This window comes from Pezoporus wallicus, unplaced genomic scaffold (assembly GCF_028554395.1).
Source record: "Pezoporus wallicus isolate ANWC-B61680 ecotype Strahan unplaced genomic scaffold, APGP_CSIRO_Pwel_v1 contig_11175, whole genome shotgun sequence".
NCBI classification, from domain to species: domain Eukaryota; kingdom Metazoa; phylum Chordata; class Aves; order Psittaciformes; family Psittacidae; genus Pezoporus; species Pezoporus wallicus.
In genome coordinates, this window is record NW_026641536.1 from 1 (window position 1) to 207,600 (window position 207,600).

Consider the following 207,600-nt stretch of genomic DNA (forward strand, 5'->3'; position numbering starts at 1 on the left):
GGTCATTGTTAGGGTTAAGGGTTAGGTTTACGGTTAGGGGTTACAGTTAGGTTGAAGACATTAGGGTTAGGGGTAAGGGTTAGGGTCAGGGGTAAGGTTAGGCCTGCTTTAGCCTAGCCTGCCTTAGATTAGTTTAGCATAACCTAGCTGTGCCTGGGTTAGATTACATTACATAGCCCTAACCGTAACCTCCCCTGTCTTGGGTTAGATTAGCCTAGCTCTGCCTGCTTTAGATTACAATAGACTAGCCTAGCATTTATTAGCCTAGCTTCTGTTAGATTACCATAGCCTAGCACTGCTAGGTGAGATTAGCCTAGCCTAGCCTAGTCTGGATTAGCCTAGCCTGGGTTAGATTAGCCAAGCCTAGCCTAGCTCTGCCTGGGTTAGGTTAGGTTAGTCTATCCTAGCCTAGCCTGCGTTAGCCTAGCTCAGCCGATTCTTTGTTGGGTTAGATTAGATTAGTCTAGTTTAGGCTCTGAGAGGCCAAACATTAGTGCTGTACTCACTCTGTTGCTGGACAGCCAAGACTTACCACCAAAGAGGTTGGATTCAAATGGACTTTTAGGTGGGAAAGTGAGGAGTGACACCAATGTGGGTCGCACCGTAGCAAAGCTCACTGTGTGGGTATCATTCCCAGTACTAGCTTTCTAGCCAGGTTCTTTGCCTATGGGAGAAGAGGTAATTGTTATGGGTTGGGACTGATTAAGTTTAGGGTTAGAGTTAAGGGTTAGGGTTTAGAGTAAGAGTTAGTGGTAGGGTAAGGGTTAGGATGTGCTAGGCTTAGGTTTAGGGTTAGGTGTTAGGGTAAGTATTAGGGGTTAGGTTTAGGTGTATGGTTAGGATGGCTTATGGATAGTGTTGGAGTCAGGGATTAGGGTTAAGGTTTCAGCCATTGGAGTTAAGGGTTAGGGTTAAGAGTTAGGGTAAGGGTTAACGTTATGGGTAATGGTTAGGTTTAGGGTAAGTGTTAGGTTTACGATGGGTTAGTTTTATGGGTTAGAGTAAGGGTTAGGGTTACTATGTGTTACTCTTACGAATAGGGTTTGGTTAGGGTTAAGCGTTACAGTTACGTTGCAGACATTAGGGTTAGGGGTTATGGCTAGTGTTAGGGTCACGGGTTAGGGTTAAGGTGGCAGCCATTAGAGTTAGCAGTTACGGTTAGGCGTTAGGTAAGGTTTAAGGTTATGGGTTATGGTTAGATTTAGGGTTCATGTTTGTTTTCGGATGGGATAGTGTTAGGTTTTAACTTAAGGCCCACGTGTATTCTGTGTTAGGGTCATGGTTGGGGTTAAGTGTTACGTTTAGGGTTAGGGTTTACAGTTAGGTTGAGGAAATTAGTGTTAGTGGTAAGGGTTAGGGTCAGGGATAATATTAGGGTTTGGGTTAGGTTTAGGGTTAGGGTTAGAGCTAATGTTAGGTTTATGCGTTAGGGGTTAGGGTTAGGGGGTTAGGGTTAGGGTTAGGGTTATGGTTAGGGTTAAGTGTTAGGGTTAGCGTTAGGGTTAGGGTTAGGTATTAGGGTAGGGTTAAGTGTTAAGGTTAGAGTGACGGGTTAGGGTTAGCAGTTATGATTAGGGTTAGGGTTATGGTCAGGGTTAAGGGTTAGGGTTAGGAGTTTGGATTCGGGTTAAGCGTTAAGTTAGGGTGACGGGTTAGGGTTAGTGTTGAGAATCTCTGTGGGTCATTAGAATGCTCTTGAACATGCTTTATTTTGCTCACTTTGTTACGTTTACTGTGTTTTCCTATATATCTGTATATATAGTATTACACTCACTTTGTTACAGGGGAGAAATGGGTTAGGGTTAGGGTTAGGGTTGGGGTTAAGGGTTAGGTTTAGGGTCAGGTTTGAGAACCTCTCTGGGTCATTAGAATGCTCTTGAACATGCTTTATTTTGCTCACTTTGTTACGTTTACTGTGTTTTCCTATATATCTATATATATAGTATTACACTCACTTTGTTACAGTTACAGGGGAGAAATGGGTTAGGGTTAGTTACAGGGGAGAAATGGGAAAGGTTAGGGTTAGGGTTAGGGTTAAGGGTTAGGTTTAGGGGGTAGGGTTATTGTTGAGAACCTCTCTGGGTATAGAATCTGAACATGCTATATTGGGTTAGGCTTGAGAAGCTCTGTGGGTCATTAGAATGCTCTTTAACATGCTTTATTTTGCTCACTTTTTTACGTTTACTGTGTTTTCCTATATATCTATATATATAGTATTACACTCACTTGGTTACAGTTGCAGGGGAGAAATGGCTTAGGGTTAGGGTTAGGTTTAGGGTTAGGCGTGAAAACCTCTGTGGGTCATTAGAATGCTCTTGAACATGCTTTATTTTGCTCACTTTGTTACGTTTCCTGTGTTGTCCTATATATCTATATATATAGTATTACACCCACTTTGTTACAGTTACAGGGGAGAAATGGGTTAGGGTTAGGGGTAGGGTTATTGTTGGGTTAGGTTTGAGAACCTCTGTGGGTCATTAGAATGCCCTTGAACATACTTTATTTTGCTCACTTTGTTACGTTTACTGTGTTTTCCTATATATCTATATATATAGTATTCCACTCACTTTGTTACAGTTCCAGGGGCGAAATGGGTTAGCGTTATGGTTAAGGTTATTGTTAGGGTTAGGGTTAGGGTTGGCGTTGAGAACCTCTCTGAGTCATTAGAATGCTCTTGAACATGCTTTATTTTGCTCACTTTGTTACTTTTACTGTGTTTTCCTATATATCTATATATATAGTATTACACTCACTTTGTTACAGTTACAGGGGAGAAATGGGTTAGGGTTAGGATTAGGGTTAGGTTTGAGAACCTCTGTGGGTCATTAGAATGCTCTTGAACATGCTTTATTTTGCTCACTTTGTTACGTTTACTGTGTTTTCCTATATATCTATATATATAGTATTACACTCACTTTGTTACAGTTATAGGGGAGAAATGGGTTAGGGTTAGGTTTAGGGTTACTGTTAGGCTAAGGGTTAGGGTTCAGGTTAGGGTTGAGAACCTCTGTGGGTCATTAGAATGCTCTGAACATGCTTTATTTTGCTCACTTTGTTACGTTTACTGTGTTTTCCTATATATCTATATATATAGTATTACACTCACTTTGTTACAGTTACAGGGGAGAAATGGGTTAGGGTTAGGGGTAGGGTTATTGCTGGGTTAGGGTTGAGAACCTCTGTGCGTCATTAGAATGCTCTTGAGCATGCTTTATTTTGCTCACTTTGTTACGTTTACTGTGTTTTCCTATATATCTATATATATAGTATTAAACTCACTTTGTTACAGTTCCAGGGGAGAAATGGGTTAGGGTTCGGGTTACTGTTGAGAACCTCTGTGGGTCATTAGAATGCTCTTGAACATGCTTTATTTTGCTCACTTTGTTACGTTTACTGTGTTTTCCTGTATATCTATATATATAGTATTACACTCACTTTGTTAGAGTTACAGGGGAGAAATAGTTTAGGGTTAGGGTTGCGAACCTCTGTGCGTCATTAGAATGCTCTTGAACATGCTTTATTTTGCTCACTTTGTTACGTTTACTGTGTTTTCCTATATATCTTTATATATAGTATTACACTCACTTTGTTACAGTTACAGGGGAGAAATGGGTTAGGGTTAGGTTTAGGGTTATTGTTAGGGTTAGGGTCAGGATTCAGGTTAGGGTTGAGAACCTCTGCGGGTCATTAGAATGCTCTTGAACATGCTTTATTTTGCTCACTTTTTTACGTTTACTGTGTTTTCCTATATATCTATATATATAGTACTACACTCACTTTGTTACAGTTACAGGGGAGAAATGGGTTCGGGTTATTGTTACGGTTATTGTTAGGGTTAGGGTTAGGGTTAGGATTATGTTTGAGAGCCTCTGTGGGTCATTTGAATGCTCTTGAACATGCTTTATTTTGCTCACTTTGTTACGTTTACTGTGTTTTCCTATATATCTATATATATAGTATTACACTCACTTTGTTACAGTTCCAGGGGAGAAATGCGTTAGGGTTAGGGTTAGGCTTGAGAACCTCTGTGGGTCATTAGAATGCTCTTGAACATGCTTCATTTTGCTCACTTTGTTACGTTTCCTGTTTTTTCCTTTATATCTATATATATAGTATTACACTCACTTTGTTACAGTTCCAGGGGAGAAATGGGTTAGGGTTAGGGTTAGGGTTGAGAACCTCTGTGGGTCATTAGAATTCTCTTGAACATGCTTTATTTTGCTCACTTTGTTACGTTTACTGTGTTTTCCTATATATCTCTATATATTGTATTCCACTCGCTTTGTTACAGTTACAGGGGAGAAAAGGGTTAGGGTTAGAATTTGGGTTAGGGTTGAGAACCTCTGTGGGTCATTAGAATGCTCTTGAACATGCTTTATTTTGCTCACTTTGTTACATTTACTGTGTTTTCCTATATATCTATATATATAGTATTACACTCACTTTGTTGCAGTTACAGGGGAGGAATGGGTTAGGGTTAGGGTTAGGGTTAGGGTTGAGAACCTCTGTGGGTCATTAGAATGCTCTTGAACATGCTTTATTTTGCTCACTTTGTTACGTTTACTGTGTTTTCCTATATATCTATATATATAGTATTACACTCACTTTGTTACTGTTACAGGGGAGAAATGGGTTAGGGTTAGGGTTACGGTTAGGTTTGAGAACCTCTATGGGTCATTAGAATGCTCTTGAACATGCTTTATTTTGCTCAGAGCAAAAGGCCAAACAGGGAGCTTAGGCCAAACATTCATGCTCTGCTCAGTGTGTTGCTGGGCAGCAGAGTGCAGTCTCTGGAGAGGTTGCATTCAAATGTCCTTTCATGTATAATAGTGAGCAGTGAAAGCAATGATGGAGGCACCGATGCAAAGGTGATTGTGTGATGAAGAGGTCCAGCACCAGCTTTCAATCCTGGCTCTTCTGCTGTGGGAGCAGAGGCCAAATGTTCGTGCTGTACTCACTGTGCTGCTGGGCAGCTGAGAGCGACCACCCGAGAATTTGTATTCAAATGGACTTTTAGGTATGAAACAGAGGAGAGACTGCAATGATGGAGGCGCCGTTGCAAAGCTGACTGTGTGCTGAGGAGGCCCAGCACCAGATTTGCCTCCTGGCTCTTCTGCTGTGGGAGCAGAGGCCAAACGTTCATTCTGTGCTGACTGTGTTGCTGCACAGCAGAGAGCAGGCTCCGGAGAAATTGCATTCAAATGATTTTCATGTATGAAAGTGAGCAATGAAAGCAATGATGGAGGCACCGATGCAAAGCTGCCTGTGTGCTGAAGATTCCCAGCACCAGCTTTCCCTGATGGCTCTACTGCTGTGGGAGTAAAGAACAAACATTCATGCTCTATTCACTGTGCTGCTGGGGAGGTGAGAGCAAGCTCCGCAGTTGTTGCATTCAAATGCACTCTTAGATATGAAAGTGATCAGTGAGAGCAATGATGGAAGCACCGTTGCAAAGCTGACTGTGTGCTGAAGATCACTCGCCCCAGCTTTCCCTCCTGGTTCTTCTGATGTGGGAGCAGAAGCCAAACGTTCGTGCTCTCCTCGCTGTGCTGCTGGGCCCCCTAGAGCAAGCCCCGGAGAGGTACAATTCAATTGGACTTTCACGTATGAAAGTGAGCAGTGTCAGGAATGATGGTGACACCGTTGTAAAGCTGACTGTGTGCTGAAGAATCCCAGCACCAGCTTTCCCTCCTGGCTCTTGTGCTGTGGCAGTAAAGACCGACCGCTCATGATCCACTCACTGTGCTGCTGCCCAGCAGTGAGCAGGCTCCGGAGAGGTTGTATTCAAATGCTCTTTCAGGTATAAAAGTGAATGGTGACAGCAATGATGGTGACACACTTGAAAGCTGACTGTGAGCTGAAGAATCCCAGCACCAGCTTTCCCTCGTGGCTCTTGTGCTGTGGGAGCAGAGGCCAAACATTCATGCTCTACTCAGTGTGTTGCTGCGCAGCAGAGTGCAGGCTCCGGAGAGGTTGCATTCAAATGCACTTTCATGTACGACAGTGAGCAGTGAAAGCAATGATGGAGGCACCGTTGCAAAGCTGCCTGTGTGCTGAAGAGGCCCAGCACTAGCTTTCCCTCCTGGCTCATCTGCTGTGGGAGCAGAGGCCAAATGTTCGTGCTCTACTCACACTGCTGCTTGGCAGCTGAGAGCGACCACCTGATAATTTGTATTCAAATAGACTTTTAGGTATGAAACCGAGGAGAGACTGCAATGATGGTGACACCGTTTCAAAGCTGACTGTGTGCTGAAGAATCCCAGCACCAGCTTTCCCTTCTGGCCCTTCTGCTCTGGGAGCAGATGCCAAACGTTCTTTCTGTGCTGACTGTGTTGCTGCGCAGCAGAGAGCAGGCTCTGGACTGATTCCATTCAAATGCTTTTCCTGTATGAAAGTGAGCAGTGAAAGCAATGATGGAGGCTCCGATGCAAAGGTGATTGTGTGCTTAAGAGGCCCAGCACCAGCTTTCCCTCCTGGCTCTTCTGCTGTGGGAGCAGAGGCCAAACGTTCGTGCTCTACTCACTGTGCTGCCTGGCAGCTGAGGGCGACCACCCGAGAATTTGTATTCAAATGGACTTTTAGGTATGAAACCGAGGAGAGACTGCAATGATGGTGACACTGTTGCAAAGCTGACTGTGTGCTGAAGAGGCCCAGCACCAGATTTGCCTCCTGGCTCTTCTGCTGTGGGAGCAGAGGCCATACGTTCATTCTGTGCTGACTGTGTTGCTGCGAAGCAGAGAGCAGGCTCTGGAGAGATTGCATTCAAATGATTTTCATGCATGAAAGTGAGCAGTGGAAGCAATGATGGAGGCACCGATGCAAAGCTGCCTGTGTGCTGAAGATTCCCAGCACCAGCTTTCCCTGATGGCTCTTCTGCTGTGGGAGCAGAGGCCAAACGTTCGTGCTCTGCTCAGTGTGTTGGTGGGCAGCAGATTGCAGGCTCCAGAGAGATTGCATTCAAATCCTTTTCATGTATGAAAGTGAGAACTGAAAGCAATGACTGGGGCACCTTTGCAAACTGACTGTGTGCTGAGGATCACTAGCACAAGCTTTCACTCCTGGATCTTCGGCTGTGTGAGGAGAGGCCAAACGATCCTGCCCCATCTGTGCTGTCTCTCCTAGCTTTCAAACCTAAAAGTGCATTTGAATGCAAAGTCACCAGAGCTTGCTCTCGACTTCCCAGCAGCACAGTGAGTTGAGCATGAACCTTTCAGTTCTGCTCCCACAGCAGAAGAGCCAGGAGGGAAAGGTGGGGCTTGGTCTCTTCAGCACGCAGTCAGCTTTACAACGGTGTCACCATCAGTGCTGTCTCTCCTAGCTTTCAAACCTAAAAGTGCATTTGAATGCAAAATCTCTAGAGCTTGCTCTCGGCTTCCCAGCAGCACAGTGAGTTGAGCACTGTGGGTTGAACGTTTGGCCTCTGTTCACACAGCTGAAGAGCCTGGAGGGAAAGCTTGTGCTAGTGATCTTCAGCACACAATCAGCTTTGCAAAAGTACCTCCATCATTGGTGTCAGTGCTCACTTTCATACATGAGAGTGCATTGGAATGCAACCTCTCCAGAGCCTGCTCTCTGCTGCGCAGCACCACAGTGAGTAGAGTACAAGGGTTTGGCCTCTGTTCTCAGAGCCAAAGAGCCAGGAGGGAAAGCTGGGACTGGGCCTCTTCAGCACACAGTCAGTTTTACAACGGTGTCACCATCAGTGCTGTCTCTCCTAGCTTTCAAACCTAAAAGTGCATTTGAATGCAAAATCTCTAGAGCTTCCTCTCGGCTTCCCAGCAGCACAGTGAGTTGAGCATGACCCTTTTGGTTCTGCTCCCACAGTAGAAGAGCCAGGAGGGAAAGCTGGGGCTGGGGCTATTCAGCTAACTGTCAGCTTAGAACGCTGTCACCAGCATTCTCTCACTGCTCACTTTCATACGTTAAAGTCCAAATGAATTGTACCACTCCAGAGCTTGCTCTAGGGGGCCCAGCAGCACAGCTTGCAGGGCACGAACGTTTGCCCTCTGATTCCCCAGCCGAACAGCCAGGAGGGAAAGCTGCTGCGAGTGATCTTCAGCACACAGTCAGCTTTGCAACGGTGCCTCCATCATTGCTGTCACTGCTCACTTTCATACATGAAAGCTCATTTGAATACAACCTCTCCGGATCCTGCACTCTGCTGCCCAGCACCACATTGAGCAGAGCATGAACGTTTGGCCTCTGCTCCCACAGCAGAAGAGCCAGGATTGAAAGCTGGTGCTGGACCTCTTCAGCACACAATCACCTTTACATTGGTGCCTCCATCGTTGCTTTCACTGCTCACATTCATACAGGAAAAGCATTTGAATGGAACCAGTCCAGAGGCTGCTCTCTGCTGCGCAGCAGCACAGTCAGCACAGAATGAACAGTGGCATCTGCTCACACGGCAGAAGGACCAGCAGGGAAAGCTAGTGCTGGGCTTCTTCAGCACACAAGCAGCTTTGCAACGGGGTCACCATCATTGCAGTCTCTCCTCGGTTTCATACCTAAAAGTCCATTTGAATACAAATTCTCAGGTGGTGTCTCTCAGCTGCCCAGCAGCACAGTGAGTACAGCACGAACGTTTGGCCTCTGCTCCCACAGCAGAAGAGCCAGGATTGAAAGCTGGTGCTGGACCTGTTCAGCACACAATCACCTTTACATTGGTGCCTCCATCGCTGATTTCACTGCTCACATTCATACAGGAAAAGCATTTGAATGGAATCAGTCCAGAGCCTGCTCTCTGCTGGCAGCAACACAGTCAGCACAGAATGAACAGTGGCATCTGCTCCCATGGCAGAAGGACCAGCAGGGAAAGCTAGTGCTGGGCCTCTTCAGCACACAAGCAGCTTTGCAACGATGTCACCATCATTGCAGTCTCTCCTCGGTTTCATACCTAAAAGTCCATTTGAATCCAAATTCTCAGGTGGTGTCTCTCAGCTGCCCAGCAGCACAGTGAGTACAGCACGAACGTTTGGCCTCTGCTCCTGATGCAAAGGGTTGACCAATGTACAGGGGGGTATTGATGCAAAGGGTGGACCAATGTACAGGGGGGTAGTGCAGGGGGGGTAGTACAGGGGTTGTGGTACAGGGGGGTTGAACGGGGAATTGTGCAAGGGGGTTAGAGGAATTTGTTTGCTAGAGGAATCTGTTTAAACAAATAGACTACCTGTTGTAAATGCCTGCTAAGCAAAACAGAGGCCTCCGGTCCTGTTAATGAGCAGATGCCTGAAACCTCCGGTCCTGTTAATGAGCAGATGCCTGAATCTACTGATAAAGGGAAAAGCAGAAGGTTTACGGCTGGAACACTGATCAAACTCTACTGATAAGGGGAAGGAGCAGAGAATTTATGGCTGGGAAACTGACCAAACTCTACTGATAAAGGGGAGAAGCAGAGAATTTACGGCTGGGATAATGACCAAACTCGAAGGCCACATGTAATGACTAGAAAAGGTGAAAAGTGCAAGAAGAGGAAGACTCATTTACTTCATCTTGAAGACCCCTGCCCAGAGGAGGAAGACTCATTTACTTCATCTTGAGAACCCTGCCCACGACCGGAGGGGGGCACTGAGCAGGCGCAGAGGACTTTCTGACTCATTATAATACGAAGCGGGGATAGGACATGAATATGTATAGGCGTGTTGTGCAACCTTATGAATATATATAACTTTAGCGAATAAATGTAGAGGGAAACAACACTGAGGCACGCATGACTTTGAGGAATTATCCCCATGCGTCCCAGCGCTGAATAAAAGCCATACCTACTTTACAACTTTAACGAGTTGTGGAGTCAGTCCATGCATCCATTTGGCGAGCCAGCCAGGAAGTCTCTGTTAGGCTGCAGGATCGGCTGAGGGGTGACATCCTAGGTGCCCCAGGCCGCTTGCCTTCAGGAGCTCTGCTCCTCGTCTGCTCACTGTGAGGACAGACAACAACCTGGGCTGTCTGCGGAGAAACTGTATGCTTGAAACTTAGGGTGCCTCTAAGGCATCCGCGTAGCCAGGGGCTGCTGGTAAGGCGCACAGAGACATCTGGCGCACAGCGTAGTTCCCCTTGGCAGGTGGGGCTTGCAAGCAGGGGACTCGCCGACCGGTAGAGCGTCCGCTAGCGATCCTGAGGGTGGATCAGTTGAGTTCGGGTTTTCACTGCATCCCAAGTTTTGAGAGCCAGGAAGGATCTGATAATGATCATAGTGGAAGCAGGTCAAGGGGTAGGCGAACCCACCAGGTCTCTGCTGCATCTCAAATTCTGGGAATCAGGACGGACCTGCTACCATAAGAAGCAGGAGAAGGGTAAGGCGGAACCACAGTGTGAGTGTGTGGGATCTCATGTGTGTTTGTGTTTCTGTGTGACTGAGACGTAGCATAGCTACGAAGCGAGTGTGGAGTCCTGATTCGCAGTTCCGTGTTCTCCGCGAGGAGAGCGGCCGGAGACAGACCAAGTGTCTTTGTTTTGTGTTGTGCCTAAGTGCTTTGTGTGTGTATATGTCTGTTGTTAGTGTTAAAGATTAGTGTTTAAGCAGTGGGGGAGGAGTAGACAAAAGTAAACTGTGGCTAATGGGGGTTTAAGAAGAGTTCCCTCTCTGCGCCCCAGTGGCTGTATAAGAGAAGTATAACCTCTAATATCTGTAGTCCTATTCTTGAGATCTGGACTTTACACTCAGTACCAGAGGCTTGTAGTCTCACCTATGGGTGCATAGTAACTTTTGATCAGTGGAACCTCCCGTGGATACTAGGACAGTGTAAATTTTGCTGGAACCAAAACTATGATCTAACAACAGGGGAACTGATCTGCAGAACCCAGAGATATTATTTTACTGAACCCCTGAGAATATCATAAAACTTGTGTGTAGGTGCTCTCATATTTTTAAGTGCATTTGCAGAGCACTGGGAAAGAGAAGCCATAGATTTGTGTTAACGGCGAGAAGCAAGACACGCCAACCCAATATGGGTGATAAGCAAGCTTCTACTTTATTCGTGGCACACATCACTTATATCCGCATGGTGTTAGCCACGCCTACTAGTCACAACAGTATTGGTTAGTTCTACACGGCTTCCTTCACATTCTCCTCCCACGTCCGGTTTCCGGTTACCTGTGAGGCCTACACTTTGCTTTGCTCACACAAAGCCTCTAAGGATCCATGGCCTTGCTCTTGGAGCCATTCTGCAACAGATTTGTAAAAGATTGTTTTAAATGGGAGCCGGTCAAAATAAGGGAATTCTGAAGAAAAGCCCATTGGGTTACATTTTGGCACATTGGAAAGAACTGGGAGGGTCTTCTGGGGGTTCGGTAAACAAGAAAACGTTGATAAAATATTGTAACCAATGTCTGTTTTTAGTTACTGTTGCCAACTTAAAAGTTAAAATTCTCCACTCCTGTAATTTTGCATGATGTACACCCCTGTTATTTTTAATTTTTAAATTTGATAGGAAACTTCTGGATAAAGTTGAGTACTTGATGCATACGTATGGAATATCAGGTCTTGTGTGCAGGTGTATCTTTTTATAAAGACTGTGATGTTCCTATCTGTAAAAATATTGTGAGTGCAAAAAGCTTACTTTTGAAAAATTAATTGCCAAGCTTGTGATTGTTTATGAGATTGGGGAAAGTATTAATTGGGATTTTGGTGTGAATTCTCTGAAGCTGAGTACCAGAGGACAGGTGTTAGCCCCCTATTTATTATATGCTTATCTGTAAAAAACGCATAAGACATTCAGGAATGATATGGAAAGAGAACAGTGTGTCAATGAAATGACTTTCCCATGGTCATCATCCATATGTGTTTGATTTGCCTTTCCAGACTTGGATTGTTCTGGAGACTGCTAAGCATTTTTCCAATTTGATATGGAATTTTCCCTGGCTTGGATTCCTCCTTCTGTCTGTCGTGTGTTAGGGTTTGATAGCAGTTCTTTAAGGATGTTTGATGCCTAAGGCAGAGGATCCTTTATGGCAGTGCGTACATGTATAATTTATTTTAAATTTGTCAGACCAGAAAATGGGGCTACAGCTCCCATTGTCTGGTAACTTTTAGTGAATTTAATCATATAAAGCAATGAAAATGGTTGAATTGTAGGAGAGATATTAAAAAAAAAAAACAGACAAAAAAAAAAAAAACCCCACCACATTTTAATCTCCTAATGACATGTCTCAAGCTGGGCATGGGGAGGCTTAATCTGGGTATTAGGAAAAATTTCTTCACCAGAAGGTGGTCAAGCATTGGAACAGGTGGCCCAGGGAAGTGGTGGAATCAGTGTCCCTGGAAGTTCTCAAAAAACATTGAGATGAGGCCTTTAATGACATAGCTTAGTGGTGGTTTTGGCAGTAATGGGGTAATGGTTGGACTTGATGATCTTAAAGGTCTTTTCCAACCTGGTTAATTCTATAATTCTGATCAGGAGAAATGACCTAAAAATGGAACTTTGAATTATAATACATTGTTACAATGAATGTTGGTTTTGAGGTGGCCAGGAAAATGGGATGAAGTACTATATACAGATAGGTTTTTCACTTTAAGAAACCACCCGGAGTGGCAGACAGAATGTGAAATTAATATAGCTCTGCCAGATCCCTAATTTTGGCTTTGAAAAAGGACAGGAAAATAAATAGAAAAATTATATATCACAGATACCTCTGAGAGGAGCATCCTCTATATCTGTCCTATCAGATATTGATAAGGAGGAGGAGATTCTGTCACTGGCAACAAGCAGCACATTCACATTAAACCAGAAGTGCTGTTGCAGAGGCAGGCATCTGCAACCCCTGCAGAGCAGGGTGAGCAGCCATGAGAAGGGGGAAAAAAAAAAAAAAAAGGAGGAAACTAAGGGGGAAAGGAGGGGAGCTCGCACAGCTCCTGTGTTTGAGCACGGGATGGGTGCTGGGGCAGGCAAACAAGTGGGAACAGACATGTTGATAGACGGGACTGAGGGGTTGTTGAATGTTTTGAAACTGGTGAAGGAGGAATGTCAGACAAAGGTGGGGGAAGTGAGTTCTTCTCCTGTGGGACTGGATCGGTGTGTGTGTGCTGTGGAGAGTTTTGGAAGTTGGAAGTGAGACTGCCCTGGGGGGAGAGTGCCATGGAGTGACTCTGGTGGCTGAATTGAAACTAGACTGACAAGGGACCTGGGGAATCTACCCTAGTAGATCCACTGGTTAAATTAAAACTAGAGACCAGAGGAAATAAACTGGAATTTTAGTGGATACAGGAGCAACTTATTCGGCCTTAATTCAGAAGGAAAAGAATTTGTTACAGATGGGGGAGCTACTGGCCACCAAGGAAAAGAAAAAAAAACAAAACAAAACAAAAAAACGGCAAAAAGAAGCACAAATTGGGAAAACAAATACAAATGCATAAAATTTTTATGCATACTAAATTCTTGGAAATCCTTATTAGGACAAGAAGCAACATTTAAAGAAGGCAAAATGGAATTAAAGAGTTAAAAATCAATTAACTGCAGTTTTGAGTTTATCTTTAATTCAACAGAAAAAGTGAACAGGACGACCTCCCTGAAATAGAAGAAATCCTTAATCCAGGTATATCTGGGAATATGGACATCTGAAGTTCCAGGTAAAGCGAAAAATGCTTTACCTGTTAAAGTAGAAATAAAAAGGGGGGCCTGCCCAATTAGAATAAAACAGTAGCCCCTAAAATTGCAGGAAAGGGAATTAAAAAAAAATCATTAATTAATTTTAAAATATAAATTCTTAATTGAATGTGAATTGGAATATAATACTCCTATCTTGCCAGTAAAGAAAAGTTGCAGATTGGTTCAAGATCTCAGGAATCAACACATTTGTAGAGGCTATTCAGTAATAGCTAATCCTTATTGACTAAATCGAATCAAAAATGATTTGCCGTCTTGGATTTAAAGGACTCTTTCTTTTGCTTACCATTGGCCAAAGAAAACCAGAAGACCATATCAGTCCCAGTTTATTGTCCCTGCTGAACCCAGGACAACCTGAAATTAATGCAGAATGTTACTAAAGTTGTTAATTTTAGTGACTGTTGGGTGTGTGCACAGTTGCCTGAATCAGAAGAAGATCAGGGCCTTCCTGAAACAGATAAAAAATGAAATTTAAATACGTATTACACCAGGAACCAGAATAGGAGACTATGTTTATTTAAATACCACATGTGTAAGTCACTATTCAAATTGTATAGATGGTATCATGGTTCAGTGATAGCTTGATTCCTGAAGGTAAAGGATGGTATTGGTCAAGCGAGGGTTTAACCCTATTGCTGAACAGAATACTGCATTTTGTGAGATGTTTTGTGAGGCAATCATAAATAGCTCAGCAACCATAGAGGAAATATGGAAAAAGTTAACTTCATGGTTACCTGATCTCTCCTGGTTAAGGCAACTGGTTGCAGGAATATTACTATTAATTGTTTTAATATTGATTACTTGTGGTATGACAAAATTTACATCCTGGATTTGTAAATGATCTATGATAAACAATGAAAATTGAAAAAGAAATGAAATTTAAATATCAAATAGAAACAAGAAACTATTTCAAAAAGACTCTGGATGAAAATATGTTGCAAAAGAATTTGCAAAAGGGCAGAAAAAGGGGGTATAGACATTTCTTAATACTAACAGACACCTTTTCAGGTTGACCAGAAGACTTTCCAAACAAGCCCAGGAGGTAACAAAGATTGTTATAGGATGGTCGTGGGGATTTCAAAAGTATGTGCTGCATGAACTTATCTGGCCATTCTGAATCAATTCATGCTAAGCTGCGAAAATTGCAGGAAAATATGCAAGAGCTTAGAATTGTTGGAGGCGGATTGGATGAATGGTTAAATAACCTAGGAGTTACTGGATGGTTCAGGAACATACTGAAACAAGGCCTTTTAATCTTGGCTATAGGACTACTCATTTTAATGACTGTACCTTGTATAATACAGTGTATATCAAAATAACTTCATAAATCGATAGAAGGAACATGGAAAGTTCTGTCATGAATAATATAGTAAAAGAATTTCCTAACTTTATAGAAAAAGGCGAGATTGATGCAGAGAGTTGACCAATGTACAGGGGGGGTTGTACAAGGGGGTTTCATAGCAAAAAGTTCATTTGAGTCATACCTCTTCGGAGCTTGCTCTAAGCTGCCCAGCAGCACAGTGACAAGAGCATGAACATTTGGCCTCTGCTCACACAGCCGTAGAGCTAGAAGGGAAAGCTTGTGCTAGTGATCTTCAGCACACAATCAGCTTTGCAAGGGTGCCTCCATCATTGGTGTCAGTGCTCACTTTCATACGTGAGAGTGCATTGGAATGCAACCTCTCCAGAGCCTGCTCTCTGCTGCGCAGCACCACAGTGAGTAGAGTACGAGAGTTTGGCCTCTGTTCTCACAGCCGAAGAGCCAGGAGGGAAAGCTGGTGCTGGGCCTCTTCAGCACACAGTCATCTTTGCAACAGTGTCACCATCATTGCAGTCTCTCCTCGGTTTCATACCTAAAAGTTCATTTGAATACAAATTCTCTGGTGGTCGCTCTCAGCTGCCCAGCAGCGCAGTGAGGAGAGTATGAATGTTTGGCCTCTGCTCCCAGAGCCGAAGAGCCAGGAGGTGAAGCTGGTGCTAGTGATCTTCAGCACACAGGCAGCTTTGCAACGGTACCTCCATCATTGCTGTCAGTTGTCACTTTTGATGCAGAGAGTTGACCAATGTACACGGGGATTGTACAGGGGAGTTGTACAAGGGGGTTTGAGGAATTTGCTTGCTTAAACTAAGGTATTTTCTGTTGTAAATTCCTGCTAAGCAGAACAAAGACACCTGGTCCTATTGATAAGGAAAAGCAGACACTTGGTTCTATTGATAAGCAGCTATTGATGAGGAAATGCAGATGCGTGAATCTACTGATAAAGGGGAGAAGCAGATGGTTTATGGCTGGGATACCGACCAAACCCTAAGGCCATACGTGAAGACTAAAACGTGAAAAGTGCAAGAACAGGAAGACTCATTTACTTCATCTTGAAGACCCCTACCCACAGGAGGAAGAGTCATTCACTTCTTGAGACCCCTGCCCATGACCAGAGGGGGCACTGCACAGGTGCAGAGGACCTTCTGGCTCATTATAATACGAAGCGGGGATAGGACATGAATATGTATAGGCGTGTTGTGCAACCTTATGAATATATATAACTTTAGCGAATAAATGTAGAGGGAAACAACACTGAGGCACGCATGACTTTGAGGAATTATCCCTGTGCGTCCCAGCGCTGAATAAAAACCATACCTACTTTACAACTTTAACGAGCTGTGGACTCAATCTGCGCATCACTTCATACGTGAGAGTGCATTCGAATGCAGCCTCTCTGGAGCTTGCTATCTGCTGCCCAGCAGCACAGTAAGTACAGCACGAACGTTTGGCCTCTGTTCTCACAGCAGAAGAGCCAGGAGGGAAAGCTGGTGCTAGTGATCTTCAGCACACAGTCAGCTTTGCAACGGTACCAGCAGCATTGCAGTCAGTGCTCACTTTCATACGTGAGAGTGTATTAGAATGCAACCTCTCCGGAGCCTGCTCTCTGCTGCACAGAAGCACAGTGAGCAGAGCATGAACATTTGGCCTCTGCTCCAACAGCAGAAGAGCCAGGAGGGAAATCTGGTGCTGGGCCTCTTCAGCACACAGTCAGCTTTGCAACAGTGTCACCATCATTGCAGTCTCTCCTCGCTTTCATGCCTAAAAGTCCATTTGAATACAAATTCTCGGGTGGTCTCTCTCAGCTGCCCAGCAGCACAGTGACTAAAGCACGAATGTTTGGCCTCTGCTCCCACAGCAGAAGAGCCTGGAGGGGAAAGCTGGTCCTAGTGATCTTTAGCACACAGTCAGCTTTGCAACGGTACCAGCACAATTGCTGTCAGTACTTTCTTTCATACTTGAGAGTGCATTTGAATACAACCTCTCCGGAGCTTCCTCTCTGCTGCCCAGCAGCACAGGGAATAGAGCACGAACGTTTGGCAACTCTTCCCACAGCCGAAGAGCCAGGAGGGGAAGCTTCTGCTAGTGATCTTCAGCACAGAGTCAGCTTTGCAAAGGTACCTCCATCATTGCTGTCAGGGCTCACTTTCATACATGAGATTGCAAGTGAATGCAACCTCTCCAGAGCCTGCTCTCTGCTGCGCAGCACCACAGTGAGTAGAGCACGAAGATTTGGCCTCTCTTCTCACAGCCAAAGAGCCAGGAGGGAAAGCTGGTGCTGGGAATCTTCATCACACAGTCAGCTTTGACACGGTGTCACCATCATTGCACTCTCTCCTCGCTTTCATACCTAAAAGTCCATTTTAATGCAAATTCTCTGGCGGTCACTCTCAGCTGCCCAGCAGCACAGTGACTAAAGCAGGACTGTTTGGCCTCTGCTCCCACAGCCAAAGAGCCAGCAAAGAAAGCTGGTGCTGGGCCTCTTAAGCACAGAGTCAGCTTTGCAACGGTGCCTCCATCAGTGCCTTCACTGCTCACTTTCATACATGAAAGTGCATTTGAATGCAAGCTCTCCGGATCCTGAACTCTGCTGCCCAGCAACACAGTAAGCAGAGCATGAACGTTTGGCCTCTGCTCCCACAGCCGAAGAGCCAGGAGGGAAACCTTGTGCTGGGCCTCTTCAGCACACAGTCAACTTTGCAACGGTGCCTCCATCATTGCTTTCACTGCTCACTTTCATACATGAAAGTGCGTTTGAATGCAACCTCTCCGGAGCCTGCCCTCTGCTGCCCAGCAACACAGTGTACAGAGAATGAACGTTTGGCCTCTGCTCCCACAGCAGAAGTGCCAGGAGGGAAAGCAGGTGCTAGTGATCATCAGCACAGAGTCAGCTTTGCAAAGGTTCTTCCATTATTGGTGTCACTGGTCACTTTCATACCTGAAAAGCTTTGAATGCAGCCTCTCCAGTGCCTGCTCTCTGCTGCGCAGCACCACAGTGAGTAGAGTACGAACGTTTGGCCTCTTTAATACAGCCAAAGAGCCATTACGGAAAGCTGGTGCTGGGCCTCTTCAGCATACAGTCAGCTTTGCAAGGGTGTCACTGTCATTGCAGTCTCTCCTCGGTTTCATACCTGAAAGTCCATTTGAATACAACTTTTCTGGTGGTCGCTCTCAGCTGCTCAGCAGCACAGTAACTAGAGCAGGACCGTTTGGCCTCTGCTCCCACAGCTGAAGTGCCAGCAAAGAAAGCTGGTGCTAGGCCTCTTCAGCACAGAGTCAGCTTTGCAACGGTGCCTCCATCATTGCTTTCACTGCTCACTTTCATCCATGAAAGTACATTTGAATTCAAGCTCTCCGGATCCTGCACTCTGCTGCCCAGCAACACTGCGAGCAGAGCATGAATGTTTGGCCTCTGCTCCCACAGCGGAAGAGCCAGGAGGAAAAGCTGGTGCTGGGAATCTTCAGCACACTGTCAGCTCTGCAACTGTTTCAACATCAATCTTGTTGCTCCTCGGTTTCATTATTAAAAGTTTGAATGGAACCTTTCCGGAGCTTGTTCTCTGCTGCCCGGAAGTAAAAGTGAGCGCAGCATGATCCTTTGGCTTCTGCAACCACAGCCAACGAGCCAGGAGGAAAAGCTGGTTCTGGGAATCTTCAGCACATACTTTTGCAAAGCTGTGTGCTGAATATCACTAGCACAAGCTTTCCCTCCTGGCTCTTCGGCTGTGTGAACAGAGGCCAAACTTCCGTGCTCGAGTCACTGTGCTGCTGGGCAGCAGAGAGCAAGCTCCCGAGAGGTACGACTCAAATGAACTTTTTGCTATGAAACCGAGGAGCCAAAGCACTGATGGTGACAAAGTTGCAAAGCTGAGTATGTGCTGAAGATTCCCAGAACCAGCTTTTCCTCCTGGCTCTTCGGCTGTGGGAGCAGAGGGTAAACGTTCATGTTCTGCTCACTGTGTTGCTGGGCAGCAGAGTGCAGGATCCGGAGAGTTTGCATTCCACCATGGAATTTGCATTCAAATGGACTTTCAGGTTTGAAACCGAGGAGGGAATACAATGGTGGTGACACCATTGCAAAGCTGACTGTGTGCTGAAGAGGCCCAGTCCCAGCTTTCCCTCCTGGTTCTTGTCTGTGGGAGCACAGGCCAAACGCTCATGCTCTGCTCATTGAGCTGCTGGGCAAAAGAGATCAGGCTCCGGAGAGATTGCATTCAAATGCTTTTCATGTATGAAAGCAGTGAAAGCAATGATGGAGGCACTGTTGCAAAGCTGACTGTGTGCTGAGGAGCACTCTCAGCAGCTTTCCCTCCTGGTGCTTCTGCTGTGGGAGCAGAGGGCAAACGTTGATGCTCTGCTCGCTATGTTGCTGCGCAGCAGAGTGCAGGCTCTGGACAGATTGCAGTCAAATGCTTTTCAGGTATGAAAGTGAGCAGTGAAAGCAATGATGGAGGCACCATTGCAAACCTGACGTGCTGTGTGCTGAAGAGACCCATAACCAGCTTTCCCTCCTGGATCTTCTGCAGTTGGAGTAGCGAAGAAATATTCATGCTCTACTCACTCAGCTGCCTGGCTGCAGAGTACAGTCTCCAGAGAGGTTGCTTTCATACTATCTTTTAGGTATGAAAGTGAACAGTGACAGCAATGAGGGTGACATAGTTGAAAGCTAACTGTGAGCTGAAGAATCCCAGTACCAGCTTTCCCCTCCTGGCTCTTCGGCTGTGGGAGCAGATGCCAAACATTCATGCTCTGCTCACTGTGCTGCTGGGCAGCTGAGAGCAACCACCAGGGAATTTGTATTCAAATGGACTTTTAGGTATGAAACCGAGGAGGGACTGCAATGATGGTGACACCGTTGCAAAGCTGACTGTGTGCTGAAAAGGCCCAGCGCCAGCTTTCCTGCTGGCTCTTCCCTGTGGGCGCAGAGGCCAAGCAATCATGCTCTGCTCACTGTTGCTGGGCAGCAGAGTGCAGGCTCCGGAGAGGTTGCTTTCAGATGCACTTTCATGTACGAAAGTGAGCAGTGAAAACCATGATATAGGCACTGTTGCAAAGCTGACTGTGTGCTGAAGATCACTAGCACCAGCTTTCCTTCCTGGCTCTTCTGTTGTGGGAGCAGAGGCCAAACGTTCGTGCTCTACTGACTGTTGTGCTGGGCAGCTGATTGCGACCACCAGAGAATTTGTATTCAAATGGACTTTTAAGTATGAAACCGAGGAGAGACTGCAATGATGGTGACACCGTTGCAAAGATGACTGTGTGCTGAAGAGGCCCAGCCGCATCTTTCCCTCCTGGCTCTTCTGCTGTGGAAGCCGAGGCCAAGTGTTCATGCTCTGCTCCTGTGGTGCTGGGCAGCAGAGTGCAGGCTCCGGAGAGATTGCATTCAAATGCTTTTCATGTATGAAAGCAGTGAAAGCAATGATGGAGGCACCGTTGCAAAACTGACTGTGTGCTGAAGATCACTTGCAGCAGTTTTACCTCCTGGCTGTTCGGTTGTGGAAGCAGAGGGCAAATGTTCGTGCCCTACTCGCAGTGCTGCTGGGCCCCCTAGAGGAAGCTCTGGAGAGGTACAATTCCAGTGGACTTTTACGTATGAAAGTGAGCAGTGACAGGAATGACGGTCACACCGCTGTAAAGCTGACTGTGTGCTGAAAATCGCTCGCAGCAGCTTTTCCTCCTGGCTCTTCTGCTGTGGGAGCAGAAGTCAAACGTTCATGCTCTGCTCACTGTGTTGAGGGGCAGCATAGCGCAGGCTCCGGAGAGGTTGCATTCAAATGCACTTTCCTGTATGAAGGCGAGCAGTGAAAGCAATGATGGAGGCACCGTTGCAATGCTGACTGTGTGCTGAACAGTCCCAGCACCATGTTTCCCTCCTGGCTCTTCTACTGTGGGAGCAGAACCCAAACATTCATGCTCTGCTCACTGGGCTGCTGGGCAGCAGAGTGAAGGCTCCAGAGAGATTGCATTCAAACACTCTTTCAGGTATGAAAGTGAACAGTGCAACTCGTGCAAACTGTAATTGTGATACTGATTGTATTTTTAATGCTATATCTGATGTATCTTTGTATCTGGAAAGAAATAGCCCGAAGCAGTGCATGGACCCGTCGAATTATAGGAGCAGTAACTATGGTATATCCAAAGCACCCAACACACCTCCATCTACCTATCAGGAGACAATCACCTAAGGAAATTAAAATACTTGCTTAAATTAAATGAAGTATTTCAAAGGGGGGAAATGTTAGTAATAGGTGAAATTGTGCATCGAAAAAATAATACAGAGAGAAAAGATGATTATATTTGAAAATCTGTTAATCAGTAGAGGGTTTCTTTTGTATTAAGAACAAGTTGAAATTCTGCTATTGTGTCTCTTAGTTACTTTATAACTAAATATTACAATGGTAGCTATAATGATATGCAATTAACATAGCCATATATGGGGAAGGGTATATAGGTGGATCCAGGGGAGTATTGTGAAACTCTACCGAAGCAGAACTCACAAAGGTACCAGGAGTAATCAAGTGAAAATAAGAGAATGCTGGAGTCCACATAATGACTGGGACATGTCCAAGGAAAAGAAAAGTGAGCAGGATGACCTGAGGAAGACTTCTTACTTCATCCGAGGAAGACTCCTTACTTCATCAGGACGACCACCAGAGGGGGCTGCGCAAGCGCAGAAGAGGCTGATGTCGCAATAGACTGATGTGGCAATCCTTGATGCATATGTATTAGTCAATGATGTAATCTGTGTTGAATATGCATCAGTGACGACATTTTTAGTGTATAAATGGCGAGCGCGATGTAACGGGGTTGAAGCCAGATTTGGGTGCGTGCCCCCGGTTTCCCAGTGCTGCAAGAAAGCACCTCATATAACCATTCTGGTGATTATGTGTCAGTTCTTACGCTAACAGAGGCACCGTTGCAAAGCTGACTGTGTGCTGAAGATCACTCGCACCAGCTTTCCCTCCTGGCTCTTCAGCTGTGTAGGCACAGGGCAAACGTTCTTGCCCTCCTCGCTGCGCTGCTGGGCCCCCTAGGGCAAGCTCCAGAGAGGTACAATTCAAATGGACTTTTACGTATGAAAGTGAGCAGTGACAGAAATGATGGTGACACCTTTGTAAAATTGTGTGCTGACGAATCCCAGCACCAGCTTTCCCTACTGGCTCTTCTGCTGTGGCAGTAAAGAACAAATGCTCATGCTCTACTCACTGTGCTGCTGGGCAGCAGAGTGCAGGCTTCAGAGAGGTTGTATTCAAATGCTCTTTCACGTATGAAAGTGAACAGTGACAGCAATGATGGTGACACACTTGAAAGCTAACTTTGAGCTGAAGAATCCCAGCACCATCTTTCCCTCCTGGCTCTTCTGCTGTGGGAGCAGATGGCAAACGTTCGTGCTCTACTCACTGTGTTGCTGGGTAGTAGAGTGCAGGCTCCGGAGAGGTTGCGTTCCAATGCTCTTTCATGTATGACAGTGAGCAGTGAAAGCAATGATGGAGGCGCCGTTGCAAAGCTGTGTGCTGAAGAGGCCCCGCACCAGCTTTCCCTCCTGACTCTTCTGCTGTGGGAGCAGAGGCCAAATGTTCATGCTCTACTCACTGTGTTGCTGGGCAGCTGAGAGCGACCCCCGAGAATTTGTATCCAAATGCACTTTTAGGTATTAACCCGAGGAGAGACTGCAATGATGGTGACACCGTTGCAAAACTGACTGTGTGCTGAAGATTCCCAGCACCAGCTTTCCCTGCTGGCTCTTCTGCTGTGGGAGCAGAGGCTAAATGTTCATGGCTCACTGTGTTGCTGCGCAGCTGAGAGCAGGCTCTGGAGAGATTGTATTCAAATGCTTTTCATGTATGAAAGTGGGCAGTGAAAGCAATAATGGAGGCACCTTTGCAAAGCTGACTGTGTGCTGAGGATCACTAGCACAAGCTTTCACTCCTGGCCCTTCGGCTGTGTGAGCAGAGGCCAAACGTTTGTGCTCTACTCACTGTGCTGCTGGGTAGGCGAGAGGGAGCTGCGGAGATGTTGCGGTCAAATGCACTCTCAGATATGAAAGTGAGCAGTGACAGCAATGATGGAGGCACCATGGCAAAGCTGACTGTGTGCTAAAGATCGCTTGCAGCAGTTTTCCCTCCTGCTTCTTCGACTGTGGAAGCAGAGGCCAAACGTTCGTGCTCTCCCCGCTGTGGCGCTGGGCCCCCTAGAACAAGCTCCGGAGATACACTATTCAAATGCACTTTTACGTATAAAACTGAGCAGTGACAGGAATGATGGTGACACCATTGTAAAGCTGACTGTGTGCTGAAGAGCCCCAGCACAAGCTTTCCCTCCTGGCTCTTCTACTTTGGGAGCAGATGCCAAACGTTCATGCTCTACTCACTGTGCTGCTGGGCAGCAGACAACAAGCTCCGGAGAGATTGCATTCAAATGCAAACTCACGTTTGAAAGTGAGCCCTGACAGCAATGATGGGGTACCGTTTCAAAGCTGACTGTGTTCTGAATATCACTAGCACCAGCTTTCCCTCCTGGCTCTTCGGCTGTGGGAGCTGAGGGCAAAAGTTCATGCTCTACTCACTGTGTTGCTGGGCAGCAGAGTGCAGGCGCCGGAGAGATTGCATTCAAAGGCACTTTCATCTATGAAAGTGAGCAGTGAGAGCAATGATGGAGCCAACGTTGTAAATCTGACTGTGTGCTGAACATCACTAGAACCATCTTTCCCACCTGGCTCTTCTGCTGTGGGAGTAGAGAACAAACGTCCATGCTCTACTCCCTGTGTTGCTGGGCAGCAGAGTGCAGGCTCCGGAGCGGTTGCATTCAAATTCATTTTCATGTATGAAAGTGAGCAGTGAAAGCAATGATGGAGGCACCGGTGCAAAGCTGACTGCGTGCTGAATATCACTCTCAGCAGCTTTCCCTCCTGGCTCTTCTGCTGTGGGAGTAGGGAACAAACGTTCATGCTCTACTCACTGTGCTTCTGGGCAGCTTAGAGTAAGCTCCAGAGGGGTTGCATTCAAATACTTTTTCAGGTATGAAAGTGAACAGTGACAGCAATGATGAAGGCACCTTTGCAAAGCTGACTGTGAGCTGAAGAATCCCAGCACCAGCTTTCCCTCCTGGCTCTTGTGCTGTGGGAGCAGAGGCCAAACGTTCGTGCTCTACTCAGGGAGTTGCTGGGCTGGAGAGTGCAGGCTCCGGAGAGGTTGCATTCAAATGCACTTTCATGTATGACAGTGAGCAGTGAAAGCAATGATGGAGGCACTGTTGCAAAGCTGACTGTGTGCTGAAGAGGCCCCGCACCAGCTTTCAATCCTGGCTCTTCTGCTGTGGGAGCAGAGGCCAAACGTTTGTGCTGTACTCACTGTGTTGCTGGGCAGCTGAGAGCGACCACCAGAGAAGCTGTATTCAAATGGACTTTTAGGTATTAAACCGAGGAGAGACTGCAATGATGGTGACACCGTTGCAAAGCTGACTGTGTGCTGAAGAGGCCCAGCACCAGCTTTCCCTCCTGGCTCTTCGGCTGTGGGAGCAGAGGCCAAATGTTCATGGCTCACTGTGTTGCTGCACAGCTGAGAGAAGGCTCTGGAGAGATTGCATTCAAATGCTTTTCATCTATGAAAGTGGGCAGTGACACCAATTGTGACAGTGACACAATTGTGACCAGTGACAACGAGGTCAATCGTTTGTGCTCTGCTCACTCTGCTGCTGAGCAGCCGAGATCAAACACCAAAGGAGATTGGATCCAAATATACTTTTATGTGGGAAAACGAGGAGAGATAGCAATGCAGGTGGAACCGTTGCAAAGGTCACTGTGTGCTGAATATGCCCAGCACTACCTTTCTATACTGGGTCTTTGGCTGTCGCAGCAGAAGCCAATCGTTTGTTCTCTACTCACTCTGCTGCTGGACAGCCGATAGCGACCAACTCATTTGGAATCCAAATGGACTATTAGGTGGGAAAGCTTCGAGCGACAGAAATGCGCGTGGCACTGTTACAAAGCTCACTGTGTGTTGAAGATGTCAGGCACCAGCTTTCCCTCCTGACTCTTCGGCTGTGAGAGCAGAGGCCAAACGTTCGTGCTCTACTCACTGTGCTGCTGGGCTCCCTCGAGCAAGCTCCAGAGAGGTACGATTCAAATGGACTTTTAGGTATGAAACCGAGGAGTGACAACAATGATGGTGACACCGTTGCAAAGCTGACTGTTTGCTGAAGATGTCCAGCACTTGCTTCCCTTCCTGGGTCTTTGGCTGTGGGAGCAGAGGCCAAACGTTCGGGCACTATTCACCCTCCTGCTGAGCAGCTGAGAGTGAACACGGAAGGAGTTTGGATTCAAATGGACTTTCAGATGGGAAAGCAAGGAGCAGCAGCAATGAGGATGGAACCGTTGCAAAGCTCAGTGTGAGCTGAAGATACCAGGCAACAATATTTCATCCTGGTTCTTTGGATGTGGGAGCAGAGGCCAAACGTTCGTGCTCTACTTGCTCTGCTGCTGGGCAGCCGAGAGCAAACACCAAAGGAGTTTGGATTCAAATGGACATTTAGGTGGGAAAACGAGGAGCCACAGCAATGTGGTTGGCACTGTTGCAAAGCTCACTGTGTGCTGAAAATGTCAAGCATCAGTTTTCCCTCCTGGGTCTTGTGGGAGGAGAGGCCAAACGTTCGTGCTCTACTCACTCCGCTGCTTGGTGGCCGAGAGTGACCATCAGAGAGGTTGGATTCAAATGGACTTTTAGGTGGGAAAGCGAGGAGCGACAGCAATTGTGGCACCATTGCAAAGCTCACTGTGTGCTGAAGATGCCCAGCACCAGAGTTCTTTCCAGGTTCTCCAGCTGTGGGAGCAGAAGCCAAACGTTTGTCCTGTATCTCACTCTGCTTCTGGGCGGCCAAGAGCAAACACCAAAGGAGTTTGTATTCAAATGGACTTTTATGTGGAAAAGCGAGGAGTGACAGCAAGGGGGTGGCACTATTGCAAAGCTAGTTCTTTTGCTGAGGGAGCAGACACCAAACGTTTCTGCTCTACTCACTCTGATGCTGAGCAGCCAAGAGCGAGCACCAAGGAGAATGGATTCAAATAGACATTTACATGGGAAAGAGAGGAGCGACAGCAATGCAGGTGGCACCATTGCAAGGCTTACTGTATGTTGTAGATGCCCAGCCCCTGTTTTCCCTACTTGCTCTTCGACTGTGGAAGCAAAGGTTGAACTTTCATGCTCTATTTACTCTGCTGCTGAGCAGCCGAGATCGAAATTGGAAGGAGTTTGGATTCAAAGGGAATTTTAGGTGGGAAAATGAGGAGCCACAGCAATGTTTGTTCCACCGTTGCAAAGCTCACTGTGTGTTGTAAATGCCCAGGATAAGTTTTCCATCCTGGTTCTTTGGCTGTGGAGCATAGCCCAAACGTTCTTGCTCTACTCACTCTGCTGCTGGGCAGCCGAGAGTGACCACCAGAGAGGTTGGATTCAAATGGACTTTTAGGTGGGAAATCGAGAAGCAACAGCAATGCAGGTGGTACCATTGCAAAGCTCACAGTGTGTTGCATATGCCAGGCACCAGTTTTCCATCCTGGCTGTTCATCTGTGGGAGCAGAGGCCGAACGTTTGTGCTCTATTTGCTCTGCTGCTGGGCAGCAGAGATCAAACATGGAAGGAGTTTGGATTCAAATGGACTTTTAGATAGGAAACCGAGGAGCAACAGCAATGTTGATGGCACCGTTGCAAAGCGCGCTGTGTATTGTAAATGCCCAGCACAAGTTTTCCATCCTGGTTCTTTAGCTGTGGAGCAGAGTCCAAACGTTCGTGCTCTACTCAGTGTGCTGCTGGACAGCTGAGAGCAACCAACACAGAGGTTGGATTCAAATGGACTTTTAGTTGGGAAAGCGAGGAGCGACAGCAATGCGGGTGGCATCATTGCAAAGTTCACTGTGAGATGAAGATGCCCAGCACCAGCTTTCCCTCTTGGTTCTTCGGCTGTTGGAGCAGAGGGCAATAATTCGTGCTCAATTTACTCTGCTGCTGAGCAGCTGAGAGCGAACACCAAAGGAGTTTGGATTCAAATGGAACTTTATGTGGGAAAACGAGGAGCCACAGAAATCTGGATGGCACCGTTGCAAAGCTCAATGTGAACTGAAGATACGGAGCACAGGCTTTCAAACCTAGTTCTTTGGTTGTAGCAACAGAAGCTGATCGTTCGTGCTCTACTGTCCACCTGGACAGCCGAGAGTGACCACTGGAGAGGTTGGATTCAAATGGACTTTTAGGTGGGAAATCGAGAAGCGACAGCAATGCAGGTGGCACAATTGCAAAGCTCACTCTATGTTGTAGATGCCCAGCACCAGTTTTCCCTCCTGGCTCTTTGGGTGTGGGAGCATAGGCCGAATGTTCATGCTCTATTTACTCAGCCAAGATCGAACACGGAAGGAGTTTGGATTCAAATGGAATTTTGGGTGGGAAAACAAGGAGGAACGGCAATGTTTGTGGCACTGTTGCAAAGCTCACTCTGAGTTGAAGATACCAGGTACCAATATTCCCTCCTTACTCTCCAGCTGTGGGAGCAGAGGTCAATCGTTTGTGCTCTACTCACTCTGCTGCTGGACAGCTGAGCGCAAACACCAAAGGTGTTTGGATTCAAATGGACTTTTAGGGGGGAAAATTAGGAGCCACAGCAATGTGTATGGCACTGTTGCAAAGCTCAGTCTGAGCTGAAATTACCAAGCACCAGCTTTTAACCCTGGTTCTTTGGCTGTGGTAGCAGAAGCCAAACATTCGTGCTCTACTCTGCTGCTGGGCAGCCGAGAGCGACCACCGGAGAGGTTGGATTCAAATGGACTTTTAGGTGGGAAAGCGAGGAGCAACAGCAATGCAGGTGGCACTGTTGCAAACCTCACTGTGTGTTGAAGATACCAGGTACCAATACTCCATCCAGGTTCTTTGGGTGTGGGATCAGAGGCCAAACATTCTTGCTCTACTTACTCTGCTGCTGGGCAGCCGAGAGAGAGCACCAAAGGAGTTTGGATTCAAATGGATATTTACGTGGGAAAAGGCGGAGAAACAGAAATGCGGGTGGCAGTGTTGCAAAGCTCACTGTGTGCTGAAAATGTCAAGCACCAATTTTCCCTCCTTGGTCTTTGACTGTGGGAGGAGTGGCCAAATGTTCATGCTCTATTCACTCTGCTGCTTGACAGCCACGAGCCAACGCCGAAGGAGTTTGTATTCAAATGAATGTTCCTGTGGGAAAGCCAGGAGCGACAGGAACGAGGGTGCCACAGCTGCAAAGCTCACTGTGTGTTGAAGATCCCCAGCAACAGCTTTCTTACCAGGTACTTTGGCTGAGGAGGCAGAGACCAGACGTTTGTGCTGTACTCACTCTGCTGCCTGGCAGCCTGGAGTGACCACAGGGAGCTTGGATTCAAATGGATATTTATGTGGGAAAGCGAGGAGTGACAGCAAGGTAGGTGACACTATTGCCAAGCTCACTGTGTGTTGAAGATACCAGTCACCAGTTTTCCATACTGGTTCTTTTGCTGAGGGAGCATGCGCCAAACGTTTGTGCTCGATTCTCGCTGCTGCTGAACAGCCAAGAGCGAGCACTGAAGAGGTTGGATTCAAATGGTCTTTTAGGTAGCAAAGAGAGAAGTGAGAGCAATGCAGGTGGCACCATTGCAAAGCTTACTGTATGTTGTAGATGCCCAGCACCAGTTTTCCCTCCTGACTCTTTGACTGTGGGAGCAGAGGCCAATCATTCGTGCTCTATTTACTCTGCTGTTGAGCAGCCAAGAGACAACACCAAGGTAGTTTGGATTCAAATGGACTTTTATGTGGGAAAACGAGGAGCCACAGCACCGTTGCAAAGCTCAGCGTGAGCTGAAGATACCAAGCACCAGCTTTTAACCCTGGTTCTTTGGCTGTGGGAGAAGAAACCAAACATCCGTGCTCTAATCTGCTGCTGGGCAGCCGAGAGTGACCACCGGAGAGGCTGGCTTCAAATGGACTTTTAGGTGGGAAAACGAGGAGCGACAGCAATGTGGGTGGCACTGTTGCAAGCCTCACTGTGTGTTGCAGATACCAGGAAGCAATATTCCATCCAGGTTCTTTGGCTGTGGGAGCAAAGGGCAAACATTCATGCTCTATTTACTGTGCTGCTGCGAAGCCAAGAGCGAACACCAAAGGAGGTTGTATTCAAATGGACATTTAGGTGGGAAAACGAGGAGAAAAAGCAATGCAGGTCTCACTGTGTGCTGAAGATACCCAGCACCAGTTTTCCCTCCTCTGACTTCGGCTGTGGGAGCAAAAGGCAAACGTTTGTGCTCTACTGTCTCTGCTGCTAGGCTGCTGAGAACGACACTGAAGGATGTTGGATTCAAATGGACTTTTAGGTGGGAAGGCAAGGAGTGACAACAATGTTGCTGACAAAGTTGGAAAGCTGACTGTGTGCTAAAGATTCCCAGCTCATGTTTTCCCTCCTGACTCTTCGGCTGTGGGAGTAGAGGCCAAACATTTGTGCTCACCTCACTGTACTGCTGTGCAGCCAAGAGCAAGCTCTAGAGAGGTAGGATTGAAATGTACTTTTAGGCATGAAACCGAGGAGCGACAGAAATGATGGTTACCCTGTTACAAAGCTGACTGTGTGCTGAAAATGCCCAGCACAAACTTTCACTCCTGGCTCTTCAGCTGTGACAGCAGAGGCCAAATGTTCATGCTCTACTCACTGTGTTGCTGGGCAGCCTATTGTGACCACCAGAGAAGTTGGATTCAAATGGACTTTTAGGTACAAAAGTGAGGAGCGACAGCCAGGATGGTTACCATGTTACAAAGCTGACTGTGTGCTGAAGTTTCCCAGCACCAGCTTTCCCTGCTGGCTCTTCGGCTGTGGAAGCAGAGGCCAAATGTTCGTGCTCTACCCACTGTGCTGCTGGGCACCTGAGAGCGAGCCCCAGAGAGGTTCCATTCAAATGGGCTTTTCGGTATGAAACCGAGGAGATACAGCAATGATGGTGACAAAGTTGCAAACCTGTGTGCTGAAGAGGCCCAGCCCATGCTCTCCCTCCTGGCTCTTCGGCTGTTGGAGCAGAGTCCGAAGGTTCGTGCTCTATTTACTCCACTGCTGAGCAGCGGAGATGGTGCAAGGAATGAGTTTTATTCAAATGGAATTTTGGATGGGAAGAAAAAGGAACTACATCAATGTGGGTGGCACCGTTGCAAAATTCAGTTTTTGTTGAAGGTGCTATGCACCAGCATTATATCCTTGTTCTTTGGCTGTGGAAGCAGAGGCCAAAGGTTCATGCTCTACTCACTCTGCTACTGGTCAGTGGAGAGTGTGCACCAGAGAGGTTGGATTCAAATGGACTTCTATGTGGGAAAGCGAGGAGCGAAAGCAATGCTGGTGGCACTGTTGTAAACCTCACTGTGTGTTGAAGATGCCAGGCACCAGTTTTCCATCCTGATTCTTTGGCTGTGGAGCAGAGCCCAAACTTTCTTGCTCTACTCACTCTGCACCTGGGAAGGCAAGAGTGACCACCGGAGAGGTTGGATTCAAATGGACTTTTAGGTATGAAACCAAGGAGGAACAGCAATGCCGGTGGCACCATTGCAAAGTTCACTGTGTGTTGTTGTCCTAGGTTCAGCAGTAGCAGTCATGTTTCTCCTTCTTGGTAGCTGGTGCAGTGCAGTGTTTTGACTTTCGGCCTGGGAACAGAGCTGATAACAAGGATGTTTTGGTTTGGCCAAGGACTTTGTGAGCCTCATGCTCTGCCAGGGAGGAGGGGAAGCCAGGAGGAAGCAGAGACAGGACACCTGACCCAAACTGATCAAAGAGGTATTCCATACCACAGCACGTCATGCCCAGGATGTAACTGGGAGTTAGCCAGAAGGGCTGGGAGACTCCAGGGTTGGAGGAGGTATCGGTCGGTGCTTGGTCGCGCCGGGGGGGGGGGGGGGGGCAAGTTATCGGTTGGCTGGTGGTAAGGTGATGTATTCTCTTCCCTTGCTATTTCCTTTATCATTGTTATTATTGGTGGTAGCAGCAGTGATTTGTGTTATACCTTAGTTACTAAACTGTTCTTATCTCAACCCGTGGGAGTTGCATTCTTTTTGATTCTCCTCTCCATCCCTCTGGGAGTAGGGGGACTGAAAGAAGGGGGGGAAGTGAGTGAACGAATTGCCTGACTGGGTTTAAACCACTACAGTTCTTTTTGGCGCCCAACGTGGGGCTGACCGGATTAATAGTCACTCGTCACAATGCTGATTTATTGGCTCTCAGAGTTGTTCCTCTTGATCTCACAGCTTCAGAATGTTGTAACTTACTTAGAGCCGGTATTTGCTGTGTTAGTGTTTATCAAGTGTGGGGCTTGGGCTAAGGTTCTTGTCTCACTGTGCTTTATGGCAATGACTTGTAATACGGGCGGGCTCCAGCAGCAGGGCGGGACGGACGTGGCCGTGGACTTGTACCTGGCCGTCCCACTGCTCTTCACAGTCCTGGCCCTCATCCTCTCCTCCGTCTTCGTGAGGCCGCAGGGAGCCGAGGGGGAGCGGCCCCAGGAGTCGGCGGCTGCTGAAGCGGCCCGGGAGAGTGGCCCCGGGGAGCAACCGGCGGCAGGAGCGGGGCCGGAGGCCGCGAGGGGACGGCTGCGGGTGGAGGAGGTCGGGGCGGTCGAGGAGCGGAAGGAGGCGGCTGTCGAGCAGCGGGAGAAGGCGGCGGAGGAGCCGAGCCCTGCGGCCGAGCCCAGCCCCGCGGCCAACCCCAGCCCCGTGACTGCCGAGAGCATTCCCCGCAGCCACCCGCAGAGCCCCAGGAGGATGCAGGAGACCACGCAGCATTTCCCAGCAAGGCAGAGGAGGAAGAGCGAGACTCAGAAAAAGAGAAGCTGGTGGTGGCAGAGCCGGCAAGCACAGCAGCTACACCAGCCCCAGTGACAAGTACAGCAGCATCGTTTGAGAGTTCTGAAGGTTTTGAATGGCCTTTGGGTATCCTTGGGACCTGCCTGCTGATTGTGATGGGGATCAGCATGTTGGCACACATACAGAGTGTGTTTTACCCACAACCATTTTGTCTGATCTCAGAAGTTAAGCAGAGTCAGGTTTGGGTCTTGTCTGGGGTTAGATGACAATATAGGGGGACCAGGAGATTTTCCCAAGGCTGGACAGTCATGAGTGGCAGGGTGTGTAGGACAGTATGGGCAAGTATCTAGTCCACTGGGCCCCTCCAGTGCTTTGGAAGGTAGCTGTATGGAGTCCCCAGCAACAAGCTGCAGAAACTGCTTAAGGGGGCAGTGAATTATTTTAAGCCTGGTGGGCTCATGGCACTTCAGGCCATCAGAGCAGAGATGCAACATAGAGATGGACTCATGATCAAGGGGTAGACTTAGCAATGGACACTATTGCCCAGGTTATTCACGAGTGTGAACACTGCACACAGTCTCTCTTGCTCTGGAAGACTGTTACAAGAGATGGAGCCTGACATCATGGACTAGATGGACGCAGCAGCTTTATAGGGACTGGTCCGTGCACTAAGATAAGAGTGCGCTGATAAGAGTGATGGTATATTGAAAATGTGGGCTCTGAGCATGATGTGAATGGTATGAAATAAGGGGCGGAAAATGTCCTGGGTTCAGCAGTAGCAGTCATGTTTCTCCTTCTTGGTAGCTGGTGCAGTGCAGTGTTTTGACTTTCGGCCTGGGAACAGAGCTGATAGCGATGTTTTGGTTTGGCCAAGGGCTTTGTGAGCCTCATGCTCTGCCAGGGAGGAGGGGAAGCCAGGAGGAAGCAGAGACAGGACACCTGACCCAAACTGACCAAAGAGGTATTCCATACCACAGCACGTCATGCCCAGGATGTAACTGGGAGTTAGCCGGAAGGGCTGGGAGACTGCAGGGTTGGAGGAGGCATTGGTCAGAGCTTGGTCGGGCTGGGGGGGGGCAAGTTATCGGTCGGCTGGTGGTGAGGTGTTGTATTCTCTTCCCTTGTTATTTCCTTTATCATTATTATTACTGGTGGTAGCAGTAGTGATTTGTGTTATACCTTAGTTACTAAACTGTTCTTATTTCAACCCATGGGATTTGCATTCTTCTCAATTCTCCTCCCCATCCCTCTGGGAGCAGGGGGAGGGCAAGAAGCGGGGGGAAGTGAGTGAACTAATTGCCTGACTGGGTTTAAACCACTACAGTTGTATATGCCAGACACCAGCTTTCCCTCCTGGCTCTTTGGCTGTGGGAGCAGAGACAGAACTTTCATGCTCAATTTACTCTGCTGCTGAGCAGCAGAGATCAAACATGGAAGGAGTTTGGATCCACATGAACTTTTAGGTGGCAAAACAAGGAGCAACAGCAATGTTTGTGGCACCGTTGCAAAGCTCACTGTGTGCTGAAGATGCCCAGCACAAGTTTTCCATCCTGGTCCTTTGGGTGTGGGAGCAGAGAAAAAACGCTCGTGCTGTACTCGCTCTGATGCTGGACAGCCGAGAGCGAACACCAAAGGTGTTTGGATTCAAATGGACTTTTAGGTGGGAAAGCATGGAGTGACAGCAATGCTGGTGGCATTGCTACAAAGCTCACCGTGTGTTGAAGATGCCAGGACGCAGCTTTCCCTCTTGGTTCTTCGGCTGTGGGAGCAGAAGCCAAACGTTTGTGCTCTACTCACTCTGCTGCTGAGCAGCCGAGAGCGAACACCAAAGCTGTTTGGATTCAAATGGACTTTTATGTGGGAAAACAAGGAGCAATAGCAATGTGAATGGCACCATTGCAAAGCTCAGTCTGAGCTGAAGTTACCAAGCATCACCTTTTAATCCTGGTTCTTTGGCTGTGGAGCAGAAGCCAAAAGTTCGTGCTCTACTCTGCTGCTGGGCAGTCGACAGTGACCACAGGAGAGGCTGGATTCAAATGAATTCTCAGATGGGAAAACAAGGAGCGACAGCAATGTTTGTGGCACCGTTGCAAAGCGCACTGTGTGTTGTAAATGCCCAGCACAAGTTTTCCACCCTGGTTCTTTGGCTGAGGGAGCAGATGCCAAATGTTCGTGCTCTACTCACTCTGCTGCTGGGCAGCCGAGAGCGAGCACCGAAGAGGATGGATTAAAATGGACTTTTAGGTGGGAAATCGGGGAGCAACAGCAATGCTGGTGGCATCATTACAAAGTTCACTGTGTGCTGAAGATGCGCAGAACAAGCTTTCCCTCTTGGTTCTTCGGCTGTTGAAGCAGAGGGCAATCGTTCGTGCTCTACTCACTCTGCTGCTGAGCAGCCGAGAGCGAACACCAAAGGAGTTTGGATTCAAATGGACTTTTATGTGGGAAAATGAGGAGCCACAGCAATGTGGATGGCACTGTTACAAAGCTCAGTGTTAGCTGAAGATACCAAGCACAAGCTTTCAATCCTGGCTCTTTGGCTGTGGGAGCAGAAGCCAAACATTCATGCTCTAGTCTGCTGCTGGGCAGCTGAAAGCGATCACTGGAGAGGTTGGATTCAAATGGACATTTAGGTGGGAAAGTGAGGAGCGACAGCAATGATGGTGACACCGTTGCAAAGCTGACTGTGTGCTGAAGATGCCCAGCACCAGCTTTCATTACTGGCTCTTCGGCTGTGGAAGCAGAGGCCAAACGTTCATGCTCTACTCGCACTGCTGCTGGGCGGCTGAGAACAAACACCGAAGGATCTTGGATTCAAATGGACTTTTAGGTGGGAAAGCAAGGAGTCACAGCAATGCGGGTGGCACCGTTGCGAAGATCTCTGTGTAGGGAAGACACCAAGCATCATCTTTCTATCCTGGTTTTTGGCTTTGGGAGCAGAGGCCAGGCATTCGTGCTCTACTCACTCTGATGCTGGGCAGCCAAGAGCGAGCACCAGAGATGTTGGATTCAAATGGACTTTTAGGTGGGAAAGCAAGGAGTGACAGCAATGCAGGTGGCACTGTTGCAAAGCTCACTGTGTGCTGAAGATACCAAGCACCACCAGTCTATCCTGGTTTTTGGCTGTGGGAGCAGAGGCCAGACGTTCATGCTGTACTCACTCTGCTGCTGCAGCTGAGAGCGAGCACCAGAAAGGTATGATTCAAATGGACTTTTAGGTGGGAAAGCAAGGAGCGACAGCAATGCAGGTGTCACTGTTGCAAAGCTCACTGTGCGTTGAAGATGCCAGACGCCAGTTTTCCATCCTGGTTCTTTGGCTCCGGAGAGGTTGCATTCAAATGTACCTGCCCTGTTCTTACTTTGCCTTGTCTTGCGTTGTCTTCCATTGTTTTGCCTTGCCTTGCCTTGCCTTGCCTTGCCATGCCTTGCCTTGCCTTGCCTGGCCTTGCCTGGCCTAGGTTTGCCTTGCGTTGCCTGGCCTGGCCTGGCCTGGCCTTGCCTTGCCTTGCCTTGCATTGCCTTGCCTGGCCTTGAATCAGATTCCCTTGCCTCGCATTGCCTTTCCTAGCCTTGCCTTGCCTGGCCTGGTCTGGCCTGGCCTGGCCTGGCCTGGCCTTGCCTGGCCTTGCATTGCCTTGCCTGGACTTGCCTTGCCTGGATTGGCCTTGCCTTGCCTTGCCTTGCCTTGCCTTGCCTATCCTGCTCCTGCCTGTACTTGACTATCCTGCCCTTGCCTGGCCTGGCCTGGCCTTGCCTGGCCTAGCCTATCCTGGCCTTGCCTGGCCTGTCCTGAGCTGGCCTGGCCTTCCCTTGCCTTGCTTTGCTTTGCCTTGCCTGACTTTGCTTTGCCTAGCCTTGCCTTACCTGGGAGAACAGCTCAGTCTGTGCAGGTGATTCCCAGCACCAGCTTTCTGGCCTGCCACCTCCACTGTGGGAGCAGGGGATGGAGCCTTCCTTCATTTGAATGGCCAGCAGCAGCTTTCTGATCTGGCTCCTCCACTGGAGAAGCAGATGCTGTCTGTCCGCACTTTGAGAGCCTTGCTTCTACTGTTTTTGAAAGGAAGCTGAGGAGCATTTGAATTCGGGTGACACTGCAGAGCTCGCTGCTTGCTTCTGACTTTGAACAGCAGCCTTTTGCTCTGGCTCCTCAGATCTGTTTGCATTAGCTGGACGTTCTGAATCTGTGAGCACTGTGCCTGGATCTGAAGAGGGAACATCAAAGAGGAGCTTTAAGAAGATGGATTTTCTATTGTAAATGTCGTGCACATTGGCATGTTGCTGTAACTGGAGCACAGCTCACTCTGTGCAGGTGATTCCCAGCACCAGCTTTCTGGCCTGCCACCTCCGCTGTGGCAGCTGGGGATGGAGCCTTCCTTCATTTGAATGTCCAGCAGCAGCTTTCTGCTCTGGCTCTGCCACTGGAGAATCAGAAGCTACATGTTCGAGGTTCCAAAGTCTTGCTTCTACCATTTTAGGCAGAAAGCTGACGTGCCTTGACATGCCAGTGACACTGCTGCAGAGCTGCCTGCTTGCTACTGACGCCCAGGAGCAGCTTTCAGCTCTGGCTCCTCCACAGGAGACGCAGAAGCTGTATGTTGGCACTTGGAGAGCCTTGCTTCTACCGTTTTAGACAGGAAGCTGAGGTGCATTGAAATTTTGGTGACACTGCTGCAGAGGTGACTGTTTGCTTCTAACGCCGAGGAGCAGCTTTCCGCTCTGCCTCCTCCCCTGGAGAAGCAGAGCTGTATGTTCGCACTTTTGAGAGCCTGCCCTCTACCGTTTAGAGCAGGAAACCTGGGGTGCCTTCACATGCTGGTGACACTGCTGCAGAGATCCCTGTTTGCTTCTGACTATGAGCAGCATCTTTGTGCTCTGGCTCCTCGGATCTGTATGAATTAGCTTGACGTTTGGAGTTTGTAAGTGCTGCTCATGGATCTTGCACGGGAACATCAAAGAATCTCTGTAGGAAGATGGACTTTACATTAGAAAGGCTGTGCACATTGCCATATTGCTGACACTGAAGAAAAGCTCACTCTGTGCAGGTGATTCCCAGCACCAACTTTCTGCCCTGGAACTTCCAATGTGGGAGCAACGGATGGAGTCTTCTGTTGAATGCCCCAGTGAGCTTTGCAGCAGGGCTACCCACATTTCTGTTGCTCCTCGCTTTCCCACCTCAAAGTCCATTTGAATCCAAGCTCTGAGACGCCCAGTTCTCAGCTGTCCACCAGCAGACTGAGTAGAGCATTAACGTTTGGTCTCTGCTCCCAGAGCTGAAGAACCAGGACAGAAACCTGGCGCTATGCCTCTTCTGCAGAAAGTGAGCTTTGCAACGGTGCCACCCGCATTGCTGTCACTCCTCGCTTTCCCTCCTAAAAGTCCATTTGAATCCAACCTCTGCGACGTCCGGTCTCAGCCATCTGGAAGCAGAGTTAGTAGAGCACAAACATGTGGCCTCTGTTCCCACAGCTGAAGAGCCAGGTTTGAGAGCTGGAGCTGGGCCTCTTCTACAGACAGTAGAAGAGCTTTGCAACAGTGCCACCAGCATTGCTGTCACTTCTCACTTTCTAACCTAAAAGTCCATTTGAGTGTAAAATCTGCCGTGCACGCTCTCATCTGTCCTACAGAACAGTGAGTAGAGCACGAATGTTTGGCCTCTGCTCCCACAGCTGAACTGCCAGGAGGGAAAGCTGGTGCTGGGCCTCTTCTGTAGACAGTGAGCTTTGCAACAGTGCCACATGCATTGCTGTCACTCCTCGCTTTTCCACCTCAAAATCCATTTGAATCCAAGCTCTGCAGCACCCACTCTCGACTGTCCTGCAGCAGAGTTATTAGAGCACAAATGTTTGGCCTCTGCTCCCACAGCCGAAGAGCCAGGAAAGAAAGCTGGTGCTGGGCCTCTTCCGCAGACAGTAAGCTTTGCAACGGTGCCATGTGAATTGCTGTCACTCCTCGATTTCCCACCTAAAAGTCCATTTGAATCCAACCTCTGCTGCTCCCTCTCTCAGCTGTCCAGCAGCCGAGTGAGTATCATATGAATGTTTGGCCTCCTCTCCCACAGCCGAAGAGCCAGGACAGAAATCTGCAGCTGGGCCTCTTCTGCAGACTGTGAGCTTTGCAACAGTGCCACCCGCATTGCTGTCGTTCCTCGCTTTCCCACCTGTAAGTCCATTTGAGTCCAACTTCTCCAGCCTTTGGTCACAGCCTTCCTGCAGCCCCGCGAGCAAAGCATGAATGTTTGGCTGCTGCTCCCACAGCTGAAGAGCCAGGATAGACAGGCACTGCTGGGATTCTTCTGCATACAGTCAGCTCTGCAGCAGTGCCATCACCAATGCTGTTGCTGTTTGGTTTCCCACCTAAAAGTCCACTTGAATCCAACCTCTCCAGCGCTGGCTCCTAGCCATTCTGCAGCACAGTGAGTAGAAAATGAATGTTTGGCCTCTGCACCCACATCCGAAGAGCCAGGACAGAAAACTGCTGCTCAGCCTCTTCTGCAGACAGCTCTGCAGCGGTACTACCCTCATTACAGTCTCTCCTTGCTTTCATGCCTAAATGTTTGTTTCCAACCTCTCCTGACTGTCCTGCAGCTGCGTGAGTAGAGCACAAACGTTTGGCCTCTGCTCCCACAGCCAAACAGCCAGGACAGACAGCTGGTGGTGGGCTCCTCCTGCAGACAGATTCACAGCGGTGGCAACACCATTGCTGTTGCTCCTCCCTTTCCCACCTAAAAGTCCATTTTAGTCCATCTTCTCCAGCATCAGCTCCCAGCCGTTCTGCAGCAGAGTCAGCAGAGCACGAATGTTTGGCTTCTGCTCCCACAGCTGAAGAGCCACGATATAAAGCTTGTGCTGGGCCTCTTCTGCAGACAGTGAGCTTTGCAGCGGTGGCAACACCATTGCTGTCACTCCTCGGTTTCTGTCCTGGGTTCAGCAGAAGCAGTCACTTTTCTCCTTCTTAATAGCTGGTGCAGTGCTGTGTTTCTGACTTTCAGCCTGTGAACAGCACTGGTAACACCGATCTTTTTAGTCTTCATTAAGTCATGCTTAGTTTGACCAAGGACTTTCTGAGTCTCATGCTTTGCCAGGGAGGAGGGGAAGCTGGGAGGAAGCAGAGACAGGACACCTTATCCAAACTAGCCAAAGAGGTATTCCGTACCATAGCATGTCATGCCCAGGATGTAGAACTGGGGGCAGTTACCCAGAAGGGCTAGATTGGTCGGCGGGTGGTGAGCGGTTGTATTTTCTTCCCTTGTTATTTCCCTTATCATTATTATTATTGTGGTAGCAGTAGTGGTTTTGTGTTATGCCTTAGTTACTGGACTGTTCTTATCTCAACCCGTGGGAGTTACATTCTTTGGATTCTCTTCCCCATCCCCCCGGAAGCGGCGGGAGGAAGGGGAGGGGAGTGAGACAGAGGCTGTGTGGTTGGGCTTAAACCACAACAGTTTCCCACCTAAAGGTCCATTTGAGTCCAACTTCTCCGGCAACCACTCGCGGCTGTTCTGCAGCATAGTGAGCAGAGCACAAATGTTAGACTTCTGCTCCCACAGCCCATGAATCAGGACAGAAAGCTGCTGCTGGGCCTCTTCTGCGATCTCTGAGCTTGGCAGCAGTGCAAACGTCATTGCTGTTGCTCCTCACTTTCCCACCTTGAAGTCTATTTGAGTCCAACTTCTCCAGCCTCTGCTCCCAGCCATCCTCCATCACAGTGAGCAAAGCACAAACGTTTGGCCTCTGCTCCCACAGCCAAAGAGCCAGGGCAGAAAGCTGCTCCTGGGCCTCTTCTCCAGAGATTGATCTGCACAGCTGTGCCAGCACCATTGCTGTCATTTCTCAATTTCCCACCTAAAAACCCAGTTGCATGCAACATCTCTAGCATCCTGCCCACCTAGGCGTTTAAACGGGCTACTCCCAGCCAGGCAGCCCCAGCCTGTGCCATTGCAGGGGAGTCCCCTGCAGGGATCCCTGTGTCCCCTGCTCTCCTCCCCAGGACACCCTGAGAGGTCTGCAGTGCGCCCGTGCCATCCCATCTCCCCACACCAGCACAACAGCCCCAGACTTTGGGCTTCCCAAGTGCTCTTCTTGCTCCAGGTGCGGAGTAGCCATCCCAGATCTGGAGTAGCCAGATAGCTGATTTCATTCCCTTTCACTCCTGCCATGTGAGGAGATATCAGAGAGAAGAAGTTGCTGCAGGATGGTTTATTGTGCTCAAATAAAATTAGAGACCCCCATTGACACAACGTCTGTGGGTCAGACAAGGTGTGTGGATATATAAGTAGCAGGGGATGAAAACTGCCATGTCTTTGAAGACAGCAACATCACAAGCAGAAAAAAAGATCAGCTGTGCCCCAGGCCACGCCAGTGCTGCTGAAAATCTCTGGCCATGAGCTCATGGTGCAGCACTTAGCTCAGATGAACATCTTCACAGCCACCTCCATGGGGACACCCCTGGGCAGTAACATCATCCTGGGCAGAGACATCCACCCCAGCTCCTCTGCTGTCCCCACAGCCAATGCCTTCAAGTTACTGAGGAGCTGCTCACCCCCAACTGCACTATCCCAGAGACCTCCAGTGCCAACCTGAGCCTGAAAGGATTCAACACCATCAGGATGGAGCCCCATGGGCAATGGGTGGTTGTGGAGATGGACTTGGAACCATCCCAGCCTGCCAGAGTACAGAAGAGGGGGATGAAGCAGGGTGGGAGCACCTTGCCAAAGTCACCCACCAAGCACCGGGCTCTTGTAGCCAGCTCGGGGATGCCAGGAGGGTGGTAGACCAGAGCACGAGTGAGGGGTGATGGTGAGAGCAGGCAGAGGGGAGGCACTGAGAGTTGAGGGGTGTTATAGTAGAGTTAATGAGTGCTTTTCCTTGTTTCCATTAAAATGTTTCCATTAAAAAAAAGAGTTCTCCAGAACTGCTCTGTGCCTGTGTGGGATGGGGAGAGCAGGGGCCACCAGGAAATGACACCCAAGAGGTGCAAAAGCCAAGGCACAACCAAGGTGACAACCAAGGGACCTGGGTACCTGCAGTGCACCATGGGAGGCACCTGATGAACCCGGGTTTGACTCCAGTGGGATTTGTTTGGTTCCAGTGACAGCTGGTGCCCTGCCACGTGCCACAGCCAGCGGGTACTGCGCTGCAGGAACCAGGATTGGAGCTGCTGGAGCATGGGGATGGGAAAGAACCCTGGGAAGGGGACAATGAGCAGCCCTGGAAGCAAAGCTTCAGGATGTTTTCTGCCTTACATGCAGTAACCAGGAGGGGTTTAACAAGGGCCTGTAGTAACAGGCCAAGGAGGAATGGCTTTAAACTGACAGAGGGGAGATGGAGATGAAATATTGGGAAGAAATTCTTCCCTATGGGGATGGTGAGGCACTGGCACAGGATGCCCAGAGAACCTGTGGCTGCCCCATCACAGGAAGGGTGGTCTGGAACATGGGGAGCCATGTGAGTACATGACCATTTGCAGGTTATGAGAACCATGTATAAAACCACATTTGGGGTTCCCCAGTGTGACTGGGACACCCTTGTAACTCTCTACTTTGCATCCCAGCCTCTGGGCACAGTGGGCACTGGCCACTTATGGATTGTGGTCGCAGTTTGTCAAACCAGATGGGACACAGACGACTCGCCTGAGCCAGTGTCTCCCCAGAACCTGGGCCCCAATGTTCCGCACTGTGGGCTGGGGGGTGAGTTCACCTTCAGATACTCCGCTATGAGGGCAGTAGGATTTCCATAGCTATGCTATGCTGTACTATTCTGTGCTGTTCTGTGCTATGCTGTATTGTTCTGTGCCATGGTGTACTGTTCTGTGCCATGCTGTACTGTTCTGTGCCATGCTGTTCTATGCTGTGCTGTGCTAAGCAGTGCTGTTCTGTGTTGTTCTGTGATACGCTATACTGTGCTATGCTGTGTTATGCTGTGCTGTGCTATGCTATTCCATTTCAATCCCTGCACTGACCATTAGTCAAATAATGAGCCTGTTATTTGCCTGAAATGTCAGATGTTTTTTCAGCTCCAGAATAATTTTTAAGGACACACAATGGTTCCAAGTGGAAACAGGATTTAATTTCATTTCATATTAGGAAAATATTCCTCAAATTGAGGGTAGTGAGACAGTGGTAGACTCTTGCCCAGAGAAGCTGTGGCTGCCCCACCCTTGGCAGTGTTCAAAGGCAGGCTGGACACAGGTGTCCCTGCCCATGGCAGGGGTTGGAACTGGATGAGCTTTAAGGTCCCTTCCACCCCGACCCAGTCTGGGATTCCATGATTCTCTGCTCTGCAAATATCGGTCACTCTCCACTCCTCGTAGCTGGCCATAATGCCCTGTTCCATTGACCAGGTTGAGCTGTGACCCCTCAATGCTCCGGCTCTGGATCAAAAGCACTGAGGAAGAGCAGCCAGTGAGGGACCCCCCTGAGCTGGCTGGGCAGAAGCTAGTCCCCCATGGCGACTCCTGGAGCACCCCTGGGTGCCCAGTGGACACGGGCACGATGCTGCCACCATCACAAAGCTGTGGCAGTTGCTCAGGAGACGCGCATTGTGATGGGGCCCCCACCACGAGCATGGGCTATTTAAGGAGCCAGAGCCCTGCAGTAACCGGTGCAGAGGAGACCCCTCCCTCGGGAGGCTGCATCTCCCCTGGCTGCCCTGCTCATCCAGGTACAAGTTCTTTGACTTTGCAATCCTGTTTTAGTGTTGGCTTGAAACACATTGTGGGTGCGTGCTCTAAAGCGAGGAGAAGATGTCAGGAGATGTGCTGGTGCCATCCCAGCTGTAGGAGCAGGGGATGGGTGAGGAGGAGGCACTGGGCTTGTTCATGTGCTTGGAGCTCACCTCTGCCTGCAGAGGTGCTGGAGGCAAAGCAGGAGCCTTTTGTGTGCAGGAGCTGCTGGTGCCAGAGGTGCTGAGAAGGTGGCAGGGCAGGAGAACTTTTATCTTCCTGTGAGAGCCTGGGGGAGTGCAAGGGTCACCCCAGCTCCCAGGAACACCCCCTTAATTTCATCCATGAGAGAAGGTACCCTGGGAGTCAGGGTACCCTGGGAAAAATGCAATCCCTAGTTTTGGGACATTGGGTGTTCTCAAAATCCCAGCACCACCATGGGGAGCTTTGGGGATCTCCCCCAATGCCCAAATCCCCTCTGAACCTCCAAACTCTTCCCTCAACACATCTCCACCCTGAGGGAACATTGCTCACCCAAGAGCAACTCAGGGTGCTCTGGGACCCAGGTACCCCGTTTTTGGCACATGGGAGATCCCCCAATATAATGTGCCTCCTACAGTGAGTTTTGGGGAATATCCCCCAAACCTCCAAATGTTCCTTGAACCTCCAAATCCCTCAGAACCCCCATACTCCTCCAATTTATGTCAACAGGGCTACCTGGGGCATCCAATGAGATTTGGCTGCCCTGGGATTGATGGACCTCTCATTTTCAGGAGATGGGGAGTCTCCCAAATAAGTGAGCCACACCAAGACATTTTGTGGACCAGCCTGAAACCTCAAAATCCTCACAGGATCCCCCAAAATTTCCCCAAACCCAAGGCCGACAGCTTCAAAGCCACCCTGGCTCAGTGCAGTAGCACAGACCCACTAAAAAAGGGGTGTTCCAAAGAGTGGAGTCCCCACAGCACCTGCCCTGGGGGTCCCCCAAGATGCTCTGGGACCCAAATCCACTGGAGAGACCCCAACATTGCTTTGGGTTTGGTAGTGAATTCAGGGGGCCAGAGGGGGTGGATCCCCCAAAAGGGGCACCCCAAAAAAGGGGCACTCTAATAAAGGGGCACCCCAAAAATATGCTGCACCCCCAAAGGGCCCTGGAGGCACCCATTGCAATTGTGGTGACCCCCAAAATCCTAGCATACCCCAAATCTCCCTGAAGCACCACAAGAGCAGGCAGGATCCCTAAAATGAGGGCATGAGGTAGCCCAAAAGTGAACCATACCCCACCATCACCCCTGGCCCCCCAAAATGAACCCAGGGACACAAAATCCTGAAGAGGCCCCACCAAACACCCCCACCCTAAATGGGGATGCCCCCAAAAAAGCTGCTCCCCCCAAAGCCACCAGGCCCAAAGTGCTCCTTGCTGCCTCCAAACCATACCCCATGGGGCATTTCAACACACACACCCCACCCCACCCCCAGTATCAGGGAGATGGGGGGGCAGCCGCAGAGTGGGGGTTGTCTAATTTGGGGTGTAACCCCCAAAAGACCAAGGAAGTAATGTGGGGGATGAGGAGGAGCACCTGGGGCAGGGACTGGGACCACTGGGAGGGACTGGGAAGGACTGAGAGGGACTGGGAGCACCTGTAGTGGGAGCACTGGGAGGGATGGGGAGTTGAGCATGGTTGCAAGCAGGAAGACCTGCGGCAAGGACTGGAAGCACTGGGGTATTGAAACCCCAGCAGTATCTAGGGTCATAGTGGCCTATATTGGTCTGTACTGGTGCAAACTGGTTCATACTGCTCCATACTGAGATGTGTAAATTTGCAGATGACAGCAAGTCGGGTGGGAGTGTTGATCTGCTGGAGGGTAGGAAGCTCTGCAGAGGGACCTGGACAGGCTGGATCCATGGGCTGTGGCCAATGCGATGAGGTTCAACAGGGTGCAGTGCAGGGACCTGCACTTTGGCCAGAACAACCCCCTGCAATGCTCCAGGCTTGGAGAAGAGTGGTTGAAAACTGCTCATGGGAAAGGAGCTGGGGTGCTGATTGATGGAGCTGAGCATGAGCAGCTTGTGCCCAGGCAGCCAGGAAGCCACCAGCATCCTGGCCTGGATCAGCACCAGTGCGGCAGCAGGGCCAGGGCAGGGATTGTGCCCCTGCACTGAGCACTGGTGAGGCCGCACCTCAAATCCTGTGTTCAGCTCTGGGCCCCTCACTACAAGAGAGACTTTGAGTTGGTGGAGTGGGGCCAGAGAAGGGCAATGGAGCTGGTGCAGGGCCTGGAGCACAGGGGTGATGGGGAAGGGCTGAGGGACCTGGGGGGTTCAGTCTGGAGAAGAGAAGGCTCAGGGGGGACCTGATGGCTCCCTACAACTGCCTGACAGGAGGATGGAGCCAGGAGGGGCTGGGCTCTGCCCCCAGGGAGCAAGGGAACAAGGGAACAACGGCCTCAAGCTGCACCAGGGCAGGTTTAGATGGAGCTGAGGAACAATTCCTTCCCCAAAGGGTGCTCAGGCATTGGAACAGGCTGCCCAGGGCAGGGCTGGAGTCACCGTCCATGTAGATGAGGCCCTCAGTGCCATGGATTAGTGGTGGCCTTGGCAGTGCTGGGGTAAGAGTTGGACTGAATGAGCTTAAAGGTCTTTTCCAACCTGGTTGATTCTATGATTCTGTGATCCTTTTTGCTGGGGCACTGGTGAACCAGGTGTTTTCTGTTGTTCCCCCAGTGAAGGGAGGTGCTTCTAAACCTGGTGAGAGTTTGAAAGTTTGCTGTAAAGCTGATGGCTCTGCATTTACAGGCATCTGGAGTAGTCTGGAAACTTCAGCCTGTCCTTCAGGTAATTTCAGTTCCTCTGCAACCCCCGGTAGGTAGGCATGCCATTTTCTGCCAGTGGGTTTGTGCAACTCCAGCCTGAGCAGTAGTTTCCTTTGGGATACTTTCAAGTCAACTGAATGGATTGAATGGATGGTTTGTACTGGTTGTTCTTGATCAATGTTCTCAGTTTGTTTTACTGCTGGAACTAAAGACAGGAGTCCCTTTTCCCACTCAGAGTATCTCAGTTCAGTGTCTTTAAAAGAGGCAAGTTGAACATTAACGCTCTTTTTGGTCCGTCAGGGCCAGTTTGAATAGGTCACAGTAAGAGCCATGCTCAGCAAAATGCCATTCTAGTGGTGGGGGAGTACAGGTCCCAGTGACTGGTCTGGTTTTAATTCCTGTATTAAGATATTTCCTTCTTCCTCATGCTCTGGATTCCATTCCCATGGCTTTCCCTTTTGTAACAGTGAGTACAGTGAGCGAGCAATGATACAGAATCCACATCCATGTTTCCTCCAGGATACTGGAGGACCCATAAGCTGTTGTAATTTCTTCCTAGACTGGAGCATCTGCCCTTGTTCTGTTTTTCTGAAGACGTCTGCAGGAATTACTGCACTGCTGCTATCCACCAAGTACCCCCTGATTTGACTGGTTTCTACTTGGTTTCTTAGGTGGAACTTCAACTTCTGCACCATGGAGTGCTTGCCACACTGCTGTTGCTGCAGTTCTTTGGGGCAATCTCCTCTGATGAAGACATCATCTATATAATGGTACATTTTCACTTTCTGACAAAGTGAGACTTCCTGTGGGTTTGTGGTGTTCATGAGAGGGAGCCGAGTCCCCTTCCAGCCCCAGGGCTACAATCCCAGGAGGAGATGCCCCAACTGACCAGGCTGAATCCCTTCCTTCAGCAGGGGTAAAGGAGATCCCAGCCTGGCCTGGCCTGGCTGTCCTGTCTGCTGATGGGATCTACTTCTGATAACTGCCCCCAGTTTATATACTGGCCATGACTTGCTGTGGTATAGAATACCTCTTTGGTTAGTTTGGGCCAGGTGCCCTGTCTCTGCTTCCTCCCAACTTCCCCTCTTTCCTGGCAGAGTGTGAGACTCAGAAAGTCCTTGGTCAGCATAAACATTACTTAGCATCAAGTAAAAACATCGGTGTCATCAGCGCTGTTCCAAGGCTGAAAGTCAGAAACACAGCACTGCATCAGCTACTAAGAAGGAGAAAAATGACTGCTACTGCTGAACCCAGGACAAAAGTGCAGGGCAGCTGAGAGCCAGATGGAGTGGTTCTCTGATGGATCTGATGGACTCTGCAGCAACCTTGAGTAGGCACTAACCCCCAGACAGTTTAGCCCTTTTGTCTGTCCCATGCTGAGACTCTTCACAGTTGCCTTCAAAAAATTAGGAATTTTATACCTCAAAAAGTCACTTTTCAGATGTCACACTGGAAAAAAAAACAAACCAACCAGCCTTAGAGACAATCATGACCAAGCCATGATGAGCCTCTCCTCTGCAGCCCAAAAGTGTTCAGTCATAAGTGCGTAAATTGAACTTCTATATCTGACATCCCTCCTGTCCTAACCTGTCACTGTCTTTTTCTCCCATGATAGTGCCCCATGCCCAGAGGCAGCAGATGTCCTACAGCAGCTCCATCACCCAGTTCCTCCTCCTGCCATTCGCAGACATGCAGGAGCTGCAGCTCTGGCATTTCTGGCTCTTCCTGGGTATCTCCCTGGCTGCACTCCTGAGCAGCAGCCTCGTTATCACCAGCCCAGCCTGTGACCAGCACCTCCACACCCCCATGTACTTCTTCCTCCTCAGCCTCTCCCTGCTGGACCTGGTCTGCATTTCCACCACTGTCCCCAAATCCATGGCAAATTCCCTCTGGGACACCAGGATCATCTACACAGGTTGTGCTGCACAGGTCTTCTTTTTATTATCCTTGTTTGGAGCAGATTGCCCTTCTCACCATCATGTCCTATGACTACTAAGTGGCTATCTGCAAGCCCCTGCATTACGGGACCCTCCTGGGCAGCAAAGCTTGTGTCCACATGGCAGCAGCTGCCTGGGGCACTGGGTTTCTCACTGCTCTGCTGCACACAGCCAATACATTTTCACTGGCCTCTGCCAAGGCAATACTGTGGAGCAGTTCTTCCGTGAAATCCCCAAGATCCTCAAGCTCTCCTGCTCACACTCCTACCTCAGGAAAGCTGGGCTTCTTGTGGTTAGTATCCTGATTGCTATTGGGTGTTTTGTTTTCATTGTGAGGTCCTACGCGCAGATCTTCAGGGCTGTGCTGAGGATCCCCTCTGAGCAGGGACACCACAATGCCTTTTCCACATGCCTCCCTCACCTGTCTGTGCTCTCCCTGTTTATCAGCACTGATATCTTTGCCTACCTGAAGCCCCCCTCCATTTCCTCCCCATCCCTGGATTGGGTGATGGCAGTGCTGTACTTGGTGGTGCCTCCAGCAGTGAACCATCTACAGCCTGAGGAACAAGGAGCTCAAGGATGCTCTGAGGAAGCTGGTGACTGGATGTGTTTCAGCAGCCATACACTGCCTGCTTTCCTGTGCAAAGGGCTCCAAATGTAGGGCATGACAGGCCAAGTCTACCTTTTCTGCTTTACAGTTGTTTTCCTTTTTCCACTTGTGATGTTGCTGTTTTCAAAGATGTGAAAAACGAACTCACTCCTCTAATACAAGATAACAAGGTTTTATTGAGGGACAAAGTCAATAAAGCATAAGCAACAGTGCTGGGCGCATGACCGTAGCCAGACGCGCGAGTAATTAGCATTTGTTACAGATTTATATACTTTCACTATTACATTAGTTACATACATATTCATAATTCCCGCATATTGGCGGGGGATATTACAACTATCTTCAAGAATTTATTATCATAAGTCTCCTCCTCTTGGCGTCTGCACACTGCTCTGCAGTGATTGTGGGCAGGGGTCTTGAGAATGAAGTAAGCAGTCTTCCTCTTGTGAGCAGGGGTCTTCAAGATGAAGTAAGCAGTCTTCCTCACAGTATACTTTTCACCTTTGACACAGTTGGACCCCCCAGTAATCACACAACCAGCTATATCTGTAATTATTCTGATAACTAGCAAAGATTTAAAACAGTGTGCCCTTCCTGCAAAATTTATTGCAGGATGGGCAGACAAGGAGTATCCCAAGCTAGCAGATGTGATACGTGGATTGACTCCACAACTCGTTAGAGTTGTAAAGCAGGTATGCTTTATTCAGCGCTGAGGCACATGGGGGTTTCTCCTCCAAAAGCATGCACCCCCTTTTGCCACTCAGTTTGTTTATATTACATATAATGATTACCTAAACATGAGATTGCTTCACACCTAATACATATGCAAAACCTATTCCCGTCTAGTATTACAATTAGTTTTCTGGCATTTGTCCCATTGGTGTGCTTGCGCAGTGCCTGCTGGTGGTGGTCGTTAGGGGGTTGTGAGGACAAAGGCCTGTAGTTCCTCTTCATCACCGCGAGTAACCTCTTGCTTTCACGCAGACCCAATAGGGTTTTGGCTCCTGTCCAAACCTCAGGTTCGGTACAAGCCGGTTTTATGTATCTTAAAGTAGAAACTTGTCAAGTGTGTAAATTTTGTTACTCTGGCTATCTTTTGTTCCTCTTCTTTCTAAAGATACTATTTGAACAAGAATGTCTTCAATATTAAGCTATGAATCTTACCTACTACAATTCTGCCTATCAGCTGTAACTCCTACAATTCTGCTTCACCATTCTAGCAACTTTGACTCCTACAGTTCTGCTTCACCAAGCACAGCTACTGCTTAAGAAAGCAGGCACAATGTTAACCCTTTATTTCCTGGTATCAGATGCTTGGGAGTCTCTGTCTCTAAACTAACTGATAAGTAGAAGGATGGTGTGAAATAACTCATTCATGTTCAGTAGGGCCACTAAATCCTGTTATCTCACCATAGACTTACAACACAAACATTGCTCTTCTTTAGCAGACTAGTATGAAACAATTAACTCATGTTTAGGGGGGGTCACTACATTCCACAGACTTACAACATAAACATTGTTCTCTTTCTACAACCTAAGTTAAGCTAAAGAGTACTTTATGTTTTCCAGGCACTAGCTTTCCTTATATCAAGCTTCACCCCTCCCCCTTTCTTTTACCTTTACAAACTCTTTTGCTATGTGACTCCATTTTGACCAAGAGATCTGAACCTTTTTAACTTGTCTAGTCTTGTGTCTTTAGCGTATTTTGTTTCTGTTATTGTAAACTCGTACAGTAATATCCACATAACCACACCTATGATTTGCTAAAGCCAATACATTTATGTGTTTATCACAAAAGACATGTCAGTTTTCATCCCCTGCTACTTATATATCCACGCACCTTGTCTGACTCACAGACTTTGTGTCAATGGGGGTCTCTCATTTTATTTGAGCACAATAAACCATCCTGCATTAACTTCTCCTCTGTGATATTTTCTCACATGGCAGGAGTGAAGGGGAATGAAATCAGCATTCTGGCTGCTCCAGCTCTGGGATGGCTGCTCCGCACCTAGGGCAGGAAGACCTCTTGAGGAGCCCAGGGGCTGTTTTACTGGAGTGGGGAGATGGGATGGCATGAAGGGGGCTGCAGACCTCTCAGGGTGTCCTGGGCAGGAGAGCAGGGGACACAGGGGTCCCTGCAGGGGACTCCCCTGCAATGGCACAGGCTGGGGCTGCCTCACTGGGAGCAGCCCACACAAAAGTCTGGGTGGGCAGGAGCTGGACAGGAGGCAGCGTGTGCCCTGGCAGCAAGGGAGGACAGCAGCATCGTGGGCTGTATGAGCAGGAGCACAGCAGGAGAACAAGGGAAGGGATGCTCTGGGATACTCCATCCAGGTTTCAGATCCCAAATTCAGGAACGCTATTGGCAAGCAGAAGTGGGTAGAGCAACGGGCCCTTAGGACAGGCAGGGACTGGAGGAGCTGGGGGAGCTGGGCTTGTCCAGCCCAGAGAAGGAAAGGGTGATGGGGATCTGAGATCGTGGAAAGGGAAAGCTGTCGGGGACTGGCTGCCTGTACCGGCAAGGAGGACACGGAGAATACAGAGCCAGGCTCCTCACCATGGTGCCTGGCGGGAAGACAAAAGGCAACGGGGGATAGTGACAGAGGAGAGGTTTAGCCAGGACATAAGGAAACATTGTTTCTACAGGCTCAGGCAAGTGCTGCATCAGGTCACCCAGAGAGGCTGTGCAGTCTCTGGCCTTAAGGATTGCCAACTCAGACTGAATCAAGCCTTGAACCACTCGCTCTGACTCTGCTCCTGACAGGTTTGACTTGAGACCTCCTGGGGTCCCTTCCAACCTCTGTTCACTTCTGATCCTACAATGATGGGCTTATAAAGGATCACAAAGACTCTCTAAGGGGTAGAACACGTCTCCGATGAAGACAGGCTGAGAGAGCTGAGGGTGGTCAACCTGGAGAAGAGAAGGCTCCAGGGAGACCTTACTAAGCCCATACCTAAACAGGGCCTACAAGGGGAAAGGCTTTTTGCAAGGGCGTGCAGTGAGAGGACAAGGGAAAATGGCTTTAAGCTGGAAGAGCGGAGGATTTAGATCAGACATTAGGAAGGAATTCTTCCCTGTGAGGGTGGTGGGACACTGGCACAAGTTGCCCAGAGAAGCTGTGGCTGCCCCATCCCTGGCAGTGTTCAAGACCAAGCTGGACACAGGAGCTTGGAGCAACCTGCTCTAACGGACTACGCTAAAAAAAACCCATAACACCCAGAAACACAAATGAAACATCTCAAAAACAAACAAACAAACAAACAAACAAACACACAAACTGTGGGGTTTGGAATGTAACAAAACTGTCAGAGACCATGGGAAGGCAATTAAGAGTGACCCGTCCCTGACTGGTACTTGGAAGATGTTGGAAGTGACAAGGAACAAGGACATCAGAACTAGAAAGAGGACGTCGATAAGAAAATCAGATAGACCTTTCACCTGATGTAACTGCAAGGCAAACAGAGATGTGCTTGGCTAATTGCCTGGAAGCATATAAATATTGCGTAACCTTTGCAATAAACGATCCAGCTTGTACTCTACCTCTGGGTCTGTGCCTTCCATCCTTGCACCAAACCAACCCCACAACACCCGATGGACACCCTAAAACGTCAGCAGAGCCCCCCAGAACATCACTGGGATCCCCCAAATTCCTCATGTCCTTGTCCCCTTCCTGCCATGATCCTGTGACCTAAATCACACGGAACGTGTGTCCATCTCCGTGAGGACACCGGTGCAGGCCCTGCACCCCCGGGGCTGCTCGGGCGAGGATCCTGGAGCAGGCAGCATCTGCCTGATGAGCTGCGTCTGTACCCTTTTGCAGGAACACCTGTGTACTAGCCGCCGGAGCGGTTTCTCTACCGCTGAGCGCGGGGTCCCCGCCGGTCCCCACTGGCCGCTCCAGGCCAAACGGAACCGGGTCGTTACCGCCGTTACCCGGCCGCGGCTCGGGGGTCGCGGGGCCATGCGGCCAGGGCTGGGCGGGGCAGCCAGGGGCCGGGACGGCCGCAGCTGCCGGGCGTCTGCAGTGGAGAGAGGGAGCGGCCGCGGCCCGGAAGCTCCTCGCGATACCGCCCCCTGTCTGTGGCGGGCGGAGCGGGGCCTAGGGCGCACCGGAGAGCGCCAGGGGGCGGTGCTGCCACGCCACACCTCGCGGCGGGGCCTCGCCCAGCGCCGCCAGAGCCGAGAGCGGGGCAGCCGGGTGGCGCTGCGAGCCCCGGCGGGGCGGCTGCGAGGAGGCTCCGGGGTCTTAGGGGAGGCGGGGGCAGCATCGCGGGGAGCAGCGGAGGGAGGGCTCCGAACAGCCCCGAGCTGCCGCCACCGCCGCGCCCGGTGGTGCGGCTGTCGCCGCTGCCTCGCTCTCAACACCTGTGACTCGCGGGAACCGGGAGCCCACTGCCACCAGACGGAGCGGTGGAGACAAACCGCCGGGCCCCACAGCAGCAGCTCTGTGCTCCCCCACACCCTGCACTCTCACAGCATCCTTCATCCCGCAATCCCGCAATAAGGGGATGGCTCCACCCCATCAAGTGCTTCTTTTATTTCAATATGCATGGACAACAAACGATTCCTCCATTTCCCTACACTATGAACACAAATCCCGACAATTCAAGACTCAGTCCCCTGGCCAGAAGCGACAGCGCAGACAGCCGGGGCCAGTCCCTCCCCCTCCCCAGTCCAAGCGAAGACACCCCTGGAGAAAAGCAACCCTCAGCTGCAGGCTGAGAATCTGCCCGCGGAAGGGAAATGGTAGCGACCAGAACTTTGGGCACAGGGAGCTGGGGAGCAGAAGCCACTCCGCCACACTTCTGGCAGGAGCACTACAGACCCGGGGACGGGCAGGGAAGACACACGGAGGGAAGGACCCACATGGAGAACCTGGGGATCGGCAGCTGTAGGAGCAAGGTGCGGGCTGGAAACCCGTGAAAATTATAATTAAAGAAATATATCACCCACCAGACAGAGCTCTTTAAAAACACAAGAACAAAGTCATAAAAAGAAGTTAAAAGCCAAACCTGGAGCTACAAGAGAAAAGGTAAAATCTTCTATCACTAAAATCACTATTGAGAGCTGTACAAAAAACTTTGCTCCTCTAGAACTGCTGAGGGTTAAAGAGGAAAGAGCATAAAACTAGACTGTGGAAAAGAAAACACTAACCAGCGATGAGCGAGAGAAATGCTGGTGGCACCATCGAGGAACTTACTGAGCGTAGAAGACGCCCAGCACCAGCTACCTGTCCTGGCTCTTCAGCTATGGGAGCAGGACCCCAACATTCGCACTCTGTGAGCCATGCTCCAGGATGCCCAAGAGTGGGCACCAGAGAGGCAGTAAGGTGATGGAGTTTGAGGCGGGAAAGTGAGGAGCAAGAGCAATGCTGGTGGCACCGTTGCAGAGCTCACCACGTGTAGAAGATGCCCAGCATCAGCATTCTGTCCTGGTTCTTTGGCTGTGGAAGTAGGGTCTGGATGTTCTCCCTCTGCGAGCCATGCTCCAGGACACCCGAGAGAGGGTACAAGATAGTAGAGTTAGTATGCAGATGGAGTTTGAGGTGGGAAAGTGAGGAGCAAGAGCAATGCTGGTGGCACCGTTGCAGAGCTCACTGACTGTAGAAGGTGCCCAGCACTAGCTTTCTGTCCTGGCTCCTCATCTGCTGCAGCAGGGGCCGGACATTCGTGCTCTGTGAGCCATGCTCCAGGATGCTCAAGTGCAGGGGCCAGAGATGAGAGGCAGTAGGCAGATGAAGTTTGAGGTGGGAAAGTGAGGAGTGAGAGCATTCCAGTGGCACCAATGCAGAGCTCACCATGTGTAGAAGATGCCTAGCACCAGCTACCTGTCCTGGCTCTTTATCTATTGGGAGCAGGGGCTGGACGTTTACGCTCTGTGAGCCGTGCTCCAGGACTCCCAAGAGTGGGCACCAGAGAAGAGAGGCAGTACACAGATGGAGTTTCAGGTGGGAAAGTGAGGAGCGAGAGCAATGCTGGTAGCACCATTGCGGAGCTCAACACGTGTAGAAGATGCCCAGCACCAGCACTCTGTCCTGGCTCTTTGGCTGTGGGAGAAGAGGCCATACGTTCGTGCTCTGTGAGCTATGCTCCAGGACACCCGAGAGTGTGTACCAGAGAGGAGAGGCAATACGCAGATGGAGTTTGAGGTGGGAAAGTGAGGAGCAAGAGCAATGCTGGTGGTACCGTTGCAGAGCACACCAGGTGGAGAAGATGCCCAGCAACAGCTCTTTGTCCTGGCTCTTTTACTGTGGGAGTAGGGCCTGGACATTTGCGCTCTATGAGCTGTGCTCAAGGACACCTGAGAGCAGGCACCAGAGAGGAGAAGGAGTACACAGGTGGAGTTTGAGGTAGGAAAGCGAGGAGCGACAGCAATGCTGGTGGCACCGCGCATAGAAGATGCCCAGCACCAGCTTTCTGTCCCGGCTCTTCAGCAGTGGGAGAAGGGGCCCGACGTTTTGCTCTACGTTGTGTGCCGCTGATCGGCCGCGAGAGGGCGCCGTAGAGGCTGCACGCAACTGGTCTTTTAGGTGGGAAAGCGGGGAGCAGGAGCAATGCCGGCGGCATCGTTGTGGACCTCTGTGTGTGCCGAAGAGGCCCAGCAGCATCTTCCTGTCCTGGCTCTTCAGCTGTCGAAGCAGGGGCTGGATGTTCACCCTTGAGCCTCCTTTTTTTAACAAGGTATTGGAGAAAGTGTGTAATACAAATGACATTAAAATAATTACATTAAAATAATAACATTAAAATAATGACATTAAAATAATAACAAAGCACATTGTCAAGTGCTTTTTCTGTGGAGAATGATGACATGTAAATCTAGTGCTCTTCCAGAAGCTGTAGTGAGAATTACTGAAAGTAGAGATTTGATGTGATCTTTCTTCTAAGGTCACATCTCTCTCTCAGACAGCTTGTGGGCACAGTAATTCTGTGATACGGTTTTGGTTTCTTTCATGGAAGCCAAGTCTTTCCTGAGAGCACCGAGTTCTCTTGTCAGCTCTTCTCATTTTTCAGTTCTGACTCAAAATTCACTTTAGTTTTGAAGCTGCTGTGCACCAGAAAAAGAAATTTTGTACAGATGCTTTTTGTGTTACATTAGTTATTTCATCACTCTAAGGTAATAGGATTAGTTGAGACAACAGAAACAGAGTTATAAGATCATTATCCACATCAACTTTATATAAATAACATCTATAGAAGAAATCTCATTGAAAATTCAGCTTTTTTATTATTAACATCATTAGTCTGACACATTTTTAGCTGCTTAAATTTTTGTTTCAGTCGAAGTCCTGAATGACTTAAACTGATCAAAAAGGGGGTAAAATGACAGATATATCATCATATCTTGGTTGCATATGAACACCAAACCCAAATCTCTGTTAGCGAAAATGCATGGTTATACTTCCAGAAAATCTGACTGCTTAACAATACTAAAAGTGACTTTGCTGCTTCTGGAAGGCTAGAGTGTAGCATTGCCATATATTTTAATATTTAAACTGAGGACATGTTCTGTTTGAAGTAATTCGAATGAAAACTGAGGCACATGAATGCAGTCAGTGGGCTTTGTGTGTGGAGATTTATAGATCTTGGCTGAAGCAAGACCTCTTGCAGTAAGACTGATATCAGCTGAGAAGCTTCTTTTCTCCTAGTACATCCAGATTCTCTGCTATCTGGAGTACTCTTCCAAAGCTACGTTGTGTCTCAGATTCAGAAAAAAAACAATTAGACTTAACAACATTTCTGAGCTTCCCATAGTCAGGAGTTGGTTGTTTCACGTAAGTACCTTATATTCTGTTACTAAAAAAGGAAAAAAGTCACCTTGTGCAAGAGCACAGCTGATTGAGACAAAAGTCATGATTGAAAACAACTAAGGACTAGTCTGATCTTTTCTTTAAGATTACTGATTTGTGTATGCATCAAACTGTATGTGAAGCAGGGAAGCTGATTTGTTTTTCTGTTATTTTTACTAAATAACAGAATCACCCTGTGAGAATGTCCATCTGCTGAAACTACAATTCGTGAAATTATTTGGGATTACCCCTGTGTACTGGGATTTGGTTATGACCCCAGCTCATTATAACCAGTTCTTTCTCCTGCTAGTAACTCTTGTCTTAAGCCATTGCTAAGTTTCAACAAGCATGCAACTAGAGCTTCATATAGTCTCCCTTATTGACGACAGTGGATAAATATACCAAGGTAAATTGCTAAATCAATATAGCTCTGCAAATCATGTTATCAACAGTATCTGCAATATATTTAGCATATTGCAGAGTGGTTTGACTGATGGGAAATAATTAAATGGATTGACAAATATCTAACACTAAGAATAATAGAAGTGTGCCAGAAAATGTGTCAGTACCAGAGTGACATAGAGGGACCCAATTTTGCCTATCTGTGGCATACTTGGCGTAAATGAGATGCTGTTCCTTCGTACATATTCAGTTAAAATACTATGTCACCTACAGTGTCTTGGCTTCACTTACAGTGCCTAAAATCATTGGGATGCTGAATGCTCTCCCTATGTGTTGTTACAAGAGCGTTGTTTTCCAAGATCCCCAGGAAGAGAGTTCTCTGACAGCTGAAATGCTATTGAGAGAGGTGTCAAGAAAGTAGTTTGTGGTGACTACTTGCTTTCCTTCCTTTAACATTTGAGATTCTTGGCTTTGTATTACAATAAATTCCTTATGCTTTCTTTAGTTTTTTCAGTTTGTTAAGAATCACCTTTCATTTGTACCCCTTATAGCATGTAACACGTAACCCAGCAAGTGCTGCCTTTGGTACTACTGAGAACTCCTAGTGGAGTTCTGGTGGTGTCTGGTGGTGTTTCATCCAGCTAAGTAGCAAGCACTCAGTGATTTTTCATCATCATACTGCAATGCTCTGAATAGCAACACTGGCAGACACTGAAATACAGATTTTAGACAAGGTTAGTTTAAGATGTATACTTTTAAATTTCTGTCATGTTTTAAGCTCAATGGGTGGAAGAAGATGGGGAGTGAGCGAGCTGCTGCATGTTTCTGAGTTACTGGCTGAGCTTAAACCATGACAATTTCATGGTCTCCTTTATGTGTTTGACAGATGTTTAGAGATGACACATCTCTGTTTCTTCACTGATACAGCTGGATATATATTAACTGAACATACTTCCTTAAAAACAGAAAGAACCATGCTTAAAAGTATAATTTGAGACTAAAATCAGCCACTTCAAAACCAGAAAATGTAGTGAGTACTTTTGCTTGAGCATGTGTGTCATAATGCTATTTCTACAATATTCCATTACTACTTTCTTTACTAGGCTGTCACTGTTTGCAGCTCAATAGACAATGGGCATGTGCTAAAGAAACTTTCCTTCATGGCTTAGCTGGGTCTTTGCATTCATTTGCTCCTAGTATCAAGCAACATTTTACTAACTGCTGATTTACAGGACCTTCTCTGATCCCCTCCGCCTCAGCTTCACACTACACACACATGACCAGCACAGATCAGATACCGGGTGTAAAACTTACCTAAGCACTAACTAAGCTTGGCATTAACAAAATTAGCTAAAATAGAAAATGCCACGCAACCTTGGGTATTGCTACCTTTAGCACCTCAAACAAAAGAGATTTGAATGTTAGAGATGGATGCATGTAATCAAATAAATATCATAAATAACAATAACATGCCTTAGAGTGGTGGCGTGGTTTAACCCCAGCCAGACAGCTTGTTCATTCACTCCCCCCCTTCTTGCCCTCCCCCTACTCTCAGAGGGACGGAGAGGAGAATCGAAAAGAATGCAACTCCCATGGGCTGAGATAAGAACAGTTTAGTAACTAAGGTATAACACAAATCACTACTGCTACCACCAATGATAATAATGATAAGAGAAATAACAAGGGAAGAGAATACAACTGCTCACCACCCACCAACCGATAACTCGCCCCCCCAGCCCGACCAAGCACCGACTGGTACCTAGTCCAACCCCGCAGTGCCCTAGTCCTTCTGGGTAACTCTCAGTTACATCCTGGGCATGAAGTGCTGTGGTATGGAATACCTCTTTGGTCAGTTTGGGTCAGGTGTCCTGTCTCTGCTTCCTCCCAGTTTCCCCCCCCTCCCCTCCCTGGCAGAGCATGAGGCTCAGAAAGTCCTTGGCCAGACCAAATATTTGAGCAGTAACTAAAAACATCGGTGCTATCAGCACCATTCCCAGGTCGAAAGTCAAAAACACAGCGCTGCACCAGCTGCCAAGAAGGAGAAAAAATGACTGATACTGCTGAACCCAGGACAAGGGGTTTTCCTGTTTTTGTTCTGATAGACATTGTCCTCTGATGGATGAGCAGAGAAATTGGTGGGGGTTGTTTGCTTCTATTTGTTCTGCTTCTTTTTGCTTTAAAGTTATCTGAACAAAGAGGATTATCTTCTAGAAAATACAGGCAACGTTTAGAGAACAATAGTGTGCGTTTGTTATAAAATGGAGGTGCTTCTTCTAGTTACTAAAGTTACTGATAGGGCTTCTTTTGGAAAGCCCCTTTCATTGTATTTGAAATCAAAACACACAAAGTCTGAAATTAATGCATTCATTTAAAAATGCATGCAGGTTGCAATGTTCCTATGAAACCCAACCTCTTCACCCTTATCATTGCTGTTGCTTTTATTAGTGACTTGTAATAGTATTGTGTGATGTAATAGCCTTTCCAAAAAGCCAGCAACAATAAGCACTTTCCACTTCCATTTTAAATATCTAGGTCAAGTGAGAATGAATTTAAGACTAAAAATTTCTAAGAAGGATGGCAGTGGGAAGCCTGGTTTCACTTTGGGCATGTGAGGCCGATTATTTCTTCTGAGGAGCACTGGTCTCCCACTCCTGCCTTTCCCTCTGTGAGGCTATTAGTAGAACCTTTTCTCTGTATCTAAGTCATCTAATTCCATGAAGCTTTGTAAAACTTAATGACAGTGCATCCTCAGCCAGATTTAACCAATGGGTTAAGAAATCATTGGTTTCATTGATTTAAAAGGAACTGACATACATATAATTACAAAATGCTCAGTATACTCATTTTAGTCTTAGCTTTTTTTTCTGGAAAACAGGTCTGAAAACTTTCCCTGTTGACAGTCCTGGGAAAGTCTGTCACACATGAATTTTTGTAGCTGGATACTTAGATTTTATATCAGATGTGTTGACCTCAGCAGTATAGTTTATGGAGACTTGTATAGCTTTCCAGGCTGTGTCTTAGGTGGTTCCTGTCCTTTTGCTAGAAAAGCTTAAATGGGAGCTGATCAGACAACATAAGAAAAAAGGAAAAAGGAGAAAAAACAAACGAGGGGAGAAAAAATACAAACAGAGGTCACTATTTACCCTGACAACTACATAATTTGAAACTGCACTCACAGATTGGGAGAATTCCCTATTATTACACAAGATGTTTTCTAGCCCATTCTTTAATTAGGAAATCCAAGTATGTTATATTTGGACATTCAAATACTTATTTGTCTCTAGATCTTAATGGCATCCCTACCACAGTAGCTTTTATAGCTAAGAATGGTTAGAAACTCAGAAGTAACCTGACAGAGTGAAGGCAGGGGGTTAAATTTATGTGTCACATACACAATATGCAATGATCTGAAGTGCCTGGGTTATATAAAATGGTATTCTGGGGAAAGAAATAGAGGCAGATAGTTAAAAAGAAAAGATTTATAGCTGTGAGTTTAAGAAAACATTTGCATCATCCCCTGTGGAATGCTCTCATTGGTACTCTGCTGTGATGGCAGTGAGGTAGCTGTGGGTCTTCAATAAAATAATCAGTTATCCATCTTTCAATCTTTTCCTCTTTCTTTTGTTTTTCTTTTTGCTGATAAGAGTGAGAAGAAAAGAATAAAAAGAAAACCAAACCATGGGTGTGAGAATTCAAATTCTCATTTTCCTGAGCACCTCAGCAAGTTTTCAAGACAGTCTGTCTCTTTTTGAAGTGGCTAACTTTTACTTTCAGTAAAACTTTTAGGGCAGATAAGAAACCTTCATGTCACCTTAACTCAGCTAAACTCTTCCTGAGCACCAGAGCCAAAAAACGTTATCCAGAGGAACAAACAGACATGAGTGAAAAGACAAGTAGCAGTCCAAGGGAAATGATGGTCAGCAACAGGAATTGATTTCAAGTGGGACTGGAGGGAAGAGAAGGATTCTCAAGATGATGGTCGATGGTTTGTTGGTGTTTAAATTACAGTATGTAAAGCCTAAACCTTCATGAAGTCACCATGGATGGTTGTAAGTTTTCACATACTCCTTCAAGCAGGAGGCGAAGGACTGTATTGAGAAAAACTGAGCTTTTCTTACTGGGAACTCTCTTGAGGCGTTTGCAGCTCTTGAGAGAGTGGCAGATGGGCAGGGCAGGTCTTGGACTCATGCCTGGTCAAGGCTTTGGGTGCTGAAGTGCTCTCTGAGGGCAGCTTAGATGACTCAGGAGCCTGTGTTTCTGCACAGCCAGCAGTGTGCCTTGGTGACAGCCTTAATGCATGCAACTGACCCACAGAAACACGATGGCTCCGGGACTAGTGATTGATGTGATTTAGTTTGTTATTGTTTTACTTTTCTTTTGTGGGGAGTCCATCATCCCTCCCCCCCTCCCCCCTTCCCACTCCCCTCCCCCTCCCCTTCCTTCTAAATTGTTTTCTCAGCTTGCTTGAGTCTCAAAGCCTGTCTCCTGCTTGTCTTGATCATCTGAAATAGCTCTCTCTGCACTGAATGAACAGACACGAAGCAAGACTGGGCTGGACTCTGGGAGTATCTTGACTCTGGGAGGAGCAGCCTGGCTGTCTAACCTGTGATGCTGGGGGGTAAGGAGATTTAACACCACTGCAGATGGCTTACTGCAGCCTGGCACTAGGACTGTGGCTCCTGCTACTTCTCCAGGATATCCACACAGCCCCACAGGTAAGGCAGAGTGGCACCAGGATCCTGCATCCCCTCAGGATGCAGGAGCCTGGAGAGGTCTGGGGTCACCATGGGCTACAGGGGTATCCTGCCCATAGGCTGAGTGCTGGGTAGTGGGCATCCACAGAAATGGACTTTATGCAATGCAGGGTGACAAAGCTATAAAGTGAGCAATGAGGAGAGTTTGCCCTCTCTGGGAACTTTGCAGGCAGGAGCAAGGGATATGAGCTATGATCTTTTTCTTTTGGTGGCATTGGTAGTGTTACTGCACCTCCAGGCACATGGGAATGAGGAAAGATTTTATAGGGATGGGGGCCTGGTTTTGTTTATTTGGGTGAGTGGCTTTTATTTTCACCTGGGTGGCCAGGTGCTCTGTGAGAGGCACGCTCCTTGCAAAGCTGGGTTCAGAGGGCTTCTGCTCATGCTGCTGATGTGAGTCAGGACTGGTAAAATGAAAGGTTTAAAGGCAAACAACAGTAAAATTCCTTCCTTTTTACAACTGCACATCCCTCTGACAGTGAATTCCTCATGAGTGGGCTATTACTTCCTCATCAAATTGACTTAAAATAAGCATAGCCATTAGTTGCACTCAGCTGATGCTGTAGATGCAAGCTAGCTCCCTGCTGAGATCGTATCACCTCCTGTGGGTTTCCTCCCCCCCTGCCACCATGTACCCTCTCCTGCCTAGTCAATCCTGTGATGATTAACCCTCAGCTCCTGGCACAAATCCGGTAATTTCCCTGGCTGACACTTATGCACACACATGAAAACCAAAACAGGTCAGTTGCAGAGGCCCTTTGCACAGGTAAAATCAAGTAGGTGAGTGATAGCGCACCGTGTGGGACCATGGACTTGGCCGTTTTCCCTTGTAGTGAAAGTATGAGCATATATTAGTCCAAGGCACCTGTCTGTACGTCATAACTGAATGATATAGCCCATCACTTGGACTGTCAGGAGATTCTTTTCCAAGAAACTGACTCTGATTAGATCTCTGAAAATAACCAAGTCCTGCATCCTCCTCACAGAGATTTGAAAAATATCCTCCTGGCTGTTTTGGTAAGAGTAGGAGTTTGCCCTTGTGTGTTTAGTTGTAAATTCCCCTCCCACATTGCAAGTTTCCTCTACTTTGCCCTGGTTATCTGTCCTGCCACTGTCTTCTTCCTGAAAAAAGAGAAGGATCTCTGACTGTAAGATTGGAATCTCTGATTCTTACACACCTGAGGAATTCTTAGGAGGGCATTCAAATAAGCTTGTCCAGTCTGCTGAATGCAAACTGCTTTAGGAGAAAGGCATAGAATCACAGAATAATTAGGGTTGGAAAGGACCTTAAGATCATCCAGTTCCAACCCCCCTGCCATGGGCAGGGACACCTCACACTAAACCATGTCACCCAAAACTCCATCCAACCTGGCCTTGAACACTTCCAGGGATGGAGCATTCACAACTTCCTTGGGCAACCCATTCCAGTGCCTCACCACCGTCACCATAAATAACTTCTTCCTTATATCTAACCTGAACTTCCACTATTTGAGTTTGAACCCAACACCCCTTGTCCTACCACTATGGTCCCTAATGAAGAGTTCCTCCCCAGCATCCTTATAGGCCCCCTTCAGGCACTGGAAGACTGCTACGAGGTCTCCACACAGCCTTCTCCAGGCTGAACAGCCCCAACTTTCTCAGCCTGTCTTCATATGGCAATAGAAAAAAAATGGTATTTTTGCTATTTTATAACGCTTTTGGTGTTATGTTAACAAAATGGAAGGGGCAGAGAAAAAACTCGGTTTTCTGATATTCTCTGTCAACATTCAGACTCACTGCAAAATCACCAGTTACCTGGAATAAATATGTAGATCTTGATGGGATATGCAACTGGCTTTTCACTGTTTTCTGCCTCTATAACAGCAACACTTGCTTTTACTGTTACTGAGGACAAGTGATAGTATTTAATGTGAGCAAATCACAGCTTATTGATCATATTTTAAATCATATTCCACCTCATTTGAGCCCAAAGTTTGGGTTTGTCAACTTTCATTTGCTAATAATGTCTTTACCATCAAGCAGATGAAGCTTGACTGCTTGAGTTTTAGGTTATCAGCTTTTTTGTACTGTCAGAATTTGGACAGAAGCTTGAAAGGTAGTCAACTGTTTTGCTACAGTATTAGTCAGTTCTAGAATAGCTAATGCTGGTAGAAGTTTTGGGGTATTTTACTGTAATATTCTTTCTTCCTGACTGACAGCTCATTTATAGCAAACTGTTTTCTTACTCTGCCTCACCATCACTTTTTCTCTATGAGCTCAAAAGACCATAAATAAATGAGTCAAACCTTGTCCTGACTGAATTGCAGGGTAGCATACTAAATTCAGTCCCATCTTTACAATTGCCTGTTTTTAAACTGAAATAGCAAATGTGTAGATACAAGGAAAGTGAGAAGAGTTACAAAATCCTATTTCGCAAAACAAATTCTAAAAAGTGAGCACTGCAAAACCCATTGCAAATCTGTTTGCTTTAGTTACTTGGGCCTTGAGCTGCAATGCTTTAAAGAAAGACAAAACAGTTGTCCTGACAGGTCAGGAAAAGCATTAAGCCAAGGGATCCCTGGTCAGCCTGCTACACAGCAGTCCAAGCAGGATAAAAATTGTGGCCTTTTCTTTCACAGGATGTATTCCAGCTTCCACTGAATCAAACCCCCTTATTTGAAATGCATGCAGGAAAAGATTGGTGAAATTCAGTCTCTGTCTTCCTCCAGTTGAACAGTTCACTGAATGCAATTTAAGAACTTCTTGCATTAGTCTGATATAGACTCATGGCTTGCTCAAATTGGTTCAAAAACTGCGGACATGCTATCTGTGCAGTGATAGCCTTTTTGCTACACTGGTGATGGCTTGCCACACCAGCTTACCTTCTTGGTAGTTTAAATATTTATCTGCTCCTGTACAGCTGGCATAAAGCAGCATTAACTCTGGATTGTGTCCTCATGCCCAATCCAGATCAAATCAATTCTGATACAGAAGACAAATGCAGAAATAACATCTGTGAGGTTTCCCATTACAGCTGTGCCTGTCAGCAGAGACCCGTCACTCAAAGAGGAGGCTCTGCTCCTGGCTACACAGTGCTACCAACTTCCTTGCATTGAATTTAGTGCAAGTGACTGTGTAGCCACAGGTTGAGTTGTTTCAGTAGAGTAACCCCCTGAAAAACAACTTCACAAATTCAGAAAGTACAGTGTTCAGTCAAATGAACTCTTAGAACTCTGAATCATCCCCTGGAAACACAATTGCTCTGTCTTAAACAATAAAGGAGTTAGAGTGGAAGGGAAATGTGTGTACAGGTAAGAGAATGAAAGTGGGATTGCACCCTTGGATGGCAAAGAGCCACAGGATTAACGTAGCTGTAACAGACATATATTTCTACTTTGCTAATCGGTTCTTAGTACAGACCCATCCAGAGTTCCTTCAGAATTAGTGGGAAGGACAAAGACCTACCGTCCACCACAGCTGGATTCCATACACCATTCAGCAATACTTCTGTGATCTTTGAATTTAAAAGCTTTTTAATAATACGTATTAAAAACCAGAACTATCAGTACTAATGGACAGTTGGGATAAAATGGGTATTTCTTTATTGAGAATGAATTACCTTTTAGAGAAGGAAATGGTGCCTTAGAAAGTGAAATGGTGCTAGAATTCTACATTTCCTTGGTAGAATCTAACTTCTGTTTCTGTGTGTCTTGAGATTCAGACAAAAATGGATAAGGAGGAGGGACAGTCAAAAGATGAAAGAGAAGATGACTTTGAATGTTAGTTAAGACAGGATTTTGAGGTTAGTGCCTTTTATTCTGTTCCTTGCAGAGGTGAGGAGAGTTTGTTCTGTAAAGTTTATTGGAGATATCCTGGATGAAGCCAAGCTATGTAATAGTTGTTGCTGAGTACAGATGACTAGTGTTTCCAGGAAGAAGAAGAGGGAGTAGGAAGGGGTAAAGGTGATGGTGTGAATCTTCTCTCACTGGCTGACTCACAATTTCTGTAAGCCAGGAGAAATGACCAACACTAAGTGGGGAATTTCTTAGAACTTTCTTTTTTGTGGGCGTCTACACACACACACCATGGAATCAAGAAGGTGAACCCCAACATTCACAGACGCTGTTTTTTTGTAAGAAGGTGATAGTGTTGGGGTTTTGTAATGCAAGGCTGAAACCTTTTTTGATTTATCCCTTCATTTCATTTCAAAAGCTATTTATGAGCAGCTAGGACCAGCTAAGTCAAACCTTAACCTTCAGCTTCTGCCTAGCAAAGAGTCTTAAGCTAAATAAATTGGTTCTGCACTGGAAAAAATTAGTTTTATCAGTGATAGTCACACAATCCTGAAGCAAAATAATCATGGTTTGGTTTCTTCCTTGTCTTTTTTTATGTGACAGGGTTAAATTTCCATTGTTACCCTTGAATGTATTAAGAATGGAATCTTTCATTCAAGTTCATACTAACAAACGGGTTAATGGTCCAAGGCAGAAGACTTGCACTATATTATAGTTAAACCTTCTGTGTCTCATTCAGCATTTCATAATGCTTTTTATTTTCAAAGCACTCACAACCAGAAATATATTAGAAAGGCTGAGATTTTTGTTGGCAATGAGGGCAGTAAGAGCACATATGCTTGTCCTTCCTGCTGTGTTCTTCTTGAGCACTCATATGATAAAGTACCACTTTTTACGTTAAATTTCCCCTTTTCTCCTTACTGCCCTTGTGATTCCCTCCCTTCTTTTAGGTGCTGCTTGTTCTGATTAAGGCTTGACAAGGGGGACATGATCTTTAAATGCGTCCACTGTTGGCAACCATCATGTCAGTCACAATACCCGAAACCCAGTACGTAGCCAGCTCCTACAGCTGCAGCCACTGGCAACACATCCCAAAACAGGTCTGTGCAGCTCAAAACAGTGTCTCTGTGCTGGGGACATCAGTGCTGATACTGCTGGTGGGAATTTTGCTCAGAATTTCCCCTCATTTGAACAGGATCATTCTGTGCCATCACCAGATTCCTTTTGTAGCCACATGCTTTTCCCTTGCCTGTTTTAATTATGAACGCCATGGGATGTCCTCCTGAGCAAACTGCTACCCTGAGTGGTAAGATGCTTTTATGTTTCACTGGAAAAGCCAGAGACAATGTCTCTTACCGTGTAAGTTCTGCTGTAAGAGACTGACCTATCCTGGTAGCAGTTGTCCTCCCCTTAGCAATTCAGCTGCAAATGTTGGCAGGATAAGCGTTTACAGCACCATAGGCAACAGTTTGGACAAGATTTGGTAAAACAAGCAAATCTGAAATTGAGGACCCAGTGGGACTGAAGAGGCAGCATGCCCTGTATGCCCCTATAGAGCCTATCTGGTTTCTGTGGTGGTACCGCCACAAAAGAACCCAGTAGATTGCCATTAGACCCCATTCAGAGCTAGCAATGGAACCACTAACCTTGAATATTAAGCTTGAACATTAAGCTACAGGGACCTTTTCCTGCTCTCACCCTTCTGGTGGCCTCACTGTCATGTTGCTGTCAGTTTAGATTTGAGCCTGGAAGTCCAAGCTCAGTACTGGACTACTCAAACTACAGGAGTTCACCCAACTCATTTTGATATTACCAGGTGAGGAACTGTTGATGCGGGAGTCACGGACAACGCAGAGACGATCAATGTGATCAAGCGATTGCCAAATTTATTACAAAGCCTTAACTCCTTATATACTATTTCTTACATGTACTTACAGTGATTTGGCATATTATGATTGGATACATGTCTTGAAGACCCTTAGTGACTAACATATAATTGGTTAAGCACAGGTGTGAGAACTTGACCTCGAAAGCTTGCCAACAGTCCACAGTTCTCATTAACTCAGTGAATTCCAGATTCTTCTTATCTTGCTTGCTTAAGCTTCTTCGGGCCTCTCATGGCCTTGCTGTATCTTTCAGGATTATTCAGAGTTTATGTACTAATTATGCATTCTCCCGTGAGAACACTGTCTCCACAAGTAACAGAGATCCAGACTGTGTTCCAGCTGCAGTTTGTAGTAGCCTTACCACTACATAGGAATGAGAAGCTGCTATTGAAAGTAGACATGTTGGTTCAATAACCCCAGTTTCTGAGAAGTTATGTACATATGTTGCTTCCATAAATATGTGCAAATATAATGATTTTTCTTTTTTTTTTGGCCAAGCCACTGAAATATTTTTCACTTTTTAACAGTATTGGTTAATCAGCATTAAAGTATTTTGTAACTCCAGCAATAAGTTGTCATTCTGTCCAAGAAGAGCAAGACAAATATGCATGAAGTTTTTTGCAGTCCCTCCAAATTTGGATGGATTTGCTGGTTGATGTCTAGATTTCTACTGTTAGAAAGGCAACAGCTGTGAAACAAAAAAGTCTTAAAAACATGAAATCCAGAATTCCCTGTGTTTCTTGCTGAATTGTTTCCAGTGATCTCTTCCTGAGCACCCTAGTTGTAGGTGAAATATCAGAGGAGGTATTTGACATGTGGGAAGAGTAGTTACCGGTGGTAAACTGAGAGAATCATAGAATCATTGAATACTTTGGGTTGGAAGGGACCTTAAAAATCATTCACCTCCAACCCCAATCCTTATCTCTCCAGCCTGTCTTTCCCGAAGAGCCTGTATCCTTCCATTCACATATTCAGTCATTGAGTGGTTGAATTACCTCAGTTCAGACCTTTTGCTACCCACTAATAATGCACATTTTTGTTCCTTTTTCACTTCAAGTCTTTGGCTGGTTATCTTTTTTTTGCATTATTACCCTGATATTCATTACACAGAGACAGAAAAATTAAAACTACATTACCCTTGTGTGTATTTTCATTCATCCTTTTCCTAAAAGAAAATGAGTTGGCACCACCATCTCATGGAAGACTTAAAACATTGTGAGACTATGGCCTTTCACCTCTGCTGTTTCTCCAGGTCATGTTCTTTGTCTTAAGGCACCGATTTGTTTCATGCCCCAAAAAACTCATGGAAGTTTTGCTGGGTTCCTAGTGCAAGCTCTTTTTATTCCAGATGCATAAAAAATTGAAATTTAGTTTACAAAATGCCTTGCATACATTAAGAAGCAAAGCCCATTTAATTTTTTAGTGACACTGGCCTTCCCACGCATAAGCAAAGCTTCCCCAGTATTGCTTATGTAGTTTATATTGACCCTTTAAGCCTGAAGTCCTAGAGGTGTGGGAGCTTGGTTTATACTCAGGGCCTCATCTTCAAGTGTGCTTTCTACAAAGAGCCTACTCTCTGCTTAGTTTAAGAGCAGAACTTTGCATCACTGCATTGCTATTGCAGGTCACATTAGGAATCCAACAACATAGGATTTAAAGGGGGCGGAATGACAAGAACAGGGAGATGATAACTGACACTGAGCATTGATATGTACATTATTTGTAGCTGAAAGGCTCTATAGGAAGTTTCATACTCATGAAACACCTCTACTGAACAGATGGCAGCTGGTAAAGACATTTTGCAGGTAGCTACGCGTTAGAAGTAGCAGGGTCTTCAGAAAGTGGCTCCTCAGTCATAGAAATTATGTCATGGTTTGTTAAAATTACTTCTTTTTACAGCAGAGCACCTTGGGCTCGACTCATCAAAACAGTAAAAGTGGCTACAAGGTTGTGCTTGAACTGGATACTTGAAGGGAACATTTGTTGTGAAGCTGTGGATGTCATGTATTATGTAGCTGGCTGTAGTATATAGCATCCCTCTTGTGGAAAGGGAAAAAAAAAAAAGGTTGAGTACCCTTTTGGATGTGTATTTTCATAATTTGTGTAGTATGTGTGCACAGTTCACACATTAATTTATCACAGCACTAACATTAGGTCAAATTCATAATCGGAATCTGCATTGCTGTAACTAAGAGAAGAATCTAATCCTAAATTCCTGATTTCAGTGGTTTAGACAAGGTTGACTTTCTAAAAAGCAGCCCTTCCCTCCCACTTTTTACACTATTCTTTTCAATCTCAAAAGATACAAGTATAAGCTGTAAGTTTCTGTGCTGCATAAATCATTTAAGAATATTGTTCCCCCCCTCCCCAATTTAAAATTCAACAGAATTCACAGCCAGCTGGTTGCCCAGGAGAACCAAGAAGGGAAGATCAAGGTTTTGTGGTGATTCCCCATAGCTCTTACAGAGAAGCTAATCCAGATTGACTTAGCTACAGCCAGGATGCTGTTGATTCTTGAGTTTTTTTAATAAAACTGCTTGCTTCACTTCACATCACTGAATTCACTCCTGAATGACCGTTTGTCTAGTGACTGATCTCACTGTGTTGTTTCCTGTTACTCAGTTTAGTCTCAGAGTGGCTGGCTAAACAGAGTGCTCCTCCACACAGATGAAAAGAGATTCCACTTCCTTTTCCTACAGCCCAGGGCTTTCTCTTCAGAAAAAAAACAAAAAAAAAAAAACAAAAAAAAAAAACAACAAACCAAACCAAAAAAAAAAAACAACACCACAGGGTGCACATTTATAAACTTGAGTCAGGCTGAGCAAGCAAAGATCTGCTATTTCCTCTATAGAGTAAGCTAGAAAAAGCGCTTTGTGGAGAGGCTCTGTTACCCGGTGGTTACTGCAGAGATGTCAGGCAGGATTTCTCAGTTCTATTCTAGGATCACAGTCTGGTTTGGGTTATAAGGAACCTTAAAGCTCATCCAGTTCCAATCCCCTGCCACAATGCTGGTCCCAATACAAACCTGGAGCTTGATAAAATTTAATGGGGTTTGTACATTTCTATTTCTTGTCCTTATGTTAATTTTGTCCTTGACTAAAAGTTCCTGATTTCTGATGTAACCTGGAGCAAACTGAATAACTTTTGTGTTTTATGGCCCTGTCATGGAAAGGACAGTGTATTAAACAGGAAAACACAGCTGTGAACTTAGTGAGGCAGTTGCACTGCATGCAAAAGCAGCACGAGACAATAGGTATTATTTCAAAGGCCAATGAGAAATTCATCTACAGAAACTGAGATGCAAGTTTTTCTGAAATATTAACTGCTTTACCAGTATCGTGGGAAAATCTCTGCAGAATGTGCTTATTGAGTCTTTATAAAAAAGTACCGTATAAACCTTCTAGCAAATACAGAAAATTCTGATAACATTTCTAGGGGATTATTAAGGGACATGTCAAATTAAAAAATCAAATTTTCTTATCAGTAAATTTGTAGTGCTGTAATTTCCCAGAGCATGCCGTGGCCCTGTGTTGTGGTTTAAACCCTAGCCAGACAGCTTGTTCACTCACTCCCAGTGAGTGGTGCTGGGCTGAAAGCAATCGAGGGCCGCCCCCCCCCCCCCCGGGGCTCTCCCCTTCCCCGCTCCCAGAGGGATGGGGAGGAGGATCAAAAGAGTGCAACTCCCACGTGTTGAGACAAGAACAGTCCAGCAACCAATGTACAACACAAATCACCACCGCTACCATCACCGACAACAATGATAAGAGAAAATAACAAGGGAAGAGAATACGATACCACCCACCAAGAAACGAGTCCAACCAAGAAGCCCATGTTGTTCCGAGTCACTCCCAGTTACCCCTCCCACCCCAGGCATGACGTGCTGTGGTATGGAATACCTCTTTGGCTAGCCTGGGTCAGGCGCCCCGTCTCTGCTTCTTCCCGGCTTCCCCTCCTCCCTGGCAGAGCATGAGCCTCACAAAGTCCTTGGTCAGGGTAAACATCACTTAGCAACAACGGAAAACATTGGTGTTATCAGCACTGTTCCCAGGCTGGAAGAGAAAAATTGACTGCTACTGCTAAACCCAGGACACCCTGCCAGAAGAAAATGAGGGTGCTGAAGTGTTTGCACAGGGTGCCCAGAGAAACTGTGACTGCCCCATCCCTGGCAGTGCTCAAGGCCAGGCTGGATGGGCTTGTAGCAACCTGCTCTAGTGGAGGGTGTCCCTGCCAGTGGCAGGGGTTGGAACTGAATGAGCTTTAAGGTCCCTTCCAACACAAACCAGTCTGGGATTCTACGATTCTACAATTCCTTTCCTACATTTAAATGACTTTCAGACAAAAGAGTCTGCTGAGTGAAGCTACATATTGAATTATTGTTAAATACACAGAATATTGCAATCTTTGCTTAAGCATATGGGCAACAGTAATTTAGTTTCTTTCAGGATACTTGAACTTTCAGAAAGCTGTAGGCATTTCCTTACTGCCTGCAACTACCATAACTTGACACAGATACTGGGATCTGCTCTAATACAGAACTAATGGTTTTCTAATTGTGTCTTTTGTCTCTCTCAATTTCTAGACATCATTAACTCCATCTCATTCCTGTGATGCACTTATGAATTGGTTCTATGATGAAACTTCAAGAAGCTGCTGTTACCAGTGTCCCTCAGGTCAGTATGTTTATAATTCAGTCAAATTAACATGGAGCCTTTCTCATAGAGATAGTAGGAACCATGTGTATCTGCTCAGTTACATTTTGTCCTTCAAGATAAGTGCAGTTCTAGGAACCAATACCTAGTGTGGGTTCAGATGTGAACTTGCTTTTATCTGCCTTGCTCCTTTTCAGACTGCAAATTGCAAGCAAAATAATTTGCTAAATTTTTTTGTGTGTTTATCCATTGACTTGACACTCTGAAGTAGGGAGAAGTAGGCAGATCTAAGAATTCATTTTAGCTTGCCTCAGGGTATGAAATAGCACAGTGAATTTAGGCTAAATATGTTTCTGATCAGAGAAAAAAAAAAAAAGAACAACAACAAACCAACATCAAGGTGTGGAAAATCTGTCATTATCTTCATAGTCAAAACAGTTTAGAAAGTGTCTCACATGAGAAAGGGAACAGCCCCTTGCGAGGAGACACAGTGAGCTTTGCCGGAAGCTGGTTGTGACTCATACACACAGGGTAAAAAGCAGGAAACACCTCCGTGAGACAAGAGTTATGGAACTGTCTGAAACAACCCGCATCAGCCTAAAACCCCCTCAGTGGGTGGGGCATTTCAAGGTACTTTACCATCATCAATCTCTTATAGAAATCTTTTTCTTTTTCCAGAGGAAAGTTTTGACATTCATTTGCACACTAATGATAAAGAGGGCTTTAGCTCTCAGTTGCTATCATTTGCATGCAATTACACTGAGGTTCCCACTGGAATATCTTGTGCTGCTGGCCACACCACTAGATTCATTCAGAATCTGTAAAAGTAGGTAAGACAAGGGATGGAGAAACTGGTGCTGTAAAAGAAAAAAGAGGTGGGAATCTGTCTCTGAGTCACTCCCATGAAAAGCTCTTTTCTCCTTTAAAACCATACTTTGCACAAGCTCCCATAATGACAGACGTCATAGTGAGGTCTTGTGAAAAGCAGGTATCTGGTTTATATCTGTCTGTAGCAAGCCACCAGTCTCAATCACTTCACCTCTGCTTATTCTTGCAACTCATTTTGTTACCACATCCTCATACCAGTCTTGGACATCTCTTCCCATCCTCCAGGACTTCATTCACAACAGAAACCCATAAGAATCCTATTTCATTTTAATCTAGTATGACTCCTTCAAGCAATAACCTGTTCATATCTGCTACTACTGCTCACTGCAAAGAAATAGAAGCTTTTCTAAAATTCTATTTAATCAAAGTGCAGCATCTTGAACTCTAGATGCGCCCTGCCTTTACTTTCCTTGGTCTTCCAGCTCACAGATGTACAGCCTTCAGTCTGAACACACTGGCCCACATGCAAGCCATCCTCTGTTGCAAAGTTAATTTCAAGATAAACTTCAAACCAAACCTCAAAAGATCATTCTAATCAATTTCCACAGCTGCCACATCTTTTCTCATGTACTTAATTCTTGTGCAGGTAAAATGACACTTCATACCCGGGATACCAGAAGAATAGTTTCTTTCTGTCACTGCAGAACAAAGTATTTCCCTCCTGTCAAGGGGAGCAACAGAGACTTTCATGGGAAATAACGGTATATGCTGGAACAGCTCATGTTATGCAGAAGTTGTTATTCCACTTCACATCTGTTTGTGACTTTTTAACCTTTTTTGTTCAGTTGGTTTTTCTGGTGGCTTTGTTTTGTTTTTTGTTGTTTTTTGTTGTTTTTTTTTTGTTTAGGCTCTAAATCAGATATTCATCTCCATGAGACAGTGCTGCAATCAACACTCAAGATAGTTTCCTACCCACAGTAAACAGCAAATCCTCAGGAGTGAATGAATGCATGTACTCATAAAAGAAAAACTTCAAATACTTATTTCATCTACTTACTTTCAGGACATTTTTCTGTACAGGTGATTGCAGCTGGTGACTTTTATCTGGTTGTTGAGCTGTGAACACAGCCAGTGGAGATCAGAACCATGAGACACTGTTATGCAACCTTCAAAGCTACTGCACCTGGGGCATACATCCCCCAAAAGAGGGACCCATGTGTACAGGAAATCTCAAATAACTGAAGTTAAAGGGTTTGGGTTACTGGGGAAGGAAGGGGGAAATGACACACGTGCAGGTACATATGTGCAGCTTGAGTGCTGAGATTTGGCAATCAGCTGTCACCTTGAAAAGAACAGTCTCAGACAAGTAGTTTGGAGGAGGCAGGAGTGATGTGGTTCAGGCTTGTCTGGTGGTATTTAGTGGGCCAAATATAGCACGGCTGTTTTTACCTGCACTACTACATCATGCTTGCCAAACTGCATACCAAGTGAGTTATTGCCTTGCTAGGTTCTCCCTCCCTGTGGTTAACTCTATGACTGGGTGATGCAGGCTGGATGCTGAAACTGTAGTTCATTTCTCTCCTGTTTCCCACCTGTGAAACATTCATCTCTTCCTATCTTTAAGTTGTTACTTTAGCTTTTCTTTTGCTTTGCAACCGCTGCTCTTTCTTACCCTCTGTTGTTTCTACTTCCTGGCAAGGCCACAAGGTCACAGCTTACCACTATGCCTTCTAATTTCTTTGGTACTATGTCCAGTGGTAGAATACCTCATCTGTTGCTTCAGGAGCTGAAATGTTGGGAATGCTTCTGTCCCAGCCTTTCCCATACTCCTAGCTGCTATTGTACGTAGCTTCCCAGATGGATGCTTTTAAAAGCTCTTCATTAGAAAATGATTACCCGATACAAGCACAGAGTCACAGAGACATAGAATAGCTTAAGTTTGGCAAAGACCTCCAGAGGTCATCTAATTCAGCCAGCTGCCCAATCTCCTGTGTGCTGCATGTACACAGAAGGTCTGTGAGATCCTGAGCACTGTGCTTTCAGTGAGCAATGGGTCCAGAGGAGTTGGATATGTTCAGCAGAGATACACTAGCATCAGAAAGACATACATGTAATTTGATTTGTTTAAGGAAAACAGTTGGAAAATTAAACCATCTCACAACTGTCAAGGCAATTGTAAAACTAGAAGGGCTGCTTAGAAAGCAACTACTGCAAACCTGCTAGGAAGATACAGAACATGGCTCAGGGAGCACCATCTTGTAACCTTCCATTCTGAACATGGGAGGTGGGGTTATCCCTGCTTGAATCCACATGCACCTAGGTGATTCTGGCAACTTTTGAAGGGAAAGTGATGGTTAGGTAGCAATTATCAGGACTGGGTTGCTCTAGTCAAGAGGAAAACATGGAAACAATTACATGTGAACTTAGTAATGGCAGGTCAATATTGCCATCACCACAGCCTTGCCATGTGTTCTTCCTACAGCAATCCACACTGATTGTGATAACTACATGCACAGTGTTGCTGAAACAGGACAGCTGTGATCCCTTCACACTTGAATGAGAAAGGCAAAACCCTCCTAGAGAAACCAAGACACATACAAAGAGAAGACTGTGTCTAACAAGTGAATGAGTATACAAGAAAACTGCAGGATGATTGTCTCCTGGTATTCTGAATTGGTGTCCCATATATTTTGATTTTCTTTTCTTTCTCCAGGCTATGTTAAGAAGAAAGCATGTCCTAGGGACCCAGGTGAAGACTGCATGAGGTGTGGACCTGAACAGTATGTGAATGAAGCATTTCAAAAGCCAAGATGTGATGCTTGTGTATCATGCACAAAAGGTTTGCTTTCCCTCACACATACCTCACAGTTATATTTTCTATATATATTTTATTCACACTTTATTTATACTTTATTCATTCTGAATTTCCAGCAGCAAAATTATCCATCCTTGGTTACTGGTTTAGACAGCAGAATTCTACCTGGCACATAATCAGGGTTGCTTCCTGTGTGACCTGGGTCTACCTAAAAATTCTCTCATCCAATGCTGTCCAAGCCTGATTTCTGCTTTCTGCCTTATATTACAAGCCATTATCTACAGCCTTTTCCAGTTCATGACTTAAGTTGTCATTGTGAAGAGTGCCAGCAGCCTGTTCTGCTTCCTGAGCCTTTGAACTGATGTTGGGTTTGGCTTTGGCTTTGGCCCCTGCTTTACATTTTCTTTGCAGCTTGATCCTTTGTTATCACATCTGATTCTTCCCCACAGAGCCTGACCTTGTGGAGAAAGAGCCCTGCTCCTTCAATTCTAGCCGTGTGTGTGAGTGCCGACCAGGCCTGTTCTGCCAGACCCCTGTTCTGAACACCTGCATAAGATGCCAGCAGCACACTTTCTGCAAGCCTGGTTTTGGAGTCAAAGTTAGAGGTAGGAATTCCTGTGGTCCAGCTTACCTTTCCTGAGCTTGGCCATAGGCCTGGACCTGATGCATTTTGGTGGGTCAGTCTTCAGTCGTTACTTTTATTCAGGCACTTCAACAAATGATGTTACTTGTGAAGAGTGCCCTTCTGGGACCTTCTCTGATGAAAATTCCAGCACTGACATCTGCAAGCCCCACACAAAGTAAGTCCATAGCTCTTTAGCATGACTAGCTAAGTTCATAAATGACAAAAAGGGACACTCATTGCTTCTGCTGCAAACCGACCCATTTATCTTAGAGGCAATGGTATAACTTTTGGCCTATGTGCAGCACTTGGAAGGCCTCTTCATACCTGTTGCACATGTTTGTCGCATGGAAGATACTCTTACCTTGTACTAGGTCAGTTTCCTCTAGTGCTGATACACTGTTCTCTTTCATTCCCTAGCTGTGCCAAGTTAAACAAAGTCGTGTTAAGCAAAGGAAATGCAACACACGACCAGGTTTGCCTGGACCAATCGCCCACCTATCTTACCCCAAACACATTGTCCATGAGGTTCAACAATGAAACAAATAACTCTGACCTAAAAAGGTTTGAAGAGAGCCTAGTGACCATCACTGGTATCCTTTTAAGTGCCACAACAACTGAAAACCCCAATACAACTGCTGAAGAGAAAGCTTCAGCTGGCACCTTTCCCACCTCAGTCAAGGGGGAGACAACAATGGAAGGTAACAAAGATAAAGCATTTACTCTGTCTAGCATATTTTATTTGGATATATCTTTGGTAAAGGCAATTTTTATGTGGGAGCTTCCTTCAAATTCCCTACAACTTGTGAAATGATATCCATGGGTCTATGTTCAAACACATAGATCTGCTGATAGTTCCCAGTCTGCCTTCTCTTAGCCTTTCCTGTAATCCCTTTCCCTTTCTGTGCTACAGGTCTAGTTCTCTGGGGAGTGGTTCTCTCTGTGATGGTGCTACTTTTGGGTATGCTGTCATTTTGGAAATGGAAAATTTGCAAGCAGCAGATCTTCATCCTCAAAGGAAAACGTGAGTTTTTAAAGCTGTTTCCTGTTTGATCTCCAAGTATACGCCAACTGGGAATTCAAATATCCCAAAATGTTGGGTAAGGGAATGTTCACTACCGCCTAGTGTGCGTGGGCAAGATAAGGTTCCTAGGCAAACAGTTGATGTTGGAGAACATGAGAGAAAGATGGAAGCAGCTGTGAATTTATGGAGGAAGATACTACAAGCCAGGTGGGGAAAGGGTAACCAATGTTTTTTTTTTCCCAGCACAGACTCTAATATTAAATGATACCTGAAGTGTTTTGTGAGTATTTGTTGGTTCTGCAGATGAGGTTGAACTTTGGGCATGAGAGGAAGAGTGATTTTTACTGATACTGTTTTCCTGTAGCTTTGCCTAAACTTATGTATGGGTTGTGCTTGCAGAACCACATTCCCTCTTTTATAGAGAGGAGGATGTGCATGATGTAGGTTGGCTGTAGACCTATAAAGCTGTTAGAGCCTGTACAGTCCATGATGAGTTTTACTAATGAATAGTTTCTTTTAACCAGCACATCTGCATTCCATCCCTTCCTGCAAATCCAGGCTCAAACCTCAAGGTGTCTGATGGACCAGGAATTTTAATCTTTATGTCTAAAGAATAAGTGGATAGTTTTAATATGGATCTTTATTTTATGGATTTTTTTTTTTTTATTTAATAAGGGAAACTTTTCAATGTCAAGTGTACGTCGCCGCTGACATGCAAAAGGCCAGTCCTGTTGCGTGCCCAGCGCAGGCAGGTGATGCCTTGACACGTCACTAGGTGGCACTTTTTTCCCACTGAACGGTTGAGCCGCGCGTCAGTGCACGGAGGCTTACTGGAAAAACGCCCCGTTAATGCCTGAGCACTCATATGCGTTCCAAAAAGAGTGGGTGTTGGCAGCAGCAACCTCTACTGCTCCCCTGTAGCGCACACATTTTGCCCAATTAACTAATTCCTATCTCAGCATTTCCATTTTCACTGACTGATCTATTCTCTTCTGTTGTGGTAGATTCTCCTAATTACCATACAGCAGAGCTTTATACACTCATTTATGCAGGAATAAAATTTAAAACCTTTTGTGTGCAGCTTAATTTTCTCAAAATGGAATTTTTGCTTCTTCACTTTGCTTTTATAATAGGAACTGTTGCTGTGCGGCATTATAGATGCCTTGAAAATAAAGGTGTCTGCAGGTCAGGGTGAAATTAAATAGTAAGCCTGAGTCCATCTAATTGCATGGTGCTACAGAAGGATGCTGTACACTCCTTTCTTCTCATTTCCAGTGTTACCTTCCTCAGTCCTTGCATAAAATCCCATTATCCCCTTAATCCTTAGCATTCATCTTGACCACATGATGAACTGATCTAACTTGCTCATTCAGTAAAAGTTATTAACATTTTTAATTAAAAAAAAAAAAAAGTCTGTCTTCTGCTTACCTAGAAAGTTTAATCAGTTCATCACTTCATTAGATGAACACCAGTTGTGGTGTGGGGAGAATGATAGGGGTGGCCACAGAGGGTTTTGGGGAGAGCAGGACCTCAGAGTCCTGGCAGCAACATGTTGCTGGTTCACCTCAGCAGTGCCATGTAAGTGTGCCCTGAGTGGTAATGAGAGCCTAATGCAGGAGGGTTGGGCAGCAGAGTGGTTTAGGACATGGCTTGGTGACCTTTCAGGGCAACTATTCACATTCCTGTGAGAGCTGTGAATTTTCTCCTGATAATTTTTCCTCTTTCCATTGCAGGTCACGATCTAGTGAACAAACGTACAGTAAGTGTGAACAATATTCCAAACTAGATCCCTTTCCTTTCCAATGTAAATGATATTTTTAAATGTCCAGTTAAAAAGGGATGGCCTTTCCTCAACAACGCATGATAGATGCAGCGATGGGATGTGCTGGGGTTTGCTACTTTCATGTCTTGGCCTATGTTTGATGTGTTGTTAAATAATGTGATGCCTCAAGTCTTGCTTGTGAGGGGAGTATTTGGTTTGGTCTTAACACCATTCATGTTGGGTTCTATGGGGCAAATCCAAAATCATAGGATCATTCTACCTCCTTGGATAACTTTGTCTCTCAGCCCCGTTTTATCTTACTCCAGTCATACAAGTGGGATTTGATCTTCTTTTGTCTCCCCTCATGTCACCTTCCCTCTTTGTAGGATTTGGCATGACTATAATGAGGGCACACAGTGGGTATTGTTTGTCTGGAAGACTTTCCATCAGGACCAGCTTCTGGCTTAACAGTATGGTTTGCAGATGAACAAGACAAACCTCAGTTAATATGGTAACAATGGAATGCAGTTCCCCAGTTGCTGAAATCATCACAGCTCTGATTCCTCCACTTTCAGTGAAATTACAGCAACTTTCATCCTCTGAGTCTTCTCAGTTTTTAGGCTTGCTGTCTCTGAATGTCCCTATCTGCTAAAACACTTTTCAGACTGTTCATTTTTTTTGTTTTTACATCAGTTTGCTTTTAAATGTTGTGCACCTGCAAACATAAAAAACCTTACTTATTCTAATAGATCTGGTTTCAATCAGATATCATTAATTTCACTGTGTCATTGCTAATTCCTGAATTGTGGGGAGCTTCCACTCTTGCTTTCATAGTGAGTCAGACATGAGCAAGAGTTTTAAATTGCACATTTAAAAATCTTCCTTGTGGAAACAGAAACAGAGCTAGGAGCCACCAGAAGTCTGTCATGTGGGACCTTCAGCCTCTCTCAGACTCTGGCTCCTCTTTTAAAGGACTGTTTGTAATTAATTCTTCACCTAATAGCTAGTCTGTGCTTGTTGCTCCCACCTGAGATCCTGCTAAGGCAATTCCATTTTGAAGTTCAACCAGTTCAGCCTCTGGCTTGTTTTGTTCTCCTGTAGGAATGTGGTAGGTCTTTGCAAAATTTAAGTGGAAGTTATGTATTTTCATGTATATTCCATATATTTTTAGTTTTGGCTCTCTCACTATATGATTACACATCTGTACAGGTTTGTCCTCTGATGCTTATCTCACAACTAAATATCAAAATCCCTTAAAATTCTTACCTCCAGCATCTAACATCTATACTCTTTGCTAAAAAGTGCTGCTGAGCTTCAGCCCCCCAGAATGAAGCTGCTACTACATTAGAGGATAGCAGACTGCAGCAAAGCATACAGTGGGAGACATGTGGCAAAAAGTCAAATTAGCAAATAGGTGTATTTGCAAAGGTTCATGGGCGTCTAAATTGCAGACAAGGTAGTGGAATTTACCAAAGCATCCAAGCAGGGCCAGAAAACTGGATTTCAGTGGAAGTGAGGTACGTTCTTGCAAATGTCATTGATTTAGTTTAGAAACGCGTTTTTAAAATATGGCTTTAAGTGATGCAGGAACTGAAGCTCCTTAATCAATTTTTACTCCCTGTGACAGTGGTGCTACGAAGTGCATCAGGTTATTCTAACTGCCACAGAAGGATTCCATAGACCTACTGCAATCTTCCCAGTGTTGTTTTTACATTCACCTCACTTCTACTCTCTTCTTTGTATCAGCAGATCATACTGACTACTGACGGTGGTCCAGAAGAGAATAAATTAATTGACAGAACTCTCCCTTTGGAAACCAACAATAACTTGTTCTCCAGGACAGAAAATGCACATAGTCTTCCTCTGAGTCTGACTGATGTGGCACCAAGTAATGGAAATGCCCCAGATTGTCCCACTGATTCTCGAGTGAGAGACCACACAAATAATCGAATTGGTAGGTTTTGCTTTTATTTTTTTCCTCTTGCCTTTTCAATTTTTCAGCCATGGGTTCATCATGTCATTCTGAAATTATCAGTAAACTGCAAAGTTTCCCAAGCTTCTAATAGAGATTGGGGCTGAATCTCCAGAACCTTTGACATACAAATTCCGGTACATATATTCATTTTGAATATTTTCTTATTTTTGCATTTTACTGTGCCTCAGAACCCACCAGAAAAATGCTCTTCTTCCTCTTTTTCATTCCAGAAGATGTAAATTTGCAGAAGAAATTTGAAATCCAAAATATGTCAGCTGGAAAATCATGCTGTAATACTTAGTGAGAGTTGTACTCCACATGTCTCAAGATACCATTTTCTTCTCTTGGTTTCACAGTAACAACTTGAGATGTGTCTCACATATGTTCCTGTAAAGTCTTTGACCATGACACACAGTAGTAGATAAAGTCAGGCAAGGAGGCGTAGTCACAGGGGAAGAATTATTACCTGAGACACAGTCTACATAAGACATTCCGGCAATGTTTCCAAAACAAATTTAGAGGTTATTTAAAGGTTTTTTTTGGATATTGCTAGAGCTGACTTTTCCTTACTAAATGCACTTTCTGATTTTTCTGAGAGTAGTCAACCTGGGATGAATGTGATGATTTCACTTACTATACCCAGAAATATTAACCACATATATATTAACACAATATATAACCACAGTGTCTGATCTGCAGCATCCTTCTGAGTAAAATGTAGTGGTCCAAGCCACAGCAAAGGCCTTATTTACTTTTTGTAAAGGGTCAACAAGTTGTACACAAGGTTCAAGTCTATCCCAGAAAATTTTGTAGCTGATTCTCCACTGGAAAGGAACTCATTCTTTGCTGGTCCTGGGACCCCCAATAATTACCCAGAACTTCTGAACAGTCCTGATCCTTGCCCAAAAGCTGCTTTTAATGCAAGTATTTTTGCTTCTCAAAACAGCAGGAGTATAAATCTTGGGTTCTCCAAATCTATCTTCCCCAGATCCCAATTAATTGCTTCTTCTCTTGTGAATATCTTTCTGCTTTTTCTAATCTGCTTTTCTCCTGTAGTCCTTGCCATAGCACAGTGGCTTCATCACATAGGAGCTAGGCCTACTGGATCTAAAATGCCCAGAGTCCCATTGCCAGTGCTCCAAAAACAGACAGTGTAGGATAAAATGTGCAGGCCTTCACTTAGTATGTCCAGTGCTTCGTTTTCAAACTTAAAAGCACCTTCTAAATTAACAACAAAGTAGACAACTTATAATGTGCAAATCCCAAAAACATCAGTGGGTTAGTGAATTACGTGTTTTCACAGTGATGGGCTTGCTCTGCAGGCTTCTGATTAAAAAAAGAAGGCGGGGGGGGGGAAGAAAATCTGTGAACCAAATATAAGTTTGCATGAAATGGAACCATCTCTAGGGTCAGCAGTGATTGTTAACTACGCTCAGCACTATTTTTTTCCTTCCTCAGAAAAAATATACATCATGAAAGCTGACACTGTTATTGTGGGGTCCATTTCAGAAGTGCCTAGTGGCAAGAACTGTACGGCTAGAGAATGTGAAAGTAATGTTTATGGCCAGGAAAACATGGAAGAGGAACTAGCAATGCACTATCCAGAGCAGGAAACAGAGTCTTTTCCATGGAATGATGTCATGGTTCCTGTGGAAGAGGAGGGAAAGGAATTTCATCACCCCACCACTGCCACTGAGAAGTGATAGATAACCCACTGAGAAGATGTGTGAAGTTACAGTGCGACACTAAGCCTGAATCTAGAAGGGAGGTAAACACATAGCGCCTTAGATTATCTGAAAACCCATATAATGCACTGCAATATATTCAAATGAGGAGTGCTAGAACCTACTTCATCAAACAAACTAAGGGATCATCCAAGCTGTTGGTCTTCATATCTGACATCAAGTATTTCTCTTTCCCTCTCTCCCAGTATCACACTGGAAACAAATATGGATCAAAGCTACAAAATTCGGAAGACATCTGGATGCCAACTCAAGTTTCACAGCTTGTTTTCTCTGCATGAAGGAATGGATTGAAATCTATATCTGATTAGTTCTATTAGCTATGGAAATTCTAGCCAGAATTCTGAGTTAAGCTTGAGACTCGGACATGTTTCATGTGTTGTTTCTATTCCAGTATGGTCAGTACTTTTAATTTTGGCTTGTATTTTGCAACATCTGGTATTTTTCTTAAAGTCTCAAATCTTAACTGAAAGTAATGACAATTTCAGTTTTCCCTAACAGTTTTCCCACAAACAGAACTCTTAAGTTTGTGGACTTTATGTTTCTTGAGGAAATAGGATCAAAAGATGCCACGCAGACCTAGAAAACAGAAGGCAAATAAGCCTTTAGGCCACTCTTTCTTGGCCTTGTGTTCTGATTCATGTCTTTTAATTACTTCACATCATCAATTAAGTGTACAAAATGGCCTCCTTGGATGGAAGCCAAACTGGCTGAACACTTGGATGTTGGATGAATTGTGGATTTAGGCCAGTGTGGAGGCTATAAAAAGGGAAATGAAGAAAATAAAACTATTTTTCTACAAAAAAAAGGACTGAAAAAACAGGCACAGCAGTAGTTTCCTATGACATTGTTAATATCTCGTTTTAGAATTGCTCATAATCATCAGGGTAAAACTGATTTGCATATCTAATCTTTAAAAATAGATCTGTTTCATGGTCAACTGGCTTGTGTTATGCTATTTCTCAATCTTTCACACTGCTTGTTTGTTAACTGCAAATGTAATAGTGCTGTGTTTTCGCATAGGACAATGGAAAAATGAATGAGATGACAAAGTGTGCCTTAATAGTCAAAAAAAAAAAGAATCACAAAAACAACTATTTGCTTTGTAGTTTCACCCTGGCCAGCGTACTGTGGTTAACAGCTGTGCAACTGCACAACTTCTGTCCTAGAACACACGAAAAGAAACCTTAAGAGCATAAAAACCACCTTGGGGCAGTCTGATAGCAGAAGCCAAGCGTTTTATCCCTAACAGTCATGGTAAGGAGATGCTAATTAGGAAGAGCACACAAGCCTGGTTAATATCTGTTGTTCACATTTCTGAGTTCCAACAACATCCATTGTAATTGGATTAAGAATGCTGAAGAGTTTGTCCCAGTCTAGCATTCATTCATATTGCGTATTAGTTTTTCTTCTCTCTTTTGAATTTCCTGGTTCAATCTGCCTCCAGGAGCACTTGTGGCAACAGACTAAAGACTGCTTCTTTACCATGCACTGCATAAAGAAGTACTTCTACCACTTTAAAACCGATGTCTTGCTAAGTTCAGTGAGTGCCACTATTTTTTGTATTGCAGAATTTTGTGCAATACTTTGGTGCTTTTATAAATGTTGACTGTATCCTCCTGAGCCTCCAAGCTGAGTTCCCACCTTTTTATATTTCTCACGTAAGCTGGATGTTCCACTGCCTTGGTCATTTTAGTTGACCTCTTCCACATCTTCCCTAATGTCACTATATTCTTCTGGACACCTGGAGGCCAGAAGCGCACACTGTACTGAAGAGGGGTAGGCCAAGGTTTTACATGGTGCCAAACTGTTTTGTTATTGGTGCCTCTCTGGATGACGCCCACCATTTTGTTTGTGTTCTTTTGTCTACCCCTGCACACTAAGCAGATGATCTCAGAGAACTGTCAAGCATGCCTCCAGGATGGCTCCTCTGGTAGCTGCTAGATGTGAATGTACCATGTATGCCTGGGTTAAATGACTTTTCCCTAGATGTATTGCCCTGTGTTTATCTATGAGAAGCTGATTTGCCACCTTTTTATGAGCTCTTTCTGTCTTTGTTTCCCTTGTCATGTAACTCCCTGGAGAAGTTTAGTATTGCTTTTTCTGTGTAGGTGCTCTTTTCTCCAGATCATTGATGAAGATATTGAATGGAACTGGCCCCACCAATCCCCCCCGCAAACTGTTTTCTACCCTGAAAAATGAACATTATGCTGTGCTCTTTCTTTCCTACCTTTTCAACAGCCATAACTTCTGTATCCTGTTACCTTTTAGTAAATCCACAAACTGACCTTTCCTCCAATCCTGTGACAGCTTTGGTCTTCTATAACCTTAGGTGTGGAACCTCATCAAAGGCTTTTTGAAAACCCATGTAGTAGGTCCACTGGATCTTGTGTAGCCAGTAAGCCTCACACTATAAGGCAAGGTATGTTATTAAGATTTTGTGACTGAAGAATTAAATCCAGAGAAATTCCTACTTTTCTGGAACCACAGCCCCAGAGATGCGGTAGGAGAATCTCAGCATTATGGGACCAAGCCACTGACTTCCATCAGTGGACAATCTACCTATAGTACATTTGAGCATGGTGTAATTTCAAGTGTTGTTAATTCCAGTCTTCTTGAATTCCACTCTTCTGTGCAAGTCTAGAATATAAAATAATTTCTAAAAATAACTACTGCCACTGTATATTTTAGTTTATGTCCCAAATCTTGTGCAAGAGGCAATAACTGAATTCTTTCTGTGCACTTCTGTGTTTATACCTGCTTTCAGAAAACAAGCTGCTCCTAATGCTCAGATTGAAATGTCTTTTGGCTATCAGTATTGCCTGTCAGCGACAGTTACATGGGGTGAAGAAAGAAATAGAATTCACATTTTTTGGTTTAAGTGCTTGTTGTGCAACAGAAAGCCAAGTCACCGAGCTGTGTCATAAAACAGCAATGCAAGGAAGAGGAAAGAACTGAGTGGGACAAATACTGAACCTCTTCCTTCACTTTCAGTCAAGGTTGTTCATTGTTTTCCAGTCACACACTTTATTCTAGAAAAACACAGGCATTTCTGTTTCATTTTAGACAACACCAATTTGTGTACTGTGAATGACTCTGTTCACCTGGCCATGATGGTTAGAGGGTGTTCTGTAACAACAACTGCTGGACCAGGTTGCCCTGAGAAACTGTGGCTGCCCCATCCCTGGCAGTGTTCAAGGCCAGGTTGGACAGGGCTCGGAGCAACCTGCTCTAGTGAAAGGTTTCCCTCCTGTTGGAACTGGATGAGCTTTACGGTCCCAAACCAACTTATGATCTGATATTTTAACTGTATATAAAGAAATCTTTTTTACTGGAACAGCTTTCTAGGTGAATTATATGCACTGCAACCTGCTAGATGTATTATAGTTGGTTGGGTTAGTAATGCTGGCAATCTGTGAATTAAAAATTAGGTGGATTTTAAGACACAGCCACACTTTTTGTCTGATATATCAATGTTTTGATGTTGATAATTTCAGCATATGTATCAGTTGCAGAAAAAAAACACTTGTTCTGCAAGAAAGCCATTGAGGCTATTAGTCAACTGGAATGCTTCTCAAGAGCAGAGAGGGCTGAATTGACACTGAAGTCTCTCTGTACCATCCCTGCAGCAGGCATGAGGAGACGTGCTGCAGTGAGTACCAGTGAACGCTGGGACACTGTAACGAGTGAGTTCGGATTCGGGGGCTAATGGAGCACCCCCGCGGCTGAAGAGATCCCCCCACGGTCGGTCTCTTGACAGACGCCTGGAGTTCCTTTTCTGTTCGGCCAGCTCGCAGCTCCGCTGCGTAACCTGAGCGTGGCGCTGCTCTCTCCTGCCGCGGGGCGGTGCCGGGACCGAGACAGCCGGGACCAAGGTCCCTGTAGCCGACCGCTGCCCTGCACTCGGCGGAGGAATGGGGCCGGCCTGGGCGCTCCTCACCCTGCTCTTCCACGCCGCGAGCGGCCGGACAGAAGTGAGTGCGGGGCAAGCCGGGGGCAGCCGCCGCTTCCTGGACCTTCGTACCGGTTGCAAAGCCGGGACGAGTCCGGCGTCGTGGGCACCGCGGGCGCTTCTGTAACCGTGTTTTGGCAGTCCCTGGAGGTAGCTGTACCCCTCTGCTTGTGCCTAGCTGTGATCCTACAGGAGCCTCAGCCCCCGTTCTTAGGCTTCGTTAAAGTTCATTCTGCTCCCTTTGGCTATGTCGTTATTTCCTGGCTTCCCATAGCAATGACTAATCTTTTTTTCCTAGATTTTCATTGGAAATGGGTTGAATTTTGAGGCACTCTTGAATGTTTGCAAAAACTATGAGTGTCCTGGCAAGTGCAGAGTATAAATCTGTATGTGCTTTACAGAGTTGTTGAAACAGGAAGAGTTCGTTGTGCTGTGTTGGATCCCTAAAACTAGTCCCTATTTACATAGAAAAGCCCTTTAATTTACATCTAAGACGTGACGTGATGCAGCTGGGACGTTCTCTTCTATATCCACTGTTTGCAAATGAATGCTTTTAAGTATTTAAAATAAAGTGCTTGATGGGATCTGTTGGACTTTGATTGTGTGTATGCTGCGCTGGTGAATTGATAGCATTTTTCTATCTGATTTTAAATTGTTCTGCCTTGTGAAGATAAACATGGAAGTGGTGCTGAGATGTCCAGGCTGTTGCTGTTTCATGGATGTGTACGTTAGATACGTGTTTATTTGTATTAATTCAGCCTTGATAAAACAAAGGTTCAGGGAAACCAGGTGAAATGTGTACTGAATGCAGAATTACTCAATGGTCTTTCATGGACTTGTTTCAGAGGCAGGAGGGCTGTGGGTGAACAGCAGCTTTGCTGTTGTACATATTCACACTTGTGATTGTTGTATCAAAGTTCATGATTGAAAGTCTTAATAGAGCATTGCAAAAGCCATCTGTGATAGAAGCACCACTATCTCAAGAATATAGTGTTTCAAAGCAATAGAAAACTGCCAATTCTGGCAGTTGGCCTTGATAGAAGACAGTTATCCCTTCTGGCAGTGTTTCCGGCTGGTACACCTTTAAGACTCATCAGCTTTGACAGTGCCTGTTACTGTGTCAGGTTTAGTGGATAACATAATTTATTAGGGCAACCTTTGGGAAGACTGACCAACTTTTGGATACATAAACCTGAAGTTTTGATACAGAAGAGCTGGTATTCCTGAAAATGTGTAAGTTTTCCTGAGGGCATATATAATAAAACATACTATGTCTTCCTACAAACTTCAGCTTGCTTCTATTATGTTATATGTTGTGAACAGCTTCCATATTCTGTGCAGCCTCTTCCCATCTCTTTCTGGGAATGTGCTTTTGTCTTACGGTGGTGAGTAGCATGAAGTAGAATCCCTAACAGTAAGCAAAGCAACAGTGTTCTCAGGAAGGGGGAATCTGGACTTGCAAATCTGTTTGTATGTGGCTATTCAAGAATTCCTGCTCTACAGAAGTACAATATAGGATGGGAGAACAGTTCATATGATGGACCCATAATCTTAGATATTTGCAGGAAAGCAGCTTCAGAAGAAGCTTTATGGTTTGAATATAGTTGGTACAGCCAGATAGAACTCCAGCTGGCTTTGGTGAGACTTGGTGGTATCCGGTGACTAATCTTTAACAGAATTATTTCTGTAAATGAACAGTTTAAGTATTTTGAACAGAATTCTGTTTTTTCCTGTCTTCAGCAGTCTTGGTAGCTCAGCAAAAGGTATCTCTCTACCTCAAGTCCTTTCCATAGCAACAGACTTTAACACCACAATCCTTGGTGACTTCATTGTGGTTTCATATGCGTAAACAACATTACACACCAGATGCAGTTCCTGTTCAGACTCCTTTGTTTGACAGCTTAAGATTGAAGAAAATAACTGTATGAAAAAGAAATCAATAAAAATATGAGTTAGGATTAAAATACTTAAATATCTTTCTTTGAATGGCCTTCTTAGGTGAAAATTAATGTTATGTGAATTCACTAATATCTATATATTTATTATATTGATATATTAATAAATTTGTTAATAAATTAAATACATTAATAACATATGGTATGTTTTATTTCTATTATAGAAGATACTTACATTTAGTTACACATAAAGTCCAAGAATAGAGGGACAAGCTGTTAAGGCTGGAAATAAAAGAAATTGTACATTATAATTAATATTCAGCACATAGTGAATGCAATACTTCATGACATGCTGTGAGTGGTTGAGACCTGGGCTTCCTCACCAATAGCCAGAGCCAGGTTGGTGCATTGGATCAAACCCTTCTAATTTGGAAGAACTCTGAATCCAAGTCTAGTTTAGTAGTTCATGGCTTGGGCTCAGCTCTGGTGCAGACATGAGGGTCTCAGTTGTGCTTGCCCTTGGTATATCTGTGTGCAGGGGACAGCTTTCAGACCCTTTCCCTTCACCAGTGCTGCTCCACACAGCACAGATACAGCTGCAGGCCTGAAAATCATAAGATACAGGAATGTTCTCTGCTAGTTTTAGCTTCCGATGGGTAGGAGGTAGTATATAAGGAATCCTGGAAACAACTGTTTGTGCGTACGTATTTAGAAGAGTCTGTACTAAACCTTCTGTATGGAAACTGCTGCTAGTCCACTCCAGTGAAAAATTAGGTCACAGATCTACTGGATGTCTGTAGTGTAGATGGGAAAATTATTCAGACGATGAAGGGACTCTGGACAGAGTCCTTGAGTCATTGACTTTTTTGCATGTCACTTCTTAATTATTGGTTAATACACACGCACTGCACAAATCTTCTTTATGAGTTGTGTAAGCAAAGCCAAGCAGTTTACCTATTTCTGTGCCAAAAGACATTGCTTAATTTGGTTGACTAAATTTCATATTTAATAATGTGTGCCTCTGCAGCTTGACAGATGAGGCATTTTACTCCTACTTGTCAAATTAAATGAAGTCTTCCAAAGTCTTCATTTTGTCTGTATAAATATCTTAAAGGTCTGATGCCATTAGACATCACTACCTAATCTGAGAAGTTCTAAGGCTATAATGCAAAAGATGCAGCATCAGGTTAGTTTTCCTTCACACAATTTGTTCATAAAACACTGAATCACAGTAAAAGCAGAAAACAAAATAAGAACTTATGAGAGATACAAACAGTAACAAAATGCAAAGATTGTGGAATAGATTCATCATTTTTTCAGCCCAAAGTAGCCAATGGATCTGGATGCCAGATACAAATATCACACTTCCCAACTCAGACCTTAAAATCAGAGAGATGGCTAGAAAAAGTGGGGGGGTCTCATCACCAAGAAATCAAGGAGAGTTTTATACCTAGTAAGAGACCTACATTTCCTCCAACAGAGTAGATGTGACTGCTGACCTTGACAGCTTTTAGTAAACTAGTTCACATTGGTCATAACTACCAAAACTAATGGCATCCATCTAGCGTAAACAAAGCTGAGCTTGTCTGTGTGTGTGTGTGTGTGTTTACAGATTGTACCTAAGTGAGTTACAAGTACCTTTCTGTTTCCCGTAATGTTCTCTGAGGACAGTTGGCAAGAAATTGTCAACTGCATGTCATTGGGAGCACAGCTCATCAGATAAAATATCAGGGAGATTGCATCAGACAGTAGAGAGATACTTTCATGCACAACTTAAGAGAGGTGGATGTGAACCCATCAGCTTGTTTTCCTGTGTCTTTAAATCACAGGGCAGTATTTACGACAGATAATGCAGAGGATGAGATAAGAAATTTTTTTGCCAGGAAGCTTCACTAGCAGGATAATTTGTGATGTGGTTTAGTGTATTTCTCCTCCCCCCCCCCCCGTGTCTGCTTTTGCAGTGAAGTTTTACGTCTCAAAGCGACTCTCAAGTGCTTGTTTTAATAAAGTTGATCATAGTGACTACAAAAAATGTGATATTTATTTTTTTTAATAAACAAGAAAGTAACTTAAATGACAGATACTTCAGATGAGGGCAGAGCTTTCCTCCTTAAACAGATTTTAGTGTTAGCTCACATTTACAAATACCAAGCCCAGCATTTACAGTTATTACTGAACCTAGAAGGTATTGAAAAGCCTTGGTTTTCTTTTTGAATTGCTATGGGCGTTATTCTCATGAATAATGATAAGACCCATAATGTTGAAGCCACCCTCTTGGTTTTGCTTCAAAGTCCTCAGTCTTTGTGCCAGCCCTTTTAAATAAGGCTACTTAACTGGAAAGCAAAAATGGGAGGCCAAAGTGGAGTCTGGAGATACCTCGGGCTGCAGCATGGTTCCTGCAAAACTGGCTTTCTTCTCAGCAAAAGACACAGAGAGGAACTTGTAAAATGCAGCTTGTGCTCAGCAGCTGTTTCTTACTTCACCCACTCCAGTGTTTTAAGAACTAGAAAGATTATTGTTCTTTCTGGTAATCCTTCCCCACCTCATCACAGCTTCTAGCCTGTTAAAAGCTTCTTTACAAATTTGTTCTTCAGTTTGCAATTTGGCTGTTTCTCATTCATGGTGAGCAAATGGGGCTGGTAATGGTGAAACCCATCCCAGCCTCCTTGGGTTTGAGTCTTGAAGTGGTGAGAACAGACCAGAATTGTCCTGATGTCTGGTCAGTGCCACCAGCTTTCACAGTGTTGTAAATAGGAGCTGTGAAACTTCTAATGAAATAGTTTTCCTTTTTTCTTTTCTGGAATGAATATTGAAAATGAAGAAGGCCTTTGTTTGCCTTCATGTTCTCAGGAAAGGTTCTTTTTGACACTGATCATTGAGTAGATAAGTGAAACCCTCCTTCCTCTATATATATAGATAAGAGGTGAAATATTTCAACAAGCTGCATAAGAAAATATTGGGTCCCCTTTAAAAAACTGCTGAGTGGGAAGTTTTAGTCTACTAATGTGAAGACACAATAGATAATCAACATGTATTTTTCAGTTAGAAGGAAGGATATTTTCATTACTGGCTTCCCAAGAGCTTGTTCCTGTTTCCATTTCTCATTTAAATAATGCTTTTAAAGTACGTCTCTAAATGTGTGTCATTTATACATGGAGCAATCTCTTCAGACTGCAGAAAACTCAGCTGTGACACATACTTTTTAAGCAGCATCTTTCTGATCTTTCAGGAAGCCCCTACACTTGTATGGCATAGCATTAGCCTTTTTCTTCTGAGTGTGTCTATTTTTCCCTTTGAAAAAAGATGGTAGGTCCTGAAATATTTATCACTTGTTCATTCAAGTCATTGAGGTGTGCTGATTGGTATGTGCTGAAAAATTAGATATACTGTATTTCATGACTGTTTTTTATGTATTTGACCTACCATATGAGGTAGGATTTTTAATTTCATTTAAGTCTTGTAGCCAGTTGCTCCTTTTCAGAAGCCTCAGTGCAAGTTTTGGAGACATCTTTTTCAAGCATCAAAGCCTTTCTCATTCATAAAGGAATCACAAGTGTCTGGACTAATAAAAGCCTTTTTTATCTTTTCTTTGGTGAAACAGTTCTAATAGAACAAGTTCTTTGACTGAAGGGATGGGTTACCTTGCCTGGATATTGCATGGGTATAAGTGATAATGAACATAAGCACAATAAAGAATTGAATTTAGTGTCCAGGGTCCTTTGAACCCGCTGACGAAACCAAAAAGGTTCCTTCAAGTACTGCAGTAGTGCCAGGTCCACAGCTCACTCTTCCACCACCACAAGAAGCCTGAGGGAATTAGCAATTAGCAAAGCCAACCTCCTAGTTTTCAGATAGGGTACTAAATGCGTATAGGGAGTCAACCTACTAAGTAAGAAGGTATCATTTTTAACATAGCCACTTTGCAGAAAATGCTTCTCCCTACAAACCCACAGGTAAGAACTCAGGTTTCACTGGCGTTTTGGTGAAGGCTGTTTGAATCATGGCAATGGTGAAAAGGTGCTGAGCCCTTTGGTTCAGGGGATGCGGTAGTGGTCAAGTGAGATGATAATCCCATAGTTCCATTGCATTTGAACATAAAACTTGGAGAGATCACTTTGTGACAAGAGGAACCTCTAAACTGTCTCAAGTAGCTAATAAACTGTGTTCTGCAGCTTTTTGGTATCTGATACTTTCTGTTCCATCAAGCCCATATCAGCGCCTTGGAAAGGAAGGGTCTTATAATTGCAGTGATCTTTTAGTGTTTGGGGTTTTTTTGATCTCTATCTGAGGGTCAGAATGCACTTGCGACTCATGATTTTCCATTAATTTCTCCTAGGACTATTCACTGCCTTATACACTACAGTCTGCACAATGCAAAGATCCCCACACTGAATTCTATGAAGAGCTGCTTAATAAATGTTGTAGCCAGTGCCCTCCAGGTAGGTTACAATTCAAGTTATTACTCTGCACAGCCAAATTCAGTCAGTTTTCAGATGAGCTTAGGACATTTTGATTATTAATATATCTGAAGAGCACTGGATTTTTGCTGTTGCAATGCACTCTATCTGGAAGACAGTAGAATGGTGTGACTCTTAAGGTATCTGTAGAAGAGCCACATTGATCATCAGAACTGGAATTCTCTTATCAGGTTAACCTAGCTGGGGCTTATTGAGAGGTAGGCTGCTTAGCTCCTGTGAGCACCACTTTGCATGATGTTTTGAGTAGAGTATTTTTAAGTCAACACTGCAGGGGCGCAACAGCTCATTATGGGAATTACAGAAATTAGATAACAAGTGTCAGATCCAAGCCCACTACTAACAAATACGTTGTAAAACAGGGCATAAGGTAGAACTTAGTTACTGTATTTTGATCATATCATTTACGTAAGGGACTTTCTATGGGACAGGTTGATGCATAATTACTCATTAAAGGAGTTTTGTTGTCTTACTGTAAATCAGACATTGCAGACCACTATCAGAGACTGGGTACAAGACTACAGAAACTGTCTGTCTTCAGATGTCATGTCTTAAACTCCAGAGATAATTATTAGCGATCTTTTATTAGCAGAAGTTGACTGCAGAAAGGCAGCTGTGTGGGTATGGGAGGAGAAATGCTGTTTGGTTCTCTTAATAATAGAGGTTTTGCAACAGGTTGTCATTATACTATTACATTAATATTATTACATTAAACACAGCAAAAAATTGCTTTTCCCTTCCCCCCATTACTTGCTGAGCAAACAAAATCTGTCTCAGTAAGTGCTGAGTTCCTGTTAGCGAGATTCAGGAATTTAAGCAGGAAATCATGTACTGAAGCAGCCACAGTTACTTGAATTAATCAAAAATATCTAGATAGATCTGCCCAACTTCCTTTGTTAAAAACACAACAGATGAAAGATCTATGAAAGAGTCAATGGTTAAATCCTTTTCTGTTGTGGTATGCACTGGTCAGTCTAATTGTCCATAATTTTAGTATTTTAGAATAACAAAGTTTGGACAAGAAGTAGTAGGAAGTCTAAAAATCTTTATTTTTGTTATTATGAATTACATTTTTTTATTTTTTTTTTTTACTATATCAAAAATTGAAGCCTAAGTCAGTAGCAGGATGTGGGAGGCGGAATTTTAAGCTTCATGCAAAAAACAAAGTCTTTGGAAATAATTCCTATGGTTCACCTCCACAGCCTGCTCTTCTTCTTGAAGAACAGAGATTCTTCAAGCAGCTCTAAAGATTTTCAGTGTCCTGCTTGCTGTGTATATTTTCCAGGATATTTCTATACAGGACATGAGACATTGACTTTTTATCTTCTCCCTCCCTTCAAGCAAGGGGGAAATGGCAAATGAAGTGTTTTCCTTTGTCCAAAATGGATATGTTGGAACTCCTATTTGCTTATTCCCACCACTGCACTGAACTCTGTTGCTAGTGAGAAGCATTGGAGAAACTGACAGCTTTAGATTTTGTCTGGAATGCCAGTAGCTTCAGAAACTTGTTGCTTCTATCTATTAGGGCTGACCAAAGAGGTGAAGAAAAAAAAGAGTGAGCTCATACTGCTTTGGTAATGACAAGTGCTGAAGTTCTAATTCAGGTCTGTTTGTGATAATACTTTATTATGCCTTCTTCACTTGCTGCCTGCAATCTGTTAGTAAGGGCCTCATCCAGACACATTATTCTAACACATGCCTGACTTTCATCATGAAACACCATCCTTTGTTTCCCCACCAAACACAGCTTATCTGCAGGTAACAAGTTTGGTTTATGTACTCTGGTAGCTGCAGCTGAGTATATGCTGAGGGGTTTTCTGCAGGATTGAGGCTGCCTTGTTTTGATCATGGCTGGAATTCACTGAACTGAATGTAGGAAAAGGGGAAAACATGAATAACACAAAAACCATCAGAGTTTCCCTGTACATACATGCAGTCCTCCTTGAAATCAATACTCGCTTGGTATCTTATCAGTCTGATAGCAGCAGTGATGGGAAGGGGTTTCCACAGCTAAGAATGAAACTTGCCTTAAAGAATTCCTAGTGATCTTTTCCAGTGAGATGTTTTCTCTGTTTTGTTTTTAATAGGTCAATATAAGACAGAGAGCTGCAGTCACACTGTGGACATGAAGTGCAGTCCCTGTAGACCTAACACGTATACAGCAATCTGGAATCTGTCTCCTCAGTGCTTTGCCTGCTCACCACCCTGCAGGAAAGGTAGGACTGAATTAGCAAAGAACCTGCTCAAAAACTGGGCTTGGTTTAACCTAGTCTTTTCTCCTAAGAAAACTAGCAGGTTTTGTCTATCACTTCTCATGCTTTTGGTACTTTGAAGATCTGGCTAAAAGAATCAGGGAAAAGTCTTGCAGAGAGCCCTGCATATTTTTCTTTCTGAGTGCTAAAAATGTGACACCAATCTTGTATTCTTGGAAACTAAACCACTGTATCACTAAAATAGATCCAGACGTCATCAGTAGAATAACTTCCTGTTTATGCTCATCGGCCAAGGGAGCTTAAGACCAAACTTGCACTGGGATAAATGGCTAATTCCATTTCCAGCATCCAGTCATGACCTGCATAGACTACAAATCTTAGTGTGGTCTCCAGATACTGCAGTGATGAACACAGGTAACACATATGTGCATATTTATGGTTATAATACAATATAATGCAACTGCAGGTACAGAGGTGCAAGTGTGCATTCTACAAATGCACATTTCTCCTTTTTCAAGAGAGGAAACTTCTGAAAATGTAGCTGTTGGAGCATATAATGCATATGTTTTATGACGGTATACTATCCAGAAGCTATTCTCTTTAAAGCTATAATTTTAAATGTTGCTAATGACATCTTGCTTTATTTGTGTTTCAAACCCAGGACTTGTGCAGAATCAAGCATGCACTACATCACAGGACAGAGTCTATAGCTGCCCACCCAATGAGTATAGCATTTTGAAAATATAAGAGTACTGCAGAATATGTAAAGCACATAAAAAATGTGGAAAAGGTTACTGAGTTTCCAGGAGAGGTAATCTAATTCTTGAATTGTTTTACTATATGAAGAGGGTTATTTTTTTTGTGTTAATCATCTATCACTATTTCTGGATCTGCCTCCAACTCAGTAAATTACAAGAATATAGTCTTTTAATTCCCTACAGTTAGTCATTCTTTTTAGTGCAAGCATTATCTTAGCAAGTAGGCAATAACTTAGAGCAACAGTATTCTCAAGAGGCATATCTAAAGGGACATTTTGCAATCTATTACTACCATGTATCATACAGTTCTCTAACCCAACTTAATCTTCGTTATGCTCTACTGTGTTACTTATTATGTAAGTAACTCAGATTCAAGATCACTTCATTCCTCCTTAAATCCTTGAAACAGGTTTTGGTTACAAATGTGCATATTCATAGTTATAATACAATATAATGTAACTGCAGGTAAAGTATTGGTGACACTTTGCTACCCTGCAGAATTAATCTGTTTTTATTAGACGATGAAATTCACCACTGATAATATCAGCTGTCTCAAGATGATAAATGATATTCAGAGGTGGAACACTGAGTATTTTTAAGAGCTTAAGAATCACTTGAAAAGATACAGAAACTCCAACATAGGTGGTCAGTCTGTCAGGGACTAATGAAAAAGTTCAACTTTGTCTGCAGTACCACTTTTTAATCTTTTGGTGGGTTTATTACAGTTCTTTTCAAAGACTGGCTATCCAGGGGACCGCACTAACAGCTGATTAATCTCTGAGCTGTGCTTGGGTTGAGTATTTCAAATTGATCTCTTTTGTGATGGTTACAGAATGTATTTTGTGTACTGTCTCTATATCACTTCCAGGATCTGTACCACAGACCTTGATTATTCATTTCTGATTCTCACTAGGTGACTAACTGGAGTTTTCCTGTTTTTTTAAAGGGACAAACAGCACAGATACAGAATGTAAACCTTGTCCTCCTGGCACTTTTTCACATGAGGAATCTTATGATACCAGCTGTGCACCACACACAGTGTAAGTCAGTGCTTCCTTCTAATAGCAACCCAAACTGTGCACAGGGTTGCTTTCTTTCCTAACTCTCTTTTTTTGCTGCTTGCAGTTGCAGATCAGTGGCTGTTCCTGGTAACAGCATAAATGACACTACATGCAGGGACTCGGGAACAGCAGTTGTCACAGTTCTACCCAACACTGTTTTGAACCTGCTTCTGACCCAGAGCTCAGCTTCTAACAGACCTGAAATAACAACTCGACCTGTCACTTTAAACTCTGCATCTGACAACTCTCACATCATTGGTGAGCTATTTACATGTCTAAAGTCACTCTGGTCTGCCTAGGAAGCAAGTTTATATTTAGTTCTCTATTTCTTTTCAAGATCAATTACCTGTACCCAACAGATTCTCCGAATACCTGAATTAATTCAGTATGACACTGCCTGTAATGAGTTGCATAATATTTACCTGTGCATCTGTGCAAGGCCAGTGCATTCTACATGCCTTGTAATTCTGGGGATATTCCTAAAAAGCCCCAAACTAGATTAGACAAGGCTTTTCCTGAGAACTGCTACTATGAAGGAGTTGCTAGAAAAGGTCATATCTCTAGACTCTGGACTGAGGCAAACTTGACTTCATAAAGGTGCTGGTGAGAGGTCTTTGGAGACTTCTGGCAGCCTTTCCTGAGACAGGAATTCCTTATAGCATCCACAACTGTGGATGTGTTCTCTCCTGTTTACAACCTCTCCAGAAGGCATTCAGGAGCATTCTGGGCTGCCTGGTCTTGTATTTAACAAACTGTTGCTACCCTAGAGAGACTGATTTAGTGATTGAGGTTGTCCTTACTTTTCAGGACAGGAAAATTCCATGTTATAAAGTGACAAAGACTGAAATGAGACCTTGGTATCTGACAACAGAGGCATCAAATCTGAATGTCAGACACGCTGATGCTTGCAAATTTATCTTTTGTAGCCCTAGACAGAAAATTACAAAACTGCTTCTTTCTCATTGGATCCTTTGTCAGATCAACCTGCTAATTTATCATTTATTTTCAGGATCAGTAGCAGGGCCATTGTTATTGGTCCTAATAATCAGTATTCTGGGGTATTGCTTAGTCTCCAAAAAAAAAGGTAAGATTCATGAAGTGAAAACAGCAGTTCTGTAAATATTGGAAGGAGTGTCACTTCATTTCCTACTAATTTAAGGCCTCTGGTTGACTGACATTAGTGTCTTTTAGAAGATGGTGTCATTGTTTGAAGCTTTTCTTGTGGCTGGATATGGATGAAGTATCGTTAATGTGGAGATTATTTGATGTTGAACAATGTATGAGTTAATTTTTTTCCTAAGGGGATAAGGTGATGAGGTACAGGTTTCTGCTTCATTAGCTGGCAGCCCATAGCTTCATGAAACCCTGAGGAGCTTTGACACAATTCTTCTGTTCCATTGGTGTGAAATTGGCAAAAAACTTCAACAGAAGAGAGACCGAAAGAAAATGCATGCATATCAGCTTAAGCACATGAGCTTTGTGGCTACAGAAAAACAAAATAGAAAAAAAAAAAAACACTCCAGGAATTCACATTTTAATTTTTCATAATTTAAAGTATCTTTATTAAGTTACATGGGGTGAAATTCATCTCAATACAGGGATACAGTGAGGCAAATGTCCCATTCAGATTTCTCTCATTCCTCAGATTTTAGATAATTGTCTAAACATAAAACATCTGAGTGGAGCTGGGCAACTGCACAACAATTGTACTCGTACTGCAGCTTGGTTAAATATGTTGCACTTCCTCACTTAAATATTAGACGTTATCATTACCATTAATCAGTCATGACTGTAGTTTATTGTCATCAATACCCTTTCCCTCTGACTTCACACTAGAAAAAATATTAATTCATGCAGGGGTCCTCTTTGCTTGCTGGTTAACTTTAAACCACGTTACAAAATTAATAAAATACAGCTTTCAACATTTTCAAGCAGTGTGTAATAAATGTACATTTGGAGTTTATTTTGGAGCAGAGGGCATCCCTCAGACTAGTTAAGAAAGTAGCTCTTGCTACTGAAACAAATGTGGGTGCTAATAAACTGTCCTACCTTACTTGCAGTCCCTGTATACTCTCCCCCAGCCACAGAAGCAGATTTGGTGAGTGTCACTCCTTCTTTACATCTTTTCCAGTCCTTTAAAAGTTACACAGAAATTATGTAGTCTTATCTAATTACAAGTAGAAGAAAACTGCACAGCAGAAAGACAACTGGAATGAGAAGAGGGTCCTTTGGTCCCCAAGTTGGAGTGCAAGATGTACCTCAAATAAATGGCATAATGTACTATTCTCACTTATGTAGCAACAAACCGTAAGTGTGCTTCAGAAGGCGATGACAGGGCCTTTTCTGCCAGTGTAATCCTGTAGGTGCCTTCAGGAAACAGGTTAATTTTCTTGAACGATTAATGAGCTGGTGTGAATTTTGCTCAGTCATCACAAAGCAAATAACAACTATCAGGGGTTCCTTCAGTTGCCCAAGTACTGGCCAGTTTTTGTTTTCTTAAAAGATTAATGTTTTGCATTTCTCTTCAAATGTTCCAGCCTTTTTGCCCCACAGAAAAGCAGTGTGACAAAAAAGTGAGAAATACTGGATCGCAAAACTCCAGCAGTTCCAAACATGAGGAACAGCATCTCCTGCAAACTTCTGGGTCCAGCAGCAGCTCCCTGAATAATCCAACTGAATCTGCAAGAGTCCATGTAATAAGTAACAAGAACAATGAAAAGAAAACAACCGAAGGATTTCAGCAGCAACATTCAGCTGCAGAAGGATGTTAAATGTCACAGCATAGACAGACACAACTCTGTGAGGTCAGGTAAGAATGATCTAGAACCACTTGAAATTTGATTATCAGTTATGAGTCTTTCAGCAGAAGTTTAAATAGGATAAAACATCAAACTCATGTTCAGCAGAGAGAGTATTTAGTAACTGAGAAGAAAAAGTGAGTGTTTTGTCAGCCTAAGGTAGTGAAGAGTATCTCAGTGGAGCAAAAGCTGGTTGGAGACTAGGGGATCAGTGTGATCACAGGCATGTACCTGTGTATGGAAGTTAAGAGCCAAAGGGAACAGTAAAAAAGCATATTGCCCAAGGCAGCTGCAGTAGCCCCAGATGGGTAGGGAGCTGGCTCTGATCCAGGGCTCTGCATTAATTTTTATAGCTTTTTGGTTTTTTTATTTCTGGGATGATTTTATGGTATCAAAAAATCCCTAAAATGTTACAGAATCAACTTCACCAGCCTGCCTAAATGAAGTGAAGCAAGAAGATATTTAGTGTCTGTTTAACGTTAAGTCAAAGAACTGGATAAAAGAATATGACTGTCCTGTTCTGGGTTTCATTCTTCCCTGTTGAATGTGTTTTCTGTTCATTTGACAGGGCATTCTGGTAATGGAAGAATGCAGGTGAATGTGACTTGTATTGTTAAAGTATGCAGTCCAGACTGCAGTTCCCAGTTCCCAGAACAGACTACTTCAACTAGCATGGATTATGAAAACGCTCCCTATTATTCCCCAACAGGGGAAGAAATTCCCCTTTCAAGAGAAGAACACCTCTTGAAAAAAGGAACTGAAATTCAGACCTCAGTGGAAAATAAGGATAATTTACTTCAAGGCTCACTGTCAGAAGAAGTTTCCTGTGGGTGTTGAAGATGTGGGGATGAAAACCAGTTAAAGGAAATTACAGATCATATACTGACTGACTGATAACATTCACCAAATAGCCCCTTATCTTCCAAAATAATCATTATGTTAAATGTAGCATTCCTACAGAGACCTGACATTTCAGATGAATATAGACACTGAAGTTTGGAGGGGTTTTGTCTCTTTTGTCAGCTTTGCGAGTCAAAGGATGTTTTTTGCAGTTTAAAGAACTTGAATGCCTTTTTTTAAAATTGAATGGCCAACTCCTCCCATTCTTCTGTGACACCCTAGGCAGACCTTTACCAGATTTGAAAATGGGTAATTTTTCCTAGCTTTATGCTGTTTATTTTTCTCCTGAGACTCCTTGTGATGATAACCTGGGTTCAGGTATGCCACCTGGCAAGAACATGGCTGTGACCAGCATTTCCAAGAAACTGGAGTTAAACTTTCATGCAATGCTAATGAATTATCCATTGATTTTAATTTTAAAAGCACTGCACTCAGTTTCCTATCCCATATCTTTGTGGACATCCTTGCCCTCATCATCCTGGATATTTCTTTCATTATTACAGTTTGCTTTTGCTCATTATTGGACCAAACTTCAAAACAACCTTAAGTATAAAACAACCTTTTTTTACTAGATTACAACTATTATGTCTGAACAACGCCATTTCATTAGCTGTACAGTTCATTTTATTTTAGAAAAGAAAATCTAGATTAAATAGTTGTATCTTGGAGTAGAAAGTAAGTTCCTTTTCCTGACAGCTCTTTATAATCTTTGTGTCCTGGCTGATTTAATGTGGTTCCTTGATTGATTCTGACCTCATTTTTGAGGTTAACCATTGTCCTGGGTTTAACCCATGACACCATAAACCCAAAATATTTTTTCCCTGTGTTCCAGTGAATATTAGAGAAGATCTATGTGAATACGTATGCCAGATAGCTCATGCCCATTGACCTCAGGAAAAGAACTCATGATGATGGCATAGCATCATCTGTAAGAAGTGAGATTGACTCAAACCTCGGAACCAGAAAATCTTGTTCTTCTCTTCTTGCATGATGCTGAAGATCTAACTGCCTCTTACACAAAATTATTAAGGTTCTCCTTGAATCAAGTGGGAGTCTTTTGGTTTTGGAAGTCAATTTTCAGGATCCCAATTCCCGTAATTATATATTACAGCTGTGACCTACCCAACAATTGTGGCGTCTGTATTCAACCAGAATTTGCAACTTGGCTTGCAATGTCTGAATTACTTTGGAGTGAAGTCATAGAGTGGGCATAACTTTTTTATGCCATAAACCCTACTGTTGGACTAGATGATCACTGTACTTCCCTTCCAACTAAACTAGTCTACCTCGAGAGGAACTAAATGCAGTAGTTATTGCTGAGGCCTTAGACTGAAAAGGGGCATTTCAGAATAGCATTTATTCTACAGCTACAGAAGAGATGCAGGTTTTCAAAATACAAATGTTAAACTTCCACAACAGCTACAAGGTTTATTAGTATTACTGCTGGAACTGAGAACTGGCAAACAGGTCTTTAATTCTACTGTGAAGAAACCTTTTACAACTGTATACTGAACTTGAAGGGAATATTTAGAAAAGACTTTGCAAATGTACACACTGAAACTATTACAAAACTGAAGGATTTAGGCAAGAACCAAGTTTTATACAGCACTTTTGAGCCTCTTGCACTGTGCTGAGTATTCTCATGTCATCTTCCAATATTAGGACCACAATGAAGGAGCAGTGGAAAGTATTTTAAAAACGTTTAAAAGGAGGATTCTGTTACAGCACTTAATTTACTGGGTTTTCCAAATTTTAGAGCTGTGTTACAGAAGGAAAATCCAAGTTTTATGTCAAAATAGGAAAAATGTGCATCTGCTTATAAAAAGGCTGCATTTTTGTAATTACATTTGCCTTTAACTTTTCTGATGTCTTCATTAAAGAGGTTGTAGTGAGGTGGGAGTTGGTTTCTTCTCCCAGGTAACAAGGACAAGAAGAAACAGCCTCAAGCCGTGCCAGAGGAGGTTTAGATGGAGCTGAGGAACAATTCCTTCCCGAGGGTGCTCAGGCATTGGAACAGGGTGCCCAGGGCAGGGCTGCAGTCACCGTCCCTGCAAGTGTTCACACACGGCGTAGACAAGGCCTCAGTGCCATGGGTTAGCGGTGACATTGGCAGTGCTGGGCAAAGGTTGCAATCGATGGTCTTAAAGGTCCAACCCTTCTGATTCTATGATTGTATTCTAGAACGGGCTCTTCTGCACAGGTTAAGCTGCTCCTTGCCCAACGACTGTGTCTGATCATGCGACACCCTCATCGCAAGAAGGCTGACCCGCTGAAGCCTGCGCACGGACACCACCGGCTGCCGCAATCACCAGCAACCAGCACGGCTCCTCCACCTCGGCGCCAGTGGGCACCGCCGTGGCAGTGCTTCACCCCATCTGCTCGGGGCTGGGGCTGCGGTCGCGGTCGGCGTCGGTCCCGTTCTCCGCTGCGTGCTGCCCCCGTGCCGGGCCGGAGCCTCTCAGTCGCCCCTGAGGCTCCCCCACTCCTGTCGCAGCCAGTTTGCCGCCGGCCACTCCGCGGTTCTCTCAGGGCTCATTCCCACCTCCCCGGGCAAGGTGACCTTTCGCTTCGCCTGCGACCCGGGGTGCGTGCCAACAAGTCTTTTCCGACACGCGGGGGGTTTGCTTGTGTTGAGAGAGAAAGGGCCGGGTCCTGAAGGCTCCTTCCCACCCTGTTTTGTGAGGGGCCCTGAGGAAAATCCCCCCTCGCTTTGCCCTGACAGGCAGCCCCTGCCCATCGTGATCGTTCTTTGCCGAGCAGCTCCGGCCCCGCTCCTTCAGGGCCTCCTCTTCCTCACTGTTGGAAAAATTGCATCTTCTTTTTCAGAGAAGATGAGCCAGCTGTGAGCGAGGTCCTGGGTTGGACTTTGAGTCTCATCCTGATAAGTGGTCACTGTGCCTTTTGTGCTATGTATGCCAAGGAAATAAAAAGCTCTGCTGTAGAAAGTGTTTTGTTTTCCACTTGTATAGCAGTGGACTAGAAAGTTACACGTGTAAAAGCCTTAAGACAGTTGAAAGATTCCCGAGTAGTTACGTATGTTCCGCAAGTTTAGGTTAAGGGGATGATCTAGATCTACTTTATTTACGGTTCTTATGATGACTTGAGGCATGGACTTGTTCATGCAGCAGAGGTTTTCAGTCACAGGGATGTTAACCTACCCTTCTGTTTCTTCAAGATGTTGCCTCTGATTTGCCTCCTAACACTTGTAGAGGACTTGCTTTTTTAACTTATTTTGTTAAGGGTGACAATGACAAGGATAGCTGTAGTTGCTTTTGTTTGAACTTCAGCTTTCTTGTCAGTTTCATTAGAGTAAAATCCCATGGTGTAGAGTGGTGGCTCACATGTACAAATGCTCGGTCTTTATCATGTGGAATAATACTATTCTTTTTGAAAACTTGCAAAAAAAATTTTGAAATTTTGCAAGAACAAAAATGTTACACTTGCTTAACATGAAGATACATCTTTTTCAAATGTAACTTCTCTGTGGTTTTGATGTTTGTCTTTCTCTCTGCATGACTTCACTTGGAGTATTGTGTACAGTTCTGGTGTCCTCAACATAAAAAGGACATGGAACTGTTGGAACAAGTCCAGAGGAGGCCTTGAGGGTGATCAGGGGGCTGGAGCACTTCCTGTATGAAGATAGGCTGAGAAAGTTGGGGCAGTTCATCTTGCAGAAGAGAAGGCTGCATGGAGACCTCATAGCAGCTTCCAGTATCTGAAGGGGGCTGCAAGGATGCTGCAGAGGGACTCTTCATTAGGGACTGTAGTGACAGGACAAGGGGTAACGGGTTAAAACTTAAACAGGGGAAGTTTAGATTGGATATAAGGAGGAAGTTCTTTACTGTGAGGGTTGGTGAGGCACTGGAATGGGTTGCCCAAGGAAATTGTAAATGCTCCATCCCTGGCAGTATTCAGAGCCAGGTTGGACAGAGCCTTGGGAGGCATGGTTTAGTGTGAGGTGTCCTTGCCCATGGCAGGGGGGTTGGAACTAGATGATCTTAAGGTCCTTTCCAACCCTAACTATTCTATGATTCTGTGACAGAATAGTTTCACTTTTGAGTCTTTAGATAAAGCCTTTAATTATTTGCTTAATTCTGGTAATTTTATTTAACTATATTAATTAATTATTTCCACTCACTTTTTTTTTAAAGAAACAAAGGCTTAAAAGGGGCTGCCAAAAATCAAGCAACCATTGTTACGTAAAACCCTTGAATCTTAATATAAAATGTAAAATGTAACTCTAGAAGTTGTTGTTTTCTTCTGCCATGAGATGTAAGTGCCATACATAACTTACTTTTTTGTTCTGTAGAACTCAATGTTACGTACGCTGGTTTAGGGACTTAAGTGTAATTGGACTTTTCTAAATATGGGACTGATACACTTACTGCATCCTGACTACAAGATATGGCCCGTGTGCTTTTTTCTTTACTGTAATAACATGCTTGATCCTGCCCTTGTGGAAGCTAATAGTAGAAGAGCATGAAGGGAAATGTTTACATGTATGACCAGTATTGCTTCTCTCATGTGCTTTCTTGTCCTTCCTTGATGCAGTAATCTGTGCTGTCACTTTGAAAACCTGTTAAGAGTAATTGTTGATGAGCTATTTATGGGATTTCGATCTGATTACTTCCTACACTGACAGCCTTCCTGAAAAAAAAAAAAAAAGAAAAAGTTTAGGGAGGGTGAGTTGTTTCACAGATATCATGTAAGAATTCTACAAAAATCCAGTCAAAGGCTGGGCTGTTACTTTAGACCAGGCTTCCAAAACCACAATGCTGGCAACTTGAAGAAAATGCTGGCAACAGAAGTCAAGGAGGCCAGTGCAAAATTACTTCAGATGAATGTGGAATTTTAGTCTTACCTTTTCTTGAAGAGGACTGTAGATTGGCCTTGTTGGTTATTGCAACAAAATGTGTTCTGATTAGAAAAAGGATGAAAAGATTTGAAGGATGAAAACTTAATTTGCAAATGAAGTGGTCTGTAGTTGTCAAAGATCTATATGAAACTCTGATTTGAGACTTAAAGGGCATAGCATAAAGTATTTTTTTTTTATGGTGGAAATCAAGCTTAGTGTTTTTATTGCTTTTTAGATCAATTACAGTAAAAATTACAGTGATAGTAGTATGTGAACTCTGCTGAGAGTGTGTGTTTCAGGCAGTCATTTTCTTCATGTTTTTTCTTTCAGAGTGAGACTATGGAACAGAAATACAGAAAATGACAGAAAAACATTAGTTGCCCTCCTCTAGGACAGTCATGTTGGAAGGATTGGTAGCCTGGGTCCTCAACACCTATTTGGGCAAATATGTCAACAACCTGAACACAGACCAGCTTTCAGTTGCTCTTCTGAAGGGTGAGGCTTTGGAGTATTTTCTGTAGTACTTGCATATTGTGTTTGGTCTAATTTTTTTTTTTTTAAATTGTGTTTTTGTAATAACTGGAAGGTGGAATAGAAACAATCATCTAATACTGTGTTTAACATTTATATAAATCCTTTTCGCATAGAGTTTTGTGCTAGCACTTTACATGATCAGTCAGATCTCTTGTGTGCCTCTCTGTTGCTTTTTATCAACATTATTAAGCAAATTTATAAAAAACATTCAAAAGTATGCTTAGCATATTTTATCAGCATGTGTAATTTATATAATATTTGAATGTCATTTTTCTTAATACTGTTCAGTAATTTTCCTTTTGAGGGAATGTGGCACTATTCCATAGTCTTACCTCTTCCATTTTGGCGCTAGTAGTTAAGTTAGTAATGAAGACTTCTGGTTTGGCACGTTATGTTCACAAGTCTTGTACTTTTACGAAGTCCTCAAATCAGCGCTTTTTAATTTACATTTTGCTGCTGTTATCTGCTATTTCTGGAGAGAATGTAACACTTCAAAATGTTCTTTTCTGGGCATGCTTTTTGGAGTATTGAGAAAATTCTTTTAAGTATCTCTCCTGAACAGACAGTGAGGAGGTTTTTCCTTGGTTACAATAAAGTGCAGATCTAAAACCTTGCAGAAGATGGCTTCTAGATGGCCTCATCGAATAGTTTCAGCACATGACATTGGAAAATTAACAAGTGGTATTATTGAATAATCATTGGAATTGTAGCATAACTTGAAGTGGCAGGTTGGTTGTTCCCATCCTATTGGGTGATTATTTTTTTTCTTTAAAACAATCATTTTAGGCTTAGAATGTTCAAGTTGACCATCTCTAATATAAATATATTTTTCTGCTTTGTGTAGGTGCTGTTGAATTGGAAAACTTGCCACTAAAGAAAGATGCCTTGAAGGAACTGGAATTACCATTTGAAGTAAAGGCAGGTTGGTATTTTGCTTATGTGTGCAGGACAAACATTTATAAACAGGCAGTATTGCATAATTTAGAAGAACATTTACCTGTGAATCAGAAGCTTGAACAAATGAGGTAGCCTGATTTTTAGGTTATCCAATTCTATTTTAGTTTGCTTGTTTCTTGCACCACTTTTTTTTTTCAGGTTTTGCAAGGGTGATGAAGTACATTTACACAGGAATCTGATAGCATCTCTGTTCTGTATATCTAGGTTTCATTGGGAAAATAACACTGCAGATACCTTTTTATCGTCCACATGTGGATCCATGGGTAATATCTATCTCAAAACTACACTTAATTGGTGCACCAGAAAAAAAAGAAGATTTTGATGAGGAAAAGGAGAAGTTGCAAGAGAGAGAACGCAAAAAAGCCCTTCTCCTAGCACTTGAGGAAAAATGGAAAGTGAGTCACACGTCTTTCATGATGAAGAACTGCTGTGGTAGATGGATTGCATTTAAGTCTCCTAACAAGTTCCTAGGAGTTCCTAAGAAATTCATAACAAGTTTCTAGGAGAACAAATGCATAGGAAGCTAAGTTAGAATTTGATTCATACATGCTAACATGATGCAGTTTCTGCCCCACCTCTGTCATGCCACGTGTCCCACCTATGTTGGAAATACTCACACTGCGGGGTTTTTATTTTCTCCCTGTTCCCAGTAATTTTGGTGTAACAATGTGTATTGTTTCCTGACAGTTGTTACAGTGTTGGTTAATGCTTTATCCCTATTTTCTGTTTCAGAAAGAACAACAGAAAGGGGAATCATACTGGTACTCAGTTACTGCATCTGTAGTCACAAGAATTGTAGAAAACATTGAAGTAAGCTTTTGCATTGTAGACCTTTTCCCACTTGTTAAGAATTATCTGTGCCCACTGTGCTTTACATTGTGTAGTCCTTAGAGGAGAAAGGCAGGTATTTGGCAGAGGACAGTCCCTTTTCAGATTGAACCTTCATAACTTCAGTCTTAAGCTGGTCCTGATTGGGACTTCTGGAAAGGAAATGCCCTCCATTCCTGCTTTTACCAAGGGGACAAACATAAACTTTTTCTTTTTTTTTTTGTTTTGTAACAGTAGGTAGATATCGATTTTGCATGAAATTTGATGGCTTTTGCTCACATTTTAATTCTTTGGTTTATAAACGCACTGAAATAGTTGAATTGTTTATGAAGCAGAGGAGCATGAAGTGTTTTGATAAAAAGATAATTTGTAAGGAAACAAATCTCTTAGCTGGTCCATGATTTGGATTATTTCGCTGCGAGTTGTCTCTCCAGTTCTTTAATTATTATTTTTCTACTACTAATAAAAATCTGCCATGTATCTTCTAAGTTTCAAAATGACTTGAAAGTATGGCTGTTATGCTCTATTGCTTTTTCTAGTGGAAGTCCTTATGTAGGTAATGACATTTTTAGCAACATTTACATCATTAATCATTTGTGTTTAAGAACTGGAAGCTGTCTAAATATTAGTTGTTAAAGGTTGTCTGCCACCATGAAAGGATTGTCCTTTCTGTCTTCTTACATGCAGATAGACTCACTATATTATTTGGTTGCATTTCAACTCACTAGAGGCATTGGTTTTACTAATGTAAAATCAGTTTGGGTTACCTGGTATTGTTAATAGTTTGTAATTCTGGCCAGTGTTGATGATTCTAGTACATGATTTTAGTCTTCAGTTGTTAATTACACATTGAATTACAGATGTAATTCAAATTTGCCTCTAAGATGGGAGAATAATAGCATAGCAAAATAAAGTACAGTGCCTTGTGAAAGTGGCTAGGTGTTTTTTTGAGAGAAGGGTAGGGACTACTGGTAGCTGAGGAGAAGGTAGAACGAGAAAGTACCAAACAGAAGTGAGAAATAGGATTTCTGTGAGGTCTAAACACCAGAAATTTGTTGTAGAATTGCAGAAATTGAATTGCTGTGGTATTAATGAATGGTACTGCTGTCTGCTCTAATGATGTAGGTAGTTGTCTCTAATGGGGTCTTTTTCTGTTTAGTTAAAAATTCAGGATGTCCACTTGAGGTTTGAAGATGGTGTCACAAACCCTTTGCAGCCATTTGCATTTGGCATATGCATCAAAAAAGTATCCATGCAAAATGCAGTATTTGAACCAGTGAGTATAAGTTTATGTATGAACTCATGGCAGCTAAGATGTGGTGCTGTATTTTATGGGTGCTGGTAAATATTTAGTAAAACATAGGGAATTTTAATAATCTTCTGGTTATTGTAAGAAATTGATTCTGGGCATTTCATATTGTTCATTGAATATGTAAAAATAAAAACTACATGGCACATGGTGTGTGATCTTGACTTTATTCTGCTTTTCTTCTTCAGGTAGAGAAGCTGATGCGTAAAAAACAGTTGGATGTTGCTGACTTCAGTATTTATGGGGATACCAACTGCACTTTACTTGGAGACCTGCCTCCTGGCCAGCTACAGGTACAAGAGGGAGATTTTGCGTATGAAAAAGGGATTGTAATTTTTGTTAGTCTCCTTCCTATTTTTCAGACCTAATTGACTTAGAATTTGTTGGATCTGGTGCTTTTAAGAGCAAAAGGAGTTTATAGTTCCATGCTATGATGATAGAATGCATGTGCAACTCACAAAGGCTGTGCTTGAAATACCTTGTTTTACCTTTGAAGAGAAAACATATTTAGGAAGTTTTTTAATGCACTGGCATCCTAATAAAGTGTATTCTAGTTCATGAAACCAATACATTTTAGTAGGTATTCTACACTCATTTCTTAGAGAATAAATTTGCTTGTAACCCACAGGAAGCAATGGATAAAAGCATGGAAAGTCATGATCATAATTACATCATGGAACCTGTATGCACTTCTGCTCTTCTTAAGAGAAATTGTTCTAAGGATCCTTTAAGATCACGCCAGACTCCACGGCTTGAGTGTGACATTCAGCTTGAGACTATACCCTTGAAGCTTTCACAGGTAAATACCAACTGTTCGTTTAATTTTCAGTATTTGAAAGAGACTGTTGAGAAGCAGGGTAAATGAGGCCATTGTGAACTCTGTCCTATTAACTGTGTTAGGCTGCTTTGAGTGTCCAGATTAGTTGGTCTCAAGATTTCTTGGGTGTCTGTATGCTGTGTTGCACACTGCTCTATGTCAGTTTCTAGCAAAATGACCGATTAAAGAAGGTAGTCCTTCATGTTTTGGTTACCGCAATGTCTACAAATTCAAATTGGTTTGACACAAAGTGTATTTTTTACCTTCCTACATGCTCCAGCTGTTGTCTGTATGTCCGTGCTTCTGAAGATTCTGCTGGAAAAATGCCATCATGTATTAGTTATCTCTTAGAAAACAAGTACTGATTCTGACAGTGAAATACCTGTAGGGATTATAAAACTGAGGTAGTGTTTGGAACAGCTTAAATACCAATTACTGTAATTTAAGATTAGTATTTTCTTAAAGATTTAGTTTTAGAGGCAACTGAAAGGGACATGAACAAATAACAAAGAAGTTGTTTGTATTAAGCCCAAGCATTCAGAATTATCTCACGGCAACCGATTATTGCAAAAAGCCTTACATTCTTGTTTGTTCATTATAGTAATAGGAGGGAAGTATTTGGGGGTTTTTAGTCTATAGAATATACAATAGTGGCTGATGTTAGGTTGATAATCTGACATGGAAGGAGATTTCATTCTCTGTGTATGTAAATAAAGAAACTTGTAAATTGAATGTCACACATTAGCTACTAGCTACTGGGAGAAGATATGTGATACTAGAGAACCAAATTATGAATTGTAATTAACATCAACCTTAATTCTGAAGCCACCTACAGGTCATTGATGCAGATAAACCAAACCTATGCTTGAGGTTTTGTCTTTTCTTTTCCTTTGCTTTGGAAAACACTCCAGTATTGCCTAATTGATCTGTGTGCTGTTTTACTAAAAGATGCAGTACCAGCAGATCATGGGATTTCTAAAGGAACTGGCTAGAAAGGAGCGACAGCTTAAATTCAGGAAGTGGAGACCAAAGGTTCCAGTAACACAGAAGTAAGTATATCTAAATGTGGTAGTGTTAATATGATATTATAAACTATGCTAGGGAGCCTCAATAAAGACAAGTATAAAAAGGCAGATAATAATCATATACTAGAGTTCCAATTTTCATGTTTTGTTTCCACACCTCATGAATCAGTTTTAAATATTCAGATGTAATTCAAACTTAAAATATAATTATTCTTACCCGAGCTTTAAATCCTGTCACAGCTTCTAAGAACTGAAATGAAGTTGGAGTACCCCAATGAAGTACCCCAAAGCACACATTATGATGTTCTGAAGTTTTTCTTTGTGCAGAGCTTCTCTTAAGATTCTTTTATCGATAAATAAGCATGATAGTATCAGTTCAGGCTAGAGGTCTATGTAATTCAACCTTTTGTTGTCTATGTCTGATCCATGACAGCTATACTAAATCCCACTGGATTGGTGGCGACTATGTAGAGGACTTTCTCCACAACTGGCAGAATTGGCCCACATATGCTGTCTCTAATGCTGCTGCTTTTCCTGGCCACTTGCTCTCTGTTTTTATCACTGAACCTCTCCTGGACCTATCACCAGTTTGATATGCATGTGTTTTTTTGGAAATATTTCAGCTGCCAAGAATGGTGGATCTTTGCTTTGAATGCTAATCTGTCGGAGATCAGGGAGCAGAGGCAGCGTTCCACCTGGGAGTTTGTATTACATCGGGCCCAAGATGCAGTGTCTTACACAGACCTGTATTACACCAAGTTGAAGGGGGAACCACTGTCTGCTGCAGAGCAGGTATTTGGATTTGAGTGAGTTTTCTACAGTGTTGATTAATCATCTTTGATTTGATTTGTTTCATCTTCTCAAATTTTAGGTCTGTTCTAGTTTAGACACATCTTTAGTTTTACTGCAGGCCATTTTCACTGAAGAGACTGTGCTTTAACTACAACTGAGTTTTTATTGCGTGAAACCTGGGCTTGTGGGAGGTGTTGATTTTTGTGGTTTTGTTTTGCTATGCAAAAAGCTGTCTTTTTTTTTTTTTGAGCTGTCACTGGTTTTCACCAAAAATAACATTAACTGTCACAGAATGCTCATGCCAGTCTGTGACATGCTTTCTTAACTCGTGTTCTCTATAGACTCAAAAAGTATTTACACATCTGAAGTGTGTCAGGTCACCCATATGGCTGGGTAGATAATATGGAAGAAATTGTGGCTAGTTGGCAGTGTATTTAGGGGTGCTTTGTTGGGGTTTTTTTGTTTTCCACAGTTGATTTTAGGATGGAGGATGTAGAGGTAAAGTGCCCCTAGTACTGAACCTGTGCCCTACTTCAGAACAAGAAAAGCCCATGACCTATAATTAGCTGCTTTTTATCCTTAGGTGTATTAGTACTTTTTAGTTAAAACAGCTCAGGGCAACATGTACCCGTACTGTCTCAAGTACGGGTGCGATTCTGTTGGTACTTTTATGTAATCTTTACTTGTGCTGTTTAGACACGAACTGTAGGAGTTGGTCAGTGTACTGGAAATTTTCTACTACTTGCCAAAGCAGGAGACTTCCTATAGCTTGTGTTGTCTGCAACGGAGCTGTGAAATGTAACAGGGGCAATGCCACTGGACTGGAAAAATGTCTTTTGCTTTCTTGTTCCATAATACGTTTTTTTTAGACATGGGTGAATCATAAGCTTCTACAAAGAACTTCTTAATCAGTACAAAGAGGACAACACATCTGAGTACCTGAGTATGAATACTACATTGTCCTGATTTATGCATTTTCTCTGCCTTCTTTACTCAAGACAGAAGCTTTTTTTGCACCTGGCTATGCTAGGCATTCTGTTAAGTCAGGTTATTTTCCATGGCTTAAATTTTGTGCTGCCAACTTTGCTTCTGATGTATGAGAGAAGGATATAGTTGGGCAAGGAATTTATACAAATACTTTATTTTAACACTTTTATTTTACAAGGCAAATAAACTATTTGTAACACAGGGAATATCAGTGTTATGGTTGCCCTTGTGACTTCTGTTTGTTTCTTCATGTGCTGAGGCCCTTAGATAATACCATACATGACATGTTAAGGTTTTTCAGTGAATCTAACACAGTGCAGAGATGTTTTACATGTTTGTGTGTAAGGTGCTGTATTCTTTTAGTTCACTTACTTTACCATTTTTGTCTTTTTCAGGCAGAAATGAATCGTATTGAAGATGAGCAAACTTACGAAGAGTTGAAGATACTATATGAGATAGTTCATGATAAAATTCATGACTTAGCTGAGGTGAGGAACATTCTGCATACAGGGTAATATTTGGAATCTTTATGAGAATTATTCTGAGATTTTGTGTTCTTTTCTGCTAGAGAGTATTAGTATGTGTTTGCTTTCATTTAGAAGTATGTCATTACTCATAGAATCATAGAATAGTTTGGGTTGGAAGGGACATTGAGAGCTCATCTAGTCCAGCCCCCCAGCAGTGAGCAGGTACATCTTCAACTAGATCAGGTTGTCAAATGACTTACTTGATTTAGTGTTTCTAGACTAAGATTTAAATCATGCCATATGGCTTCGAATATGAACATGCAGCAGTTAACTGATAATAGGTTTGCCATTTCTTTGCTGCTGCTCTCCTAATAGGCTAAGTATTGATTGAAAATATCACTGCTTATACACTGCAGAATGCTGAGTAAATAGTAGATGGAACTGCATTTTTATTGTGATGTTTTTGTATGCTTGTGGTATTCTTTTACTTACCAGCAGTAACGTGTTTGTCTTCAATGTTCAAACATAGAGCATTAAAGAGCCCTTGCCTTATTCCCCTGGAGGGTCCCCTACAGCAGAATCTGCACATGGCAGTAGCACTGGAATGCTGCAGTATCTTCAGTCATGGTTTCCTGGATGGGGAGGTTGGTATGGATATGCTCAGCAAACATACGAAGGGGAACCATTTGAAGGGCTGCTGACAGACCCAAAGGAACAGTGGAATCCAGAGGACATACTGGGTATGGAAATAAAGGGCTGTTTCCTTTTAAGGCTATGAACTGTACCATAGTTAGATACCTATTAAGGTGAGCAGAATCACCTCTTTGTTTCTGTCAACTACCTGTTTAAAGCTTAATAACTTGTTAGAAAATCTTAGTACCTGGTGTTCCTGCTTATTTATAGCAATATATTGTATACATTTGCTTCCAATATTATAGGTATTTATGGCAAAGAGCTTTGGGACTTTCTCTGTTCCGGTGACTGGGTATAACATTAACAGTACAGAATTATTGGGGCCTTCATAAATTTAGGTTCACATTACCTTAATTGAAATAGAAGAATTCTCCAGAATATTCAGTTTTGTTAAAGAAGAAATTATACCAGCTTTATCTTTTGTTTCTGTTTTTCTTCCCTAGAGCTGGGAAAACCTTTATTTTCAAATTCAGAGGAACTTTTTTATTCTTCTGTAGCCTTCCAGAAACTTGGCTTACTTAATGCGTTGTTTTGTATTTTATTTAACTAGGTACAGATGAGATTTTTGACCCTGCTGCAGATGCTTCTAGCATGAATACCTTTACGAAGAGAGATCATATTTTTGCTAAATTTAATCTACAGTTGCAGGGTGGCTCTTTCACTCTGTTGCATAAAAAGAAGAAGGTGATGCATGCTGAGGAGACTGCTTTTATGCAGCTGGAGTTTTCAGGTATTAAGTGAATTCCTGTTCTTTCTCCAAAAAGGCCAGAGCTTTGTCTGCCTTCAGTCCTTCCTTTGACTTTTTGTTTCAGTTCTTTAAATGACTATACTGAAACAAAGTTCAGGCTGAAAACATGAAAACAGATTGTGGAAATCAATGTGTCAAGTGAAAATAAGTTTTTCCAGATGTATGATTTCAGCACAGAAATCTAACTTTAGACACTGTTATGTATGAAAAAATGGCAACTATAGCAATATATGCTTGACAGTCATGTATTCCAAATGTCCATGTTTAGTTATTTTAGTAGAAATAAATATATTTTTAATATATTTATTTAATAAATATATATAAAACACTTCCAAAAGACTTATTTGTTGGATGATTTATCTGTCAAATTTAAGTAAAAGCTATGATGTGTACTAAAAGAAATAAAACTATTTTATGTATTTATATTCCAGGTGTAAAGATCTTAGCAGAATCCCTTCCTCGCAGAAATTCTTCCCTTCTCAGAGTTCAGCTTGGTGGTCTTTTTCTGAGGGATTTGGCAACAGAAGGGACCATATTTCCTGTTCTCGTTTTCCCAAATCCTGTAGGTGAACAAAACTGCTTTAAGTTACTATGTGAGACACATATGTATGAAAATAGTTCTGTTCCAAAGCTCAACACTTCTTTGTGTCTTGTCCCAGAAAGAGAACCTAAAAGCCTTGGAAGAATTTCACCTAACTTTTCCCCTCCCTTTCCAGACATCATTCATAGAACTCCTCATGTTTGCCCTGTATGCTTGTAATGTTAATGTTACAGTTAATACGTGTTGGGAAGAAGATAGTTTGTTGATTGAGATTTGATATTTGGAACTATCAGCATTGCTACTTAATCAGTGGTTGTTCTTTTTCATAAAACTTTTTGGTCCAAGTAAGGTTTTACTTCACCTGTATACTGTTAAACTAAAAGCAGAAATACAGAACTCTTCTTTTTCCTTCTGAATGACTTGCTGAACAGGTTTCAAATATCTCTCCTGAGCAACCAAAATTTGAATCTAATTCCATGAGAATTTCCCATGTATTCTGTACTTTGTAATTTGTAGTGATATCTCAAATCTGCCCTTCAGACTTAAGGCCCTCTCTGCTACACAAGTAGATAGTGTTAGCTGCTTAGCCATGCTTCCTTCTCTTGTTTGACTGCATCAGGGGAAAAAATGCATATAATAATAAACTAATAATAATAAAATAATATAATAATATGATAAATGAATAGTTCACTTATAAAGTGACCCTAAGACTAATATAGAAAAGACTTCTGTGCTTATATCAGTAGCTTGGTTGATTTTATCTAAACAATCATTTTCTTTTAAATTCTTCTCAGCAGAAAGAGGTTGGCTGCATGTCTTCCTTTGGACTCCAGAGTTTGTCCTCAGAAATGACTAATCAGAACACTGGTAAGTATTTCATTATGTGTTTGATGGTAACAAGCATATCAGATCATTCCTATAAATCACAATTTCAAAACTGAATGCTTAGAGTTTGAATTCATGCAAATGCTCTTGCAAATAGTAAAGATAAAATCATAGAAGCAGGTAAGGGTAAGAAGAATTTTCAGACATGTACTTCTTTCCTGGTAGTTCCAGTTAAAAATTAGTTACTAAATTCTGTAGGGTTTGGGTTTTGCTTTTGTCCATTTGTTTGTTACAGGTTTGGTTTTTTTACAACTACTTTTTGTAACTCATTTTTTATTTGGTTGCAGATCCTGATGCCCCAGTCTTTGAGATGCTTTATGAAAGAAATCCAATCCACAGCACTTTTGAGAGGCGCCTGGAAGTCAGTACCAGACCTCTCAATATTATTTACAATCCACAAGCCATTAAGAAAGTAGCTGACTTCTTCTACAAGGGAAGAGTTCATACCTCAGGTTAACCTTTAGTGTGTTTGTTTTTTGGTGGGGTTGGGTTTTCTTATTTTTGGTGGTATAACATCTTTTACTGTCTTTGATTTTTATTTGTTTTTAATCTCAGAAAAGCATTAATCTAAGAATCTTCATTTCAAATTAGTGCGCTGAGTCTTTGCTGGATGTTTTCTCCTCCTGTTATGGCTGTTTCTTTGTTTAATTGAATCAGAGATTTCACTTGAGCAGACTCCTGAAACTTCACCTTTAAAATTACAAGTTGCTGCTCTATGCATGGTGGATGTTCATGCTGCCTAAATTAAAATGAGTAAATAAGGAGGCTGTTTCTGTAGTCTCTCTTAGAAGTTGTTGGAGAACAATAGAGTTTTGAGAGGACAGTTAAAAGCAGAATATTTTTTATAGTAATGATGCAGAGGAAATTGTGTTCTAACTCCTGTTGTATCCCTTCTGATAGTTAAATTTTCATCTTTGAGGAACATTATTTTTAGATGTTAAACATACTTGTTCCCTAAGCTTCTAAGGCAGCAAGTTTTAGGAGTCTAGTACCTGAGTGTGCAACATAAAGTGTCTGCTTTTGCAGTTTCAGTTGTTAAAGTTCAGTTTGTGAGGAGATGAGAGGCAAGAATAAGGAACATCAAAATGTTCTGGAAGTACCAAGTCTTTTTCTGTCGATTTTGGCAAATACCAAAAGATTTAAGTTACCTGGCGTAAAGGCTGGGATGATAGTTACCCTTTCTCACAAGATGAGAAAATTCCATAAATGTTAGAGGTTAAAACAAACCAACCAACCAAACAAGAAGACTTCTACAAGCTTCTTACTGTCTAGTCTGAATTTCCTCTGTTGCCATACTTAACGACCTTTCTGTCTCCCTTAAATTAGAATTCAGGTTGAAGGTCTGTAAAATAAAGACCAGAAAAAGGTTTGGGAGTGTTTTTTGGTGGGATTGTTTGATTTGTGCTTAGATTATGCTTTTTTCCTCTGAGACAGCCTGGTGTATAGGTACAGCCAGTGGCTTTCAGCTGCTGTGTTTTCCTGTTCTCTGTTTCACTACTAAAATTTTAAATAGTTATTTTATCTCTTTCTTTTTTTCTTACCATGTTCAGTAGCAGGTGAACAAAATTATACCTAGTCAGTTTTGTATCTCTTGTGCAGGTTTTGGATACCAGTCTGAATTAGAAGCAAGGGTGGCTGAAGCTGCCAGAAGACAGTACAACAAGCTGAAAATGCAGACAAAAGCTGAAATCAGGCAAACTATTGATCGTTTACTTGTAGGAGACTTCATAGTAAGTTTTTGCCTCCAAATGTTTATGTAGACTTTTTTGATTTTGCCATGTGTTTTAAGACTTGAAGCTCTAAAGAGTGGGCTTTTTTGTTGCTGTCTATTTGGTGTTCTTTTTGAGTAAGTACGGAGTTTTACAAGTGGTGTTGCAGTATTCCTTTTGCTGTCAGTCCATTCTTGTGGTGCAGACCTGTTGCAGTTAATGGCAGAAAAGTATTTTTCTGTTCTGGATCCCCACATGATCTGATTTCATGCCAGTATATTGGCTCCAGTGTGCACTGGAGCTGTGTTACATCAAACTTATTAAATTTGTGTGTAAGCTATTTAGAGATTATTTTCTAAATGAAAACATTATTCTACTTTATTTGTTTTTTGCTCATCTGCAGTTCTCAAGTGGTATTAGTATGTGTATCAGTATCATTAATGCCTAGCTTTGGAGTTAGCTGTATTGATGCAAGATTCCTGATCCAGTTTCATGTAGAAGGTAGATGCCTTCTTTTAGCTATGCAAGTAGATTCACTCTCCTTGGCTCACAGTTGGGGAATCCCTCTGGGAGGGCTTCTTTGCATCTCTCTTAGCGTGGGATGTTTCACCTACTGAAAATATCTCTTCATGGACTATAATTGGAGTCTCTGGTCTGACAAGCTACCAAACCATAGTATGGCTCAATTTGTGAAGGTTAGCTCTTCAGGTGAAAAAGTGGCTAACTACATTGATTTGTCTGATATGGCTTTACTTGCATGTGAGGGGAAACTATTTCTTACAGGCTGTTATATCTTCTTAACTTCCAGGAAAACAGCAAAAGCTGGACTGTGTGCCTTGATATTTCTGCCCCTCAGGTGATATTTCCTGATGATTTCAAATTTGTGGATCCAGTGTTAGTTGTTGTAGATCTGGGAAGAATATTACTTACCAATTCTCAAGGTACAATCTAGAATTATTGCAGCTTTTCTCTTCTTTCAGTCTTTTTGCAGAAGCTCTTGTCTGTGTAGAAAGTAGAGCTGTCTTAAGGTTATTTCCCCTATGTATGCCTAGTTTCACATCATAATTCTGCTACTGTCAATAAATATTTAATTAAGATTGGTTTTAAAAGCAAAATGGGGGTGTGCAGGGTTTTTTTTGCTTTGTTGGGGATTTCGGGTTTTTTGGCGATTAATTTTTAAATTATAGGCTCCCATGTGGTGTCCTGTAGTTCATGAAGGCTGTGAGCAGATGACAAGTTAGTGCATCAGGCACTTTACCATGAGATAATTTTAAGCTTAGAATGGTGTAAGTTTTAGCTGTCAAATGCTTTTGTGGGACAGTGCTCCCAATGAAAGTATCTTTGAATAAGCCCTGCGATTTTGTGTCGCATGGATCTCTGTTCTTAGTGTGTGTCTATAGCTAGCTGAATGAAAGTGAAAGAAAATTGGTGTCCTGTGTTTGTGTGCAAAGTTAGGTCATTGCTTCTTAAATTACTGCTTTTTTCCTGTTCCAATAGGAAAACATTGCAGGAAGATGAAAAAGAAAGTACACTGGAACCTGTAAATAAAATTAGACCTACTTAAAATATAGCTGGACTATATGGTGTGTGAGGATATGCTAAAAAAAAAAAAAAAAAGGAAGTGATATCTATGTGATATGCAGTTCCTTTTTTAAAAAGTACAGCTGTAGGATGAGCTGCTCTGTGGTGCAGTGGAAAACTGAGGTGTGAAGCCCAAAATTGAAACAGTGGAATGTTGTTACTCTGGATGTCTCCGAATGATTTGATCTTTTCTTGCATGAATTAATCTTTGCAGGGACTCAGTAGCTTCCTTTTTAGTAAATTCTGTCTTACGGCACACTAAAAAACCCCCCACAAATTGTTTATGCAAGACTGGTTTGTATTTCCCTGTGTAATTGAGGCATTGGGCTGTTCAGAGTAGATTGAGGTTAAAAAATAAAAGAAAAAAGAAGGTAAAAAGGGTAGTTTTGGAAGGTGTTCCTGCTTTGTAGAGCACGATAATAACATGAAAAGTTAATATTAGGGAATAAAGTTAATTAAACAAAACCTTGTGATCATAATATTTGTTGTAGTTAAATAGCTCTTACCTTTCAGTTGGGTTTGAAGATCAAAAGAATTGCATAGGCAGAGCAAGGGATTTAATTTTTTTAACAGCTTGGATTAAAAGTAAATCTTGGAGTAAGTGGGTTAAAAATGAGGCAATAGTGTCTAATAGATTTCATAACACATTGTGACTGACATCTGAAGTGCAGTAGATTTTCTGCTGAGAAAATAAAAGGTACAATGGAAAGAGAGGACAGTAGTGGATATGCTTTGTGTTTAAAAAAAACACAGCTTCAGCCAGGATGATCAGGTAATGATGGGAGTTAGCAAGGAGGGAGGAGAATACTTTTGTTTATTTGTTTACTGTTACTTTTCTAATCCACAGAAGAATCCAAAAGGAGTACAGATACTTTTTCTTCAGAAGTCAATGAACTGAGTGATGAGGAATATAAAACACCTCTTGCAACTCCTCCCAATACTCCACCACCAGAATCTAACACTAATAGTGGCATGAAAATGTCTGAGTTTACTGAACTAGAAATAAGTGAGGAGCATCTGCAAGCAAACTTAATGAGTAAAAGAATGTATGAGAGATACACACTTTCATTTATGGACCTTCAGATCATGGTGGGCCGAGTGAAAGACAACTGGAAACATGTTCAAGATAGTGATGTGGGTCCAACTCATGTGGTAGAAAAATTCAATGTTCACCTGCAGTTGGAGCGCAGGTTGATTTACACGTCTGACCCAAAATACCCAGGAGCTGTCTTGTCTGGAAGTCTACCTGACTTGAAAATCCACATCAATGAAGACAAAATACTGGCTCTGAAGAACTGTTGTACGCAGCTGAGTACATCTGAAACTAAGTCTTCTGATGCCCTGCATTTAGGGAAAGATAAGATTTTTGCAGAGGTAGACCAGCTTGGCAGTTTACATGATTCTGTGATGAACCTAACCCAGAGTGTTGTGATGCTAGAGCAACACACCAGGGAAGTTCTTGTTGAGTCCCAGCTGCTTTTGGCTGAATTCAAAGTAAATTGTATGCAGTTGGGTGTTGAAAGTAATGGACGATACATCTCTGTACTCAAGGTTTTTGGCACCAATGCCCACTTTGTGAAAAGGCCATATGATGCAGAGGTGTCTCTGACTGTTCATGGCCTGCTACTAGTTGATACTATGCAAACATATGGAACGGATTTTGATCTTTTGATGGCTTCTCATAAGAATCTGAGTTTTGATATGCCAACAGGAAGTCTTCGAGACAGCAGGGCTCAGTCTCCAGTTTATGGACCACATGAATCATATCCCATTGATGCAGCTAGTTTGGCAAAGAGATGCACTACAGCTTCAAGTACTTCATCTGGTAACAATGGAAAAGATCAAGAGTCCCTGATAAAATTAGAGTATCAGTTTGTGAGTGCTGAATGTCCATCAATGAATTTGGATTCCAGTCTGCAGGTGATCTCTGTACAGGTGAACAACCTGGATATCATCCTTAACCCGGAGACTATTGTTGAACTGATTTGCTTTCTCCAGAAATCTTTCCCGAAGGAGAAAGAAGATTCCAGTCCTCAGCCTTTAATAACTGACTTGGAAAAAGATTGGAGGGAACAGGAAACCTTCCAGTCAACTTACGTACAGAATACAGAGGTAGCAGTTGATATTCACTGGTTAAATATACTCCTCCTCAGGACAGTTGGCATGACAAATGGAGAAAAATATGGCAGAAAAATTGCAACAGCCAGTATTGGTGGCACCAAAGTCAATGTCTCCATGTGTAGTAAATTTGATGTAAATGGCTCTCTGGGATGCCTTCAGCTGATGGATCTAACACAAGATAGTGTTAAGAACCAGTATGTTGTCAGCATAGGGAATACAGTGAGGTATGAAAATCTCATTGGTGATGTAGATTACTTGGAATCTTTATTCTTCAGGCTTGATGATGGGAATAGCCTTCCAGATGCATTAAGTTTTACTTTCACAGAAAAGTCAAAAGAGGAATGTTCTCTGAACCTCAAAATGGCCTCTTTACACTACAACCACTCAGCTAAATTTCTGAAAGAACTAACTTTGTCAATGGATGAATTGGAAGAGAATTTCCGCAGCATGCTGAAAAGTGCAGCTTCAAAAGTTACCACAGTCTTGGCAACTAAAACTGCTGAATACAGTGAAATGGTTTCTTTGTTTGACACAACACCACGATCAAGAGATGTTGCCAACTTAGAAGATAATGAAGGCTATGCCTTTGGATTACAGCCACTCAAAATTGACACTATTAAACTTATATTAAATGTAAACATTGAGTCACCGATAGTTTCCATACCTCGAAAGCCTGGTAGCTCTGAACTGCTTGTAGGTCATCTAGGACAAATATCCATTCAGAATTTTGTACCAGGAGAAGACGAATCTACAAGTGATAGACTGCAGGTTGAAATTAAAGACATTAAAATGTATTCTTTAAATAGCAACCAGTTTACAAGCAAGAAGGAACCTGCAATTGAAATATCTCATAGGCTGCATTCTTCTTCAGGTCCTGCTAATATTAGTAGCCAGGAGGAACCCCATTTTACTCGTCATGACTTCTTTGAATCATTACATAAAGGCCATGGTATGTTAATCAGAGAACTCTTAATTGTTTTAATATGAGTAGTGGATGGTACTAAAAATATTGACCATAGGTCTGTTGTATATTCTGTCTCACCCATCCTCCTGGAATACACTGCTCAATTTTAATTACAAAGGACAAGTTATTTTATTTATATCCATTATTAGTCTTCTAAACAAAAAATAGTGTCTTTCATGCAGAAGTTTAACGTAACATAGTTACATATACTTATTGTAGCATTTCTAAGAGATTCTGAGCAATTTAAGTAGGTACTATGTTACCTCTGTTGTATAGTCTTTACAGGATAGTCAATTCACCTACTATGATACTGTTTTGACTTTCTCTTAACAGCTTTCCACATTCTGAATAACACCACCATCCAGTTTAAATTGGAAAAGATACCACTCGAAAAAGATTTAACTTTTCCTCTGAGTAATGAAGACTTCGGAATATCAAGCATTATGAAGATTGAAGGGAAATTTGTTAACCCTCTTCAGGTTTAGTAATGCAGTATTTCCATTATCAATATAAAAGTGTTTCCCTGCATAGAAGATAAGTAGTTTTAGGCAAATATCTTCAGGTTTAATATGTTGGTAGTTGAGAAATCAGGTCCTTATACATGTGGATAAAAGAAACAGTCTTAAATCATAACATCAATGACCAAAATTTAATCTTGTTTTGGAGCATTTTAGACATCTTTATAAGTTAGTCTAACTTTTACTTACCATGAACACCTATCACAGAAGGAAAATGAATGTGTCACTGTCCAAATATGTTTATTTGCAGTTCTAGTAGAAACTAAGAATTAAAAAAACCATTATCTCTAAAAAATCTCTTCAGGAATAGAGATTTTAAATAGACAAAACTGAAACTTCTAAAGCTAAGGAGACAATGGCTAAGTAGAATCCATGTATTCCTCCATAATCTCAGCATGGTAAATTAAGGCTAGTTTGTATGATGAGTTATTTTTAATTAACACTTTCCCTGGGAATACGAGGTATCATATTCTAGGATCCTGTATTGTATGTTTCCAGATTGTCATCTTGCAGAGTTAATACAGAACTGGTTTGATTCAGTTTTGCATTGTACCTTGTTTTGGATTATTTTTTACTTGTGGACAAATTTAAGATTTGTCTGGTTTGAAATTCCACAGCCTTTTAATTTGTGAGTTTTAAAATAATAGGTACAGATTTTATTAATATAGAGAGCTCTAATGTGAGGATTTTTTTTTTTTTTCTACATTGTAGGTCGTGTTAGCAAAACATGTCTATGAGCAGGTCCTTCAGACTCTGGATAATTTAATTTACAGTGAAGACTTGAACAGATTTCCAACCACTTCTGTATCTTCGACTTGTCAAAGCTCTCCTTCAACATCACTTCCCAGTACAGGCACAGAATTCTCAAATGAATGGAAAGAAAATGGTTTATTCAGCCATTCTAGTTTTAATTCTGTTCCAAACAAGTTGGTAGCTATCAGGGAAACAAAATCTTTTACTCAGATTCAAGCAAACTTTCATATCTCAGAGCTCCAGGTGCAGTTAAGTGGTGACCTTACACTTGGTGCACAAGGCCTTGTCAGCCTTAAGTTTCAGGATTTTGATGTTGAGTTTGCTAAAGATCATCCTCAGACTTTGTCTATTCAGATTGCCCTGCGTTCTTTGCTGATGGAAGATCTTCTGGAGAAGAACCCAGACTCTTTGTACAAGAATCTCATGGTGTCCCGTGGAGCACCCAAGCCATCCAGTTTAGCACATAAGGAATATCTTTCCCAGTCTTGTCCCTCTGTATCCAATGTAGAGTATCCAGATATGCCCCGTTCCCTACCTTCCCATATGGAAGAAGCGCCTAATGTCTTTCAGCTGTACCAAAGACCAGTTTGGTCCTCCCGTAAGAAGCAAAAAGAAGATGCTGATTCCGAGTATCCTCTGACTCCACCTCCTTCTCCAACAGCAGACAGATCCAAGTTACCTTGTGGAAAAAGTAACTTTGATGATTCATTGGTTCATATCAATATATTTCTAGTGGATAGGAAACATCCTGAATTTTCTTCTCACTATAACAGACTTAACCGTAGTGTAGACGTTGATTTTAATTGTCTAGATGTCTTAATAACTTTGCAAACTTGGGTAGTGATACTGGATTTCTTTGGGATTGGATCCACTGCTGATAACCATGCTATGAAGCTGCAACCTGAAGATACTCAGCAGGCAGTCAAATCAGAAATAAATACCTTGTCAGCTTCTCAAGCCCAAGAGCCTGTAAACACTAAGCTGGATCTGAAGGTATACTTGAGATGCAAAATAGTAATTGGATTGTCTGTCATAAAACATGGTTTATAGGAACTTAAGGTGACATTTAACTCAGATGTTTTATAGTCTCATGGAGAAATGTGCATAAATTCAGAAACAGATTTAAAGTTCAGAAACAGTAGATTAAAAGTGTGTGTAGATGTAGTTTAAAAACAAATGTGCAAAAATTACAGAAAAGCAAAACCTTTGCAGACTGCCTCCCTTGATCTGTGACCCTCAGATCTGTGGGTCAGCACTTGAAGGGATGCTGAAGTAAGAGTTCTCCATGTTCATCAGTGGAGCTGTTATGGGTAGAGTTTGACACCCCCCAGTCCTCATCCTGTCTGCTCTGTGCCTAAGAGTCTGGGGTGTCTAAGTCTGTGACTCTTCTTTCTCAGGATCATGCAGGGCATAGACTAACTATGATCTCTTAAATGAGATGGCTACTTCAGTGTTATAGATGTGACATACTGAAATTGTCACTGTGCTGTTCTAGGTACTATACAGAGTTTATTTTTATTTAAAACCTATATGTTTTAGTAAGTATATAAACATATATGTCTATATACATATGTATAAATGTGTATATATACATTTAGTTATGTGTCTTTGCCAAGAGGTCCTGCAGTCTAACGTAAAAATGACGAGTCTTGAAAGAGAAAAGGATGAAGTTAACAGTGCTAGGATTTGTTGATGACAATTCCGAGTTGCTTGGGAGACCTTTTAATGTGCAAGCAAGGAAGTATAAAGGTTCGCTTCCTCCAGTGTCTCCCAGTCAGCTAATTCTTGCTTGCCATTTATGTCTTGAAATGCAATTGTCTTGGAAAATAAAAAAGCTAAAATGATTTTCCAGCTCTGAAGTCACATTGTTTAATACCAACCTGTTCCTTTCTGTTTGCGCAGGTCCATTCTTTATCATTAGTACTGAATAAGACAACTAGTGAGCTTGCTAAAGCCAGTGTGTCAAAACTTGCAGCTCACTTGGAAGTGATTGGTGAGTAGGTTGGATGGCTAAGGTTTTATGCAGCTTGAAGTAGGAGGAGGTGTGCACTGGTTTTGTGGTTTGAAATGGGGACTTTTCTAGAGCTGATTGGGGTTTTTGTGTGTTTGTTTCTGGGAAAGAGGCACATTCTCTTCCTGCTGCAGCTGCTTCTGCTATTTCAGGCTTGATTTTAAGTCCTTGCCTCCCTTCCAGTTGTCAAATCCTTGATCATTTTAGTTGAGGTTGGCCAGGATTTTAGTACTTCACTTTCACAGAGCAGAACAACAGTATTACTGTTTTAGAGGGGGAAAAAAGAGTTCTGTTTAAGTTTTCATGAATCAAAGTGGCGTAATCACATTTTATATGTAAAGCGTAGAGTTATGTTTGGGTTAATATAATCTTTGTAGCAAAAAGACATGATTTTCTTTGAACATGAGATTTAATATTTCATTAATATGATTTAATTACTTGTAACATATTTATGCCACTAGCAGAGACTTTAGAGTTTTAGTACCTTATCTGTGCTTGAAGATACTAATTGCCTGCCTTTTGTTTTGCAGAGGGAGATTTAGCCGTGCAAGGAAGTATTGGCAGTCTGTCCTTAAGTGACCTTACAGCTCATGGAGAATTTTACAGAGAACGTTTCACTACAAGTGGAGAAGAAGCACTCATTTTCCAAGTCTTTAAGTATGAATTTAAACTTCTTGTTACTCAGTATTAGCACCATTAATTCCTGCTCCCCAGGAAAATCAAACCAAAACCCAGAAAACCCCACTAAAAACCAAACCCACAGCTGTCGGGTCTGCATGATTCTGCTTTGGATGCTTGTGACTTAAATGAGACTTTGAACATTTTAAGTCATAAACTTAAGACTTTTTAGCTAAAAAACTAAAAACTGTTTTTTTTATTTTGTCTAAAGCTCCTCTTGAAAGTATTTAGTTGATAGGTTGTTCCTAGATAAAATACTAAGTTGTTTTTTAAGTTGGAAAAGGTTTTCAACTGATGAAACAGATTTTCCATTGCTCCTTAATTTTGGAATTAAGGGTTTGCTGTTGTCATAGCGTGCTCTTGAAGTTCTTCTACTTTATGTAAAGGAATAGTTCTTACTCTGTGACATTTCATGCTTTTCCACCCCCTCTTTCACCCGCTGGAATTAATCAGGTTAGAAATTATCCCAGTAATGTTAAGGAATTTACTTCAAATGTAACAGCACGCAGATTCCGAGTGGAATCTACGTAGTATCGTGCACTACGTACCTTACACCATTCTTTAGATGTATGAAATCACCAAAGATATATTTGTTAGCTGTAGAGATTAGAGGTACATTCCAAATGTAGCATTTTCATGTTTGCTTAATTAAAACTCAGTAGCACTTAAATATATGTAATTTAGAAATAATTAATATAAACCCAGGTTTTCACACTTTCAGTTGGAATAGTTTTCATTCTACACTGTGCACATCAGTTATGTTCTCTGTATTACTATCTTTAATACAAAACAATAGCACTATTTGTAAAACCTGGCTAGGATAACTAGAGTTTGCTTTCAACCTTTATCAGATATGGGAGGCCAGATCCATTGCTGCAACGGGATTGTGATATTCGTGTCACGCTGCGAATGGCATCTGTTCAGTACGTGCACACTCAGCGTTTCCAGGCAGAGGTGGTGTCATTCATCCAACATTTTACTCAGCTTCAGGATGTCTTGGGACGGCAAAGAGCAGCAATTGAAGGACAAACAGTATGTCTGTTTTTTTCTGTTCTTTCCTCGTCTGTTTTTCACAGTTGAGTTGCAGTATAAGATTGATCTTAATGCATCAACTCGGGTGAGTTGAAATGATGAGGTTTTAGAGTTCTGATGTTGGTCGAGATTTCTAATACCCATCTTGTAGTTAAAAGATCTTATTTAGGAGTGTCCTACTGCTATTTGAAAGCATAGAATACCAATTTACACGTTACTGAAAACTGTGGCACTTGGGTCCTGCAGCCTGCACCCATACAGGTATATTCCTTTTTGTGATGCTGGACAAAAAGGGCTTAAGGTTTTGCCTTTTTCTCCACTGTTCACCAGGTAGTTACAATACCCAAGGAGAACCGAATGAGAAGTCTTTCTGTTCTACTCAGGTGTATGTCTTTGGTTAAGGGTGATGGCTGGTAGACTGAGAAAATCAGACGCCAAACTTCTGCATGATAGAGTAGATAAATAATCATGACAGTCATAGCCTGTTTTGTACAAAACCTAATGTGGCAGTGATGAATATAGTTAACAGTCTTGTTCAGAAAGTCACTTCTCATAGTTGGAAGAAAGAGTTAATACTTGCCTGTATTAGAATGCTTCATTGTGCATCAGGAAGTTTGATGCTGAAACACCTCTCTAAATTATGCTTTTTCCCCCTTTTATGAATATTTTGTCTTAAGTAGTCTTTAAGTAGTGAGCTAAGTAGCGTCTGTTCTGCCTCTTTGTGGTGATATTACACTTCACTCCATATTGCTGCACATACTACACATGAACTCAGTGCTAATCACTGTGAAATAATCACCCACTTCCTATACTTTAATGTTTATTTTTTGTACTGAATTTTTGCTCTTCCCAGGTAAGAGATAAAGCACAGCGAGCTTCACGAGTTCTTCTTGATATTGAGGCTGGTGCTCCTGTTCTGCTTATACCTGAGAGCTCAAAGTCTAATAGTCTTATTGTAGCTAATCTTGGAAAACTGAAAGTCAAGAACAGATTTCTGTTTGCGGGCATGCCGGGCACTTTTTCATTAAAGAACAAGGTAAGAACATTACTTCTTAATTTAGCAGCCTGGGTTTCTTTTTCTAGTTTTTGTGCATTTCGTTCCTATATCAAAATGGGAAATGATTCTTACGCTTTACTGTATATATACACTTTGTGCTACTAGTAGTGACCAGTCCATGCCAGTGTTCAGGGTAAGCTGCTGGACCCAGCCTGCTGCTGCTTGGACCCAGCTGCTCCCTTCTGCACCTTGGCTGGCTCACTGAAACCATCCAGGCAGGGGAAGGGGAGATGGTTCTGTGGAACTCAGTAGAACTGGCCTTATAAGGAGACAGGACACAGTTGGGTGCACGCCTAAAGGTGGGAGCATAACGGGCTTTCAGCTAACCCTATTTGGAAGCTGCTTCAACTCTCACCAGTGATATCTCAGCACTGGGAATGGCAGGAAATAGAGATCTGTATGGGGTGAGACTTCCTGGAACACATTGGAGAACAGAGTAAGTTTGGATTGTAATTTTTTTTTTCTACTTTTAATGAAACTGAGCTTCTGTAGTTACTTTGACTATGTGAAATCTAATGAAAGGTTTCCAGTGAATGCCTGAAGGTAAGGCTAGATGCAGGACAGGGAATAGTTGGTGTTGCTGGTGAGGGATGCAGCCATGAAGTTTGGAGTAAGGAAGGTCCGTGTTGCTGGCTTTCTATATCTAACCTATGCAATATGGGTAGTTGCTCTGGGAACCCCCTAATCCCATTTTAAAGGGGGCAGAAATTAGGTAGACTAAACTGCTTCAGCAGGTTTGTGGTGTGTCTGTTACCTCCATCTGGTTTAAATATACCGGTCTTTGCTGTAAGGAAATCCTGGACTGTAATAGTAAGTGGTCTTCTGTACTCTAGTGTGCCAGTGTGATTAAAGGTTTGTGGTAGATTCTTGAGTTAGAAGAAAGGATGTATGCATCGTAATTTTATTTCAACTTAAAAATATTGTGTTACTTAGCATTGTGGAAATTTCAGGGTTTGAAGTGGGTGGCATTTGATGTGGTTTTGGTGGTTTTTTTTTCATTTTTTTTTCTCTGTCCTATGTTTATTTTTGAGGATTGGCTTTTACAAGGCAATGAATACAAGGATGCAGTTTTATTTGAGGTATTTTATGTCTTTAGAGTAGCTTTCAGGTGATCCTTGTTCATTAAAAAAGGAAATATTCTTGTGGAATTTAGCACTTCAGAAGTTCCTTTATACATTAAAAATGACATTTCTGTTCTAAAGACTGCTGAATTCTGTAAGAATAAGATTTAAATTTGCTGTGGTGTGCTCTTTATGCATGTCTGAGGAGCTATTAATTTGTATTTATTGCATAAATTGATGTATTTATAGATGATCTGGTGATTTTTCTTTGCATCTACTTTTCAATCTTGTCTTTACAATGTAAACTTAAATGTTAATGTCTTCAAATTCTTAATCTTAAAATCCTTGATCCTGGCTGCAATGAATTTTTCCAATGAATAATACTTAAAAACTACATAAGGCAAGTAAGATTAATAATTAAAACCCCAAAAGAAAGTTTATGGGTAAGGATTGTACAGTGCCATCAGAAGTTGGATACGGAAAGAAGGTGGGAAGTGGCAGTAACAATACTAGTGTCACGGGTAAAGGGGTCAATCCCAGAGTAAAGGGGCAAGTGGAACACTGAAGCCAAGTGACTGTTACCTGCTGGGGCATGTGAAGCTGAGTAAAATTGAAATATAAAGTTAATAAATTTAAATCAGGGCAGGCTAAATGAACCCTGAAACTGGCTCCAGAGTATAAACACAGTGTATAAGCTTGTTCCACAGATATTTTTTTGGTAAAATAAATTCCTGATGTTGATGGGACTATTTTACTAGTGAACTATATACTCTTTTTCTTTTCTTTTTTTTTGTGGGCATTTTAACAATAAGGGTAGAGATTTGTTCAATCTTAAACTTGGCTACTGCAGAGAAAATTTGGGACACATTTTGGTATGATGACTGAAATATTTAAAGCACGTAAAATAACTTAATGTATTGAAGTATTTGTTCCCTTATTCTAATAAAATACTAAGTTGCTGACATGATCTTGCAGAAATGTCCTGTTTTCATCTTCTGAAGATGTTCTGAAAACCAGCTGTAAATATTTAACAGTCTTTATGCTACAGGAATGCTTGACATCTTGACAGCCATACCCTTCTATTTTGTATTCATTTCATTTATATGTTTGGAGTTTCTTTAATTTGTTCAAACCCCACTAGTTTTGAATTAATTTCTTATTGAAAGATTTCACAGGGTTCTTTTTAAAATGTTGCTGCAGTAAACTTTTTCTTCTGTTAGGGTTATAAGAAAAAACTTTGGCCATCTTTCTACAGTAAAAGATACTGGCATTCAAATAAAATACTTGTTATTGGATAGGAATTTGTTTCAACTTGAACCTGGGTGTATTGGTTTCTTAGAATTTAAATTAAAAATCTATTATTAATTACAAAACTACTTTTATTAGCAGGATTCAGTTCAATTTTCATCTCCTTTGGGAACTCCCAAACATAGCATGAAGAAAACAAGTGCTGATGAATCAAAAGTAGCAATGGAAGGATTGTTCATGAAAAAATCATCAGGAACAAACATGTCTAAGCTGAAGAATGAACCTGTGCTGAATACACTGAGTAAGCAACAAGGGCAGCAACCAAAGCTCCCTGTTATACCGAACCCTGACAGCCCAGGTGCGTGACAAACACTAGAAACCCTACATAGCTGCTCTTTTTTCCTTGTAAAATAATGCAGTGCAGTTTTGCTTGTATCTTATGTGGCACTGACAAAGTAAGGTTCTGGGTCTGAAAGTTGTAGGTTTAGAAAGAAATGACTTGTTAGTTTCAAGGTTGATTTTTGCAGCTTAATGGATTAGGGAATTGTAGTTCAGTTTCTGGAAGACCAGTTCTGCAATTTGGCCATGTTTTGACATGCATATTGCAGACATTTAAGGAGTACTGTTGGACTTTTAATTAAGAGTTTACATTTACCTGTGAGTGAGCTTGGTATCTGGTAGTTACAGATACTGATGAGTGTGAATAAAAAAGATTAAAGAAATGGAATAACTTCCAGGAGAAACTGTATTTGTTTTGTAGAGATATTTTTAATTTTTTTTCTCTTTCTTTATGTGTTATCTCCTGTGCACTTGCAGAGGGTCACATCTGCCTCTTAGACTGCATTGTGGTTGATCTGCAGGACATGGACATATTTGCTGCAGAAAGATATCACAGAGAGTGTTCAAAGGCTGTGGAAGGTACTAAGGCAGACTTGAGCTTTCCATCCTACTTCGTGAGGCAAACAGGAGGAAGCTTATTGACAGAACCTTTCAGATTGAAGTTACAAGTAGAAAGAAACTTAGACAAGTGAGTGTAAAAACGATCACTTTATGTTGTCAGCCTAAACCCAGTGTTTTATTTGCCTGTTACTGTATTTAAATGTGTCACCTGCTGGTTTACAGCATCTTAAAATACTGATTTTTTTTTCCTTTATTGCAGAGAGTTAAGTCATGCAGTTGCAGACATATCGATACATGGCAACCTGTCATCAGTCCATTGCACTCTGGATTTGAACAAGTATAAGCTGATAAGGGGACTGCTGGAGAACAACCTTGGGGAGCCTATAGAAGAGTTCATGCGGCCTTATGACTTGCAGGATCCAAAAATTCATGTAAGAGGAACTCTATGCAGTAGAAATTCTGTCTTGAAATGTCAGGGGTATTTGTTTGGTCTTTGTGGCAGGCTTCTCACCTAAAACTTAAAAAAAGCACCCTAAATTTTAGAAACCACTTACCTGTTTTAATAATAGAAGGTACCAGAAATAGTTTGAAAGAATTGTTGGCTTTTGGGGGTTTTTTTAGGGAATAATGATGATGTTTTAAGAACAAAGAAACTCTAGAACAGTAGTGTGAAAACGGATTAACTTCAAGTTGAAGGCCACACCGTTGTGAAACGTAACTTTGACCCAGCAATGGTTAATGAAGCTCTTTGAAGGAGAAAGATACAGCAGCTCTTTGTCTGAAATAACAACATTTAGTTGAGAAATGAAAGTTAAACAGGTGGTTTTAAAAGGAATGTGGGTGTTTTCCACTTTCAGACAGTTCTGAGTGGAGAAGTGTATACTTCTATGTCATTCCTTATCGACATGGTTAATGTGAGCTTGGAACTCATGGATCCAAAAGGGAAGGATGGATGCAGCTCTTTAGCCAGGTATGAATTCTGTTGTTACTGAATACCTAATCCTGAATAATACGCTACTCTGAGAGACTGTAGGACAGGAGTTAACGTAATACATGAAAGTATGGTTTAATAATGCAATGAAACTGAATTTTTTAATCAGAGTCCAGATTGAGAGTTTCAGATGACCTGAAGGATGGAAGTGAATGGCACTGGTCAAAAGATACTGTGCCTTTTAAGTTGTCCTTCAAATCAGAGTTTAGTTTAGTTATCAGTTGACTTACCCAAGGCAAATGGAATTATATTTAAGAAAATGTTGAGAGAGAATCTTAAAAACCCCAGACTTCTGCTGTGTTGTTTTGTTGGGTTTTTTTAATCCAGAAGGTTCTGTATCAGTGGGAAATATTATTACCTACAGTATAGATCTACTCTCTGTCTCTGACATGAGGTGCAATTGTAGTTGGTTTAGAAAATATGTAAATGAAAGATATTGGCAGTATACTATGCACGTTTAAAACAAGGTACTTCTAGAAATTAATGAGCTACAGGACTCTTAAATACATTGTCTTGCTTTTTACTCTCCTAGGTTTGATTTCAAGAAATCCAAGTTGCTTTTTGAAAGCTCTTCAAATGGAACAAAGTCTGTAAATTTGGTTTCTCATTCCATGATGGCATTTGACACACGTTACGCTGGACAGAAGGTTGCTACGGGCACACCAAATGTATTCAACTGCATCTTTCAGTCATCAAAGAACACCAGTAGTCCAGGAGCAATCCAGATCGAATTGCACTTCAGGTTGGTAATCTTGGGATTTATGTGTTTGTTTTTAAATAATGACATACTTGATCAGGTTTGTCCTGTTCTTAATATAGCAGTTATTAATGTAGACAAAACTTCTGGCAATGTATTCAAATCTGAAGACTCTTTTGGGGTGGTCAGTGGTGCTCAATAGACTGAAATCTGCAGTTATTCATTATCTAAAGGTTGTTGGATTTTTTTTAATTCCCCCCCCCCATTACAGTAAACTTTAGGTTTTAATGTGTAGTAAATCAGATGAAGTTCTGGCCTACTAGAATCAGCAGTGCTTAAAGTCTGCCCTATCACTTACATGCTTGCATATTAAAAATAATATAATATGATTTTATATGTTTCACAAAAGCTTTTTCCCAGTAGATGTCACAGTTGCCTTTCTGAGAGAATCGATTAAGTACAGAAATGGCACCTCTTTCGCAAGACGGTTTCTACATTCACTTCTGTATTCTGTCCTACCCTGTTTGGTTTTCCTTATCCAGATCCCTTAGAATGCTTAAAGGCACAACAGTGGATATCTATTTTGTTCTAATTTGTTATTGAAACCAGGAATACATTGTCAGTATTTAACTGTAACAACATGGTGTTCTGTTGAAGGATGTTAACAAGCAAAGAAGAGGGGGAAGTGATATGGCTAGAGACATGGCTTTTGCCTTTTATCACTCTCACTTACCAAACGCAGTATTCTAACTCTTTTATAATACCTTCTGAAGCAGTTGCAGGAGTAGCATAAGAAAAAATCTGTGAACTATTTTAGTCCAGTAGAAAATCTTGGAAGACATTTGTTCATAAAAAAACAACCAAACAAACTTCAGGCAACTGAGAGAAATTTGTTGTAAAGTTTTAGAGAATGCCTGATGGGTTTGAGTACTTCATAAGTGTGTGTACAGAAAGGCACCCAAGATTTTTATTTGAATGGAACTAAAATGCAATAGGATTTAAAAAAAAACCAACAAAACAAAAACCAAACAAAAAACTGGAATGGTTTTGGTGTAACTGATGATCCAGTAACTGCCTAGATTGGAGGTTAGCTTACCTAGTACATCGTAATCTGGTTATGGGTGATAGTTTCAGAGATTTTCTTCCTAACTGTTATGTTTTTAAATTTTAACCACATAAGCATGTGTTAGGTTTTTACTGGTGAGAGTATCCCTGGCACTAGATGTAAGCTTTTGCAGAGCTCAGTGATAGTGTTATACTGGCTTGTGCCCTTTGGAAATCTCCTGGAGAGCCAGGGAGGGTTAAAGGCTTTTAGTGTGGGAAGCAGTGCAGGCAGGCTGCTTCTCACAAAGGAACCGCAGTCTTTAGAGATTTTATAGTTCAGAGTGTGGTGGGTATAAAATTGTTTCATGGTATTTAAGCATGTAGGTTTTTTCCCAGTTAGCATGACCAAATATAATTGGTATTCTATCTAGAGAATGAAACCAGTCTCTTTTATTCCCCCTAGCCAGATACTCAAAATGGGATGCTAAAAGTTCAGTGAGGCTGGCTAGCATTTTTTTTGGATGACAAAGCAGCTTCCTGTGCTGCAGAATGTTGTCAGGGTGTGAGAGGAAACACATTGTACATCTAATGCTTTAGAGGGATATGGAGCCAGGTCTGAATTTCACAGGCAGTATGTTAGGTTTGATACTGAACAGATGTAAAACAATACTAAAAAGATCAGTTTTAAAATTGCAGGCTTTGCAAAGTAACACTGATAATGTCAATGTATTAAAGGAACTTTTGTAAGTTAATTTCTTGTTGCATAGCTTTTCAGCGTATCTTTTGTATCATTAGAGCTTTGAATTCATGCAGTTAATATCTCTTGTGTTTCTGTGGGTGCAGTGACTTGATGTATTTCAATCTGTTTAAATATATATATGGTTTCCAAAGGCCAGACACTCTGTAAATTAAATATATCGCTACAAAGTTCCATGTAGTTCTTACTTGCTAAATACTGATAGTTTTCTCCACCATTTTAAATATATGCAAGTTCATATGTATCCTTCTCTCTTCCTAAAAGGTCTACAAAGGATTCCTCCAGTTTCACAGTTGTTCTGAACAATCTTCGTGTATTTCTGATCTTTGACTGGTTGTTACTTGTTCATGACTTCTTATATACCCCTGGAGATACCAAAAAGCGGGAAACTCACCATTCTTCCTGGCAGCGAACTTACAGCAGTGAGACAACTGTAGTTCCCAAAGCAGTGAAAAGTGGAGTAGTTACAAAGCGTTCATCACTGCATGTGTCTACAGAAAAACAACTGGAAGTAAAGGTTAATGTGACAGGTAAATGTATTCTTTCCTAGTGCCTTTCTTAGGAGCTTTTCTGATAAGAAGCCATGTGCTAGTGGAAAAACAGGTCAGTTAAAGGACCTGCTACAAATGCTTAAAATACCTTAGTGGTATTTCCAATTGCCTTGTTGATTATTTGACATTTTGTTTTGTTAAGGGACCGAATTTGTGGTTGTTGAAGACATGTCTTGTTTCGATACCAGTGCCATTATTTTGAAGGGGACAACCGTTCTCACTTATAAGCCCAAGTTGTTGGATCGTCCTTTCTCTGGTAGTTTGTTTGGCATTGAGGTAAGAAGAAATCAATTAGGTTTTGTAAAACACCTAAAATTAGAGGAGATTGTGAAGATACTTCACTATAAATATATATGATGACTTTTGAAATAGGAATTCTGAGTACGCAAAGTGACCTTGCATCCTCTTCAACAGAGCAGGACCAGAGTTGGAGTGCTGCAGCCAGCCTTGGGGAAACAGCGCTGAAGAAGCTGTGAATAAGTGAAGAGAGAGCAATAAGAGCATTCAGAATTGAGGGTTACGTAGTGTGTATAGGGAGAGTTTAAAAGACCTTGCTTGGAAGAAGAGGGTGGGCAGAGATAGAGTGGGGTTAAGTTTAGCATTAAAGGGAATATCTGGTTACATACCAGAATCTCTTTTCCAGAACTTACAGCACAGCTGGGCACTGGAAGAAATTGTCTGGAGAAGTTTTGGAATTTGCTGTCTTAAAGTTTGCTCTGTAAAAAGCAGTTTGTTCATGGCTATAGTCGTGTTTCGTGATAGTCTTTGATTCTGAGGTTCTTGCTAGACCTTTTCTCTCACTTCCTAATTTTTTTAAACCCATTTCTAATTTGTAGGTGTTTTCATGCCGGTTAGGAAATGAGCAAAAGACTGCACTGTCAATCATTGATCCAGTACAAATTCAGCTGGAGCTTGTTGGGAATGCTTCCTACCCGAGTGGTTCAGGTCTGTTGGATGCTTTCAATAGTGAGGATTTTCCTCCTGTTCTAGAGGTGAGATTAAATACCTGAATAAAACTGCATGCAATAGAGGATACTAGACCATGATCTTGCACAGACTACTTTCAAATGCATAAGAAAAGAGTAAGACAGATTTTTGCTCAAGTGGAAAAGGCAAAGAAGCAACCATGCAGAAAGTGCACTTAGTGGTAAGGAGCGAGGGATTTCTGGGATATATTATGGAGATTAGTAGTGGGGAAAAAAGTAGGCTGACATGTTAGATAGTTACTAATACCTGAAAGAAAAGGTTTTGTGGTCTGTATCTCAGTGCTTATTAGAGGGGAATCTTTTTTTACCATTATACCAAAGAATTTTTAATTTTTTTTTTTCGCTCACACAGTATCACAGTATCACAGTATGCTAGAGATTGGAAGGGACCTCGAAAGATCATCTATTCCAATCCCCCTGCTGGAGCAGGAACACCTAGATAATGTTACACAGGAATGTGTCCAGGCGGGTTTTGAATGTCCCCAGGGAAGGAGACTCCACAACCTCCCTGGGCAGCCTGTTCCACTGACACAAGCTTTTAGTTGTTAGTAAATAATAATAAGCTTGGTAATTTTATTACTGGAGGTTTAAAACAGTGTGGTCATCAGATTCTAATACTAAATTTTGTCTTCCTTTGTGAAAAATTTCGTTAATATTTGAAGCATACAAGAAAAATATGTAGAAAAGGGTAACTGAATCTTATTTTCTAATTTTCCATTTAGATTCACTTGCAAGCACTGGATATCAGACTGTCCTACAATGATGTTCAACTGTTCCTGGCAATTGCAAAGTCAATTCCTCGACAGACTAGTGCAGCTATGCCTGAGACAACTGCTGAAAATATTGCTAACCCTTCCAGTTCAGCACTGGTGAATGAAACTTCCTCCTTGACACATGAAAACAGAGATACATCCAAACGTGTGCTGGATCCTGTTCTTGGTATGTTTGTAACTGCTGGAGCGAAGTTTTTTTTATATCTGAAGGAGGTTTCCGCTGTGTGAAGCTAGACTCTATGCTTAACACAAAAGATGTTGATATCTTCATGTGTAAAGGCCTTCATTAATTTGAATTATCAACGATAACATTGTGATGATACTGTTTTAAAAAGTAGGGGGGGGGGGGTGTTTTATTTCTTTTTGCAGCATGACAGTGGGTTGTTTTACAGTTTATTTAGCATCGCTTGTCAGTGTAAATCATCATGGAGTACTTCATATGTAGCAATGATTTGAAGCGGGAGAGGGGCTACCTCTTCAAACACAGTAAACTGATCGTGAAGTGGAAAGCATCACAATTACTTGTTAACCTCTTTAGCAGTCTTTGACATGATTTTTTACAAACAAATTTACAAATACTGTGTGTGGTCAGAACCACTGTCTGACAATAGTGAGAACACACACTAGTGAAAAGGCTTCTTTGTTACTGCACTGGAGAGTCGTGTAGGGAGTTCCAGGTAATTATGTTCTGAATGAAGAGCTGGTTTACAAAATTGTAGTCCCAAGTTAAATTCATGGAGTGCATTGGCTTCCTGTAGGAGAATAAAAATAGCTCATGTACTCCAGAATATCAGCATACCAGGTTGGGGGGTTCTGTTTTAGCTTTATTTTTTCAAAGCAGTACTGACTCATATGCTTTTTCTACAATTGTAATCTTCTACAAACTACCCCTATTTTTCATACAGATGTAGCTTGATTTTAGAAATGAGCACCAGTAGATAACTGTCATGGATTTATGGTTATTTAATTGTTCAATTACAGAGGTGCAGCTGGCTCGGCTCCAGGAGTTGGGATTCAGTATGGAAGACTGTCGTAAAGCTCTTTTGATCTGCCAAGGTAACTTCAAATAACAGGCCTTGCAGACTGCCTAACTTCCAACTAAGTAAAAACTTTCAGACTGTAAAGTAGCTGACGCACAGGCAGTATTTCCTTCTCCTGTTTACTTTGGCTGTGTGTTGGCATGTAATCTTAAGCATTTTCATTTTTCCATTCTATTGCTGTGTAGAACCTACACCTGAAGGATTCTTCTTACTTTTGGGATGTCATATTGTCGTGGTTTAAACCCAGTCAGGGAGCTCGTTCACTCACTTCCCCCCACTTCTTGCTTCCCCCTACTCCCAGAGGGACGGAGAGTCAAAAAGAATGCAACTCCCACGGGTTGAGATAACAACAGTTTAGTAACTAAGGTATAACACAAATCACTACTGCTACCACCAGTGATAATAATGACAAAGGAAATAACAAGGGAAGAGAATACAACACCTCACCACCAGCCAACTGATAACTCACAACCCCCAGCCTGACCAAACACCCACTGATACCTCCTCCAACCCCACAGTCCCAGCCCTTCTGGCTCACTCCCAATTACATACTGGGCATGATGTGCTGTGGTATGGAATACCTCTTTGGCTAGCTTGGATCAGGTGTCCTGTCTCTGCTTCCTCCTGGCTTCCCTTCCTCCCTGGCAGAGCATGAGGCTCGCAAAGTCCTTGGCCAAACCAAAACATCCTTGTTATCAGCTCTGTTCCTGAGTTGAAAGTCAAAACACTGCACTGCACCAGCTACCAAGAAGAAGAAAAATGACTGGTACTGCTGAACCCAGGACACCTATGTGGAGTGTTACAGTGTATTTTTGTCTGGGGGTTGGATTGTTGTTTTGGGGCTTTGGGTTTGTTTTTTTTCTTTTATGGTATACCTATTTCTTGCTATCATCCTCCTCTTTCTCCTTAGAGCATGTGTTTTCATCTCTCCTTTCTGAATTATATATTTTATCTATTTCTACATGTAATACATGAAAAGAGATGGAGCTTTAGCACAAGTGACTTTAGCACTGTCATGTTTCCCACCTTGTTTATAGGCATTCATAGTATTAATATAGCTTTATATTATGTTGCCACTCAGTGTGCAAACTTGAAAACACATTTCTTCTTGTTAGCAAATACTAATGTATTTGTAATCTTCTCATATTTATGTTAGTATGTAGAAGACATTCAGGGTACTGCTGGTGTCTTGCTATACTTCTGAAGAGAGAAGGAATTAGTTTGCTTACATATATTTTTTAAATACATTTTGTTGATAATGTCGATGATGATGGATGGCTTGTTTGGTTTTGTCTAAGGTGACTTGAAAAAAGCCGCCACTTGGTTATTTAAGAATGCTGAACCTTTGAAATCAGTTTCCCAGACCTCTTCTGGTCGAGATAGCCTGGGGATTTTGCCTTTTCAGTTCATCTCTGGAGTGGAAATAAAAGCAGAAATTATATGCATTTGCTTTATTGATGACTGCATGGACTGTGATGTTCCCCTTGCTGAGTTAACCTTTTCACGTAAGTATCTTGTTTTGCTGAGTGAGCTGCATAAAATTACTGCCAGTTACTGTGTATGTTCAGCATCATGCTTTAGTTTCTTAAGGCTCATGAAATTTTAACAGATGGTATTTTGGTGGTGGTGGTTGAGGAGGGAGGGGGGGTTGTTTGTTTTTAGTTTTTGTTTGTTTGAAGTTTTGTGTTTAAGAAGATTACAGTCTTTGTAGTGGTAAGTTTCTGGTTTCAGAACATAACAAATGGAATCTGTCCTGAGCATGTTGTAAAACATTGCTCTCTGTAAATGTTATTTGAAGCATATTGTGATACACTTTTTGTACCATTTAAATTTAAAAGGCAATATAAAACCTTCCATAGCTTGCTTAACAGTTCATGAAATTGGGAAATTTGATTGTTTTGCATTAGTGTAATATTCACTGTTTTTTTGCAGGTTTGAATTTCCTCCAGCATTTGAGAGCCAACCCCGAAGGTTATGCTCGTTTTACCCTCTCTGGAGATTATTACAATCGTGAGCTTTCAGGTGAAATACTGGGGGGTTTGTTGTTTTCTTTAGTTCAGGAAAACAGCCTTGCCTACTGCAGTAGCCTGAACTTCACCCAACATGCAGTGCATGTAAGGGAATGTGAAGGGTTGAATTTTGTGATAGTATGTGTGTGTGTGTGAGAACATGGGATCCTAGACAAAATATCCTGACTTGGTATCAGATGAAGGGATGTGAAAAGTAGGGAGATTGCTGATATGAAAGTTCATAGAATCGCAGACTGGTTTGGGCTGGAAGGGACCTTAAAGATCATCTCATTCCAACCCTCTGCCATGGGCAGGAATACCTTCCACTAGACCAGGCTGCTTCAAGCCCCATCCAACCTGGCTTTGAAAGTTGCACTGGAGTTTTCAAATGTAATGGCATAAAAAGGTTATCCCGGAACATGACAGTTGGGTAACTAGCTGTCTCTGCATTCACTTCTCTTTTTTAGTACTTAATTGTTTTGATGCATTCAGTTTGTTACTTATTTCAGGAAGGAAAAGCTGTGAGGGTAGGTGAAGAGGCTGAAGAGGTGAATAGGCTGAAGACAATGGATTAATATAAGACCATCATAATTTATATTTTACATATAAACCAGCAAGTTATGCCTCAATACTGGTCAGGCACAAAAGAAATAATCTGGTTACATGTTTTCTCTGGAGAAACTAAATTTTCTGTTATAAAATTGGTGGCAACCACCTCAGGAATAATCTATCAGTAACTAAGTTACTGAGGGTTTTTTTGTGTTTAAAAATACATAGGATGGGGGATTTTAAATAGCTTTTAGACCTTTGTGATACTGAATGTATAGCCAAATGGCCAACTTAGGTATAATTGTGTTAAAATCATTTTGAAAACTATGTCAGAGAACCTAGTTTCAGTTAACTTCAGTACAAAGCTGTAATTGCCTTCTAATGCTTTGCTTGGAATTAAGATATTTCCAGAAGACCCAACATCCATTAAACACTGGTTCAAGTGGAGGAGCTGGAGCAACTTTGTATTAACTATAGGCTTACAAGTTCATCTTGAATGCAGATTGAAAGGGATCTCATTATTTGCATTATTAAAAAGTTAGGTATGTAAACATTATTAGAAAGTTATTATTAAAAAGTTGCATTATTAAAAAGTTAGGTATGTAAACAGCATTCCAATTTGGCATTCAAATGTGTAATACATGTGACTGTTTCTGTTCATACTCAGGCTGGGAGCCATTTATTGAGCCTTGGCAGTGTTCAGTTTCTTGGCAACAGCAAGCTTCGAGCCGCCTCCACCCTTCCCGACTGAAGCTGGAAGTAAAGGCTGAACACCGTCTGGATATAAACATTACCTCTGTCTTCATGGGTATGCATGAATATTCCCTGAGAGCATCACTGTAGAGTCTAGTTCTCAGTGTTTCAGTGTACTGAAAATGACAGGCACTTCTGATTGCTGGTGTCCCAGAGATGGAGGGAGGGAGATTTTTGATGCCAGTTCCTACATACTTCCCATGATATTGTACACAGGTGTGCATTTAGGCAGCCTGTATTTTATCAGATATTGAGGAAGTGAAAAGAAATGAGCTGCATATTTTAGAGGATGGTAGGAATTCTTTCTTTGGTCATAGGAATTCTATCAAATTCCTATGCCACTTGAAATTTAGTTTTAATCAGAAGCAGACTTTCATCTAAAGCTTTCCCTGCTTTACAATACTTAAAAATACTTTTTTGAGCACAACTCATTTTTCAACACCTTGACAGGTGTAGTGGGTAGCTACTCATTTCAATTTTGTGGTCTCTGAAAACCTGAACTGTCAATTCCCACCTCAGGAAATCAAAATATTTTGTTCATCATTAACCCAAACTTCATGTAAGCTTCTGTATTGTGAGCCTATGATGGTGTGCATTTCCCAGAAAGATCATTGCTTATTCTGTATGGAAATCTGAATGTAATCTGACATAATAAGAAAAATGTCAATGTCTGAGCTTGCAAATGTAACAGAAGAGCATTCCTTGATCTTTGACTGTTCCTTCCTTTCTCCTGCAATCCTGTGGCAGAAAGAGGGAGACAAGGTGGGAGGGAAAGAAGCAAGTCAAAGATTCCTAAGAGTTCCCATCATGCTTTTTAATACTAGTGACAACAAGTAGTAAGACTAGTTTATGATTAAAACTGTGCAGAGGACTCTCTTGGTTTCTATATGTTTATTTAGGCAGGAATGTGCAGGTAATAAATCAGAATATAAATCAGAAAATAAATCAAAAATAAATCAGAAACTACTTCTACCGTGAAAGTATTTAAGGTTAATTGCCTTCTCAGAGAGAGCTCTCAGACTGCCACAGGAGTGTCTTGAGAACATGGAATTCCACTGAAAGTTTTAAAAAAGGAAAAAAAATCTTAAGAATATAAAAATATTTGGCTTTGAAGACTCTGCTGTGATTGCTTGTTTGGTTTTGACTTGTGTAAGTGGCTCATAGAAAAAGCAGTGAAATACAACTTCTGCCATTAAAGTGAAGTTTCTTCAGTGTTAAGAATGTAACATGCTTTTCAATTGCTTTGTTTACTGCCACCTTGGAGACATACACTGTCTATGCTTATATTCCTCTAGAGCAGTACACGTGTACCAAACAGTCCTGGATGGAAGATTACTGTAAACAGGACAAAGAGGTGAATGAAATCAGTACAGAAGACTGGATGGATTCTTCGGTGGATCCACCATGTTTTGGGCAGAGTATGATCCTTATTAATCACACTTTATTAGAAACAGTCCTGACATACACAGTAATCTGTCTAATGTATTACAGAGATAAATATTTGGTGTTCACAGCATACAATGAATAGTTAATGATATTTGGCAAAAGACAAAAAAGCTATTTTCTGTTCAATTGTGTTCCATCTTTAAAACAAAAAACCTTTCTGGCTACTTAGCCTTGGGTGAGAACTTTGCATGGCTACTTCTGCTTCCTTTTTTCCTCACACTTTCTCAGCTAATGAGTGACTACCCTGTCAAGGCTTAAATTGAGTGTTGACTTTAGGGCGTGTACGGTTCAGAGGTTATCTTTTCCTTTCTGTACCCCCAAAGACCTGCACGACTGAATATCTGGAAAAAATGCTGTTATATTCATGAAATAATTCTCTAAGTAATAGCTCTTGATATGTGGCAGGTCTTTTCAGCTTCTTTCTCCCAGTGTTACTTCTGGAAGAAATTTCTGCAATTTAAATGCCAACTTAGTGTAAGCACAAGGGTAGAGACTCGCACACTGACTGCATGATGCCAACTGTCTTATCTCTTTCCTGATGCATGATAGGGAAGAATCTACCTGTTATAGGCGGTTTTTCTTACATGCTAACTTTGTCTTTCCTCTCTGCCAGGCCTTCCTCTTGTCTACCTTAGAACTAGGAGTACAGCCAGTTTGACTAACCTAGAGCATCAGATCTATGCTAGAGGTACTGTATAGCACAGAGAGACAAAAAGGTTATTTTTTCTTCTTTGGAAGTCTCTTGTACAATAAATCCTGTGTTGTATTTGTGACTAGCTGATCGATTGGCTTCTATATTTAAAAAAAAAAACAGATGTACGAAACCCCAAAACCAAACAACGTAACTGCTAGTTGGCTTTTAAGCAGCTTAACTTAGAATTTCATGCTGTCTTTCTATTCCTTCAGGAAAGAAGGGAGAGGTATAACTAGTCCTGAATTGACTGTCTTTCTGAGGAACATTATAAGAATTATTGACTGGTCAGCATCACTTTTCTAGAGAGACAATATAGTATGATTAAAAACAGTGTCATAAAATCACAAGGTTTTATTTTATATTCAGAAATTACCCAGCAGTATGTTCAATATTGATACTTATGCTTGATTCACCATGTTTATTTAGCAACTTAAAACTTTTAATATGCCTTCAGAAGGGACAGTCTGTTTTCAATAAGCCTTCAGAGTAAGGCATTCCTAATAAATACCTGGTTAATTTTGTTCTATATTTGACATTATGGTCTTCAGCCAAAACCATGCAGTTTAAAGTAAGATTTCTAAGAAATTTTTGACGTTGTGGAAGACCAGAAAGCATACTTGATGAATATGTTGCCCCTGAAGAAAAGTTGCTGCATGGGAGGACAGAAAGAATTCTATAAATCTACATCTGTGGCTTGTTAGACTGCCCCTTAGGAACATTTTCTCTGAGTGGTTGCAGGCAGTTCATAGACATTTAAAAAAAAAAACAAAATGGGAAATGATAGAAGGGTTTATTTTTCTGAGGTATTTTTCAGGAAGGATTTTCTTTGTGAAATCAAATGGACAATACAAACTTCAATATTTATTCATTGGCTTTTAGTGGCTGTTACAACTGAATTACTAAATGAATTATGAAAAAAACCCTCCTTTTAATGATAATATTTATTTTCAGGAAATAATCTCAAAATGCAAGTTTTACATTATGTTTTCTTTGGAAATTCAGGCCATGGTCCCAACAATTCTTTTTTAAAAGTCTCAATAAATTGGCAGTTGATTAAATGCCAAACTAAAAGTCCATTTGGTTTCTGATCTGTAATTTTGTAGAACCTGGGCTAGCCAAAAAGATGGTACAAAGCCAAGCTCAACACTGAAAAGATTTGTTTTATTTGCAATTGGCAACAACCAGTTTTCATTTTCAAGAATTCCATCTTCGCGACATTTAACTGGAAAGAACTTTCCTGTAAGCTTCAGAGAGATCAGATTTAAGTCTCCACTTGCAGTTTAAATTATACAGGAATTTGCTGTCATCTATTTAGAAGAAAGTTGTATATGATCATCAGTAACTCCTTCAAAACCGTACCTACCCACTACCCCTTCTTGCCTCTGTAGACCTGTGCTTAAGTTACTAGTTAGACATATGGTGGGATGGATGTGTTTCAAAACATGAAGTACTTGAACTTGTTATCAGTCAGCCTCTGGGATGACTGCAGATAAATTCTGTGGAATAGATTTAATTTCTGTCTTGCCTTTAGTTTAAGCAGCTGATTTATTGTGTGAGACTTCTTTCTACTTCTGTCATTCAAAAGGATGTATGTACTTAAGTAGCAACCATTTATCTTCCTTTTTAAGTAAGTAACTAGAATTTGATAGGCTTTTTTTTTTTTATCCTGTCCAAACACAGTAAGTATTTTCACAGATACAATGTACTGCAGTACAGAAGATGAGAGCAACACTTATGTGCTTGTTAGTATAGTAATGCATACTTGGAAGAAGTCAAGCATGATAGGTGAAGTTTCTTCTTCTGGGGTTTTGCTGTCCCAGCATTTTAACAAAGCCAGATAACCTTTTGGTTGCATCAAATTATTTTTCATACTTCTTTTTAGTAGGAATTTTTGTGGATAGGGAAATACTGCTACTTGTTCAGTCTTTGAGGATAAAAGTCACATTTAAAGGGGATAGCAGATAGTCCTGTATTTGTCATGTTGAATAGAGCATTATACATTTTATTAATCATAAATGAATATGCGTTTAGTACTTTATGAGCCTTTGGATGTACCTGAAAAGTTACTGCTTATGATTGGGTTTTTAGTTAGGTTTTCCACATGTTAGAACTGGAATCACTGTGTTTTAAAAGACTTCATCTGAAGAAACAAAAGAATATTTAGATTAAGCTCAGCTCCCAACAGGGGTGGTGTAGGGGAAGATATTGCTTTGTACCATTTTTGTAATACTTACTACATTTTAACAATCTGTTATCCTGATTCTTTGATCTGTTTTTCTTTAGTTAGTGCAGGTTGTGGTTCTGCAGCAGTTGTGACTCATCCTACACTGACATCTGATGAATGCTTCTCTCCTACGCATTTAGACAAATCTTTATTCTGTTTTATAGCTGAAATGAAGACTCCAAAATGCAGGCAGCCGTTTGTCCCATTTGCTCTAAGAAATCATACCGGATGCACGCTCTGGTTTGCCACCCTAACTACAACTCCTACCAGGTAAGAAGCTGTTATGGTATCACTGTGACTGTCTGGTTTCTCTCCCATGTCAGCCAAACCATAATGTTTTCAGTACTTTAGTTTTCTTCACGAGAAACATAGGCAACTCCTAGTCTTTCTTAATTAAGAGCCTTTTCTTTGGCAATAAAATAGCTTTACAGCTAAAAAGATTATCTTTTTTCAAGAGTCTCAGCAGAGTTAAAAAACCCATCAGAGACATTTGTAGAATCATGGAATAGTTAAGGTTGGATAAGATCTAGTTCCAACCTCCCTGCTATGGGCAGGAAAGCCTCACACTAGACCATGTCACCCAAAGCTCTGTCCAGCCTGGCCTTAAACACTGCCAGGGATGGAGCATTTGCCACTTCCCTGGTCACCCTGTGCCAGTGCCTCACCACCCTCACAGGGAAGATCTTCGTCCTTATATCCAACCTGAACTTCCCCCATTTCAGTTTGAACCCATCACCCCTTATCCTATTGCTACAGTCCTTCTCCAGCATCCTTGTAGGCCACCTTCAGATAATATAAGCCCCCTTCATGGTATATATGTGTTTACTGCAGGAATGTATAGACTGAGGCAGACTAAAAAACACTTGTTACTTGAAGTCGTTTCTTTGTCAGTTTTTGAAATGATGTGATTGTCTTCTCAGGGCTGCCCTGTCTCACAGTGGGAGTCCAGGTGTGGTTCCTGAGGAAAACGGGACGTTGCTGGATGATGCCCACAATGTCAGTGAATGGCAAGAAGTTATTACTGGGCAAGAGATTCCATTTGAATTTGAAGCTAGAGGAAAACTCAGACACAGGTGAAGTGACCAGGCTGTGAGATGTGTTTTGGCACACTCACGTATGAAATATATAGGATCATAGTTGTTGAGGACACTAGCAGATGTTAAATAAAAAGCAGATACTTTTTAAATCTCCTGTTAATATTTTGGTTTTAATAAAACTCACAGAGTGAAATTATTAGTTGTCTAGAAACCAGCATATATTGCTATTGGTGGCAGCTGTTCTAGATATGAGTTGGATCATCATAAGCTTTTGGAGAGACTTACGGGCCTCAATTACAAATCCTGTGTACTTTATTCTAAATGGGGGGTAGTGGGCACATTGGTTGTTTGAGCACTGGTGTTGTCAGTGTTAAGAACTAGAAGAACATGTTAGCAAATATGTAGCATGCTTTTATTTTTGCTTACATGGTAGTTGTACTTCTGTATGATGGCTAGGGAAGGTTGAACAGATGTAAAATCATGTCTTGATCCATGAGATAGAAAATCTCTTGAGACTTTTTTTTTTTTTAACACTTCAGGGAGATTCCTTTTTTTGGAATCTAGGGGATATTCTTGAACTGTTTGATGCATAATAATGCTTAATAGTAATTTAACTTGATCTGGCTTGATAGGCACACTCACAATCTAAGAATTCACCAGTTGCAAGTGAGAGTGAATGGCTGGGAAGAAGTCAGTCCAGTGTCTGTAGATAAAGTTGGAACATTTTTCCGATATGCTGCACCAGATAAGAACTCATCCTCTTCTACTGTAAGTTCTGATTTTGAGTGCTAGTTTTAAAAGAATATGTGATCTGGGAGTAAAGATGTCTCCAAGATTTTGATCTTAAAGCAGCTGCTGTACGAGATGGTCCTCTTCCCAGTTAGCTTGGGTTGGAACAGTTTGGAGATGCTGTGTTCCTAACTGGCAGTTTTATGCATAACAAAAACACAGAGTAGTTGGTGGTTAGTCTATGCTTTGCAGTCAGAGCTCCCAGTGATGCACTAATATGTTAGTATCATGAACTCGTGGAGACTGAGTTTTAATTCAGCAGCTATTTTTATTTCTTCTACTGCAGGAATGCTTTTCATGTGTTTAATTTACTTGAGATAAATAAGACTGGCAATTTCCTGTAAGCCTAGAGATTGTTGAAATATGTGGCTGCTTAGACAAAATATACTTATTGTGAAGGAAAAATGCAGGTGTAATAATCAGAAGGCTGGCAGTTGGTGGTTCAGGCTCAGTGATCAAAATGATCTCATGGATTGCAAAACTATTTAAGTTTTGAGCTCAGCTACTGAAAATTGTTGAGCACTGGAGAAGTTGGAAGTGGAGATCTTTTGGGTATAAAATAGGATTAGAGTTTAGTTTCATGAAACTACTGACAAGAGCCAGTAGTCTCTCCTTTGAATCAGAAATTTCTGATGCTTTCATATGGAATCATAAAAAGCGTCATCTGTCTTTTGATTAATTTGATTATTGAAGGGAAAGGATGCAAATTAACGAGAATTGCTGTTCAGAAACATCTTCTGTAGCTTCTTTCTTGTTTTTCAACAAGCCTTCTTTCTTCAGTTCTTTTCAAAGCAGTATTACAAACAGGTTTTGCTAATAGATTTCTGAAATGTTTTCCAAACTGTATTGAAGATCAGCTCAACAAAAAGCGATAAAAATACTCAGTTTATTCTTCTGTATTAATGTTCTATATTACAACTGAGGGTAATAGCTGAAAAGTTGAACAACTTACTTTCTTGTTTACTGTTTTCCCAGCTTGGAAGCCCAATAAGTAGAACAAATATAATACATCCGCAAGTCTATGTGAGTATATATTTTTATTATTTAAGAGCTACTTAAATAAGACTAGCATAATTCTACAGTGAGTTGGCTTTTCCAACCTTCTAGAACCTAATCAAAAGTGGAAGTCAGGCAAACAGAATGAACTTTCAAATCAGTATGTGAATTCCAGCATGGGAGCCCATATAAAATGTGGGTTTCAGGATATAAGTGGACTTGTTTAATGTAGGAGATAGAGCACCTCAGTAGGAAGGCAGCTAAGAGTGAAGGAAGTATGAATATTCTAAGGAAGCTTCACCTTATTTATTTTAGTTTTGACAGACAGGAATGATGAGTGGCTCATATTAGGCTTGGAGTTCAAAATCCATGAATTTATGTAATAATGTAATAGAGAATGTAAAAAGTGTTCTTTTAGGGTCTATATTGCTCTTATTTAAACTTGCATCATTCTGAAAATGATGATGGAGTTACTAGTACATAGAATTACATTTTTTAGTTAATTTTATTGTGTTTTGAGGAGGAGGTACAGGATTATAAATCATTATTATCAAACCATGTATACCTTAGGTGTTGCACATGGTTGCACTCAGTTGGCAAGTTTTTACTCCAGCAGTTACTGCTTCAAAACTGAGGCGTCCCTCTTAGAATCACAGAATCACAGAATAGTAAGAGTTGGAAAAGACCTTAAGATCATCTAGTTCCAGCCCTCCTGCCATGGGCAGGGACACCTCACACTAAACCATGTTACCCAAGGCTCTGTCCAACCTGGCCTTGAACACCACCAGGGATGGAGCATTCACAACTTCCTTGGGCAACCCATTATCTCTTCTAGATATAATCATTACCTGAGCTTTTTAATGCTTTTAAATATCTTCCAGTTTTCTTCATTGCCTCCAGTTCGTGTTGTATTTGAAGTTACCATGGAAGGTAGTGCTCGGAAAGTGATAACAGTCCGCTCAGCCTTGATGGTGAAGAACAAGCTGGAAACACCAATGGAACTAAGGCTGGACAGTCCGTCTGCTCCTGACAGTAAGTGTTGTATATTTCTTACATACTGTGGGGAATCTTTAGCTTCTCCAAAAAAAAAATTCACCCGTCTATACAAAGTAGCCCTCCCTGGAGGGGAAGTTGGTAATATTAAGAAGAAAATAATCAGCAAAGTAACCCAGAGAACCCGCTAGGAATTTTGCTTATTGTTCAGGTAAATGGAGAAAGCTGGGACTCTGCAAAGACTGAATCTTACTTCTGTATGTGGTATGTTGTATCTTTTAGCAGCAGTCTAGAAGACTTGGGGAATTAGCATGCAAAGGAGCAGTCTAAAAATGTAGCGATAAGTTCATGATGTACACAAAATGTAATGAATAAGGTCCTTTTGAAATAAGCATTTTCACTAAAGCATCCAATCAAGAATTTGAATTCTAGCAGTTTTGTCTGGCTCCTGTCTGAGATTTACACACCTAAGTTTGTCTGCTGTCAGATTATTAATAGGACTTGAAACAACAGATTGGGGTTTGAAACAAACATAAAGTACCTGGTGTTTTATGCTAAATCAAACCAGGTTGCTTCAAAAATTTCGGACTTACTATATGAAAAACTGTATGGTTTCCAGTTAAAGGGCCTGTTTAAATATGTATGTTTTCTTCTCTGGTTGCAGAACCTGTAGTTCTTCCAGCAGTTATGCCAGGAGATTCCTTTGCAATTCCATTACATCTTACATCTTGGCGTTTGCAAGCCAGGCCAAAAGGAATGGGAGTCTTTTTCTGTAAGGCTCCAATTCACTGGACTAATGTTCAGAAGACAGCAGAGGTCTGTAGCAGCAAGCAAGAGTGTCATTCAATGGAGTCTGAAAACAGCCGTTTTTTCAGGTAATTAAGACCTGATTGTTTTTCTGTATTATCTGCTTCTAATAAATGAAATCATGTGAAAGTAACCAACAGGGAAGATCCTTTAGAGATGAAAGCTGCTGCAGTTTAATGGGATGTTTTGTTTGGTTTTTTGACAAATGAGAAAGCACTGAAGTATAACTGCTGAGTTTCTGCCGGGCTCCTTGAAGCCCCTTTGACAGTGCCATTAGTCTGAGAACACAAAGTAAGCACAATATTTATATTTATTGTAAAAAGGAAAAGGTTAGGAAACAGAATGTGTACTGCTGTTAAATTATCTAGTCTGTCTCACTGAGGATAATGGTGGTTTGCCATGGTGCGGTCCCAAATACCCGTCCTTTGTCATGAATATCCTGTGCTCTGTTCTAAGCTCCAGAATGTCATTGCATGGTGAGGACTTTAATGGAATTTTGTAGTTATGTGGTATGATGGATTTAGGGATGCTCATAATTTAGGAAATACAAGAATAGAGATTGTGGAAGTTGTTTCAGGAAAAGACCTTTACATAATGTTTATAGGTACTGCTGTGTGTTAGTTCTGTAGTTCATTTCTTAATCTGCTGGTTTTGAATGTATCACAGGGAGGAAAATTAGCAAATTATTTAAAATGGAGGCTTACTTACTCATTATTTTACCTCAAGTAATGAAAAACTAAGCATCAGGTAGCCAAATCAAGGATACATCTACTGGGAAGGAGGACATGTTAGAATCATAGAATCATAGAATGGTTAGGGTTGAAAAGGACCTTTGGATCATCTAGTTCCAACCCCCCTGCAATGGGCAGGGACACCTCACACTAAACCATCTCACCCAAGGCTTCGTCCAACCTTGTCTTGAACACTGCCAGGGATGGAGCATTCACAACCTCCCTTGGCAACCTATTCCAGTGCCTCACCACCCTAACAGGAAAGAATTTCCTCCTTATATCCAATCTAAACTTCCCCTGTTTAAGTTTGAACCCGTTACTCCTTGTCCTGTCACAACAGTCCCTAATGAAGAGTCCACCCCCAGCATCTCTATAGGCCCCCTTCAGATACTGGAAGGCTGCTATGAGGTCTCCACACAGCCTTTTCCTCTCCAGGCTGAACAGCCCTGACTTTCTCATCCTGGCTCCATACAGGAGGTGCTCCAGTCCCCTGATTATCCTTGTGGCCCTTCTCTGGACTTGTTCCAACAGTTCCATGTCCTTTTTATGTTGAGGACACCAGAACTGCACACAGTGCTCCAGGTGAGGTCTCACAAGAGCAGAGTAGAGGGGCAGGATCACCTCCTTCGACCTGCTGGTCATGCTCCTTTGGATGCAGCCCAGGATACGGTTGGCTTTCTGGGCTGTGAGCGCACACTGCCTGCTCATGTTCATTTTCTCATCGACCAACACCCCCAAGTCCTTCTCTGCAGGGCTGCTTTGAATCTCTTCTCTGCCCAACCTGTAGCTGTGCCTGGGATTGCTCCGACCCAGGTGTAGGACCTTGCGCTTGTCATGGTTAAACTCCATAAGGTTGGCATCAGCCCACCTCACAAGTGTGTCAGGGTCCCTCTGGATGGCATTCCTTCCCTCCAGGGTATCAACCGAACCACACAGCTGTGTCATCGGCAAACTTGCTGAGGGTGCACTCAATCCCACTGTCCATGTCAGCGACGAAGATGTTAAGCAAGACCGGTCATGTATGCTTAAGAACATGATTATACTCTAATAGCTAAAATCTATTTAGTGATGCTTGATAACATGTTTTTTTCAAATTTATGAAAGTTGGTAATCTGTAAATGCAATTTTCTGTTAAGTTTTTCAGTGACTAAATTAATTATTTTGATTAAAACCAGAAAACTCCCATTGTCTTAATGTTAGGAATAAATACAAAATACTTTATAATGAAACTCCAAAGTGCTTAGGTGGAGAACAATTCTAAATGATGGTTTTGCTGTCACTCCTGAAAGTACAACATAATGTGGGATCCAGTGCAGTACACAAAGACAGGGTTCAATTATTCTGTCAAGTTCATTGACTTCTCACATGTGTTTGCCTTCACAGGTTTTGTGTGGCTATAAAGAAAGAAAATTATCCAGATTACATGCCTTCCAACATATTTTCTGACAGTGCTAAACAGATCTTCAGGCAGCCTGGGCATACTATTTATCTATTGCCAACGGTGGTAATCTGCAACTTGCTGCCTTGTGAACTTGAGTTCTACGTTAAAGGAACACCGATTAAAGGGACATTAAAACCTGGCAAAGAGGCAGCATTGCACACAGCTGATACATCTCAGAACATTGAGCTTGGTAAGGTTCTTTTCAGATCCCACTTTCAGATCCTCCTGGAGGAGTACCTCTGTATAATTGTTTCTTGTCTAAAGAACCATAGTATTGAGAAAATTGAAAGCATTTGTATGATTGTCTCATTGGGTTGCAGGGTTTCTTAGAGTTAATAACCAAGTGCCCGCATCCCAAGAGAATTAGGAATATTGCCATCCCCTAAATCTGTCAGCTATCTTGATCTGTTCCTCATTCAAGGTCTTTTCTCATTTTCCTGAGAGTGGAAACTGTAGAGAACAGCAATAAAGAAGAGGATAAATGAAATAAATTCCCCAAATTTTGTGTGATCTTTTGCTGTTCTTTCTGACAGAAAAAGTTGGTGTTGACAGTGTGTATGAAATCACTCAACTCTGGCTGGACTTCTGATGCTTAAGGTGGTAATTAGCCCTAAGCAGGGTTCTTCGTAGAACTTTTTTTGCTGCTTGTGACTTAAATTGAGGCATTTCTTTATGAGGTCAGAGGTTGCTATGCTGGAGAGGTTTTGAAGTTAATATGGATAAACTGTATGAAATACTCAGAAAGGTTCAGCTGTAAGAAACACCAGCCTCTCTGCTCATCAGAAACCAATGTTACTGTGTAGGTGATGTTTGGTTTTATTTTTGTAGGGATACTGCTAGAAAACTTCCCAATCTGCAAAGAGCTGTTAATTCCTCCTGGGACACAAAACTACATGGTGCGGATGCGGTTGTATGATGTCAACAAACGGCTGTTAAACTTGACCATCCGGATTGTGTGTCGTGCTGAAGGTTCTCTAAAAATACTGATTTCAGCACCATACTGGTTAATCAACAAAACAGGTAAGTTTACAGTATTTTCTGTAATCATAAAATGGGAAATAAAGATTCCATGCAGTGTTAGGGTATTCCCTAATTTGAAGTAGTTTTTACCATTCTCATTTTAATTTATGCAAAGGCGAAGCACAGTTTAATACTCCATCTTTTTGTGTTTACTTAAAGGATTACCACTTATCTTCAGACAAGATAATGCAAAAACAGATGCTGCAGGTCAATTTGAAGAGCATGAGCTTGCTAGAAGCCTCAGCCCACTTCTTTTCTGTTACGCTGATAAAGAACAGCCAAACTTGTAAGTAGTACTGTAAGAGCAGCAGACAGGAGGAGCCTTACAAAGTATGAAAGTAATTCTTAGAGGATTGAGTGCTGATACTACTATGAATATTGTGTAAGAAAAGTCCCTGTTAAGAGAGCCTGTGAAGTTTTTAAGATTCTAAATACTGAAATAAGCGTATTGGATAGTTAGACATTGCATACTGAAAAGTCCTTGGTTGGCTAATTCTGTTGTGTCTGCAGGCTGCTTTGGGTTTATTTTGTATGTTTTGAACTCATACTTCTTTGTAAGAAAATCAAAAACCTTTTGAAGAGAATTATCAAGTTGTATAAATTACTTTGTTACCACTAAAAAAACCCACCCAACCCTCTAATCCTAAGATCTGACTATTAACAGAGAAGTAGTAGCATTCACTTAGTAAACCATGTAATTCCACATGCAGCAGAGTTACTGTGATTGTGATGTAAAAGGAAATGGCAGGATTTTGGAGAGGAAACTTTACAGTTACTTTAACTGGCAACAAGGAGAGAACTTTCTTTTTCCATTAATATAAGAACATGATTTAAAACAAACTTACCTGAAGTGTTCTGGAATTCTTGCTGAAATGATGAATGGTTTAATTTATCACAAAAAATGATTTAATTTTTTCTTTTCAAATTAACCATGACAACATTTGTGTGTCTTTTAATTAGTCTGAAAATTTCCAAGCCTTTTACATGACGTGGTCACTGAATATTTGCTTTTAATTGAATAATTGCTGAATTATTGCACTGAATTTAAACATATGTTAAAAGAGCTTCTGGCAGAAATGCAGAATGGATTACTCAAGAAGAGATTTATTGTGGCTTCTAATATTTTTATATTTAAACACAGGTGCTCTTTTGTACCTGGGTATGTGTTTGATCATCAGTATTGTGTTGATACCTGATCCTTCATTTAAATGAGTAAAGCTGTGTTTTCTTCTCACCTTTAGTTGTACAATGCGGGTTGGAAGAGGAATCCATCCTGAAGGCATGCCTGGCTGGTGCCAGGGTTTTTCCCTGGATGGTGGTAGTGGTGTGAGATCCCTGAAGGTGATTCAGCATGGAAACAGGCCAGGCCTCATTTACAGCATTGGTATGTGCTGACGGGAACCTTTGGGAAACACTGTAGAACTTGTGAAGATATGATGTCAGTGGCACCAGAAACAGAACAATTGCAGCAGGGAAGCATATGTTGTTATAGGTTTTTGCAGGTCCAGAGAAAATTATTAAACAAAAAAAAAGTATTTTAAGTGGGTTTATGTATCTTTTTTTTCACTAGCTTAAAAATCGGTTTTAAGTTATTTTTATTTTCACATTGCATCACTGAGTGTTAATAACTGCATTTACACATTGTTCTGTTTCTGTGTCTTTATTCCAACATTCTAATATACTTAGAAGTATGTTAGATATGCAGTTTCTGCCATAGTACTGCCACAGAAGTAGCACATGAGTGACCAGTTACAGTGTACAGACACTCTAAATAATCAAAGGCAGTAATGCAGTGGGATTTCAAACCTACTTAGAAGTAGTACAGCCATGTGAACTTCAGGTGTCCAAGAAAAAGAACCTTTGTTATGTGAAAGGTATTGTGGCAGATGTCTTGATTTCTTTTATAAGAAATAGCTTTGTTTTTCGCTTGTTTCTATCACTAGGTATTGATATTAAAAAAGGCAGAGGCCGTTATATTGACACATGTATGGTAACATTCGCACCCCGTTACCTGCTAGATAATAAATCAACCTACAAGCTTGCCTTTGTCCAGCGGGAGTTTGCCAGAGGTCGGGTAAGATGCTTCCTGTTGTTACTTGTTAGTAAAATACTTGCAGTCAGTTACAGCATCTTCTAACCAAAAGGAACACTTGAAAGTATTGTTGGCTGGTAATGGAGATTTTTCTCATTACTCTAGTACCAGCATCCACCTAACAGAATAATTTCTGTGTTGGTATCTGAGAGGTATTGTATTTTTTAATACCTGTAGGATATGTATTTACCAATTTCTGTTACTAGGGAACGTCCAATCCCGATGGCTACATCTCCACACTTCCTGGTTCCAGCGTCGTGTTCCACTGGCCACGTAATGATTATGATCAGTTGTTATGTGTGAGACTAATGGATGTCCCAAACTGCATTTGGTCTGGGGGCTTTGAGGTCAACAAAAATAACTCATTCCATATTAATATGAGGTAGCTATTATATATAAGACTTCTATAGCATGCTTCCCTTTTTTTGATAGAAGCAGCTGTTGAGCAGCTGGGTAAAGCAGATCAGAAGCCTACTCTTACCTCTCTTGCACTTGTTTGTTCTTGTTCAGGGACACCTTGGGAAAATGTTACTTCTTAAGAGTAGAAATTACTCTTCAAGGAGCCACATATCGCGTTGCATTCAGTGACACTGATCAGTTACCACCACCTTTCCGCATAGACAATTTTTCCAAGGTAAAAGAGGAAAAAAAAAATCACTTTTCTGTCTATTTCTTAGTAAAAGAAGGACTTTCATGTTTGTTAGAAGAGGGAGCCGACTAGCTTATGTAAAGAAATAAAGTGTATGTAGCAAGAGGTATCTGTAGATAATAATTGTAATTTTCTGAAGTTTTAGTAGGAATTGGTAGTACCTCAGCTGGTTCTTCGTGTTCAAATAATAGCGCTAATGTTTGGCTTTCATGAGTGCATTAAAAGACATACAAGAATACTATTATTAGTGATGAGAAAACTCTGCTAGTGTGATAGTTTCTAATTTAACCTGTGTTATTCTCAGCACTTGGATAACCTTTAAAAAGAATTCAGGCTAATGCTACCACTCCCTTTCTCTCTGTTTTTGGGCTTCCCTGTCAGTGATTATAAAAATAAGAGGATTTACTTTGTGACTTACTGACTGTCTTGTGGTCAGAGCAAGAGACAGAGCTCATTACAGTTACTGGTTCTCATTCTGGATTTTGGTAGTGAACTGTTAAATAGAAGTGGGCAAGTCTCCTAATTTTGATTAGGTGGGTTTGAGATGCTGCTATGGCACTAAAGACATTCTGTACCATGGATGACAGATAAAAGCAAAGATGACATTTCTCATCCCTTTGAGACTCTCTTTAATTGACGCCCGAATGGAAGAAAATGCATGTGAAACCACTGGGGAGGGGAGGGAGCAAGCTGAACATGTTTGTGATCAACTCCTGAGAAGTGAACAAACAGCAAAATGCAAAACACAAAACATCTGTCTGGTTAACAATTTCTGTGTGAAACCAAATCCCCTCTCATAACTGTTGCAGGTCCCAGTTGTTTTTAATCAGCATGGTGTTGTCGAGCCGAGACTGTACACTGAGGTAAAGCCCATGACCTCTCTGGACTATGCCTGGGACGAACCGATTCTACAGCCTTTTATAATGCTGACAGTCAAAGGGGCTGGCTCCTCGGAAATCGTCTGTAGCATGAATGACTTCCAAGAGAGCAAGCAGCTTTACTACGAGAACTTCATCTATATTGCTGCTACATATACTTTCTCAGGGTAATTCTGTCTATTAGATGAAAATATGTTGAATGTTCACCATGTTCTTTAGGCTTTACATTAATATTCTCTTAATGGTTGTTGTTGGAAAATTATTCAAATGCAGCTAAACTTGGGTCAACCTTGTAGGTAGCAGAAGAAATTCCAAAATTCAGAAGTTAAGTCTGGCAGTTGGTGAGCCCTGTGTCTTACCTTGTTTGTGATAACTTGGTTTTATAGGTGCAGCTTACCACTGTTTATCACATAGGAGAGTTTAGCATAGGGCATCTGCTGTGCTCCCACTGTCTGATCTTGGAAGAACAGAGATATTTATGGTCACATCCAGGGGCTTAATTTGATTTGGTGCATAAAGAACATTGACTGCCGGACATACCTACTTATAACATGCCTGTGAATTGTAAATTTGCGCTAGTTGATATGCTGTTGAAAACAGCTATGGGAGATTGATACATGCTTTTTTGCTTTCCTCAATATAAGGTAGAAATTTTTCCTTGGAATCCATCTCCTTTGCCTGAGAAGTTCCTAGTAGCAATGAGAAGTCAAAGCCCCTTTTTAGACTGTACCCAAATTCACAGCTTGCACTGGTAATTCCAAAAATACCAAGAGGGGAAAAAAACCCCAAACAATATGAATTTTATTCTGATTGGCTGTATTGGAAGCTTAAGTTGGATCCTCAGTTGGATTTTGGTACAGAGGTAATCCAGTCTGCAGAAGCAGCAGCTACTCTGAATAAACATGGTGGTGTTTTCTTGGTGTTCTAGGTTACAGGAGCCAGGTGTAAGACCAGTTGCTTCGAATAAGCATGCTGCATATGCAGAGCTTGTCCTTGATGTTTCTCCAAAGACTCAAAGAGTTGTACTGAAAAAGAAGGTACCAAGATAAATTTGATTCTGATAAAATGCTGTTGCTGGGTGCTGAAGTAAAATCATATGCTGTGAGAGAGGAAAAAAGAGCATTTTCATGAGAACTTTTAAAGGATGGAGACAGACTCCACTGAAAGTGACAGGTTATTGCAATTGAGGTTGCTTGAGTTAGGGTGGTGCTTCTGTATAGGACTTTCAGGGTGTGAGACTGACAGAAAAGGGAATTTGAATAAAAGTAGTAAGGAATGTTGTAAATGTCTCTAAGACAATCAAGTGTGATAATTATATGTTGGATGTTCTAATGAAGTTAACAAAGTAGGGCATGCTTTCTTTTTGGTGCATTGTAAGCTAAATCTTCTATTTCTGGAGCTTTTAAGAAATAGGAACTGTATTTAGTTATTGCTGAGATTAAAAATAGCTTGTAAATACAGATTTGCATCTAACAGTGCTAATATAGGATGCATATTCATTGGCTATCAGAGTTGAATTAAGAGGTTTTATGCAAACTAGTTCCTAATTCTAATTCAGGGCTCAGAATATAAATATATGCAAGTCATTCCAAGAACTGTAATTCAAAGCATCTGATAGCAAAACAGAACAGAAATATTTGCTCTGTACTGCTGTGTTCACTTAAATGTTGATTTTTTTTTTTATGCAACAGGAGCCAGGAAAACGATCCCAGCTTTGGAAAATGACAAGCACAGGAATGCTTTGCCATGAAGGTTCATCTGTTCCTCAAAACCCCCATAAAGCATCTCCTCGGAATGTGGACTCTTGTATGATTTTAGATATTGCAGGCCTGGCGGCTGTTACCGATAACAGGTCTGGACCATGTCTTTGAAAGCACTCTTAACATGATGTTCCACAGGAACAAGTTGCCCAAAGAAGCTGTAAATGCTCCACCCTGGCAGCATTCAGAGCCAGGTTGGATGGAGCCTTGGGTGACATGGTCTAGGGGAGCTGAAACTAGATAACCTTAATAAGGTCCTTTCCAACCCAAACTATTCTATGATTCTGTGATGCTCTCTGAATAAAGGAAGAAATTATTCTGAAGGCATGTTGAAGAGTTAGATTTTATCTGTCTTTGTGAACAGACCTTGTGTTCACTTTTGTGACTTGGAAATATTTTTAAAAACGTGACTAATGTATTTTCAGCAGCACAAAAAGAGCACTTCAGAAGTGAGATTAGGGAAATGAGCTTGAACAAAATTAAAGTGTTTGCCATTAACACATTGCAAGACTAGGAGTGACAAGTTGGTGTGCTTTCATTGCAGGTATGAGCCCCTGATGTTGAGGAAGCCTGATCGACGGCGCAGCACTACCCAGACATGGAACTTTCGTGACGGAAAGTTGACCTGTGGTATTCATGGACTTGTTGTCCAGGTCAGTACTGATTCTGTGTTGAACTTGTTTTGACTGCTGCTGATACAGATGACAGTCATTTGGGTTTAAGATTGAACTGAGCTAAAAGCTTTGAGGCCAAAGTTCAGATTACAGAGGAAATCATGCTTGGGCAAACAGCTCATGTGGTTCAAATTCATGGTTGAATTTTCTTACCTATTTCAAATGATTAAACATCTTGCACTATTAATTCAAAAGTAAAAATTATTAGTACATCATTGTTGAAATATAACAGTGCAGGGATAAATAAGGCCTTGATATTCTCATGCATACCAAATGTTGCAGATTGTGTCCAAGAGTGTTCCTGATGAAGTCAAGATTTGTGTATAAACAAACACTTCTCACAGTCATGGTTCTGACACTTTAGTAATAAGAATTTTAGAAGCAGTTTGAACTGTTTGGTCTCTTTGTGTTCCAGGAAACTCTAGACTTGCAGACAGCTAACTGTTGCAAACTATTTGATAAATCTGCTTGCTGATGGTAGAATTTATGAGCACAGAAACCTGGATTCTTTTTACAGAGTTGAGAATTAACTTTGATGCTTTTCTATTTTTTCCCACACAGTTTTAATATATGTAAATTATTATCTGAAGCCTTTCCTTATTGTTTACTTGTTTTTTTCACCTTGCTCTTCTTTCTGCAGGCAAAGGGGGGAATAGTAGGCCTTCATGATGGAGCAGAAGTTGTTCTTGGTCCCGATACTTCACTTGATCTTCTGGGGCCAGTTCCACCTGAACAGCAGTTCATAAACCAAAAGATGAGGCCTGGGTCAGGACTACTGGCTGTTAGAGTCATTCCAGATGGGCCAACTAGAGTTCTACAGGTGAAAACCCTTCATTAACTAACTAGAATCTAGTTTCATTATTTGCTTATTCTTGACATACCTTTTTCTGTATTGCATCTCTAAATTCCTACCAGAAGTTCCTTTATAGTGATACAAAGTGGGAGGGGAATATCATAAACCAGACATAATTGCAGCAAAAATTTTCACTGTATTTATTTGTTAAAACCTAATTTTATAAGGTAGGACAATGTAGTTGTTATTTGTAAATCGGAAAGTGCTCATTTTAGTCATGTATTTTTTTATCAGATAACGGATTTTAACCAACGTAGAAATGATCGTTTATCCAGCGAAGGAGATGAACTTCCCATTACAGAACAGGATCTGCGCAAGTTGAAAAACCCAGATAAAGAGCAGGAATTAGAAGTAAGATTGTACGACTAGTATCTGTCTCTCTTATTTATCATTTTCATTATAGATTTTAGAGGAGGCTGGGGGGAGCTGTTAACTTTCCCCATAATCACTTCTTGTTATGAACTTGTAGATTTTCCTGCTAAAACTCTTCATGCTTAGAAGTTGGTTTTATGCATGTCAACACCTCTTCATTTGAAGATGAACTGTCAATGAGCTGTTAAAACTCTAGAGATGAGTCTAAAAAAATTACATCTTTGCAGAAGTGTGTATTCAGTATCACAGTTTTTTTCAGTGTTGGTTGGTAAGTGGGATTTTTTTTTCTGTTCAAATACTCTTTTCTCAGGTGCTTGTGAAACTGGAAGGTGGAATAGGATTGTCTTTGGTCAACAAGGTTCCTGAAGAGCTGCTGTTTGCAAGCCTCACAAGAATTAATATCCACTACACAGAGCTGTCAGCAAGTCAGGTGTTGGAGCTCAGTGTGCAAGACATACAGGTATTTGCTGTTTTGAAACCAGTGTATTTGCTCATGGGTCTTCTGCGGGTTTTGTTGTCATAACAGGTTTGAAAAATGTTTAGACCTGTTTCTGAGATGTCAAATCTTATATATCGTAGAAGTTTCAGTTTGCATTGGTGTTTCCTTTTTTCATGTCCTCTACTTAATAGTAGTTGAGACGAGGATTGTATTTAATGCAATGGATTTCGAATAGGCAAGTTAGAATATTTTTTTTTTTAATTATTTTATTTTTATTTTTCAGACAGGTCAGTTTGAGGTTTTTCTCCCTTCCTGGTATTTCTCATTGTATAATGAAAAAGCAGCTGTTGAAAGCAGGAATCCTAACACTGCTAGTACCACAGTATGAATGACAGATCATAGATAAGACAAATATAAACCTCTTATATTTTATTTACAAATAGTTGTTGGTTTTGACTTTGCAGAATTTTACCTTAACCTCTGTTTTCTGTTCATTCTTTGAAATTCAGAAGGTAAGCTGAAGGGAATTTGGGTCCTGATGTACATTACACGAGATACTTAATGTGCATCAGATAAACTACAGTGCAGGAGTAGTTTAACTCTGGGGGTGTAGAACATTTTTGGCTGTGTTTTTTGAAACAGAGAAAAAAATCAGAGAATACAGAAGTTTTATTGCAGGTTTTGTTGGTAGTTACAACCATTTTTTAAATGGAGGGCATTTCTCAATAGTTCTTTGGTATGGTCTCAGTGTTGATCAGTAACCAAACGAAGTATATTCAGTACCTCCCTGTCTCAGGGATTAGGTATTTCTGAAAGCTTTTAAGTCCTTGGTTAAGGAAGATCACTTTTGTTGTTTATCGTCATTTATTCAGATTCTCTTGTCTCTGTAGGTGGACAACCAGCTTATTGGCACCACACGGCCTTTCATGCTCTTTCTGACCCCTAAGACAAATGAAAATGAATCCATGGAAACTGGTCCTGCTGTACAAGTAAATGCAATGAAATTTCCCAGTAAAAATGCACTGACTGATATATACAAGGTAAACAAACCATCATCCTTTGATTGTGCCATAAGGGTGTTAATTGTTTAAATGAACTTTACTGTTCCTGATTTTAACTAATACTCCAATAATGTGAGAAATATGCTTTATTGAATTAATACTGAGGTTTAAAGGAGGCTATATCCACCTTCTTATGGTCAGAGAGTTTAAAACTACAGTACAGTGATGAACAAGATAATAAATATATTTAAAAATTAAACAGATTAGGCCAGATTTAGTTCATCTCTGTGACTTTACCTTTCAACCCAGTTATTCCCCCTCAGAACTGATAGGTACCATAGAGAACCAGAATATCTGTGTATGGTTTTCATAAGTTGTGTACAAGGTTATTGCTTCTCTCTGATAAGCTGTTATCATGCAGTATAAACCCTATTCTGTGTACTATAGCTGTTTGGAAGTGTATCCACCAGCTGTGGTATGCATTGTGAGAGCAAACCAGAATTGCTTATCAAGACCTATTTTCTCACTTGGATTCTTCCCCTGTTTATTTTGACACTGTTTTGCAAACAGCTGATTTCAGTGTTGGAGAACAGCAAAGCATCAGATTCTGAACTGTTAGTATTAGGTCAGTGAAGCACAATACCTTCCAAAGAATGGAAATAAGTGTCAGTAGTCATAGGTAACTTTAAGTGAAGTAAACTGCCATTTTATAGATGGGAATTTTACTACAGATCCATTCCAGTGAAAATACTCTGTTAAGGTAGAACATACCGTCCTATTTAATGGTTTACATGGAGTGTTAATATTGTAAACTGAGACCTGTTTTTCCTCATAGCACCTACTGATCACTGCTAGAAAGTTCACCGTTCAAATTGAGGAGAAACTACTTCTGAAGCTGTTGAGTTTCTTTGGCTATGATCAGTCTGAATCAGGTATCCTGTGAAATTACAAAAACTAGTTTTACAGCGTACAGGAGTATTATGATCTTTGCATCTAAAATAAGGTCAAAATACCTGGCAAACTCTTTGCTGCTTGGAAACTTCTGTTGAACAGAAAGCTGGAAAGCTGATGTCTCAGTGGCCCCTTGTAAAGCTCCTAAAGTACATAGTATTCAGCTAGTGACCCATGTAATGTGCTGTTGTCCAGTACTCAGTGATTGAGCTGAGCCTCTGTGGGAAGAAGTTTAGTATTTGTTTTAACTTCCTGTATCTGGATTCATCTAAATTGGGATAAAAGAAATTGTGTTACTAATTTACCAAACCACTTCGTTTAGTAATGTTTGTTCATTTCAACCCAAGGCTAGAAATGGGATCTCTGTTCATTTGTTTTTGGCCAGTCCTCTGCCTTAACAGAAGGAAAATTTTGGCTGCTTGACCTTTGAGTTGTGGCATCCATACCCCTGGCTTTGATTGTAATAGGACTTTTTTTCCACTCAGTGAGGCAAGACAGACCTCTTAAATCTTCTCATAGATATTGTTCTAATCCTTATGTTGCAGAGTTTATCTGTTTGATGGAAACTTTCTGGAATGTCTGTTTTGGAGTGGCAATTGAAAAAGTCGCTTTTATGCAGTGGGGTGTGTAGGGTTATGTACTAAAATAACTACTCCAGGAAAAAAACTATTTTTATCATGATTCCAAACGGGGGCAAGCCTACAAATGATGCTCAAGAGTTCTGTGTCTTGCTAATACAGTATCTTCAGTCTCTGGAAAAAAAAAAAAGAGTATTACATTCCCCAGTTTCACAGAGCATATAATAACTTAGAGCATAGTGATGAGGAAGAAATCAAGATTTTGAGTTTTGCTCTTTTGCTGTTTACTAACCTGTCCTTTGTTTTGGTTTACCCTGATGCTTTTGCTGCTTTTTATTTCCTTACTACTGTCCAGTCTTTGTAGTTTGTCCACTGATGGTGATGATGTCAACCAAGATTCAGACAAAAACTATATTGTCATTTACACTCGGCACATTTAATTGTTCAACCTGAGTTCGTATGGCTTTGTTGTTTCTCATCTTCACCCTGCTTTCTCACACCACCAAGATGCTCATACAGATAACACATGGACTTGTTAGTGTCAACCAAGTTTGGCTCACTCTTGACATAAATGGATTGATTTAATGGTTCCATGTAGGCATTTTGTCCATTCTGTGTGATAAATGAAAAGATAGTCACCTTTACTTGTTTTGTACATTATGTTGGTAGTTGAGCATGTAAGGAAGTATAGAGAAAGTAGAAAAAGGTATTGTAAGACCATGACTACACAGTAGGAAATGGTGCATCGTTTGTGTCTCCTGGTTTTTCTATGCTGACACAGATAAATTAGAAGCAAGATTAAAAGCTCAAGTAACTTCAACTATGCATTTGGATGACTTCTCTTTACCTAGCTACAAACACAGTCAGGTTTTAAAGATGCAGGCAGATCTGAAAAAAAACATTCTTAAGCCTCAAAGGTCAACCTTGTGTCACAAGGCATGAGTATTTCTGCTGGCTATAAAAGCAGTTGAACATACTTTTTATTTGTACAGAGAATCTGTTAACTCTTTATAAGTATGTATTCATAACCCCATATTTATTTATGTTTAATCTGTTCAATCTATTCTGATTCCTGTGTTTTGTCTGGATGCAGAGGTTGAGAAGTATGATGAAAACCTCCATGAAAAGGTTGTTGAACAAGGTGGAGGACAAAAGCGATACTACTTTGAAAACCTGAAAATCAGTGTCCCTCAAATCAAGTTGAGTGTCTTCACTTCCAACAAGCTGCCTCTGGACCTCAAGGTACACCAGAGCATTCACAGAGTATGCTTCCAAGGAAAGAGATTCTATTGTAGGAGGAAAAAGGAACAGCAGCCTTAACTAACTGCTGTTAATTTTCATTTACTCTTCCATTACGTAAGTTACAAATAATAGAACTTCCAATAGCTTCTGTTATTTAATGTGCATAACTTACAGTCTTTTCTGTGATATTCTTTCATTTTTGTAATTTTAGTTGAAGCACAGCCAACTTCACCTAACTCACTACTTTTCAAAGGATCTTAGTTGCATTCATGGTAGTGTCAAGAGCTTAAAGGGAGCGTCTGTCAAACAGAAGGGCTGATGTGAAGAATTAAAATAAGAAGTTACTCAACATAGGGAGCAGAAATACAGGACAACTCTGAGTATTTTCGTCCAAAAAATGTTGTTGCAATAGGAGGGTTTGCGTGAGCATTATGCAGTTTGGTTCAATATCGAATTGAATTCAGATTGAGTGTGGACTTAGAGAAGTGGAAAATCCTGTGTCCTTTTCACATGGTAATACATGTTGTGGCACAGTTGTTCAAGTGAACCAGGGATTCCAAATTACAGCAAAAAGATAATCTCACTCAACTTGTATTACCAAGCTGTGTGTTGGGACCTTCCTGGACCTAACAAGGTGGCAGCGATTGGCAGTATTTCAGTTCCCTCTGAACTAATGCAGCTGATTTCCTCCAAGGTGGGGGAGCTGAAGCAAAACCAACCAACCAAATCATAAAAACCCTCTCCACTGTAGAGGAATTGAGCTGCTGCCTATTCAGCTTTTGCACTCAAAACCCAAAATTGAGACACCGGGTTGGCTTTTTTGTGTCCTTGATATTAAGGACATTGGGGTGTGCAAGCTTTTAAAGAAGTTAAGTTTTATGGAATGAATGTAAATCATGGAGTCCTGCCAGGATGACCCAGGGTATCAGTAGTCCTGCATTCTTGTATTGCTTTTACCAACTCCTTGTGCAGAGGAGGAGCATTCAGTAGCAGCAGTAATACTCCTTACCACTGAACATCAGGAGTGTCTTGAATGTGTTTGCACTTGAGCTTTAACTTCAAAATGCTTATCATCTGATTATCTCAAATTTAGAGAGAGAAAACAGTGTTAGTGATGAGTGCCTTTAAGAACCCAGTAATGTACGCTGTTCTGTTTGGATTTTCTGCAACCTTGGATATATGATTGCCTCTAGATGTGTCTTGGCAGCCCCCAGCAGTGTTCCCAAGAGAAGGCTTGGTGTGTACATTTTTTTGCCTTCCCCCAAAGGATAGCAGTCACTGACTGCATTCTAGATACTGACTTCCCCATAAAGAATTCCATTCAGTTTTGTAGCACAGCAGAATTTAGGGTGGGAGGGAGAGAATAATCACAGCAGAGCCTTTGTAGAAGTTTTTCTAACTACCTCTAATGTTCCTGTCTTGGGCATTGCTGTCTGGTAATTTGGTGTAGAGAGACTATTTTTATTGGGTACCAATATTAACAAAGTTGCCATATAGAATATCTGATAGTTAAACAGGAAATTACTTGCTACCCAAGTGAATAATGAGGACTAGTCTAGTTAGTCATCCATTTACTGAAAAAATAAATAGGCCCTTTCTTACTTGCAAACTGAATTCAGACCTATAATGTACATTAGGTGCCTGCAGATGGCAGAAACACTCACATTACTTACAACCAGGCATGCTTTTGTGGTGAAGGTAGATAGTACTTGAGTATCAGGCTTCTTCCTTCTCCAGATTTTTTGATGTTGATGACTGTACAGATGCGATCATCAAGACCTGAAATAGAAGAGACGCCTTTCTTTCTTAAAAGATTAGTTTTATTGTTTATTTTTCCAACATTTTCTGTATGTTTTCATATACAGCTGTGTAGTTTGTCCACTTTAAGTATGGGGTTTTTTATGTATAGATTGTACATGCTGCAGATGGCCCATGGGCTAATTAGTGGCTTAGTTTCCTTCCTTGAAAATTACTGAAAAAGCTGGTTTAAAGAATTTCGGTACACCACATAATGTTAAGAAATGAGCCTCAGGTTTGCAAGAAATTCTGGCTCATTCTGACACTCAATCTGATCATAGAACTTCAACAGGTGTAAAATACTGTTTTTTCTTCACTGCGTATCAAGGAAATTCATTTAAAGTTCTGTTTAATTGAACATTAGAGTAGTTATGGCAAAGTGCTAAGTGTAGAATCTTAAAAACTTTTTGAACCAGATTGCCTTGGGAAGAGTGTTTTATGACTGTGTAGTTACCGAAGAAATGCAGTTCTAATAATGGATTGTAGCTTACAAGTTAAAGTTTTTTGGAGTGTTTGCCCTCTATATCAAAGCATGCATGGCAGTGGTAAACTGCTCTAGCAGCTTCAGTTAATTTTGGGTTGTTATCCATTTAAAGATTAATTCACTTGGCTGCTGTGGATGAGAGAGAGAAAAATTAAAGTAGCAATATCTTTTATTTAATTAGGCATTGAAAAGCACACTGGGATTTCCTCTAATCCGATTTGAAGATGCTGTGATTAATCTGGATCCTTTCACTAGGGTCCATCCATACGAAACTCAGGAGTTTATCATTAATGACATTTTGAAACACTTTCAAGAGGTAAGTGTCTTACAGATTTTTCTGTGCCAGAGGCTGAGCTTCTCTTGCTCAATGAGTTCTATCCTGAGGGTGTGAGAACCCTTTCTTGACTCTGCTTCAGTGTTAGTGCTGTGTTGCTTTGGTACATGGAGAAATAGCATCACATGCTTCTAAGAATACACTGCGTTTTAGGATTAAACTGTTGTTGATCTTATTGCTATTTGTGTGTTCATTTCTTCAGTAAAAAAAAAAAATGGGTTTGTATATCCTTTTATTGTGGGTGGGACTTTTAATCAACCGTGCTGCTGGTAGTGTGATCCATAAGTGAAATTTCATTCTTCCTGTTGATTTTCCAGGAGCTGCTTAGTCAGGCGGCAAGGATTCTAGGCTCTGTGGATTTCCTTGGCAACCCTATGGGTCTGTTGAATGATGTTTCAGAAGGTGTTACTGGGCTTATAAAATATGGCAACGTTGGTGGTCTCATAAGAAATGTCACACATGGAGTATCAAACTCAGCTGCAAAGGTAATAATTATGATATTAATACGTTTGATAAAACAATAAGCAAAAAGCAGTGGGGAAACAAGTTAAACAGAATTATTAACCATCTTTAAATTGCTTTATGTCCTGTTCATTTTGTAAAAATTGATTTTGAACTGTAGATTCCTTTGGAATCACTTTATATGTACACTGCAGGGATGCCAGGAACCTTGCGGCAGTCAGGGAAACCACTCAAGGCCTTATTCTTGATACACTTGTATTTGCAGGTTAAATGCACAGTGAGAACTAAAATGTTGTGCAGGTGTAGTGTAATCTCCAACATGCAAATGAAGAAAGTTACGTACATTATATATATATATATATAAGTTGTTAACTTTTGGTTTTTTATGTGAATATCAGTTATTATGCTAACACTTCAGTTAATGTTTTTCTGTGCCAAATAGCAACAAAAAGGGAGTCTCCAGATTGCTGAACATTTATCTTTAGTTTAATTCCTAAGTCTCTGCATGGTGAACATTCTTTTGTCCTTCCTAATAATGACTGAGAGAATTCAGTTTCATATGTGTTATCTGTGAAAATAACTATCTTTAGTGCCTGAGAGTTATGATCTGTGACAGCAGCAATTAAGAGGAAGTGGGTTTGATCATGGTTGATACTGTATTTTATAGTGAACAAATATATGTTCTTGAAATAGTTTTCATTGCATACATGGTGTGTCAACACGCACCTTAAATGAACTTTGTGATCCCAGGTAGAACTGGCATAATGCTTTCTTTACATAAGGATGTGGTGTTAAAATTGCTTTTTTAAAATTCTTTACTTCCTTTCAGTTTCCAAACTGGTAAGCCTGTACATCTGTATTATCATGATTCATCCTGTAAAATATTTGTATACAAAGAAATCTACTTTCTTGCCCATGTTAGTGGGAAAAGGCAATTCAGAAGATGAAAAATGTGATGTGTAGAGTTTGCATAGTTACAGGTAGCTCAAGACTAACATTATCAAACTGAGTTAAACTGCCAGAGAGATCCCCAGCTTATCACCAAGGGCAGAGCTGTGAGTATGTCTAACTCAGGCACACCACAAGCTGAGCCATGAGGAAAGATAACACACACCTCCTCTATTGTAATTATCTTGCTCCCAGCATTAGCCCATGTGGGGCGATTCCAAGAAATTCAAACAAAATACCACTGTGTTAATATTCCTGTCCACACTAGGTGGTTGCCCGTACTTTCTACTCATGGTTCCACTTTCTTGTGACCCATCCACCCCACCCAATAGTGTGTTTCTTTAGGGTTTCCTTTCTATAAAGTGTTGTTTCCTCATCACAGTCACATCTGCAGCAACAGTCTCATAAATCTTTCTTTAAAAGGCACGAGCCTTCCTCTGTTTCCCACAAGGGCAAGGTCATTCTTTGAACTTTGGAGTCGTTTGTAACCAAGGGGGTTCTGAAGGAGATTTTCAAAGGCAGAAGGGCAGTTGGATGCTGAACTCCCTTCAAAATTCAGTGGGAGCTGAGGACCTGCTTTCCATTTATACCTTTGAAAATCACCCCATGGACTATTTATCTGTCATCTTCCCAGGTATTTTCTTCTTTCTCCTTGTTATATCTGAAATGTCTGTGATGCAAATGTCACATAATTCCTTTTTAAAAGCTTTTTGGATGCATTATCCTTTTGCAGAACAAGGAGAGAATTAAATCATTTAGGAAAGTGTACTAGTACATTATGGAATTCCTTGATTAATCCTTCTTCCAAAACATGGATCTTAATTCTGCTACATAGAAAATAATAGTAGAAAAAGGCTTAAATGATCAGAATAATTCTTCCCTTTATGTTGCGCTGCTTTAGGCACCTAATTCTGCTAGAAAACTAAGCCAAAAATGTCCCCATGATAAGAAATAGATATTTCAAGTACAGTTTGTGATGTGTTGTACATGTGGTACAGTGTAGAACTTTGTTTTTTACTCCCTTCTGCTGTATCATGCATGTGCCTTACGATTGTGTCTAGGACATGTGAAGCTTTGGAAAATCAAAAAAAGTAATTCCAGTTACTCAAGAAAATCATGACTGAAGCAGTAGGTCATTTTTGTCTTGCTGCTGGTGCTCTGTAGGGAAAGTATTTTAAAGTATGTTTTGACTGCATGAATTTCCACCTGATGCAGCAGTGCTGCAGAGGCTTCCCTCACCTTCAGCTTGTTGTGTGGCACTGGTAGCTGCTGTAGCTGCATAGGCCGGTGTTCTGCACAGAAATTGGTGCCTGGAACACCACCCATTTGGGTTAGTTAGAGTACCTGACTTGTAAAATGCCTGAAATAAGAATCTAGAATAGATTTTAAGATTCGTCAGCTTTTAAGGTGTGACTAGAGAGATGAACCTTAATATGATAATCATCACTTTAAAAGAACACTGTTTGCCTGAATTGAAAAGGAAGCTATTGGAATTGTATCTGGTTTTGTCATCTTACTGCTTTTCTGTTTTATAGTTCTGCTGATTATCCCTATAATGGCTTTTCCATGCATTTCAGAACACGCAGTGGGTAATGCTGTCTTTCAAGTGGAGAGCTGCAGCATATTTAAGTTGGCACAAAAACTTAGGTTAAATAGAGTTCAGTACAGACAGTTTTGTAATTTTGATTCCTTGGAGACTCCAGATTCTGTATATTGAAAAGTTCTTTGATCCTAAATATAGACACCTGAGGGAATTTCATTCCCTCTGAATGGAGACTTCTGTAGTTGCTATATGCATTGAAATGTCTTTCTTGCATTCTTGGCATCCGCACTTTTATATTTCCCGTTATGCAGTATAGCACTAAATCCTAAATTATTCCTGATTCAGAGGTGATAATTAGAAATGAATACTGAACGCTGAATTATCATTGGAACGAAAGTGTTCCATAGATGTGTTTTCCACATGGAAAATTAAGCGTGGTTGTATGTGTTACTGGCAGTTAGGTGTTGTGCTGACCTAATGAAATAACTGGTAGTAAGAATTGAAAAGATTAATCAGCTTGTCAATGCTGTATTTAATTTGTCTGATCCTTTCAATGCTTACAAGGAACTCTGTTATCTTTTATGAATTATGAGCACATAGTGATGTAGTTGTCATGATTCTGCAGCTGGGCTTTGTTTCTGCATGGAAATTATTGTTGTGTCCCTCCCTCCCAATAAAAAGAATTTAATGAACTTTTTTGAAAGAGCTTAATTTTCATATTGAACTTTGAAGTTTCCAGTGAGAAATTACAGTAGTCTTCTTAAGGGAAGGTAAAGCAGCAGCCATGGTTACAGTTGCATTTCCTCGTTAGGTTTTTGTGGAAGCTTGCAGAGTTCTGAGTGGTGCAGGCTTCCTTAGGCTTGGAGCAGGCATCCAGCATGCCAAAAACATACATACATAGAGAGAGGATTTGCAACATATTGTATGGTGGGTGTTTGTTTTCTTTATTGCTAAGGAGGAAGCACAGTTCTGCTTGGACATGGGTGCCCTGGACTTAGATTCTGTATCTATTTTAATTCAGTTTAGAGTGCTGGCAGAGGTGTTTAGGTGCTTAACAGAGGTAGGAAAAGAGAAGTATGGTGTTGGAACCAGGTAAGAAAATTGTAAGCCTAGTAAGGGTACAGATACTGCTCCTGGCAAGTGTTTTGACATGGAAGCATCTGTAGAAAAGGAGCATGAAGCCAACATGCAGGAAAAAGGGAGTTTTAACCCTCATTGTAAGGTAAATCAAATCAGAATCTCAGGTGGTTGGCAGTGACAGAAGAATAAAGATAACTGAATGGAAAATGAAGAGGAAGTAATAAAGGGATTATTTAAAAACAAATCATGAACAAGTGTTTGACTTGTACAAATGTTAACTGTAACAAAACTGGCAATAAATAAAATGAGGTGTGGATGTAATAGAGCTCAGAAGGTAGGTACGATTTATGGAGGTTCTGCAAAAGGAATAGAAATGTTTCCAGAGCAGTCAAAGCTGATGGTTCCCTTTTGTTCAGAGCTTCTTACTTCATGTAACTAACCACTTAGTCGATACCATTCAGAAGCAGGAACAACTGCCACTCACATATTTGGGCACACTGTGATTTAGTAGTTCAAGGAATATTAGCTCAAAATGCAATTCGAGTAGCTGAAAAAATAAATCATATCTTGGTGAGAGGGAACTTGTGACAAAAGCCTTTGTATATGAGGCTGAGGAAGATGAGCTTGGTGGTATTTTCCTCAGGAGAGTATTAAAACAGTCAACTGATAGCGTAGAAGGATCACAGTGGCATTCAGGTTCTGAGTTTTCTACTGTTCTATATGTCATTATTTTCTTAGACTCACTACTCTTCTGTTTAACTGCTAACAGCAGAAGGTGAGTCATCACTGGCAGCCTTATACTGGATAAAAATGAGGAAGGCTGGAATACATGTTATCCTTGGGAGCAACTCTAGAGATTTACACTTGGGTTTTACTTGGGGAAAGCTGACAGTTGTCCTTTGCAAGGGGAGTCCAGGTATTGAAGTTGTGGGGTTTAGTAGCAATGGCCATAAATATTTTTTTTTTTCTATTCCTAGAAGAGGTTTGTACAATTCAGGTCAAATGTAGTGTCCCTTGTGGTTCTTTCAGTGTAATCTTCAGGTTTTTCTCTCTGTGTCTTCCTCAGGGATGTGTAGCGGCTGCTGTGGTTCTGGTGACACATCCAGGTGGCACTGCAGATTGTCTACTGTTTACCCAGTGCTTCAGTCAGAGAGGAGCGGTTCAAATGCAGGTTCAAGTGCTGAGCAATGAGAATCTGCATGAAAATGTGCAGATGATGAAATGGAAAGTAATTGACATTCCCAGGCAGAAATTTTCAGTGCTAAGAGTGCTATGAGGCCATTTCCCCATTTCCTGGCAGTTTTAAAAGACAGCAAGTTTTATGGCCAATTAGTGACAATCAAAAGCCATGGAAAGTGTCACTTTTTATGTGCAGAACATCTGGTGTCTGTAATCAGTATCTTTGAAAAAGGTTTTAGGATAAAGGATTGGCTTTGAGAAGTTTTAAGTGTTATTTTGTTCTTCCTGTTTTTCATTTGTATCATGGGATAAAATGTGTGTGGCCAGCATCCAGGCTGGGAGTTTCCTTCACAGTTCAGGTTAAATTCAACCTCTCTTTTGCAAAGCTGCTTATACAAAGTGTTTGTGACCAGGCTTTGCCTGCAGAGTATTTTTATGTGGAGAAATGGGCATGAGTAAGATCAAATGAACAGTGATGAGTTCTGTGGGAAGAACTCTTTTGATCTGGACTTGATGTCTTAAATGTGCCCATTTGGGATCAAACTGATGGTGGTGGCTTTGATGGAGTCTTTTCCAGGAGAAATTAGTCAAAAGTGAGGATCCTGCAATAGTGCAACAACCACAAACAGTGAGATGCTTGTCTGCGTACAGAAAACTGCAAGTGACAGGACAAGAAGGAGGTTAGAAGCTTTAAGTTCTACACATGCTTTATTTTGAAGGGTTTTGCCAGCTGATCTTCTTGCAAAATAGAATAGAATGTTTCTGCTTTGCTGACTCATTGGGGAATTAAGTGAAAAAAAGGAGAATTTAAAATGCGGTATGCAAAATGTTGCCAAATCATAAGCTGTGAAATTAGAAAAAGACATTTATCATGGGGATGAAATGAAATTTGATCTTAATCTACAGTTTTGGAATGGTGAGCATGTCGTGAAAAGGGCACTTATATCCCATGTATCACCGTTGTCATCTGAAGGGGAAAAATGGGGTGTGGGTTTGAAATGAATGACTTCAGTCTTGACAAAAGGCTAATTACACCTCCCTACTGTATAGAATACATATTAAATAGTGCAGATTTAAACTTGAAATTGCTTGGCTGTGTGTCCCTGGGGAAGGAAAATAGTATTTTTATATCCACGGGAGATGGCCAAGTTACCTTCTGAAGCTGTAACAGTAGATGACTGACAGATCCAAACACATCACCCCTCAGAGCTGTTCACTGTTTACGCTGCACATGGGATGGCAGAGTGGATTATCAGGTTTGCATTTAGTTTTGTTTGGAAATCTAGTGGAATGCAGGAAGCGGGGGAGGTTTAATGCGAGGGTCTTTGAGACCCCAAGCGTGGTCACAGGGGAACAAGGCAGAAAAGTGGCTGGAAGGAGACTGACCACTGGGGTTTACTGCGGGTGCAAATGCGCCATGAGGATAAAAATAAGCAGAGTTGGTAAAGATGATGTTAAAAACCAACCCTGCTATGCTAAGTATGTTGTTGTTAGGTGTTAACTCTGGAAACTGAACTAGATCCCTCCAAGCTTTTTCCTGGGTTTTCAGTGTACAGAAAGGCTTTTAAGGAGGGGGTTGGAGAAAAGCAAATAACTCCATTCCCCCAAAATAAACAAACAGGAAGACCTTAAAGCTCTGCAAGAGTTAAATCTGGGGGGAGGGGAGTTATCTGTTAAGAGTATTAGTTGTTTAATAAAGCGCAATTGTCCTCCAGATGAACCCGCCAGTGACTCTGCAACTGGGGTCATTCCAAGTTCACGCTGTGGACTTTTGCTGCCTTCTGTGTCTGTGAGAGCAGCCGGAGTTCCCGCAGGGATCACTCGCTCAGCCCCGTAACACGAGCCCATGGCCAGAGGCACCTGCTGGTGCAGCTCGGGGGGGGGGCCCCAGGGAACCTGCCAGTCTCCAGTATGGCGAGAACCACAGGATTTGGGACCCTGGCCCATCCTGCATCCACACAGCAGTGTGCTGGGGGCGTCAGAGATCACCCAGCCAACATGCTGCTGTCAGGCTGCATTAGGAAGATTAGTTAACGATGGGATGTGAGATAATTAAATCTTAACTTGGGTTATATGACATAAACAGTGGGGGAGGATGCGGCCCAGAATCTCAAGGAGCATATATTTGGTCAGTCAGAAAAACTGTTGCCTCCTCTTGGTTGTCAGTAATTTAGAGAGGGTCAAAGTTTATATCTCCCTTAAAATGAGAAGCTTATGATAGCATTTTGTATGTTCTAAATTAAGAGTGTGTCAGTCCTAGACCCAGCTCCACTATACATTTCTCTCAGCACAATTTGTCTTGATTAAAAATGCATTTTGGGCTCAGTTTGAACTGTCTTTTCTGTTCACGACTGGGTTTAATAGTTGACCTAGGTATGTGTGCAAGTGTAAAGGAAAGTGTAAAAATCTATGGCATCCAAATTCACCTGAATTCACAAACTCTTCTGATTAAATATCTGAGTAACTCTTAAGAGACTGACTGGAGCTGTGGTTAAAAGTAGTTTGTGGTACAACTTACATAGCTAGGCCCTGCAGATCTGACAAACACCTGCTGTTGTTTCACATACTTAAAGCATTTCATTTTTCACTCCTGGTGTAATGCAGAAATGGCCACCGTGATGTGAGGGAGGAAGCTGTTGTCTGCTTACTGACATCCAGTTTGTAAAATTAAGCATGTAAGTGCTTTCATTCCATCTGAGGATGGCTTACTGCTCTAAAGCCCTTCTCTAGGCACAAACCCTAACAGCATGGATGGATGTCACGTGCACACTGTGATGATTTTTTCTTCAATATAGTGAAATAAATGCTCAATTTTGAATTTTATTTTACTGTTGGAAGTCAGCATAAAAACTGGCTTCCTCTAAAATAACTGGAACAGGTTGGAGAGATGTACAAAATCATCAAGGTGATTATTAACGATACTGCTACAAGGCAAGTAGCCACAAGGGATTAAATTTACATTTAGATTTTGAACATTCAGACATAGTCCATTATATTTAATCACTTGCCTGAACAGAAACTGGCACAACTTCTGTTCAGCAGGGAAGGGAGTGGGATACTCAAAGTAGCCTCTGGTTTCTAATACTATCAATCTACTTGAGTTCATTATATAATTTATAGCTATGCTTTATGCCGTTTTAAATACTGCAACTCCTTGTGAGCTTTACACAGAAATTATAACTGACCTGTTTCATCACTTTCTCCCTTAAGAGTCCATCGTGGAATGTTCTGGTTTGCTCAGTCAATAATATTTGTACCATTCTCTGAAGTTAGAATTACAATGGAATGTTTGGACTAAAGTCACAATTGTGTATTTATCGGTTTGGGATGTCCTTAGATGACCACGCAGTGCCAAGAGCTTAACAAGACTTTAGAAGATGACTTAAACCTTATTTCCATGCTGTCTGCTTCACACATCTGGCATAGAGGGAACATACAGTACAAAGTCTAGAGTTAGTTTTCATTTGCTTTGAATTCTTCCTGTGCCCAAAGAGCCTTATTGTTTGGCACCAGCTTTGATTCACAAGCACTGCATGTGGCTGTTTGTGTTTTATTTCTGTTGCTTGAAACAGGGATACAAGTCATTGTGGCAACTTCCTTATTATTGGGCCTTTAAAAATAAACACCAAAAAAAACCACAAAACATGAGATTATTTTCTTGTACAGATACTATCTGAACTGCTTTTGCAGATCATGGTGGATGAGTCGCATTCATTGGTGACACTGTGTAAATGTAAAACAAGGGATGATGATTCTCCTGTTTCCTGGAGTCTGCAGAGGTGGCGGCTCAGGCCAGCCTGCCCCAGGCTTAGAGCAGTGTAATAGCATTCCCAGTAATCATGAAATGCTGAGAGTGGTTTATATGTTGTTCCAAAGATAGAGCTCACAGTAGCATAATGTCCTGGAATTTGGAGGGAAATACTTCACCTGCCTCAAGAGGATCAGTTTATGTTAGACCCCATGGGCTTAGGTTAATGAAGTGCAGTGGGGTGTATTTTCTGCTTGCAGTACATTACCAGTTGGTAGCATCACATCATAAGTGAACCCGTGTGGGATGAAAACCAGTGTTCAAGTGTCTTTAGAATGTAGACCTGGAAGAAAAGATCAGTGTCTCTCTGCAGAGGGGGAATCCAGGAGAGACCTTCTGCTCTGGGGACAAAAAAGGTCAGAGGAGAATGAGAGGATCTGTGGAGGAAGGTGGCCAAATGCTCAGAGGGCTGGAGCTTTTTGGAGAGCTTTTTCTGTCCAGGTAGAATGGATGAGGCAAAGCATTCAGCAGTGCATCTTAATGATAAGGTGAAATATTTTTAGTACTTGAAATGACAGAACTTTCAGTGAGTAGACCCACACTTCGCTTTGTTTGGGGATGCCAGGTTGACAAAATACCCACCTTCATGTACCTGGTGTGTGGGCTGGCTGCATCAGTAATGCTGTCATGTGCCTTTTGGTTCAGAAGCAGGTAACTTACCTGGTACTGAGGTATCCTGATGGAATTCCATTTCAAGGAAAAGGATATCTGAAACAGGGAAAAATGCAGAGGTAAAAGACCAAGTTGCTAATTTCTTTTTTCACTGGCACATAGGCAAAGAACTCATTGTGAAAATTAGGATAGAGGAGGGAGATTGGTTTTTAGAAGTCACTTGATTAGTTTCATGTTTGTTTGGCAGACTGTAGTATTTAGCTATGTTGGCATTTATGTGGTCTTAAGTAAGCTTTGAAGTTACCAGGTCACACCTTATTAACAAAAGCTAAAGAAGACAAGGGTGGATCAAACTGTTGGTGTCACCTTTGTTTATCTGGAGACTTATTTTCTGCATGCCTGGGTTAACAGCTCAATAAACCACAATCACTGCTCTTCCACAAGGCCTAGTATCTCAGTATTTAATATTGCACGTGTCAAAGGAGGCACCTAAAAGCCAGATATATCTGAGGGAGGAAAGGGAAGTCTGCCTTTGTGCTTTAACATGTTCAAATCTCTCTTCAAAGTTTAAGTTGGATTTAAAGTGCTTAAATTTACAATGGTTGGTTGGGTTTTTAATCATAGAAATCTTTATTTTTCTTTTTATATATTTCCTTTTTATATAGAGAAATAATCCCATTGGCTGAAATAGGCTTCAGAAGCCATTTCAGGGGCAGTATTTCTGAGGTGCACTGAAAAGGATGGTTAGAAATTTCTGGTACCTCCATCAGTTATTTCACTCACATGGTTTTATCTCCATTGGACAGTACAAGAGATGGTGTAAGTCTTGTTACAATCACAAGTGAGGGTAACAGTGACACTACAGTCTGAACCTGCATTGCTCAGGAGAGACCACTCCTGGGTGCTCACTGAGGGAACCCACTGGGTTTGGTACAAATGGAGCAGATGGCTGGGAAAGTTTGTTAAATGAGGGCAGAAAACAAACAGTACCTGAGGAGGAGGGGTGTCAAAAAGTGATTCAACATGAAGTTCATGTTTCATAATTAATGTGTGTGTTGAGTTTAGATTTTTTCACCTATATCAGGGCAAAATGGAAACATTTTGTGGTACATTAGAATTGTTAAATTGTTCTATTTACAGCTACAATTCAGTGTTACTTCTGAATAACAGAAACAGAAATGTCTCCATTTAACTTTGGTTTTGCAGTTAAAGGAGACAAGGACTTTAAACCATATGCACATAATTATTTTTTTTTTCCTCCTTACTAAGAGAGTAATTTACTATTACATTAAAGTTCTTGCTATACACTAAACCAGATTGTTACTGACTATTAGGTGTCAGATTCTTCTTTACAGAGGAAGGAAAGTCTGAGGAAAGACTGGACGATAGTCATTGGAAAAGCTGGTGTGGTGGATCTGGTGAATTTAGGCAGGGGAGGAATGAGCTGAGCTGTAAGGAGAGCTCCCCGATTTTGACCACTGTTAGTAAGTTGGTTTATTCTTGCTGTCTGGCTCATCATGCACTGATGTAACTTTTAAAATGTGTTCTTGAGAAATCTTTTTCAGGCCTTGGCACATTCCGTAATGCAGTTTGAATTTTGAATGCTTATTGAGTCTTTTAATTTTTATAGCGACTACTCTTGTCTTCTTAAAGCATTTGTCCAGAAACCCACCTGCCTTAAACATGGTTAAAAGGTAGCTTCAGGTTGATTTGTGTTTCCAGGCTAATTGTAAAAAAAAACTAACATCTACATGAGGTTCACAAAGAAGTCAGAAGTAATTCAGTCCCTGATCACTATGTTCTGGTTAGTGTTTGTGTCATCAAGTCACAAGAAGGGTCATGAGATTTCATTTTCATTCCTGTTGTCTACTTGTTTAGATAATTGGAGCCACTGGACTAGTTTGTCTTTGAGCTGCAAAGAAAGATCTAAACCCAGGACGTGGTATCATCAGTGAAAAAGAAACGCAGCCTTGGAAATAATGGCAGAAAAAAGAGGGGAGCCTTGTTGCATGGTGCACATTAATTAACTGTTTGTTTCTTGTTTCATCTTTAGATCTATTAGAATCAGCATTTCACAGCAGGTTTTAGTTGTCTCCTAAGGTGGCAGAAACCTTAATCACAGAGGGTTTTTTAATACTACTAATAGGGATGCAAAGAAGATAGTACCTGCAACAGAGCAGAGCTGAGCAACAGGTAGGGAAGAATCTGTACACAGCCTTTATGATAGGGGAGCTCTGATCACACAGGACAGTGATGATTTCACCATTGCTGCAGCCATTGAGTACCTTGCACATTCATGTGGCACCTGGAACATTCCCCAGCCCTAGTCTAAGACACAGCAAAGCATTAAATTATCATTCCAGCAGAAGTCCATTTATTGTTAGAAACTTGGAAGAAGGCTGCTGGTTGAGGGAGGTACAGAAGATGACCACCTACATAGAACCAGAAATAGCTGGATTTTGGAGGTTATTTCAGGAAAATGCCTGCTAGGAGTCCTCAATATGAGGTAAGGTTTCAGGTTTTCTGTCTCCTTTTCTTGCCTCCCTCCCTCCCTCCACCAAGCTTCTGGTTTATATCTGATTACATCATGCCAAAGGTCAGCACATCACAATAGATCATTTTTATTTGGTGCTTTTTCATTGACTCATACTCGGTAATGGTCGGAATTCTCAGAACAAATCCTGTTTGGACTTACATGCTCTCTTTCATCTCTAAGTATATCTCAAGTCTTCCTCCACATTGTTTGACGTGTGAGGAGTTAAAACGCTTCCCACACATACATATTCAGGATTCCCCTTAGACTTTTTTTTTACAGTGTGTAATACCCATGGACGCTTACCAATGGAGCTCTCTTTCACTGGTTCACCCCATGTGCTGCAGTGGGTATCACTGTGCTCTTCCAACAGCTCCTCTCACAACAGAGCCACTTCTACATTGTGTTACTAAAAACAATTAACTCTTGCAAATGTTTTAGTTTCATGACGGGTATATTTGCCTTGAAGCTTTTGACATCTTTGAGGAGAAAAGCTTTGTCTCTAAATAACATTCTCGTGACATTTTGGAAGTTTACAGTTGGGTCACTGGCATTTCTTTTGGTGCAGGATTCGTTTATTTTGGCTTGACCACTGCAGTGGGCACCTACTCAGTTTTTCCTGTCACCTCAGGATTTGAGTTGCAGCAGCTTAATGTACTTCAGAGCTTTTTTCATGGCGTGACTGAGCACATGTAACAACAGGAACTGTATAAATCTGTGTTTCACATCTAGAATCTGGGTGTTTTCTTCAGTAAGTGTGCATAAGAGAAACAACTTTTGTTCTTTTAATAACAGAAAAGGTTCCTCTCTTGCAGTTTGCTGGGACCTTGTCAGATGGTTTGGGAAAGACAATGGATAGCAGACATCAGACCGAACGAGAATACATCCGGTATCATGCTGCAACTAGTGGAGAACATCTCGTGGCTGGAATCCATGGACTTGCACATGGTAAGCCTTAGCTGCAGTTTTAATTCATTTCTCTTTTAAAAGCAATGATGAGACTGAAAAGTTTGCATTACCCTTGGGTGATTATTTGAAGCCAGGGATGTGGAGCTGTTGCAGGCTTTATGTTTGAATTGGTATGTTTGCGGGGGGGGGGGGGATTCTTTGATTCTTACGTTGACAGAAACTACATTTAAGAGAGAAGTCTTTTCACATGTAACTAAGAGCTTTTCAGCAAATTAAAATAAAGCTTCAATGAAAGTTCATCCAAAACTTCCATTTCTTTGTGGAGGTATAAAATACCCATGCAAACAGGTTTCTTGAGGGCCAGACATTAAAATACAAATGAGTACAACTGGATTGTAGCTGTCTTCTGTTTGCTTTCAGTTCCAGAAACCTGAGGTTCCTCAGAACCAGTAAATCAGTTTAAAGTAGCATTTCACCAGTTGGGTTGTATTGTTGTTTGGGGGGGGGGGGAGTGTTAAGTCGACTAAGAACAAAAGAGATGAATTTGTGTAAAAGGCAGTGGACTAGTCTTAATTTGGCCAGCATCTCACATCGATTTAGCTGGTGATTTATCTGTTGAAGAAAGTTAAATCAATACAAGCCAAGTTTAAATCAAATATTCAAATATTTATATTTTGCAGCATCTTGACTCAGTTTGTTTAAATGTCATTCTTTTAGTGCAACCGTTGCAGGCTGTGTGAAGCTAATCTGGCTTTCACTAAAGCAGCAATCTTATCTGTGCTGAGCAAAAGTCTTTGTGCTGGGCTTCTGTCATAAGGAGACACTGTAGGTATTTAACTGGATCATGAGAGGTTTCTCTCATAGCAGTGTGCCATAAAGGCTGGTATCAGTTATATTGGAAAAATGCTGAAATTGTGCTGTATTACCCATTAACTTACAGGACTGTTTTAGTCTTAATTCTGTAGAGTTTTTAAATGCTCCTTATTCAGTTTTGTTCACTGTTTTTCAAAAGAGCAAATATCTGCTACGTCCTATCTGTTGAAATGCAGGAATTAGCCATAAACTGTAGTTACTCAAGAGAAGTGACTTAAATACTCTGTGCTCCTCAAGTTTGGGAGTGAAGGTGCTGTCTGAACTGTATTTTAGTTACAGACCATAGGAGAATGCCTGGCTGCTGGAAGCTCAAGGGCCGAATGGTGGGAAGTGTTTTTACATAGGGGCTTAAGCTAGTGCACTAAAAACAACGCAATCACATCATCCCAAGACTGGAAATCTGTAAAGCAGGTTCTTAGATCAAGTGAACTGTTCCAAGTCTTTTGAAGCCTCAGTAGGCTCTTGATTTCTTCAGAGCATTCAGGTTGCCTGCGATGGAGATATGCACAGAAATCTGTCCGCAGCATCGCAGCTAAAATCATGTGGGGCCACTTTGAATTCACTTTTTCCCGTGGAGACATGCACTTTTCTATTTTCTGTCTCAAATTGTATAAGCTTTTGTGGTAACAGGATGTTGTCACATTGTAAGTAACTGCTTCACCTCAGGAATAGATGAGGACTGTTAGTGTAAGTACAGCTGGGAAGTAAAACCACATAGAAATATTTTTAAAAACACATATTTAATGATTAATTAGATTTTTTTCTGTGGGTTATTATTGTCTGTGCCTACATGTGTGCATATACGGAATATAAAGTCGAGCTCACGTAACCCATTTTGACACAGTTTTTGCGTTACATTAAATGCCCAGTATGTTTCCATCAGGGTGCACAGTAGATGGTTGAGCCAGACAGCACCAGCTGTGCAAGGCTCTCTGATGCTTTGAGGCAACGCTTGTGGCCTACTGTGCTGTTCTTCTCTTTGCTAGGAATCATTGGAGGACTGACAAGTGTAATAACTTCAACTGTGGAAGGTGTGAAGACCGAAGGAGGTGTCAGTGGCTTCATATCGGGCCTTGGCAAAGGGCTGGTGGGCACAGTAACCAAACCTGTAGCTGGGGCTCTGGACTTTGCATCGGAAACTGCACAGGCAGTGAGGGACACGGCAACTCTGAGTGGCCCCAGGTCAGTGAGCAGTTTATATTTCTGGTCAATAATACTGTGAAAATATGTATTAATACCTTCTGCAACTTCTGATCTGGTTATCTTTCTTTACCCAAAAAAACAATAGCTTAATCGAATTTGCTATGAGCCATTATTAGAGATGTAGCCCATTTCATTCAGTTTGCTTTTTTTGTAATAGATGGCATTACTATAGCAAGAGTGAGATTTGAACAGAAAAGCTACAACATAAAATAGGAATTATTCAGATACAGCATTAGATGAAAGCAAAATTTTCAAAAGGCTATAGGGAATGACATTAAACTTCTACCATGGAATCCTTACACAGAGTTGAAGTGGAAGTCTTCTTCTCCCTCCTCTACCTCCAGCTTCCACTTAGCTGTGTAGAAAAACAGTTTGAAGAGTTCTGGTATACAGTACAGCGTTACCTTCCAATTTTCATTTTGTACAGTGGTTCTCACTTACAGGAAGTGTGGCTAATGCCCTTATGTCCACAGTAATGTCCTGTTTACCTCTGTGTGTGGGGGTGTTGTCTGTCAGCACATCAGGACAGAGGTTTTGTCTTACTTCCTGTGTTTGGTTACAAGCTTCATGTGCTCTCTACAAAACACAATGATTATGTTTAAAATAAATGGATGTTCATTAGCACTGACTGTGAATGTGGAAGAGGGAAAGGGACAAGTTCCAGAAGGGAACTCTGAGAGGAGATTCTTCTGTTTGTTGCCAGGAGTTTACTTTGTATGACACTACTATGCCAGGAAGTCCTGATGTATGTACGTGAGATCTTGTGTGCTGAAGAAGTGAAAGACAATCCCAAGTACATTTTATTGTCAGAAAGTAAGAGACGAATGTTTGCAAAATGTTGGGGTTTCTTGTCTTCCCATTTGGCTTTTCCATTTCCTGTGTTTTATTATGCCTCACTTGGAGTCCTGGTGTGCCCATTGTCAGTGTTTCAGTAAAGAACAATGAGGTTGATGAAGTGTGAGTGAGGTGCAGGAAGCTTTGAAGAATGAACCTAAGTGTACTTTGCTGTGAAAATGGATGTGTTCACATGTGTACGTGTTCTGTATTTGATACTTAGCTTGATTTGTAAAACCAAGAAGTCAAGGATACAACTCAGTAAGTACATGTGCATACAGAGAGTTACACAAGAACTCTTAAGTGCATCCCTGAGAAACCACATCTACTGTTTTGCTCATATGTGTCTTAATTCTGTGCCTGTACAGGTAGGTTGATTGATTGATTCAGAGGTGGGGAGAAACACACCTGGCTGTACTGTTAGTTGTCTTACTAGTTGAGCTGTGGTTTTATTATTGTTTGCTTCAAGACACACACACACACTTGAAATTCATGTTTGACATACTTCTGTGACATACAGCCTCTATACAGTAGCAGTGACGTTATCAACAGTTGACACATTAGACAGCAGCTGGGAAAGGGAGAGCCTCCAACCACCTTATCTCTTGTGTTTGCCTGTGTGACAAATTTCCTTTTACCCTGTTCACTGTCAGTTAAGAGATGAGGGTAAAACGCATGAGCTGAACCACAGTTTTGCTTCCACTAGCTTCTGAAATACTGTTGTCATAGATGAGCACAGTGAACTGATTTTAATGTCTGCACATGCCCTGCAAAAAGTTTATGACACAGCAACCTCCTGCAAGTGGAAACAGAACAAAAAAGAAAGAAAACCCTTTTTCAGTTACTTCTCCAGTCTGTAAAATCTGATGAAAACATTTCTTTGGATAAAAAAATGTACTTGAGACTATGTAGGTAATGGCGGGGGGGGGGGGGGGAACAAACCCAAAGCCACGCCACCACCTATAAGCAACTTTGTGCTCATGTTTTGTTTTTTTTTGTTTGGGTTTTTTTTATGTGCTTATATAATGGAGCAACAAAATTGTTCTTTTGGGGGTATAAAAAAACCCCAAACCAACAAAGGATTTGTATGTGTTTCGGGCTGCTGTGTACCACTATCCCCCTGCCGCATTTGTTAACTGTTCAAATATGCGTGGTTTGGAATGAAAGCTGAACAGTGTTCCAGGCCCAAGCTGCTGGCTTCCGTTGAACACAATGTTTTTGCATGCTGCGCTGTGTCGGCTTCTCCAAACTAAGTACACAGCACCAGCTAACCCTGGAATGCCTGCTTATGGTGGTAACTGATTCTCAGAGTCCTTTTGAACACTTAAAGAACCTGAGTTAAAAGTGTGGTAAGAGCGGCCTGACCTTATCTGGAGACTGTGTGCAGGTTTCCAGTACTGGCGCAGAGTTGAGTCAACCAGTTAATTCCAGTTGCATTTAAATAGCATGATGCATAACCCTAAATTACAGGCCGCTTGCAAATCTCTAATGACATGGTTGAATTTTTAAAAAGCCCTCAATTTAAGCTGTTTGACTTCAACCGATCAGTTTTGGGCGAGATGAAGAATTTTAATTGACATTGTAGGTTTTCCTAAAAGGCACGTTCTAATTCCAGCTAAGTTACTGAATTGAATAGAACTCTGAGAAAGACTCTGTAGCTGGTGTTACTGTGATGCTGCTGCAAGGACACGAGTCTCTTTTGGCTTCAGAATGTGCTGGTTTGTGTTGCTTGCACAATCCGTGTGTGTGGAAAATGGAGCCAAACTAACAGGGCTGAGATGCAGACAATGGCTTTATAGCTGATGGTGATAGTGGAAAAGGCAGTGGGTTTACAGTGCAAGAAAGTACTTCTTAAATGTGACTTTAGGCTGGACTTTTTCAAGGCTAATCTTATAACTTATTATGTAATCATATAATTTATTATGCTTGTTATTTATGAGTAAAGCTGGCTTAATACTTCTCAATTTTAATGCAGAGGGGAGCATAAAATAGTTGTGACAATGCAGTGTACATCTAATGACTGGGACTCGAAACCTTTATTTGAGTGGGGTTTATGTGTTCCAAGTGCTCCAGTGTCACATACGAGAGTTCTGATTATTTCCATATTGGTCATATACTGCCAAAAGCCTTAAAGGCCAGTTCAGAACAAGAAATCTGTTATGTCTCTAGATATGCTTGGAAAGTTCGCTCCTGGAAATGTGTTTTAAGTTTTAGTGCAGCACAAGGAAAGAACATTTATATTTAGACATGTGTCTAACTTACCGAGTAGTGCAGGAAACTGCCATCACACTTTCTCTCAGGCTTCTGCCAGGTCAGTGCAAGTTTAAGATTAGTGCTGAACTGTTGCAGCAGTTAGTGGTGTTTTCTGATAGTCACAAGGTGAAACTTAGAAGTAAGGAGGTAACTTCACAACCTACCCAATTCAAATGAATTCTGTCAGTGAACTAGACTACATTAGTAAAGAACAGTTTGGGCTGGCAAGCCATGAATGGGCACAGAAAATTCTTACGTAAATATTTGTTTCTTTTAGCTGTACTCCATCTGGAAAGCAGTAGCCTGTGCTCATTGTTCTTTAGTTCCCCACTTTCATGTCATCACTCAGAAATGTGCAACCAGGCTGCAAAGTCTGAGACAGTGTCAACAGCATGTGGTTTTTTTTTTGGTTGGTTATACATCCCTTTCTCTGAGCTGTGACTTTGATTGCAATGTCAAAAGCAGTAGAGTTGAGAGGATGAGCATCAGTGGTACTCAGAAGAAGCAGAAAATCTGGACCTAATTATATGGAACACCAGCTCAGCTTATATACTGCACAGTATGTCCTCAAGATTCTCAAGTTTTATAGATAAACATGGTTTGAACCTTAACACCTCTCTATGTGTCGCAAATTCTGTCCTGACCACTAGACTCAGTCGAGATCTGACTTCAAGAGCCTTCACAGTAATGTCAAATGTGTATGGGCCACGACTCTGGTGAAGGAGGTATTATTCTTCTGGTAAGCCCTTCCTAAGATTTTCATGGTAGAAACCAGAGAGAAAATGTATTTATTAGCTGATACTCATTGTGCTGTGTAAATCTGGAAATGCTACACAAGACAATTTAGTTGATTCATCGCTCTGATCTGTGAATGACTTGGGCAATATGATTTCTTTGATACCCTCTTTCCTCTTTTCCCAGTGGGATATCAGGTTTTTATAATGATCTGTTTTCTTTTGAGCAGGTTTGTCCATTTCATTCCTATGGCACTCTGTCAAATGGCTGTAGGTGTTGGCTTTTCCTCAGTGTTGGCCCCACCTTCAGTCACTGTCAAACTTGACTTTATGGTTTCCATTCTTCTGTCATTAGTGTATGCAGATTCTTCCATTGCTGCTGTTGAGCTGCTTTGAAATCCCCCCAGACTGTAAGTTCCCATAAGCACTGCATGAAAAGTGACTGTCACATCCCTGCTCTGTGACAAGCTGTGCTCTGCAAGTCATCCAAGCCTGTGCTGGCTGGGTTTACTGGCATACCACATTGCAAACGCATACCCAGTTGCCTGCTCACTGTTTTCCCTCAGTTTTTTTTCCTGTATTTTATTCTATTTTACTTCTTTGCGAGTATCTCCTTGTCATTTCATATTTGTGTATGGCATTATTTTTCCCCAGATGAACCAGGTTGCAATTTGTAGGTTGAATCGTATTTCATTTCCTGCCATATTTCTGACCTCTTCAGGTCCTTTAGTACTTCACTGTCCTCACTGGAGTTTTAAAAGCCTCCTCATTTGTCCTCTCTAAATATGATCTTAAATGCTGCCTTTACTGGAGCCCTAAAGTTAGGCAAGCCTGGGTTTGTGCCCAGACATTTTGCAGCACCTCAGCAGATGCTTCCCCCTTGAAACTTTAATCACTTTCTGTTACCAGTTTTACCTGCTCAGGAGTCTTCTATTCACTTTTAATTTATCACTGATAACTTCCTGTAGCTCTGTTCCTGAAATGCCCATGCTGGCTCACTGAGGAAGAGGGTGTAGATGTTCTGGAGGGTAAGTTGTTCCTTAACCACAGTCCTGCACCTCTTCAGTGTGGACAATTTAATCTCAAAACCTTAAAGTTTTTTTTTCTTTCCAAAAATGAACCTCAGCTATTTTAGTTTCTTAACTAGAAAGAGAGAATAATCCAGAACCCAGAACCTGAAATGATTTCTAGGTAATAGAAATTAGGTTGTACAGTGTCTTGGGTGACGTGGTCCAGGGTGAGGTGTCCCTTGCCCATGGCACAGAGGTTGGAGCTAGGTGATCTTAATGTCCTTTCCAGCCCAAACCATTCTATGATTATATAAATGGAGTTACCCTAAGAATTAACAGAAATGCTTCTCTGTGCCTTTTGCCTCTTCATTTGTTCCTCATTGCCATTTGACCCATCTGCCTTGTAGCTGTGACTGGTTTTCTTTCTTACAGCTTTCTGTAAGAATGATTTGATTTTTTCTTGCTTTTCCCCAGGGTTATTTCGAAAGCAATGACTCAGGATAGAGAAGTGTGGTCTTTCCTAGACTGTACAGCAGTAAGTCTTATGTACTGTACATCAGGGAACTAATACGGCTTTTTGTCAGGGAAGTCTCAGGTAATTATTATATGTGACTCGGAGTGGAATCCTGGCAGGATTGCTTTGCATACTCACTCCACCAGTCTACAGCCCCTCAGAACTCTGTGGAAAGAATCCAAGCAGTTGAGGCATGTGGTTACTTTTCTGGAGTGCCTAAAATCGTAAGAATTGGGGATGGAGTGTGCTGCCATTCCACACTTGACTGCACTTCTCAATCTCTACATACTCATACAGTACAGCAGAATTTGCTATGCATGATTGGAGAAAATGACTCTGTTGCATGTAGTTTTCATGACTATCAAAGAAAGACAAACCTTTAAAACATTCATTTTGCTTAATAATATTTTATTGCAGAGTCTGTAATTCTAGAACCATACGTATAAAAGTGTCACTATTTCAGAACCATACGTTGGTTCATTGCAGGAGAGCACTGTTAGCTGCTCAGCACCCCCAGGAGTCCAGATGATGTGGAGATCCAAAGCTCTGTGCCAACAGAGCCCATTCCCTTTCCTTTTGGTACCTGTCACAAAATCAAACTGTAATGCTTTTTGTGCATGACTACAAATACCTTACTTTAGGCCTGAGTAATGTTTCCAGAAGCTCCTTCCTAGGTGTCTGCATTACCAGATACCGTTGACATTCGGAGTGTTTGTGAAGTAAGTTGTCGTTACAGTTGGGTGTCTTTGTCCCCTTATTTTAACTTGACTCGGTGGAACTATTTGGAAGGAGTGGAATGAAAAGCTCACAGTTTGGACATACGGCATACTTCATTAATGTTGTACAGTTTTGGTTACTTTCACATCTGCTATATATGAATGTTCTAAGTAAAAGGAGGTTTTAGGAAAAAAATATCAATTACTGGCCAGTGTTAGGCCATGTTTAATTGTACAGGTCTTGCATTTTACATCTGTTAAGTTGATGTATTTACATACTTACAGATCTATTAAGTAGTATCTTACGAGCTACACTTGGAGTAGCAGGGGCTGAGAAAGGAAACCTGGAAGCAAACACTTTAGCTGTTTGTAGAAAGACAGTTTTTGAAGCCCAAGGGTTACAGTTGCTGAGGTTCATAAGTGCTCCCTTCACACTGTACTTCTGGGGTTTAGTGCACCCTGCATATTAGCAAAGAAGCTCTGGATGGTTTAAATTCCAGTAGGGAGTGCTAAACATTTAGTTAAAGCTTGTGCAGTTTCTTTGGTTTAAAACCTTTTTGCTTTGCCATGTCAGAATGTATTCCTACTGCTACAACTGAACAAAAGCTTGGTTTAAGAAAACTGCTGGGTTCACCACTGGTAACATGTGTAACATTAAAAAGGGAGGCTTTATGAGGGACCAAGCTGTCATTCTAAATGTCAGCATCTGTTTTGTAAGAAAGAAAGTTTTTCCACTCAACCGTAGTGTTTAACTTGACATTTGAAGGCAGAAAGATACCCTGGATGCATTCAGGCTGTTGGTTAAGAACAGAAAGGGACAGAGGCACTGGAATGGAACATTGTGAAGGGAAAGAGTGAAAACTCAAGTGAATAATGGTGAGTAGTCAGATTAGGATAAAATGTGAAATTGCATTTTCCTTTAGATGTCCACGCATATCCACAAATAGTCTCAAAGAGATGAATGAATACAAACTTCCCACTGTGATAGTCACCACATAACCAACATATTTACTAGTGCCTTGGTAAATTACAACTAGAGGCAAGTATGTTCCTGTCAGTGGGTGAAGGAACTTGCCTGGCTTTGGTGTTAATTGGGACTGCTGAGTTCAGAACAGGAGCCACATAAGCTCCTGTTTCTGGAAATGGACAGTGTGGGTACAGCACTTGCCTGCTGTCAAGGGCAGTATTTAGCCATTGACTCAAAGGAATGCATCCAAACAGGAAGAAAAACATATTTCCCTTGAAAATACTTCACATTTTGTCAAATTATCTTACATTTCAGCACAAGCTTTTGGTCACCAAGGCAAAAAAGTGAAAGGAATGCCTCTTTCTGTGCTGTATGTTTCCTGGTTTCTGGCATTCATGTGAATTTTAGATCCTTCTTACTTGGAAAGCCCTTTGCTAAATGGTGCTGCTGTTTTGGTGTATTCTGTGGAGCAGTTTTCTTGGGTTGAAATAATTGGAGAGCACTGCAGAATAAACAAGTCTGCAGTGGCATCTCCTAGAGTGGAATTGGAGAGACTTAGAGAAAGAAAAGAATTGAGGCTTATGCATTAGCATCAGCAGAACAATCTGGAAAGTCACCCAAGACCTGACAATAAATATCCACAATTTCCATTCACAAATCTACTTGCTTGGAATTAGGTGGGATAAGTTGAAAGCGTATGTGCACCAGAAATGAACAAAAGCTTTATTCAAAACAGACGTGGCTGTTGGAATGTACCAGGACAAATCACCAGACTGCACATTCTGTGGGGTTTTATAGTATTTTTTGGTTCTCTTACTAGTATTTTTAGTTCATAAAAATAGCAGCAAAGAAGAAACTGGTGTAGTGGAACAGGAACCAGCAGTTGTCTATTTGCATCTTTCTAAAGCAGCAGTGGCAGGAGCTGCTGGCCAGGGCACTGACTGCATCTGTTTGTGCCACAGGGGCGATGGGGTTGGGCAGCCTTTTGGGCATTGGTTTTGTTAGTCCTAGTGGTGATGAAGGTGAGCACAAACGACATCTGTACTGAGGAACGAGGACACGGTACCTTGTGTTATGCATATACCCAGTAAGAGTCCTTGGTAGGGTCCGTGTATGTGTTTGTTTCTCTTGCATGTATCGGGAACACCATCTTTTAAGTTGTCTTTCCATTTGCTTTCACTCCACATTATTTCACCTGAGATTGTGTTAAAAGGTTTCTTTACATCCTTAATTTTCTGACCTGTATCAAGGAGTGGCCTTGAATTACCACAGTGATAAAGCTGGGAGTAGATAGTGTTTGAGCATGCTCGCAAGTAGCCATTTTTCGTTCTGAGACCAAATATAAAGATGTAGGCAATGTTTCTGACATACAAAATGAAAATCTGTGCTACATATTGTATTTCTACTAGTTTTGTGTCTTACTAGAATTACTTGCCACATCCTCCTCTGAGGAATAAATACACAGGCATCAGCTTCTTTGAGGTTACTCCACGTGTTTAAAATGGTAGAAATACTAAACCATGTGGTTGGTCAGGAGTGTTTGTCCACTGCGAGGTTTTATTTTCAAATTAGAAGGTAAGGCATTGCTCATTGCTTTAAAGCAAATACCAGTAAGCGGTATTTCAAGGCACATTAGTTGAGGTTCATATTTATGTAGTAATTACAGGCTTATGTAAAGTGAGGGACCTTGTGGTGAAGTACATACTAAGGTGCTGCTGGGCTCTGTACCTGCTTCTAGACAGACCTTCCCTTTGTCATTGTCGGTGAGGTTTTCTGCTCAGCCCTAGTCCAGTGTCTGTAGATGGGAGCCCAGGGCCTGCTGGGATGGGGTTTTACACTTGTGCTGTCCTTTTGCCCTTCCACTGAACTCTTTTCATTTCAGTCATGAGCAAACAGTCAGTGCCTGAACTAACAACCCTGCAATCCTCCAAAGCACGCCTCGCTTACAGTACCAAACAAAGGGAGGCCCGCGTGGGCCGGCCCAAGCCAAGGAATGCAGCTTCGAGGTTCTGCTCCATAAATTTAACCAGCACGACAAAAAGGAGATAATATGAGCCTTAGTGATGATCTGAAAGGGGGAGGTTTGTGTCCCATTGATTGCGGTCTGGCCTATTGCCAGGCCCCAAGCCTGACCGACAGTTGAACCATATCGTTAAGGCGTGTAATACAGCTCAAGTCTTGTACAGCAGCCAATGAGTACATATCCAGAGGGCAAAAGTTTATAAAGAGTTGAGGCTGTCCTGTTTAACCCTCTCACGCTGCATGTAATATATACGGCTGCCATTCAGAAATAGTCACATTGCTATAAAAATGTAAACCTTCAACTTTCTTTACTTGGGAAAAAAAAAAAATCCATGTGTGTGTGATTTGGAGCATGCAGCAGATTTATAAAGTGATCCGAGAAAACTGAGTTTTATTTAAAAGAGAAAAAATCAATCCAACCCACTTTTTTTTTCCAGTACTACTTCACCCATAGTTACTTCTTAGTTCAAAGATGTCTTCTGGGTTGTTCTACAAACTCTTTCGTACAGATGGAGCTATTTATTGCCTTGATGTCACCTCATTTAGCATGTGGCTGGTATTTATATAGATGATTTTATCACCTAATGTTGGTGTTAACATGTGGAATTCTCTGTATCAGTTCTGTAAGTACAGACAGTTGATTTGAATTTTCTTGCAACTGCTGACTTTAAAAATCAAAACAATTCTGAGTAGCTTGGTTAGGTAAAGCTTGTGCTGGAGGACTCTGCTGTGCTGGCTGCAGCCTGGTTGTACTAACTGAGAAGTATATAAAAGAGTCTGAAGAGAAAACACCTGGAGTCATCACAGTTCCTTTCACACAGCAGCTTTGTGCACACCTAGCAGCTGATGTCCTGGTTTGATTGTTTGCATTCTTCCCAAAGTGGGGAAAGCACAATGCTTTCCCAGAAAGGTAGGAGTACAATAAGGAAACATTCCTGTTACACTTCAAGTAAAGTGGCTGTGTTTGCATTTACATCACATGGGCATTAGCACTGATGGGTTTTGAGGGGACTATTATAAAAGGGACCATTATAAACATCAGTACAGAAGTTAGACCAACACTCCATCTATTCCACTGCCCTGCCTGCCAGCAGACTGTACTCAAGTTTTAAATCCTCCCTGCCCTGTGCCCTGAGGCACCATAATAATGCCATGGCCCTGGGCACTTTAATCTTCACCAAGGCATGTTGAGCTCCTGTTTTTCAGATGGGTGTTCCCAAGCAATCCCTGGTAGGAGCTGTACCTTTTACACTGAATCAGGAGGTGAATGGGAGCATTTTGCAACATGTTTTGAGACAGGAAAGTTGAAGGTGACAACTCTTGTCATCACTGTGATGACTCTGCCAAGACACGCAGTCTGGGAAAGAGGGATAACAGCGTTTACAGTGTTATATTTTGTAAACTCCTTAAGTTTGATGGTATCAAAGTGCTTGAAAAGGTGTTTGTTTGCTGCACAGCCATTAGTCAGAGGGGGAGGAAGTGTCAAAAGATGCACAGGGTGGCTGGTGGAAGTGCCAGGCAGTTGGCTGGGATGCAGGCACACACAACTTACCTATATCTTGGATTTGTAACACAGACACTGTGAGAATGTGCTGTTTGGGTGAGTGCAGCTGCTGCACTGCTGGTTTTAAAGAAGTTACGCTTGAGGTTGCAGTTAAGTTCCTCTCACTTCCTTTTGAACTTGAAGCCCAAAGAGGTTGTACACAGTCATACACCCAAGGAACAGTTTTCAGTATAGTTTTGATGTTGTATACAAAGGAAAAGGGGACAGGGAAGAAGAGCTACATCCCTATGTTGGCAGGAATGGCCTACATGATAAACAGTTGCTTCCTCAGCATGCTGCAGTTCTCCTGAAGGTATATTGGGTCAAATAAAGGTCTTGAGCATCTGAGCTGGTAGATCCCTCAGAAGAGGAGGGATTTGACTGTAAGTGGGAGGTTTTAACCCTAGGCACTATTTATTTGCATGTTTCTGCCTGAAACTAGCAGTTTGGGAACACATTTAACAGGCACAATATATTCCATGCATTTGCTGGAATAAACGCATATAAGCTTCCTCAGATATGAAGTCAGCAGGGAGCTGTCTGGCTTACGATTTTACACATTCTTGCATCTAACTGAGACGTTCTAATGCCCAATCCAACACTCAAGCTGCCTGCGCTGCATGTGTTTTTAACACACCTCAAAAGCATCTGTGTCCAAGACAGTGACTGAATTCCGCCAGAGCTCTGGGTTCAGGAGCCAGGTCTTCCAGAGATTATCTGCCTGGTGGGAACTGCTCCCCCAAAGTCCAGTGCTGGGCAGGACGCAACTGCACTTAACCCTTTGCAATGCATAACCACCCTCTGCCAGCAGAGCCACATGAAACCTACATGGTCATGGGTTTTGTTTGAGGTTAGGCCCAAGTCATTTAATGCTCTCAGATGCAGACAGCTAGCACATAAACCCCAATGCTGCCTGTCCCCTTATGCTCAGTAAATTCAGGGGATGTTCCCTCTTACTGCAAAGGTTATTTCTGTTATTTGAAACAAAATCATGGAAATAGTGGGGTTTTAGTAAAGGGGTGATATGAAATCTTAGACCAAATTAGAAGTGGCATATGTTTGTTTTCATTTGTTTTCTATATGCCCCTGTGGTGTGACCGCATCAGGTGTAGTTTTTTGCTGTGATGGCTGAACTCTCAGGTTCATTTTTAAGGTATATATTGTTTAGCATTTAATTGATTGTGGCACTTTTGAGTATGCTTTATACTGAGCCCTCCCATTACATGTCTGTGAGACAAGTACCATCTTCATTCTGTGTTCTGTGGACATGACGTGCATGTGATGGCGGTACTTAAGGCTGCAGGTGCATTCCAGTTCTGAACCCCAGCAACTGCAGCATGTATTTTAGTTGTTGCATACCTTGTGATAGAAGATGGAAGGCCATTCCTCCTTGAACTTACTAAGGCAAGTCCCTTCTTAAGGTCTGAACTGCAGTAAAGCCTTCGGCAAAGCACTCCCTGTATTTATGAAGCAGGCTTTTTCCAGAGCCAAGTAAGTAACATTGATATTACATCTTGAAAATACTAGCAGCCATGGAATTGTTTCATCGGCTTCTATTACCTGCCAGGTTTCCTTTGTTTGAACTAAGGTTAGCTTATAATTATTTCAAGGGATAGAAATTGTTCCCAGGCTGGCAGTCTGTACACCAGTTACAGCCCAGAACAGCCTTTCATCAAATTTTATACAAACCTGAAAAAACAAGTTTGCAATGGAAACCCTCACAGAATCTGAGCTGTTCCAGAACCACTAAGTTACTGCTTTGAATGGGCTGGGGTGATGAGGTGGCTAAACTGGAACACCTTTATGAATGTGATGAGTCAATGACAGTTGTTGGAAGCTGTGGCAGCAAGAACTAGATCTCACTGGAAGACTTCATTGCCAGAGAGTGTGGGGCAGAGCCCTGTGGCCACAGAGCTCTTTGAAGGGCCTATGTGCCTGATCTGCCCGCTGGTGTCTGCAGCTGGAATGGACTGGAGGCTTGGTGCCAGACATGCAGTACAGGTACAGCAGGTGAAGCCTCTTCAATTAAATACTAGTGTCAGGCACCAGAACTGCATCTCCTGGCACTGACAGCTGTTTGTAGAGGATCTGGGGTGTTCTTGCACTCTGCTGATCATGGATCAAGGTCTGTACACATGCTCAAGTTGGGCTCTTTGGTCAGGTCTGTAGTTGCCAGTGCTGCTCTCTTACCAAGGACAGACAGGAAATCCCACAGATACATGTTTTAAATGGACAGTTGTAGTGATACTGTGTTTGACATCAGAATTGTCTTGTCTGCTTTTCTTCCTCAGGAGATGTTGCTAAATTTCCTAAAGTTGCTTTATTCTGGGTGCGATACTGGGGAAATGAAAGATAGACATCTGAATATCATTTTGGAAGTGCAGTGTTTTGTTTCACACACTGTCATCTTTGATAATACAAAGTTTGATAGCTTCTAATTTATTTTTTTTTAATGGCTTTGTCAAAAGTACACTTTGAGAAAATTGTTTGGGTCCAAAACGCTTAAAAGATGAGTAACAGTTACTGTTCTCAAAGCCACTGTGTATGCATCTCAGCAAGAATCACATCTATAAACCTGACAGTGTAAACCTGACATGGTGACATTAGTGAAGGAACAAGAATAAGCAATTCTGTAAAACATGTGATGTCTTGTGTAGTTTTTTGGTCACAGTTGGTAAATAATTATCACCGGTAATGCCTGAACAACTTCCTTACCTCAGTAGGTTGCGATCTGTTTGATTACAGAACAGCAGAATCACAGGAGTTGTGTGAGGTGTTACGCAGAAGGCAGCCAGTGAACACCGTGAGCTGCTGTTAGTGTGCCTGGAGTTATCTGCAGTGATTCTCCAGCGTTCAGCTTGGTCTGAACAGTGAAGAACTGAGTGTGTGCCTCAACGTTCTGACACCAGTTCCAATCTCTGTGTCTTCATTCAGCAGTGCTCTACCCTGCTGTGACTAGTAGACATGAGGGCATTTCTGTCTTGTGTTGCCTTTGTGTGCTTATTAAAAAAGAATCAGCAAATCTGGTGAGTGCATGTTTAATGTAACACAGATGTGGGCACACCACCGTCTGCTTTACAAATCTGCAGCTTTTTTATTTCATCAGTGTTGCTTATTATTTGCAGAACGTAACTTGAGACAGTAGAACAAAGTTTTAGATTGAAAAAATCAAGTTGTGTGGAATGTTTTTAGCTGTCCAGACCAAACAGAGCAGTTTGCCAAAGGGGGTGATGGACTAAATCAGTGCAGTTTAAGCTCATGCTAGTGGCACCTGGTTGAAAGCAGCTGACCTTATCACTAAGGTGAGGATTATCTTTTATCGCCAGGGTGAATACTTAGAGGCAAGAGGAGCAGTGGGGACAGTAAGCACTATACTCTTCAAGTACTTCTTCCTTTTAAAAACAAAAACTAAACCTAAACCCAACCACAACCAAACCCACAAGACAGAAACTGCCAAATCCGCTGTGGTGTTGTCTATTTGTAGGATTGCTACTTGCTCTCTGACCTGCTTCTGAGCCAGATATTACAAACCAGTGTTCGCTGATGTTCTGGTTTCTTCAGAATAGGTCTGACCAAAAGGCCCTGTTCTTTCCTCATTTTTACAGGAGTCTTTTCCTGCAGTGCTTCAGATACCTCTTCTCATGGTACTGCAGCACACTTGAGCTTTTGTCTGGAAGCTGGTTAATGTAAAACCCATTCTACAGCATTGGTGCTAACTCCTATATGGACAGTTATCCAACTTTCCTGAATGCATCATAGGAAAGTGTCCAATTAAAAAGTTATTGATTAGCCAACAGTTAATTAACAACTACATTATCTGACCTGCTCTGGAAACTATTGAGAGAGAAACCTGATGGGTTAATGGCTGGACTCGATCTTAAAGGTCCTTTCCAACCTAAATGATTCTATTACACTTCAGATACTCGCTCTTGAAATTTGTCACTAGAAGCTACAGGTGCTGTAGAGGTTTAACAGCCTGTGGGGACTTCTTGGCTAAGTGAAACTGCCATTTTACTGCTTTTGGAAGTTAGGAAGTAGAACAAGCAGCAAGAAGTGAATTACACTGCTTGGAGCTCTTTAATTTCTTTGGCCCTTTGCCTCAACATTTTTGCATTTCATGAAGCAAGCACATACTTTTGTTTACTACTAAGAATCCAACAGGTAAAACAGGCACTTATTCCCCTCTGGTGTAGGTTTGGAACAATACCATACAACCGTACCTGGCACAGCTGGATCCTAGTTAGAGCTAAAAAATCTAAGGGGCAGGAGAGGTGACTTGCTCCAAAGTTGTACTACTTACTAATGAAGTGCTAACCACTGCGCACAGCTGGTACTCAGCAGAAGTCGTACCTGGGTTGTGGAAATCATCTAGTGTTTAGGTAACCCTGATTCAGAGAAAGGCTACAAATGGAAGAATACAAGTAATACTAAGTATCTTTATGCTGCAAATTGCAGTTTTCAGACTGATATTTTTTAGCTTAGATGCATAACATTGTACTTAATAAACATCTAGCCAAAAGCAAAGTGGTGCAGTGGGACAGGTAGAACAATGAGAACATCTGTCAGCAGAGGGAAAACTGAAAATTTGACTAACAACATATTGCTGGCACTATTAACGACAGCATTTGTTATGGTTTTTGAAGCCCTTGCTCTGTTCCACATTCTTTTAGTTGGAGAATTTCCACTTTTCAGTTCATCCTCCCTGCTGACAAACTGACTTTTCTCTCTTAGCATAACCGTAGTTTAGCTGAAGTCAAGAGTGTTCTGTCTCTCCTGGTTTCTCTCAAAGAGGATCACTGGTAAGCGCTACTTCTGAGCTGCTGGGGTTCACTATGCAGGTTAGGGATGCAATAACCTCGTAAACAAAATCAGAACTTACCAGATAGTCATAATGTATTAAAGAAATTGGCTGATGTTTTCCTCTGCTGTGCGGCACAGTCAGTATCTTTGGCTTCTATTCCTTGTTTGCAAAATGCCTGGTTGATACCAGACAGAGCTGGGACAGCCAAAACACCAAGAGGCCCATCTTGCAGGGGGAGAGCAGCAAATGTGATGCTAAATCATGAATGACATATAAGAGATGGTGTTCCAGTAATGCTTACTGCAGCCAAGAAGGGAAGGGGCAAACCACCCCCGTCCTCCCCCAAGTCTGTTGCCATTGAAAGGCGAACATGTCAAAGACTCGAAGGAAAACAAATAGTAAAAGGGTACCTGGGTTGCAGGTCTGGGACAGGGCAGCTGAAAGGGAAAGGTGACACAGAAACAAGACTCTGGAGGAAGCACCAGCAGAAAGCAAAGCTTAGAAGGCAGCTGCTCCTATGTGCTAGTGCCAGGCAGCTTAGAAAGAAAAATGTGACCTAACGTGGGATTTTTGTCCTGTCTTTTGATGGAAAAGGATGGGAGCAGTTCACTGCACAGGGTTTGTACAAAGATTCAAGATGGGAATTGGAGAGCACTAATCACAATTGGTGCATTTGGCTTGGAAAGTTCCTAACACCGGTAGCCTGACAGAGATATGAAAAAGCACACAGCAGACCCAGGGTGATGCTGTTTGGAATGGACAGAGAATAAAGCAGGGCTCGGCAGCCTGGAAACACAGTTCTTCAGGGGTAGGGTGTTCCAGAAGCTTAAAGGAATTCAGAGTGTTATTTTTTAACAAAATACTGCTAAGGGAGGAACCTAGCCTGTAGTTCTTCAGCACCGGGGCCAGTATCAACCTCTCATGTTTGTTAGGCCACACATATGTCTCTTCCTGTCATTTTTAATAGATGCTCAAGAAAGGTAAGTTATCCTAAATCCTACTGCAGAGCCTCTAGTTAATGTGGATTTTTCTTTTGTCTTAGCTGCATGTTCCTATTTCTATAACTCTTCAATGCTTTGAAATAAACATGAGCTTTATCTAGGTTGATGCAATGTTGTTTTCTATAGAGCAGTGAGAAAAAACAGATCAGTAAAACTGTGCTGATAAATCGATCCCACATCTGCAGTGTACTCATCTTAGGTTGCTCCTTCCTATTAATTTAGCACACTGCCCCTTAACTGTAGGAGAAAAATGGGAGACATTTCTTTGAAATGTAAAACCAGAGGAACAGACACCATGTCTTCCACATCAAGTATTACAGTATCTATTTGCTGTATTTGCAAAGATCTGGTATTTCTTTGTCACACTTCAGAGTAAATAAAACTGTGTGCTAACAGATTTAAGTGGAAGGAAAAGTGCTGCTGTGGCACTGAGTCATTTTTCTGCATCTATTTTGCATGCAGGACACGAGCAGAGAGGGTTAGAAAGCCCCGCTGCTGCAGGGGACCACAAGGGCTCTTGCCCCGCTACTCAGAAAGTCAAGCAGAAGGACAAGAACAGCTCTTCAAACTGACTGACAACATCCAAGATGAGTTGTAAGTACTGACTGGCAAAGTTACTCCAAGTAGTTCTGTTTGCTGCCTTTGTATCTTGGTGTCTTTGGGGAAGAGGGACTAAAACTGTTTTACACACCCACATGCACATGCATGTTGTTTGTTTTGGGTTGATACCCATTAATTGCACAGCAGGAGCACCTAAGCACCTCCAGCCTGTCCACTGGCTGTGCACAGAGGACACTGCAGGTGCCATAGGACTCCTGCGGTTCACATAGAGGCTGGGGAAGAAGCAGAGCTTCAGTTTGTTGATTCCTGCTGCTATTAAAGTCCCTGGTCCCCTTCTATCATTACAAAAGATGAAATCTCAGTAAGTTTCTAAGTAACATGTCCATTAATAAGCATGATGCATCTCCAACCCTCCACTGATAAAACAGCATGTGTTTCAAGCCTGTGCTCTTCTTCCCCTGTAACATCCATCCAGGCATTACCAGTATCTCTTCCCTTCTCTGTCCCTTACCTCCCATTCTACACAGCCCAAGGCCTAGGTGAGTGGCTAGTGATTCCTGACAGCAGAACATGGACCACCACTGACCAGCACAGTGCTCGCTAAGGTGGCTCTGATTTAGAGACACTAACTTGGACACCTGTGGTACATGTTATTCCTGAGCTGTTAACAGCCAATGACCAAAACAACCTGCAGCTTTATTTATTTATTTGTTTTAGTATCTTAATTTCACCAGTGTCAGTGATCAGGCTCTGACAGGCTCTTGCAGGCAGCTGAAGGCAGAATCCAGTCTGCTACTTGCTTGCAGCCCTGTGATCTCACACCGTTGTTATCCTGTTTTCATCTCATTTAAGTAAGTGTCTTTATGCATACAGTCTGGGCCTTAGGCAGGGAGAAGTGAAAGAGAGCCACTTGTGACCAAAAGCATTGCCAGCTTTTAGCAAGTGCACCCATAAGCAGATCAGTGGGCTTTTGTCATCAAGTCACACTGTTAATTCACTGTGACTTTCACCATTAGGAACATCATTCAACAAGAACACAGCATTTCTTGTCATGAAAATAAGTACAAAATTATGCCTCTTTTATCCTAGCATCATAATCAGAAACACATTTAAAGACATGATTATTTGCATATTTTCCTTCAGAGTTAAATCCATAAAAGGAGGTTTAATACCTTGCTCTACTGTTCTAACTAAATGTTTCCACATTTTTTTCCAGTTAGGCTGGCTGTTTCACTTCTGGAAAATATTGTGTAATTACTTCCTGATGTTGTTAAAAACCCCACAAATTCTCCAGAGTTCTGGTTGCTTCTACTTTGTTCTACTGGATCATGTTTCATTTAATTTTTTGTTTTATTAATTTGAGATATTTTTAATAGTGTAGAAGTATGGATTTAAAAAAAAACCCAACTAGTAGTATCTTGAAGTAGTATCTTAAAAGGTTAAATACCAATTTTGAGAACTAGACACGGAGAAGAAAGAAACAGTTGGCAAGAGCAAATTGGTAATAATGCGTGACTCAAACCTGGGACAAAATGTAGAGCCTGAACACAGATCAGCTAATGTTTCTATGCTTTGCCATTAAATCAGTGACCTCTATTTCCATCCCTCAAAATACATACATGACACCAGTAAAAATCTTGTATGGAAAATTAGATTTATAATCTGTTGTTCTTACAGAGAATGTACAAACCCACAGCCCAATTACCCAGTCACTTCCACTGAGCATTACAGTAGCTTTGCAGGCTTCAGTTCTCCTCACGGATGTCCCTCCATCCATCAGCACAGCTGTGATGCTTTTGTGGATGGATAAAACCACTGCAAGCTTCTCAGCCTCCGTGTGACTGTAGCAAAAGAGAGGGACACAGTATTCAGGGTGTCTGGTCCTTTCTCTGCTGGAGAACAAGCAGAGCAAGTCAGTGCGCCATGAAGTTGCCTCTGGTTCCGCCTCTTGTAGAGGCCTAACCCAAGTCAGAGCTAGGACCTCTGCTGGATGCTGTACTTGATTTTGTATGTCTGTCCTAAGGAACAAGCCTATTATTCTGCAGGCTATAATGCTGCTCTTTTAAAAATAAGTTTTCTGTGATACTTCAAAAAAAAATATCACTCTTCATCCTACTTATTTTCAAGACAAGAACCTTACCCCAAAGTGTCTGAACTCCTGATGGAAAACTATGGGGCAATTGCTAGTTTCAGTAACTGTGTTAACATCTTCCACCTGGGTTTTTTCTGAAGCTGAAATAAATGGATTTGTCCATTTTACTTAAAAGAGCACAATTCAGTTTTCCTATTCCATGGTTTTATCCAAGGTTAGAGCTGGGCACAGTGTATTACAGGCCTTTTTTTTAATTAGAAAGGCTGTGCTCTTCTCAGCACTTCATTGACAGCGTAAGTTGTTGACTTGTGTGTGTTTGCCTTCCCCAAGTTTGTGGAAGCAAGGGCACTTGTGAGCTGACAGGGCTAGCAGGCATAGGGCAGGAAAAAAACAAGGTCAGTGCACAACACAGTCTCTCAGAGAACTAGCAATAGAAAGTTACTGGACTTATTCTTTTACACCACAAAGAAACCATGATCTGACCTTGAAATTTTTCTGGCTATTAAAATTCCATTTATAGTAATGGATTTGTTTGGATACGGCTCAGAGTAATTTGTGCAAAGTATTACTTAAATGGTAGAGTTGGCAGTAGCATTACAGACTGTAAAGCTTTTTTACCTACCAAAACCTCATGAGTAATAACAAACTGCAATGATTTCAGAGCTAGTGGAGTAGTTTGCACACGGTATTAGGACAACAGCGGACTTGCGTAAGCAACGGTTCAGAAAATAAGTCATTTTAAACCCACCTGGCAGCAGCAGCATCTTAGTTTGATTTTACAGCTATGCTTCTGCTGCTGTGGATGGAGCATTACTACTCTATGTAGCATTCTTCCATAGTTACAATTTTGTATTTAATTTTGTGAAACTTTCAGCATTTCAAGAGCCCCACTAATGAGGTTCATTTCAGTAGCAAATGGTAAGTGGGGGAGAAGCTTGTGTGTCACGTATCTACTTCACTTTATGGTTATTTTTGTTACACATTATTTGCATTACCTTTTCAGCCATCATAATTCTCAATATTCTGAACTCACTCTTTTCTACTTCTACTATTCATCACTCAGACTAATCTCTCTGGGGAAACCTGCTTGCTGCTTAACCTTTCACCCCTGTGTTAAACAGCTGATTTTTCTAGCTACTGATCCAGGCACAGCAGGTTAAACTTGTTTTTTGTTTTTAAAGGCAGGGGAGATGTGTGGTCAAAGGAAGCACAGCAGGTCTACAGTGTGTAGAAGGATAATGCTCTTGTCATAAATGTCTGCAAACCTTTCATGTATCAGCACTGGAACTGAAGTTGAGTTACAATTAAGTTTCAGTATGAGGACTTGCAGTGTTCCGATGTGAGGAAATGACTCTTCTTAAGCCTTGTTAAAGGGTATTTTTATATGCCCTTTTCATGTCCAGAGCTAGAAGCTCGACATTTAGTACTAATATTTGATTTACAGCATGATCTTTTTTAACTAAGAGTGTACTTCATCAGCTTTTTTTTTTTGAACAGTTTAAATTAAATACAGATGAATTGTACATGTTACACTATTTTTCTGAAAGCCTTTCAAAGGTCACAAAACACAACAGGTGAAGACATTTGTTAGGTTACTATATTTAGCTTCAAGCAACTAATTTTTCTTTTTTCTCTTTTTTGCAGCTTTATAGCAGTGGAGAACATAGACAGCTACTGTGTTCTCATCTCATCTAAAGCTGTTTATTTCCTGAAGAGTGGTGATTACACAGACCGTGAGGCCATATTCCTCGAAGTCAAGTATGATGATCTCTACCACTGCCTTGTTTCAAAAGACCATGGGAACGTGTACATACAGTTGACAAAGAAAGCTGTTAATACCAGTAGTGGTGTAGCTATGCCAGGCCCATCACAACAGAAACCAATGGTAAGGATCTAGCACCTACTGTTTCATTCATGTGGGGCTTTCTTTTCCCCTTTATGCCTGTAGAGGTGCCCAAGTGTTCGTAGTCATTAGTGTTTGTTTCCTGCGCTGCTTAACAATGAAAACCTTGTTCTGCCAACAGTGAAACTAGGGGCTACTGGAAAGGTTGGGGTGACAGTATGACTTGCTCCCCAAAGTCCTGAGAAAAGCTGAAGGCACAATCTAAGATACTTCCGCAGGCAGAAAAGTTACAGTAGGAAATGTCAATTTACTTGGAAAAGGCTTTTAACTTTACAATATGTACATGAAACTTAAGTACTTTCCTGCCTATTTAGTCTTCTGTTCCTATAAATACTAAGATCGGAGTGTGTCATACGTGTACAAGTCAGCCGGCACTCTTATATATAACACTCACTGCAGTAGTTGTGTGGGGGTCAGTTTTACAGGCAAGATTACAAGCTCACCCCTGACCCATGTCAGTTTACACTCCAAACAGAAGAGCCAGATAAAAAGTAGGAGGGGAAGTGAAGGAGGTAACTTAAGATGTTGCAAGATGTTTCTGCTCTCATCCTACAGTACCTATCAGTATTTACCTGTCTCTGCCTCTCAGTTCTTCCTTACTTCAGCCTGAGAAGGAATTACCACAGAAACATTTCTGTTCCTTACAGGAGACTTCAGAGCTAACCCCTTTGGTTAGTGAAGTGATAAAAATAACTGTATTCTGGTTTAGGTGACAGCACTACCACATTATGAAAAATGTTTCTGTTTGCAGGTGAATGTGAAATCTGAAGTTCTTGCAGTAAAGCTGTCTCAAGAAATAAACTATGCAAAGAGCCTTTATTATGAACAACAGCTTATGTTAAGACTCAGTGAAAATCAAGACCAATTAGAGCTGGACTCTTGAACCTCTTTCTACTGCTAGAGTGAACTGCAATTACTGGTCTGGAGCTGATGGTATTCTGTCACTAGAGAAAGTCCTATATGGTAAGGAAATTGATTGTAGTATTCAGCTAAATGGATCACTGTGTGATGTAAGATGTGTGTGTAAGAAAAGGGAGGTGGGCGTGGTGGGCTTGCTTTCTTTTTTTAAGCATTAGTTATATAACAAAGATATAGTTGAAATGCATTTGGTTCTGGGACATGCCCTGTATTTTGCTAACATGTATATATGTAAAAGAGTTCCATGTAAATAAGAAAGTACAGACAGTACAGGGTGTTGGTATAATTAGAAGTCTGTTTACTGTGTAAAGAAATTAAAGGAGCTATCAGAGTCTTACTGCACTACCTGAAACTAGCCATTGTGTCTCTTCTTTGTCTCTTGAGAAAGCTGATTTTTACAGTGCAGGAACATAGATAAATGTTTAAAAGGTAAATTAACAGTTAAATTGCAACTGTTGGTACATGGCTGTCCTGTGGGTTGGAGCTTTAGCTCTGTGATTAGGGTGCATTGGTTAGGGTTGGTTTCCTTAAATGCACATCTACCTGCTGCTCGCTGAAATGTCATCGTCATTTTTAACAAAAAACCCTGCATTTTGTTAAATGTTGCAAAGAGGACTCACTAATTCAGTTACATTTTCAAACTATTAAGACAATAAAAAGCTGATTCTGCTCCAAAACCAGCACTCATCCCTTGCAAAGTCGCACTACTGAAGACCCCTGCTCCTCAGCTGCTTTTAGAGTAATTCAAGTGAGCAGCCTTGGCAACTGAAATCTTTAACTCCAGTTTTTCCCTTCATTAGGACTAGTATAGAATTCTGCTAGTATTGGGAATGCTGGGGATGAGGGGAGAGAAAACCACTGTGTCATTTTTCTTCATGACAACCTCTTCAAAGTTAAGCTTTTGAAATAATAGAAGTAACATAAAAATAACATGCTTTTTCAAATGTTGTACATCCAATTACTGTTTGTCTCATCAACATGAACCAAACAGAAGACTGAGGAATGAGTTGTACTTACATACCTGTATGCACAGAAATAAGGAGATCTCATCCATGTGTTTGCTCCCTGGAGATGGTTCAGGGCTGTGTGCAGGACAGTGTTTTGCCCTGCACAACACAGCTTTCCTACAGCGCCTAAGTAACCTACATTCCCTTTGACTCAAAGTAAGAAGCCCAACATAGCTTTATGCTCAACTTTGTTTAGCTTTTAATATGCTTTTGCAAAGGCATACAGAAATACTTTTAAACTGCAAGTTAGAATGAAACCAGTTCCCACCTCCTGTAAAGTGAGAAGTGGAGGATTGTGTAAGGAGAAAATGTTGCATCAGCAGATGTGTGTTTAGTGTGTGACTGGAAATTAAATCCATAAGGTCCATTACACAAATGAAACTGGTTTAATGCAATACTTTTGTCTACTTCTCCACATATTTTTTAAGTAAAATGCAGAATTCAACCAGTGCATTGGCTCAACAGTGCTTTAACATGTCAGTCTCATTGGACGCCACTGCCAAAGTCCCTGCTTCTCTCCCCTGTAATACTCTTTTTTAATGCAGCAAGTATCAAGCTGCTAAAGATGGTATGTAGATGGAAAAGGAAAATAAAAAGTAATTTACAGCTCTGTGTGGAGAATTTACAGGCAAATGGCTTGAATACTTAAGTTTTGTAACAACTGAGTAAGGAGCTGATGTGCAAACATCTGAAGAACAGTGTGAGAGTACACCCTTTGAGCTACCTGACCTCAGGGAACCACAACAGAGAATGGATCTAATTTGTGTAGCTGTTTATTTCTTTTGGACTGTGCTTAACCTGTTCTTTTGACTGCTGGAAATGATTAAGCACAACATTTAAACCTTTGAAAAGTATACCCACAAAACTAGAGTTTATGAGTACCATGGTCATAAGTGGCTTAGGTTAGCCCAGTACGTTAGGATCCTGCTCCCAGTGCTGTGCTCTTCTCAGTACAGTGGATGGAGTTCCGCACTTACTTGCCTATGGACAAGGCCAAGTTTTTCTCTTAACAATACAAGCCCAGTGCTGATGACAAGGAGCGATGTACAGAGCTGGAAGAAGCATATTGCCTCACTTAGTGTTCCAAGCCAAACTGAACCAGAACTGTTGTTTTTTTTTAAAGTGCAAATGCTGTTATTTGTTGCTGCAACCCAACTATTTTTATAGAATTTCAGAACTCTTACTGTGGACTTCCTATTGCTATTGGCACTACTACCATTATTACTCAGTGAATAAATACAACTTTCAGATTCCAGGGGCCATACTCAAAAATAGTTTTCAGAGGATGCAGAGAGTAAAGTTCACGTCTCCAGCTCAAACATAAGCAGTAAGCAGGCAAAGAAATGTAACAAATTTACTGAATAGTGCAGGTCTTCAGGGTCTGAGTCTTATGTATGCTTGCCATACTGGTTTCATTGGAGGAGGTGTGACTGCTACAGCAATGAAAGCAGATTCAATCTTCAAATTGTAGAAGCAGGGGAGGAAAAAAAATCCCTGATGAGAGACAGGAACACAGCTTTCTGACCCTGTCCCCCATCCTTAGCACATAGCCAGTACAATTCAGGGAGGACAATGCTTCCTCATGCTTTTTTGCTCAGGTCTTTATAAACAGCTGTTCACCTTCACACTCTAATAAAGATTAAATTCCCCATTAGCTTTGATTTTACCTGTATTTTTCTGAGAACTGTACAACTTGTTCTCTCTCTCCCCTGCCCAGCTTTGTTTTCTTGCTGGAGTTGCTACTGAAGGAATGTAAAACAAAGATTAATGACGTAAGAGTTATTTCACAGTAATTCTGGAGAAGTGCAGTAAATTGATTCCACCCACCCTCTTCATGTGCCCTTCCTTACAAAACCATTAATGGTGTGCAGGAACAGAAAATGACTGTAGAGAACAGGAATGAATAATTCTCTGAGAGACTGGAGTGGCAAAGCCTTCAAGACTGCTATTATATCCTCCAGTTCTGATGTCTGCGGTAAAAGCTGGACAATGCCCTGGAATGTTGGCTGTCACTGTAGGTCAAACCTAGACTTACTTACACTGCATTGCTCTGACCTAAACACTTAGGTGATCTGCCTTTGAGATGGTCTGATTCATCCAAAAGTCATTTCAGAGTGAGAAATCAGATGCCAGGGTACTTAAACTTCAATGAAAAAGCACATCTTATAAAATAAAATCCAGACATCTTTTGTGCCAGAGTTAAGGCAAACAAGACATTTCCAAAATATAATGGACGTTTCC

The 207,600-nt window shown here is 42.0% G+C and overlaps 3 protein-coding genes and 1 pseudogene across 11 annotated transcripts; all 4 read left to right on the forward strand.

Annotated features, from left to right (window-relative positions):
- The first annotated feature begins 42,287 nt into the window (after nucleotides 1-42,287).
- LOC130607249 (olfactory receptor 14A16-like) lies at nucleotides 42,288-47,883 on the forward strand (annotated as a pseudogene).
- Nucleotides 47,884-60,442: 12,559 nt separating this feature from the next.
- On the forward strand, nucleotides 60,443-82,549 carry TNFRSF8 (TNF receptor superfamily member 8). Its single transcript, XM_057424176.1, has 11 exons — nucleotides 60,443-60,663; nucleotides 70,941-71,031; nucleotides 74,552-74,677; nucleotides 75,103-75,258; nucleotides 75,360-75,453; nucleotides 75,696-75,976; nucleotides 76,189-76,299; nucleotides 76,824-76,871; nucleotides 78,033-78,058; nucleotides 79,808-80,015; nucleotides 81,495-82,549. The coding sequence occupies exons 1-11, from the start codon at nucleotides 60,592-60,594 to the stop codon at nucleotides 81,737-81,739; spliced, it is 1,458 nt and encodes a 485-aa protein (XP_057280159.1). The 5' UTR covers nucleotides 60,443-60,591; the 3' UTR covers nucleotides 81,740-82,549.
- Nucleotides 82,550-85,692: 3,143 nt separating this feature from the next.
- Nucleotides 85,693-99,979, forward strand: TNFRSF1B (TNF receptor superfamily member 1B). The gene is given in 12 exon segments (XM_057424211.1): nucleotides 85,693-85,752; nucleotides 91,962-92,064; nucleotides 94,188-94,316; nucleotides 94,975-95,124; nucleotides 96,018-96,111; nucleotides 96,197-96,390; nucleotides 97,142-97,216; nucleotides 98,193-98,230; nucleotides 98,670-98,900; nucleotides 98,902-98,941; nucleotides 99,499-99,751; nucleotides 99,753-99,979. Coding segments are annotated over 12 exon segments (1,407 nt in total). The 3' UTR covers nucleotides 99,793-99,979.
- A 5,011-nt stretch (nucleotides 99,980-104,990) lies between these two features.
- VPS13D (vacuolar protein sorting 13 homolog D) lies at nucleotides 104,991-207,010 on the forward strand. Of its 9 annotated transcripts, none has more exons than XR_008974193.1 (69): nucleotides 104,991-105,180; nucleotides 106,064-106,141; nucleotides 106,381-106,571; nucleotides 108,164-108,280; nucleotides 108,502-108,606; nucleotides 108,942-109,112; nucleotides 110,079-110,179; nucleotides 110,779-110,947; nucleotides 112,330-112,422; nucleotides 112,931-113,141; nucleotides 113,645-113,824; nucleotides 114,274-114,404; nucleotides 115,178-115,250; nucleotides 115,556-115,720; nucleotides 116,868-116,998; nucleotides 117,786-117,918; nucleotides 119,406-121,628; nucleotides 121,977-122,122; nucleotides 122,873-123,907; nucleotides 124,817-124,907; nucleotides 125,456-125,582; nucleotides 126,455-126,635; nucleotides 127,489-127,671; nucleotides 130,140-130,359; nucleotides 130,818-131,028; nucleotides 131,161-131,332; nucleotides 131,759-131,871; nucleotides 132,425-132,634; nucleotides 134,655-134,920; nucleotides 135,084-135,217; nucleotides 135,778-135,933; nucleotides 136,650-136,866; nucleotides 137,682-137,756; nucleotides 139,039-139,245; nucleotides 139,673-139,762; nucleotides 140,966-141,106; nucleotides 142,347-142,469; nucleotides 143,111-143,185; nucleotides 145,580-145,685; nucleotides 146,336-146,488; nucleotides 147,085-147,220; nucleotides 148,217-148,264; nucleotides 149,119-149,269; nucleotides 149,895-150,105; nucleotides 152,152-152,399; nucleotides 153,038-153,229; nucleotides 153,389-153,515; nucleotides 154,471-154,613; nucleotides 155,173-155,303; nucleotides 155,528-155,703; nucleotides 155,832-155,955; nucleotides 156,780-157,015; nucleotides 157,777-157,885; nucleotides 158,540-158,700; nucleotides 159,153-159,261; nucleotides 159,923-160,102; nucleotides 160,370-160,486; nucleotides 160,818-160,967; nucleotides 161,837-161,986; nucleotides 162,783-162,879; nucleotides 164,570-164,718; nucleotides 167,181-167,315; nucleotides 167,651-167,818; nucleotides 180,314-180,446; nucleotides 182,267-182,462; nucleotides 199,341-199,472; nucleotides 203,176-203,416; nucleotides 204,186-204,397; nucleotides 206,535-207,010. XR_008974193.1 is itself a non-coding variant. In XM_057424198.1 (69 exons), exons 1-69 carry the CDS (start codon nucleotides 105,084-105,086, stop codon nucleotides 204,315-204,317), a joined length of 13,158 nt encoding a protein of 4,385 aa, XP_057280181.1. In that variant the 5' UTR covers nucleotides 104,991-105,083; the 3' UTR covers nucleotides 204,318-204,704. The 9 variants fall into 9 exon arrangements, 8 of the variants coding, with proteins under 8 accessions (XP_057280181.1, XP_057280174.1, XP_057280175.1 ...); XM_057424198.1 differs by lacking the exon at nucleotides 206,535-207,010 and adding an exon at nucleotides 106,909-106,986 and having other exon boundaries at nucleotides 130,143-130,359; nucleotides 204,186-204,704; XM_057424191.1 differs by lacking the exon at nucleotides 206,535-207,010 and having other exon boundaries at nucleotides 204,186-204,704.
- Nucleotides 207,011-207,600: the final 590 nt, after the last annotated feature.

Excerpts from the sequence above, each read along its gene's own strand:
- TNFRSF8 (XM_057424176.1), top strand. The coding sequence starts at position 60,592 with ATGGCTTACTGCAGCCTGGCACTAGGACTGTGGCTCCTGCTACTTCTC. Across the intron at positions 60,664-70,940 it reads ATATCCACACAGCCCCACAG|ACATCATTAACTCCATCTCA; the intron begins GTAAGGCAGAGT and ends CTCAATTTCTAG. Across the intron at positions 74,678-75,102 it reads TTGTGTATCATGCACAAAAG|AGCCTGACCTTGTGGAGAAA; the intron begins GTTTGCTTTCCC and ends TCTTCCCCACAG.
- VPS13D (XM_057424198.1), top strand. The coding sequence starts at position 105,084 with ATGTTGGAAGGATTGGTAGCCTGGGTCCTCAACACCTATTTGGGCAAA. Across the intron at positions 135,934-136,649 it reads ATTTTCCTCCTGTTCTAGAG|ATTCACTTGCAAGCACTGGA; the intron begins GTGAGATTAAAT and ends TTTTCCATTTAG. Across the intron at positions 157,016-157,776 it reads GCTACATATACTTTCTCAGG|GTTACAGGAGCCAGGTGTAA; the intron begins GTAATTCTGTCT and ends TTGGTGTTCTAG.